Below are 232164 nucleotides of genomic sequence, written 5' to 3'. Positions count from 1 at the left end.
TTAGCCAGCCACGGGCCAGAGCTCTGCTACCAAGGAGCATGGCTTTGGAGGAGAAGGGAATAGCCCCTGGGAGTGACCCTCACGACTCTCATCTTCACCACAAGCTAACAAAATCAGGAAACAGTGCAATTAAAATCTCTGTCCTGTTAACAAAGAAAGGGTGTGTTCTCCAAGGCTTTTGAGAGAACATAGCACTGTCTCATGTGCAGATGCTAACCACATGAGCCAAGCTGCCTTGAACAGTAGTATGGAATAACAGTGGCAGAGTGTGTGCTGGCATGAAGGGCAAAGCTGGCACCTGTCAGAGTGTGGGCTTCCAGGCCCCACTGGAGGAAGACAGGTGACATGCCTTCTTTGAATGTGTCCATAGGGTGCAAGTCCCAGACAGGTAGAAACAAGGTTTTCTTAAACGAGAAAACCAGCCTGTCCAATCTGCCCACCTTCTCATGGCTAGGCCAAGCTAACAATCTGTTGTCAGTACAAGTCGCATCCACATCTCTCTCTCTCTTTTTTAATAGTGGTAAAATATACACAAAATGTACCATTTTTAAGTGTACTGTTCAGTCGTAAGTACATTTATGCCGTTGTAAAACCAATCTCCAGAACTCTTTTCACCTTGTAAAACTGAACTAACTGAACTCTGTACCCATTAAACAATTCCCCATTTCTCCTACCCCCAACCCCTGGCAACCACCATTCTACTTTCTGTCTCTATGGAATTGACTACTTTAGGTAACTTATATAAGTGGGATCGTACAGTATTTGTGTTTCTGTGACTGGCTTATTTCAGTTAGCACAATGTCCTCCAGGTTCACCCAAGCTGTAAATGTGTCAGAATTCCCTTCCTTTCCAGGCTGAATAATATTCCTTTGTATGTATATTCCACCTTTTGTTTATCCATTCATCCATCGATGGACATTTGGGTTGCTCCCACCTTTTGGCCATTGTGAATAATACTGCTATAACCATGGATATACAAGTATCTCTTTGCGACCCTGCTTTCAGTTCTTTTGAGTATATAGCTAGAAAAGAAATTGTTGCATATCTCTTTTTTATTCACCTCCATGCCAACTGTGTTCAGAGGTCGTGTTGGGGGAAGGGCGTAGGATTTGATGTTACAGTGCTAGGTTTTAAGTCTTTGTGTCACCCTTCTAGAGACTATGTAATCTTGGGCAAGTTTCTCAACATCTCTGAAACCTGTGCTTTTCTTCTATAAAGAAAATATAATACACACAGTATTAGTTTCCTAGTGATGCTGTAACAAGTACTGCCAATGAGATGACTTAAAACAATAGAAATGTATTATCTCATAATTCTGGAAACTAAAAGTACAAAATTAAGGTGTCAGCAGAATTGGTTCCTTCTCGGCAGCTCAGAATCTGTTCCATGTCTCTCTCCTAGCTTCTGGTGATTGCTGGCAATCCTTGACCCCCTTGGTTTGCAGCTGCCTAAGTGTCATGCCTGCCTCCATTGTCACATGGCTGTGTTCCCTTGTGTATCTGCATCTTCACATGGCATTCTCCTTTCCCTATGCATCTAAATGTTCCTCATTTTATAAGGACACTAGGCTTTAGGTTAGGGCCCATCCTAATCCAGTATGACCTCAACTTAACTCGATTCTTTCTGCAAAGACCGTATTTCCAAATAAAGTCACATTCACAGGTGCTGGGGTAAGGACTTCAACATTAGTTTCACGGAAACGTAATTCAACCCACACCTACCCTGCACGATCTCTGTGAACGTGAAATGCATGTTGTAAATGCTGAAGCATCAATACTAGGTGGGAGTACTGTTCACAGCTAAGCTGACATTTAGATTGTGTTTCTTCTGACTATAAGAACTTCCTTCTCCCGGTGTCATTTGGTTGAGACTGTTAAGTCCGTTCTTATTTACTGAGTGTACCTCTGTTTCCAACTGGGATTGCGTTCACTGTGTGTTTTTAAATGTTCAATGTCATTTTCATCCCTGGGAGAAGGAAAAATATTAAGTAGGGACTTCAGCAGATGAAGTCAGCTGCTTATACTTTCTATTTTTTGTTGCCTTTGGTCTCTGAAGACCATGTCCTCTGCTGCTTTGCATTACCCCCTTTTCCCAGAGGAGAGACAGAAACAGTGGCATGCCGGGGATGTTCTCGGGGAAGTGAAACCATCAAGGCTGTGAGGTCACAGCGTCCTTCCCTGGTCCATTCAATAGTTGCCACCTCCATAAATACCGCACCCCAGAGAGGCAAGGGCTGCCTTGCTGATATATTGTCTTCAGATGTTCGTCCGTGTCCTCCATAATGTTCTTCAAGCTGGGACACACAAAACAGATTTACTGGCAGTAGGAATAGAAATGATTAACTCTCAACACTTTAACTATATTGTTGCTAAATGGCGTATAAACCCAAGGGCCCTGTTCTCTAGAGAAGTAACCGTTTTCCAACATATGAAAAATCAGCATTTCTGGAAGAGACAAAGTTAAGGGAGGATTATTTGTGTTTAAAAAGGATTTTCTATGTGATTTCTTAAAGAAGAAGACTATAATAACAATAACAATAAGATTTCATTTAAAATTCTTCTGAGCTCATCTTCTTAAAAAGGTGCTACTGGTGATCTATTACACAGCCTCTATCCGGGATATGCAGCTCTGGGCCTTGACATGGACTTTTAAAGGTGTTCAGCTGATCTCTCCAATTCAGCAGCTCATCAACCCTGCAACCAGGCCACTCGGATTGGTGCCAACCCTGCATTTGACTGTTGAAACTGCAGATAGCCGGAAGGAGAAGTGACAGACCAGGTGACACAAACTTCTCAGAGGCTTGGACAGGGCCACCTGGTGATTTATGTACAGAAGCAGCTTTGCTTTAAAATCAACAGCAGGGCAATTTGACCCTAAGGCAAAGTCAGAGTTTAAGTGTTGTTGTGCCATGCTCTCTGTGTCTAGTTTGTTTTCATGAGCTGTAGCTTCCTAGTGAAAAACATTAAAGAGCAGTTCCTCATAGGAACAAACCCAGGAACTCAAGACACAAATGGCCACATTCTCCTCTGGCCCTGCCTGCTATTCACAGCCCTATGAGGTGACTAGCCCTGGATGTCACAATCCAGACACACAGAAATCGGGGGAGCGTATCTCCAGTTGTAAAAACCTGCTCAATGCTACTAATAGCAGAAGTAATTTTGCTGGAAAGCCTGGGGAAGAGTCTTCCATTTATTACCTCATGAATCAATTCTAGCTTTAATAGAAAACACATAGGCTGTAGGCTGCAATGCACAATGAAGTACGGCATATAAATCCCAGCAGGGTTTTGATGCCAGGTCTCTGAAAGGGAAAGAGAGAGACCCTCCGTCACCTCCCTTTCACCCATTTTCCTGCTTGGAGTGTGGGAAAGGAGATGCAATTTCTGGAGTGAGCAGCCTCCGTTCTTCTGCTTGTGCCCTTAAGACCTAAGAATGCTGCGGCAGTGAAATAAGGTGGGGGAACCAGGTTGCAGGCTTTGTGCTGCCAGCATCTGAAAGGCACGGATGAGATGACGCTGATTACAAGGCCTGAAAGGAAGCGAGAGCAGGGTTCTGAAAATGGCTGAGGAAGGAAGAAAGAAGGGCCCTGTGAGTCTAGGAAAGCGGATATTGCATATTAGGTGCCTCTTGTTGCACTTGCCCTTCAAAGATGAGGCCCATCCCCACCTGAAGTTAGTTTAGCTGCTTCTCCCAAGGGCCTTCTCACAAGCCGAGGAAAATGGAGAATCATTTTCACTGAAGAAGCAAATCTGACCAGAAGACCCATTACTGTGGCATATAACAAACAATAAAGATAGATGACCAGAAAGTTTATTCTCCCACCCCCTTTCTCAGCACACCTTGATACTGTCAACTCCTGTCCCAGAGGCAACTCTCAAGGACAGATTGCACCATTTCTCAGATAACTGTCTGGTCTTCTTGAACATTCTAGTACCTCTCCTCCCTCTCAAGCCCATTCTCACCTATACATTTTAAACCAGTTCCCTCTGCTGGTCTTTAAGCCCTCTCTCTTACAGGGACTTGCAGGCCAGCTTGGCAATCCCAGAAAAGTCCAGCTGAAGAGAGCTGAGTAGCCAGCATGACACTATAGCAACGCAGACTTCACAAGCATCTCACACAATTACGCCTCTGAAGGGAGCGAGTTTTCACCTGCTGTTATTGAGTTAGCAGGTTCTTACCTGGAATCAGAAAATCCTGGTCATTTGCCTGAAGGGAAAAAAGCGGACTCGAACACAACCCTTTCTCTCCGTTTCAGAGCTGCTCCTCTAGAGCGGGCCCAGGAGAGATTTATAAAACTGCAGCTTGGTCCCTGACGATGAAATGCCAATTAATTTAGTTTTAAATGGGTCACTAAAAATCCCCAGTGGTGGTTTTTCTCATACTTTAATAGCAGCATGGTAAGAAAATGTAGTACTTTGAGGACGTGCTTAGAATCTTTACCCCCAAAAGGATACAAGTTCCATATCTTCTCTTATTCCCCTGAATCTTCTCCTGCCTCTGTGCTGTAAAATATATCAGGGTATCGATATTCTTTAAGTGTCTTTCTCCACCCCCACTAGTTACCCTGTAGGTAGGAAATCTTGCTGGGCAGAGTGCTCACAGTTAGAGATTTCCAGATACTAGCTGCAATATTCTGAGAACAGTGAGTCAGCTGTGACAATCAGATATAAGCCTCTGAGCGCCTCGCAGCAGCACAGGAAGCAGCCTGTGGTTTTGACAAGGCCCTCTCTCATAAAGAGGGAGCTCTCTGGGGATTCTCTTAAAACCTCCCAGACACAGGAAAAAGAGACTGATTCAACTTTGGTTGTCCCTGTGTGTCAATCACTTTACTGCTCAGTGACACCCTGGGAGCAAAATCGAAAGGAGAGAAGAGAAAACTTCATTCCATTTCATGAGTGGACCTACTAAAGCTGCACTGGAGAGTGTGGTCGGCAGAATAATGTCCCACGCCATAGAGGTCCATGTCCTAACCCCCAGAACCTGTGAATGTGTCACGCAGCTAAAGAGACTTTGCAGGTGTGATTAAGTGGAGGGTCTTCCGATGAGGAGAGTTGCCTAGATTCTCCAGGTGGGACCAATGTAGTCACAAGATTCCTTGTAAGTGAAAGACAGGGGAAAGAGAGTAAGACTCAGAATGACATGATATTCTTTAAGTGTCTTTCCTCACCCCCACTGAAGCCATTGCTAGCTTTAAAGCTGGAAGGGCCATGAGCCAAGAATGCAAGTGGCGCTAGAAAAAGCAAAGAAACAGATTCTCCCCTCCGAATCTTCGAGAGGAATGTAGCCCTGCAGACACCATGTTTTAGCCCAGTGAGGCCCATTTTGGACTTCTGACCTTCAAAACTGAAGGAAATACATTTGTGGTGTTTTAAGCCACTCAGTTTATGGTTATTTGTTACAGCAGCCATAGGAAATTAATACAGGGAGGAAGTTGAAAACAGTGTTGTCTAGAAATCAGTGAACTAGAGATCCCAAAGTAATCATTGACCTTTGGATAGCTTAAATATCTCAGTTGATCCTACAACAATGCCACTAGAATGTAAACTGTTTTACTAGAAAGTAAGTTTTGTGGGGCAGGATCTGTGTTTCGTTCACTGCTGTCTCCTCAGCTCCTAGGAAAGTGTCTAGTTCAATATATGCTGCTGAATGCAGTGCTCAGTAAATAACACTCTGGACCCATCAGGTAGATATAATACAATCTGCAGGTAGCATAATCTTGGTTAGAAATGACTGACGTGTTTATTTATCTTTGCTCTCCTCCTCTTATTCCAAACCACTGTCCTCCTGGGGCCAGTCACTGATCTTGCCATCGTCACGTCTACTCCTCCGCCATACTCCTCCATATTCTAGTCGGAGTGATCTTTTGAAAACACGTTAGAGCATGTCTTCCCCTACTCCCACCAAAGGCCCCGGGACAGGGAACAAAATGTTTAACAGGGCTGACATGCTCTTGCACCTGCCTTCCTGCCCAGCCTCACCTTAAATCACTTTTCCCGTGCCTCTCTTTGATCCAGCCGGAAGTTCAAAGTGCCAAGTCCGTCCTGCCGCAGGGCCTGTGCACGTGCTGTTCCCTGTCTTCAATGGGTTTCCTCCCCGACTCTGCCCCCACCATTACTCCTAGGTAAGTCCCGCTTGTCATTTCTCTTACCAAAAGTCATTTCATCCAGAAAACCTTCTGTGACCTACACCAGCAGATTAGTTGATAGCTCCCACCCTCCCCACAGAGCTTCCTACATTGTTGATTCATAGCATGTGTCACTGACTTCTCAACACCTAGCCCTAGACTTGTAAGTAAGAAAGCCAGGCATATTTGTGGCATAAATGAACTTACTGAAGTTCTGTGATTTCCCTAAAGTTACACAGCTTATAGTGCTGGAACTAGAAATAGAACACAGGTGTTCTGGCTTCCACATCTTTCCACGATGCCACATGGCCTCTCTAAGTAATTCCTATTGGGGTGTCTGAAAAACAAAAGAGGAAACACTACCAGGGCTAGAGCAGTGATGGCTATAGAGCTAAAGTGCAGAAAAGAAATAGACGAGAACAAGACAGCCTGGCTCTCAGACAAGCCAGCCTGACACACGAACATTGGAGACGAGGCCTCTGGCTTCAAACACAGTGTTTCTCAGTCCAGGAGGAGGAGAGGCAGGGCTCGCCACAGAGCCTGACAAACCTCTGACAGAGTAGCTAGGAAATGGCACACATGCACTATAATTTGGAATCAAATCTGTGTATGAGGACAAGAAGACTGTCAAAAGTGAGTTAGCAAATTATGACTCTCATAGTAGGTACTCATCATGGACTAAACTGTGTCCCCACAAAATTCATATATTGAATCCCTAATCCTCAATGGGACTGTATTCGGGCTTTTAATACATTATTAAAGTTAAATGCGGTAATAAGGGGGGGTCCTAATCTGATAGCAGTGGTGGCCTTATAAGAAGAGGAAGAAAAAGAGAGAGGAAAGGCCCTGTGAAAACACAGGGAGAAGGTAGCCATCTGAAAGCAGGAAGAGAGCCCTCATCGGAACCCGACCACGCTAGCACCCTGACCTTGGACGTCTAGCCTTCAGAACTATGAGAAAATAAATTTCTATTGTTTAAGCCAACCAATCTGTGGAATTTTGTTATGGTAGCCCAAGCTGATTAAGACAGTGCCCAAATGTTTGTAACATTAATTTAAATTGTGCAATGATTCTGCATAAGAAGATTACAGCAAAATTAATTTCTGCTAAAAGGGTTACTGTCATGGGTATGTGCTATTCTGCCAGCCCAGCATCAATACCCCCATTCTTTTACTAACAGTACTTGATTTTCCTTTGAAAAATACTGGACTTCTTTCCATCACCACTCCACACCTATCATTGCAGCACTCTGGGTACGATTGTCACTTATATCATATATTCATCTTGCCAAGAAGTGGTCACATGCCCCAAACCAGGCCATCTCTAGCAGGAATTTCGAAGCTGAGCACAATGACACAACTGAAAAATATTGAAACTAATTTACTTTGAGGATAGTACCTAGGAAAAAATACTGCCCAATAAGTTCTACTATCTAGATTCTTAGAGCTACTCTAAGTCCTGCCCTTTCCAAAGTCTGGTTAGTCCGTTGTTTTTACACTTCAGTGAGACACTCCAGTAAATTCTTTTATAGTTTTAATCATTCAGATTTAACTTTGGTTGCTTACAACCAAAGAACCCTGACTAATTTGTCTGTCATTTGACATATGTCTGTCTAATCTGTGCTACTGATCTTGTTAATGCCAATGAATTATTTTGATATAATTATGCAACTAAAACACATATACATTATTGAAAGCTATCTATGATTTGGAAAGAATTTTATTTTAAAAGGGTTCAATGATTAGTACACACATTAGAAAACAATGTACTCTGTTTCTGGAAACATTCTTTCAGCTGATGTTTTCATCAACAAGAGAACCCTAATTGGGCCATCTGGGTAACTCACCTGAAACAATGAAAAGAATAAAGAGAGATATGTATATATAGAGGGTGCCAAAAGTATGTATATATATATACATTTTAAGAAAGGAAAACTGTATTAAAATTATAATACTCAATATACCGGTAACAAAAGATGAATACAAAAGTCACATTTGACTTCTGCAATTATAAGAGGTGCTCAAAGTGGTGACCATCAGCGTCCAGACACTTCTGATTACAGTGAACCACTTCAGCAATGCTGACCAAAGTGTCCACTTGTATACATTTTTTTTTTGGCACCCCAGTATATAAAAATATTAAAATGGCTTGGATGCCACAGACCTAAAAAAATAGAATTCACCTAACAAACCGATTTTACTCAAATTCTAATCTTTCTTTTGCACAAAGTTTGGATTTTGGCTTATTATTCTCAGTCTATTTTAGCAGTTGTACTGAAAATCTACATCAAAGATCTGAAGCCAGACGTTGAATCAGAGGGAGCTGTAAGGGCAAATTACCATGACTTTTGTGGCAACATTTCTGAATTGAGGAAACTTGGCTGTCTTTTCCAGGTTTAGTACATTTACGCCTTTCTATTTTGATGAAAAGAATGGAGGATGGGATGACACTTGATGTGTAATGATGAATATTTTAGAACTACTTGTTTGCTCACTGAAATAGCCCTGACATTTAAAATTGTCTTTTTTTAAGAATAATTTGCAATTTTTTTTATTGTAAAGCCTATCCTTTTCACAAAAGGACTGTAAAAAATGTATCTGTAGATTTGAAAGAATTGTAATAAACTTCCAGGGCATTTGAGAAACAGAGAACTACCAGTGCCTTCAAGCCTCTTGTGTGCTCCTCTCCAATTACTTCCCGATCTCTTGCCCACAGAAGTAGCTACCATCCTGTATTTTGCGTTGATCATCCTCTTGCTTTTCTTTATAGTTTTAGCTCCTATGTGTGGACTGTAAATAATATATTGTGCATATTCCTTTGTGACATGCATCTTTTGTTCAACATTGTTTCTTAGGTTACTTCAGATTGATGCATGTACTTTATTCATTTTGCATAGTATTCTACTTGATAAATATACCATAATTAGCTGATCCATTTATGAATTCTTTAGGATTTTTTTTCTCTTTAAGAGTTAAAGCTTCTGTGAACATGTTTTCTATTGCAAATGTGCAAAACTATCTTTAAACTACATACGAGGAATGGAATTGCTAGATCACGGATTGTGCACAAGTTCAACTCTCCTAGGAAATGCAAACATTTTTTTGTCATGGTTGTACCAGTTTATATTCCCACATGCTGGTGACAGTTTCCATTGCTCTGTACCCTTGGGTTGAGAAGAAGCAACATGGCTTAATGGCCTTGGTGTCTCTTTCTCTCCAGAAAAATGACAAGAGGATAGGGGACCCACACAACATGGTAATTCTTCTGCCTTGATTTTTTTCCCTCATGTGATCCTAGTGAGTGTAATTGTGTCCCTTTCATGACAGAGAGTGGTGGACTTCTAAATTTTTGTCACTTAGATGTGCAATAGTAGCTGTGGTAGCTCACGTCCAATGTGGCTTTCAATAAGTCTTGCCTCTTGGTATTCACCTCCTTGGATACTGCACTCCCGCAATAAATACAGTTGATCTGTGTCAACAATAAGATATTGCAGAAATGATGGCCTATAATTTCTGAGGTGAGGTCATAAAGGGTATCAACAGCTTGCCTGGCTTTCTTTTGGATCACTTGCTCTGAGAGAAGCCAGTTGCCATGTTGTAAGGACACTCAAGCAGTTTCTCCACATGGCAACAGCCAACAGCAACTTGCTAGCCATGTGAGTGAGCCATCTTGGAAGCAGATCTTCCAGTCCCATAGAAGCCTTTAGAAGACTAGAGCCTGGCTGACTTCTTGAGTGCAACTTCATGAGACATCCAGGCAAGAATCACCCAGTTAAACCACTCTCAAATTCCTGACCCACAGAAAATATGTGGGATAAATGTTTATTGTTACATTTAAGGGCAAAAGGTAACTGATCACTTATACAGTTCGTTTTAATTTTGGTTTTCATTTGCCTGATTACTAATGAGGTTGCCATCTTGTTCTATGGTTGTGACTTTTTGTGTTCCTCTTTTATAAATCTGCCTTATCTGTGTTCTCTATGTTTTTATTGATTTGTCTTTTATTTACTGATTCTTTGAAGTTTTTATATTCCAGATACTAATCTTTATCAATAATGTAGGTTGCAAATATTTTCTCTCAATTTTAGGTTTGTCTTTTTATTCTCATTACTGTGTCTTTTGATGACCTGAATTCTTAATTTTCATGTGGTTGAGTGTATTAGTCTTTCCCTGCAATAATCTGGGAAAGACACAAAAGTACAGATTACTTTTAAGAAGACACAAAAGTACAGATTATTGCCGGGAAAGATTCTTCCTTACTCAAGAATTTGAAGATATTCCCTATATGCTATTCTAAAATTGTATGATTGTGCCTTTCACATTACGTCTTTAACCACCTAATTGAATTTTATTTGTGATATAAACTTAGAATCCATTTTCAGGCTTTTTTAGTATATGGGAACCAAATTGTCCTTAGGCCATTTATGAAATAGTTTACTCTTTCCCAGTGATCTGTGCAAAAGAAGTTTCCATATATGCACAGATTTCTTGATTTCTTTCTGGACTCTATTCTATTCTGCTCCATTTGTCTATTTGTCTCATCCTACATCAACATCACATTCTTAATTATATAGTCTGATAACAAGTCATCATATCCAGTAATGCAGGTCTTCCTGCCTTTTTTCTTCCTCCTGGTCCTTTCTTCTTCCACATACATTTTCAAATTATCTTGTCAAATTTCACAAAAAACACAGTGCTTTTTTTGTTTTATTGAAATTTCAGTAAGTCTACAAATCAATTTGGGAGAATTGAAATATTTATAGAACAGAATTCTATCCATAAACATTATATATCTTTCCATTTGACACATTCTTTAATATCTTTTAGTAAAGTTTTATCATTTTTCCATAAAGGGATTACACATTTTTGTCAGATTTATTTTGATTTATTATATTTTAGGCCATTGTACCTAGTATTTTTAATGAAGTTTTCTAAATAATTATTGCTTGTGTATAGAAATGCAACTGGCACACGTACACATATACATACCTATGCATAGTCACTTTGCACTCAGCAACTCTGACAAGCTACTTTTTATTGTCATCATTTATTTATAGATTTATTTATTTATAGCTTATTTTCTTTATAGACAATCATATCACCTGCAAAGCACATTCGTTTTGTTTCCCTTTTAATCTTTAAACCTTTTATTTTTCATTTTTCATCACACAACGCTGATTAAGTGATAATAATGGCCTCCTTCTCTTGTATCTAATCTTAAAGAAAATGTTTTCAACACTTAACAATAAATATGATGTCTGCTTAGGCTTTTTGTACATGTTTGTCATGGACACTGTGATATGCCTTGAGGTCCCCCTCCTGAGCTGCAGTGATTCTCCCACCAGCTAGGAGCACTGGACGCACAGCTCTTGACTGTAGCTTTCTTCAGCTGAAGAAAATCACCTTGCCTCTGTCACACCCACTTCCTGAGGCAACTCACCTCAGGTGACTGGTTGGCATAGGGTATATTAGCCTAACCTACTCACTCCAAGTCAGAACAATTCCAAAAGGTCCACCTCCTGTCTCAGCTCTCTTTCTGGTTGCCTGAGGCTTTCCCTGAGGCTACACTGCAGCCCAACTTCTCCTCCCTCTGCCCAATCCTATTTCCTTCCTTTCTCTTCCAGGTGCTGACACCAAGAAGACACCCTAATAAACCTCCTGCCTGTTAATCTCTATCTCAAAGTCTTCTCTCTATTTTAAATTCTTCTTGTTGAGGAAGCCAAGCTGTGACAATAACTGTTATCAATTTACCAAGAATTTTTCTAATATGAATGAATATTGAGGTTTTCTAGTGTTTTTCCTGCATCTATTGGAATAATCACATGATTTTTCTTTTAATTTGTTCATGAGTTGATAAATTAAAAGTAAACCAACATTACATTTGTGGAATAAATACAATCTCATCATAACGTAGTACCTTTTTTATATATTTTTAGATTCAATTTGCTAATATAATTTTGCTTAGGATTTTTGTGTCTATGGTCATGATTAAGAGGTACCTGATTTAGTTAGTTAGCTAGTTAGTTAGTTAGTTAGTTAGTTAGTTAGTTAGTTAGTTTTTGGTTTTGCTCGTAGTGTCCTTGTCTAGATTTGGCATCAAGATGATATTGGCTTCATAAAATAAGTTGAGGAGTATTCCCTCAGTTTCTTTTCTCTGAAAGGATTTGTATAAGACTTGTCTTTAACTAGAGAGTTATTGTGATTATTTATATTTTTGGATTTACCTCTAGCACTGTATCATGTGTTTTGTATTTGTCTTACAGTTCATTTTTCTTGTCTTTGCTGTTTTCTTCCCCCCACCCCCTTTAGCTTTCTTCCCTTCTTTTAGATTGATTAAGACATTTTGTTTGGTTTTTCCCATTCCATTTTTTCTTCCTGTATTTATCTGGTGGTTATACTATCTCTAGTCTTTTATTAGCAATGCAAGCTATTTTAATATACATACTTAAAAACTACAGTTAATCTTGCCTTCCAGAATTCCTGCTTTTACTTCTGTTTGGTGGTCTTCAGTTTCCTTACTTTCAGTTTCCTTATTTTCCTTACCAGTGCAAGAAGGAAGGAGAGAAAGAAGGAAGGAAGGCTGTAAAAGACTATTTATCTAAGATTTTAATATTTCAAAGAGAAAAGTCATTCTGGATAGCTAATATACCACACTATCAGAAATGGAAATATAAACTATCTTTCTAACATTTTTAAATCAATTAAGATAGCAGAATAAATTAGTAAAATAATCCAGAATAGATTAAAACTCACATGAAAGAGCCAGTATAGGAACTGAGCTGTAGAATACAGTTGGTAATTACCAATTAGTAGTTTACTTATGTGCCAAACACTTTGCCAAGCTTTCCCCTCTAAACACAAGCTTCCTCCTGAGAATTTACTGATTCTCAAAACTCTGATAAAATTATCACTCATTGGACACAAAAAAAAATAGCCACAATTGAGTGTAATCAAGTACAGTCAAACAAGATTTACTATGCCCCAGTTCTTCAATTCAGTGAGAAATCTCAGACCAGTAATATTTATGAACAAAGCCTGTCTTTATTTCCAGGTTTAGCTCTTTATCCCCTGATATTTTCAACTCTAAGTGTTGATTAAAATGACGGGAGTATTATGTGATCATATGGGTTCCAGTACAACCCACCCTCTAAACTCCTTACTACCAAAGTTAATTAAAATCTAATGTTTCTGAAAGGTATAACTTAAAGCTAAAGCCGTAAATAGATTTAACCTCAAGTGCCAACTTCCAAGGATTGGTAGGAACTATTTGGATCACTACACTGCAGAGAACTAGAACACTGCATCCTCATTCCAAGGAAAAGAGAGCTATAATCCATTAGATATACAGCTCTCACTGGACAGGATAGACAGGTCACAATGGGGAGTGGTTAAGGTATGAAAAATAATCAGATATTGAGTAATAGGGAAGAAATTTGCAAATGAATGAGAAGTGACATTTACGACTGGAAAAGCTTTCTCTTCAAAAATGTAGGTCTGGAGTATAGGAGTTATTGAAACTGGGGCACATGCAGCTGTAGAAGCACAGCTGACAATTTTAATAATCTTGTGGGTTTGGAGCTGTATCAGAACCTCAAACAAAAGCTGTTGTCCTCTAGCCAAGGCAGCCTAGTAGGAGTTAGCAGGGTTTGCAGACAACTAACTTATTGAAAATTGTATTTCATTCACAACCAAAGAGAAAAATATTTATCAGATAGGGGCAAAGGACTAAAATTAATTCTGCACTTATTGGGGGCTGGCTAACTGTAAATTTATTCTTTATTAGATAAATATATTCCGATGCTCAGTGTCATTAACATCTATAGGGAACTTGGCATTTCTTATTTCAAAACAGAAAATAATATTGATGGAATGCTTTTATGGAAAAAAACTTTTTTAAATTTTATTCTCAAAATGGGACATGATTATGTAGGCAAGGATATACATTTCGGTCAATAAAAGATCACATACACAGTGGTGGTCCCATAAGATTATAGGGAGCTGAAAAATTTCTATAACCTAGTGATGTCACAGCCATTGTAAAATCATAGAGCAACATATTATTCACACCTTTGTGGGGATGCTGGCGTAAACAAACCTACTGCCTGCCAGGTGTATAAAAGTATAACACACACAATTAGATACAATATATAATACTTGATGATGATAATAAACGACTATGTTACTGGTTTATATATTTACTATACTTTTTATCGTTATTTTAGAGTGCACTTTTTCTACTTATAAAATAATTGTTTGCTGAAAAACAGTATGCCATGTTATGCGACCAGTAACCTCATGCATCTTGTGTTTACCTCGTCTCTTGATTGCATCATTTTCCCTGGTGCTTGATTTAGTCTCAAGTTGTTTTGTTTATCATGTCGCCTAAGCATACAAAATACAATGCTAATGTTGCCAGTAAGAGGTCACATTGAGTGATTGACCTGGACATGAAATTAAAAGTGATTAGGACTACAAAGGTGAAAAATCAGTGATGGTAATTGCTTGCCAGTAAGGCACATCCTATTCCACCATCACTATAGTCTTGAAGAACAAGAACAAAGTGACAGAAGCTGTTAAAAGAATTGCTTCGTTGAATGCAGCAAGGCTAACAAAATTTTGAGTCGGGCCTGTATCAAACATGAAGAAGCTTCTAATGACCTGGATTCTAATACAGAAGCAAATCCCTCTTAATACCATGACAATCACCGCCCAGATAAAAGTGTGTTTGTGATGTTGAAAGAAAAGTCTGGATCTGACTATGATATTGAGTTTACTACTAGCTCTAGGTGGTTTAAATGATTCAAGAGTCGTTCGTTATTCATTACATGACGTGAAAGTGAGTGTTGAGTCTGAGTGCTGATGTGAAGGCAGCTGAAGAATTTCGGGAAACTCTAGATAAGCTGATGGTGGAGGAAAATTATTTGCCGGAGCAGATATTCAATATAGATGAAATCTCCCTGTTCTGGAAATGGATGCCTGCAGGAACTTTCATCCAAAAGCAGGCTAAGTCAATGCCAGGTTTCAAGGCTTTTACGAGCAGGATAACTGCCTTACTTGGGGGCAATGTTGCAAGCTACAAATTGAAACCCTTTGTGATCTGGCACCGTGAGAACCCCAGGACCTTCAAGCATATGAATAAGCACACACTGCCAGTGTACCACAGGAGCAATAAGAAGTCACAGGTGACCCAGCTCCTCTTCCAAGATGCCCTCCTGAATTGCTCTGCCAGTGTAATAGAGAACTACTCTTTGGAGGAATAACATACCTTTCTAGATTTTGCTTATTGTTGATAATACTCCTGGACATCCTCCTTTATTGGTGATCTTCATCCCAATATCAAAGTGGTGTTTCTCCCCCCAAACACACCCTCTTTGATCCAATCAATGTATCAAGGAGTTGTAACAGCTTTTAAGGCCTCCTACCTATGGAGAACTTATGCCCAGACAACTACTGCAACTGAGAAAGACACTGCTGTAATTCTGGAAGGATTACATATTCATATTTCTGAAGAGTGACACCTCCTCAAGAAGAGCCTGAGGCAGGTCCTTCAGATAGCGTTCCAGAAGAAGGCAGTGTTATCCTAGGACATGACAGCTCCATGTATGTTACTGCCCCTGAAGACCTTCCAGTGGGTAAGACAGGGAGGTGGAAGCCCGGGAGGCTGATGACCTTGATCCTGTGTAGGCCTAGGCTACTGTGTGTGTTTATGTCTTAGTTTTTAACAAATAAGTTTAAACAGTGAAAATAATTAAAAATAGTAAAATGCTTATAGAATAAGGATATACAGAAAGAAAATAGTTCTGTACAGCTGTACAATGTTTTTGTGTTTTAAGCTAAGTGTTATTACAAAAGAGTCACAAAGTTTAATATTTGTTTAAGTTTTTAAAGTAAATTTACAGTGAGCTAAGGTGGATTTATTATAGAAGAAAAACATATTTTATACATTTAGAGGTGACTAAATGTTTTACAGTGTTTATAAAGTCTACAGTAGTGTACGGTAATGTCCTGGGCCTTCACATTCACTCACTGCTCGCTCACTGACACCCAGAACCACTTCCAGTCCTGCAAGTTCCATACACAAATATTTCCCATCATGTTACAATTGCCTACAGTATTCAGCACAGCAACATGCTGCACAGGTTTATAGCCTAGGAGAAATACACTATACCATAGAGCCTAGGTGTGGAGCAGGCTACCCGATCTAGGTTTGTGAAAGTACGTTCTATGTTTGTGTAAGTACAGCTGCAAAATTTCCTTTCTCAGAATGTATCTCCATCATTGAGCAACACATGACTGCATTGTCAAGTTAGCTAGAAGTGGAATTTTATTCATTTGCATGCTTTACTTGTTAGAATTAGTGTAAATTATTATATTGCTCTATCACATAACCTCCCTTCCAAATGCTACTTTGAGAATAAATTCTTAAAAAATAGATTTACCCCTATAACTTTTGCCACTTCATCTCCCAATACTCTACTGTTTTTATGAGTTGAAATATATGTATAACATAAAACATAATACAAGACAGTATTTTATGATTGAGTAGAGTAGGTTATAAGAGTGTATGAGGTCCTGCCGTATACACAGTAAACTAACCTTTGAAGAAAGAAAATGAAGAACTCTGAGACTGCCAGAGTTCTGCCAGAGATCTTTTGCCAGATTTCTCAGGCAAAAGCTTAAAGTGAGGAATCTTGTTTCCACACGTACTAAGGTCTGCTGGGCCTATTGGGCCTGGCAACTTTTTAAAATTATTGTTCAAAATTATTGATCCAGAACAATCTTTCAGGAGAACTGTTTCAAGTTTGATTGCGCTCAGAATCTTTATGTCTTTTGATGGAGGTATAATAAGTCAAGAGGCGTCCCTTTCACCTTTGGCTTAGAAACTACATTGACATCAGGATGTATGATCCTGACCATGAAATTGCAGCAAATACCTAGTTAGGGCGGACCTTGGTAGAGGTGTTGTGAGTTTGTATTTGATATTCTAGCTAGGTTTCAGATATCTGTTATAAAGACCAGCTCTCATTACAAGGATTCTGGCTATTTGACGTTGATTTAAACGAACAAATTTGTAAATTTCCACAGGGCCAACAGCGCCCATAGAGGTGGGCAGTCCACTGTTTCTTAAACTAGATTGCTAATTTTCTTCATATCATTTGGGTTTTCTAATACACTTTCCTATAAATCAATAAGATTACCTTCATTTTATTTTAAACTGCTTTTTATGGGGAAAGAATTTATTAAATCCCCTCCTGTGATGATCAGTCTGCCCTTTTCTCTTCCTATAACTTTTTTAAGCAGCTTGTGTCTTTGGACCAGTTTGCTGGCATATACTTGATACTCTGGAAACATCTGTGCCTGTGGCAATCAGGTCAGGGCATTTATTTCTATTCCCTGGATAAGATCCACAGAAAGCTGGTGGTCTTTCTTGAGATGCTTAGTTCCAAAACAATATACTGTTTCCTGATTTGGGGGGTTCTAAAATCTCATTTCTGGAGCTAGAAGTCTTACTCTAATAGTAGTTTTCAGTTTGTCCTCTGGCTTTAAGTAAACATGGATTCGTTTTAGCAGTTGAAATTGTTTAATTGGAAAAACACATGACTCATATTCTAAATATTGACAGCCTCTAAGTATTTACCCTCTGTATTTTTTTTTTTTAATGTTTGAATCTTTCTGAGCCTCTGTTCTTATACCCTGCTGTGTAGACTACATAACATTCAGTGTATTCCTACCCTTGCTCTTGGCTTTAAGTTCAGCAGATTTTTTTTTTTTTTTTTTTTTTTTTTACAAAGCAGGAGTTCCACCAACTCTTACAATAGAGATTCCCAGATTTCACCCCTAAAGCTTCTGATTTTGTGGATCTGGGGTAGGGCCTGGAAAACTACATATTTTTAAGACTCCCCTTCTGTTCCGTTTTGCTGTGAACTTAAAACTGCTCTAAAAAGTAAAACATATATTGTTAATGTAAATAAGTTAAAAAGAAAATAAAACACCCGTAGTGATTCTGACACTAAGCCCATTTTGAGAACCCCTGGAGATTTGTTTAATTCAACATTAAGAACCTTAGATAACTCTTGTTGGCTCCAATGTCTAAATCCCTCTGTTTCCCTCTAGTGGACTAAAATAAAACACACTTTCTCCATTCCATCTAAACAATTATGGAGTGAAATTAGATTAAAATGTATGTAAAGGCAAATTATCAGATGCATTCAGAGAAAGGCAATATGCATTCCCGTGAAATGTTCTTTTAGAGGCATGACCATCTCTGGCTACTACCTTTGCACAAGTCACTCTGCTTAAAACCCTTCAACGTCTTCCCATTTTTTCCTCAGGATAAAAATCTAAATGCATTAGTGTGATTTGTAAGGCTGGCTATGACATGTACAACTCAGCTCATAAGGGGCTGATTATAGTTCCTACAATGTGCCTTCGTTATTTAAGCTTTCACCCCTTCATAAATGCTTTTGCCTCGCCTAAACAGTCTCCCCACGTCATCCCATTTCTTCACTTACCCTCGTCTCCTAGCTAATGCTGCTCCTTAAGCATCACTTCCTCAAGGAGGATCCCTGCTCTCAGCCCCCTTAGCACTCTGTGATCCCCACTCAGTCACATCCATCCTCTTGTACTCACTTGCCTCTGTCTCCCTGGCTGGATGGTAAGCAGAGATCCTGTCTGTTTTATTCTCTCTGACTTCTCCAGTACCCCAGTACCGTGTTTGGTACAAAATAGGTGAACTTGAATTAACATTTGTGGAATGAATGGATGGATGAGTGAATGGCGTAAGGAACAATTCTGCACTGCATGCACCCATCTCTGTTCCTTGTCAACTTTTCTCTCCCATCCCCCAGCACTGTTACAACATCTTGGGAAAGAAGGGAAATTGCTTAATTTGAAAAATCTTCAGGGTAGCTGCTTCACTCCTGCTCTCCTGCCTGGTTGGGAATTCCTGATCTATTCCATCTCCTCAATTCCGGACGGGGAGAACTTAAATGATCTGACCAAGACCAAATGGCTGCATAGTGGCAGGGGCAGTTCTCCTAGTTCCTGGGTTCAGTCCCTTTCTGCAAGATTCAAGGACATTGCCAGATACTCAGAATATGCCCTCTCATAGACTGCATGTACTTAGATATTTTTTCTCAAGGGCGGAGAACAGTCCTAGCTACCTGTTTCCTTTATCAGACCTTGGGACCTGTCCTCTCACTGTTACCACTGTGGTAGATAGAATTCAAAGATACCCCACAACCACCAGTGTGTACACATCTCTCCCAGTAATTCAACCAAACCCTAACCTAGGTGCTTCTGTGACTGGATTTTGCGGTGTAATTTAATCCCAAATAAGTTGATTCTTAGATAGGGAGATATGCAATTTTATTTGTCAATTAGACAGGTCCTCACAAGAGTGGGATTCTCTCACACCTGGGGAAAGGAGATATAGGAGTGCACTGGTGCAGTACTTAATGGCTTCTTTACAAATGCCCAAAGACTATTAAAGCTCAAAAAGAAGCACTGTTCCCCCTGTGAGAGTGTAAATTACATGCAGTTTACTAATCTGTGAATCTATACAATAAAATGTAACTATCCAAAGCATTACTAGAGTGCGACTTACATTAAACACCGCTCCCTCTCCATAAAGACACTGCTGAAAACCAATGTAGGCAGTAGGAAAACAGTTCTAGAACCAGTTTGGGAATCACTGACCCACCGCCTCCTCTGTTGTGCAAATTATACATTATCCACTAATTGATGTTTTTTTTCCTGCACTGACCCATACCTTTTAACATTTGATTGGCACATCCTTGTTTTAAATTTTACATATTTAAATTTTGTCTCTACCCATAAAGTACACTGATTTTGGTCAACTGCACTTCTAATGCCCTATTTCTATTATTATTTGTTGTGTCACAAATCTGTCACATTTTGAATCTCCAGGAAATGGAACATTTTTACCGATATGAAATGTATGTTAATGACTGAAACTAGACATTCCTATAAATGCCTATGACCACCATCTTTAAAATACTATCCACACAAAAAGACAAATATTGTATGGGTTTCATCTGAGGTATCTAGAGTAGCCAGATCCATAGAGACGGAAAGTAGAAAAGTGATTACCAGGAGCCAGAGGAGAGGGCAATGAGAAGTTGTTTAATGTGTATAGAGTTTTAATTTTGCAAGATAAAGTGTTCTGGAGATTGGCTGTACAACAATGTGAATGTACTTAAACAACTGAACTGTACACTTAAAATGGTTCAGATGATGAATTTTATAATATGTATATTGCAGGGGTTCAGAGTATTTCACTCCAAAATATGCCACTTTAGCATATTAGTTATTTTGAATTGAAAGCACTTGAGAAACAGCTAATATACAAGGACTCTCTGACCCTCTTTTGGCCCCCTGAAAGCAGGAAATAAACCACCCAAGTAAAAGGTACCTTCCTTCTACCAGCCGAGCAGAAGGTATCCTTATGACCAGACACAGGGAACTTAGGGCGAGAAGACTGGAGAAATAAGGCTGGTTACTTCTTCACCAATTGACTATCTCTAGCCCAAAGTCCTTCGTCTTGTCAATTTTTCACAAATTATTGTTTCTTTGTCTAAAAGGTATAAAAATTTCCTGTTTTGGTCACTTCTTTGAGTATCATATTTTTATGGGGCTCCCATACATACAAAATTAAGTTTGTTTTTCTTCTGTTAATTTGTCTTAAATCAGTTTAACTATTAGACCAGCCAAAGAACCTAGAAGGAAAAAAAAGGAAATCTTTCTGCACCTACGGTGTTTTAATACAATTTTTTAAGTGCCATTCATGATTGAAAAAGGAGGAATTTCAAATATCTAACTTCTGGGTTGAGGGTTATCTTGGAAGAACCCTCCCTTTGCCCTGAGATCAACTCTCCACTTCTTATCTGTTATCACTTTCTGCTGTAGGAGGATGACATGTATAGATTCTTGCTGGGTTCTTGCCAAAAGGGAGCCCAGCAAAAGATCAGAGATGAGATGAAATATAGAGATACTTATTCCCCTGGCTCCCTCTAAGTGAGGTCACCCTGGGCTGGCTGTGTCCCTGAATGGAAGGTGGTGATCTGTTCTCTCTATCACTCTTTTCCCTCCAGCTACTGGTAGCTTCTTCCTTGTCTTGGCCCTCCAGACCTAGGGGTGGTGACAACCCCACTGTTAGTAGCCGCAGGTTTTTGCACTATTGTAATAATTTCCCTACTCCTATCCCCATTTTTGTAATTATCTCTTTGTAAGAGGACCTTCTCACATGACCCTAATTTGAATATGCCTTCTGTTTCTTGTTGGGAACCTGACTGATACACCCACGACTCAGAAACACTTCCTTCAAGGTAGCTTCTACTGTCTACTGTCAAACTTCACCTTGGCTGGTATGCGACCAGGAAAAATCTCTTGCTTGCTGACTTGCTTCTAACAACTTCCCTGAGGTGCACATTATGAGGAAAATTCTGAAAACGCTTCCTCACAAAATGTTGACCTATAGACCCACTGTAGAATTAGACCAACTCTTTGGAAATTCAAAAGTACTTTGCCAGATGCGGATGCAAAGTTGTAGATACATAATTTATACGGCAGAAAATGTAAAATCTCCAACACTGTTAGCAAATTGGTGTGTCTATCTAGGTTTATACTAGCTCTTCAATGTATGTAAGGAAATAAACTTGAAGAAAAAGGCAGTAATATTTCATCATTGGACTTACTTATAGATATGGCCACAAAGTAATTGTTAATCGTGAATTTGTTGATTGATTGCTTAATAAAGCTGGCTGAGACCAGATTTGCATATAAATTTTCTGAAAGCTTGCCTCCCAAAAAACTATTAATAGATGCTATGGCATAGAAACAAATTAAAACTTCTGAATATCAAGCCATAATAATATTTATAAAAAATGATTTATAAATAATGCCTTTCAAAGCATTTGTAAAATTAGCATAATTACAACGAATATTTTCTGTTTCAGACTAGCTACACAAGAGTTCTAGGGCTCTATTGATCCCAGGAATTTTTATGCAAAATTAGGTATGCAAATACACATTTTTCTGAGCCAAAGGGTTCATCATTTTAATCAGAAACATAACCCCAAGGAAGCTGGAAAAAACTGCTATACTGTAAAGGTTCTGAGGTTACATCCCTTTGGAATATGCAGATTAGTAATTTTTATAAAAGTATTTTAAAGATGTGAAATAAAATATACCACAAGGGGCATGGTTTATTTGATCTTCTAATTGAGCTATTAGTTTGTTCACGACTGAACATCTTTTCAAGTATTATTAGATTTGCCAGATGAAAAAAAAATACTGCTACTACCAGAGTGTAACATACTTTCTGTACCCATTATCATTTAGCTGAACCCCTTGTAAGCAATGATTTCAGCATGACTCACTTAATAGCATGTAAAACGATCATCTTTTCATAGAGTATAAAAAGGCTTTTACACCCCCAGGTAAAATTTTATAAATAAACGTAGATTTTTAAAATTATAATTACAATTACTGGCATAAACTTAAAGCCCATGGACTAATTATAATCATTATTACCTTGATTTAAAAATGTAAGAGATGTTATAAGTTTCAACAAAATTTAATTCTAAAAATTATGTAAAATAGTGCCAGTCAATGAAAGTTGTTGAACTTGTGAGATGAATTTTGATACTGTAAAGCTGTTTGCATAGTTAAGATATGTAAGAAGTCTTCAACACAGTGGCTAAGATCAGGAGTAATACCATGTTTCCCCGAAAATAAGACCTAACCGGAAAATAAGCCCTAGCATGATTTTTCAGAATGACAGCCCCTGAACATAAGCCCTAATGCGTCTTTTGGAGCAAACCTTAATATAAGACCCGGTCTTATTTTCAGGGAAACACGGTAGTAACCCTGCCAGAATTTAAGTTGTTTATAGGCCAGGTAATTAAACCAAATGAAAGGAAAAGATAAAAATCCTTTGAATTAAAAAATTTCTTTGGCTATCATCTTTAACTCCATAAATACCAATTAACTAACTATAAGCAGCCAAGAATATTTTCAATTTATAAAAGAAATAAAATGAAAAATTTCAAGGCCGATTTTACTTATAATCCGTAACATGGAGTCCATAAAGAGTATTTGATAGTGAATATGTTTTTGGGTGTGCTTTGTAAATGTTCTGTCTAAACTTGCATATTACAACTGTAACGGAATCCCACAAATCAGCAAATGGGTGATTTAGAATTAAAAATAGAGTAGGGAGGAAAGAAATGTTTCCAGATATATTTCTCTACAATTAAAAAAATAATAACTGCCTATATTTATTTCCTAAATACTTACCTGTCTCACCAAATATTCTGTGGCCAAAACATCTATTCATACTGCTTGTAGTATAAACTGCAATCAACTTGTCAACATAAACAGCAGAGGTTTAAAAAAAGAACTTGATCTCCTTAGACCAGCAATACATGAATTCCCCTATTACCTCTCTTCCTGCAAGGCACGCCCTTCAGAGGCCTTTTCCCACTTCTCTCCAGCAACTGAGGCTGGAAGTTGCCTTACAGGGAGGGCTGTCCATCTGATGCTTCTATAAAGATCCACAACCCTACACAGAAACAGTAGTCCTCCTAGGGAATGAGTCTATTAATTCACTCTCAGAGAAAAAAAGATGCACTAAAAAAGTGACAAATAGGTTATTTAGAAAGGATAATAAATAGAGCCAAATTCTATTAGGTGCTGCATCACCTCCTTGGGAAAGCCAGGGAACTGCACTGTTCTGTTTCATTGACAGTTCATATTTTATGCCTTTTTGAGAAATTGCTTTGACTTATTCTCACTCCAATTAGCCTTCTAATCTATGTAGCATGAAGCCCGGTTAAATGATACAGCTGATGGGTTAATTTATACTTAAGTATCAAATAATGACTCAGCTGAGAACAAATATCTTAGAGATCTGCACTAGAATATTGGTGCTGCTAAAATAGTCAAATCCAAAGAAACAGAAAGTAGATTAATGGCTGCCAGGGACTGAGGGAAGCAAGGGAATGGGGAGTGACAACTAATAGGTATAGGGTTTCTTTTTATGGTGATGAAACATTCTACAGTTAGTGATGATTGTTGTGCAACTGTTTGAAAATCCTAAAAATCAGTGAATTGTATGCTTTGAAAGGGTGAACTGTAGGGCATGAGAATTATATCTCAAATTATAAAGCTATTATTTTTTAAAAAATAGCAACAACTCCACCATAAAACTGTTAAAACTAATAATGAATTCAGTAAAGTTGCAGGATATAAAATCAATATGCAAAAATCAATTGTGTTTCTATACACTAACAACAAACTATCAGAAAGAGAAATTAAGAAAACAATCTCGTTTACAACAGAATCAAAAAGAATAAAATAATTTGGAAGAAATTTAACCAAGAAGGTAAAAATATGTACACTGAAAACTATAAGACATTGATGAAAGAAACGGAAGAAAATAGAAACAAATGGAAAAATAAACCCGTGTTCATGATTTGGAAGAATTAACATTGTTAAAATATCCATAATACTCAAAGTAATCTACAGATTAAATGTAATCCCTATCAACATTCCAATGCATTTTTTAAAGAAATAAGAAAAGCAATCCTAAATTCATATGGAATCACAAAAGAACTGAATAGCTAAAGCAATCCTGAGAAGGAAGAGCAAAGCTGGAGGCATCACAATTCCTAATTTCAAACTATATTACAGTGCTATAGTAATCAAAGTACCGTGTTTTCCCCGAAAATAAGACCTAGCCGGACAATCAGCTCTAATGCGTCTTTTGGAGCAAAAATTAATATAAGACCTGGTCTTATTTTACTATAATATAAGACCAGGTAGAATATAATATAATATAATATAATATAATATAATATAATATAATATAATATAATATAATAATATAATATAATACAATGCAATACAATACCGGGTCTTATATTAATTTTTGCTCCAAAAGCCACATTAGAGCTGATTGTCCAGCTAGGTCTTATTTTTGGGGAAACATGGTAATGTGGTATTGCCATAAAAACAGACACAGAGGCTAATGAAGCAGAGTCAAAACCCAGAAATAAACTCATACACACAAGGTCAATTAATATTTAACAAGGGAGCTAAGAATATTCAATAGAGAAAAGGTACTCTCTTCAATAAATGGTGCTGGAAAAACTGGATAGTCATATACAAAAGATTGAAACTACACCTCTATCTCACACCCTCCAAAAGTTAACTCAAAATAAGTTAAAGACTTAAATATAAGACCTAAAACCCTAAAAGTCCTAAAAGAAAACATAGGGGGAAAGCTCCTTGACATTGGTCTTGGCAATGGATATGGATATGACACCCAAAGCACAAGCAACAAAAGCAAAAAATAACAAGTGAGACTACATAAAGCTAAAATGCTTCTGCACAACCAAAGACACTATCAGCAAAATGAAAGGGCAACCTATGGAATGGGAGAAAATATTTGCAATCCACGTATCCGATAAGAGGTTAGTATGCAAAATATACAAGGAACTCATACAACTCAATAGTGAAAAAAGCAATCCAGTTAAAAAAATGGACAAAGGACCTGAATAGACATTTTTCCAAAGAAGATATTCGAATGGCCAACAGGTACATGAAAAGCTGGCATCACTAATTATCAGGAAAATACTGATGGTGAAGATTCTACTTCCTCTCTGCCTCAATGGATAGGTCCTAAAGGTCTCCTAGTAAACTGTATTTTATGAACTATATTAAATATGTAACTTCTATTTTTAAAAATTTCCCAGCTCTATATAAACAAGTGAAGCTCAGTTCTCTTGCCAACAGATCATTTCCTCAGCAGTTAAAGATGCCAACCACGCCCATGCGAGAGAGACTGTAGGGAAACACTGCTAGGTGCGGAGCTGGGGGGGTGGGGGTAGCCGGCACCATATATTTTCTTTTTAGTATTCCCAGCACCTAGCAGATCTTCTGGCACAGGGTGACACAGTAGCTTCATGAGCAGAAGAATTACAAGGTTCTTAGAAGCTGCCACTGACCACCAGAATCAGAACTCTGGAGAGGTCTGCAGGCACTTTCTCTAATCCCTTAGTTTGGAATTGCAGATGACTTGTTTCTTTTGTAGAAATTTCTTTCCCAGTGCTTCTCTTCAATATAATTAATGTTAAACTCAAGCACATGCATGATTTTATCGTGACTCGCCAGATAATTTCAAATAGGTCTCCCTGCTCATACACTTGCTTCCTACAATGATTCTTTTAAAATGTATCTTAGATCATGACACTCATCTGCTCCAACCACCCTGGTGGCTTTCCATTTCCTTGGAGAAAGAGCCAAAGTCCCTATACTGGCCTATTTAGCTTTAAACGACTTAGCCCCCAGTAACTCACCATCCTCACTCATTAGGCTCTACCTGTATTGGCCTCCCTGCTGGGTCTTGAAAACACAGGTACACGTCTACCTTCAAGCATTTGAACTTCCTAGATGCTCTCCCCACCAGACTTCTGCAAAGTAAACTGTCTCACCTCCTTTAACTCACTAATCGTCACCTTCTTCCAAACCTAATGACCAAATTTAGAATTACCACTCATCCCCCCAAAATTCCCAAGCCCCTCTTCCCTACTCTACTTTTTATTTGTATCATTGCACTTATCTGAACCTATTTTTTTTACATTTATTTATTCAATTTTTCAATTAGAGTTGATATTTAATATTGTATTCATTTCAGATGAAAAGCATAGTGGTTAGATATTTATATAACTTACAAAGTGATCCCTCTGATTATTCTAGTACCCACCTGGCACCATGCATAGCTATTACAATATTACTGACTAGATTCCCTATGCTGTACTTTACATTCCTGTAACTGTTCTCTCTCTACCAATTTGTACTTCTTAACTCCTTTACCTTTTTCACCCCACCCCCTCAATCACCCTCCCTTCTGGCAACCATCAGTTTGTTCTCTGTATCTATGAGCATCTTTCTGTTCTTTTTATTTGTTTTGTTCTTTAGATTCCACATATAAGTGAGATCATACGTACTTGTCATTCTCTGTTTGACTTGCTTCACTTAGCATAATACCCTCTAGGTCCATCCACATTGTTGCAAATGGTAAGATTTCATTTTTTATGGCTGAGTAATATTCAATTGTATATATGTACCACATCTTCTTTATCCAATTGTCTTTTGATGGACACTTAGGTTGCTTCTATATCTTGGCTATTGTAAATAATGCTGTATTGAACATGGGGAGGCATATGTCTTTTCGAATTAGTGTTTTGGATTTCTTCAGATAAATACCCAGAAGTGGAATTGCTGAGTCGTAAGGTAGTTAGTTCTAGTTTTAATTTTTTTGAGGAAACTCCACACAGAATGACTTTTCCATAGTGGCTGCACCAATTTGCAATCCTATCAACAATGGAAAAGGCCAGTGTTAGCCAAATTATCCACATGGATATTGAAATACTGAAATTGATGAGGGGAGTAAGAAAGGAGAAAGGATTTTTTAAAATTATGTATACATATGTATATGTATTAAACAGGGCATCCTGTATTTTTATTTGCTTAATCTGACAACCCTAGGTGGTGAGAAATATGGAGCTGGAAGCTGAAGTCTTCCATGGATAAGAAGAGATAATAACAGCACAGTATAGCTATGTGGCATAGGACCATGGTTGGGGGTGAGAAGTAGAAAGATGGTTTTAGAAGTGTGACTGGGAAGTGAGGAGGATTTGTATCCCATATCCTGGAACTGAGGCATAATGGGCACTTGGGAGGCTGCAGGACAATCAGAACCTCAGGACACAGCCAGGTCTCATTATAGAAAGGAAGAAGAAGGATGTTGAGAATCCAGAGAGATTTGGGGGCATTTATGGCAGATAAAACATGCCGAGAGTTTGTTGATCACAGATGTAGAATATAAAGAAGACAGTAAGAACATTTAAAGGGAAAGCATTGAGTGAAGTAAGCTAAACATGATTGATCTGGGACTTCTAAGACTGACTGAGGTAAGTAGGAAAGCAAGGCCTGATGACTAGGTCTGTTACCCTCCCTGGGGAAGGGCGGACTCAAGCATTAGTGTCCTGAATACTTAGCTGGGTAAATTGGTGTGTTTTTTGGTATGTAAACTGGGACTTCTGAGTAATTGATGGATGTGCAAGAGATTTTTTAGGGGACGTGTTTGTAAAGGATAATGGGAAGAAAGCAGGAGTAGAAAGGGAGAGCCTTCAGAGACCAACTCAGGCCCAATACCTGTGAAAGGAAACAGGGAAAGATTTAGAATTGCACGGGAGTCTCGGGTTCCAGCACAGTTCTAAGAAAGTTTCCCCCCAGGCTGGTGGGGGGCCCTCTAGCCAAAGTTGCTTGACAGCAGTGCCTCATCCCACAGGATTGGTACCTCTGCTATGCGAAGTCATGGTCTGGAGCAGCCCTGGGGACCAGTGAAGTGGCAGCAGGGCTGTCAGTCAACCATGCTCCCCTCCCACACCATAGACAAGTAATAAAACCTCGCCCCTCCTTTCTCAAACAGCTCCACTTAGCATTTCAAATAAGGAAGTATGTATTTTAAAAGGGCTTTTAGACAGTTAGTAATTTTGTTGCTGTTCTTTGCGGAAGTCATTCTGCCTCTGTCTTACACAGACAGATCTTCCATAGATGTCCTGGATTCTGCATTTGTCCTTTCTCATCTTTTCTGATATTTTAAATATATTTTTCAATTCACTTTCTATCTTTTCTGCACATTTTCTTTAAAAACAAATAGCGGGGCTATCTCAAGTAATGAAAAAGGATTGCAGTTGATTTCCTAATTTTATTTCTGAAAGAATAAAATTCAGTTTCTCTTTAGAGTGATGCCGGTCAGGTGCGCCACTCTTCAGAGTAACAGCTTCCGGCAATCTGAATCACAAGTGTTGGGGTGGAAACCCATTAATTAGACTGAAAAAGAAAAAGGAATAGGAGACTGCTTTATGTAAAACCCATTAAACTTTCAATGACCAGGAAATGAAAGGTATTATCTTAAATGATTTTTTAAATGATTAAACATAACCTGGATGGAAGTCATTACATCCAACATGTTCACTTTGAAATATGACCACTCAGAAATCCTATGCAAGAAAACATTTCATGGACATAGGAGGCCCCAACTTGCTTTCTCTCCAGAATAAATACAATCGTGGATTTTATAGTTTTTAATGTTTAAAATAATATATACATATCCATGTTTTTATTTTGCTATATCCTAAAACTACAAAGAACGATAGAAATGATGTTTTAAAATTTTTCTAGAGCTGTTACATAGTCCCAAAATTATTTCTTGTAATGGAAATATTCAGCTCCATATACCAAGAAATTGCTTTTTGAGAGAAATATGAATTGCCCATATTACCTTATTTGCCTCCTTCCCTGAAGTTGAATCTGCTACACTCTTTTGTGTAGTACACTAAATTGCTATTTCCCTGACACTGCCAAAACATATCACAGCAATTATATACATAATATTCATAGCAATTAGAACATGACAGTTTCTTCATCAATAGCAAGAGACCCACTTTTTCAGGAGTGGAAGAAACCCAAAAGATTTGGTGCTAGTTTGTTACTACATGGTAATATAAATTAGAGTGTGCCCCATTTTCTGCATTCCATAGGATCATCTTACTTGCTTCCCTGGAAATACATATTTTTAAAAATGTTTCAGTGTGGTAAAATAATATACATAACATAAAATCTACCATTTTAACCATTTTTAAGTGTATAGCTCTGTGCCCTTAAGTCTATGCTCATTGGTTGTGCAACCACCACCACCATCCATCTCTGGAACTTTTTGACCCTCCACCAACTGAAACTCTGTGCACATTAAACACTAATTCCCCATTCCCTCCTCCCCCCATCCCCTGTCAACCATCCTACTTTCTGTCTCCATGAAGTTGACTGCTCCAGGCACCTCATATAAATGGAATCCCGCACGCAGTATTTGTCCTTTTGTGACTGGCTTATTTCACTAAGCATAAATGCCTTCTAAGACATTCATCTATGCTGTAGCATGTGTCAAAATTTTCTTCCTTTTTCAAGCTGAATAATATTCTGCCGCATGTACGAGTATATACCACATTTTGTTCATTCAGTCATCTGTCAATGGACACTTGGGTTGCTTCTACTTTTTGGCTATTGTACATAATGCTGTTATGAACCTGGTGTGCAACTAGGAAATTCAATTTTGAATAAGCATGTGGCTGTAGCAGTGGCAAGGATACTCTTATCGCGATTTTCTTACTTTTCTCTTCTGGAGTCTACGCTCCAGTTAAGGGCGACGACCAGAGTGAATATCAAGTTTCAACAGTAGGGGGCAGCAAATATCCATTAACTAGACATAACGCTTGAAACAAAAGTACGGGTGTTTTTGTACTGTGTCAAATTTTGCCCCTTCGGAGTAGAATCAACGTTTTTCTCTAGGTCTCCTACATTCAATGAAAGGAACACTTGAAGCATTTATTTGGGTTTAACTAATAAGGGAGACTTTAATTGTGAAATAAAAGACTAATGAATCAGTGGAATCAGTATCTGAGAGCTGTAAATTTGCTCAGAGCTTTCAACATCCTTGCCTGAAATGTCTCAGCCAAGCTCATGTACATTATAATCTCCTTGCCACATCTGGAAACTTTGAAACTAGGTTTCAATTATTCATGAGTGACTTGCCTCTGGCTTTTCTGTGATCGACACTGCTAGTTATTTACCCAATATCCTTCTCATTTTCTTCCTTAATAATAAAAGCAAAAAAATTTTTTTATTAGGTCCATATGTACTCAACTAAAAAAAAAAAAAAAACACCTACATTTCCTTATCTCCATTGCAGCCAGAGATGACCGTGTGACAAAGCTGTGTCCTTGAGAAGTAAGCTCAAGTCTGCTGATGAGCAAAAGATTTTCTTTCCTGATATGGGCTTTTTCTCCTTCCTTATTGTTTTGTTGTTGTTGTTGTTTTCTTTTTGTTTGATTTGTTTGCTTCTTACCTAAGACGTGAATGGGGAACAAAATTTGGGGCATGAGACTACCAGGAAAATAAAAGCCCCATGTTCAATATTATAAAGTAGAGAAAGAAGCCTGGGGAAGATGACCCAGAGGAGGTTACTAACCATCCCTGGGCTACCCACCTCAATCTAGTTGGACTACTTACTTTCCAGTAGGACTTCCTACGTCCTGTTTTGTGAGAAAAATATTCCCCTAGATGGTTAAATTACCATAGTTGGGTTTATGTCAGGAGAAGCAGCACCCAACCCCTAAGTCAGATGGATGGACCTGCTCTCAGATGAGTGGATAAGTTAAAAGTGTGTTTTTTAATTGAGAAAAGGTACCTAAAATGCAGTGCAGAATTACATTTGAGTCAGATGTGAGTCCAAAAATAATTAAGGCAGATATTGTGTGATATTTAAAGTAATGAGTTAGTAGGCCTTTAAATAAATGAAGGAATGATGTTTAGGAGTAGAAAGCGCAGAAGAGGCTGACTTTTTAAATAATAAAAGTAGAGTTGAGTTTCTTAATATTTCTCATTAAAATCCTCATGAATGTGGGATTCCCTATTCATTAAAGAGCTCAATTTGTCAGATTTTACCACAGTGTTATAATTTATTTATGAAATTCTGCAAGGTCAAGATAATTCTGTTTTCATCCATAGAGAACATTTGGTGGTCTGTATACAGAGCTAATATATCCATTTCCTGAAACGAACACTTATCAACATCCAAGAAAGAGAAAGAGAAGGACTCATCAAAAAAATAAAATGAGAGAGTTTGGAAAAAATATTCCAGAATCAGAGCACCCAATGGAACAGAACTAAACAGGAGCAGGGTTGGGAAGGGGGGCAGAGGCTCAAGTGCTAAAACCAGTTCTAAGTCTGTGGCCTTAATACCTTCTCTATACTAAGAGCAAGTTTTGCCTTTGTAAAGTGAGAGATGTAAAAAGTTTCATGACACTTATGATTTAGTTGGAGAATAAAAAAGCTAAGACATATAAACACTAGAGCAAATTATATGGCACAGTAGGTAACTAATGGTTAAATTAGGTTCATAGGGTAAGTGCTATAGAAATTGAGAATATTTAAGACCAAGAATAGTTGTGGAAAGTTTTATGGAGGAGATGGAAATAGAAAGAATTTATGAAGGAAAAAGGTGAAAAACAACAACAACAACAAAAGAACTTTTCAAGCTGAAAGGAAGGAACCGCAAGGAGGTATGAACACAACTGACTTAATTGTGGGACGGAAAGGAAATCTTGTTCTGGAAAATAGCAGGGAATGCTTTTGGATTTGTAGTATTAGGTCAACTCATGGATGCCCTCAAAAGCTAAGAAGAAAAAGTTTTGAAGCTGCCTAAGAGAGGCCAAACCTATTTCCTGGAGAATAGAGATTATTGCTTCCATCCTTTGCAACGCCACTCACACCCTTGAAAACCCAGCGGCATACCAAGGTGCCCAAGTTTGCCCTGAGTCTCAGCTCACTGACCAGCAGCTCTCTTCACTCTCCACCAACCCTCCATCAAGGCCTAGAACTCCTTCCAAAGAAGTCAACCAACCTCCAGAGAGTACTGTCATTTCCAATCCATGAAGAGAGGCCAGGAAACCAGCTGGTTCCTGCGATTTGAAGAGAAGTACACAATTTGAAAAGGTAAAGAGTCTTTTAAAATGTCAAGAACATATTCTCAAGAGTAGCAACCCCAGATTGCTGGAACTTTGGCAGAGGCAAGAAGAGCCCACCAGGCTTGCCACTTTCTTCAGCCACTGACTTGGAGGGGGCAGACTGAAGTCCAGAGGAGAGTCATACAGCCAGGACAGGGTTAAATGCAGGAAACACTGCATTTAACAGTGTTTGGGAAGACAGAAGAGACCATAGTTCCCTGGGGATGGTTCCACTGGGCTCCAGGCAAGCTCTCCAGTTTCTCCCACATTTGCATTCAATAAAAAAGTAACTATTTGGTTAGGGTGCAAAGAGAAATTCAGCCATTGTATATCAAGGCATCAATGTCACAGCAATTATGCAAGAACTCTACCCAAAAACTCATCATCATCATCATCATGAGTGCTTCTTAAATTTTGAAGTACGTAAGAATTATGTGGAGAGCTAATTAAAACACGGGTTCAGGACCTTAGTCTCAGAAATCCTGATTCTGCTCTTGGGAGAATCTGGCCTGATTGACCTTTTATTCCAACTCAGTTGATATTTGCAAAAAGTGTTGCTAACTAATGAATATGTCTTAAATTTCCTCGGACTACTAAGTAGCAGGGGAAAAAATCGATGCCCTCTTTATTTAAGTCACAAATTCAAAAGAAGAAAGTTTGGAGATCCTCTATTCCGTCATCTTTCCTAATATAGAAATTCCATCTATGATATCCTTTTAAAAATATGCCCTTCAAATTTATCCTTGTAACCTTGCAGTGATGGAGGGCTTATCATTTCACATTTCAGTTCAAAACTTTTGGATTTGCTATCAAGCCCTCCATTGAGATATTAGTCTGACCTTCCTCTGGAGAGGTTTATTTACATTTCAAAGGGTAAGAATAAAAACTAGGATCCTTCTCAGGAGGGGAGGGGAGACAGCTGTCCCTTCCCATAAAAACACCCAGATTTGGTGTTCTTTGCCTTCATTACAAACTCTGATATGGGTCAGAAGACACCAGGTCTACTTCTCGTTGGGTTTTCATAGGGTTTAGAATGGGGCCAAAAGGCAACTGGTAAAGGTTTTTGCCATAAGCAAACAATAATCCTCTCTGCTTCAGAAAACCTGAGTTCACATTCAGGTAATATTAATAAAATTTTTAAAACTTTATAATCCCATGACACCTAAAAAAGCAGTATGAACATAAGTATCTATGAGAGAGGTTACTTGCTTTGAAAGTCTAAGGTTATGCAGAAATTATTTTCCATATGCAGTTTATACATTTAATGTTTACTATATGTGAAGTGGTATTTTCTATGAATTAACTTTTATTACAACTTTAGGATAATAGATTTAGTCCCAAATTTTAATATTCCCATGAGAACTGTGAAAGGAATATATAGCCTACAGAAATATTTCACAAGTGAGTAACCTGGATAAATTAGTATAATAAGTATATATGGTTTAGAAAAATGTACTTTCTTCTTATAGAACCCTTTTGCATTCACCGTAACTTCTCAGAGTATTTTTTAGTGAACTTTGTATTTAAAAAGAGCTTTTAGTACTCTGAAATATACCTTATCTGTCAAATACTTTTCATGCCTTATTACTTTACTTATTGTCTTGACAACTTTATGTCCTATGAGATAATTACTATTTGTCATTGTTAGAAATGAGGAAAGTGTGTGAGACACAGGAAAAGTTAAGTAATTTACCAATGTCCATCCAGTTAATTAGTTTCAAAACTTAAGTTTAGCCAAGCAATTAAGTAGGTATACTGAGTTTACTCTGAATAACTCATATGATCTCTAATTATAAAAGTTAAATTAGTAAAAGAACCTAGTGGCATAGTCAGTACTTGGTTTACTTTTTTTTCCCCAAAATCATAAGACTGTAAAAACAGATGAGAAGACAAAAGGTCCTACTCTGTGTAATAGCTGTACAAATTATTGTTTAATATGTTCTTTTTTTAGATAAATCAGTTTGATTTTGTTTTTAAAGATTTTATTGGGGAAGGGGAACAGGACTTTATTGGGGAACAGTGTGAACTTCCAGGACTTTTTTCCAAGTCAAGTTGCTGTCCTTTCAATCTTAGTTGTGAAGGGTGCGGTTCTGCTTCAAGTTGTTGTCCTTTCAGTCTTAGTTGTGGAGGGTGCAGCTCAGCTCCAGGTCCAGTTGCTGTTGCTAGTTGCAGGGGGCGCAGCCCACCATCCCTTGAGGGAGTTGAACAGGCAACCTTGTGGTTGAGAGCCCACTGGCCCATGTGGGAATCGAACTGGCAGCCTTCGGAGTTAGGAGCACGGAGCTCCAACCATCTGAGCCACCGGGCCGGCCCCAGTTTGATTTTTTAACAGCATTTCTCTTCCTCATAATATTCAATTCACAAATGACCGTTTATAAAAAGCATGCCAAAAATCCGAAAAAATCCTCTGACCTTGGATAATGATGTAATTTAAGTACAGAATGGGAAAATTACTGACACTTGGCGATTCATAACTGACATCGTTAGGTTAGTTACACATAGTTAATTAAAATCAATGTTTGCCAACTAACTTACTATGTATCTTGGCAATAAACATACTTGATATTTGCTGTCAAGAGTACAGAGTATAATGAATTTATGTCATGTGAATATGTTTTCACACATAGTTCTATTACTAAAGGGCAAAACAGCCTTGGAAATTATTTGAAAACAGGAAAGTGCAGAAAATTGACAAGTCTGTTTTAGCTATTTTTAAAATAAATTTTTTTTGAACAATTTTAGATTTACATGAAAATGTGAAGATAGTACAGAGAGTTCCATTATCCCACACCCAATTTCCCCTATTATTAACATTTTATATTAATATATGATACATTATTATTAACTGAAGTCCATACTTTATTCAGTTTTCCTTAGTTTTTACCTAATGTCTTTATTCTGTTCCAGGATCCCACCCAAAATACCACATTACATTTAACAGCCATGTTTCCTTAGGCTCTTCTTGGCTGTGACAGTTTCTCAGTTTCTTGTTGTTGATGACCTTAAGAATTTTGCGAGGTACTGGTCAGTATTTTATAAAACATCTCTCTACTGAGATTTGCCTTGTGTTTTTCTCATAATTAGACTGGGCTTAGGAGTTTGGGGGAAGAAGTCCACAGAGTTAAAGTGTCACTTCGTCACATCATATCAAGGGTACATAGTATCAAAATGGCTCATCACGGTTGGTGTTAACCACCTGGCTCTGGTAGTGCTTGTCAGTTTCTACACTCTAAAGTTACCCTTTTTCCTTTTCCAATAGTGTTCTTTGAAAAGAAGTGTACAGTCCACACTTAAGGAATAGAGAAATATGTACCTTTTACATGTAAATAAGATGGAATTTATAATTTTGAAAGTGCACACTATTTAAAAAATGAAATAATGAAAGTCCTAGTGAGTTTTGGCATCTTGAACTTTACACAGTTAATATCCTATTCTTAGAACTTGGTAGGGATACTCTCTGTGTAATACCATTTGGATACTCTGAAAACTTTCCCAGTTTTTCAGATTATTTATTTGACAAGGCTTTGTTTATCAAACACTATTCTGGACTCTGATATCAAATTTGAGACATCATCCTTGCCCTCAAGAGGTTTAAATTCCCATCCTAAATACTCTCCATTCTGAAAATCAAAACTTTCCTCATTTCTCTTGCTATGGTATCTGGAATATTTGCAAATTCAAATATTTTTTTTAAACTAACTACCCCCAAACACCCAACTACATCATATTCAAAGGTAAAAGGCTGAAAACTTCTCCTCTAAAACTAGGAACAAGATAAGGATACCCACTCTCAACACTCCTAGTCAGCATATTACTGGGAGTCCTGGCTAGAAGCAATCAGGCAAGAAAAAAAAATGAAGAAGTAAAATCGTCTCCATTTAGAGATGGCATGATCTTGTATATAGAAAATCCCGAAGACTCCACTAAAACACTGTTCGAACTAATAAATGAATTCAGTAAAGTGGCACAATAGAAAATCAATATACAAAAATCAGTTGTGTTTCTATACACAAAAAATTATCTGAACAAAAAATAAAGAAAACAATCCCATTTATAACAGCATCGAAAACAATAAAATACTTAAGAATAAATTTAGCCAAGGAAGTGAAAGATCTGTACACTGTAAACTATAAGACATTGATGAAAGAAATTGAAGAAGATAGAAACAAATAGAAAAATATCTCATGTTCGTGATTTGGTAGAATTAATATTGTTAAAATGTTCATACTACTCAAAGTAACCTATAGATTCAATACAATCCCTATCAACATTCCAATGGCATTTTTTAAAGAAATAGAAAAAACAATCCTAAATTCATATGGAATCACAAAAGAACTGAATAGCCAAAGCAATCCTGAGAAAGAAGAGCAAAACTGGAGGCACCACAATTCCTAATTTCAAGCAATATTACAAAGCTATAGTAATCAAAGCAATATAATATAGGCATAAAAACAGACACAGAGGCTAATGAAGCAGAGTCAAAACCCAGAAATAAGCTCATGCATATAAGATCAATTAATATTTGACAAAGTAGCCAAGAATACTCAATAAAGATACTCTCTTCAATAAATGGTGCTGGGAAAACTGGATATTCACATGCAAAAGAATGAAACCATATCTCTATCTCACACCACTCACAAAAGTTAACTGAAAATAAGTTAAAGACTTAAATATAACCCTAATCGTCCTAGAAGAAAACATAGGGGAAAAGCTCCTTGACGTTGGTCTTAGCAATGGATATGGAAATGGCACCCAAAGCACAAGCAACAAGCAACAAAAGCAAAAATTAACAAGTTAGACTACATCAAGCTAAAATGCTTTTACACAACCAAAGAAACTTTCAGCAAAATGAAAGGGCAACCTATGGAATGGGAGAAAATATTTGCAAACCACGTATCTGATAAGAGGTTAATATCCAAAATATACAAGGAACTCATACGACTCAATAGCAAAAAAAAAAAAAACAAGCAAAAACAAAACAAAAATAAAACCCACAAATAACCCAATTAAAAAATGGGCAAAGGACCTGACAGACATTTTTCCAAAGAAGATATTCAAAAAGCCAGCATGTACATGTAAACTTACCTTGACATCACTAATCAAAACCACAATGAGCTATCACCTCACACTGTTATTGGGACTGTAAATTGGTACAGTCACTATGGAAAACAGCATGGGGTTTTCTTAAAAAATTAAAAATAGAACTACCTTATACGCCAGCAATTCATTTCTGGCTATAAATCTAAAGGAAATGAAGTCACACTATCTTGAAGCGATATCTGCACCTACATGTAGCATTATTTCCAATAGCCAAGACATGGGAACAACCTAATTGTCCATCAATAGATGAATGGATAAAGATAATAGAATATTATGCATCCATAAAAATGAAGGAAACTCTGCCCCTTGTGACAACCTTGAGGGTATTATGCAAAGTGAAATATGTCACATTGAGAAAGACACATAATGAGTGGTCTTACTTACTTGTGGAATCTTTAAAAAAACACAACAATCTCATAGAAACAGAAAACAGATGGTGGTTGCCAGGGACAGGGGATGAGGGGTGTTGGAAATACAGGAAGGTGGACAAAGGGTATAAACTTCCAGTTATAAGATAAATAAATCTTGGGATGTAATGTACAGCATGGTGACTACAGTTAATATTGTATGTGTCAAAGTTGCTAAGAGAGTTGATTTAAAAAGTTCTCACCACAAAAAAAGAATTGTAACTGTGTGGTGATGGATGTGTTAACTAACTTTATTGTGGTAATCATTTTGCAACATGTACATATATAGAATTACTACATTGTACACCTTAAACTTACATTATGTTATATATCAATTGTATCTCAATAAATATGAGGGGGGAAACTATCCTCATTTTCAAATATATGGCACAATGTATTATATTATTACCGAGGAAAAGAATTAACATTCCTCCCTCTCTTTTTAAAAAATATTTTTTTCCTGCTTTAGGAAAACATGGATATGATTTCTTGGAAGTAGATTTTCCCTAAATCCTTTCTCAAAAATGAACTGGACGTGGACTATTTTGTGCTGCCTCCTAGTTTTGTCTGCTCCTTGTCTATACTTGAAAGAGCAAAGTGTGCATGCTGGGATGGGCGATGTACCATCATTGCTGTCACTTTTATGTCAGCTAAGGTGTCTTTGGTTGGAAGTTACAAAAACCCCTCAGCCAAAATGACTTAAATAATAGAAAGTCACTAATTCACATATCAGGAAGTCCTGAGCATTCAGCAAACAGGTTTCAGGGCATTGATGCGGCTACTCACCAATGTCATCATGGACCCTGCTTCTTTCCAGCTCTCCACATTACCACGATCAGGGGCCTGGCTTCCTTCTAGGCTGGTAATGAGATGGGTGTAGCAGTTCCAGGCATCACATATGAGTACAGACACAACAAGGTCCAGTGGCCGAAAGGGGACTGTGTCTTAGCACGGGGAGCCTTACCCAGCGGCTCTCACCCATCCTGGTCATGGGAAAGAACTAGGTCCCTAGACTACATGCTCATAAACCACTTCCTGGCAGGCGAATAAGAATATCATAATTGACTGAGACCAATCAGGATTGCCCCCTGAACTGGGGATTACACTGGAATCACATACAGGACAGATGAGTATCTAAACAAAACTGGGGTCCTGTGAAGAGAGAATAAGGAGGGAATGGATCTTCTGTAGGAAACCTAGGCCTGCTATACTCTTCCAGTATTTCCTGGCAGGTGAGTTGATTGAAACCTGCTTTTAAAGTTCATATTGTTTTTCTCTGACTTTCTTACCCTCTGCCTTCTCTTAAGGATTTTTGCCAAATCAAGTTTTTCTCCAAAGTAATAGCTCTTTGCTTTCCTGATACATATTGAAGTACATTTTTGCTATAATTCCTTTTACTTTGTAAGCCTGATTCCAAGTAGAGATTATTTTAGGTACAAGACTCCTTTCTCATGCCTTCTTGGTATTTGGCTTATACTAACTTTTTTGGATAATTTCCCCCTTTTATCTCAGCTCAGAAAAAGAACCTGCTTCTTACCCTAAGGAGCCAGATTTCTTTAACTTCTCACAGAGGCCCACCCCCTCGGTGTTCTGTCTTCCACAAAGTTCACTCCGTGACCAGAATTGATATATAAAGATGTATTGAACATTGCCAGTCTGGGGTAAGAGAGGTGTTTTGGACATTCAACAGTGAAACAAAATCCTTTGTGTTATATACTTTCAGAGATCACTCTATATGCCTTCTTAACTTTATATACTTTCTTAACTCTGCCTTAGGCATTCACTGTAGGCAAGCCACAGCCATCGTGGAAACACAGAAATGGCTCTATCGCCTATTGTCTACTACTTGTCCTCAGCAACTCTCACCCCAGCAATTCTTTCCCCCACTTCTCAGTATTATTTGGGGGAAAATGAGAGTTCCACTAATTGTTGGCCTAAAGCAAATCCTAAATGGCCAATATCTTATGTTTAAAATCAACTTCACTCTTTTCATGAAAATTATACTCCTAATCTTCTGATATGGGATTGAAAATGATCTGCAGCTTCCTTTTCGTGCACGGCCCTAACAACCAGTCCATGATGAAATATTGATGAGTTTCTTCCTCCTATTTCTTTATTTATAATGAACTTACATGCTTTATTCTTTACTTTGTATCTTTATGGTGGTTCCTTGTCTTCTATTATGTATCCTAGGTACACCAGCTAGGGATATGAATACCAGAGATTCAAATAAAAAACATTAACATGATTTACACTTAATATTTAAGCATTATTAGTATATTATATCCAAGGCCCATGCTCAAGAAATGTGTGCCATTATGGAGACAAAAGTGGGTGTGGCGAAAAAAGCACCAATGTTAGAATCAAAAGAGCCAAGTTTGAGCATCAGCCACTTACTTGCTCTGTGGCCTTATGGAAGGAATATTTAACTTATGGCCACAGTTCTTTTTGAGTACACTGAAGCTAATAATATTCATCTCAAAGAATGTTTTGAGATTCAGTGAAATCATTGATATGAAAGTGCATTGTGAGAAATATGAGACATTATAGGATATTACTATTATCACAGAGGCCACAAAAACAAAATAAGGATGTGGAAAAGTACTCTGTTTTAAGGAAACTAAAACAGTCGGTCAACACAGAGAGAGAAAAAAGCTAAATTAGCAGATGGCTTTACTCAGACAAAAATATGCAACTCTGGACATCAATGCCCTGCTCACATCTCCTCCGCCCACCCTGGAGGTCAGCTGTGCCTGGGTAGACAATTTGCTCACCTCCAGTGACTTCTTACCATTAAGCATCTCTTTGCCCTTGGGCTATCTGGGGCGTTAATGTCCCGAGTGCAAACTTCAACCAATAATGGGGGGATCTTGCAGAGTAAATACTCCCACTTCCTTGTCCCTCGTTAGGACTTTTTCAGATGTGTTTTGCTATCTCTTAAGGGTCCCCTGTAGTAGCAAACCCCAGTTATTCACAGCAGGAACCTGCACAGTAACAACCCACCATCTTTTTCCATGTCTCCCTCCATTTCCTGTCTCACATCCCTTCTCCCTCACCGAGCTTTCTGTGATCACTTTCCAAATAAACTACTTGCACCCAAGTCCCTGTTGCTGAATGTGGTTTGGGGTGAAACCCAAAGGAAGACACCTCATATTTTCATTTTCTTAATTCAGTTAAGTCGATATGTAAAACTTGTTTAACAGATGTATGTTTGTGGTGGTTCACATTCTGTTTCTGTCATTGCTTGTCATTGTTCTTTTTATAAAGGTAACGTGAGAAATTGGATAGTAGAACAGGAAGAAGAAAGAGGAAAGAGGTGGAGGACTGAAAGCTAAACTCCTTTACTTAAGTGAATAAACATTTCTGGAAAAGGAGGTAGCACTTTGAAGCTGTGAATAAAACCAGTCATGTGGCAGAGGTGAGAGAGAACAGTGTGAAGCACCCGACGGAAAGGATGGAAGATAATGTCATTGTTCTGACCCCAATATTCCTTTGGATATATTTTTTCTAAATCTGGACGCTTCTCATTGCCTTTTTTGGCCCCCACTTTTTGTACTCCCTGAATTCCTCCTTCTTAACTCCATTTTGCATCCCACAGAGTGACACAATCAAATCTTCAAATTAGAAAAAAGAAGGAGCTTCAAGCAGGATTGTGCCCAAATGCACTGCTTCGCTTCTAAGTTCTCAACTTGGATGGGCTGCCTGGAGACCAGCCCATTGTTTGCCAATGCTAAGGACAGACCGGGACCTGAGAGGAGCAAGTATGGGGAGAAGGAGATTTGCCCAGAGTGCTCTCTCTCCCACACTGAATTTCAACCAAGCCAAAGATTAATAATACTCTTAAGCATTATGCTTTTCTTTCTTTCTACACTTCCCATTGTCTGGAAGGATTGGAAAAAGGACCAGAAATTCACAAAAGAATAGAAAACCTATGTTATTTCTCATCTAGATATTTTAATATCATCTCTGGGAGAGGCCCTCCCAGAGAGTGCCATGAAAAGTAAGGCAACGTTTTATGTCCTGGGTGCCGGATGTGGGAGCCAGGAGCAAGGGATAAGACAACTGATAATGTGCTTATAGCTCTTCCCCCAATAATTTAACATAGGTAAAATATGTGCACACGCTAACACACACACACACACACACACACACACACACACACACACACCTGGTAGGAAACCACACAGTCACACAACTACTGCTAGCATCTTTCCTAACTTCAACATTAACTTTATAAAGTGCACGTGGATTGTTCCTTTCCTGGGTGCCCTTGAGGAGACAAGGGTAATTCTGGTAAGAATGGAGAGGGCTTCTGTGTTGGGTTGTCCACAAGGAAGAGACGGAACATTTCACTGAAGGACACGGGGGCCAGTGACTGGTGTAGAGGCCTGCCTGCCTTGGGTGATGAAGCACATGCTCCAGTGACCTGTACTGCGTCTACTGTGGTTGTGGAGGACCTTTCCACGTGTGCTGACAGAGTCCCATTTCAGGTGTTCTCTTCATCTCTCACTCTTTCCCGAGTCTTTCTCTAAAGCAGTGGGAGCTTGCACAGCTGAGTGCAGGGCAAGCCCAGAATGTAGGGAAGACATGCCTCCAGACATGCTCAGCTAATGACTGAGGCAGCGTGGAAGCCAGGGGACAAAGGCTTTAGCCTCCCGTTCTTTGGAGGGCCAGTTCTGAGGTGCATGCTATGAGGTTCTCAGAAGACTGGAGCCCCGTTGCCCTCGGTGGTAGTTAGCTAGCTCAATCGCATAGCTTTGCTGACTTTTCTATTTCTTCACATACTAACTTATTCATTATTTTTCTATTGAGGATTAATTCACATACAACATTCTATTAGTTTCAGGTGTACTAATGATTCAAAATTTGTATATATTGTGAAATGCTCACAATAAGTCTAGTTAGCATCTATCACTATACATAGCTATAAAATTATTTTTGTATGATGAGAACTTTTAAAATTTACTCTCTTAGCAGCTTTCAAACATGCAATACAGTATTGTTAACCATAGTTGCCATGCTGTACATTCCATCCCCAGGACTTGTTTATTTTGTCACTGAAAGTTTGTACCTTCTGACTCCGTTCACCCTTTCGCCTGCCTACCCCTCATCCCCTGCCTCTGGCAAACACCAACCTGTTCTCTGTATCTATGAGTGTGGTTTTTTGTTTTATTGTTTTTAGATTCCACATATAAGTGAGATCATACTGTATTTGTCTTTCTCTGTCTGACTTATTTCACTTAGCGTAATGCCCTCAATGTCCATTCATGTTGTCACAAATGGCAAGAATTCATTCTTTTTTAGAATAAGTGAATGAATTAATCAGAGACAGTTTTGGAGACATAGAGGAAAAACTGAGGGTCTGCTAGATGGGCGGGGGGGTGGTGATAAGAGGGAAGTTGAGGGGATTAGAAAACAGTCAGTAACCACAAGATGGCCACGGGGTTTTGAAAATTAATTTGGGGAACGTAATTAATAATGTTGTAAAGATTTTGTAGGGTATCCGATGGACACGTATCCCATTTGGGAGACCACCTCAGGGATGATGTAGATGCCTGATCACTGCACTGTACACCTAAAGCTGAACAATAATAAATGCCAACTATAATTTTATAAATATATATATGTATATATATATATATGTATGTATATACTTACAAGAAGCGGAATGTAATGGCTCTGTGCGATGTCAGAGGGATAGTGGATGGGGGGCGGGGGTTTCACACAGTGTGAGGGATATAAATGATAAATGTCTAAGTATTTCTTTGTCTTGTGCACCTGAAACTAATAAAAAACAAAAACAACAACAACAACAAAAAGATTTCATTCTTTTTAATGGATGAATAGAATTCTATTATGTGTGTTTGTGTGTATATATATAACGTATTTATATATAATACATGTTTTATATATTATAATGTAAATACATATATATCACATTTTCTTTATCCATTCATCTGTCAATGGACACTTAGATTGTTTCCATATCTTGGTTATTATAAATAATGCTGCAATAAACATAGGGGTACGTATGTTTTCAAATTAGTGTTTATGGTTTTGCTTTTTGTTTTGTTTCGGTTTTGGATAAATACCCAGAAGTGGAATTGCTGGATAATATGGTAGTTCTATTTTTAGTTTTTTGATGGACCTCTATACTGTTTTCCCTAGTGGCTGCACCAATTAATAATCCCAACAATACACAAGGGGTCCCTTTTCTCTACATCTTTGTCAGCATTTATTATCTCTTGTATTTTTGATAATAACTATTCTAACAAGTGTAAAGTTATATCTCATTGAGTTTTTGATTTGCATTTCCTTTATAATTACTAATATTGAGCATCTCTTTATGTACTTGTTGGCCATCTGTATGTATTCTTTGGAAAAATGTCTATTCAGATCCTCTGCCTGTGTTGTTTTTTTTCTCTTGAGTTTTATGAGTTCTTTGTATATTTTGGATATTAACTTCGTATCAGATATATGATTTACAAATATTTTCTCCTATTCACTCATTTTTCCTTCTCTCAGTAAGCGCACTCCCTTCCCTCCTACCTTCTGGAGTCATCTCGCAAATAAACTACTTAAACTTAAGTCCTACCTCAGGCTCTTCTTTTGAGGGGACCCAAATTAATGCAGTGATGCCAGGTATAACTCTGGAAAGCAGACCTTCAGGATAGTATTCTGAAAAAGAATTACTCACCAGTCAAATGAAAACAAAAACTGCATTGCTGATAGTAATTGTGGCATAAACACCAATGTCTCAACTGTGTTGGATAGGTTCTAGAAGGGGGAAGCATTGCTTATCTGGTATCTCTAATATGGGAATGAAAAGGGGCCGTGGGAATTTTACATGGAGTGTAATTGGCTGGCTTTGGTAAACTGCCGTAGAAGCTTTAAAGAATGCCTTAAAGAAAGAGAGAGATAAGTTCAGTTCATCCAAACCTTAGCGGTGACATGAACCCCCTAAGTTCATGTCACCACTCTCTGTTGCATCAGTGATTCTCTATCACTCCACACCTCTGGCCTCATGCAATGTTCCCTGTGACCACCTGAGGAGGAGAAAAAAAACAACCCGAAACCTGTTGTAAAGATGGTTTGGTTCAATATGCTGATATGAGCACACATGGTCAGCTATTACACTATAGCCCATTCATCGGTGGCCCTAAAGTACAGTGGTGAGAAACTCTCAGTTCTCACAGCGTTTGGAACGGGCATTTGATGTATGGAGAAAGAACTCGCCTGACAGAAGGATATATATGCTCTCCTGTGCAGTGGAGAATTATTTGGCTGATTAGTCAGGGCCTAAAATGAGCAAGATTATATATCTAGTATAAAGAGATTTGGGGAAGAGGCATATGGAAACACATATCGGAATAGAAACCAAGGTGTACATCTCTATTTCTCACACTAATGTATATCAGACAGCATCCATCACCAAGGAAGCTCTTAAAAACCAGGTAGGCAGAGTTCTCCTCGGGTCACTGTTAGCTAGCTTCTATTCTTGATACACCCCAAAGCTAGTGCAATGGACCCATGAACATAGTAGCCTTGTTGGCAGGTATGGAGGCTATGCATGGCCCCAACAGTATTGGATCTTTCTCACCAAACTGACATAGCTACTGATTCTGCAAAAGTTCTGGCTTCTCAGCAGTAGAGACCAGTACTCAGCATTGAGAAGGGTATCAATCCTCAAGGACCCAGCCAGGCAAGTTAGTGGCAAGTTGATTACATCAGATCCCTCACCTCCCCCATACCTGGGGGAGGCAGTGTCGGTGAGAAAGTGATTCATCCTTACAGGAAGCATCTCCTACTCTGGATATGTGCTTGGCTTCTTTGCCCATGGTATCTCTTTTAAGATTACTATCTGAGGACCCAGTTTGGGACAACATTCTGCAGGGTTGGGAGTAGTCCTACAGGATGTGGTTTATGTATCAAGCCAATGGCCAATTATGGTGCTGTGTACTCAGCAGCTAGAATATCTGTGTCTAGAAACCAAGGAGGGGAAGTAGGAATGACCCCTCTCACCAGTCATACCCAGTATCATACCCAGTAAACCGCTTGCAGAATTTGTGCTTCCTTTTCCCATATCCTTAGGCTCTGTTAGATTCCAGGTCTTGGTTACTAGTGGGGGTGGGAGGGAGAAAATCACTTCTAGTAAGGGACACAGTAAGAGTTTCACAGAACCTATAGCTATGACAACTACCTGCTCACCTTGGCTCTTTATGCTGAAGGACTCGCAGATAAAGACAGGCATCTTCTATACTGGAAGTGTAATTGATCTGATTATCATGAACATCTAGAATTGTTGCTAAATAATGGAGACAAGGAGGAGTATTTCTAGATCTCAAAATATTCACTGGGATTCACCTTATTCTTCCATGGCTGATGATAACACTGAATGAAAAATTGTAGCAACCTCAGCCTGACATGAGCAAGCCAACCAAGGGCTTACCCTCCTCAAGGATGAAGGCCTGAGTCTCCCCACCAAGCAAATAACAGACTAGCCGAAGTGCTTGGCATGGGTGAGCAAAATCTGGAATGGGTGATGGAGAAAGGACTTCATGAATATCAATTATGGCCTTTGGATCAGTGGCAGCAAGGAACATCTGCTTGCTACACTAACTCTCTTGCCTTTAAGTCCTTTTGAGAATTATCAGCTGGGCATGACCTTAAACAATTCGTGACAGAATGGATTTTATATAGGGCAAAATGGATCTGAAAGGTGTAAGCAATAGACTGTAAGAGATACTTTTGAAACCTCACACCACTTCCTTTGATTTCAGCTGCAGAGGTGTTGGACAGTTCCTACGCAGGCAGCTGGTCCCCCTCACTCCTGCATCTCTGTCTCCCCATCTCACAGCTCTCGCCAAAGCCACAGGAGCTCTCTAAGCCCATTCTGAATGACCGGACCTATTGGGTACTTACTTCCTCTGGGAGCCACCCTCAACCAAGGAGTGAAGGGAGTCAGTGGATAAATGTGCAGCCTTTTGTCCTTGGGAGGAAAACATTCTGAGATACGTACATTCTAAAGGGCTCCTCAGAGAGTCCCTGGCGGGATTAAGTCACAACTGATCAAAGTGGTAGCCAGCTCATAATGTTTCTTCTACTGGCTTTTCCTTCTTATTTCTGTCAGTTTCTCTGCTTCCGGAGATCACCTACCAACTAAACTACCTGATTTATTCTCTTCTTTCAGAGAAACCCAAATTATGTGGATAAAGCAGTAGCTATTTGTTGATCATAATGTTATAGAAAGGGTTGGCTTTGTTAATAAAGGAAAAGCAATACATAGTGTCACTGCAGAATCTGGTCCTATCCTGTTTCTAACAAGACCTGGAACCAAAGTTTAAACCTTGGCTATATCACTTACGAGTAACACTTTGAACACTTAACTGCTACCTCTTAGAACCCCATTCTGAATCTTGGATCAAGGACACAGGTTTGAGCCTTGCCTCCTGTCTTCTTGCCAGCAAATAAAGCTCCTTTCTTTTCCCAAAAGTCAGTCCCATAGTATTGGCTTCTATATGTGCCTGGCAGTGAACAGTTGTTCAGTAACAGTCGTTTTTGGTGGAGGAAGTGACGTCAAGTAAAGTTCGGAAACAAATACTTATTGAGCATATATTGTATATTGATCATTTTAGAAGGTATCCAATATCATTTTCAATTTATTGGCATGACAAAGAGGATTTTTCTATACTCATGTGAAAGGAACAAAAAAAAAAAAGGAAAAAAAGAGAAAGGAGCACGTAGCAAGACATCAACAAATCAACAAATGACAAATTCTTTTATAGTGCTGTCTAACCAGCTTGCAGCCATCTGCATTTACCATCCATCTGGACAGATCTACAACTTGATTGAGAATTATACTGCGTACCATACTTTGGGTGGGTTAGAGGGTGAAGCTGAGGGTTGGGACATGACTGATTTGTGGTATATCCAAATAAACACAACAAAATTGTGTTCTAAAATATGAACTAATTCATCATGTTATATGTGAGAAATACTTAGAAACCGTCAAGATTATTTAGTCTAATGTCCTTGCTTTCCAGAAGAAGAAAATGAGGTGGCTTTGTGGCACAAACAGGCCTGGAGTATCAGTATTCTGATGCTCTGTCCATTATACTTGGAGACTTGTACCAAGAGAATAGTAGTCATTTGGAAAATGTTTAACGCAAAGTATTTTCTGTATTTGAGTGTATGAGCACACATCCAAATCCTAATTGTAATGCTAAACTTTACATACCTGGGGCTCATCTAGGTTTTCTGGGAGACTTAATAGAAAAATACAATAAATGTTATTTTATAAGTTTTTATTAAATTTTATAACCCATGTTATCACTTGGTAGGACCCCTGCTGGGAGAGTCATTAGCTTCATCGTTAATCAGCCACCACTACCACTTTCTTCTTCTCTCCCCCTAAAATTTCTAACAATTCAGAATGTTTGTGTGTGGGGGGAGGAGGATTTGAGAGCCTGTGAGACATCATTGCAAATATAAATCATACTCGAAATAGCCGGGTCTGGAGGTATTAGTGTAAGAAATTTCTAATGAAAGAGTATCAGAACAGAACTTCTATACATAGTCCCTGTTTCAGGGAGACCCTTGATTACTTTCTCTTCCTCAGCCTCAAAGTCATGTCTTTTATCTTATGGATGTTTCAGATCCATCATTTCTATTCTTACTGTCATATTTTAGGTCAGTGGTCCATCCTCTGTCACCTGAATAAGTGCAATAGCCTCTTAACTAACTAGTCTCCTTGTCTATAAAGTTGCTCTTATAATCCATTTTCCATAATCACAAGAATTATGTTACTAAAATACAAATCCGATTATTTCATGCTCCTGCTTAAAGCCCTTCAGTAGCTCATCACTGCCTTCAGAATAAAGTTTCAACCTCTTATCAAGGTAAATAAGTACCCCCCCATTTCTCCCACCTCCAAATAATCTTGATATCTGCTCTGCTCTACCTCATATTTGAAATCAAACTTTTTGCTCCAGTATTACTGTACCCTTGCTCTTCCCTAAATCGGGTATGTTCTCTCTCTCTCATTTCCAGGGCTTTGTGCTTGCTATCCTCAGAGCTTGCTGTCTATATTCCTTATCCCTGTTTAGGGGTCCCTTCAAACATTACCTTTTTGTGTGTGTGAAGCCTTCTCTGACACCCAAGGCTAGGTTAAGTGACCCTCTTGCGAGTTCCTTTTACACTTACCACACTGTATTGCACCTTATTCTTTACTTGTCTTTTCCACTGGACTGCTAATTTCTTGAGGACAGAGAGTCATTCTTAGTCATCACTGCAGCCTCAGTACGTAAGGTAGCACCTGGTATACAACAGACATCATTTGATAAATATTTCTGCTGAAACAATCTCATGGAAGAAACAGGTACTAAACAAAGATTTCTTGCCTAACTAGCTTTTCCCGTTTTCTCTCCTACTACACACTTCCTTCAATGGATTTTTAAAAAGTAAGATTCTGGGTGATGGGATTACTCTTTATATTTATATGTATTATTTAAATTAAGTAAAATTCTACATCAGATAACCTGTTTTTATCCCATTGTGGTAGGGCAAGACAATAAAGTCATGGAATAACACTAGATGTCATTTGAGCATAGTATTTAGGAAAAGGCTCCTGTTGAGCGATGCTGTATACTGATGACAGGAATCCATGTGACGGGGTTCAGAGGGAACTACTAGTGGACCAGGGTTGCAACCTCTAACTCCCAAGTTACAGTGGGAAGGGACTGATAATACCATCTCTTTTCAGAGGAGGAACTTGAGGGGCAGCAAACAGGTTCAGTGACTCAGCTGAGTCTACACATTGGTCTCCTTGTTTATAGACCTATACTCTTTCCATTATATCATAGAAACAAAAACACCTTCTTTGCCCCAGCAAGGCTTAGCTAAAAAAAATGTAGGGAAGCATAGGGAGCCTTTTGAGTGTACACATCTGCTTAGCATGTAAAGGACGTGAGAATTCTAAATTGATTGTGACTCTTCCATGCCTAGAATTTGATGAAAGAACACTAGCTCCTAGTAATTCTTTAATTCCATTTAATCATTAGAGCTTAAGAAGGGAGCAAAATTTGCATGGTATTTGTTTCTGGCCATCTGCTCCATTCAGAACCTTGGAACTACATAACTTACTTTTCTGGAAGGTCTATTTGGGGTGGGGGTGGGGGGTGGGCTGAGTACCTACCAACTGGGAAAAGATGTAGCCAATTTCAGGCTTCCTTTCTGAAATTCCAACAGTTCGGGAAGTATTTCAAGATCCTATTCAATCTTCACCTTGTTGGTTTAGATGTTTGTCACAGACACTTTAAGTTAATTTGGCCCCCAAACAGATTTGTTAACAACCTAAGATTTATGTGATGGTTATTTAAATGCTAAATAAAAGTCACTATTACAATGTGAGGGGATTCAGTTCTGCAAAACTGCATGGAGAACTGATTTTTTTTAAGGTACAATTCTACATTTTCAAAGTTTTTGTTAAGATTGCCCCCAAACGACTTATTCAACACAAGCTACACGTTAAAAAAAAAAAAAATCACTTGACCTGCAGGAGTTGAGATGTTAGGAGAAATCAGTAAGAAATAAACACATTTAGAAAGGTGAAAATGCACAAATAGTGACACATTTTGGCCCTGCCCCAGATCCTTACGGAACTGACATCTTGTTCCATCTTTTGTTATTCCCCTTTATTTCCAGCCATCTAGATTTCATATATAATTGTCTTAGGCTCCATTCAACTGGGAAAAAGTGGGGATTTGATGCTATACCAATTGATGCTCTTTCAACACAGATACTTGATGTTGAATGAGGGACAGTGCCAGGGCCGTAATACGGTAGGTCGGCCTAAGACCCTATAACAACCATGTTTGTGTGAGTTTGGAAGGGTCGGTCAGGGCAGAGATGATCGGATTCCTGCGACTTCAGTGCTCACGTCTCCGTCGCTGAAGTCAGCGCTGGGAGGGAGCTGGATGTGAACGTGCAGCTCTGGGGGTAAGAGCCACTGGGGCCAGTTGCACGCGATAATGCACGTGGAAAGGCTCAGTAAATCGGCGCGCCTTCTGCAAAGCGAAGGTGACCACGACCCCATCATCTCTGGCCGAATATTTTACCTAGAGCTGCACGCAAGGCACTCGGGGTTTACCCACCCGCCGGGGCTCGGCAGTCCCCTCCGCAGGGGGCAACACCTGGCGGCGGCGTCCCAGCGCGCCCTTCGCGCGGCTCCAGCACAAATAGCGGGACTGCGGGGTTGGCGGCGGCGCGGGGCGGGGCTTGGCTGCGGGGAAATGACGTCGCCAACCCCGCGCGCCCTGCGGGCCGCGAACCGCGCGCCCCGGTAACGGTGGTTCCGCCGCTCCCGCGTCCCCCTCAGTGTCCCCGCCTCCCCCCGCAGCAGCCCGCCCCGTCTCCTCCTCCCTCCGCAGCTCCCCGGCGGCCGTCTCGCTGGGTCCCTGGTACCCGGTGGGAGTGGGACCTGTGGGGCCACGCTGCCAGCGACCCCTCCGCCGGGTGCGAGCCGAAAAGCGGGCGACAGCGGGCCGGGCCCCGGGCTGCTGCCGCCGGACCCGGGGCGTGTGTCCCGCGCCGGTGTCGGCCACGGCCTCGGGCCGGAGGGGCCGCCCGGTCCCAGGACGGGGCCGACCCGGGGATCGCGGGCGGGAGGGTGCCTGCCGCTGCGGCTGGAAGGCGCCGGGGGTCGAGTCTGGAAGCGGCCGCCCCGGCTCTTGCCTCCCAGACGCCGTTGATCCGCGGACCGCCCCCGAGCGCGGGCACAGGTGCCCTGGCCGGGGTCTGTTGGGAAGATGGCGACCCCAGGCATGAGCTGGCAGCAGCACTATTACGGCGGCGCGGCGGCCGGGGCCACCAAATGCACGCCCTCGCCGGCCGCCGCGCAGCAGGCGGGACACGGCATGGACTACAGCCAGGACCTGCACCTGAAAATGAGCAAGAAAATCGCCCAGCTCACCAAGGTACGGGCGGGCTGGCGGTGGGTGCGGCGGCGACTCGGCGCGGGCCCCGCGGGGCTCACCTGTCCGGCTGGGAGGCTGCGCGCCCTGCGCCGGGGGCCAGTCGGCCGGAGCTGTAATAGGGAAGCAACAGCTGGAGACTTGCCTCCAAAAACCGTTCAAACTTCGGGGGAATCTGGCAACGTTCATTTAAACTAGACAGCTCAACGGCACGGCGGGGTTTATGGGACCTGTACCCGGCTGCCCTTTAGGGGGTTAAGCCTGCACAGAACGACTTAGGATCTACTCCCTTTATTCCACAGTAATCAGTCTCGTTAGTTTTGCTTTCACGCGTCTGCCAAGGCTCCACGAGGCATTACACTACAGGACTGTATGAAGTACAGTACCGTGTTTACCCAATATGACCCGGAATCTTTGGAATTAATCAGCTTTTTTTTTTACAGGTTACGTAGTTAAAGGGAGAATAAATCTGAGCAATGTAGCAGGGTAAAACACCGAGTGAGACAGTTTTGGGGACTTAATGAGTCATTCCTTATCCTGACAAAATGTCAACCAAGGTTTATTAGATGAATCATGTGTCTGCATTCAGTTAAATGTTTCAATTTATCAGAAGTTAATTTTCAAAGAGCAAATAGCCTGCAAATTTGGCCAACTGTTGTTTAGGACCGTACTTGGATGGCAAGCGTTTACAAGTTTAGTAAACGTTGATAATGAGAAAGAGTTGATATCTGTGAAGCAAGAGGAATTTAGATTGATTATATTGTCCTGTTTAGATATCAGGAGCAATCTTTCAATATCCATTAAGTGAGAAGAGTGATTGGTGGTTTCTGAAAATTCATAGGGGTAATAGACCCTACAGCGTTTAAGCTCAATCAGCGAACCAGTTTTTAGGACCCTTGTTGGTATGCTGAAGAGAGGTGCGCGTTATGGGGGTTTATTACTAGATAACCTCTTAAGTCTGACTCTTTCACCACAAAATTCTCATTATATAATTCCATTACTAGTTAGCAGTTTTGAGAAAGTAAAGGAAAACAGAGTTCAAGAGAGGAAAAGAAGGAAATGGGAGTGAAAAGGATGAAAAGAGGGTAAAATATTTTGATGAAGAAATGTGATTGAGGGTAGGAAAAAAAAGGTAAAAGGATTAAAGAACGAGGAATCAAATGCAAGAGCATTGGGAGAGGGTGGGTATACGTACTCAACCATGCAAAGCAAGGCACCATTCTGTAAAGTTAGACTTTTTGTTTTATATCAGGGAGGTTGCTATGTGTCCAGTTTTTACTGTGTCCTCTTGTGACACAGGATCCCCAAATTCAGAGAAAGGAAGGCACAAGAAGGAACAACACTATACCATCAAAACATTTATACATTTGGGAGCTAAAAGCTAGGGTTCCTGAAATCGTGTTTGATCTTCCGAATACTGATGTCCAAAAGTAAGCACATGGATATTTATTTATTCTGATCTTCTCTTATGGTGTGTCCACAACATCCATTGTTTTTATTTTACATCATCCTGCAGAGCCCTGCTCTAACTAATAAAAACCTTCAATAAGTTGGTAGTGGAACTGTGTACAGTTCTATAAAAGAAGTTTCTCATCTCTCCAGTACACTACTTTTCTTTTTACTTATGCTTTTTCAATTTCCTGTTCTTTTATCAGAAAAAAAAATAATGTGGCGCAACTGTTTAAGTGGGAGTATTGATAGAAGTTGCTGTCACTTTCTCTCTTTCCACTACCTGCCTCAAATCTAATGAGGCAGGAGGCTGTCCCCAGGCCAGTGCTCTCGTCACAGCTTGAGTGCTGCACCTAATCTTTACTGAGTGTAACTGGGGACTCCTGATTTAGTGTTTATGGTTACAGTTTTTAAACACTTGCACCACTCGCTCTGCTAAGTGCCTCAGACATTTAATCCGTTTACTAGAGTTTCTCAACCTCGGCACTGTTGACATTCTGGACTGGATAATTCAGTGTTGGGAACGGGCGGGGCTGTCCTATGCAGCATCTCTGGTGCTACCCAGTAGGTTCCAATAGCAACCCCCGCCCACAAACACAGTCATGACAATAAGCATTGTTTAGACATTGCCAGATGTTCCTGGGGTGAGGGTGGGGGGATGATTCTAGGTTGGAAAAAACACTGACTTATACTGAAATAGCTAGAGTTATTACTCAGATAAGGTGTGAGAAAGAAGCAATCTGATAGGACTACCCCTTCAGTTTCTGAAATAGGCAGTAAGACCTGCCTCCTTCATGTACCATTTTAGAAACTGTCAAATTTTGCGGTCACATCCACATTGTAAATACTGTATCATAAGAATGATATCATGGGTAATATATGAATTGTTAGACTGGTATTTGCTATATAGAATTTTCACTTCTGAAGAGTTTATTAATAAATCCGTATCAGCATAGGTATGTTAACCAGAACTATAGTTTGGAACTTGACAATTGCTTATACTTCAAAGTTAGACATTATAAAGATAACATTAAATAGGATTTTATTTCTTTTGGAATGAGTCAGTATGCTCACCTCTTTAGCATTATCGTCAGCATGGCTTGGGAATCTGACACACTGTCTTGACTTAAAACTCCGGCTGTGCCACTTACTAGCAGTATGACCACTGGCAGTTCACTCAACTCGAAGCCTCTGTTTTCTAGTCTTTAAAAGAAGATTGATGCTATAACTCTCTAAGATAGTAAGCCAGCAAACAAAATATTAGTAAAATACTGAATATTTTAAAAATGCTCCTCTCTACATTTAATAGCATCATGTGACTGTTTTGAGAGTTTCCTGCTAAACTCTTTAAAAATGTGTATAGTAATTTTTTTTCTATTAGAAAGTTTAAATTTTTCACACTTATTCTGTATTGTTGTAGTAGTATTGAAAAATACAACATGCATTTTTCAGAGATTCGTCAGTCTATGAAAGGATAAGGGTGAAAGTAATCTGTAGTATAATTTTGCAGAGAGTGGGTCTCAACATATTTTTAACTAACTAAAAAGCAGTCTCAGCTGCAGATGTATTTGTTCAAATTCTGTTTCCTAAGAATCTAACATAGCTGCCATCTCTGGAACCACCTTTTATGTAAGAGGCACTTTGCTAAGTGTTAGAAATACAGCAGTAGCAAGACACAGTCTGCCTTTTAAAGCAAGTCATTTATATTTAAGTTGCTCATGTCAAATTTTAAGAATTACTAATAGATTCTTGAATCACGTTGTGGCTAATTTCTGGAATTGTTAATAACTGAACCATCTCAGCATAGGCAGAGAAGCTGGATAGGTTGACTTCTGTTTTATCGGATCCCCTTTGTGTACTTCTCTACTCTCCACTGTGTTGACTCTTCAGAGTGCATTAGATTGAAAAGCAGGACTCTTCAGAGTGCATTAGATTGAAGGGCCGGCTGGTGGCTCAGGTGGTTGGAGCTCCATGCTCCTAACTCTTAACTTCAAAGGCTGTTGGTTCGATTCCCACATGGGCCAGTGGGCTCTCAACCACAAGGTTGCCGGTTCAACTCCTCAAGTCCCGCAAGGGATGGTGGCAGTGCCCCCTGCAACTAAGATTGAACACGGCACCTTGAGCGGAGCTGCCGATGAGGTCCCAGATGGCTCAGTTGGTTGGTGGAGTGCGTCCTCTCAACCACAGGGTTGCCGGTTTGATTCTTCGAGTCCCACAAGGGATGGTGGGCTTCGCCCTCTGCAACTAGCAACGGCAACTGGACCTGGAGCTGAGCTGTGCCCTCCACAACTAAGACTGAAAGAACACAACTTGAAGCTGAACGGCACCCTCCACAACGAAGATTGAAAGGACAACAACTTGACTTGGAAAAAAGTCCTGGAAGTAGACACTGTTCCCAATAAAGTCCTGTTCCCCTTCCCCTATTTAAAAAAAAAAATAGAAATGACCTAAATGTCTATCAATAGGGCACTAGCTAAATAAGTTACTTAAAAATAAATGATAAATGTTTAAAAAAAAAAAAAGAAAAGCAGGACTTGTGGAATGTGATTATAAAACAGCTTTATTTTTGTCATTTACGGTTCCTTTCCATTTACTCTGTGAGGTTGGCTCATCCCCTGCCAGTGGATCAACTTGACTTTTCTAGTTACTTTTAGATAATGCAAATTGTCCTTTAGTAACTAAGTTGCAAAGATCTTGATTATTAGAATGTCCAGTAGCAACAAATAAAAACCCCACACCAAACTGAATTAAGGGTCAAGTTCCTCCGCCATGCCCACTCCCTGCCTCTGCCTAATGCAAGGGGAAAGTCAGTTATTGGGGAAGGGGGGCATCAGCGGCTGTTTTCTTCTGACCTGGCTTTTCTACTCCTGCTTTGTCTCACCAGTCTTGGTTTCTGACTCCTCCCAAGTTGGACGAGGGAGAAGGGAGGAGAGAAAAGAGCAGCAGCAGATGTGGCTCCTCTACCTCCTACCTCAGTTGCTAGAGATTCCTAACTCAGGTTGCTTGAGAGTGAGAAAGCATCTGTATTCTGGCTGGTTGCTTACTCCTCTAAGCCTCTTGGATCTGGCAGGACCTTCATGTTCATTTTGCAGAGGTCTGTTCAAGCTCCAGGGAACATTCCTGGATGGATTTAGGTGACCCCACACCAGCTTTTTCTCTCTCTCCCATAGGGCCCACCCACATGCTCCATAGGGAGCACTCATTCTTTGCCTGGGCAAACTCTGGAAGTGGTTCCAATTCAGCCAGCTCTCTTCTGCCTTCACATACCTCTTCATCCAGCTTTTCATCCTTTAGATTTTCCAGGTATGAATCAGGTGCTAGTTCAATTATGTTCTTCAGTGTGTAAGAGACATGATAATACCAGGCTCTTCAAGTGGTCCCATTAAAGCCTTTTCCCCCAGGCTTTAGGTGAGGGATAAGCATCCACCTCCACCCTCCCCCTTGAAGGCAAGGGCTCTTGTTCCCATCGCTCTCGCCAAGGAACCCTTCTCTCACCTTCCGCTCTGTAATCTTGAAGCTTCTCTCATTGGTGTTGGGGGTTGCAGATAACACTCCTCAACACTCCTCTCTTTAGACTGCCTCCTTTGGAAATTTTGGAAGATTCATTGTTTTTGGTTCTCAATGGAAACTTCCCTTTTAATATCCTGTTATGTTCACTGTTCAGCCAATGTCTCTTTAGTTGACTGCACTTTTGATATAGATCAGTCCGGTTATCACTGACAGAACTAGTATAAGGTGGAGTATAAGGCTCCAAAGAGCAGGCAGTATTATGTTTTCTGTGCTTAGCATCGAGTGTTCCGCCTCTTTTTCTGTCCCTCCTGAAAGCTGCTGTGACCGACCTGGGCCTTTTTGGGTTTGCCTTACTCTGAATTACTATAGTATTTATTGTCTGTACTTCTTTGATACTTAATAATACAAATTTGAAAAATACTGTTTGTTGTGTTTATAAATGTACCTTGTCCTTTTGATTTGATCTTTGCAAGTTCCTCAGCTGTAGAGACTGTATCTTATATTTCATGTAACCTTAATATGAATGCTTTGCACAGTATAAAAGCTTAGTAAATATTTATTGAAGATGATGGTGGCGGTGGTGGTGGTGGTGACGGTGGTGATGCTGATGCTGTACCAAGTAATTCTGTTACAAAGTAGGGAAAGTCAGTAGTAAACAATTCTGAGGAATTGTATCTGTTACTCTTCCGGTTAATGCTAGATCATTTCATCTGACTTCAATTTCTCTTAAATGTTTAAATGATTATTGGTTTCCCCTTAAACTGCTTCAAAAAGTTATGTCATCTCATTATATACTTATATTTTTGATGTAAAAATAAAAATATAAAGCACTTTGTCTAAAATATAAATATTGTCATTTCAAAATGTAGGTAACTGATATAGCAGATTCTTAGCAAATGATAACGTCTCAAATCAATCATTTAATACTAACTCTGCTTTTACTATCAATCCCAATCCAGAATGTGTTTATATAATACCAAAACCAGTGAAATTTTCAAACAATCTTGTTCTCTGTACGTTAAATACAATTGATTTTTCACTAGTTGGTTTGTTTGAATGACCTAGATACTGTTTCATAATAATATTCATTTTTGGTTATGACTTGGGTTGTTTCAGCTGAGTGCATGCTAAATGCCACATCTTTTTTCCCCTCCTTTATTACATTGTGGCTTTGCATTCTATTATGTAGTAGCTTAGATGTAATCTTTTAGTCAGAGTTGAGTGGTTTGAATTAATTTTTTATATTTTACTATTGGGCACAAAAGCATGATATACTATTTATCAATTGTCCCAAAAAAGGGGGGGGGTGCGGGGGTGCTGCCTTTAGAGTTAAAAAATCCTAACCCTTTCATTTTATAGGTGTGCAGGTTGAGGGTCCAAAGTCATTTGAAGATGACACTGCTTGTCGCTGGCAGAACCTGAACAGGAACCCAGGTCTCTGGATTGGTGCAGGAGAGGGGCAGCTGTCATAGCAGGTCTCTTCGCCCTGTGTCGGCCTTCTTTCTGACTAGTATTACTCGTTTAGTTCCTAAGAGGCCACAGAATTGTTGGTGGTTTTTTCTCATGTTGGAACCATGTTTTACTTACCATATGAACCACAGACTTTTGATGAGAGTGAAACCAGTGTGCCTCTGCCATCTACTGCAGAACCTCTGGACTTCTAATAGGTTGTGCAGTCTGTAACTGTGGTTTTGGTACATTCGTAATTTCCCATCACATTAATGGAGAGGAGAGAAGGCCACATTTATGCTAATCCTACGGCAAAGGCTGAACTTCTGTTTCTGAGGAATTTTGGTGACTTTTTTGTTTGCCATGTCTCTCTTATAAAATGAAGTGCAAAGTTTGAATATTTATATATTCTAGACATTGCGCTTTATGACTGAGAAGATTTTGTTGATTCTGCTGAATGTGTATCTGTAGGTTCACAGGTATTTGCATTTTTCATCTGATTTTCCTTAAGCACAGTCCTAACAGAGTCTCGTTTCTTTCAAAAAATATTTCATAACCAAAACACTAAATAGTATTCTATTCTTATTCTTAGAATAAGAATGCCTAGTGAAACACTACATATACAGAGTATGTGTAATTTTGAAAGGAAGGCGTGTGTGTGTGTTTTATGTAATGGTCTACTCAGAGTAACAAAAGAAGATGTACTGAAATATAACTAGAGTAGAGCACATGTGGTTGGTAGATCCAGATCCAGATCCACATGGTTGGTAAACTTGTGTTGACTGCCTAGTGCGTGAGATACTGTGCCAGGCCCTGTTAATCAGCACTGTTCATTTACTGTGCCATTTTTAGACTATATACTTTCTCATTGTTTTCTAATTGACTTTTGTGAAAATGTGACCAGAATAAAGTAGGTGAACATTTTAATCAATGGATTAATTTAGTATGACAAATTTTTAAATGTTGAATTATGGGCAACTTTTCCTGTTTGGTTTGTTTTGGGTAGAATTTATATATATATATATATCAGAATTTATATATCTGATTGTCTTAGATAAACTATGCTAGTGCCTTCCAACTTCTTTAATATGGTTTTTAAGAATAATTTAAAGAATAATGTTGACAACCTTCTCTGTAACATCTCTGCCCAGGGCCAGGTGGGGGTTAAGGTAAATTCCAGTCTTCTGAATCCTGGGGCTAATGGGTCTGTGTCAGGTTTCAGTCTCATGCACAAACAGAGAGACACACACCCAGAGCCGTCTGTCCCCGTGGGAGAGCAGAGTGCCCATTGCTCGGGCCAGAGGTGTGGCTCAGGGGGTCCCACAGACTCCGGTTTGAATTTCAGCTTCCCCAGTTACTAGCGTGTGACCTTTAGTAAGTGTTTTAACCTCTCAGAGCCTCAGTTTCCACATCTGTAAAATGAGAATAACAAAGCATATCTCAGAATTATTGTAAAGATTAAATGAGATAATTTGTGTAGGAGAGGAGGTCGATAAATTTTAATTTCTACCCATTCCCCAGACCCCTCTGCCTTGCTTCAGCCTCTGCTGACGTAGTCTAACAATTAAGTATGTCTTGATGTATGTTTTCCCTTCCGATGGAGATCTGTTCTACATTATTAAGGGCCACAGCTATCAAAAGTAAAGTTTGAGCAGCAAATATAAAATAACAGTTGATTCTCATTATTTGAAGCAGTTATGTACTGTCAAGTTAGGTTCTAGGGGAAGTACAGGGTTACGTTGCTGACACCCTCTGGTCACATTTTCATCAAGCAATCAATATGTAACCTTGTTTTAGGTGTACTTCTATTTAAAGACATTTTATTTAATATATCTTTTTTTATTAATTAACAGTGAACTTACGGCCAACCGCACTATAACTCAGGCCTGAGTGTTAGATTTTGAAGTTTACATATAAATTTTAGCAAGTAGGTAAATTTGGAAATGTGAATTCACAAATAATAAGGGTCCACTGTATCTAAAAATGGTTGCAAAACTTTGCATCTGCTGTTTACTTAGTTCCTGCTCTGGTTTGTCAGCTATTGTCATGGGCCTGTGTGAGCAGGACTCTTATTTCCACCCTAGCCACCCTCACATGATTGTGACTTTGACTCTTCCCATCTCCCTAAACGCTCTCATGGGAGAGGGGAGGAAGGGACAGTGGGGGCAGTAATACTCATCTTTTGTCAAAGTTGCCAGTTACCTACAATCATAAGCATGGGATAAAATTACAGTCAGATTCTCTCCGTGTTTGTAATCTTCATAATCTAAACTTGAATCGAACACATTGCTCCAGGTCAGAGAAAGGAATAAAATGTACAAATTATTCTATTGGGTGGAGTGAAACCTTTAAAATATAATGTTGATTTATTTTAATTTAGTTAAAATAAAGTCGTATCTCTCTCTCTCTCTCTCTCTCTCTCTCTCTCTCTCTCTCTGTGTGTGTGTGTGTATGTGTGTGTGTGTGTGTGTGTGTGTGTGTGTAGCTTAAAATATATTTTCAGTTACTTCCCTCCCAGCACAAACTGTCAGTGTGGGAGTTGGATTTGTTAAAAGCCTTTGTCTAGGTACCTAAAGATAGCTAGAAGTCTTATACTCTCTGAGGCTACAGCACATTTGGTTGGAAGTTTCTGGATTAACTTTATGCAACATAAAGAAACTTAGAAACTTAGAAAGAAACTATATTTGTTCAGATATCGACTGTCTTTGGCATATAGTTAGTCTTATATTTCTTATCCTGACTTCCTTTGCTGTGTAACAAATTGTCCCTAAATTTAGCAGCTTTAAAACAGCGAATATTTACTATCTCACACAGTTCCTGAGGTTCAGGAGTCCACTTGCAGGGTGGTTCTGGCTCTGGGCTTCTAATGAGGTTGCCATCGAGCTAAATAAAGATTTACCTGGGGCTGGAGGTTCCACTTCTGCGTTCACTCATGTGGATGTTAGTAGGAGACTAGTGTTCCCCCCATGGGCCTCTCCTTAGAACGTGATCCAAGGGGGTCGGGGGAGAGAGAGACCAAGATGGAAGTCAGAGCCTTTTCATGAGAACCTCAGAGTGACCTATCATCACCTTTGCTATATTCTGTTGGTTACACAGAGGACCCATAATGGAGGAGATGACTACACAAAGATTTGAGTATCAGGAGACAGAGCTCATTGGGGGCCATTTTAGAGGCTGGTTACCCCAAGAGAGAAGCAGAATTGGCGGGAGAGATACAGAGAGTTCAGAGAATTTGCAATGACCATGTATACTCTGGTAGAAATATTTAGCAAACATTTGGATATGTATCTTAAGCCAAAGGAGAGATCCATACTAGAAATAAAAATTTTAGCGTTATTGGCATATAGGTGGTGATTAAAATCTTGAGTGGTTGAGGACTTAAGCAGAGTAGAAAACATTTAAAATAATGTCTGGGGAAAGGAAGAGAAAATAGCTGACCATAGAGAGACAAGTAGAAGGATCAGCAAGGTGTCTGATGTCCCAAGAAAAAAATAAATGTGACATTTGGTATCAATTTGAATGCTTCCCAGTTTTCTGCAAAGTTCTATGCAGGCCTGTGGGGAGGGCCATTGTTTACCCAATGTAGGAGAGACGGCAGGTTAGTAAAGGATTAATCCAGAGTCTGAGTTTTGCTTAATTGGTATAACAGAAGAACTGGGGTTTAAGAGAGTTAAACTGCTTTGATGGAGAGTAGTTTGGTTAGTGTACCATCAGTTATGTGCTATAGGGAAGGAAGTGAGGCTAGGATGGAACTCATAGATGAAGGAAAATGTAGGAGTTGGGAGGACCATTGTGTAGAGAACGCCCAGAGGTGGCTGGGTGATGGCAAGGAGTTGAGCGTGAGAGGGGCTATGTTAAGGCCTTTGAGGTGGAATAAGTTATAACGATCCAGGCTGCAGTCTTGAGAATGTCTATAGGGGAGTGAAGGTTTTTAGAGTTAGGAGTCCCAAAGCACTGTCAGTCTGCTCTTGTGGATTCCTCAAGCATTTTGAAACGTCCGAAGATAATAAATAGCAGGGTTGGGACAGGAGGGAAGTTTGTGAGTCCCACCTAAATCTCCACTGGAGGGGGGCAGTGACTGGTTAATTACTGTGTGAGGCAGGGCGAGGGATAAGCTGATTAATAGGATGAGTCATAAAGCCAGAGGCATTTTTCATTATGGGGGAAGAACAATGATTGGGAATAATACCAGTAAATACCATTTTTAAGCAGTCATTATATGCTGTTTCTTACGATCTTTGATTCTTACTATAGCTCCCTAAGGTTGATACTCATGAGGAAGCTGAGTATTAGAGAGGTTAAGTCACTTGCTCAAGGACATGCTGCCAGAAGAGCAGGGATTTGAACCTCGGTTTGTCTGGCTGCCGTGTTGCCTTTTGTAGAGGGCAGCATGGGGCATCTATGTGAATGCCCACGTCAATTCCAGATCCCACGATGCGAGAGGCACAACATCAAGTATGGCTTCTGTTGGAAAAGAATTCATGTCTTTGGTTGTGAGGGGCAGAAATGGGGTTCTGAGGATGTAGGTAATTCTGGCTCCAGATGCAGGCGTCTGTGTCATCCAACTTATCCTCAGGCAGTTGTGGGCTGTTTTTACCTGGACACTTGCTTGGTTTTTATACTTGTTCTCTAGAACTCTTATGCCGTGCTGAACAAATGTCTCTTTATAAAATACTCTATCTCCTTACTTTACTTGAAAACCTGGCTCTCTTCCCAGCATACTGCTTTTTCTGCTGCCTTTGCAGGTGACCACTGACACGTTTCATCAACCAGAGAGATCCTGGAGATGACATCTTCTCTCTTCCAGCTCTCATTGCAACTAGTACACCATTACTCCTAGACTCTTATGTAAATACAATTCTTGAGGTTTAAGCCAAGTGGTTCTTCTGCCCGCACCACTCCTTGCTTCTCACCCTCAGTGGAGAGTTACTGTCCATGCATGGCCCATCCTAGTCTCACAGTTCATGACCCTTTCAAGCTACTTGTACACATTTTCCTCTCAATTTTAAACTCCCGAATAACTACATGGAAGGTATTCTGTAAATATTTGTTGATTAAACAAATGAACTTCTTAACCTTTCAGCTCTCTCTCCCTTTTTCAAATGTTTCCCATTCTCCAGTCCCTTTGGTTCTTTGTCTCTTCATTTTTCTCCCCATTCATCAGCCCCTCCTTTGTTCTTTATCTGTCTCCTAGACTGCTTGGGCTATTATATCAGCCACTGTGCCTTCAGTGCCTTCAGCTGCCTGGGCACATGTTTTCTCTCTACACCTTCCAGAACCAGCTAGAAAATATATTGACCAGATATGCAACTTGCCCACCCTCAATATGCATCAGTAAAAAAGCAGAATCTCCATGCAGCCACCCCTGCATTCCATTCAGGGCACAGCTAAGCAGGGGGAAAAGTGGAAGGGAGCTCCTTGGTTGGCAAAGATTTCTAGGAGGGAGCTTTAAATTGTAACTGAGATGATAATACCTGATTTTAACTGAATATCTTCTGAAAAGACTAAATGTTAATCTAGAAGTGACTGAATACTTAGAAACAACAGGATTAAGTTTTTCTCTGCTAAATCATTACACAGACTGATTAAGAACATGAAGTTCTGTCAGGAAAATGAACAGCTTGATTTTTTTATACTGTGATTTGTGAGTGATCAATTTGTATGTAGTAAATGTAGCAGCAAGTTATAAAATAGGCTATGTTTATAAAAATGCAAGGGTTTGAAGAGTTTACATTAAGATTACATATCAAACAAAAATAAGTCTTTGTTGGAAATATTAAAATGTGTTCGTCTGGCAAAATAATAGTTGTGGATGATAGTAGACATATGAAAATTCAGTATCGCCAACTCTCATTAACAAAGCATTTATAATGACAAACATCTGAAGTATTAGTGCAGAGCTTTGTTTATGTGAAGTGCTGAATAATTCTTATGCCTGACATAGTGTTTACTTATCACGGTCATAGTTGGGTGCACAGCATCTTGCTTCAAGTAATTATGTCTTTAGTCAGGACCTAATTGAAACACAGGTTGGAATGAAAGGATGAAAAAACAAATAATTCCAATAAGAAGAGAGGATATTACAAAGAAGCTTTTAAAACAAGTAAGCTGGATATGATGATTTCTAAAGTTGAACTGTCAAAATAAATAGGGAAATTAAGAATGGACATTTATTGCTGGCAATTTTTTTTTTTTTTTTAAATTTGGGAATGAATATTTCAGTAAAGGGAAAGAAAAATGTGGACTATGGTCATTAAAATGAAGGGAAGGCCATGTTAGCTAACATACATATTCCGGTTATCGATTACTCCTCTGGTTACCTGTTGCTGTCTTTCACACCATGCAAAAAACTTAATGTAGAACAACAACCATTTTGTTCTCACAAATTCTTGGGTTAGGAATTTAAAGAAAAGACAGTGCGGGAGGGTTTGTTCTGTTCCACAATGTCTGTGTTCTCAGATGGAAAGACTAGACTGGCAGCGTGGGACTTCATCAGCTGGGAGGTGAAGCAGCGGGGGTTCGAGAATGCCCTTCTGAGATGACTGTTTCACTCACCTGGTGCCTGAACTGAGCTGACTCACTTGAAGGCTGGGCTCAGTGGGGGCCGTTGACTAGAGAACCTGTGTGTCCTCCCTGCAGCGTGGGCTCTTCACACCACGGTGGCATCTGCAGACTGAGTCTTCCAGAGGCTGAGAAAGAAGCTACAAGGTTTCTGTGGATTTAGACTCAAGAGGCATTTATTATCACTTTGTCACATTCTGCTGGTTTTAAGTGAATCATTAAGTCCAGCCTGGATTTGAGAGGAGAATTGGATGCTACTTTTTGGTGGGGGAGTGTCAGGGTCACATTGCAGAAGAGCATGTGGCATGGGAAATACTGTGATCATTTTTGGAAAGTACAGTCTGCCAAAATGTACGCTTGCTGGGAACAGGGGAAAATTTAACCCACATTTACAGCTTTTTCAATGATTAGCCACAAACTTTTAAGGGATTAAAAAAATAAGAAGAGAAGTGCTAGCCTAATATGCGTTATTAGAAAAGAGCTCTTCCTGCCATTTGAAACACAAGTAGAGAATCTCTCCAGATTAGCAGAGACACTTTCCCTCTTCATTTCACACAAGCACTATTAGATATATGGTAATATATTGTACTAAGAAAGGCTTTTTTATTATAAGCTACCGTGTTTCCCCGAAAATGAGACCTAGCCGGACCATCAGCTCTAATGCGTCTTTTGGAGCAAAAATTAATATAAGACCCGGTATTATATTATATTAGACCAGGTCTTATATTAAAATAATATGCGATATCTATTATATTACATTATATTATATTATACCGGGTCGTAAAATAAGGTCTTATAAGACTGGGTCTTATATTATATTAAAATAAGACCAGGCCTTATATTAATCTTTGCTCCAAAAGACACATTAGAGCTGATGGTCCTGCTAGGTCTTACTTTTGGAGAAACACGGTAGCAGAAAGTTAGAACTTACACTATATAATACTGTGCACTTTGGATATTGTCACTGCTGAGCCACTTGCCAGTCTTTTACCTAATGGTACAATAAGCAAGAGGACCATCATTTTAAGGTCTTTGGAGATTACCTCCAAGATTTTAGATCTTTGCTTCAGTGGTAATGGTGTGTATACGTGTATTTGGGCAGCAGCCTTTATCAGTTTCAAGTTATGCTACATTGATTTTTAACCATATTGTGGAAGAAATTTTTCAATTTGATTAAGCTATTAGCCCCTTTGAGAGAGGCAGATGGTTATTTAAGTGGTGGTTGTGTCATGAAGGAAGAAACCCAAGTCTTGCACACACTGGTGAGCGCCCACCAGACCAGGCTTATGCAGGACATAGTCCCACTTAGGGGGACTAGCGGGGGCTAGCAGTCTTGTGGTTCGAACACTGAATATTTATGATAGTCAAGTTCTTCTGTTTTTGTCTCTTGGCTTTATTTTATCACAATGTAAACATTCAGGTTGGGTGAGTGCCCAAATTTATATCACTTTGGAAAGGAAGGAAGTTCTTGATAGATTATATGAATAGCTTTAGTTTGGGAGATATTTGAAGGTTTTAGTCATGAAGCTGATAAACTAACTGCCAAGTAGAAACATGGTTCAGTAGGTAGTTTCTTTGATTCCGACTGCCAAGTGATGCCCTTGAATAAGACAAGAGATATTTTGTGGTGAGCATAAGATGTTGCTGTGGGATGGCAGAACCCTAAATTAATTTTGGGAAGCTTCTGTCCATTTCATCTTTTAAGATTGTCATCTGTACCTGGATGTCTGCCATCACCTCAAATGCCACATGTCCAAAACGGAATTAATCATCTTCTCCATCAGATATCTCCCACAGGCCAAAGAATTAAGAAATAACCCCCCAAAACCTACTTTCCTTTCTCGACTCAAGTATTCCTGTCTGACCCTACCGTCCTTTTAGAGTGGAACTTTGGAATTAAATTTTCCTCTTCTTTTTCTTTTAAGTAGTTTTGTTTCTTTCTTTGAAATGTCTTTTAGGTTTTCATTTTTATTCTCTTAGGTAGGAATCAATGTAGACCTTGTTTTAGTAGTCTCCTGACTTTCATGCTCTCCCTATTTCTTTTTATCTTGCTTAGTGCTATGGTACTATTAATAAATGTAATTCCCTACGCACGTACTCATTTTCTCTATGTTCACTAGACCATATCTAAATTCCTTTGCATGTTTTTTGCTGGTTTGCCTATCTGTCTGTAGGGTGAGGGGCTTCCAGGGCTTAAGCAACTATAGTAGATTTCTCCACAGAAATAGAGGCAGTAGGAGAGATAGATGATAGATAGATAGATAGATAGATAGATAGATAGATAGATAGATAGATAGATATTTTTAAATTAATTAGACTGAGGCCGAGGTGGCTCTAATGCCCTATAAGGTGCCTTATATAAGCAAACCCAGATCTTAACCTATAAATGCCTCAAGGTTACAAAAATCTAAACCTAAGGACAACCAGTCACAAACAGCCAAAGTAGGCTTTAAGCTATAGCCAATCAAATAATTTCCTAGTGTTGCTTCCACCTCTCCTCTGTAATAGTCTATCCCCTAGCTCCTTGTAGTGGAGCTGCTCCTAACCACTTCCGGTTTGGTGCAGCCAGATTCTAATCAAGTTTCGCTCAAATAAACTCTTAAAATTTTAAATATGCCTCAGTTTTTTATTTTAGCAATATATCATAGTATATATATAAATTTGATTAATTATATGGTATTGGCTCACATGATGATGGAAACTAAAAAGTCCCAAGATCTGTAGTCGGCTGGCTGGGACCCAGGAGAGCCGATGGTGTACTTCCGCTCCCAGCGCAGTAGAAGACCAGTGTTCCAGCTCAGATGGACAGAGAAGTTTCCTCTTACTCGCCTTATTTGTTGTATTTACTGTGTTTCCCCAAAAATAAGACCTAACTAGAAAATAAGCCCCAGCAGGTTTTTCAGGGTGACATCCCCTGAACATACGCCCTAAGGCGTCTTTTGGAGCACAACTTACTAAAAGACCCTGTCCTATTTTCGGGGAAACACCGGTAGGTCTTCACTTGAGTGGATGAGGCCCACCCTCTTTAGGGAGGACAATCTGCTTTACTCAGTCCACCAATTCAAATGTTAATCTCATGTAGAAACACCCTCATAGACACACCTACGATAGTGTTTGACCAAAAGTCTGGATACCCCATAGCCCAGTCAGGTAAACACATAATATTAGTCATCACAGCACTTCAATTGGAAAAGGTTTTCTCCATCATTGCTTTCTCTCATCTTCAAATCAAATGGCAGGCAGACTTCAGACTAGAGCGAGAGACTAGGAAGCAGAGAAAGTGAGTGGGATAGCGTTTAATAGTGCTGAGGAGAAAGGGCAGGTGAAGGACTAGGCCTGTGGGGCTTGTAGCCTAAGGCGTATTAGGAGGGAGGGACGTGGAGAGCACTTGAGGGCATAGAGGAGACTGCAGTCAAAGGGAGAGGTGGTTTGGAATATGGAAAAATTAGAAGGGAGTGTGGAAATGTGGAATGTGAGACTGGGAAACAGAAGAGGGAACTGAGAAAGGGAAACAGCTGAAGTCTGTAGCGGTAGGGCTGACAGTCTCCTGGGATGCGGGCAGGGCTCTGTGAGGAAAAGCTGAACTCGTGTTGTCAGGATGGGAAGAGCAACATGATGAAGACCAGGCGCAGAGCAGTGGGGGCTGCAGGCTTTGTAGGAGGAAGAAGAAGTAGGCTTATTAGGCAAAGGGCATGGCTTTTGGGGAGGTAAACAAGACAGGAGATGAGAAGCGTGGAAAGAGCCCATAATAAACCACACCTGCTGTGGAGAGTAGCAGAGGATAAAAAAGCATGTTGTGATGCCCCAAGAAATGCACTATATGAGATTGGACACTAGAGAGATGGACACTAGAGATACGTATTATCTGTACCATGCAGACTTTCAGAGCATTAAGTGGGCATCACTAATCATTAGGGAAATGCAAATCAAAACCACCATGAGAGGCCACTCAACACCCACTAGGATGGCGATAATGATAATAATTTTAAAAAGGGCAATAAAGTGTTGGTGAAGATATGGAGAAATTGGAGCCCCATACATTGCTGGTGGGATTGTAAAATGATGTAGCCACCTTGGAAAATCATTTTTCAGTTTCTCAGTAGGTTAACATTCATAGATTTACCAAATGACCCATCAATTCTACTCTTAGGTATATACCCAAGAAAATTGAAAATCTGTCCGCATAAGCATTTGTACACGAACGTTCATAGCAAAATTACTTATAATAGCTAAAAAGTGGGAACAACCCAAATATCTATCAGCTGATAAATGGGTAAACAAAATGTAGTATAGTCATGAATGGAATATTGTTCAGTTATGAACATGAGTGGAGCACTGATACATGCTGAAACACGGAAGAACCTTGAAAACAAAAGAATCCTGATACAAAAGGCCACATATTGTGAGATTCCATTTCTCTGAAATGTCCAGAATAGTCAAATCCATAGAGACAGAAAGTAGATTAGATGTTGCCAGGAGCTAGGGGGAGAGAGGAGTGAGAGGTACCTACAAATAGTTGTGGGTTTCTTTTTTGGGATGATGAACATGTTCTGGAATTAGAGAGAGGTAGTGGTTGTACAACATGGTGAATAGACTCAAGCCACTGACTTGTACACTTGAAAAAGGTGAATTTTATGGTCTGTGCATTATGTCTCAAAGTTGTTATTACATTAAAAAAAAATTGTCACAAGGTTCACTTACTTCAGGCTCCAAACAAGAGCGTCTCTGAGTATAGGGCCTCTAAGATAGCCTGCGAATTCCTCCGCTTGCTTTCATCTTATCCTCAGCAATAACCTATGGCTTCACAGATGTGGTGACTTACTTGTGTTATTTCTAGTGACCATTAAAATAAACTTACTGATTACTTAAAGTCATCTCCTGTGCCACACTTTGGAAGAGTCTGTATTATTGTATGTAATTGCCAAGCCAGCATGTTCTATTTTATTATAACTTGCTCATTTACCTTAACTTCTCTTTCAGGGTTACATGCAATATTTTCTGTAAAATTTTGTATTTAAAAAAAAAGTGGAGATGGGATAGTAGAAAGAGGAAATATGTGCTTTTTGTTTATTTTTGGTCATTATATTAAATATGAGGGTTTTTTTCCTAAAGAATTTGAATAGTGACAGCTTTAAAGCTCTTTCCTAGAATTTCATTACCTTTCTTCGAATCCTTTCAGAATGGCACTGAGATTTTCTCAGTAGGGAGAGCATCATAATATTTATCTCATTAAACTATACGTAGTTCCAGCTGAGAAGTAGATTGAGACCTGAAAATGTTTATCACCATAGGAAACAACAGGAAAAAAAAATTTCAAAAACACAGTAGTTTCTCTTAGAATTCACTATGGGATACTACTGTTATATTTCAGAATTCTTATTCTTATAAAATGGGTTGGCAAAGTATTTCTTCTTTTTAATTACTGAATTAATTGTATAGGCACTTATCTTTGTATTTAAGTAAAACATAGGTGGTTCTCAACCCTTTTTCAATCAGTCACTTCCCTCACTGGCTGTGTGGATGGCCATCAGAACAGGGGTGGGAAATGATTGTGGAATTTTTTAAAAGGCCACTTGGTGATTCTTACACTACCTCCCACCCCTGCATCAAATTGAGAATGGCTGCCATAATGATTGAAAGTTATTAATGGGAGTGTAATATCCCCTTGTTTGTTGGGCAGAAAAATGGTTAAGCACAGTTAGCCTTAGAGAAGGCTTGAGAAATTTGGGGCGATGTGTTTTTAGAAGTGCCTGAGCTGCTGGAAAGATAGGAGCTAAGAACAGAACTGTAGACCCGGAGCAAAGGCTCCTGAGTTGGATCCATTCCACCCTCGGTGTGTCTGAAACAGCAGGTCGCTGTGGGGCTGGCATGTGAGAAATCTTACAGATGGTAGGTGCTATTCAAGTCCAATGTAACTCGTAAGGCATGAGTCCTGGTTGAAGATAGAATGAAATTTAGAGGTACATGACCTTGACAGACTGAACAGCTGGGAGAGGGCACCTCTTCTCCTGCCTTAAGCCCACCGCCAGATTCCCTTGCCATGTCTGACCTCTTAAATAGCTCTTTAATTAAGTGACATCTCTCCCCACCAAGGTTTGTGTTAGGAACCTCAAGGCTGTTTCCTGAGATGTTTTGGCTGCTCTTTCTAGCCTCACCCTACAATATATCCTCCACAGTGCAACCAGAATTGTAATATCTAAAATGCAGGTAGGATCAAGTGAATTCTTTGCTTAAAACCCTTCACTGATTCTCCATTACCTACAAAGGCATGTTTATTGAATTCTGTAAAAGGTGCTGCTACCTTGATTTCGGATTCATTACATTGAGATACTCCCTTTAATAAAACTCAATATATAGAAATTCAGCTTGCTCATGAGTTTTGCACACAGTCTGTGTAACACTGCTCTCTCAGCGAGTGCTGCTTCCTGTCCTGTCTGCGGTGGTATGTGTGTTGATTCATTTGGTGAAAGTGGCTTTAGGCTAAGGACAGGAGCGGGGGGCAGATCAGATACAATTTTGAAGGCCACAAAAAGGATTTTGGCTTTTTTTCCCCATATATGCACCTGATCAAAACGATTGTAGGGTTGTAAGCAAGTGTTATGTTATGATTTATATTTTGAGATGACCACTTTGGCTGCTGAGTGAGGAATGGATTGCAACACAGCACGAGTGGAAGCAGGGAGATCATTTTGATCTCCACTGTGGTGGTCCAGGCCCTATAGCCAGATGATGGTGGCTTTTATGAGGGTGTTTGCAGTAGAGACAGAGAGACGAGCAGAGATTCATGATGTACTTGGGAAGTATAACTGATAGGACCTAAAAATGACTTCATGTGGGGGGGCGGTGAAGGAAAGGGGGTGAGGCAAGAACTCTTAGGTGACACATTTGTATATTTTCATTCTTTAATAGCACATTTGGGTGTGAAAGGAGGAAATGAGAAAATTAGAAAATAGGTGTCTGTGTCCAAAATAGATAATTAAAATTATTTTAAGTTTTTGAATTATGCTTACGTTAGGCAGCTAACATTAGGGATTAGAAGGGAATTTGTGACTTGGAGAATATAAGGGCTAGTTAAGGGCTGATGTAGTAGAGGCTACAGTCATCCTACCTCAGGAGATACTCATTGAGTCCGCAGCCCAGCTCAGAACCCGAGTCTCATGCTTAGAAAGTGGTATCTGGGAACCTGGCCTTCTGACCACTGGCTCTGAAAGCTCTGTCTTTTCAAGGAAGGTATCTCACCAAACTCAACCAGATTCTACGGAGCTTAGTATCTGTTCATAGAATAATCTTAACCCAATACTACCTGACTTACCTTATTAAATTTTGCTGACATCTAAGCTCTTATTCAGAAGCTTATGAGATAACAAAGATAACACATTATAGCCCTCCCATTCGAGCTCCACCTCTCAGTCCAGTCGCAGGATATTCTTACCAATAAAGATTCTACAGTCTTGTGGATCCTGTGATGTACCAGATAATTGTTGTAGTGGCGTTTGCTCTTCTTAATATCTGTTTTGCTTTCTGGGCCATGCAGAGACACAGTATCAAGGTATGTGAGCAGGGTTGGTGTCTGATGTGGCCCCTGCCAAATACGAGAGAAATGCCAATCATAATGGCATCACGCACTTGGTATGTGGCACAGGCAATTCATGCTTTTGTTGTACTGCCTCTTGAAGTCAGAGGCAGGAAAGTAGCAAAGAATTGGTTCCTTGCCTGGGCCTCCTGAAAAGAAGGTACCAGTCAGTTGCTGGAACGTTACATTGGCTTCATCTTCCTTTTCCTGGATGAGGATACTTTACTCTCTATCTTGTTTCAACAACATAGGATCTTTGGAATATTGTCCTCCTCTTTTGTTTATCTGCTTTAGAATCTCCTAAGACGTGTAAAATGTTGGTTGACAATTCAGTAACATTGCCCAATACATATTCGCATATAAGATATCCAGTTATTGCAAATACACCAAAAATAGGATTTAAAAAATATAGGATGGAATATGTTATATCACGTTAAATAAGTACCATTGTAGAAATATGTCCAAAATTTTATAGGAACCCACATATTGTAGATCTTTGTAGGCTTCAAATGCTGGTTGGAACAGAGATGATGCGATAGTACATTTTAAAAATATATTTTTAAATGGTCTTACAGATACAGTTTTGACAATATTTATCAGAATAATTATATATTATGCACCTCTCTGAATTTCCTTTGAGAAGTAGAGTAGAAATGGAGAATAGCAATACTATTACCAGGAAATTGGATAGGTATGATAAAAATTATGGTGCATTTTTGGGCATAGCAATTACTACAGAATTGTCTGTTCATCTGAGGATCAACTTGGTGCAATTAACTTTCCAAAGTATATCTATTCCATCATGGACACAACTGTTTTTCTAACATTTCAGCTTATACATATTGGTGTGATTTTAAAAAATTCTTCTTTGTTCTCCATTATCCAATCTCTTACTAAATTTTATAAGGAGAGGGATGCAAGAAAAAAAAGTAACCGTTGTAGTAAGATAAAGGGTGACAAATATCTTTTTTTGTTTTTATCTATTTTCCAAAGTTTCTACAGTCAACAAAGATTACTTTAGTAATCATTAAATATACAGAATGTATAACTTTTTTAAAGATAGTTTTAAATAACTGGATATGACAAAAGAAGGACATTCCAGGGAGTACACTAATATTGTCAAAAGTGCGGAGAGAAAAAAAAATATAGTTAGTTATGAAATGTTTATCTGCTTCCCTAATCCATGTTTTTAAAAAAACAACTGGCTTTATTGTGTTTGAGAAGGTAGTTTGAGTTGAGCATGAGAATATAGGAATTCTTTCTTACTGCTGCTTGGAATATTTTCCATTCTCATTACTAAATTCATTGTGGTGCCTTAAGCATCTTCTATCCGTGAATCAGGATGGCAGGCAGTCTGGTCTCTCATGCCATTTTTGTCGCCTACTCCACCTGCTCTCTCCACTACTCTCCTGCTTCTTCCTACTCCGAGGGGCAGTCACCAAAACAGAAGTCTTCTGTTTTAAGTCTCTGTGCCACCATTGCTTTATGGGTGATTACTGTACTGGAGAAATAGGGCTTGGCAGGGAACGGAGTCATACCATAGGGCTTTTTAAGGTGTCTGCACGTGACCTGTGCCAGAGCCAGCCCCAGCAGCTGCTCATGTAAGCTGCTCAGCAGCTAGGAGGAGGAGGGACAGCTAGAATCCAGTGAGTTTTTGTTTTTGTTTTTTTTAAGAGTTTAGTCCCTATTAGGGTACCTTTCCTTGATATAATTAGAAGAATAGAACAACAAAAAAGGAAGGAGGTTTTGAGAATCTGATAGAAAACTATAGCATTTTGTTTTGGTGGGTGGAAGAGAAGCACAAGCCTTCCTTTTCGCTTAATCTGTTTTCATCAGGATGGTAGGGGGTTCCGAGCTTCTTTGTAATTAGCTAATTTTCATTTATAGGTCTTTGGTATCACCACAGAGTCATGGACTAGATGAGTAGATGAAGGAAGGGATGTCACTTCTGGTTTCGTTTCTCTTCCACCTGAGACTATCAGAAATCTTCGGAATGGAGGGAGGAGCAGGAATTGGTTGGGGAACCAATATGGTGCTTAGAGCAAGCAGAGGTCATTACAATATTCCAAATGAGAAGAGATCGCCAGCGTTATGGTCCTCGTCAGTCCCTTTTCTGTCTCAATGTGTGTGATGGATGTTGTTCACCTATGTAATAAACTTGAGTGTTCGTAGCCAGGTTCAGATCAAACCCAGAAAAGGTTGACCGAAAATAAAGCACTATAATTTCTAATCACCACACACATTAATGACATTAGCAGCTGTCATGCTCTAGAAATTGCAATATAGATGAGATAAACTAAGAGTTATACGTAGTTCCCAGGGTTTTGACCATCAGGCTTTCTTTTTCTTTACACTTGCAAATTGTACACTCTTAGCAGTTAATATTAAATTATTTGAGGCATGCAAGTCACATCTCTAGAACTTGTGTAAATGGAATTGTTTTCTTAATTTCCTTTTCAGATTGTTCATTGCTGGTTCCCAACTGATTTTGTGTGTTAATCTTGTATTCTGCAAATTTGCTGAATTCATTTATCAGCTCTAATGGTTTTATGCATGTTCTTTGTGATTTTCAACATATAGAAATAATGATAGTTCTACTTACTCCTTTCCAATTTAGATGCTTTATGTTTCTTTTTTTTCCTAATTGCTCTTTGGCTAGGACGTGTCTGTTTAATAGCAGTGGTGAAAATGGATTTCCCTGAGGTTTATTAATTTGTTGATCACTTCATAGAACCAATTTTTGGTTTCTTTGATTCTCTCTATTGTTTTTGGTTCCATGTTTCATTATTCTCCACTCTCATCTTTATTATTTCTTTCCTTTGGTTAACTTTGGGTTTAGTTTTCTCTTCTTTCTTTGGTTCTTTGAGATGTGAATTTAGGTTATTGACTTGAAATCTTTCTTGATGTAGCAACTACTTACCTCTACCATTATAGTGGGGAAGCAGTTATAGACAGTGCAGTGTGTAAATGAATGGTCATGGCTGCATTCCTTTATTTGCAAGAACAGGCTGCAGACCTAGTTTGCCAACCCATTTTAGCTGCATCACACAAGGCTTGATATGTTTTGCTTTCATTTTTATCCAGTGGCTTCTTTTTTACTCTTTCTCTCTTCTCCAGACCCCTCCTTGGTTTTCACCTCTGCCTTGGGGTGGGGTGGTTAGGGGGGTCTGTAGGTGGAGTGGGTTAGCAGGTTTGTTACCCTTATCCCGGCAGCTGATAGCTTTTATTCCTTAGGCCAGAAGGATCTGGGTAAGGTTTGTACTATTTCTGCCTCAGCTGGCTGTCTCCCCGGGAGTCTTTCTCTGGTCTCCTGTCTGTAGTCCATTTTTGTGATCACCCACTGAAGCCATGGGGAAGACTGTGAGAAGTCCACTCCCTCTATTTGCAGTGTCCCCAGGGTCCGTATTCTCACATTTGCCCATTGTTGTGACTGTTAAGTGACCATTTGTTAAGTAGAGCCCTGGAGTGTCTGATGGTGAGCCCCAATTCAACAGAAGACCACATGGGAAAGTGAAATTTAGACCTGACTGCTCACAGGTCCTGGAGGAGGTACATGGCACACCTGGAGGGGCCCCTCAGGGAGATGAAGGCAGGGTACAAGCAGGCACAGCAAGGCAGGACCTGGGGCACATGCCTTTATTAGGGTCCGTAGGCGGAGTGTGTTGGGGTACCTGGGCTAAGGCCAGATTGGTCAGTTCAAACCCCAAAGAGCCGGGGTTTGGTAAGCTCTGTGGGCATTTGCGAAGGGGGGTGCAGAGGGGAGAGCCTTGGGAGGTGGGGGAGAATGCTTATCACCAGGGTAGTGGGGTAGTCCAGACAGGAAGTTACATGCACTGTGGCTCTTTGGGCTGTTATCTAGGGCCCAAGCCCTCAAGGGGGGCTAGTGTCGGTTTAAGGCCCCTGTCAGCCTCTTGGCCACCCAAAATGGATGTCACAGTGCAATATTGCAGAGTGGTTTTGCTAAACTCTCAACAACCATGCGTTACCTTTAACAATTTGTTATAAATGTTAGCTGAATTCTTCTTACCCGCTTGTATGAGATCCTAATCTTCCCTCTGTGCTGTGCCATACGTGTGCCAGTGCTTGAGTACCATCTGTTCTTGGAGGCTTGTCCTAGATTTAAAACCAGGAGGTTGCTTAGTGATCTCAGCTCTCTCATAGGTTCAGGAAAACTCATGATTTTGTAGGTTGTTGGATATTTTTTGTTGTTAGTGTGCATCATTGTTCTGCATCCTAGGTGGAAGCTGGAAGTCCATCAGATTTTTAAAAAGTGGGTACACGCAAATGTCTGTAGGAATAGGTCTTTTCTTTGAGTGGTTCATTTTCTCCAGAGGATTCTTTAATCAGCCACCAGGGACCTATAAGCCTGACTCCTGGCATTTGGAATCTGGGCAGGTGTGGCGAACTGGGGAATCATTGTTTAGGATGCAGATTTTTTAAAAATAGATTTTATATTTTAGAGTAGTTTTAGGTTCACATAAGAATTGAGCAGATACTACTACAAACTTCCCATATACCCCCTCTCCCAACAGATACAGCTTCCTCCACTATCACCGTCCTGTACCAGAGAGGTAGGTACATTTGTTACATTGATAAACCCACACTGACACACCCTAATCACCCCAAGTCCATACTTTACATTAGGGTTCACTCTTGGTGTACATTCTGTGGGTTTTGACCAATGTATAGTGACATGGATCCCCCATTACAGTGCCACACCGAGTACTTCCACTGCCCTGCACCGCCTCCATGCTCCTGCTCATCCCTCCCTCCTGCCCTGCAACCACTCATCATTTTCCTGTGTCCACAGTTTTGCCTTTCCAGGATGTCCTGTGCCCATGACACTATGCCTCCGAGGTCTAACAATTCAGTTTGCGAATTTGTTGCAACGATGTTGCTAACCTTTTTTGATATCTGAAGGATTATTCATTATAAATTTGTACCAACTGGACAGACAGTTAACTAAGTTACTATTTGGAAGTGCGGAAAAGGCTGCGTGAAAAAGATGACTTGAACTTTTTGCCAACAATTCATGGCTCTTGCATCACGACAATGCACCAGCTCACATGGCACTGTCTGTGAGGGAGTTTTTAGCCAGTAAACAAATAACTGTATTGGAACACTCTCCCTACTCACCTGATCTGGCCCCCAATGACTTCTTTCTTTACCTGAAGATAAAGGAAATTTCGAAAGACAGCCATTTTGATGACATTCAGGACATCAAGGGTAATACAACAACAGCTCTTATGCCATTCTAGAAAAAGAGTTCCAAAATTGCTTTGAAGGGTGGACTAGGCACTGACGTCAGTGCATAGCTTCCCAAGGGGAGTACTTTGAAGGTGACCATAGTGATAGTCAGCAATGAGGTATGTAGCACTTTTTCTAGGATGAGTTTGCAAACTTAATTGTCTGACTTTGTATGTATCCTTTTTAGATTAGCTTCTTTTACTGAGTAATATGCATTTAAGCTTCTTCCAGGTCTTTTTATGGTTTGATAGCTCATTTTCTTTTAGTACTGAATATTATTCTATTGTCTGGATATTCCGTAGTGTATTGATTCATTCACCTACTGATGTACATCTTAGGTGCTTTGAAATTTTGGCAATTATGAATAAAGCTGCTATAAACATCCATTTGCAAGTTTTTGTGTGGACAAAAGTTTTCAATGCATTTGGGTAAAAACCAAAGAGCATTATGCTGGATCATATGGTAAGAGTGTGTTTAGTTTTTTAAGAAACTCCTAACCTGTCTTATAAAGTGGCCGAACCACTTTGCCTTCCCGCCAGCAATGAAGATGAAGAAGAGTTCCTCTTGCTCCACATCTTGTCAGCATTTGATGTTGTCAACGTTTTGGATTCTGGTCATTCTAATAGGTGTGTAGTGGTATCTCATTGTTTAATTCGCAATTGCCCAATGATGTATGATGTTAAACATCTTTTCATTCCTATTTACCATCTGCATATCTTTCTTTGTTGAGGTGTCTATTCAGCTCTTTTGCCCATTTTTAAATCAAGTTATTCATTTTCTTGTTGTTGAGCTTTAAGAGTTCTTTGTATATTTTGAATAACAGTTGTTTATCAGATGTATCTCTTGCAGATATTTTCTCCCAGTCAGTGGCTTAAATTTTTCACCAACTCCTCTGCTTAGTCCCTTGGTTCATCCCTGCCCTCCTCCGTGCCCACTGTCCCCATGCCTCCAGCTCCTCCAGCTCGCTTTCCTCAATTCACTTCCCTTGTCCTTTTTACCAACCAAGAGAGGAGTTAGCAGTCTGCTTGAGCCAAGTGATGACCTGGGGAGCTTAACTGCTCTTGAAAGATTTGGAAACGGCCTCATCAGGGCCTGATTTTATCCCATGCTTTCTCTCGTTCTGCTGGACGAATCAACGTGCTTATCAATGGCATTTCTCCCTCTCAACACTTACTTCTACTCTCAATAAATCATTTAGTATTTCTACATCCTCTCGTCTCTCTGCCTTCATTTTGTAAGGACTCAATTTAGATGTGTTCCTGCTCCTTCCTGCTTTAGACCATGTGGTCTTTTCTGTTCCTTGTGAGCAAGAGGTTCAAGAAATTTTTTGTGGTGTTGGTAATTGATTATGTTCTACATTGAACGTAAAACACTGTAGTCATCCGTTCTTAATGGCTTGACAGCACTCCTGATTCATAATGATAGTTGATTTTCAAGATGCATCTTTATTTCATATACTACTAAGGGGAAAACTACAATACACAATTGATTGTAAGATGCGTCCCGATTTAAGAGATAGTGAAAAAAATGAGTCTTAGAATCATTGTCCAGTACCATTATGATCATACAGACACAAAAATATGTATAATTTCTAACTCACCTAAAATCCTAGAGAGACCCATTTCCCAATTAAATTGCAGGGACAAAATTTATCATCAGGAACTTTTTAACTTTAACTGGCTTTCCCGGGCACTCACCCTTCTCTCTGTTCAGGATTTTCTAACCATACCAGCCACTACAATCATTACTGTCTCGTGCCTAAACTCAGGCTGCTTTCCTCACAGTTCCCCAGAACGCTCTTTGTGCTTGCAAGCCTTTCTGTTCATTGTAGTCTTCAGCTAGTCTTCTCTACTGAGAACCTCTCATGCTCTATACAATATTCTGTACTCTACAGCTTGACACTTAACATGTATTATCTAAAACTATCTGCCATTATTTTGTGTGTGTTTTATTTTAAGCAGTTCTATTTAAGTAAGATTAAGTAAGATTATTTATACTTTTCTTTGCCAGAATGCATATTAAAAAGTACTGAGCACATAGTAAGGCATTCACTGAAAGCTTGTTGAGTTTCATTTCTGTTGTTGTTGTTGAAGTTTGGTGTCACAGATCTCATTGCATGGACCCTAAAGTTTTATAAGAAAACTTCTGTTTGCTGTAGTATTTCAGAAGTCAAGTTAAATCTTCTGGGGAAACAGGTGTATTCTGTATTACCATAGAGGAAAATACCTCTAATGTTATTAGACTTTACAAATATTTTTTGAAAGACTTTTCCAACAATAAGTACAGAAACTCAGAGAGAATAAACACATCTTTAAAGGTAATTTCCAAAGCAATTGGATTTTAAAGCTCTTTTTAAATTATAGTGCCCTTGGCTTAAATAAATCCAATTGAGCTTTTTTATTGTTGTTAACTGCCTTGGAAATGCTTCATTTGGATATAAGTCTATTGCTGAAATTAATTTGATTATATAATATATGAAGAACAGCCTTTATTTTTCTATTTTTCTTTCTAACTTAAACCAAAAGACACTGGACTAAGAAAGGGAAAAAAAGGAAGTAATTCATTGCCAGGACTAAAGCACCCTCTGTATGGGTAGCCTGTGTTCCCCTCCTACTCACCTTGAACTCTCGATCTTCAGTGCATCTCCCTAGCAGATCAATTTTATAGTCATTAATGGCAAATGGATATATGGCTGAGTATTTTGTGAGAATATGGGGTACGAGGGTTGACATTTCACATCATATTAGAAAAGATGGTTAAAGTCCTCTTTAGATATTCATCCTGCCAGTTGCTTTGTTTCTTCACCACTCTCACAGGCTCTTAAAAAAATCCCCTCCATCCTTATGAGCAGTTCAAGCCTGGGCTTTGGCTTACAAACTCCACTCAAGAAAAGAAAGGACAATTTCATCACATCTAAGAGAAAAACAGTTTTAAACACATTTTATTAAAATGCCCTTATACAGATGCTACTACTATACATGCTCCAAAAAAAGGTGAACCATTTCAGAGAAACATTAGATTCCCTAAGTAAGCTATGTAGAGTTCATCAGTAGTATTTGATAATTTGTGAACGTTCTATTTGTAAGGCTGGTCTGGGAGTGCTATTGACTATAAATTGAGGTATAGAGCTATGGTCTATGTTACTGCCCTAGAACAGATCGAACAGACCCTACCTGGCAGAGGTCACTAACCCACCGGAAGTCTGAGAGACTCTTTTTAATATTCTTTAACTTTGGTGCTTTAAGGCCCAAGTAATCTTTTTGGTGACTAGCTCAACTAGGAGAACTGAGGGTTTAATATTAAAAACAGAATCATGAAAATATTCTTCCTTTGTTTCAAATGTACCAGATCTTTTTTAAAAAAAGAAAATTATTGCATCTGAGATTATTCCTTTATTACTTAGTAAGTTCCCTTGAGTCTCAATGTAGTGTGTATATACTCTAAGGGTGTGTGTCTCCTCCCTCCCTTTTTTTCCCTCTTCCCCTCTCCCTTTTTTCCCCTCTCGCCGTGACACTGATCAGAAAGGGAAAGTGAATAAGTATCCAGAATTTTTAAATACGTAAAAACTAAAGATTGAGACTGGCAGGAAAAGCCTCACCTGGAGGAGCAGTGATGAGAAGGGTCTGCTCGTGGTTGCCGTGTGGTTGAGTCTGGAGTCAGAGGCAGACATACTGGGAAGGCTGCGGCTGGCCTCAGCTGGGTTAGTAGCTCCATTTATGAGCAATGGAGAGAAGGTGCTGATGGCTCCTGCGGTCTAAGACGACGATCTCATTCCCTATTATGGTGGAGTATGAAGCAATCAGACAGGAGTTTGTCCACTTCCTCTCTCCACCTCAAATCTCAATCTTTATCTTCTCTCAGGAGAAATTTTTCACCACTCGCAGCGAACACCACTCTTTCCACCTGTGTCAGGCAGTCCTGGCCTCAGACTTTCTCCATGACTTTGGTACAATAATGAACCCTTCCCTGAGTTGCATTTTCAGTCCCTCTTTTTTGCAAAACTCTCTCTGGGCTCTGCTGCCTCTCCAGCCATCATTCTAGTTGTCCCTAGTTCTTTCCTTCCTTTTACAAACCATTTATTGGAGTTTTTTGTTTCTACCAACTAGCTGCCTCCATTCACTCACCTTCCACTCATCTACTTTTGCCCCTTGTCCTCTAGCTTCTGCCCTCACCACTACTGAACGTGCTCTGTCAAAGATTACTACTGAGAGTTAGATTCTGAGTGCAGGGGCTTCCAGTGTTCATGTTTCTTGATTGTGGCACAGTTTTGACACGATCTGCTGCCCACCTGTCACATCCTGCACCTCATCGTCCTCCCTCCAGCGGAGTGTCTCTGCAGTGTGGATTGTGTCCACCTTTCTAGTTCCGGAGCCCGTCTTCCCTTCCAAGTCCTGTGGTTCCCATCTTTGTGCCTTTTGCTCTGACTGGCCCTTCAGCCTGTAATTCTCTCTATATGTATACCTTTCCTCTTAACATGTTGACTAAATTAAGATATTCTGGTTAAGATAAAGTAAACAATTTACTCAAAATAAGGGAAAATTCATACATTACCACCCTCACTCCCAACGCCCCCTGCAAAGACTCATTTTGTATTTCTCCTTGTAAGACTTACCAGATTTTACTTTGAGTAAATATTTAAGATCAGTCTCTCCTCTAAGCTGTATGAGAATAGACACCACATACGTGCATCCAGTTCACTGCTGTATCTTCTGTGCCAATTATAGGCCTTGACACGTAGCAGATGTACAGTAAATTTTTGTTGAAGGTAAGAACGAATGAAGTAGGAATTGACTATTAAAGATTTGGTAACAAGCTATCAAATTTTATCTAGGTAAATGAATTTTTTACATTTTCCTCAAAAATGTTCTTTTCCATAAGTATAATGATTAATATTCAATATTCTTGAAAAAGTTCTTAAGTATAACTTTTTCAAATAAATTTTATTTCAGTGGGTGATTTTTAGAGAAACTTGCAGGGTATCCATTGGTAATTAACAAACATTCCTTTAATATTTTGTTTCTATTTTCATTGTTTTTCTAAAGCTAAGGCATTTTGGTATTGATTTATTCCTTTAGCACTTTAATGTTAATCTTTTAAAAGGATTTAATGTTTTCTGATTATAACAGTAACACACATTTATTATAGAAGGTTTAGAAATACTGAATATCCCCAGTTAAAATTTGATATATTTCTTTATACACCTTTAAATATGTATCTGCACATACATGCACACTCGCTTTTTTCCCTCTATAAGATAGGATTTTATTGTATGCGACATTGTGTATTTGCTTTCTATTGCAAGCTTCTTCTTATATTATGAGATACTCTTCTAAATGAGATGTACTCTTTAATGATTTCATGACATTACCTTAGCAGTGTTAAATCTGTTGGTATAATATGTAATAATTGAGGTCCACTTAAAATGTTTTAAGCTAATTTAACACGTACTTTTCAATGAATGTACTTTATTACTAATGAGTTAGATCTTAGTGGAGACACACACACACACACACACACACACACGCACACCCTGTCTATCTAGTGTCTTAGTTAACTTGGTCTCCCATGACAAAATACTGTAGATATTCTGGCTATGCCCTCACACAGCAGAGAGACAGACTGGGGGAAGAGATGGGATTAAATGAACTAATCCCATCACAAGGGCCCCACCCTTGTGACCTTGCCTAAACTTAATTACCTCCCAAAGGCCCAATCTCCAAATGCCATCATGTTGGGGATTAGGGCTTCAACATATGAATTTTCTTGGGGGGTATTGGGGGAAGGGAAACAATTCAGTCCATAGCAGCCAACAATGAGAACTATTTCAGAAACTATTTGTTTTTACCTAAGTGGCATTTTTAAAACTTGGGTCTAGAATTGTTCTCATCTTACCTGTGGGTAAGATTATCTGAAAATTTTCATAGAAAAAGTAAAAATTACTCCCTGTTGTGTATTCATCTTGGAATAGATAACTAAATTATGCATTATTGGAATAAAGTGGAACTGTGAAATTGCTGAAATGACTGTACTATCCCATTCCATGAATGTTCATAGTTCCAGAAAAACTGCAAATGGCTCTTAGTGTCTTTTAAAACAGTTTTTGAAAAGAGACATTAGAGAGTTTTCTTTTCCTATTTGGAAAATAATAGCCAATTTTTATGAATGATTATGATCATTTACTGAATTTTTTTTAAAGCAATTTTCTTTGTCTTTCTTTCTTTTTTTTTTAAACTTTTATTTATTTTAAATGTTTTTTTCCAGGACCCATCAGCTCCAAGTCAAGTAGTTGTTTCAATCTAGTTGTGGAGGGTGCAGCTCACCGTGGCCCATGTGGGGATCGAACCGGCAACCCTGGTGTTAAGAGCACAGCTCTCTAATCAACTGAGCCAACCAGCTGCCCCCCTGAACTTTCTTTTAAAAAACTCATTCTCTCCATAAATAAATGATACTACAGATAAGGAATACTTACAATCTTAAAGTTCTTTATATTTTTCAAAAAAAATCTTTATATGATGTTATTCTAAAAATGTCAAAGATAGATTGATCTTATAACAACGATGTCACTAGGGTAGAATAAATATGATCTTGATTTAACATTGAGAAACTTGAAGCTTGGAGAAATTATTTTACCAGTTTGATAGCCAGTTTGGGTCAGCTCTATGCCACTTCAAGTCATATCTTCTATGTGTTCAAAGAACATAGAACATTTATATTACTTTGGACTGAGAAATAGGGTTCAGTACTCTGCAGTTTTAAGCATTTGCTGGGGGGTGTTGAATGTGTTTCCTGCAGGTAAGGGGGAACTACTATACATAAATGAGTGGGCATAGCTGTGCTCCAGTACAACTTTATTTCAAAGACAAGCAGCAGTTGTATTTTGCCTGCAGGCTGTAGTTTGCTGACCCCTAGATTAGAACTATAAAGTGAAATAGAGCTCTTCACTATAATATTTCCCTATTATTTGATGTTTTGTTTACTTTTCTTAAAGTCTGTTCTTTCTAACTTGATGCTGTAATTCCTCCCTCTGTACCTTTCAATTTCACACTTTCTTGCTGCTGTGCTTTTGTATCATCAGCTGCTTTTCCAGGCTCTTTAACATCCTCACACTCCTTTCCAACCTGTTGTCAAGATGTCCCAAATTGAATCATTCTAACATTTGCTGAGTTTCAGGAATGAGTGCTGGTAAGGAAATGGAAGTGCTGGATGTAAAGAAAAGGTAGACTCTTGTGGATTTGTGTGGCCTTGCAAGACTCATTCAAGGATGCAGGACTTGGGCTGACTCTTCAAAGTCTGGAGGGAAATGAAATAGATAAAAGAGAAAGGTATTTCAATAAGTTGTTGACAAGGGGAAGCTCACATATTGCTTCCCACCCCCACTTCATCCCCAATTATATGGAATCCCACCAGGGACTGGTCCTTTTTAACATCATTACCTGGAGCAAAGTGCTAAAGATGTGACTTGTTTTTTGCTGAGGATTCCGTGTCTTTGGGTTATCTCGTGTGTGTAGTAAGATACTTGTATGTAGGGGATGCATGCAGACCTGCCCTGGGAAGATCTGAGGCCTGTGGCCTAGACCAGCTGTGCTCTAGGCATTCTGGCAAATGGACTTCTTTCTGGATGGTTGGCGTGTTCTTCTTCCTTAGTTCCCCTTCCAGTCTTTTTTGGCCATCAATGTGGTAGGCAGATAGGACCCTGGGGGAAACTAATGGGAAGCCACACAGCTTCCCTGGATTTATAGGGTACCTTTAAGCCTAAATGTGTAAATGAAAGGAGTCCTCCGTGGGGACCCGGTGTTAGTTCACTGGGGACATAACTTGGGATTTGGAATTAGGGTTATTAAAAAAGAAAAAGACTGTAAATAAGCATTTATTTCCCTTCTGTGCATAACATTTTCCTGTGGACTTTGCAGGAAAGGGGGTAGCTGCGTCAAGACAGATGGGATCCTGTCATCTCAATTTTTTTTTTTTTACCTTCGGTGCAGTTATATCTCACAAAATAGGTACAGCAGACCAAGCGAAGATATGGGGACCGGGTCTGTAAGACAAAGCCCTGTGTGGAGAAAGCAAAGTCCCTGTAATGGGCTAGTATATTCCTTTTACGAATGAAGCTGCAGGCCTAGCAGGTGACAGCCTAGATTTAGCAACAGGATCTGGAGCTACTGGAATATGTGAAAAGCCAGGTAGTCTGTCTTAATTGCCTCAGGTTACATAAGCAAGTTCTCTCCAGAAAACGGTTGTACCTTTGCATCTTAATTGCAGTTTCTGGTGTTTGGTGCTGGAACTCATTTCTAAAGCCAGAGTAAAATCACATTAGTGAGAAAAACTCCAGGATTTTTGTAGCTTCTGGATTATTGGATTTTATAGTGTTCATTTCTTTTTACTTCAGAAGAAAGTGGGCATATCTCTAAGCCTTAAGTAATTGTCATGAATATTGCACTTTATTTCAAAGTTTAGCCACAATGCTGTGATGGAGGGTGTCAAGCAACAAAGTGTTATAAAGGGAATATGTTGTCATTTGGAATTAAAGTTGGGGAAATCTCAATGGTATCATTAAAACCCAAGGACTAAAATGAAAATAAGACCTGTATCCAGAGCTTTCTGGCTCTAGGTATTTGCCTTGCTTGGAGGCAGAAAGAAAATGAGGCAATGAGTAAAACTACGGCATTTGATATATGAGCAGGAAAGTTCTGCTTGGATTTTGTAAGGAGACCACTTGGGAGAGATAAGGATCAGCTTTAAAAACAGACCGTTGGGGAATTAGAAAAGGAAATTTCTAAATTTAAAATATGTTGGCTATTAAACAGGTGAAAGAGGCCTTTGGGAAGACTTAGGGCCTAGAGCTTCCACTCATGCAAAGCCTCTCATCTCTAGGACACCAGGTGTAGGGCAGAGACTTTCTATGAGGCTTTTCTCCTGATCCTCATCACAACTCCCAGCCCCCAGGAAGCTAGACGATGCCATAAGGGAAAAAAACAACTCCTTTGTCTCTTTCCTCTCACTGTTTTTTTTGTAGTACAACATTCTTAATTTTGAATGCTTTACAACTCTAATTAAAAAGTCTTCAAATGCAAATTTTAAGGTTGTGCTAAAGTAAAAATTTGCTGAGTAAGTCAACCTATGAGTACAAAAACAATGCATGAAGTTTCGGTATTTAATATTTACCATAGTCAATATTGGGTACATAGAAAAACATCAACCCAAATGAAAGAATTAACTTCAAGTTAGAAAAGAATATGGTTCACTGAATTCTTCTCCCTTCTTTCTTAAAACCATACAGGTAATATATGCTTTGAACACTAAGAATGATGAGCATGAATCTGCAATTCAAGCCCTCAGAGATGCTCATGAAGAAGAAATCCAACAAATTCTTGCCGAAACAAGAGAAAAGATACTGCAATATAAAAGCAAAGTAACAGAGGAGTTAGACCTTAAGAGGAAGATTCAAGTTTTGGAGGCATCATTAGAAGATCACATAAAAATGAAGCAGCAGGCATTGACAGAATTTGAAGCGTACAAGCACCGCGTTGAGGACATGCAGCTTTGTGCAGAAGCGCAACATGTCCAACGTGTAGTAACCATGTCTAGAGAGGTTGAAGAGATTAGAAGGAAATTTGAGGAAAGATTACGGAGTTTTGGACAACTCCAAGTACAGTTTGAAAAAGACAAACGGTTAGCATTGGAAGACTTGAGAACTGCTCACCGACGGGAGATCCAAGAGCTGTTGAAGTCACAGCAGGATCACAGTGTCTCGGTGAATAAGGGTCAGGAGAAAGCAGAGGAGCTGCACAGAAGGGAGGTGGAGACCTTAAACAAAACCCTGGAGGAGCTAAGGCTTGAACAGAAAAAGCTAATTGAGGATTATGAAGGCAAGTTGAATAAAGCTCAGTCCTTTTATGAACATGAGCTTGATACTTTGAAAAGCTCACAGCTTTTCACAGCGGAAAGCCTACAGGTTAGCAAAGAAAAGGAAGCTGATCTTAGAAAAGAATTTCAGGGACAAGAAGCAATTTTACGAAAAACCATAGGGAAATTAAAGACAGAGTTGCAGATGGTCCAGGATGAAGCTGGAAGTCTTCGTGACAAATGCCAAAATCTTCAGGTAGCACTTGTTACAGCAGAGAACAATGTTCAGGTAAGTAAAGAATATTCTGTCCAACATACGGATTTTTTTCCCCCAATTTTCTCTCTTTCGTTTCAATAAGACCACTTTAACTTTTTCTTTCCTGTTTTGGGTTTTTTCTACTTTTCCTTTGTGAGAAAAATCAATGAAGCATTAATTTTTGCTACTGTATAGTTATTACTATTTCCACTAGAATTTCAGGGCCAGAAAGGCCTGAAAAGATAATAAAGTCCCAAAAAGATGACTTAAAATCTTGCTGATTGTTTTCTATGAAAAGATTTTATTTAAATAACGTTAATGTTTTACATAAGTGGTTTGGGCTTTGGATTTGCTATTTCCTTTGTCTTCATTAATAATGGTTATAAGTGTCACCAAAGCAGATTTAAAAATAGGCACTGTTAACTGTGACTTTTGAATAAGAGAAAGTTGATGTTCGTAATTTAAATAAGTTATTTAACTTAGGTAGCATCATTCTTGCATATTAGTATTGGCTATTTGATCTTTCTTAGGTTCTTCAAAAACAGCTTGATGATACCAAGGAGGGGGAGATGGCCTTACTGAGCAAGCACAAGGAAGTGGAAAGTGAGCTGGCAGCTGCCAGAGAGCGTTTACAACAGCAAGCTTCAGATCTCGTCCTCAAAGCTAGTACGTCTGACCATCGGTCTTGATGTATTCCTCAGTGAAAACCAACACTTCAGTGTTAATTCAAGACCAAATTTGTCTTCTCTTCTAATGTTTTAAGATTATTCAGACTAAAGGACTCTAATATCTTATTAGTTAATCATAAATAAGCAAATGATAACTTATTTCTATTTTTATGGAAAAATTAAGAGTTAGCAGTTATTAAAGTACCAGTAAGTCAGTCACTAAAAGAAAACTGCACTCTTAAGAGGCTTTGTCCTTTAAAAACATGCATTTTATGGTATTTAAATTAATGGAACTCTGTGTAAATTACAGCACCCTCATTTCATTTGGCTTATTAGTGAGGATCATTTCGCATACTACACCTGAGTTGCCCATCCTGACGTGGCTCTCGTGCTTGTTTCCTAGTCCTTCCTAGAGTATGTGGTGACCTGTGACAGTTCTGAAGTTACATTTTGCCCGAATGTTTAGTGTGCCAGGTGAACCATTTGAACTAGTTCTGTGAGTTGATTGGCTCATCAGTGAATCCCAGATTACCCTTTGCCTAAAGTAATAGTTTTTCAATTTAGCATGTATGAGAATCACCATAGGCTTATGCAACCAAGATGCTGGGCCCCAGAGTCTCTGATTCAGGAGATCTGGGGTGAGCTTCATTTTGAACTGGAGTTCCAGGGGCGCTGCTGGTCCAGGGCACTTTGGAAACTGCCCTGACATGTGCTTTATGAGACCTTTTTGTCACACTCCCTTTTCACACTTCTCTCTCTCTCTCTCTCTCTCTCTCTCTCTCTCTCTCTCTCTCTCTCTCTCTCTCTCTCTCCCCCTCTCTCCCTCACTCTCGCTCTCTCTCTTCATCTCTCCCCCCTTTTTTCTGTTGTCATTTATTTTATTTTTCATAACCTTGCTGTCCTTATCTGTCTCTTACTCTGCCTTAGTTCTTTATCAAGTCTCTTGGTACAAATTCAGTTTCAACCAAACTGCTGCCTGTCGTCTTTGCCCTGTATACAGATTTCTTTCTCTTTATGTTAGAATTTGAAAGAAGAGATTAGAAAAAACAAATCACTCATTTTGGCGCCCCAGTCATAGTCAGTGCATCCCCTCTTGCTTTGTTTTGTTCCTAAGACTTTTATACGTACCCCTGAGGAGTTACTTCTACTACATAAAACTTGTATAGCTTACGATCTTTAAAAAAAAAAAAAAAAAGTGGCTTGGTCCTGGGTGCAGAGGGCAATATCAGTGACATGAAAATGTACTTTTTTCTCATTTAAATTATTGTACTTGGGTAACAAGTATTCCCATAGTAAATATTTCCATTTTATACAGTGAATAAATCAAAGAAATACTTGTACATCCAGACCATTTATTTTACTTAGGTATTAAGTACAATTGTTAAATATATACAGTTTTCTACTGCAGTGGAACAGATTTTCTACTGAAGAGATTTTGTTTTTGGGGAGTAGGTCATATTGGAATGCTTCAAGCAACTCAGATGACCCAGGAGGTTACAATTAAAGATCTAGAATCTGAAAAATCAAGGGCTAATGAAAGATTATCTCAGCTTGAAGAAGAAAGAGCTTTTTTACAAAGCAAAACCCAAAGTCTGGATGAAGAGCAGAAACAACAGATTCTGGAACTGGAGAAGGTAAAAAGTAAAGGAGGATACCTCCACCCCACCCCAACCCCACTCCCAAAGAAAGGAAAGGAAGGAAGAGTTCAGTTTTCCTACTTTTCAGATTTGATTTAGAGTGTTTACTCCTACTTCACAGTAACAGTCTACTACTTAGCTCTAGTAATAATGTTTTGTTTTTATTTTGAAGAAAAAAGGTATAAATCTGGGCTGTCCTGTATTATGTGTATGTTCACAAAACAATTTATAATGTAAAAACTTAAGACACTGCAGCCTGTTTCAGCCAGAAACTGAATAAAACTCTTATTTCAGTGGAATATATATTTATGGTTAATCATATTTGTTTTTCTATGGATGAAACATATTATCATGTATATACCGAAGAAATATCTATAAAACTGAAAAGAAAGGCAAGCCATCAGGCTCTGAAAATTCATATACCAACATATTGAATTTCTATATTAAACAAGTAAGACATATCATTTGTAGAGTAATTTCTGAATATTTATTCCAATTTTTCAGATATCTACAATACCAAGTGGGAGTTCTGGACACTCTTTTTCCTTCCCTCCACAACCAAGCTTATTGAAAACTGTGTGTTCTCCTTGCCCCTTGCTCACCTCTCATTCGCTCCTTACCCGGGTGCAGTCTGGTTTCTCTTACCACCACTCCGCTGACTCTGCGTTCGCCTCCGGCTCCAGTGACATCCTGGTTGCTGGGCTTGGTGGATCTTGTCTTACTGTGGTACTTACTGCTCTCTGATTTACATCGTCTCTCTTTTGGTATTGCATGTTCTCTCTCGTTTTCCTCCTGTCTCCCTGGCCTTGCAGTTTTGTCTGTGAGCGTCCCTTCTCCATTCGTTCCCTTACCGTTGATGTCCCCCAGCATTTTCATCTCATTCCACACGCTCATCCGTTCCAGTGACATCAAACTGTTACTTGTTTCATGGTCGCTCCCAAATCTGTTGGTCTGGGCCAGATCTTTTCCCTGAACTTGAGTCCTATGTGTCTAACTCCCACTAGATATGTCTGTTTTTCAGACATGCCAAAACAGCATGCCCCAAGCTTTGTCCCCTCAAAAGTACTATATTTCCTTTACTCCTCCTTTTCAGCCAATAGCACTGTCGTCCACCTGGCTTGGTGAATCGGAGCCGTTTTTTATGGCTGTTTCCTTAACCCCTTATCTGTCACCAAGTCCCATCGCTTCTGCTCCCTCAGTGTGCGTTTGTTGCATCCTCTCCTCTTTATACCCATTCTCAGATCCTCGATTTAGGCACCTGACAGTTCCTGCCGGGATTCTAGTTACAACCTCCTAACCACTCTCCCTGCCTTCAGTTTACCTACTGCCAAGATGAACGTTTTAAATGAATGTCATTAGATTAAATTTCAGTGAGTTCTCATTCCCATCAGAATGAAATCCAGCTCCTAACATAAAAGACCCTTCTCATTATTTGACTCCTGTCTACTTCTAAGCTTTAGGCCTCACCACTCACAGCCGTGTATCTTATGTTCTATCCACACCACTCAGTTGCAGGGACTTCCTGGTTAACTTTGCCATCTGGTTAACTACTGCTCATCCTTGAAAAATGCTGTAAATGGTTATGAATGCAAGCTTTTGACACCAGGTCTAGGTTTGAAATTTTCTCATCTCTACTTTCCTGATGTGCTTGTGAGAATTTAAATGAGAGAACACGTCATCATCATCAGCTCAGATATTTTCTCTTCTGAAAAGCCTTCCCTGATCTCTCTCTCTCCCTACACACACACACACACACACACACACACACACACACACACACACACACACACACACACACACACACACACACACCCCCCCCCCCCCTACATCCTTCCCCACCCCATCCAGGTTAGGCTCCGTTCCTGTAGACTACCACAACACACAATCCACACTCCTTACATAGAACTTATAAAATTATATTGCGATGGTCTTTTCATTTTCTTCATCAAACTGTGAATGCTTAAAAGGCATGTAATTGGCACTCGGTAAAATTGTATTGAATATCGTTTGAGTGGATAAATTGGTAAGCCGTGAGGTGTACAGCTTTGACATATAGGAAGCCTTTCTCCCTTAAGCTTGCAGATGTGCTACCTCTTGTTTGGTTCTAATCTAATAGTCTATTTTATCACTTGCTTTAAAATTGTTTTAAAGCAATTTTAAACAATTGCTGTCATTTTTTTTTTTGAGAACACCGATGATGTGTTATGCTCATGTTCCATATACTAAATCCCATAGTACTCGGTTCATTGAAGTTTATGTATGTACTGAGTATTCAAAATACTAATAGCAGTAATGAAAAAAGCAGATGCCAATCATTGACCTTTATTTGTTTTAATTTTAGAAAGTAAATGAAGCAAAGAAAACTCAGCGAGAATATTATGAGATGGAGCTAAAAAACCTGCAAAATAGATTGGAAGGGGAGGTGGCTCAATTAAATGAGGCCCATTCTAAGACTTTGGAAGAATTGGCCTGGAAGCACCATATGGCAATTGAGGCTGTCCACAGTAATGCAATTAGGGACAAGAAAAAGCTACAAATGGTAAGGAAAAATTCATTTTAGGATTGCATTACAAATTGGTGGAGTTCCTGTAATGATCCAGTGTACCCTATATTGTGGAGTAATGAGTTGCTTCATTTTGATGACTACTGTCTTGCAATCACTCTGTAAATCTTGGTTCAAAGAGTAACACGCATAAAAGCTCTTGATACGGGGTGTTGTTTATTAAGTTGATATGAGGCATTTCTACTTTGTATCAGCCATGATGGAAAAACCCCCTTGATCTTGAGCTGTCGCTTCATGAGACAACAACAAAGCTATGCTCCTTAGGAAGCCTCAACTCGATGAAGTACTTATCTTCCTCTAGACAGTTTAATTTCCTGGAAAATGATTTGTTTTATTTTGCCTCAGTTATGTAAGCAGCTTGCTAATAGTAATACGTTAACAGACAGTATTGCATAGTACAGAAAGCAAGGTTTCTTGACAGCTGTGGGCCTTACGCTGAGCCCTTTGCTTCCTATTGCCTAATCTTGGGACCCAAAAGTCATGCCTCAGGCTCTGCATCTGACAGGAAGATAAGACCCATCTTATGATGTTCCTGTGAGCGTTAAGTGAAGTGTAAGAACCCAGACATGTCCTAGCGTATAGTGATAAATAAATGTAAGTTATTAGTATTTCTTACTGTGTGCTGGACACGGCAATGATGTTTTATGTTTAATCCTTTTTTTCATGTAATTCTTATAACACTGCTATACCCATTTTACTGAAGAGGACATGGAGGCACAGACAGGTTCAACACTTGCTCAAGCACGTGTAACTAATAAGAATCAGGCCTTGAACTCAGGTCTCAAATATCAAACTCTAAAGCATTTAACCAGCACCTTATATACACATGTATTAATGACGGTTGTTATATGTTTTATATAGTAGCACTTTACAGTTTACTAAGAGCTTTCTTATATACTCCTTATTTATTATATAGATGGTGAAATAGATTTAATAAACCAAATTATTTACTTAGAGCCACAAAACTAGTAAATGAAAGAGGTAGGATGTGAACTGAGATCTTCTGCCATTATGTCTCTTCCTTTTGTGACACAACTAGTTGAAAAAAATACTCAAAACCTAAACTTAATTAAAAATTCAAATAAAAATTCCTGTTAGAATGTTATTTCTATCTAAATGTACAATTATATGTTTATGTAGCTAGAGACAAAACTTAATGATAAATTATTTCTCAAAATTGTGGTTGTCGTTTTCTCTGTTGCTCACTATTCCAAGGCCAGTTTGTACAGCTTTAATTATGGCACGTGTGCACGCTTACTGACTATGTATGTATGTAGTATTGTTTAAGATTTAATGGTAAAGTATTTAGTGGTAACTGCTGCTTCAGTAATCTCTTCCATAGCTTTTTTTTTGTTATTATTTTTCATTTCTGCATCTCTTTATCACCTTCGCCTTTCTCCTCTCTTATTAGAATATTTAAATTGCAGGTGTCCTGCCTGTTGCCTCTCTTTATTCCTCTATATTAAGTAGTTGTGGTAGAATCAAGGCATCAGTATCATTTTTGCCTGTGTTCTTCACTTCTGATCCCTTCATCCATTACGTTTAAGTTTCAGAGCCACCTGAAAATCTGCTTTAAGTCACTTATGTGTCTTACAATCTGTATTTAAAACATGATTTCCATAGGACAGATGACATGAGTTTCCTGTATTTGAACATAGTCAAAACCTTTTACAATAGCCTTATCTGTAGCCTTCTTTTTTTCCTCAAAATAACTTATTTATCACTTGCTGCTTCATTCCTCTCTTACCTAGGTAGCTCATGTCTGAGCTTAAACTAAAACCAGTCTCCTTCCAGAATGGTCCTTCTCCAATGTCAAATTATCTTTTAAAGAACAGTTAGCTAAAGGCGACTTCTCCATTCCTTATTACTTAGTTATCTAAAAGGACTACAGTTTTCTCCCCTTATTTGCAGGGCATATGTTCCAAGACCCCCTGTGGATGCCTGAAACCGCAGATAGTACCGTGTATACTCGTATACTGTTTTTCTATACATACATGCCTATGATAAAGTATAATTTCTAAATTAAGCACAGTAAGAGATGAATATAATAATATAACAATTATAACAATATACTGTAATAGTTATGGGAATGGCTTTAGGGCCATTATTAAGTAACACAAGGGTGACGTGCACACCAGCACTGTGATGCTGGATCGTCGATCTGATAACCGAGATGCTCCTACGTGACTGACAGGCGGGGAGTATGTGCAGCATGGAGATGCTGGACAGGGGTGGTTCACGTTAGGGGCGGGACTGAGCCGGACAGCATGAGATTTCATTATGCTGCTCAGAACAGGCTCCATTTAAAACTTAAGAATTGTTTATTTGTGGAATTTTCTAATTAATATTTTCAGACTACTGTTGAATGCAGGTAACTGAAACCACAGAAAGTGAAACTGCAGATAACAGAAGACTACTGTGTATTTTCCTTTATAACTCTAATTCACTCACCCCATTTGAAAGCAAATATGCAGAGAATCCATACAGAAAACATTTAACACAGCAGGCCTGCCAGTGCCATCCTTAGAAAGACATGGGGCAAGATTGGCCCCTGGCTGGTGTGTGGGAACTTGAAATCCTGAAGAGTGCCCACCATTCCCTGATAAGAATGGCTCACTGTGCCTAAACTCTTCATGCAAACAGTACGGTTGATGCTGAACACCTGCTTTCCTTCTCAGAGGCTGGAATTTTGGCACATGCTAGTCAGGGGGTGCCTACGTGACCAGCCCCCAGTAAAACACCTAAGCACTGAGTCTCCTGTCAACTTTCCTAATGTGGTGTCACAACCTGCTGGAGAGTCCTGTGTGAGAGGAACTTGGAAGCTTGTGCCTGGTTTCCCACATTTTGCCCAGTGAGCCTTTTCCCTTTGATGATTGTGTTTTGATTGTTTTGCTCGAATAACTCATAGCTGTGAGTTACATAGCATGACTACATGCTGAATCCTGTGAGTCATCTCAGCAAATCATCGAACCTGGAGTTTGTCTTGGGGACTCCCAACACAGAACCCTATTTTCTACTCCTCTGACCTTACGTCTATAAAGTATTAAACTACTTGTAACATACCATGCTCTTTTGCACCTTCCTGGTTTTTTGCATATGCTTTCTTCTTCCTAGAATGTTATTTTTCCCCCTTCTTCACCATCTTTTCTTACTGGTGTTCTCCTTCAGTACATACTTAGGAATGGCTTTCTTTGTGAAGGATTCCCCACCAAACTAGAACTTATCCCATCCATATACTCCTGCACTCCCCATATATGTCAAATTTTAATAACATATTTTTCAATTGCTTGATGCCATGAGATCATTAAGGGCAAGCACCATATCTTATTGCAATTGTAATTAAATACATGCCTGGCAAATAGTAGGTGTTCTTCAGTAAGTATCCATTTTACTGGTATTGCTCTTCAGATGTCTTGATTTTTGTACTTGTTAATTCTTGGCTATGTTCCAGTCTGGCACTGAGTTCCAGAAGTTTTACCGAATTTTTAAAATATATAAATATAAAAGAATTCTTAATTCAAGAGATAGAATTTTTTCTTTACCTCACCAAACTGTTATTTATAGCACACATTTCTGGGTTTTTGGACTACAACTTGATCAAATATTCTTAGCATTTAAAAAATTATTTAATTGCTACATCATAAGTCATTGAGAATCATAGAATTTAAACCCCTAGGATTAATTAGATTTACTATTAATTCTGGCATTATTAATTACAAGTAAGGCTAATTTGAAAGGTAAAGTATCAAAATATAAACAGAATAGTCTTTTTTGTGGAGTCTTTGAAGTATACAATATTTGAAATTTTGTTAATTTTTAAAAAAATTCTTTTTCCTAAGGAATTGGAGGAACAATATAAAAAGGAGAAACTAAACCTGGAAGAGGATAAAAATGAGCTTCAACAAGAGCTAGAAAACCTGAAGAAAGAATTGGAAGACAAGCTGAATATAGCCAATCAAGAGGCAAGAATTCTTTAGACCAATCACCTGTGTTAGTCTTAATGATAAGATCTAATTTGGTAACATTGTATAAGTAGGTGAGCCTCAGTGAAGAAGGTAAGATCTAGAGTAAAAATAATCCAAAAAAGATGCTGAGTTATTCACAGTACATTAGTTATGTCTCACCAGGTAAAATTTTACTACCGAAAACATTAGACGGAGGTGCTTTTGGAGGGAAAAGCAGAAGAAAGGAGAACATTGCTGTATAGGAAAGAAAACAAAGGAGGTTTTTCTCTACACTTTTGGAAACATTGTCTTTATATTCACCACTCTGTATCTCCATTTGGAAAGGACTTTACAAGTTCTAGATCATGACATCTAAAATAATTTTAAATTTCTATACAAAAATAGTATGTTTAGCCCAGGAAAGTCTAAGAATAAAATATAAGAAAAATGTTATAAACCAAAATGTGAATAAAATAAGTGTAAAGACAATTTAAAATGACAATACTCTGTGTCCCATACCTGTCTCTCTTTTGCCCTGCTTCAGCTATGCCCCTGAACCACCGTGCTCTTTTCCTTTCATTCCGGTTCATCCTTCCTGTAGATTGTAGAGTGATCTTCCTAAAAGAAGTTCTTGTCTTGACACTTCTTGTCTTGTCAGCTTTTCCTACCCCACTAGCGTCATCTCCCCAACAATCTGTAAGGCCTGCTTTCTCATCACTCTGCCTCTGCTCACAGAAACCACACCGAAACACATGAATCCCCTGTGCAAGCTAATCATTTGGATTCAGTATTCTTTAATTATATTCAAACATTTATCCAGAGAAGGTATCATTTGGGAATGATAGAGAGTTCGGATTGTTATTGATATTATTAGCTCAGCCTCTCTTCTGCTGTCCAAGTTAATCTACCACTGGCTCCATATTTGCATACCTCTCTCGGCAGAACACAATCTTTGTAGTTGTGATGTCCCACTCTCATTAGAAGGCAGTTTAGTGACTGACCATCAGTGTTTCTCATACAGTCCTCTGGAATTCTACTCTCAATTCCAAATGGCTTAAGTATTCATCAAGCCTACATACAATAATCTCACTGAGCAGAGTTCTAATAAATATGTAATTGATTTTCCTTTTTGATACATTCACAAGTTAGCACCGTGGCAAAGTTTTGGTGCCTGCAGGTTAGAATAGCTCCCCAAGAATCTTCTTGGTTCATCTCTCCATGTGCACTTACCTGCCCTTCCTTCAGCCCAGGACATCTTTGTCTTGTTCTGCTTCAGAGATAATAAGCTTCTTGATTTGTTTCCTGCTCTTAAAGTGAAGGATATCAGTATTTCACGGTTAATTATGATGTTTCTCTAAAGTTTTGTTTTATAAATGATCTTTATTAGTTTTAGGAAATTTTCTCCTACTTCTAGTTTCCTAATTTAAAAAATATCACAAATTGATGTTGATTTTTCTGCCTCTATTGAGATTATACTTTTTTAAATTTGTTAATGTGGTACCTTATATTTAATCGATTTTCTAAGTTACATCAAAGTTGGATTTCTAGCATAAGTCCTAATTAGTCATGAAGTATTAGATATATCTTTTTATATAATACTAGATTCAGTTTCTTAATATTCATTTTTGGATTTTTGAGCCTAGGTTTAGGTAAGATTGTAATTTTCCTTTTTTACACCATCCTTTTCTGATTTTGGAATTAGGTTTTACTAGTCTCATAAAATGAAGTAGGACTCATTCCCTTTTCTGTTCTCTGGAAGAGTTGTGTGAGATTGAAATGCTTTTTAACCTTAATTGCTCTGGGTAGAAATCGTGGTTTTTATGAAAGACATTTTTGAAACTTCTTAAGGCTAGTATTGTACCTTGCACATGAAAGAAATTTAATGATCTGGGTGCATCCAGTTGTTTAATGTAATGTAGTCTGTGTGCCTGTTTATTAAACTGAGATTTAAGCCATTTTCTTCAAGAATTCTGTATTCTTTTTGACTTTTATGTTCTTGGTCAGTTATGAAAAACTTGTAATGGTGGATTTGTTTGTTCTTAGTCTGTCAATTTTTGCTTTGTATGTTTAGAGGCTTTGTTGTGTACGTACAAATATAAAATTGTTGTAGCTACTTAATGAATCATACTTTTTTGGCTTAGTTTGTTTTGTCTGATATTGTATAACCAGCTTTCCTTTAGTTTGATATGACTGGTGTATCTTTTTCCATATATTGACTTTCTGTTTTTCTGCATTCTTATGTTTATGTGTGCCTCTTGCCAACCACATATAGCTACATTTAAAAAAAAAAAACTAGTCTGACGTTTTTGCCTTTTAAATAGAAGAGTTTATTCCATTTTCATTTATTGGCTGAGAAGTAGAAATACCGATGGAAAGACAGAAGGAAAGAATTAGGGATACTTCATAAGCAGAGCAGTTGTTTTAGGAAAAAAAAAATTAAAGAATGTACTATCTTCATAAGTTGATGGACCTTGATATCAACCCTTACACGTGATACAGCTTTAATATATAAATATGTCAAGTATGGATTTAGATGATAAATTGATGATTGCCAGAATCATAATAGGATATTAAGGGAAGCTAGTGAGTCTAAAATCTTAGGTGGAGGATAACCCTGTTTTCCTATGAAATGTTATTTGAGATCACCTTCAAAGACAAAATACTAGACTGAATGGCCAATAAATCTGACTATTATGGTCTTTTTAAATGTTCTTACAACATTTAAGTTGTAGATTTTCTTCTGGACATAAACTTTTTAAATACGTATATACCCTGTTTCCCCAAAAATATGACCTAGTTGGATAATCAGCTCTAATGCCACTTTTGGAGCAAAAATTATGCCAGTTCTCATATTAATTTTTGTTCCAAAAGGCTCATTAGAGCTGATTGTCCGGCTAGGTCTTATATTCGGGGAAAAACGGTATATATTTCAGTACTTTGTTAAAATGTTTAGATTTATTATCAAATGTTATATTACAGTTGATATTCTCTCTGACACATGGTAGCAGATCAGTAAATATTTGTGAATGAAATATATGTTGAGTGCGTGAAACTAAATCAACTTCCTATAAATAGAGTATTAGTTTTCTATTGCTATGTGACAAATTATCACAAAACTTAGTGGCTTAAAATAACACGTTTATTATCTCACAATTTTGTGGGTCAGAAGTCCAAGTATGGGTTAGCTGGATCCTCTGCTCAGGATTTCACAAGGCTAAAATCAAGATGACAGCCAAGGCTGCAGTCCCATGTGAGTTGCAGGGTTTTCTTTCCAGCTTATTGGTTTTGGTCAGAATTCATTTCCTTGTGGCTATATGACTGAGGTCCCTCCCCATTTTCTTACTAGGTGTTAGCCAGAAACTGCTCTCAGCTCCTAGAAGCCCTCCTCAAGCCCTTGCTACATGGCTGCCTCCTTTCATAACATAGCAGTTTACTCTTTCAATGCTAGCAGGAAAACCTCTGTGGCTGCAAATTTCTCTCACTTCTGTTAGGCGCTTACCTGATTAGGTCAGGCTCAACCAGAATAGTCTCCCTTTTAATTAAAGTCAACTACTCAAGCAGTGATTGAGTCTTTAACTCTATTCTGGGATCTGTAATTACATCATTCAGAGTTACTGGTAGGTACTAAAATTTCTGAGTGTTGCTGTTTATGAAGTTAATAAAAAAAAAAAAAACAAGTAAGAATATGAGGAATGTTTTTAAAATTCCTGATTTTCTCATGGCATTTAAAATATGTATGTGCATTTTAATCCAGTTATAATCTACTCAGAAGTGTTATGGTACTTGATTTACAAAACTTTATTCCATGTAATATTTTCATTTATTAACTTTGTCTACATGTTATGGTAGTCATTTAAAATACTCATAGTGTGTCATCATATGTCTTTACCATAGCTGTTGAGCATTTAATGTTTTAAAATTTTTTGTTATAAATAGTTATAATTTCAAGGAGTTTCCCCTCTTACTTAAGGGCAGGGGACTATCATGCAAAGACCTTGGTCAGAGTAGCAAGGTGGGGTTTTCCAAAAGCCTGTTTTGTGTCCTGATCACTGACCAAAGCTCATTTCAGCCGTGGGCCCGAGACCCTAAGGAGCCAGGGGTATTAGAAAGGCCTTCTCTCAACCCTGCTTATCAGGGTTTTGTTTTTACTGGTAAGTGGGTAAATTATCAGGTCTATACATACTTTTATTCCTTTAAAAAATTGTCTTTTTGTCTATCTCTTACCCTAAATTAAATTAATGGGCCATAGAGTAGAAATAATTTTATAGCTCATTATTTATTACTTGATTGGTCTCCAGAAAAATTGGAACTATAGAATCCAGTAACATCAGTAACAATTTGCATATTTTTATGACTTAGTAAACATTTATTGACTGCATGGTATCTCTTAGGTAGTAGGGGTAGTTTGACAAAATGTCAAGGAACTCATAATTTTAAGTGGCTGTTATGATACAGTGATAAATATATTTTTAGAGTCCAGAAGAAGATCTCTGATTATAAGGGTTCATAAAAGCTCTGGAGAACATGATATTGGAGAATTAAAAAATGTGATATAAATGATGGTCTTTGAAAGGCAGGTGTAATATATAATAGTAATAATGAAAGATAATATAGGTATGAGAGATAATGTAAGTCCAGTCATATTGTTCACTGAGTTGTAGTGTCTCAGTGAACCATAGAAAGTTCAATATCAGTGTCCCAGGGTCTCAATCTCAGCACTATTGACAATTTTGAGCCAGGTAATCCTTTAGGATGTTTAGTAATATCCCTGGCCTCTACACACTACATGCCAATAGTGTACACCATCCCTTCCTCTCTAGTTGTAACAACCAAAAATGTCTCCAGACACTGTCTCTGGAGGCAAAATTGATCCTGGTTGAGAACTCTTGCACTTGACCATAGGATACATATGGGCCTTACCAAAAGACGTGGAAGAAAGGAAAGTTGAAGCTAAATGGTAACGTACTCTTCTGACAAAGACTTACTTTGGAATTTATCCTGATGTGATAGCAACAGAGTAGCAATTACCACATTATCAGATGATAGTAGAAAAAAACTTACTCTGGTGGCAGTAGGAGGATGAGTTGTGTGGGGAGGGGATTGGTAATTAGAGTTGGATAGATGACTTAAGATACTATTACATTAGTATAGGCAAGGGATGATTAGCCTCCTGAGTAAGAAAGTAAAACTGGGAGTAGAGAGGATTATTCAAAGACAAAATTTATAGGACTTGATATAATGAGTGGTAGAAAGTGACTCAAGTATTTGGACAGATAATGATGCCACTATTAGAATCCAAGATAGGAAGACAGGAGGAAAAATACATCGGGATGGCAAGACATTGAGTTGTGTGGATATGCTGACTTTGAGGTGATTGCAAGACATCTAGGCTGGAACTAAGAGAGTTCAAGATTGGAGCTAAAGATTAAGCAGCCCTCGAAGCCATTGAAATAGAAGATCTCACCCAAGGGTAGCTGATGAGAATGGATCACTGATAAAGAGGGCCACCAATATTGATTTTATAGAGCCAGGGAAAGAGATTGAGGAGAAATCAGAAGCATCAGAACAAGGATTAAGGATATCAGGAGACCAGGACAGCAGATACTACTTATAAGAGGGCGAATGGCCTTACAGTGTTATACAGTGCTTAGAAGTCAGAGAAGGAAGCCTGAAAATGTTGTGCAATCAACAGTTTTCTGAGGCCTTTCCTACAGTTGCAACAGAAAAGGAGGATACAGCTAGAGTTAGTAGGTCTAATCTGAATCACAATGGATGCTCTTTTAAGACTATGTAACTAGAAGAGGAGAGGAAAGTGAGGTTAGATTCCTTCTTTAAACTTGTACCAAAAAAGTTCCACATGGACGAAGGATTAAAATGTAATATCGAATCATGACTATTAATATAAATAAAATATGAAAATACAGATGACAAACCTTAGGACGAAGAAGGCCTTTGGAAGCATGATGGCAAAGTCATGAATTAAAAACACAATATTTGACCCTTTTCACGAACATGGCGCCGAAAGCAAAGAAGAAAGCCCCTGACACCCCCAAAGCCGAGCAAAGCCTTTGAAGACAAAGCAGTGCTGAAAGGCGTCCACAACCCCAAAAAAAGAAGATCCACACATCACTCACCTTCCGAAGGCCCAGATATTCCTGGGAAGAGCGCCCCCAGGAGAAACAAGCTTGACCATTATGCCATCAGCAAGTTCCCCTAAGTACTGAGTCAGCCATGAAGAAGATAGAAGACAATATACTTGTGTTTATTGTGGATGAATGTCAAGGCCGACAAGCACCAGATCCAACAGGCTGTGAAGAAGCTCTATGACATTGACGTGGCCAAGGTCAGCACCCTGATCAGGCCTGATGGAGAAAAGAAGACGTATGTTGGACTGGCTCCTGCCTATGGTGTGTTGTATATTGCCAACAAAATTGGGATCATCTAAACTGAGTCCAGCTGACTATTTCTAAATATAAATTATTTTCACTAAAAAAAAACAAAACCCACAGAATATTTGTATTGTTAAAGCTAAAATTTCTGTATATTGAAACATACCATAAATAAAATTATGAGAGGAACAATTGGGAGGGGAGGAGTAAGTGATTAGCAGATTATGAATAACAAAAATTAATGTCTTTAATACCTTAAGAGTGTATAAAACAAGAAAAATAAGACACCCTAATTATTTTTAATAGGCTAAAGAAGAACATGAAAAAATTTTAACATCACTGTAATATAGAAACTGGAAATAAAATCAATGAGATTCTATTTCTAGTACCATAAAACTAACAATGATAAAATTAAGCGAGGCCATGAAGTGTTGATAATGGTAAAGAAATAAGCACTCAAAGGAATATAAAATTGTACAAATTTCCTGGAAAGGAATTTAGCAGCATGTATAAAAGCCTTAAGATGGGCATGTCCTTTGATTCAGCAGTTTCATTTCTGTGTACTTAACCTAAGCAAATAATTATAGATTGCTGATGAAATTTCAGCACTGTTTATAGTAGAAGCAATTTAGAAATGCATTTCCACAGAACTCTGTCTGCCTAGAGGAAGAGAAATCTTTTTCTAATTCACACATAAGCTTCTTTGCTCCTCTTTCCATGTTCTGGGGCTGCTACCAGAGCTGAAGGGATTACCTTTTTCTGCTTAGAGGTGTCATGTGGCCTAGCAGCCACCCCGGTACAATACAAGGTTAAGAAATTGAGGGTCATTTTAGGACTTAAATACCTAAATATTGAGATGAAAAGAGATTTTATTTCTTCTTTATTACTGGTAAGACTATATATGAACTTTTTCTGGTATTGACTCATTCATTTATTCAATAAATATTGAATAGCTATGAGGTACCAAAGCATTGTGTTAGGCATTATGGTTATAGTGGTGAATAAGTAAGATACGGTCCCTATTATTCTGGAGAGACACATAGGGAAACCAGTAATTACAAGTCTGACGCATATTACAAAACGGTGATAGGTAATTAATGGGTTTGTCAGAAGAACAAACTGCGGAAAGCTTATGCAAAGGCCCTGAGGCCTGAAAAGTTTCTGGGAATTGGAGGGATGCCAGTGTAGGCGGAGAGCTATGGCGACTATAATATTTATTTAGTTCTTACTATGTCCCAGGCATTGTTTTATATAGTCTTTCCTAAGTCCTCAAAATTTATGTAACTTGCCAAAGTCACATAATAAGGGGCTAGAGCCAGAATTCCAATCCAGGTGGTATGATTTCAGAACTCATTTCCTAACCACCCTTCCTCCCAATGAGTGTAAAGCCCAGGATGGTGAAGAGTTCTCAAGTTAAGTCTGGAGAGAGACAGGAGCTGTGCTGTAGAGGCCTTGGAAGTCCCACAAACGTTTTTGGATGTTATCCTAAAATGGGAAATATTTGGAAGATGCTCAGGAAAATAAGTGGATGCTTGCTTGGGGGCAGGACTTATGTTCATGTCCATATTTGTACTTTATTAAAAAACGACTGTGTTGCAAGGGAATGGATAAGAGAAGAACAAGCATGGATAGATGTTCCTGGAGAAAGTTTCTACTTCTGCATTCCCTCAGTATGTACGTTCTCAAGGGTAATCTGAGTACTGATCTCTGTTGAAAATCATGATAGAAATCCCAACTCAAACTGTCCTATAGAAATTTATTGAATCAAATAACTCAATGGTAATGTTAACATCAGACAACCTTATTGGTTTACATTTGGATAAATCATTTCAGTCTTGGAGATTGGTTTGAAGCCCTACTGAGATCAATAGGGAAGCAGGGTGGATTCCCCAGATTACAAAAAGAGATTTTGATATTGGGAGACAACAGATGTGTTCTACACATACTCATTTTTATTACATTTTAGAAAACAAACTTTAATCTGTTATTTTTATCACTTGTTATTTACTTATTTAATTGGGCAGAATTTTAAAGTTTTTGCCTAAACAAACATATTTGTTGTCTCTAGATTCTTAGTTTCTTGAATAGACCCTCTCTTTAATTATTTATATAGTAACCAATCCTGTTCTTTGTAAGTTTTTTCATGTATTGCATTTGTACATGTAACTCTCATTTATCAGAAAATTTTCTGGTTTGTGGAAGAAAATTCTTCTCGCTGTTGATAAATTTGGGTGTCCTTTCCTTGTTGATCGGTACCTAATATTTATATGTTGCTTTCTAGTTGAACAATCTGTTCCCATATATCCTTGAACTTAGTTATTATAATAACTCTGTGAGGTAGGTCTTATTACTCCTCTTTTACAGAGACAGACCTAGAACTTGAAACTAGATTTTCTGCTGAGTTCAATACTCTTTCAAGTCTGTTATAGCCGCTTTCCTTACATGCATCCGTTCACTACCATAATACACATTTATGGCAAGTAAGAGCAACGCAAAAAGTAGAGAAGATACAAGCAAGCAATATAGAATAGAAAAAGGGGACATAAACACAGTGACAGAGAACATTTTAAAACATGTAAATGAAATGAATACTACATACAGATATGCCAGTAAATTTTTAAAATTAGGAAAAAGATATCTTTGTATGAAAATTTAAATGTCTAAACGGACTCAAAGTAGTTAAACAACCTTACCACACCAGTTATAACCATGAAAGAAATGAACTAGTCCAACATATATCCACAGAGGTAACTATGCCCGGAGGAATTTAATGGATGAACGTTACTACATTTTCAAGAAACAGGTAAATCTTTACTATGAAAATATTTCGCAACGCAAAGAAGATGGGAAGCTCCCCAGCTCCCCAGCTCACGTTTTGAGGTTGCCATCCTTTTAAAGATATTAACAAGATCAAATGCTACCATCACCAGAATTGTTCAGCATGTACATATATAGTATCAGCATATATTTGCATGGAAAGGAGACAGGAAGGCCACATGTGTAGGGAGGTGGGACATGGGGAGAGGAGGGAATCATGGGTTTGAGGGGGCTGAAGAAGAATGGTCATAGTTTTCTTTGTGATGCCTGTATTTACAGTGAGAAACATTCAGGTATTTGTAAATTACCAGTTTTAATTTTTGTAGTTTCAATAGGCTTGGCAGTTATATAAAAATGTAATTTTTACTTTATAGTATTTTTCTAGGTGACTTAAAGTACTTCATTTACTGATTTTAGTTCTCGTAATTTGAGGGTATGGATCTGCTTCTTTAACAAATTACCTGTTAGCTCCTAATTTCAAGAGTGTATAAATTCAACTCAACTATTTCACGTGGCAACATTTTTATGGAAACGTGGAAATCGCAGCTTACTCTATGATACATTTCCGAGTTTATCAATATTGACCTAAATCTGTCAACTTTATAAATAGCAGAACTGGGCTCAAATGAAATATGAGTGATTCAATTTTAAAGAGTAGTTTAAAAGTATTTTTATAAAAAAAAATTTTTTTCCTCAATCTTTATGTAATCTTGCATCAATTCCTTTTTATAGGTATTTGATTATATGATAGAACCAGGAATTCTTTTTGTTAAACCAGAAGCTTGAGGTATATCCCTTTATTTACATGGTTGTCATGAAAAAGGAAAATCATAAAGTCTTTTCAAAAAAACAACCGAAGAAGGCCATCATGATTATTTGAGTACTTCTTACAAATTCATCAAGAAAGATCCATTCAGTAAAATTACAACTAAAGACTTTCAGAAAACAAATGTGACTTGTTACTGACTACAGTGAGGTTAGGTGTATTAAAAGTACTTTGTTTACTTGCAGATTGGCTGTCTCCAAAATCTGGTAAAGAAAAGCGAGCAAGGTCTGGGCTCTGCGGAAGGACTCATTGCTAGTCTTCAGGACTCCCAAGAAAGACTTCAGAATGAGCTTGACTTGACTAAAAGCAGGCTTAAGGAGACAAAGGATGCTCTGTTAAATGTTGAGGTAATTTCATAATCTTGCTATAATCCAGACATCAACAAAGTAAAACTATAATTTAGTCACTTTGTTTAAATGTTATTGTAAACATTACATTGCATCTCGTAATTAGTATATGAGTTTCCTACGACTGCCTTAACAAAGTACCTCAAACTGGATGGCTTAAGACAGCAGGAATTTATTCTCTCACAGTTCTAGAAGCTGAAAGTCCAAAACCAAGGTGTTGTCAAGGCCATTCTCCCTCTTAAACCTCTAAGGGAGGCTCCTTCCTTGCCTTTTCCAGCCCATGATAGTCCCAGGCATTCCTTGTATTGTGGCAGCGTAATTTCAGTCTCTTTCTCTGTCTTTACATTCTTCCCGTGTCCTCACATCTTATAAGGACACCAGTCCTATTGGATTACGGGCTGACCCTACTCCAGTAGGACCTCATCTTAACTAATTATATCTGCCCTGACCCTATTTCCAAATAAGGTCATATTCTGAGGTGCTAAGGGATTAAGACTGCCACATATGTTTTGGGGACACAATTCAACACGTAATAATTAGTATGCACAGTTCTTTTACTGGTAAGAGTTGGAACTCTCATGTATAGCAACTAAGTGATTCTCTGTGACTACAAATTTCAGAAAGGCTTTGTCTTCCCCCTTCCATTCTCAAGGAGCAGAACAAATATTTAGACTGCCTTAGACAGTAGAGAAAAGAATCCACAAATCTAGGGAAATAGTAGCCAGGGACCTTTCTTTTTTTTCGGAGAGGTGATTTAGAGTGTGGGCTTTGACGTCACATTGGTTGGGTGTGAATTCGGGACCCACCACTCATTGTGTAGCTTCTGGCATATTACTTATTCTAAGCCTCAATTTCCTCATTTGAACAGTGCAGGAGGGGTGGGGGATAATAATATACTTCACACCACTCTTGTAATAATTAAATGAGGTAAAACATTTACAGCACAGTGCTTAGTAAAATAGTGAGCACTCAGTAAATGTGGCCTTTTGGTTAATATTTCAAATTTTCTTTTTTTAGCTTAGGATTGATGATATTTCAAAAGTATGTAAACAAGAAACTTTAGTACTTTTAGCTTGTGTATGGTGCATATATATAATTCTACTTATATTTTTATCTAAGGTATAATTATATATATATATATAAAACTTTGAATATTAATTACATTCTACTTTTAAATTCTGTGGCAAAATAAACATATTCTTTGCTTTTCTTTGAATCTTCTTTTCCTTCTGTTTACCTTTCCCTAGTGGCTATGTGACATGAGTGTTAATATGTAACAAGGAATAGGTTAGAATTAGAGTTAGTATATAGTATAACACACAACTTGGTATATATAATTTTGGTGATAGCAAGCATATTGATTATAACCTCAATGTTAGCATTTTATGGCATAAAGCTAAATAAACTGTATTAAGAGATGTTTTTTCCATTGTCAAAAATAATAGGAAAATTATATCTTAAGGTAGTAAATATGGTGACAGAAATTATTGGGCATCATGGTGATCGTTTTGTAAGGTATATAAATGTTGAATCACTATGTTGTACTCCTGAAACTAATATAACTATACTTCAATAAAAATATAAGGTTGTATAAATGTATTTAAAAATCAACAGTTGAGATATTTCTAACGAATGTTGATAGAATATAAATTGCTTTGAAATGGTACCATGTTTTGATATGGTGCTATGTCCCTTGCTTGGCTACACACCTATTTCCTGCCTTCAGGGCATTTTATCCTGGTTGCCTTTCCCCCGCCACTTCCCGATCCTGGCACTGAAAATTAAACTTATAGATTCATTTTGAGTTCTTTAAAGTCCTTGCTCATAGTTACATTGTTCTTTCATCAAATAGTAGAACATAATAAAAATTTTCAGCAAAACTCTATCAACTGTTCATTTTCTGTTGCTGCTGGACAGTTTTAATTGAGAAAATATATGTGCTGCATCAGTTTACCACAACTTTGGGTAAGTTCCTTAAGAGCAAGTGTTTTGTTTTTTGTTTTTTTAAATCTCTTTTCCCACCCCAATAATGTCTAATAAAGTGCATGGTATTCAGTAAAAGAAACACACTTACGTAATTCTGTTCCATTTAATGCTAGCTTTGGTGGAAAAAGTAGTTCTTAGAGGCAGAGTACTTAGTGAAAAAAACAGTTGGCTAAGATGGCCGAATTCAGTTTTCAGTACTTACTGCTTAATAGCGAGGTCAGCAATGTAGAATGGCAATTTCTACATTGACTTGCTTCTTTCCCATTAATCTGGGATATGCCCCTCAACAACTGCTACAACACATGACGTTAGCAAGTGGGTGATCCAGACAGAGTCATTGTGATAACAGAAGGAAGGACCGTCATCTGTTCTTCTCTTGTACCCTAAGAATAGCTACACTGCTGTCAGGGACTGATGGTTGCCAGTGTTGTCCAGAAAAGGTCACCTCCAGCCCCAAGCTCCAGAGCGCCACTTGATTTATGCTAATCTGGCAGGATTTCATATATATCATATCATGTTACCATAACACTAAATACATGGACCAACACTAAACACATGGACCACTGGCTTCAAGTTGTATAATAAAAACATTCAGTAGCCTAAACTTCTCATAAGTATTTTAATCACAGTAGCTATAATGCTTAAGCTTTGAATAAACAGCATACTTTTGAATATGAATATGAATGAATTTGAATAACATGTCTATGCAATGTGTGTACATGTGAAGATAATTGAATAATGGATACCCGTGACATGGAACGTTTGGTTACGATTATTAATTATGTTGATTTTAAACTATTTAAAATAATTTTTTAAATTATAATCCTTAATAATAGACAATTTACAGAAGGGCGTTTAAGATATAAAATGTGTACCATGTATTTTATTGTTAGAAAAATCTCAAGTAACTGTCATAGATAGCACTATTAATTATTGTGCTGTAAGAATTTAAAAGTTATAGTACAAGCATTCTGCTTATTTGAAATTACCAGCAGTGATTTTATTTTTGAAGACTAGTGTCCGTTGAAAAGCTTTTGTTCTTCAGGGTGAACTAGAACAAGAAAGGCAACAGCATGAAGAAACACTTGTCTCCATGAAAGAAGAAGAGAAGCTCAGAGTGGACAGAATGGCTCATGACTTAGAAATAAAATGGACCGAAAATCTTAGGTACATTCCTTTTTTTAACTTTGTAATGTAATCTTATCAATACAGATATACAGAAAATGTTTTACTATTCTATGACTTACATTGTCTTACTGTTAAAGACGTAGTAGCAGTATTTTTAATGAACTTTTCCCATGATTAGAAGCAGAGAACTTGGAGTTTTTTTCCTGCTTGAATACAGATTACTTTTTTCTGATTTCATTTCCTTGAATATAAAACAGGCCCAGTACTAACCGGAAGTCAGAAGACTTGTTTGTTCTAGTACCTCTTCCGCCATTGATAAATTGATAAACCTGTGATCTTGGGTTAATTATCAATTTACTTTACAGTCCCTAACTATAAAATCAACTTATTCTGAGTTGACTTTTGAGGAGGATTAATTAAATGCTTAGGAAACATGTAAACAATTATACTACAGTTATTAAGAAAAACAATTATCTTTACAAATTAAATGCATTTGTTTTATTTTAGACAGGAGTGTTCTAAACTTCGTGAAGAGTTAAGGCTTCAACATGAAGAGGACAAGAAGTCAGCAATGTCTCAACTTTTGCAGTTAAAGGAACGAGAGAAAAATGCAGCCAGGGATTCATGGCAGAAGAAAGTAGAAGATCTCTTAAGCCAGGTAATTAATTAATAGTCTACTTTATGAAGTTTCATTTTCCTTGACTTTCTTTAGCTAGGGAAGTATTATAAACCTGTGTGTTAATTCACTGTATTTTGTTATTTTTTCATAGGACAAACTTGAAAAAATTTTTTTGAAGATCTAATTGGCTTTAAGTGATTCATGAATTGGGCAGCATCCCATCTATCAACTAGAAGGGTGCTCCCTAAAATTTTTAAAATGTATAAAATCAAGGAGACATTTATAAACTTCTGAATTGTGCTAACTAATTATGTTATACATATAGTCCTAAATATTAAGAAAAATACACAGTTTTTTGGTTTAATATTTGAACTGAACACATTAAAGATTTTAAATTTAAAAATTACTTGCTTTTTGAAAGTATAAAATCTGTTTTTCAAGCCATTAGATATCATTTGGGCAACAGATGGTAAAATTGATTAATTATATCCTAATTGCCTAAAACCACTACCAGAAGTGAGCAATTTACTTCCTTCTCACCAATAGGATATTGCCTGTTATGCTTCAAAATGACATAAACAAAAGGTGGTGGTATTCCTAATTTTGTCTTCTTATGTCATGCCTGCTTATTTCCAGAGCATTTATCACTATAATTAAAAGAATTTGCACATTTTCACTCATTTACACAACTTCTACATTTATGAATTCTTAGCATTCTTCTGCAAAGCCAGTAATTAAATAAGACTGACTGCATGAGTCACCAGATGATAAGCCAGTGCAGAACTTGGACAAGAAGGAGCTCAGTAATTTAGTGCTAGAAATCCACCATTATCTTTCTACTTGTGATCATGATGTACTTCCGAATAAACAGGATTGACGTTTTCTTAGATAACTTGTTACATAGGTACATACATGTAGTGTCTTTCAAGAGTAGTAGGTACCTGCCAGTCAGGGTCTGGTATTTCATAATAATTTATAATGTTACTGAAAAAGGAATATACATACGTGTGTGTGTGTGTGTGTATGCTTTTGTGAATAAATTTGAAACTCAGACAAAAGTAAGAATAAGGAAACAACAACTGTCACTAGAGGTTGGGCACCACTTAGGCACCTAGAAGGGTAGGTTTTACTGGATAGAGTGGTGCTGCTTCCGATTTTCAGTACCTAGGAAGATTTAACTAGTTCAATTGTATGACAATGAAAAATGTCCCTAAAGGTTTGCCTTGTTTTTCAATCAGAAAGAATTGAACTTAGATATTTTTTTACTGGATTTGGCACCGTCAAGAGGGCCCACCACTTCTCCTACCCATTTTCTATTAAATTATTTTATTCATTATTCTTTGATCTGTCTTGTATTCAATTGTCAGATTTCATCCATGCTTCTCTCTTCTTTCAATTTTTCTTCCTTCTTTCCTCCCTTCCTTCTTTCCTTCCTTCCTTCCTTCTTTCTTTTTCTCTTTCTTTCTTTTCTTTCTTTCTTTCTTTTTTTTTCTTTCTTTTTTTTTCTTTCTTTCTTTCTTTCTTTCTTTTTTTTGTCTCTTCTTCATCGTTCATTGCTGAGAGGACATAATGCTTTGCATCTTATTCTAGTTTTATGTATTATAAAATAATTTATTATATATTGGCTCCAATTTTTGCCAGCTTTACAGAAAGAATTTTTAAATCAGTTTTCATGCAGATTAACCATAACTATCAAGATAGCCAAGAGTTAATTGCCCACAAAGGCAAAACTATTCTGTGCTGCTCTGGCATCAGGCCATTTCCAAAAATTTCATCTTCCCCTCTCCCCACTTCTCAAACGTATAGGGCACACACATCACTGTAGATAAACTGGATGGAGCATTTGCACTTCATCATTGTCTGCACCTGAAGAAAGTTCAGAAAATAACTGAGTGACGGATTCACATTAAAGTAAATGTCGGTATTCTGTTAGAAAGATTTCACTCTTTCCAGATGTATGAGGTGACAAAAAATTGTAGCAGCACGAGCAGTCTTTTTAATGGAACTTCGTAATGGACAAAGGACTCCTCCTTCTAGACCCTTTGGATCTTGTTCTCATGACTCTCTTCAATGGATTCCTAGAGCCTGTGCTCTGACATCTGCGCTACTACTTTCCACTAGCTTGACTTGTGCTAAACCCCATTCTTCACACCCTCCACCCCCAGCCCTCACCCCTACAACCATTTCACTCTACTCACTGCTGTGGCCTCACTCATCCCTCTTAGCCCCAGCACTGCCAGCACTGCTCTGCACTTAGGGAAAGCAGACCTGGCTTGGGGGCTCCTTTTTAAAGGAGTAAAAGCAGGAAATATAATTTGAACCGCCAGGGCTTAGGCAGAAACATATATTATAAAAGATATCAGAGGATCTGCATTTTCACGTATTTGGACTACTTCTCAGTGAAGTGAACACGAATCTGTTGTTTTGCCTTAGCTTACCTGTATTTTATCCTACTTAGAGCAAAGAAGAAATAATACATGACACAACTTTTACCCTCCATGAATTTTACTTAATAGGAGGAAGATATGTATACAGATGCCTACAAGAAATGTCACAGTGCAGTAAATGACTACATAAACGACCTGGTCATTGTGTACTGTGGGAGGTGTGGTGTGCTGGAGCAGGCTCCTACCAGACCTCAGCTGCCGGCTGAGCAATCTTTCCAAGTCTGTATTCAGGGACATCATGCTGGTGGTTTGCAGTCATCTGTGGTGGGGGTATTTACTGCACAGATATCAGCAAATGCTACAGATCAGGGCTTTGCTTTTCAGAGAGCTATTAAACATTCATCAACAACATCCCACTGGGCAGACTAGAGTAGAGAAAGTAATATAGCCAGTGGATTGGGAAAGATTTCATTGTGGAGATTAGTGTTAGTGTGACTCTTGAATAAGGTGAAGGATGAACACAAATATTTTTATTCATTCAATAAACATTTTGTTCAATAAACTCTTATTCCCTAGACATATGAGGAATACAGAAAAACAAGAGGTGAGGGCAGATGGGGAGACAGGTCTTTGTGAAACATTTTGACTTCCAGGCTTAGGGTCCAAACTTTACTCAATAAGCTCTAAAATTCTGCTAAAGGTTTATGGATAAGGTAATAACATGCTGAGAATTTTATTTTAGGAAGCTTAATGTGACTGTGATTCTGAAGTGAGGATGACATGGAGACACTCAAAATAAATATCCAAACTATAGTGTCTGAAACGGAGCTCTTGAGTACACACCACGCCCCATCCATCACCACTCAACCTGAGCCAGACGGCTCCTAGAGGCTGCTGTCCATTTACTGCTCGGCCATCTCTGATGCTCTTTCACACTGTACTGTTAACTCAACAGCACGTCCTGCTACTCCACCTTCAAAGTGCATCCAGGATCTGTCCATTTCTTCCTCCACTGCCATCCTTGTCCAAGCCACTTGCAGTTCTCTCCTGCACTGCTATTGGAATCGACATGTGGTCTCTCTGCTTCTACCCTCACCCACCTACAAATTATTTCCAGCCAGCCAAAGTGAGGCTCTTGAAATACTAAGTTAGATCATGTTCCTCTCCTGCTTCACACCTTCCGGGGGCTTCCTATCACCTTTAGAATGCAATCCACCTCTTCTATGGCTCGCAGTAGCCTCAGGATTTGGCCTCTGGCTACATTGCCTGCATCATCTCTGCCCTTCTCTCCCTTCTTTCGTCCAGTCGTGCTGGACTACTTGGAACACACCAAGCAAGCTCTGTGCATCTCAGGCCTTTGCACCTGAATCCGACTTTCCCAGATCTACAGGGCTTGTGCCTTCACTTTGTTCAGTACTCAGGTCAAATCTTAACTCTCCAAAGAGATCTTCCTTGATCACTTTCTCTAAAATAACACCCTCCATCATTCTCTGTCCCACATTCTGCTTTGTGTTTCTTCAAAACATTTATTATTACATGGCATCTTACTGATTCTCTTCCCTACTAGAATGTAGTTCCCTGAGAGCTGGATCTTTATCTGTATTGTTCATCGCTGCATCCCCAGCAGCTTAAACTGTGCCTGGCACATAGTCAGCACTCAATAGTTGTTGAATAGAGTGAACAAAACCAGGGCACAGCGACCAAAGAGGAAATTGAAGGGTCTGAATCCCTTCCCTGGAAGTTAAGAGAGCAGGAAATTAGGTAGAACAAACATCAGAGATCCAGCCTGAACCCTCGAAAGAGAGATGACTGGGGTAAGGAAAAGGGAAGTCAAAAGAAAAGTGAAAAGAAAGAGCATATGGAGAAAAGAGAAAAGCTACCTAAGAAAGAGAGTAAGAACAAGACGTATGACCTCAGTTTTGCTTGCTCAGAAAATGTGGAATAGAATAAAAGTCTACCAAAAACCAGCCAACATCCATCATTATTCCTCATTCTTCCTACTTCAGTTCCTGGATTCAAAGTTAATTTGCAGTATTTTCCTGAGTAAATATGGAAATTTGTTTTTAATTTCTCTTTAGTCAAAAAAATTAATGACATAGTTACTTCAACTATATTGTATTCTCTTTTATCAGACCTATGTTGTTGGGATGCTTCCTCTTGAGGTTTTATTTTCTTTTAAGATAAACAGTACTAAACTGTTTTCTGAATTAACTTGCAATTCTAAAAATATATAATTTTCTTTTCCCTACCAAAATCTGCCTTTTTAGAATTTAAGTCTATCTGGTTCTTAAATTGACATGTTCAGGAGAGGAGAGTGAAGAGATAGAATAATGAAATCTATAGCGAGCTTTAAAAGAGATGTTTTAAATATTGGATAGTTATTAATGTGTACTGAGCATGTGTCTGTTTTGCAAAATACTATGGTAAGATCTGTGATGAAATGCAGAAGAACACTTTGTGCCTTCAGAGGTGCTGGGGCCCAGAATACACCTGAAAATACTTAGGAACATCTAGATAGCATTGTAGTAACAAATCAACTTAATTATTTCTATTTCACATGATAACATACTAAAAATTAAAATATTTTGTATCTTAAAAAGGATTCAATGGACATATGATTACCAAGTTATTTAAGACTCTCTGAGGAAAGTGTTATGAGTTACCTGCTGCATTAGCCTGTCTCCACCTTAAGTTCATTTATATGCCTGCTATTACTGCTTTATGTATGGAATAATTGTTTGTGACTTCTTCTCTTTTTTGCTTCAAGAGAATTGTTAAAGCTCTGACTCCCACTTCTAAATCTTACGTTTGTGGGTTGCTTTTCTCTAGTTATTAGCATACTTGAAATTAATGGTAGAAATAGACTTTACATAATTTACCTTAAGAAATTATAGTACTGTAGATTAAATATTGCATTTTGAAATATTTTATTAAATTTTAACCTATTTTACTTGAATTGCGATGTAAGATTAGTATATACATTGTTTCAAGGAAGTTATAATTTAGTAAATGACATCCCTTTTGTTAGTAACAAGGATTTTATTTTATCTTTTGATATTTGATGACATTTTGACATCTGTCAGAAATTTAGTGCTTCTGATATGTCAGGCACTGTCCCCCACCAGTAATGCGATCATAATGATCTTGGCCTTCCCAGTGCTGACAAGGCATAAAGGAAGGCAAATAGAAGTAACATTGTGACACATTAATTCATTACAACCTTTGCACCCAAGGATGTGTACCATGGGGACCTACCATAGTCTGAGAACTTGGGGCAGGCTTTTCTGAGTGTGGAATCTTTTACCTGAGACCTGAAAGAGAAGCAGGAGTCAGGCTGGGAGAAGGAGAGAGGGAATATATGCAAAGGCCCTCAGGAAGTCAGTCCCCAAACACCTTTCTTAGTCCTGGAAGGTAGTGGGCCAGGAAGCGGGGGAGGCAGTCAGGGTCAGATCACACGGGACCTTGTTTGGCTTGTTGGGACTTTATCCAAAGAACAATGAGGAGCTATTGATGAAAGGTTTTAATTGGGAGCAAAGAATATTCAAATATTGTAATTTCAAATGTCTGGCTGGAGTATGGAGAAGAGATAAGAGTGAGACAGTACAGGTGCCATTCAATGAATATTGCTTCCTTCTTGGCTTCTTTCTTCCTTTTCCAGATTAATATTTTCTGGACAAATTTTAGTATATTTAATATACTCATTAATTCATTTCTTTGAGAGGATACATTTTTAAGTCTTAGAATCTGTTGGCTTTTCTCTAGGATTTCTGCACGATATGTATTTTTTCTATATAACTTATTTATTTTTAGTTATCTAGAATTTTCTCTTTTCTTCTGTAATTATGGGGGGAGGAGAGAAGTAAGGTAGAGAATAGCAAAAACTAACTCAATAATAAAAATCCATATCATTCATTAACAAACATTTATATAATAAACATTTATTGACCATTTTCTCTGTGCTAGGTACCAAATTATGAATTACATGCAAAATATGAATAAGACAGGGCCCTCATCCTCTAAAAGCTTGTAATTCAGTGGATTTCAAATGTTATATACCAATACATTGGCAGATTGCAAATGTGTAAAACATCATCCTGGTTTCTAAGTGAGTAAACTGAGGTTTAGAACAATGAGATTACTCCTAAGAACGTAGGTTTCTTATGTACAAAGCTTTAAATTTCTAATTAATTCCAGCAGATTTTTTAGTTATTTTTCATTTTCTTCCTCACTTATCTGAAAGTCTGATTATGTTCATCCTTCAAGAACAGAAATCCTGAAACACATTCAGTAAGCTTTCTACGCTTCTATGTTGAAGTATCTGAGTATTATCAGCTGTGAAGATCTCTTGAGCTCCTTTTCACTCATCTCAAAAACTAACAAGAAGGTTAAGATGCTTTAAAATAAAAAAGATTATTATACAGGACATCGGTTTTTCTTAACCTGGATCTTCATCATGTAGAATGCTTGCCAAACAATATTTTTGCAGATAGGTTTTTAATTTATCTGTCTGTCTTTAAAGCAGACGCTGACTAGGCGGAGGAGGAATCTCACGCAGTCTTGTGGCTCAGCTACCATTTATATGTCAGTGGTATCCAAAGTTAAATCTCCAACCTCGTCTTCTTCCCCGGACCTCACAATCACTCAGTTGGCTAATAGGCATCTCAAACTTAGCATGTCGGACCCAGAAGTATTGATTCACACTCTGCATCCCCCATCCCAACATCTTCACTTCTTGGCACTGCTTGTTGCTTTAAACAAAAAATAGTCATCCTTGATTTATCTTTCCTTTACCTCTCCTGTAATCTGTCAAGCCTGTTTATTCTACCACCAAAAACATACCCCTGCTCCATCTGCTTCCATTTTCCTTGATAACACTAGTGGAAGCCACTATTATAATGGCCTCTTATCTAACCTCCCCAATTTCACTTTTACTCAAAATGATCTTTTATGATGTAAATCATCAGATCATGCCTTTCCCCTGCTGAAAATTCTCAGGGCACCCCATTGCATTAAGGCTCTTATTCTGACTCCTTCATTGTCTGTGCGACCTTACGCCATCTCGCCCCTGCAGTTGTCTCCCATCTCATTTCAGCCTCGCAAACATCCTCCTGACACACATATGTCCAGGCACTGCCAGTTCACTTCCACCTCAGGGTCATTGTGCTGATCCATTTGCGCAGAAGCTCTTTCCCCAAGGTCATCTCATTTTGTGGCTGGCTTCTGTATTGATTCCCAGTTTATATGTCACTTTTTCAAAAGATCTTTCCTCACCATCAACCCAGCGTCACCTCCAGTCATTTCCTATCACAGCAACCTTTTTTTTAAATCATTATATTTATCACAGACTTTTGCTTATTTGTTTTTTGTATGTTTGTTTTACTATCTTATTCAACTCTATCTCACTGTACACTCACAATATTTCTTGGAATATAGTAGTAGTACTCTAATTAAATATTTTTAAATGAAAAAAAATCTTCATTTATGTATTAACCAACAGTGGTGTTGCCACCCAACATCACTAGTTGTACTTTTCCTAATTGCCATAGCTAGGTCTGTGACGCAAGTCACCCCAGGTCATTGCTTAGAGACCATGCCTTTTGGTTTAGATACTTCCCTGGCCTGCTGTGGTATGTTGACAGAGTTCGTGACCATGAGTTTAGATTCCAAATGTTCAAATATATTTCTATTGTATAAAGTCTAAAATCCCTATGGGGTAGACCTGGCATGCCACTCTCTGCTCTATCATATCGATTAGCTTTTAATTAGTTCTGGAATCTTCAATAGCGTATATATTTTTGTATGATGTTACCTTATAGAGTAAAAAATAAAATCTACTTCATAAGTAAATGCCATACATTTTAGATTAACTTGTAGTATAATACTAGGATATCGGTTCTGAAAACTGCAAAGAAGCAAAAAAATACTACTAAAAATCCCTCAGATTTTCTTAAGTTTTGTGAAGTCTGGAGAAGTTGTGTCTCATTAGTATATAAAGACTATTAATAGTTTGAGAAAGGATAAGGAAAAAAGTAAAAATAAAATTAATGTAGCTAATATGTATAAAAGTGTGAGAAAGTTTAAATTGAGAAGTTATGGAGTAATTAAATAGAATCTTTTTTTCTCAACCTATTTTTCCAACTCTAGTAAACTCAATCCTAGAGTATGTTAGTCTAAATTATTAGTAAAAAATTGCTTACCAAATAAAAACTGGCTTTAGTTTATGACACAGCAAGGAATAATCATATTATGGAAAAAAGGTAACTGTGTTCTGTCTAAAAATTTGATTATTGTCCAAAGCAAAAACTATTTTACAGGAACTTTTCTGTTTATATTAGTAATATAAGTTAAATATTATTTTGCATTTTTGGAGGACAAAAAGATGAAGTAATTGAAAAGGAAATCACATTTTCCCCCCATTTTGGGGGGAGGCAGAGTGCCTAGTGGTTTTTCTAGTAGTTTATCACTCAAAATTTCAATGAACTTCTGAAAAAAAAAAATCTTAGATCAAAATAAGTTTCCCAAACATGTCCTAGAAAATAAGATTGAAAAGATATGAAAGCCTCTCTTCTTTCCTTCCCCCAGTACTAAACTAGGTTATTATTAAATCTTCACATTTTCAGTGATTAGCTCTTATTTATTTTTGGTCCCAAAATTACGTAGTTAATCAAGTTAGTGATTCAGTTCTCATTTGCCCATTTCTCTTAAGAGAAATCCTTCATGAACCTACACCAATACTGAGTGTAATGCTTTGAAGCACTATGTTGTAGATTTCTGGAAAGAATTTAGAACAGTAATATTCCTTCTCAGTCCTTCAATAACCATCATCTGATTTATATGTACTAGCCTTTGGTGTTTTTGCATAGGTAAGTCGCCAGCCCATAATCGTCACACACTGTTTTAAGGGAGTACAGATAATTTAGACTGTATGTCTTAAATTTCTTTTTGTCTAATTTCTTTCTCAGAACTGTTTTCAACTTATTTTTTCTTGCTCATATTATAATTAATGTTCTGTGTTTTACTCTCCCTTCTTATCCCTCTTTCTTTCACTTAGTTGATTTCTGAATGTTTCCCTTTATTCCTGTGATCTTTTCTTCATAGCGGCACTCTCTGGGTGAAGCTTTGCATAAATCTATCAACAATGTAAGTGAGCGGCACTTACAATTTGTACACAAGGGCATGTTGCACTTTTGATTTTGCATAAACATCATCACTGCTTTAAAGCTTTAACTTACGATATAAAACAATACACTTTGGCAGTCAGTAAAATATGTTTTGTATATGGATAATAAAAGCTTTTTTCAGCCATTCATTTGTGTATGTGCATACATCTACCACATTATATTAATAAGCATATATTTATTATAAAGCCAAGCAAGATTTTACATCTCAAACATAAAATTTGTTATTTTAATTTAATGTTTATTTTGAAAGATACAGTAATATTTTTGAAAAACTATTAACTATTTGACACTCATAGAATTGAAAATAAATGTAAATGTGTTTCTTCTTTAGTTAAACTAGTTTAGTTTTTAGGAAAATGGTATCAATAGACCTCTTTATTTAAAAGGATTAGAGATGGGGTGGCCAGTTAGCTCACTTGATTAGAGCATGGTGCTGGTAACACCAAGGTTGCCGTTATAGATAAATAGATTAGATAGATTAGATAGATAGATAGATAGATAGATAGATAGATAGATAGATAGATGATAGATAGACAGATAGATAGATAGATGGATTAGACAGTTGTGAAGGTTCATGAGATTCAGAATATGTTTTACATTATAATTATTGAAAGATTTAAAGTGAAGTGGAGTAAAACCCTTTCCTAAGAATGAGCAAAGCTATTGTTTCTTGTGTAAACTCAAATATGCAGAAATTAAGCTTCAAAGTGATGTCCCATTTAAATAATGATTAAAAATTATTTTGGTGTTTAGAGAAAAAATGAGATTTATTTTCATATCCAACCCATACCCAATTTGTTGTTTAAAATAAGATAACAGATAGCTGAACATCTTTGAATATTTTTCTTGATAGCTGAGGGCAGAGATGAGCAAACTTTTTCTGTAAAAAGGACCAGAGAGTAAATACTTCTGGCCTTGCGGGCCATGCACTTTCTGTGGTAGCTGCCAGCTTCTGCTGCTGCCCTGTAAAAGCAGGCACAGACAATATGTAAACGAATCCATGGGGCTGTGTCCCAGTAAAACTTAATTTACAAAAACAGGCTGTAGTCTGCCAATTCCTATACTAGAAGAGTCAAAGCTTTGATACTAGAGATTTCCTGAGAAATTTTCATACTTCCGGAGTGAAACTATCTCCTCATACCTCCCTAATTTCTTTCCACTAAGCAAGAAAAGAAAGATTTTGTCTACCTTTCATATTCAACTTTGCTTTCTACATAAAAAATAATTAGAAACACACAAATGCATTTAATACCGTTATCTTTCATATATTTAAAAATAAGCAACAAAGATAATTATCTTAATGTTGATGAAATAAGGCTATATTTGGAAATTCATTTTAACAGTCACACAGAACATTGTTAAGAATTTGGCCTTTATTACTGCATTATTGATCCAGACTTTTTTTTTTTTTAAGATTTTTTTATTGGGGAAGAGGAACAGGACTTTATTGGGGAACGGTGTGTACTTCCAGGACTTTTTCCAAGTCAAGTTGTTGTCCTTTCAATTTTAGTTGTGGAGTGCGCAGCTCAGCTCCAGGTCTAGTTGCCATCGTTAGTTGCGGGGGCGCAGCCTACCATCCCTTGTGGGAGTTGAACCGGCAACCTTGTGGTTGAGAGGATGCGCTCCAACCAACTGAGCCATCAGGGAGCTCAGCGGCAGCTCAGCTCAAGGTGCCAGGTGCTGTGTTCAATCTTAGTTGCAGGGGGCAGAGCCCACCATCCCTTGCGGGAGTTGAGGAGTCGAATTGGCAACCTTGTGGTTGAGAGCCTGCGCTTCAACCAGCTGAGCCATCTGGCACTGGCCCATGTGGGAATCGAACCGGCAGCCTCGGTGTTAGGAGCACGGAGCTCCAACCGCCTGAGCCACTGGGCCGGCCCTGATCCAGGCATTTTGACGTATGTGCTAATTGGGATAGTAAAGAACCCAAGTTAGATATGATTATTGTCAAAATTAATGGAATTGTACTTCAGAATATTTGTGACAACATAGTCACTTTTTTCTTAATAGTTACAAATGAAAAGGTGTTCATTAAAATAAAAACATCCTTATTGAAGTTAAATATGTTAGTAACTAGAATGAGAATGCTTTGATTCATCTCTTACAGAAAAAGTAAAAGGGGCTGGGAACACAGTGAGATCCCCATTAATTAATTCTCTTTTGTAACATCGTAGCCACTGAGGATGAACTCTTCACTGTGTCATCATCCAAACAAAATATGACCTGTCAGAGTGTTGCTCAGCAGTGTGGTCACCTACCCACCCCCTCCTCACATTTTTACCCAGCCTTCTATGCAAGAAGCTTCCACCATGAACTGTCTTGTTCTAAAAAACACGTGATTATTGATACCTCTGTTCTTTATAAAAGCTTTCTAATTTTTTTCACCTGAGAATGAGAGAATAATTGGGAACATATTCCAGAAATATCTTAAGAACATTAAGCAGGTATTATTGTGGTTCTTAATTCAGTTTATAGGTATTCTTAGAAAATACCAAAAACTTACGAACAATTCAGAATTGCTCTTACTCAATATTTGTAATAGTAAAACTAGGTGAGACAATCTAAATTTCCATCTGGAAGGGGTAAAGTAATTTATAGTGTATTGTATTTTGGCATTATGTCTGTTAAGATGCTTTTGGCTATAAGCAGAACATCCAGTTAACAATGGCTTAAGCTGTCAGCATATTTAGCTAAGAACTCAGGTTTTTTCTGAACTTCTGCTTTGTCATGCTCAATGTCTTAACTTTTGACCTTTAGTCTGTCATGTCATAGTTGCAACATGGCTGCTTCAGCTCTAGCTATCATGTTCTTGAACAACTGTGCTAATGCAAGAGGCTTTCCTTAAGTGTTTTTTACTTTTCTCAGGAAATAAAATCTTTCCCCCCAAATCCCCCTCATAACTTCATACTCTCTTTTAGCTCATTAATGAAGGCAGATGACATGTTCTTAGAATTAGATTTCTGTGACTTACTTATCTCAGGCGTAATCTATCCCTCAGTGCAAAGAGAGGGGCCTATCTTCTTTAAGATGGAGATTTCCATTCAGTCCCTGGACACACTCAAGTGTTCAGCTAACTGGGAAGAAAGGAAAGGAGGAGACTGTCCAGGAGGCAGGGAACAGTATCTGCACTAGGAAGTCTACGTAGTCATTGAAAAGAATGGGGTATACCTAGTTGTCATGGATATGTGTACCCCATAAATAACACTATGAAGGAAGGAACAAACCTATAAAAACACAAACTCCTTTGCCTTCTTAATGGACAAAGTCATTAACCATCACTGAATAAATCCACGAGTATACTCATCCTGGAGGAAGCTGCATAGAATTGGATGTGTGAAAAGCCACTCCATCACGTATCAACACCTGCAGGTCACACCACCTCATGGTTTGACATTTGAAGTGGTGTTTAACTCTGCAATACATATGGAGTGTCTGTCCCAGTCAGCAGCCCGGTGGGTCTGTTTCAGTTACTTTGGATGTTAAGCACTGGTCTCTTGAGGTATGCCCTGGGGCCCACAAGTAATTTGTGTGTGTAAGACATAGTCAATATTTTTTTTGTCACATCATGACTGATGTACTCTCTACATTTGGTGAAAATCGTCCCCCCCACTTACACATGATGTAGTTTAAAAAGCAAAAGAAAACAAACTGGCATTTATATCAAGAGTGATAAGTCATAGGAGTCTGGGGAGATACCAAAGTGTTAACGTTGATTAACCTTAGGGACTGGGATTTGGCGAGGAAAGGGAATGAAAGAGAGTTTCCCTTTTATTTTATAAGTCCTATATTTTAAAATAGTTTTCACAATGAACACTTATTTCATTGGTAATTTGGAATAAAAATAGGTGGCCTGGGTCCAATTCCTGGCCTGTGAAGTCAGAATATCAAGGGATCAGGTCTGGGCAAGTATATTTATTAAAATCTACAGAGATGATTCTGATACACAGCCAAATTTGAGAACCACAGATTACATTTTCTATCTCAAGAAATACTTTGTTTTGAGGATAAATTGTTTGTATACTTTTTGTAACAAAACTGACATTTTGGGGCGGAAAAAAAACAACAGTTCATCAAAATCCAAAAGTGGTAGGTAGGATGTACATAATTAATGGCACGTCCCATGTTGACATCTTGTCATATCCAGTACCTCAGATTTGATGTTTCAGTTGCTATTTTGAGGGAGTTCTTCAAGCATCATTGCTGAGGTACAGAATCCTGTGAAACTGCTCTGTAGGAAATAGATAAAGCTTTCCTTTATTCAGAAAAATGTATCCATAGTTTTTTTAAGTTTTGTCTTTTTGAAAGTTTTACAACACTTTATTTTCAAAAAAACAAGAGTATTTTAAGTGATAGAAATCAGAAGGTAGCACTTACTATCAGTGCAGTCTGCCCTTTAAATTATTTGTGAATTATCTGGTACCTGTTGATCAGTACAACATTTATATAATTCACGTTTAAACTGCTGTGTTAAGAATTTTTAAAATACGGATTACAGTTTTTTTTTCTGAAATAAGGATTCTTTTTGGTTTATTTAAAAATCAACAAAATAAGAATTTAAATTATAACATGAAGAAACTAATACCATATACTACAAAATTTGAATATATAAATTGAAACAACTTCTATTTCTCATTCATTTATTCAACACATAAATGTCTTTCTATAATTCTGTTCTAAACATATTGATCAGAATTGCCCAAGTTAATGTAAAACTTTGTTTTCTTTTATTTTGAATTAGTGAAGTTTTATATTAACATGTTTCCATAAAATATGCTATACTCAACTGTTAAACATTAGTTCATTTTACATTGCTTTGCTCATTATTTGTCTTTTAAAGTGCCATGTAATTTCCATGCTGAATAAAGGCTGTCAATTTAATGCAATTGTACTAATTTATTTATAAAAAGAACAAAATGTTTTGATGCCGCATTGCATGATAAAGGCTTTCTGCATATAATTCATGTTACTGTCTTGAGCATGAATCCAAAGATTTTAGATAGCCTTAATGTTATTTTGGTGTGCTTTCAAAGTTAATATAAAATGTCTACGTATATTTAAGTACTAAATTGCATGATAATGTCTTTTTGCACATACTTTACATTTTCTTGAGTATAGAGACAAAGATTAATCATATACCTAAAATGAAAAATATTACATTGGAGTTCTTTCAAGGTAAAGTATATTATGATGTAAAATATTTATATTTTATTTAAGCTGGAGAGGTTTGAAAGTGTGCTAGACTAAATGTATAACTATTACAATACTGTGGTACTTCATGCATTTTAAATGTTATATTTCTTCATAAGTTTCATCCTTAAATAGTTCAAGTGTGAGTCAAATTGTAGTCAAATTAACATAGGAGTTCTCTTTCTGATGCAGTGAACTTTTGAAGTAGGCATTGCAGAAAATAAGATACACTGCTATGAACTGATTAGCTTCATACTAACCTACTGTACACTGAATTGGCGGACAGGATCCAGGGCCATTGCTGGCCCATATGATGCCTGTGTGCAAATCAGAAGTGTGCCCACTTCCTTTGGGTGGACACAGTGCATACCAGGGCAGGCGGCTTGGTGAGCAGTTTGTTGGCTGGGTGGATTTTAATCCTCATTTGGCCAGGGGCCAAGTAATAGCTTTGACTATCATCATTTTTTGACATGTAGTATAGCATATATATAGGAGTGTTAGGAAAAGACTAACAAGTTGTCACCTGAGACAAGGCAGCTAGTCACATGGGTCCCCATGCTGGGTCTGGGACTAGAGTTGAACTGGGGAAGAGAGTGGATAGATTCTTTTTCTGTTTAAGAACCAGCTGGCTGGGAAGAAAATGACTACCGGTTACATACCAGTGTTCACAAACACACATTTTTGTTGCCTTTTATAATTTATTTTTTCTTTCTGCGTCGTCCTTAGTATTCATTTCCTCTTGATTTTCTTTGCATAAAATGGTGAGAAGTTACATAGTATAATTTGCCTTGGTCTTCCTAATTTATAAGGATGGCTTTAGCTGTTGCTGTGACATTCTCCTGCCATTTTCACACTTGCAGGGTTTATTCGTTGATAAAGTATGAGTGCCACTGCCATTTAGAAGTATAGGCATTGCCTGGTTCCTCCTTGGCTCTCATCATAGGAAATAACTTCTGAAACCTTAGGTCTGTGTAGAAATCAGTAAGTAGAAGTGACACTAGGTAGAGTCACTTCTTTGGAAATACATTAAGACATATTGAACATATGTGTCCAGTTGTATCATTTCTCACGAGCGCTTGACTATCTCCTTAAAGGCATGTGTAACCTTTACAACTCATCCTGATTTAGAGCTTTGTCCAAAACTCTTCCAGACAGCTAGTCATCCACCCTTAGCGCACTAGCCTGTGACTGTTTTCCTGCCACTTGCCTCTGACCTTTTCCTGTCTTCCATTCCTCCTTTCTTATTTCTCTTTCCTATTTTGCATCTCTGGTGACCCTTCACCCTTTCTCTTTCTTTCCCAATACCTTCCTTTGTGAGACATGTGAGGGAGTCTATATCTGCCTTCCATCACTCCAATGAAAGTCTTTTCCCATTTACAAAATGCCCTTTAAAGTTTCCTCTTTCCATTGGCTTTGTTGGCCGTAGAAACTGTTTTACTTGTATATGAACACATGCAGTCTTAAGTTACTTTGTGGAACACATGTGTCAACTTTCTATCTCTGTCCTCTAAGTTCCCCTTAGATTCAGGTTCCTATTAAGAATATGGTTATCTAGTTTCAAGTTACAGTTTCCTGTATATGAGAAGAGAAATAGATTAAGCTGAATGATCTCATCAAACATATATATGAACATATGTATATATACTCGTATATACATTTACATGTGTTTTGTGTTTTTATTCTTTAAAAGAACTTAATTTTAAGTATTTTAAGACAGAAGCAATGCAGACACATTAAGGGTGATGTTGTGTGTTTTCAAAAGGAGTGACAAATCAGTTTTCCATAGTGAGAGAAAAGCACCTGTCATTATTTTAAGGCTATAACTAGAGGATTGTGATTTTTAAAAGGCTTGAAGGTTTGCAAGTCTTTGTTTGCAAGTCTTGTAATTAAATCAAAATTTTTTAAAAAAATCTTTTTTTAACAAAAGGAATCTAAATTATGAACTGTAAATCTTTTATAAAGAGTAGATTTTTAATCCTCAAATAATCTTAGCTAACATTTATCAAGTGCTGACTACATGCCAGGGGCTGTTCTACGTGAATTCTGTGTAACACACTTCATTCTCACACAGCCAGGTGAGGTGTTGATACTAACAGATGACAGAGCTAGGATTTTAACTCGGAGGCCACAGTCTTATCTACTCAACTGTACTGCCTCACTGTTGTCATGCAGCTGCCAGCCCGTCTGTCCCCTCATGTCTACCCCTAAAAAGAAAGAAGAGTCTGTGAGACTATTCCTTTCAGGGACATTGTTTCACCTTTATGCCATCTTCTTGTTTGGCCCCAAAGGATGGCTGGCTAGCCAATGACGGGTAAGATTCCTCAAGAAAGGAACGACCTAAGACAGGCACAGTAGTGTGGGGACCACCAGGAGAACTCACGGGGTTGATAGAGGTGGACATAGACCTCCACCTTTCCCTGTTTAAGGAGAACCTCTGCCTCTGTGGCTGTATTCCTTCCCCCAACCTGCTTGGGAAGTGGTTCTAGATGGGATAACATCAGTACTCCATCTCAGTAAGTTTTCCAACATAAAGGTTTTGGCCCCTGGGGAGGTACAAACAACAATTATTTATACATCTTGGGACTTTCGAAAGGCAAGGTGATTGGTTTGAACCAATTTTCTGGTATGGTGTATGGGACTCACAGACTGTTAGTAAAAACAATGCTATTTCCTTGTATGTGAATCAATAAAAGCCACAAGGTGGCCCGATTCGGGGCTCTCAGTCCTTTGAGGCTGTGAGACCTTTGGCCCCTGTTTCAAAACTTTCTTGATTTCTGTTTCTTTCTTAACCCTTCGCCGCCCCTTCTCATTCTCTCACTGCCCGTGTTGCGCTGGATGCGACACCTCATAAATAAGCAGTTTAACTTTTCATGCTATCTCCTTGAAGTGACTATAATCTACTAAATATGTTAGTTGTCTTCTGCTTTTATTTCATATTTTGAATGGTTATTGCAATACAGCATAGTTTTTCATTGTATTTCTAAATGTGGGCTGCAGTGTTCTTTAGAGTCTGCAAACAACAGCACTTAAAGAGTCTATTTTTAGGCTAACTACTGAAAATACAATTAAAAATGATACCTAAAGATTAGATATCTATGATAAATTGTAAACATTTTAAGTGGACACTTTCTTAAGACAGTTGTTTTGCTTGTAGTTAATGTCTTTGAAATGCTTTCTTTTTTAGACTGGCAATTTGTGACATGTACCTTGTATTTATGCTTCATTGTATACCATTCTGTGGCACAGATTTCCTTGCTGAAGCAGAACCTGGAGATGCAGCTTTCCCAGTCTCAGACTTCTTTGCAGCAACTGCAAGCCCAGTTTACACAAGAACGACAAAGACTTACTCAAGAGCTTGAAGAATTAGAGGAACAACATCAACAAAGACATAAATCTTTAAAAGAAGCACATGTCCTTGCATTTCAAACTATGGAAGAAGAAAAGGAAAAGGAACAAAGAGTAAGTTTAATGTGACGTTTATTCAAATATAATCCAGCAGTCTAATAATAATTAATCTTCAAATTCTTAAGAATTTATTTTTTGACTCCAAAATATTATGTACAGCTTTATTTTAATGTGTTTTCTAGGATATTATTTCCTGGTCACAGTGTTTAAACATATACATGTAGTTTATATATATACACGTATAGCTTACACATAAACATATAGTACACACTATAGCAGACAAGTTAGACTAGGGCCAACATTTTAAATCTTTCCCATCATAATGCCAAGTTCATGATGAGACTAATATGTCATCTGGTTTACATGTAGTTGTCAGTAATTAAATAAATTTAGCATGGTCTTACTGAGCTGTAACCACTAGAGTCACTTAATATTATCTTGAACTTATAATACTGTCTTTCATCATATTTTAAATTATTTCCTCAGGCCGGACCTATAAAAGACACATGGATCCAAAGAATTTGTATAATTTTTAACCCAGATTTTTTTTCTCTCACTTTTTTTCATCTGTACAAAATTTATAATGAAATGAAATTGGAGGCATTTTTAAATAGTGCAGTCCCCCATGTATAGCACCAAAAGCTATATGAAAAGTAGTGATATAAACATATCACACAGAAGAGATCAAATAAATATAGAGGGTGCCAAAAAAATGTATGCACATTTTAAGAAAGGAAAAAACTATTAAAATTGTAATACGACTAACGCTAGCATTCATTTGATTAATGACATCTTTTGAGCTAATGTCATACTACATATTGCTACCGTAATTCAATTCAACTTCAAAAAGTAATACATAGATAACCTCTTAAAATGTGTACATTTTTTGGCAACCCCGAAATATTGGATTAATCATATTATATGCCAGAATCTCCCCAGATTCTGGGGAGATTACTCAGTTCTGTTCTAAAATGTTAGTTTGCCATAGTCTTAGTGTGATGAATTTTGGTATAGTTTATTTCTTTACACTGTATTTTTCACTTTCTCCTTAGGTAATTAATTAAGATAACGATTGATAGAAAAATACAGTTTTACTAACAATTTTCAACATATGTAAGTCATTACAGATGTAGGTTGTTTCTTAATTCTTTATTTGGGTGCAGGCACTGTTTTAAGAAGTGGTTTTTTTATAAAGAAATTAAAACAACAAGAAAGTCCTATCCTTTTAAAAACAGTTAACTTGCTATACAGTAAGTTGAAGTCTGTGGATCTGGTCAAGGAAGTCCCTTTGGTTAAAAGTTAGGCCTGATTGCATTGCTAAATAATGTATTCATTGGCTACCATCTGTGAATTGTAAGAACATATAAGCTCTCATATCAGTACTTTCCTTGTCCACATTCAGTCTTTTCAAAACTTTAATCATTTTTCAAAAGAAATCAGAGTCTGCAATTTTATTGTCTGTCATTAGGTAGCCAGGCGACCTAAGTAATGTTGTCTAAACTAGAAATCCTTTATTTTATCTATATTCAAAGAAACCTATGTTTCTTTTCCCCAGAAATAAAACACTTTTAAAACAGTGAACATAAGTAACCAAATACTAATTTTTAAAAACGGCATTTTAGAGTAATGATTACAAGAAATGCATCCCTAGTTACAATATGGTACCTTTCTCAGAAACCTGTCATGTTATAGATCACAGTAAGAAAGCCCTTTCTGGCACAGTTCAGTCTCCAAACTTGAAGTACCCAGAGCTCTATTTTTTCCCTCCTGTGGCCCTATATCTTCTTAGTCTTAGCCACATGCAGTCTTGTTCTCTCTGGCTAGGTTTTCCAAACTAATCACACGAAAGGCTTTAGCTTACTTTTGCAGCTACCACCTCTCAGAGCTCTTGCTTCTGTTCATAAGACAGGAACTAAGCATGACTGTAGAAAGTAGCTACAAAAGATAAGGGTGGAGCTGTGAAAGCCCTCACCTTTTTTTTCCTAATCAGGAGGAGACCTTTCCACATTAGCGCCCTCTTCCTCTCCTAAGTCTGAGACTGTGCACACAGAGGAATTATTCATTAATTTTAGGTGGTTTACACCCCTTGGCAGCTTTAGAAAATGACTATTTGAAAATTGCCTTCGGTCAAGGGTCCATACCCCAATTCAAACACCATACATTGAGTCAAACTGGTTTCACTAATTTATTTTCTAATGGTGATTATCTTATATCTAATTTTCTTGTAAATGAATTAAAAAATGCCCTGTTTTCTTAAATAATAACTGAGTTTTAGTAATTTTATTGTGTTTGCATTTTCCTTCTTGTATGCTAACATAATAATGTAAATGTTTTTCTTTTTCTAGGCTCTTGAAAACCATTTACAACAAAAGCATTCTGCAGAGCTTCAGTCATTAAAAGATGCACACAGACAGTCAATGGAGGGCTTCCGGATAGAAATGGAACAGGAACTTCAGACTCTTCGCTTTGAATTAGAGGATGAAGGAAAGGCTATGCTTGGTATTTTGCATGGATTATAATCTTGTCATATTTATTCATATATTCTTCTACTTTAAAATTCAACATCAAATCACTACATTTTATTTTTAATTTTTAAAACAATATCTAAGTGTCCTACATATTTTATTTGAAGTTACCATATGAAGAGGAGAGTATGGTGGAATAGATTGGACAGAATGCAAACAGTAAAAAAGTGAGATTCCCGTCAACTTTCTCTGTACTCTGGCTATGTGAGCAACACTCACTGGTGCTTCCTTCTGTCATTAGTGGACTAAACAGAGTGAGGACATTGAGGCTTCCCATTATCTAGTGACGGAAAGGGAGAGAGAGGCATGAAGCCAGAAGTCCATAGACTAAGTAGTTATATTGGCTGAATTTTCCACTTAATAAGTTTCTTTAATGAAAAAAGTCATGTTTAAGCCTGACCTTTTTTTAGGTACTTTTCAGATATTTTTTAATGGGATTTTTATCTTTGAGGTGTTCAAATAACTACCCTTTTTTATAAGAAGATGAGTTTTGAAGAAAAACTGGATATACATTTAAAGGGTCTTTTTGTTTGTTTTTTAGTGTCTTTCAGTAACTTTTCATTTTTACTGTCTCGTTTTCCTTCTGTTTGATTTTTTTGTTTTTTTTGTTTTTTCAAATTCTCCTAATATGTTTAATGACTCCTGGCAGCCATTAATCTGTTCTCCGTTTTTACGATTTTGTCATTTTAAGAATGTTATACATGGAATCATTCAATATGTAACCTTTGGGATTGGCTTTCTTTCACACACAGTAATTCTCTGGAGGTTGATCCAGGTTTATGTATCAATAGTTTGTCCCTTTTTATTGCTGAGTGATATTCCATGGTATTGACCTACCACATTTGTTGTCCCTCACCCATTGAAGAATTATCTGGGGTTTTCAGTTTTGTGTAAACTAGTTCTCATTTGCCTGGGACAAATGCCCAGGAGCGCAGTTGCTGGGTCATAGAATAATTGTATATTTAGTTTTTTAAGTAACTGCCAAACTGTTTTCCAGAGTGGCTGTACCATTTTACGTCCCCACTAGCAATGTATGAGTGACCCAGTTTTTTCACATCTTCCCCTGCATTTGATGTCATTATTTTGTATTTTAGCTATTCTGATAGGAATGTAGTGATATCTCATGGTGAATTTTATTTTGCATTTCCCTAATGGCTGATGATATTGACCATTTTTTTCATGTACTCATTTGCCATCTGTATATATTCTAATTGGACTGTTTGTATTTTTATTGTTGAATTTTAAGAGTTCTTTAGATATTCTAGATACTAGTCCTTTGTCAGGATATTTTCAGGCATACATTTTACCCCAATTATTCCATTGAAATTACTTTTCCTGAGGTCACCATTGAACTTTGAAACTCCAAATCCAAAAGTATTGTCACTAGCTCTCATCTGATTCGCCCTGTTTGTGTCATTAGACCCCTTTGACCTTCTTGAATCTTTTTTCCCCTTGGTCTCCATGGTAGTATACAGTCCTCTGTACTTCCCTTTCTGACCTCTGTTCTTTAATCTTCTGTTTCCCTGTGCATCCATTAAATATTGCTATTTCCCAGGATTCAGTCCCTAGCCTTCTGGTCTGTTTTTCAGTCTTCAGGCTTTTCCTGTTTATTGGATTTATATCCATGTCTTCAACTACCATCTATTGTGCTAGTGACTCCAAATATGTATTTCAAGGTCATACTGCTTTTCTTGTGAATTAGATTTAAATTTCTTATTGCATTTTAGACATTCTGACTGATACTCTGCATTTGAAATATGAGCTCACTGTTTCCCTCATGGACCAAAATGTATTTCTGTTCCTGTACCCACTTTAAATTAATGGTATCACTGTTTACCCAGTTGCCCAAACCAGGAATCTGAAAGATGCATTTAATTTTTCTCTTTCACTTCTACATTCTATTAGTTCCTCCTCTTAAATATTCCCTATATCTATTTGATTTTCTTTAGTCTTTCTGCCATACTTAGTTTGTGGTCATATTATTTGTCACATGGATTATTACCATAACTTTCTCACTGATCTCCCTTCCTATAGCCTATTCTCCAAACTCCAGTGAGGTTAATCTTTGTAAGAGTCAACTCTCACCATGTAACTTCCCGACTTTAAATCCTTCAGTGATTCCCCGTGTCCTTCATCACTACCTGTCAAGTTTTCCCACTGAAGTCCTTAATACCAGTGAGACTGAACTTATCCCCTACATGGAGGTATCAGAAGGAGCCTAAATTGACTAGCTACAAGCACATTTCTTTGAAATCGCATGTTTTAGCTTTAAATTTTATATTTTACTCACTTATATATCTCCTGCATTAATATAAAAATAATGGCTTTCCCAAAAATCAATTAAAATTCGTATTTCAGAAGACGATCATGTTTCACAAGTTCCTGCAGGCATACTACCACACATAGCCAAGTTTGAGAACCATGAACCCAAACATAAAGTAAAACGCATTTTGTACTAAAACTTTCTCAGACTGGGCTCCATTTTCTTTCTAGTACATGCTCTGTGGGCTTTTGTCACGCTAAACTTCTTATAGTCTGCCAGATCAGGTTCTTTCTGCTTTTGCATATGTTATCTCTTCTTCTTGAATGCTTTTCTCTTCTCCACTTGGAGAACCCTACTAGTCTTTTAGACTAGTTAGTGTGATAATTCCTTTGTGGTAGCAACCTCAGTTTCCCTCTCTTAGGAAATTTGGGTGCATCCATTATTGTGCTTTCATTATAACCAATACTCATGTCTGATACCTCTCTTAATTCCCTGGCAAGATGCTTTCACCTCTATCCCGTGCAGTTAAAGGGCAGGGTCATATTTTATTCTCCCTTAGTATTGTACCTGACATTCAATGAATGTGGATTGTGTGAAATAACTAACCTCAAATTCAAATGAATTAACCTCAAATTCAAATGAATTCCAAAACGCTAAAAGCATTCACCAGCCAGTGGTGGTTAACATCTTTTAGGGATATTGTGGAAGAATTCTTACCTGGATGAGAAGTTGCCTCCAAAATATGTGTTATGGTACCATTCAACTCTGAAATGTTATTATTCTCGTAGTGAACGAGAAGAGTTAAAAACCTTGCATCTCCATTAGCACCTTGATAGCAAACCGAAAACATATATAGAAATATATTGATCTATTGGAAAAGCTGAAAATTTTCTTATTCTCATGAAAGCTAGATGACCTCAAAATTTATAATATTCTATGATAGTCTGCTGATAATATTTTAAGTGGTATACACAATTCTGTGAGATTTTAATGGGTGTATACAAGTGTCCTAATGTAGCAAATGGTATTTGTGACTTTTATGATATTTATCTAAATATTGATAATATTTTTAAAATATGATAAACTCTTTTTTTTCCCCTTGGATTCCAGCTTCATTACGCTCAGAACTAAACCATCAACATGCAGCTGCAATTGACTTGTTACGGCATAATCATCATCAAGAATTGGCAGCTGCCAGTTTGGAATTAGAGAGAAGCATAGACATCAGCAGAAGACAGGTAGAAAAGAAGCACATTCTGTTCTGTGAGGTTCTGTGAGAAGCACATGGTGTTCTGTCCTTAAACGTGAAGAGATTTGAATGTTCACAATTTTCTGAAAAATATTTGTAATAACTAGTATTTTCACTAGTTATTATTTACTATCTGTGTTAACGAGTTTTATTTCTAAAGAGAAATAGGTAATTTAACTTTTATATATTGGTCATAAAATTTTCCTTTATGAACATTTTTAATTGAATATTTTGAAATATACTTACATCTTGAAAAAGTCAATAATTAAATATAAATAATACAAAGAATGAAGACAGAGTACTTACTATAAATAACATGATCAACTAGAACTTTCCATGATGTTCTATATTTGTGCTGTCTACTACGGTAGTCACTAGCCATGTGGGCCAAATATGTCTGCTGTGACTGAGGACCTGAATTTTGAATTTTACTTAATTTATTTAAACTTGAATTTAAAACAGCCATATTAGATAACATGACTATAGAATTAGCAGATTCTCAAGAAGGAAAAAGATAGCTTATATTTCCATATCACTCTAGCACAACTGCTATTTATGCTTTTTAAATTTTGTTCTTTGGCCGAGTGTACTTCATTTGATTAGATAATTTGTGATTTTGAATGTATGTATGTCTGGATGTGTGGATTTTTAGACATTTAGTGCAATAAAAACTATTATTAGTTTACTTATAACTTTTACTTTGTTAGTATTCAACTAGGTTAAATGATCAGCCCAAATTTTCTTTTCATTACCAGGAAGTTTTAAATGCGCTACCTTATAACCACAGAGGGAAGTTGTATCTTCTTCAAGTAGGCTGACGTTGAAATTGACAATGTCTAGGCCTATAGAACTTGTAGAAAACAGTGACTTCTAAGAAAACGGAAGGGAGCTTAACTTTCAGACAAGATAACTGCTAGACCAGCACTAAGCTGACAAAGTCTGCCGTCTAAGCCATGGTGTGTGTGTGTGTATGTGTGTGTGTGTGTTTGTTTGTGTGTGTTAGGATGACTTCCATAGTTGTGGGTCTTTTTAGATTGAAGGACAAGGGTGCCAGCCTTTTGCCACAAGACCATATTACTTCTTGAGTATGTGAGAGCCCCTCAGCTCTGTCATTGATTGTAAATTATCCTTGGACACATCATCTTTTGGGTATTGGTTTCCTCATCTGTAAAATGAGGGAGATGTGCTTTTATAGCCTTTTGGGTCTTGTAGCTCTGACATTATTTAAGTTGTATCCATATAAACACTTCTTATGCATATGGAAAGAGAAGAGGCTTTGAGATTTTCTCATTTCAGCAGTTTGCTTTAGAACAATGTCAGATTTGTTATATTCAACATTCGAATATGTTTTCTTTCCCTCAGAGAAACACAGAAAGCAAATATGTAGAAACTTTTTAAGAATTATTTATATTTTGCAGAGTAAGGAGCACATGAACAGAATAACAGATCTCCAAGAGGAATTAAGGCACAGAGAGCAACACATTTCTGACTTAGATAAGGAGGTACAGCACCTTCATGAAAATATAAGTGCCCTAACCAAAGAACTGGAATTTAAGGGGAAAGAAATTCTCAGAATACGAAGTGAATCTAACCAACAAATGAGGTATGCCATTAATTACAACAGAAGGAATTTGCTGTGTTATCTGAGACTGTTATGATGGTACTTAGCAATACATGCCTATTTTGATGACTAGACTGCCTTCTAGTACGATATTGAAGACCACTTTTGACTTTATTTGTTGACTATGTTATAATCTAGAACATAGATGAAATGTTGTATTTTGAATGATGTATATGCATTCATTCACTTTGGAAATTGTATAAAATTAACTAAAATCTTTTTAAAATGTTATTTTAAAAAGCATTAAAGGAAACAACTTTAACAAGCTGGATGATTAGAGCAAAGTAACTTACTTACTTTAAGCTGTTTCCATTAATTTTCTATATATTATATATACCTAAAACCATTTCTAATCTGGTAGAATATAGAAAGTTTTGAAAGCTTGACTTCAGAATAACATTTTCTTAACTAAAAATAAATTAAACAGGTTACATGAACAAGATTTAAACAAGAGACTTGAAAAAGAGTTGGATATCATGACAGCAGACCACCTCAGAGAGAAAAATATCATGCGGGCAGATTTTAATAAGACTAATGAGCTACTCAAGGAAATAAATGCAGCTTTACAAATGTCGTAAGTCACATTATATTAAAGAAAATTCATATGCGGATAATACACTCAGGAGCACTGTGTCTAACCTCAGATTAGCTACTCTTTTGAACTAATTAAATGATACTTTAAAAAGAAAACCTAAGTGCATATTACAGATGGTAACTGTAATCTGATATATTCTTTAATTAGGATAAGTCAGTTGATTGATTGTTTTATCGGCTATTACTGCTACAGTTCTACCAGGACAGATACTTCTCTAACGACTCTCCCTCAGGATTGTGAACTGTCATGACGTGGTGAACACTCAGAAGATGTCCATTATATAATGTGAAGTAAAAAGAGCATATTGTGACCAGCAGGTCACACTAATAATACATATTTTCCAAAATACAAAGATCTTAAAAAACAAATTTTAATGATAGTGGTTCTCTCTAGGGAGTGGATTAGGGAGGTATTGGGCATAGTGAAAAGCAGAGACTTCCTTTTTATTTTATATACTCTACCTAGATATTGTTTGAATTTCCGTTACGAGCATTTGTTTTATGATTTTAAAAAATAATAAAGGTGAAATATCACCAATAAATTTACTTCTCATACATATTAACTCTAATATTGTTAAAACCGCAATTTCTGATGGTTGCTTAATGTTTTTAAGAAGCACCTCTCTTTCTTACACACTTAATTATAAACTGCTGGAATGAATGTAACTGGCATTCACTTCATTTCTGTGGCCCAGACCCTGGTCCAACTTAAGTTATTTCAGAATTAAACTACTCTAAGCTGCCACAGGTGGTTTTATTCAGTCTCTCCTCTTCCAATCAATTACAAAAGCTCCATAAAAGATATATAATTGTCTCCACATACTTCAGTCAAGTCAAAATAGTGACTAATCCCAGTACCCTCAGTCTTAAACGCTTAGCTCCAGTGTGCCTTATCCGGCCCCGTCCATCGCCACCCTTCTTCCCTGTCTGCTGCATTTGTGTCCGCCACGCTAACCTTGGTTTCCTTCTAAGATTCTCCTGTATTGTCACCTACAATCTAGAACAGGGGTGTCCAAACTTTTTTCAATGCTTTTCACCAAGGGCCATATGCGGTAAAATACACAAACAGCCGGGCCACTCACTCGAGGTGAAGGACGTATTGCCTCACCTGGTTTATTTAAGTCAACTAAATATATTTTTGGAATTTGCTGCAGGCCAATTAACAACGGATCGCAGGCCGCAGTTGGCCCGCGGGCTGCAGTCTGGACACCCCTGATCTAGAATAACCTCCTATGTCATTACTTCCTAATTAGCTTCCCTCGATCTAAAAATCATCTCTTCACATTTCACCCATTTAACCAAGTAGGCCTCACAGTAAATAACGTTGCATGTGTAACATATATACCCACATTCACTTAAGCTGAAACCAAAAAATAGAGCCCCAGTCCTTAGCATTTACTTCAGTGGCCTCTGAGGTGAGGTGCTCTAATGGACGTACACAGAATTTTCACATTAGTAAGCACTCAATGAATGTTTGTGTCATGAATGAATTTTTTGAGGATTCTCTATATTTACCACTTCATGAAATTACCTTGGAAATAGTGAGGAGATTCATGAGATCATTTCCCCAGTCACAGTGATTTTTGTTGTTTGCTATTATTGGAGGTAATTTTAAAATCCTTCTGAGCCACAGTAAGAGCTCAGATACCTGCCTGGTAGAAGAGCTCATAACCTCAGGCATCTTGCAAAAGTGAGTTATCCTAAACCCCAGTGTCTTGGCTTTCCTTTCTCCTGGCCTCAGTGTTATTCATCAGGCAGAGGCTGAAATTTTGGCACCCGCCTGCCCCCTATTTCATGGACTAGAAAAACATGCTCACAAGAAGAACCTCTGTCTGTTCTGTGTCCTGTCTCCTTAGGAATGTTAATTTACAAAGAGTAAAGGTTATGTCTCTGTTTTCACTTTATTCTGTTTTGGTATATTGTTTTGTACGTTATGGATTTTCAGTAGATAGTAAATAAAATGTTGTTTTTCTATATTATGACCATTTTTAGTAAGTAAAGAATTATTTAATTCTTTAGTCAAATATTTTATCACTTTTCTAGATCTACCATTTGTTTTATGATTCAACTAGATTCATGCTAACCAATCATATTTCTTTTTTCACCAGAAACCTGCTGCCTTCATATAATTAGCCTCTAGCTTTAGGTATTTACTCTTTTGGTCAAAAACACACAAATATACTTTAGACCAGCACTGCCCAGTGGGTTTCTCTGTGGTAATGAAGTTGTCCTGTGTCTGTTCTGTCTAGTGCAGTAGCTACTGGGCCACAATGAATGCTGAGCACTTGAACAATTCCAGAGATCAAGGAATTGAATTTTTTACTTCATTTGATTTTAATTAATTTGAATGTAAATACCCATCTGTGGGCGAGTCACTACCATGTTGGGAAACACTGTTGTAGACTATTGGGGATTTCTGACCCACGTTCTTAGATGCAGCCAGCTTCGATCTGCTGAATGGTTTAAATCTAGGCAGAAGTGGTGGATGAGCAGGCAGAATCCATTGCAGTTTTAGTAGCTGCGGGAGCAGCATTTGAACTATTCTTAGCCTTTTCAAACGACTAAGGGTGCACTGTTGAAGTTCCTAATCAACTTCATGCTGGCTTTAAAGTTTAAAAATCAGAAAACTCCTGTGGATTCTTGAAAGTAGGTGGTAGAGGAGGGACCAGCCTGCCAGGCTGAAGCGTGCAGCCAAGGGACTTCCGCAGCAGCTGGAAGCTTCTTGCTTCTGTTCCTGCCCCTAACCCTTTTGGCCTCCAGGGAAGAGGGGACAACAGATTTAAAGGATGGAAAAGCACCCTCTCAACATTGTAGAAATTGTGGTTAAGAATTCTGTATCTCTTGTGGAATGATTACTAGAAATCCTCTTCTCTAGTGCTGGGTATTACAGTCTTAGATTTTCAGACAGTGTATAGAAGTATTTTTATTTTCTTGAGTGATATAGTCTCTTAGTAAAATACCTGTACTAATAAAAATGTCATGGTTTTTGTTTGTTTTAGAAACAAATGAGAGAATGGGCTGTTTTAAAGAACTTTGTTTTAGCTAAATGTAAACATACACTAGAACTTGGGCAGATCTTTACTATGCCAAAAAGGTGATTCAGAGACGATTGATTGTTTAGGTCTCACTGTACGGAAGCAGAAAGATAATTGCTTCTTGGGGAAATACGGAGTTTCTGTACATGGTTTTTAAGTAGGTCAGTGATCCCTAATTGCAAAGAAGCACCACCCCACCAGAATTATTCTTTAAAAGCTATTTGAGTTCTTTTATTTGAAATACTCTAATAGTTCTTTGCTGTTGTCATTTGATTTTTAAATTACCATTCAGGTTATTTTCATAAACTTTGTGAGAAAAGGATGTAGTAGTCCTATTATCACAAGTCATCTGTGTCTAAAAGTTATGGGAAAAGAAAAGTTTGGCATTAAACTGGTCCAATAACTAAATTTCTTTTCTTTCAGGATGTAGGGAAAGGTGGTATAATAGAGTTCTTTCATCTTTATACAATTGAAATTCTAAAACGTGTGCCTAATAATACTGTTGTTTGGCTAGAAACTCCCAGTGTACTGATTTTTTTGTCAATTATTTATTTTAAAAAACAGCATGGGAGGACTATCAATTTGGAAACATTTTAAAATACAGTTTTCTACAGCTTTTTAGACATTTATATTTTAGGTTTGTGTTGTCCATGAACCATAGACATTGACCTGTATATTCTCAGAGTCAAAAAAATAAGGGCATGTCTGCCTGGGAAGAATCAAACAGTGCTGTAATTGGTAATTTTCTACGTTCTACTTCTGTCTGGTCTCTCTCTTTTCATTACTTTTAATAGGAATCAATATTTTGAGTAAAAGGCATATGTATTTGTGTGGTTCCCTCAAGGCAGTGTGTTTCCTAGGCTTTAATCATTCCTATACAACCTTTGGGAATTTGGTCATTTCTGGCTATCTATGATATTATTTTCTTAATGTCTTTAATTAACTCATTTTAACTTAAAAATTAACAGGAAAACTCAGTTATCTCTACAGTAAAACCATTGTCACTACTGCAAATTGTCTCCATTATTCTAAATAGAGGCTAACTATAATTATATAAATGTAAGTTCTGTGAAAATAAAACAATGTTGTTAGATTCTAGTTGGCCTTGATGTTCACTGCCTGCCTGAGTGTTGTGAAATAGAGTAAGATGCATATGTTATGAAGGCTATTTAAGATATAAAGAACTAAACGGACTTTCTTATTTTTATGATAAGAAAGATTAAGAGAGATCAAACTAAAAATCATGTCTCTCCAGTCATTCACACCTGGTCTTTGGGAAGTAGTGCTGCCTTACAATGCTGCACTGAGGCAACTGAAGAAAGGTAAAATGTTGAGTAGTGTTGGGTTGAAATGGATATGGGGATAGTACCAAGTGTTCTTCCTATTAGAATTTCAAAAGACTAATAATTCTGGAAATATATTTGCAAGTTAAATCTATATCGTATTATCTACTTGTTCTCCCCTTTAATGCTTTCCCATTTGTGTTTATATGGATTCTGTTTCTCTGATTTATTCAATTATTTTTCCCTTTAATATCCAGGTATCTTTCATTAAATTTTCTTGGTGATGTAAAGATGTTTTGTGGAGAAGATTGATACTAATTTTGTAGGTAAAGAATGTTTAAGCTAAATGAAGACATATTAGAAGTTAGGTTCAGAGCCAGCCTTTATTATGCAGAAAGGTGGTTTAAGGATTGTAACTGATTGTTTTAGACTCACTTTACCATAACTTCTTATTTTACTAAAACAAAAAGTAGACATAGTAGTGTTAAATAAGGTTTGAAATCTAGTTTTTTAGCAACCATTCATTACCAAGTATTCTTGTTCAGCAGGAAGCAGTTCAAAAATCTTGTACCTAGCTTTTAATGATAAAGTACTCCAGTGACATCTTGTGGCTACTCCGATGTTAAACCCCAAATGCCTTTCTTTCTCTTTGACTAGATCAATTCTCAAGCTTCTTAAAACCTTTGCCCATAAAATGCCATATTGTGACAAAGGGCAAGATCACTTTATGTGAGCTCAGTGATAACATTTTTCAATCATTCTGCATTGCCACAAAAGAACCAAAGTGAAGATAGTGAAACTGACCTCACACTGAACTATGTCCCAACTGATCTTGAGACAGTCACTTCCTAATCCCACATAGCTTATCACCCTTATACCTCCCCCCCCAGATTAGAACTTCGGTCATGGGTCAAGGTAAGGAGCCAAACATGTTATCTCCAAATCTTTTGCTTGGGCTGAGTTAGTGGAATTGTATACTAAAATTACTAAAACACACAGAGATTCTGGTACCGCTCTGGGATTATGGGTCAGGCATGGGTCACTGATTCCTAGAACATAGACCATCCACAAGTGACTCAATATTTGTTGAGTGAATAAATTTTTCTGTAAATCTTCATTAACCATAATTTTATTGAACTTACGTTCTATCCTTTTTATTCAGAAAATAGTATGATTTTTTTAATTGTCCTAATTAAATTTTCTAAAATTGAAAGTGCTTTTTTTTCAAGCTAAGCCAGCAGTTTCCGTTTATATTCTTTTAACTCTACCTTGTTTAGATTCTTTAGGGTCCATATCCCCTCTGCTCATAAAACATGCCCTCTATTCTAGAGTCTTCAGTGGCATTCAGTCCTATTACCATCTCATTTTATTCAAGACAGAATAGGCCTAGAAGGAAATATAAGTCTTCTCTTACCTGATGAACCTTTTTTATAGTTTATATGCTTTAGCTGATAATATAGAATTTTTAAACTGAATTTCTCATCAACTAGGAAAGAATGATGTCATACATGTGTCCTTTTTCTTCCTTTCCTCTGTATTTTTTCTTGTCCTTTTTATATATGTTACCAAGCCTTATGTCATAACACAATATTTTATTTGTGATGAGTTTTCCTTAAAGTAAGCCGTTTCCAGCAGCAAACCTGCGTTTGCTAGGTTCGTATCATTCAGCATATCATTTCTTCTACATAGCTTACCTCTCACCTCATCCACATATACCCTTGAAATGGCATAAAATGAGTGAATTATTCAAAAAGTAACTTGCAAAGCCTTTAATTATGTCACCTACCCCTGCAGAGCCCTTAATAACACTATAGCTGCTGAGACAATCATGTCCTTATGCTGAAAAGTTTTAAGGAAAAGGTGTTGTTTTAAGTTTGTGTGTGCATGTATTCAAGTGAACTAATATAAAAAATGTAGCTATTACAAAAGGATGTGTCTGAGTCATATTAATAAGCTAAAGATTTTCTTGTTTTTAGACTAGAAGAAATGGAAGAAAAATATCTAATGAGAGAATCAAAACCAGAAGATATACAGATGATTACAGAATTAAAAGCCATGCTTACAGAAAGAGACCAGGTCATAAAGAAACTAATTGTAAGATATTTTGTTTTCGGTGTGACCGTGTAGTAATCAGTAGACTATTGATTGGGAAAACATGGGAAAATATTTTTAAGTAATGCTAAGTAAGCAAAAATTGAATGTATAAAATACGTGCATTGTGATTGAAAGGTTATTAAACTGTTATGCATGAGGGTAAAAAATACAAAGTAATTTTAATATTTAAATTGGTATCTATAAGGGGATTGTGCCTTCTTTCAGTATTTTAGTACATATCCAATGTGTAGTCATACAGCATCGCCAGTGCACAGTGAACATTCTGTTGGGGTGTGCGCTGTACGTGTAGGATTAGAGTCGGATAGGAAAGGACAGCCCACACAGCCTGTGTTAGATCGCATCGTCCACTTCCAGGTTAGTCATGTTAATTCCTAAATTGTGCTCCACCGAACCCCGATCCCAGGAGACACCCATGGGCAAAAGTTTCCCTTACATAGCCTAGGAAAAGCCACAGGCTCTCTTAGAGAGTCTCCGTCCATGTGATGTTAGGGGTTCTGAGAAATCCATCAGGAAAGAAAATACAGATTCAACAACACATTGCTTTTGTTAAAGCCATTATTCTTGAAAAATTAAAAATACACAAATGTTTTAAAATTCATAAAACATTTCAGAGTCTCCTAAAATTATATGTGCTGGTCAGTAATGAAAATACTGCTTTTTACTGCCACTAACAAATGAGAAATATTTCAGAGTAAAATTAGAAAAGAACACTAATCACTATGTGCTCATTGATCCCTTCAACTAAAAACTTTGGACATCAGCATGCAAAGAGAGCCAAAGAACATTTATTTCTGAAGTCCTTTTTTTAAAATATATCTCTTTTAGCATTTAGGAAAGCCAAACTGTTGTCTGGGGCTAGTTCCTGCCAAAATTAACAGGCAGTACACTGGGCTTCTTAGATAAACCCAGAAGCATGCATTGAAAAGATAGAGCATCTGCTGCTTCCACCCACTAACCACCCAGTTCTCCAAGCATTGTCAGCATGAGCACAGGACTCATCGATTGTTCTGATAGCCGTGGATTCATGGAAAATCCCCTTACATTCCACATATAAAATTAGCATATGAATTAAGTGTATTTCATTTATGGTCCATAGGAATAGCTAGTTCTTACTGATTTTCTAGTTCTTACTGAGCAGGTGTTACAGATATAATTGTATTTGTTCCTCATTACAGGATAGGTGTTAGAGTTCAAAGAGTAAAGTAACTTCCCAATGCAACACAGCTAATCGGTGGCAGGGCCCGGAATCTAGCCAGGCGTTGTCCCACACTTCCCACGACACCCCGACTCGGGACTGTGAGACACGAGGCTGAGGTTAATGATGCAGGTGATGGTCAGTGGTAACTGAGAGGGGAATGGAGAATCTAGTTCTCCTAGAGCACAACCCTGCATTTCACACACTGTTCCATTTACTTACGTTTACTTCCTATAGCCTCGTTCTCAGTTAGCACATGTTGTTGGAGAAGGGCCAAAGGGTTTTCTCTATGTGGGCCATTCACTTGTTCTCTGTTCTCTGATTACCACTGCTGTCTCAGAGAGGAGATCAGACAGGATCAAATATAGTTCCAGTACTCGAGAATAATGCTATATCCTAGTGTCATCTTCATGAATGGAAACAACTCAGCCATGCACACAGCTCCATCAATGCAGGGTAAGCCTGCTCAAACTGCAGTCAGCTCTTGGGAGCAGAGAGAAAACCAAATAAAACATTTAGTTCCATTCTTGGAGGAAGAAGGCTTAAAGGGTAGAGAAGAGTCCCGTAACATAGGGTTTGAAAGGTATTGAAAACTTATCTACCGTTAGTCTTTAAGACACTGGCAAGCAGGTCTAGAAATCTTTGAGCAAGATATACATCTTCATTCAGGTTTTATATTAAATTTTGAATGAAATGACATTTATACAATGAAGTTTTAAAATATTCAATAAAAAATGTTTAAGAGATGTTTATAATTCTTTTGCATAGGAGGATAATAAATTTTATCAGCTGGAATTAGTCAATCGAGAAACTAACTTCAACAAAGTGTTTAATTCAAGTCCTACTGTTGGTGTTATTAATCCATTGACTAAGGTATGTGATGTAAACAATGTAACTAGGAATATAGTTTAAAACTTGATTAACATTTTTATAAAATATTTAGAGAAGCATAGGCTAAAGCTTCCAAAAAATGTTTTCGTAAATTTAATAATCTAGGACTAAAATATGAAGTTTTCATATATTCATTTTCAGAATGAGATGCCAATAATATTTATTTGTTGATAATTCATACTCCTTAAAATGATATTTATATTATAAAACCTTGGTGCTACCATTTTGTTTTTCATATTTGTAAAGAAAACTAACTTGTAAATCTCTTCAACATAATTTCCTGTCATTTCCTTAGATCGTTTCACTATCCTCTGTGGGGTCTTAAAAGACACTCCAGCCCTGTCTACCCAGCAGCTCTCCCTAACTTAAGGCTACCTTGGGTTGGGCAGGTATTATTACTTACCAGTTGTCAGAGAAGGGCTTTACTTCTCTTAGTCTGAGGACCTTTTCTTAACAATTAAAATTGACCATGATCTATTCTCATACTTTCTCTTAGAGATGGAAGAGCCTTGTAGACAAATGAAATGGACATGCTAAGTCTTATACATCTTTGTACCCCAGCTTTCTATGGCTCCCATCATAGGGCATAGTAGGTATTCAATAAATATTTGTTCAGTTGCAAAGTTTCATCCCATTTTGTATAAGCCACCAAAATTATTCTAGTGAATAAAGCAAGTAATAAAGAATAAATAATTATGGGGTTACATATATTTGGGCAGAAATAGTAGTAGAAATAAAAGTGCTAGTGCTAAAGCTATTTTTTAAATTCGTATTTTATTTGCATATCATGCCTAATTTCTATTAGGCCCTTAGCCAAAAATTTTTGCTTTCAAAGGTATAAAACTTTTCTGTTAAGAACACAGATTCTGTCCTTCCTTCACAAGTTAAAGTGCTCCAAACTTTAAACTTCAATGTTTTGTAAAATAGAATGACTAAAGTAGGGAGCTCTATAGCTCTGTCTCCAAAGCCTAACATACTGCTGGGCACACAGAGGCTCTCAATAAATAATTGGTGAATGAATAAATATAGTTAGTTTTAGTTTTTATGTTTATAATTTAGGGTGAAATAAGCTTTGAAAGAGTTGTTAAAACAAGATATACTAGAAATATTTTCCTTTCCTTTATTATTTTATTGGAATTACATTTTTAGTTACAAAACCGTTACTGTAGAACTTTACCATTGATAACTTTTTATTTCTTAAAATAGAAACTAAGTACATTTAATTATGCCCTCTGTGACTAGAACAAGAAAATCCATAATACACATCTGTGTAAGAACTTTCAAATACTTTTGACTACTACTAGTGATTTCAATTTTCACAAATAGTTTTGAAGAACACATTATTCTTCCTTTCTTTTTCAGTTATGCTAAAATAGGCTCCTTGTCAGAGACTCCATGATTAAGAGAATATGACATAGAGGGCAATGTCTAGATAATGAGATCATTATTTTATAAGTAAAGGAAAAAAGGGCTGTCTTGTCTATTAATGGTACTTTTTTCCCAACCTCTGGAATCATTTTGAAAAAAAAAAAAACCATATATTTAGTTAGCATACATTTAATTAGTAAAATATTGGAATATTCAAAATATTTTACAACATGTTTGTATTCTGCATAACAAGATGATGCTCATTGATTTTAGAGGTGTGAATAAAATAGAGACTAAAGTTAGATTTATAAGCTGATAAATTTTGAAAATCTGCAATTGTATTCCCTTTTTCATCTGTTAATTTGAAAGAACAATTGAAAAATAACTGATTTTGTTTTATAACCCTTAAATTTTTATAAAAAGATTGTGAGCCAATTAATGATGCTAGTTAATTAGGAAATGGGATTTAATTATGCAGATTTAATTTTCTTTCTTCAGATAGATGGTGCGGTGAATTTAAAACCAAATTATTTCTCTAAGTCTGCTGTGAGTCTTAAGTAGATTTATGAGATTTGTTTTAAACTACATTGCCAAGTATTTTCTAATTCCTTTTTTTTCCAGGCAAGGACTGCCTCCCTTTGACAGATGGCTAAAGTTCATGGACCTCTCTTTTAAAATTATGTCTAACTTTACACCTTGTCCTAATTTTAGCCTGAATGCATTTAACTTTGTGGTATCGCCAACACCTACTCTTCCCTACCGCCCTCCCCTTTTCTCCTTTTCCTCCCAGTATTCTTTACTCCTTGGCATTCTTTCCACCTCCTCCTCCCCGCCCCACGAATCATTCCTAAATGTTTCTTCCTCATTCTTTCTGACCTAGCAGCATGTCTGTCTGTGAGGATTCCATGTAGATAAAGAACACCTCCGAGGATCCCCAGAACGCACTTTGGGTAACACTGGTTCATTTTAACATCCCAGTCTAACATAAAACTTCGAAAATTTTCCCATACCAAATTTATATCTTCTGCTATTCCTATTTTTTTCGTTTGTCCTTGTGCAGGGACTATCCTCACATGTATTATTTTTAATGCAGCAAAAGAAGAAGAATGATAAATCACCAACAAACAGGTTTGTAAGTGTTCCCAATCTAAGTGCTCTGGAATCTGGTGGAGTGGGCAATGGACATCCTAACCGCCTGGATCCCATTCCTAACTCTCCAGTCCACGATATTGAGTTCAACAGCAGCAAACCACTTCCACAGCCAGTGCCACCCAAAGATCCCAAGACATTTTTGAGGTGAGCCCCGTCTCACCAGTGATTTTTTCTTTTTTAACTCGAGAAAGTTACCTTCTTACATTGCAGAAATCTATCTTAAGAACAGCCTAGGAAAAGAAATAGTACTATGAAATATTTTCAAAATATATTTCTCATCTCTCTAGAGAACTCCTTTTTGACTCTTAAAAAGATTTTTCTAACTTGTTAGTCAATTTTCTAAATGTTTAATATAATTCATATGCTTAGAATTTTAATATTTATGGATTGTTGCTTCATTTTTAGTATTGTCACTGTTTTTTCATTAATCCATTCTTAGTACAGAACTTGAAAATATTTTTTTTTATTAAGTAGCTTTTGTTTCTGTTTCTTGTGTTATATGTTTACTTTTTCCCCCTTTCTTGTTTACCAGGCTTATTTGTAAAAATATGTTTATTGTCAAAATAAGAAATATGTAAGTTCTGGGAACTTAATGATATACACAGGCAACAAATAAAGTTAGAAAAAATAATTTTTATAATTGACATTCCAATTTTAAGTTCTCTCAGATTTTTTAAATATTAAATAAAATCTGAATGAAATCCAGTTGTTTACCCCTCAAATAAAGTCAGAAAATACTATCATTTTATGCTTACTATTTCCTCATTTTACTAAATCTCAGCAGTGTCAGTACTAATAGTCTTATACATAGACTATCTTTTTCTAGGTTAAGTGATGAATGACGTAGTTAATGACTAATGATTTTAAATAGAAAAAAATAACAAGAATGAAAAATAGTCAAGTACACCATTGAATGTGTGTCCTGCTAAACATTTTGTGTTGCTTATTTCTCCTGTGCATGCGTATGTTCAGGTATCAGTAAGATGCATGTGCATGAGCCCAAGGAACATGACTACTGGAGTTTCCATTACACATTGTTGCGTGCCTTGTAATTTCCCCCAGAGACGGTAGGGATTCTTTTATTTTCTCAACTAGCCCAAAGAATCTTTAGTTAGACTTAAGTATAAACTCTACAGTTAGACTAAGATAAGTATAAAATATGTAAGTTTGAAGATGGAAGGCAAACTGGCTTTTTAATGCACTCATTTTCCCCTAGAGTATTTGCTTATGAAATTATGAAAGTTTAATAAAATATATAGTAAAAGTACTATACCATGGGTTAGTTACTTAGTTACATGTAAGCACACAGCTGTAAGAATCAGGTGCTCGTGTCAGATTCTGAAATTTTAATTAACTAAAAGAGAAAAGGTGCTGAGGGGAATGTTATCTTATTCTCTTACCTCTCACCATTCCTCCTGAATTCTTTTATTTAAGGAAGGTGGCATCATTTTCCTCAACTTTTTGAGTTTTGTTTTTTTGGTAATTGTCGTAATGGACTCCTCCTTAAGTGATGTCACACCTGAGCTGCGATGCACTCATGTGGAGTGGGGGCCCCAATCTGGTGTAGCGGAAGTAGCAAACTGGAGCACACGTCTGACACGGGGAACCATTGTGGTCATCTGCACTGATGTTTTATATGCTTTCCCCTTCATCTGGCTAAACAACTTAATGCTGGGTTACATGTCTCTCTTTTTATGAATCCAGTCCCCCTCAGAGTGAAGCCTCCCCGGTGGCCTCTCCAGATCGCCAGCGCCAGGACTGGTTCGCCCGGTACTTCACGTTCTGAAAGAAGGTGTTGGCAGAGCTCTCTGTGGACTGTCACTGAGCATGACCTCACAGATCATTAGTGCGCAGGCTTCCTGTGCCCAGCACTGTGAATGGGAAAGGACTTGTCTCTCCAATTGGAAAATGCACTGTATTTCCTTTGATACTTATTGGAATCACTATAAGGTACTACTACTGGGGGTGCCAAAAAAATGTATACACGTTTTAAGAGATGTTATCTGTGCTCAAGCAGTAGTTCACGGTAATCAGAAGTGTCTGGACGCTGATGGTAACCACTTTGAGCACCTCTTGTAATTGCAAAAGTCAAACGTGACTTGTATGCATCTTTTGTTATCAGTATACGTATATTGAGTATTACAATTAAAAGTTTTTCCTTTCTTAAAATGTGTATACATTTTTTGGCACCCTCTGCATATTATGTGTGTAATTATAACAGTTATTTTTATTTGAGATGGAAGAGTCTTTAACCTTTGTAATTACTGCATAATAAAATTTGTTAGAACAAAGAATAATGCTTTTCATTTTTTTCTGGTAAGTTTAATTTTTAAGTACTTTTTAATTGCAGGTAATACTTGCCAGAAAGTTTTACTGCATAATAATCATAAACTATCAAATTATTTAACTTCAATAATCATAACAAAATCAAGATAAGGAAAAATGTCTTAATTTGTTCCCTTACTGTGTACAGGTATAATTAAACTGTGTTCTCTAAACTTACAAGGCTAGAATGGAAACACTTGTGGACTTTCAGGTATCTAAAATACTGCTGACTTATTTATAGTGTTTTAATTATTCTGATAGTTGAGAATCTAGAACTTTTAGTACAATTAGAATCTAAATTAATATTATGATTTATGGCAAAAATTTATTAAGAGACAGTCAATTCTATCTTAATTTGTCTTAAAAGCGTTTGTTAGTTTTAAAAGTCATCAATATGGTGTTGTCATATGAACATGGGCTCAACTAACCACTGTCACATTAAGGAGACCTTTTATTCCTTTAAACGTCCAGCCCACTTTGGCAGGATACTATTTTGTATCCTACAGCATCTTGCAAGAGTGCATCCATTTCTAGGCGTGCCAAATTTAGTTGATTTGGTAATATAGATTTTAGAAAAATATAGGTGAACAAGATAAATACAAAGACATGCTCTATGAATGATTATAATTACGTTAAAGACCAACTTTCTAAGTGGTTATTATGTGTCAGGCACTGCTAAGCGGGCAGTAGAAACATTCTCATTTAATCCTCACAAAATCTTTAAGGACTAAACCATTGCATGTGAGTTATGCATGGTGGTAACATGCTCTTTAAGTTATCCTGAAAAAAAAGTTTCTACAAAATACTTCGTCTGAATTTTTTTTCATAAACTAGGAGATTGTATTTTCCAAGAAAAATGGTTAATGCTTATTTCAGAAAATATAAGCACATTTTCTTGCCCCTATTTTGCACCTGGTTTATACATATCTCATAATTTGGATGTTCAGTTACCAAGGTTTTGATGACTAGTACTCATGCAGGTGACTGGGCTAGATATGGAGATACAAAGATGATGGACATCTGTCCTCAAGGAGTCAACAATGTACTTGTTAAAATAGTCTAGAACCAACCATTTAACAGCAATATCAGAAGGGCCACAAATAAGATTTATGGAGTGTACAATGGGAGCAGAAGCAGAGAGGAGGCAGTGATTAACTCTACCTAAATGGTGGCTATTTACCCTAACCTGTCGTTACATAAGCTCGACATGGAAGTGATACCCAAGCATACTACTGAAAGATGAGTAGGAATTAACCAGAGAGACCAAAGATGGGGCTGTTCTGGGACAAGCTGAAACAAGAGTCAGGAAAAAGCAGACCAGCTGCATTCTGAGCATCAGTATAATCCTGTGGGACCAACGTGGTATGATAAGAGAGCAGACACTTCTTAGCACCTTCCTTATATGAGACACTACACTTTTAACATTTTTAACCCTTCGACAACTCTGTTGAAGAACGTGAACATGCCTTCCTTTGCTCCTCCCCCCAACACACATGCACGCACATGCACACACACACACACAATTATACAACTGGTAAGGGTTGAAATCTATGTTCTTTCCATTATGCTACAAATGGCCTGGAATGTATAGTAAGGAATTCAACTAGATCCTCTAGAATTTTGAGCAGGTAATAAACAGCATGATTATATTTTTAAAAAGAATTTTTTTAATCACCATATTGGCTGCAATTTGTTCAGAATAGATGGGCGAGACCAATTTGAAGCTTACTGAATTGATTCAAATGAAAACTGAACCAAAAAATTGTTTGTTAGTGGGAATGGAGATGAGGGGAATAAAGAGTAAAAATGTAGACTTGGTGGGAGTTGGTGAAAATTGACGTGTGGAATATGAAAGAAAATGAAGTATGGGCAAAAGATAGTGTGATTTCAGATAAACTGAAATTAAAGTTTCTCTGGAATAATTAATAGGCACTTAAACACACGGATTTGGAGCATGGCATATATGAGACTGATAAAGCCAAAGGTTTGAATAGAACTCTGGGGGACACCAACATTGAAGGGGCAGGCAAGGCTTGAATGAGAAGTAGAGTTATAGAGTTATAGCCCCAAAAGCATGATGTTGTGGGAGAACAATGTTCCAAACAGAGCAGCCAACCAGGTACTGTAGAGATCAGGAAAGGGAAATGATGAAAAGGGTCCGCTGGCTTTAACAACTAGAACACGGTCTTAGCAAAAGCAGATTCAGGGGAATTGGTAGATTCCAGAGAAGTGCATGGAAGGAAGTTGACTGTGAGTGAAAAGCCTTATTTGCAGAAACCTGGCGATACAGGGATGGGGAAAGAAAGAGACGGGGTTGCAAGGTCGAGATGGGTTTTATTTGTGTTTTATCTTACTTTTGTGCTGGGAAGAGATGAAGGAATTAAAAGCACAGGAGAAAGAAGAGACAGGCAAATATTTTACAACTTTCAACTGTTTACTGGGTCATAAGTAACATGAGACGGTCGAAAGAAGTCATATACAAATGGTTAACATTATGATTGAAGAAAAAGTTTCAGCAAGACATTTGGGAGTTGGAAGAAGCCTTACAGGCCATGTCTTCTGATCTCCAACAGAATGCGTGAATCTCTGTAACATCCCTAACTGAACTGTAATACTCCAGTGCTGTAATACCTGAGGCTTCCAAGTGTTGGCTCTGCCATTAACAAGTGTCTTCACCGCTGTGACTCAGTCTCCTGGGATGTGCTCTTTGGCATCTTCAGCTACTTGGATGCAGGTTTATAGGAATGGGTAGTTATATTTAACCAGGATTAGGATTTTGTTAGGTAAGTACCACAGAAGGAGGGAGTTCAGAACAGCAAGTGTGTTTGCAGAGAAGTGATGGTAATGATAAAAAAAAAAATGCTATTTATCATTTTTAACAACCTTACTACGTTTATGCTAGGATTTTAGAAGTAAAACCACAGTGGCAGATACTATCAACTGCCTTATTGTTGTCTGATCAACAATTTCCAATGTGTTTTGGGAAGGAGGGGTGCTTCCCCACACATCCAAGCAGTTTTAACACACCAGCTGGGTGTCCTACAATTTAAATTAATCCTGACACTATCTACCTGGTGATAGTGGCAGGCCCCAAACGTTAAGGGCTCAGTCTCACAAGGCCACTCTCCACTTCAGATACCAATCACAAACTCAGGTTGTCACCTGCGCTCCTGATGCCTGGCTATAAATCAGAGGTCCCCATGAACCCCTCCTTAGGTTCAATTAATTTGCTAGAGCAGCTCACAGAACTCAGGAAATCTGTTTACTCATTAGATTACAGGTTTATCACAAAGGATATTAAACAGCTACATGAAAACAGGGTGAGGTCCCAAACAAAGTAGCATCTGTCCTAGATGGTATTGGGGCCCAGCACAGTGACATGTGAAAGCATCTGGTTCCTCAACCTGGAAGTTCTCCAAATCCAGTCCTTTTGGGTTTCTATGCAGGCTTCAGCACACAGGCATGGTTGATTAAATTAACTGGCCAGTGGTGACTGAGCCCAATCTCCAGCCCTTCTCTATTCCCAGAGACCAAGGGGGTCCAACCCTCTAATCACATGATTCGTTTCCCTGGCAACCAGTCCCCATCCTAAAGCATCTGAAGAGATAATTATCATATGATCCAGCAATTCCACTTCTAGGTATATACCCCAAAGCAGAATTGAAAGCAAGAATGCGAACAGATACTTGTACACCAATGGCCATGGCAGCATTATTCACAATAGCCAAAAGGTAGAAACGATCCAAATGTTCAACAGATGAATAGATAGCTAAAATAAAAAACTCAGTCTTTCCCTCCTGTTGTAGGGGAAACCCTCAATTCAATCTCCTATGTGTCTCCTTTACTCCTCATACAAAACACTTCATTTCTGACACTTCTGGTCACTAAATATGTGGGATTTTTTTTCCTACAACAAGCAAGTCTCTGATACCAGATGAGTACCTTACAATTTAACTCAATTCTGACACTATCTACCCAAAGATAGCATCAGATCCCACAGATTAATAGCTCAGTTCTACGAGACAACCCCTCCCCTCCTCAGCCCACCCCACCCAAACTGCAGATGCCGATAGCAAGCCCAGGTTAACACCTGTGCTTCTCACCAACTGGCTATAGAGCAGAAGTTCTATTAATAACAACCTCCCCCCCTCCCATCCCGATGACTCTGCTCCAGCACCTCACAGAACTCAGGGAAACACACCTACCAGTTTATTAAAGGTATAAAGGATACAGATGAACCACCAGATGAAGAGGTACGTAAGGTCAGGTCTGGACAGACCAATTACTGAAAATAAATTTGAATCAGCAATCTAAAAACTTTGAACAGACACAAGTCCAGGAATGAACAGCTTCACAGGTGAATTCTACCCAGCATTTAAAAAAGAATTAATACCTATCCTTTTCAAGCTATTCCAAAAAATTCAAGAGGAAACAATGCTTCCAGATTCATTCTATGAAGCCAGCATTACCTTGATACCAAAACCAGACAAAGACACTACAGAAGAAGGTGTGTGTGTGCGGGAGGGGTGGGGGGAAGAGGGGTGTGAAGAGAAGGAGAAGGAGAAGAAGAAGGTGATTGCAGGCCAATATCCTAGATGAACATAGATACAAAAATTCTCAACAAAATATTAAACCAAAATCAACAATGCATTAAAAGAATCATATGACATGACCAAGTGGGACCTATGCCAGGGATGGAAGGATTGATCAATATCCACAAATCAACCATATAAACAAAACCAAGGCCTCTTCCAACAAGATTGCCAGATACAAAGTTAATATGCAAAGTCACTTGTTTTCTTACATACCAGCAATGAACAAGTGGAATTTGAAATTAAAAGCACATTACCATTTACATTAGCACCCAAAAAAGGAGTACTTAGATAGAAATCTAAAATGGAGAGGTAGATATTCCATGTTCATGAATAGAAAGACTTCATACTGTCAAAATGTCAGTTCTTCACAACTTGATCTATAGATTCATCCCATCTCAAATGAAATCTCAGCAAGTTACTTCATGGATGTTGATAAACTGATTCTAAAGTTTACATAGAGGCAAAAGACCCAGAATAGCCAACTCAGTAATGAAGGAGAAGAATAGTGTTGGAGGACTGACACTACCTGACTTTAAGATTCACTATAAAGCTACAGTAATCAAGACAGCATAGTATTAGTGAAAAAAATAGACACATAGATCAATGGAACAGACTGGAGGGCGCACAGATAGACCCATGTAAATACAGTCCATGGATTTTTGACAAAAGAGCAAAGACAATACAGGTCTTTGACAAATGGAGCAAAGACAGTCTTTTCAACAAATGGTAGTACAACCAGATATCCACACGCACAAACACAATATCTAGACACAGATCTCACACCCTTCACTAAAATTAACTCAAAGTGAATCATAGACTTAAGTGTAAAACACAAAGTTATAAAAGTCCTAGAATGTAGGAGAAACCTAGATGCCCTTTGGTATGGTGATGACTTTTTAAATACAACAAAAACACAATCCATGAAAGAAAAAACTGATAAACTGGACTTGATTAAAATTAAAAATCTGCTTTGTGAAAGACAATGCCAAGAGAATAAGAAGATAAGCCACAGATTGGGAGGTAATATTTGCAAGACACATCTGATAAAGTACTCTTAAAACTCAACAATAAGGAAACTAGCAACCTCGTTTAAAAATGGGCAAAAGACCTGAAAAGATACCTTACCAAAGAAGATATACAAATTAAAAGTAAGCATATGAAGAGATATCCAACATCATATGAGTATGTCATCAGAGAAATGCAAAATGAAAACAAGATACCACCACACACCTATTAGAATGGACAAAATCCAAAACACCGACAACACCAAATGCTGGAGAGGGTGTAGAGCAACAAACTCTCATTCATTGCTGGTGGGAATACAAAATAACACAGCCACTTTGGAAAACAATTTGGTGGTTTCTTACAAGGCTAAACATACTCTTTACCATATGAACCAGCAATTACACTCCTTGGTATTTACCCAAGGGAAGTGAAAACTTCTGTCACACCAAAACCTGCACATGACTCTACATAGCAGCTTTATCCATTATTGGCAACACTTGGAATCAGCCAAGATGTCCTTCAGTAGGTGAAGTGTGGTATATCCAGATAATGGAGTATTATTCATCACCAAAAGAAATGAGTTATCAAACCATAAAAACACATGAAAGAACCTCAGACATATATTACACAGTGAAAGAAGCCAATCTGAAAACGGTACCTACTGTATGATTTCAACTATATGACATCCTGGAAAAGACAAAATGATGGATACAGTAAAAAGATCGGTTGCTGCCAGGGTTTAGGTGGGAGGGCGGGATGAACAGAGCACAGATATTTAGGGCAGTGAAACTTGGTATACTGCAATAGTGGGTACATGTTATATTATCGGTCAAAACCCATAGAATGTACACCACCAATAGTGTGCCTATTGTAAAGCATGAGTTTTGGGTGATACTGAAGTGTCAGTGTAGGTTCATCAATTGTAACAAATGCACCACTTTGATAAGAGGATGTTGCTAGTGGGGTAGGTGTGCCTGTATGGGGACACCCTTGTGAGGGCATATAAGAATTCTCTGTACTTTCTGCTCAATTTTGCTGTGAATCTAAAACTGCTCTAAAAATTGTTTTTGTTTTAATTTAAAAAATAATTAAAAAAAATAAACCTTATTTTTCTACATACTAGAAAGGAACAATCAGACATTGAAATTGAAAATGTTATTTACATAGCATCAAAAAGTATGATTTCTGGGCCAGCCCGGTGGCTCAGGTGGTTGGAGCTCTGTGCTCCTAACTCCAAAGGCTGCCGGTTTGATTCCCACATGGGCCAGTGGGCTCTCAACCACAAGGTTGCTGGTTCAACTCATTGAGTCCCGCAAGGGATGGTGGGCAGCGCCCCCTGCAACTAGCAACTGGCAACTGGACCTGGGTTGAGCTGCGCCCTCCACAACTAAGACTGAAGGGACAGCAACTTGACTTGGAAAAAAGTCCTGGAAGTACACACTGTTCCCCAATAAAGTCCTGTTTCCTTTCCCCAGTAAATAAATAAATAAATAAATAAAATCTTTAAAAAAAAGTATGATTTCCCCCTCCCACATGATTTTATGGACAAATCTGAGAGATTTAACAAAATCATCAAACACTGTTTAGAGATACTAAGTACTTAACACCTAAATAAACGGTGAGGTTTACTTTGTTCAAAGGTCGTATCACTCAATATTAACATGCAAATTCTTCCCATATTGACCTACAGATGCTATGCAATCCCAACAAAAACCCAGCTTTTTAACAGAAAAATGACAAACTGGTTTTCAAATACATATGGAAACACAAGAACCCAAACAACTTTCAAAAAGAACAACAATGGATGCTAAACAGTGATTTCAAGACTCATTATAAAGCCATAGTAACCAAAGACAATGTGGTATTTTTGTAAACAGACAAATAGATCTGGCAACAGAATTGTAAAGTCTTAGACCCACATATATAAAGGACAACTGATTTTCGCATAAGTGTAAAGACTTTGGTGGAAAAAGGATAGCTCTTTAAAACAAACGGCTAGATCTCTATAAGCAAAAAAAAAAAGTTATCTAAGATACACACTTCGCACCATATTCAAAAATTGGTTCAAAAGAAGGCCATAGGCCTAAACATAAAAAAACCACTCTAAAATTTCTAGATGAAAACACAAGAGAAAAATGTCCCTGGCCTTGGGTTTGGCGGAGCTCTTACACCAAAGGCGCAATCTAAACAATCCCTCAGAGCACAGCACCTCCGCCCGCCGCCTCCCCTTTCCACCTGGGGCGGCTTTTCATTCTAGCCCCGCCTCGGGCTCCGCGCCCCGCCCAGACTCTCTGCTCCTCCCGGGACCGTCCTGCACCCTCCCAATCCGCTCCGCCCCGCCTCTCGCGTCCCGAGGCGCCAGGTCCGGCGCGGTCCCGCCCGCTTCCCCACCCGGAAGAGCCACTTGAGCCGTGAAGTTGAGGCGGTGCGCGGGCCGGGCCTCCCTGGTGGCGCCTATTTCGCCCTGGCGGGAGGCGGGCCCGCCGGAGCCTGCGCGCCCCCGCGGCCGACGGTGCCTCGATAGGCCCCGCGCACGCGCTCCAGCCCCAGTTAGCGCCTTTGGGGTGCGGTGCGACGCGGCGGGGAGGCCTGACCTCTCCGCGCCCCTTCGCCTCGGGAGCGGCGCGCTCCTTGTGACTTCTGACACTGCTTATCCGCCAGTAAGTGACAGCAGCTGTCTCGTTTCACCGTTAATTATATTTTCTTCCGCAATTAGGCCAGAGTATCGCCCACATGTGGTTAGTTCAAAAACTGTTCAACTCCGGGACCGGTCCGGCGACAGAGCTGCCCGGTAGTGAACGCGGGAAATGTCAGAGACCTGCCCAGATGTTTTAGGGCAGGAGCCGCGTCCAGAGACGTAAGTGTGGAAAGCAGCCCTCGGACAACGACTCCCCTTTTGCCGAGCGCCCGCTGGCACCCGACAGAGCGGGGAGGAGGCGCGGAGAGAACGCGCGGGAACGGGAAGGGGGCGGGGCAGTGGGGCGGGTCCCGAGACGCGGCGCTCCCGGGCGAGGGGCGTGGCTCCGGCAGGTGCGGCGCGGCGCCTGGGCCACCCGTGATTCCCGGACTCCCAGCTCCGGTCACCGCTTGTTCACCCTCCTGGTTTTATTTGTTGGTGCTTCAGTTTGGTCCAGAGGATAAAGTAATGCAACATGGTTGTATTTTAACCTTAAATACTCAATAAGAAATGGAAAGGGAACTTGAAATTTGTAAAAAGGAGTAAGTGCCTCCAGTCCGTCGGGGTGGGTATGTTTATAGGGTTAGCGACCATCATAGAAACAGTTGATCAGTTTTGCACAGATACTGAAAGTGAATGCTATTTTTTTAAAACATGTTATTTTTAAACAGACTAGACGGAATTTAATCTGACCTTAATCTGAACCATGAATTCCCTTGCTGCCCTCTTCCTGCCCTATGTGGAGTTGTCTTAAATTGCTAAACTTGTGGGTCCAAATTTAATATGCATTTGTAGAATCTTAGAGATTCTCTTGTAGCCACTTTTAGGAGTCCAGTTTCTTTTGTGCTTTTTTGTTTTTGTTTGTTCATTTGTTTGTTTTAAGGAAAGGCCACATCATGGAAATACTGTATGATTAGTTCCTTCCCAAGTGCTCTTTCTTTTTTACACTTGACTGAGTTTATATTACCTAACCAGCACAAATTACTTATCAATGTAGGGACCAAATTTACTTTTACTTATTCTCTTAGATATACATACAATCATCTGTTAATCTCACACTGGCATTTTGTAATGGATTCTTGGCCGAACTGCTGTATACCCCCTTTCCTCCTTTCACACCTTCCAGAACAGATTCCCAGAGAAGGTAAAATATTGCTAATAAGCAGCATGTATAACGTATTTACGATGCTGAACTGTGAGCTTTATAACAATCTTTAATCATCTTTCTGTTTCTAGAGCCTAGTTTAGTAAATGTTGGTTAAATGAAGTAAGTCAAAGTACATTTGTCCTTAAGTGCTCTCTCTGTTTTTAAACAAAATAAGAGTTTCTTCGATGATCCAATTTGGACAGTTTATTTGTAACTGTCCATGTCCACCTCTGGAATTGTCAGCTCATTTAAATTTAATCCTTCTCTCCTTTGTGCTCCTATTCATATTGCATTTTTCCCACTGTTAGAGTGCTGGTATATTTGATCTCTCCTTTGGTTCTCTGAGGGCATAGAGAACCTTTCATTTCAAAGCATAGTGACTTGTACATGGTAGATGTCTGCATGTATACATGAAAATAAAATGGAGGTAGACCCTTCTAATCTATTGATACAAATTTTAAAAAATGTTGCCAAGGGAATGAGCTAGGCAAGTATTGAAATATACCATACTTATTTTCATTTAAAGACTAATTGTCCTTTTCTCAGTTTAATTACCTGGTTTCTTTACACTCTTGACATCTGTTTTTGCTGAAGCCAATAGTTTTCCTGGGTTAGGAAGAAAAAATAGGATATAAACTTCACCTACAAATGTAAATTTCTAAAGCCAATCTGATAACTATTCAAGTCAGAACTGACTATCAATTTGATTAGTAGTGGGTGTTCCATTTGTGTAGCAGAATACACATGCATATGTGTGTGTGACTAGAGAGGGAGATGTTCTTTATATGAATAAAGCCTAGAACCAGGACGCTTTCAAAGAACTCTACCAGGAGTAACTTGAGCCAAAAGACTGGCATTTAAGATTTTATACTTGAGAGTAAGTGTGTGTATGGAATGTGGTTAAAGAAAAAGCAAGGACCTTTTGGGGAAGAAGTTTTGGGACAGGATATGGGAAAGGCATTGGACCATGTTGGATTTTGATAATCAGTACCAAATTAGTTCTTTATCCACTTAAAAAATAATACATTTACTAAGTAATAGATAATTCAGGTCTAATTAAAATTTAAATTCAGGTAGTATTTTGAGATTATAGTGTGACCTAAATTCAGGATGATTTACAACCAAACAATTATTTTGTTAACTCGTGTGTAAGTCTGGAATAGCAAAGATATCATACAGCCCTTTCTTTTTCTTTAGTTACCTAGATTCAAGATGAATAGCGATCAAGTTATGCTGGTGGGCCAAGTGTTTGAGTCGTATGTTTCAGAATACCATAAGAACGATATTCTTGTAATCCTGAAGGAAAGAGATGAAGATGCTCATTACTCAGTTGTGGTTAATGCCATGACCCTTTTTGAGACCAACATGGAAATTGGGGAATATTTCAACTCATTCCCCAATGAAGTCCTAACTATTTTTGATGATGCACTACGAAGATCAGCTTTGACAATTCTCGAGTCCCTTTCTCAGCCCGAGGGTGTCTCCATGAAGCAGAACCTTCACGCCAGGATATCAGGTGACCATTTAAGGATTTTGTTATCATGTTATTCTCTAGGAACATTTTGAGAACCCCAACACATACTGAATTGAGATTACTGAGAAATAACTGTGATTTATGCTTAAAAATATATCCACTGTGTAGGTGAAGTAGCACTTGTCGGCCCCAGAGGGTTCTATGAAGCATTCCCCAGGAATTTGGAAATAAGTTTGTTTTCTGAGAGTTAAATCATAAACTCAACACAGAATAGAACATAGATGTATAAAAATTATCCTAAGCAAAAGTATGGCTCCCTTACGGGCAAAATGTGATGCAATCTGAGTTAATATAAATGAATATTTTCATTAGAAAGTGGGCAAGTCTGCCTTGGAAGCATAGAAAAAGAAGTCTTGTTGGCAGTGCCCACCTTGACTGTGCAGTATACAGTATATGGAGAGAGAATCTCAGGCAGCAACAGAGAAAATTTAAGTATCGATGGACTTGTAATCTGTAACACCAGGTTAATGTAGCCAGTTCCTTAAGCATTCATTTCATCTAATTTACTTTTTTCTTTTTTAATTCCATGCTTCCTGAACTATCTTCTGATTACTGTTATTATTTGGCTTTCAGAATAGATCTATCAACAGGAAAAAAATGTGTTGACCTTAGAAACTTAAAGTATAATCATACCTATCATGGTTATTTCTCGTGAGCTTGGCAAATCTGACAGATCCATCTTCTGTGTGCATACTTACCAGGTTTCCAAACTACTGAATTCTGAGGACCAGACAATGGACCATGGGACATGAACCAGTTTAAGAAATGCTATCTTGATAAACCTGTTAGGAGGCAGCCTTTGACCATCACAGTCAGCATCTCTCTACTCCCATGATACATTGTAGCTCAAATGAGAAAGGGCATCATTTGCACATAAAATTTTTCTTTGGCATTTCTTCCTATTAAGTTGACTCTTTATTAATGTTGAAATACACAATGTTTTTAAAGCATAAAGTGATGCTGTGGGTAAACCTCTAGGTAATTCAAGGATTGGAGACACTGTCAGACTTACATATTAATAAATCCTGAAACTAACTGAAAAAAGCAGTAGCCTTCTATCATCGTGGTACTCTTTTGTCATTATACTACCATCTCTTTATCACTCAACTTTGTGGTTTACTCAGAGTCGTCAGTTGATTATATGGGTGGCCCATGGCAGTATATTTTTCGTTGAATGTGGTTATGATTACATACTGTACTTAGATCCTACTGAGATTGCCCTCTTATGAGATGCAGTCCTTTTTTTAAAATTCTGGTTATTATGTCATCTAGATACGTACTTTTAAAGAGAATCCTTTGATAATTTTTATTTGAAATCTTTTCTGTCTTCTTAATTGATTTGATCTGATTTTTTTCTTAAGTAAAACACAAGGGTTTTTTTTTGTTGTTTGTTTTGGTTTTTTTCCTGAAGTTATCCTTTCTCCCCCAGGAAATATGAGGAAAGTCTGTTCTGTGTAGCCAAATGTCACGATTGATGTAGTTTTTTGTTGTTGTTGTTGTTTTTCTCCGTCAGGTTTGCCAATTTGTCCTGAGCTGGTGAGGGAGCACATCCCTAAAACCAAGGACGTGGGACACTTTTTATCTGTCACTGGGACAGTGATTCGAACCAGTCTGGTGAAAATCCTGGAGTTTGAACGGGATTACATGTGTACCAAATGCAAGTGTGTTTTTGTGGTCAAGGCTGACTTTGAGCAGTATTACACGTTCAGCCGGCCATCCTCATGTCCCAGCTTGGAGAGCTGTGATTCTTCAAAATTCACCTGCCTCTCAGACTTGGCTTCCTCTCCAACCAAGTGTAGAGATTATCAGGAAATCAAAATTCAGGAACAGGTAAATGATCAAATCAATGGGAAAAATGACTAATTTAAAGAAGTGTCTTTCAACTATGTGCAAATTTCTAGGACTGGGGAACACATAACAGATTACAAATGAAACTTGTGTCATCACTTTGTGGAAGATCAAGTGTGAAACTGCTGTACATATATCAATATAGTCTTTAAAAACCATGAAATAAACATCTTTTTATATAGAGCATTGGCAAGAGGATAGGGGAATGATTTAATAATTATGTTAAAATTAAGTGAATATTGAGGAAGTTCAAACTAGAGGTTCTTAACTAAGGGATAGGAGAAAATTAAATGCATTTAATTGGTTGTTAAACATTGCAGTGGGCTGGATTTGGGGTTTAGGTCCAATTTTTATTTGCTGTGCCAAATGAGGTGTACATAACCATTTTTTTTTTTAAAAGATTTTATTAGGGAAGGGGAACAGGACTTTATTGGGGAACAGTGTGTACTTCCAGGACTTTTTTCCAAGTCAAGTTGTTGTCCTTTCAGTCTTAGTTGTGGAGGGTGCCATTCAGCTTCAAGTTGTTGTCCTTTCAATCTTAGTTGTGGAGGGTGCCATTCAGCTTCAAGTTGTTGTCCTTTCAGTCTTAGTTGTGGAGGGCGCAGCTCAGCTCCAGGTCCAGTTCCCGTTGCTAGTTGCAGGGGCACAGCCCACCATCCCTTGCGGGAGTCCAACCGGCAACCTTGTGGTTGAGAGGACTCCTCCAACCAACTGAGCCATCCGGGAGCTCAGCGGCAGCTCAGCTCAAGGTGCCGTGCTCAATCTGAGTTGCAGGGGGCGCTGCCCACCATCCCTTGCTGGACTCGAGGAATTGAACTGGCAACCTTGTGGTTGAGAGCCCACTGGCCGATGGGGAATCGAACCGGCAGCCTTCGGAGTTAGGAGCATGGAGCTCTAACCACCTGAGCCACCGGGCTGGCCCCTATATGACCCCTTTTTAATACATGAGTACATGAGAGTGAGCCTGTTTTTTTTATTTGTATTTTGTGTGTTTGTCACTTAAACACAAAGGCTTATTCAGTGTCAAGAACTCAGACTCCTTTGGTCTTTCTACACCATTCTTGACTCGTGGCTTCTATTCTTCCGGTTGTCTATAGTCCAAGATGGTGGCTACAGCTTCTTCACATCTGTATCCTAGTCAGAGAACAAGAACAAGGAAGGATAGGCAAAAGTAGCTGCCATCTAATCCAAGTCTCCCCGTTTGAGTAGTCTCTCACAACATAGCTACTTACATTTCATTGGTCAGAACTTAGAATGGTCACACCTACATAAAAGCTAGCCTGGGATATACAGTCTTTTTACTGGTTGCATGTCCACATGGAATAAAACCAGAGTTCTGTTATTAAGGAATGATCAAAGGAACTTAGTGATTTGTCCCAGGTCTTAGTTAGGACCAGAGATCAGGAAAGAACTGCCTCTCTATTCTGGGTAACTTTGTTAATATGTTTAGTAGTTGGAGCATGTGTTTATTTTGACCATCCACAAGGTAGGTTGTCTTGGAGATGTTTTCCATATTGGTGTTTTATTTTACTCTAGTTTTAGTGAATTCTTAAACTGATATTAGGCACAATTTGCAAGAAAATTCCATAAATCCCCATCATAATTACATTGTATGATAATATCAGAAATAAAAATGGTAATTTCAAGAACTGCTAGGATTCTTAATATTTAGCGTGTAGTTAAGTGTACTCATTATCTGTTTTCTTTTCCTTGCTAGGTTCAAAGGCTATCTGTTGGAAGTATTCCACGATCTATGAAGGTTATCCTAGAAGATGACTTAGTAGACAGTTGCAAATCTGGTAAGAATTAACTTTTGTTAGCTTGTATAGGGGGTCCTAACGTATTGATTAGGAAAAGCCACTTTTTATTTTCCCAAGAGTGAGAGTAATTGTTCACTGTAAGAGCAGAGCCTGGCATGTAGGTAGGCCCTGATAGCAGGAAAGAAACGGGGCTAGAGTTTAGCAGTCTAGTCCAGCGGCTTGTTTTATACATGAAGAACCTAACTTGCCCAAGATCACTTGGAGAGTTCAGTGACAGAACTAGAACCTGAACCCAGCTCCACTGACTTCTAGTCCAGTACTCTCTACAGTGCACCATAGCTAAACAGGAGCAACATTTTTAAATGTTGGATTTAGCAGGCAGTTACATAAGAAACATCAGAGGATGTGACCATCAGATACTCCTGCAGCTGTATGGGGTTCTAAAAGAAAGGAGGTGATTGTTTCTCTCTGTGTTGTTAACACCACTATAGGAGTCAGATTGATTTTTGGTCTTCTCTCCTCTGAGGGTCCTCAGAGCTTCCACTGGCCAATTGCCTGAATTGAGAGGGAACTTGAAACCATATTGAAAAAAGAACTGTGGGTGTTTAACATGGATGAGCCTCAGGAAGGACATGACAACCAACTTCCATTAGTTGGAAGATTGTCATATAGAAATGGAATTGGAATTATAGATGCTATTGGTTTCAGTGGCTGAGGCTACATGAAGGTAGATTTTGACTCAGTATCTAATAATCAAAGGTGCCCAACACGGACCTCGGATGGTGGTGAGTTTAAGCAGAGGGTGTACGCCATCTTGTTTGCTATTTGGGCCTCGTGATGGCAGTTATCTGTATGACCTACAGTGTTCAGGCAAAACAGAGACCCTCTGAGCCTTGGAGCTGTTCAGGAAATCCCAGGCTCCAGAGCCTGGTTGTTGAGAAGTCATTCTAAATTATGCTTTGATCTTCAGGCCACCAACCAGGCAACTCCTAAGCTCTCTTTTGTTCCTGTCACTCAGCTGTCTCCTTACTGCCTCATTGGGAAGCTTGGGAAGAATCAAATGTACAAGTGTTTGTGGAAGGGTGAGGATTAGTATCGGCCAATGTCTATGGAATGGAGGTGTCTATGTTGAATTTTAAATTACAGTTTTTATAAAGAAAATGGTAGGGAAAAGTTTTGTTTGGAAAATTAAGATATTAGACGATTTCATAAATCAGCAGTGTCACTCAAGTGGGTAAATACTATTCTCTTCTGCAGTAATCACATTTAAATATCATAGGAGATATTTTTAATAACATTTGGTATGTTTTTTTAAATGAATATGTTGGTGATAATTTGCATTTATAATGCAAAAAGAGAGAATGAGAAAGGGTGCTTTCTTCAGTTGTTGTAGAGGGTAGGTCTGTAAAATTTACATGGAACTGCTCAGTTCCAAAAGGTGAAAATCATAGACTGCTTTCAAAGTGATCATCTTAAAAGTTTTAATCAAAAACTTCTTCTAACCAAAGTACTTGATGTCTATATATCAACACAGCTGTCCTCATCATTTCTTCTCCCTCACTGTCTTCTGACCATACTGACGGAATTCCGACTGGTAGAGAGCTTGAAAGCCTTTTGGACTTACAGACGTTCAGTCCCAAAGTTGTCCTCAGAGCTGCAAATCTTTCATCAGCTTCTCTAAGGCTGTATTTCCAGCCCAAGAAAAGGAGAATGGAAACTTGTTCCCCTAACACCAGCATCTTCTGCTCCCTACACGCATTTCCAGGCCTTGTCCAGACCTGTGTCTGTAAGGAGGATATGAGAGCTTATCCTTTCTCTTTCCTCCACGTATTCCAAGTAACTTAAAAACTGACTAACGATTTCCACTTCCTTTTAATTAACATTTAAGTTAAATTGCAGGCAGGTGGGTCAGAAAATGGAAATGATTGCTAAACGTTAGCTGAATGTCAGCAATTGCCTTTTAATTCACTTCAACATTCCCTCCTTTAAATATTTTTCATTCTCACTAAAACACCCTTCATGTCTATAGCACAAGTGTGTCCCCTTGGCAGTAAGAGGTATGTCTGATCTCTTACTCCACGTCCCAGTTCTCCCCTACTTAACAGATCAGTAATGTTTCATGTTGTTAAATTCCATCATTTCCCTTTGCTTAACCTAGACTTCTCCAAATGCCTCATTTATAAAATATTTACTGAACTGACATTTCATTAAAATGATGAGGCAAGTACTCTATGGAAATTTAAAAGAATTCAGTATCTAGAGTCAAGAATAATTCTTTATCAAAAGACCCCCCCAATCCACCCAAGAATTACTTTTGAAATTTATATCAAATACATTAACAGTTTATACTTACATAAACAGTACACTAGGGAAATAACTGGCTTGATGATGGATTTCCTGCTAAATGGACAAGACTCTGTCAAAGTATGTTGTTCATACAGGACTCTAGATTTTAACCAAAATCAGTAATATCTGCATCAGCAAAGCAGTGCTTGTATGAGCTTAGCCTGGACATGAAAATATCCGTTGATGGAGGATAAGCTGTTTTCGTGCAATTCATCTAAACTGAAAAAAATCTTAAGCTATTTTTCTTTCACGTCACTAATAATAATAAAGAATGGATGGAAGCAGTCTTATCAATAGATATCTTTTCATTTATCCATAGCTACAAATCTCTGTGGGAATCAGAAGATGTAAATGGCATAATCCTTGCCCTCCAGGAATTTACAGTCTAGCTAAGAACCCCAGTCTGACACTGGAGGGTAATGCAGTTGGAGGTTGTATGCTGCTGGCTGTCAGTACAGCAGATCAGAGATGGCGACGGCTGTGATGGCTGCTGTGGTAAATATGCTAAAGAAGACAGAGCAGCACAAAGAGATTAGGTTATGAGAGAGAGAATTGTAGCTTCTGGAAAATGACGTTGTTTGTAATAACTTTTACTGTGGAAAACTTTAAAATGAGTATCTCTTGCCTTGGACTGTCATATATCCACAATTGTTCTGATGCTCATATGAATCTGCTGCTTGGTACATATTTGAGTAAATGAAAACATGTATATAGTAAAGGCTTTTTGAAGGTATTAGTTGTTCTACAAATGTAAGGTAGGTTTAGAATAATAATAATAGCTAATATTTGTTGAACACTTATATTCTAGATACTGTATTTTTAAACATCATCTGATTTAATTCTCACTATAGTCCTATGATGTAAATATAATTATTCCCATTTGTAGGTCAAGATATAGGCTCAGCAAAGTTCAGTAGCTTGCTGAGTTTCATAGCCAGTGAGTAGGGAAGCTGGGATTTAAATCCAGATCTGACAAGTCAGTGCTATTGGCCATTCTTCAGTAGTGTCCACATTTTCCATAGTATCACTGCTGATTGAAGTCAGATTATTTCTACTGAGTGCTATATCTAAAAGTTAAGTTCCTCATTGGACTCATTTAGAAACAACCTAAATGTAACCCATTAAAATGACCATAGTAGAGGACTGTTCTCAGTGCTCGTATAAAGTTGCCCCAGTCATTTTCATCTAAAAAGTTTGGTGCAGAAAGTATAATAAATGATCATTATTTTTCACTGGCTTTAAAAACCCTCCAAGCAGTGGGTTAGGCAGGATCTTGAAAACGTGGTCAAAGTACCTATTTAATTTGTTACTATGAAGTTGCCTTTGGTGAGAATTTTGGTTTGTATTCTGTGAATTGCTACCAAGTTCCATGCATTTGTCATTTACAGAACACTTTTTCAGAAAATCAAAAACTCGGTGGTTTATACATCACATATTGAAATTTAGAGACTGGAAGGCATTTTGTACCAGCAAACATATATTTGACACTGCCTGTTAGTTCAGAGACATTATTTATTGTGCAAAATATAAACATCAGGCTAAGCTTTGGGTATGTCCAACAAGATTGAAATCTTTGGGGACTAGGATTATATGTCTTTTTAGTTTTGGCCCGTTTTTCTCCAGTAGCCAAATATTGAATGACAAGGATTCATAAAAACATGTTACTGATGCATTGAATTGCATGAGCAGAGATGTCAGTGTTTGGAGAATGTGCCTATAAACTACCCAAGGCCACTTAGGAAAATCTTTGAAAATTTACTGTTCCGTCCACCAGGAATGGGAAAGTTTCCTCAGGTGGGAAGGAAGCAACTAAGAAGGAACAAGCAGGGTTGTATCTTGTGCTTTCTTAGTTTGTGGAAAGGAGCTTTGACGTAGAATAGGTACTCATTCATTTCTTGGTGCATTCATTCTTTTGTTCATTTAAAAAAAAAAAGACTGAATAAAATGCTAACAAATGTGGTAAGTAAAAATTAACATACTCGAAACTAGCTAGTATCAGTAATCAAAGATTTTCTCCTTTTCTGACACCAAATTGATTATAGTTTAACCTTCTGGCTGCAGTTTTCACCTCTTTAAATGACAACTATGCCTAGAGACTCTGAAAGGATGAGTATTTCACTCAGTGTGATAATAACAAATAAACCATCCAGTAAATTATTTTCCCAGTGAAGGGTAGTAATTTGGTGTGATTATAATGTGACAGATTAAGAAAAATAAAAATACTGACTTTAGATTTTAGTTGTGCAGATACAAATACCTGTTTAAAAAAAAAAAATCAGGAACCTGTGGTGGTTTTTGCACCCACATTATTTTCTGGATGAGTGCTGGATGAGTGTACTGCACTTTAAACCCTGGTCAGGGAGTGGTTTATTTCTTAGTTCTGGTCCTTTGTCATGCAAGTCTGTGCCCAGGATGCAGGTTCTACTGCTGGACTCACTAGGTGTTTTTTCCCAGGTGATGACCTCACGATTTATGGGGTCGTAATGCAGAGGTGGAAGCCCTTTCAGCAGGATGTGCGCTGTGAAGTGGAGATAGTCCTGAAAGCCAATTATGTCCAAGTAAATAATGAGCAGTCTGCGGGCATCATCATGGATGAGGAGGTCCGAAAGGAATTTGAAGATTTTTGGGAACACTATAAGAGCAATCCTTTTGCAGGTGTGTGATTAAGGGTATGAAGCTGACAGCTATTCAGGGCATTTCACTCAATGGTTAAATATGTTGTCTGTGATTAGGGAGCAGCCTTACAAGCTGTACAACTCAGTGACTGAGTTCTAAGAGTAGCAGCATCGGGATGTACCTCTAGCCAATGTCTCCCTGGGAAGCCCTTTTCTGGCCGTCTTTTCTAATTAGCGATCTTCCTGGAAAATTAAGGTCGGATTCCAAGAGATTTTACATTTCTTACTATTATTGTAACATCTTTACTGCCAAAATAATTTCAGAGTTTTCTTCCTTCTTTACCAGTTAAACATACATTTCTTCCTTATTTAAATAGGCAGAGACTCAACCTATTATGACACATCATCCTATTAAAGCCATTATTTCTTTTCTGATATATTTTAGATTATACGGACAGCTTCACACTGTTTTAGTTGAAGATTTAAAAACAGGAAATAAGCAGGAACGAGATGATGAGTGAATGGAAAGATGCAAAAAAATAAGCTTTGTCATCACAGCAAAAATTTTGATTATGACACTAAGATATAATTACATAGATTAAAATATCACAGGCTTTGGGTTTGCAGAATATTTTTATTTAAAATTTCCCAGTGTATTAAACTCCAGTAAAACCGTCAAATGCCTGTTTTCATTCTTCCTTGGCTGTATCTTCTGAGAAAAATAAACCAAAGGCAGTAATAGGCTATTTCTGATAAACTTCATCTCCAATCTAATACATAGTAATTACTTTATTCTTAAATCAGATGCTGAACTGGACAGATATCATTTCACAAAATAAGGCTCTTACTTGCCTAACTTAGAGGTCGTTTGCTCTTATTTAGTGGTATGAATTTTTTTTTTTTTTTTGCTTCTGTGTAATACATATGTCATGGTTCCTAATCATTCTCTTATCTGATCTATACAGAAAGAAACAAAAATCTCTAATTATTATAAAATTATTTCTTCGGATCATATCCTTACAAAAATCTGTAGCTCTTCCTTGGAACACAGTCATATCTTATTAATTGCAGTCCCATATCTCAGCTCTACCTAGTGCCAGTGAAAGAAGGGCATCAGACAGGCTCTGTCCAGACCATCAGAAGCACTTTGTGCTGGCAATGAAAAAGAGTCTATCTTGTTTTAATTAGAAGGATATAGATGTACAATTCATTTACTGAATAAAAGGAAGAAATACGAAGTCGGACAACTAAGTTCAAGAACTCATCCAGAAAAGTACTATACACCTCATTGCTGAATATCACTATGGTCACCTTCAAAGTACTCCCCTGGGGAAGCTATGCACCGACGCCAGTACCTAGTCCACCCTTCAAAGCATTTCTGGAACTCTTTTCCTGGAATGGCCATCAGAGCTGTCGTCGTATTACCTTTGACGTCCTAAATGTCATCAAAATGTCTTCCTTTCAATATTTCCTTTATCTTTGGGTAAAGAAAGAAGTCATTAGGGACCAGATCAGGTGAGTGGGAAGGGTGGTCCAATACAGTTATTTGTTTACTGGCTAAAAATTCCCTCACAGACAGTGCCATGTGAGCTGGTGCATTGCCGTGATGCAAGAGCCATGAATTGTTGGTGAAAAGTTCAGGTCATTTAACTTTTTCACACAGCCTTTTCAGCATTTCCAAATAGTAAACGTGGTTAACTGTCCAGTTGGTACAAAGTCATCGTGAATAATCCCTCTGATACCAAAAAAGGTTAGCAACATCATTGCAACAAGTTCACGAACTTAATTGTCAGACCCCATAAATATTATAACCTTGTGAGAAATGCTAAGTAGGAAGACAGAGAAAACGAAGCAACATTTTTCTTTTTTAGTGAGAACAGATTCCTTTGTCATGCTTTGTTAGTTTCCCACGTACCCAGTAACAGCACAATAATTTCACCACTTCAAAGCATATGTGTGTTTGTTGGGGTGGGATGGGGTAGGTGAGGGTGAGGAGCTGTATTCAGAGGGTCTCTTCATTTTGCTAGTGTGAAGCCAAATACTACTTGACTGCTCAGCTCTTGTGTGAAGCAGGAGGTGACCTGTTTCATGAAGACCTGAGACTGTGGGTACTGACTAGGAGAAGCCAAAGGCTTTATTCTCCTCTACAGTGACATCAGGGACACCATGCCCTGGTGCTTAGATGCTGGGTAGAAACCCAAATGTAGGCTTTGGGGTCGGTTGGGCCATCAGCCTACCCTGGGGTGACTCAGTTATCTTAGATCTAAGAAGTTCTCTTCATCGGGGTAACTGAAGGCTGTGCCACAATAGTGGATTACAAGGCCAAAGCCACACTATGAACATGGTCTAGAACCAGAAGTTTGGGAGGGAGGTAGAGAGGGGGGAAGTATCCACTCTAACACATTTTCTTCCATGATGTAGCCATGGGAGCTTCTATTGCCACAATCCAAGGAATCGAGTTTTTCAACTAGACAACAAATCAGGGGAATGGCTCTTCCCCTTTGCCTTTCTCTGGTCCTCATAGTATATATATTGCGTTGACTACAGTGTAAGGACATCTTAAGATCAGAAATAAGCACAAGTAATATGGGTAATGTAATAGTTAACCATTAAGTAGGTCCTACTCTGTGCTAGGTATCATTTTTCCTTTTTGCTATACACTTATTAACTCCTTTGATCCTCAGCATTTCTGTGTGATACCATTATTACCTCCATTTTACAGATGAGGAAATGGAAGCAGAGAGGTTAAGAATCTTGCCCATGGTCAGTTAGTAATAACACTGAGATTGGAATCCAGGCCTCTGACAGCAAAGCCTGTGCTCTTTACCACTGGGATGTGCTTCCTGTTGGCACATTAATCTCTGGTCTCTGAAGCCATCTTTCCTCAACAGAGCTGGCTCTTTGGTTTAGTTTGTGGCTTACATGTTGCCCAGGTTACTTTGCCTACACTTAAGCCTGCTTGTTGGGGCTATTTTGTCTTTCTTTCTTTGTGTAATCTCTAGTTTCTGCTCAGAATTTACCTACCTCTGTCAGGTCTTCTTATCTGCTTAGATTCCAGGACTTTCTTCCTGTTTTTGCTTCTGGGCTGGTCTACCTCAATAAAGGCAGGGATTCCCACCAGCAGTTAATGAACTTCCTTCCAGGATTTGCTAATTCTTTTTGGTCCTCTTTTTACTAAAATATTTTCTTTCTTCACCATTTTTGCCATCCCATAGCTTAGTTGCTACTGAGTTAATTTTGATTCATTACAAAAAGTAGCCTTTGTGTATTGGACCATAAATTGTGGAGAAAGGCCTTTTCCTTTCCCTTGATGGTTTGGCAGGAAAGTGTCTGGAACTGGAATCATCCGCTAAAGGAGTACTTGTATGATTATTTTCCTCCTCAGAACAGCTGTCACTGAAACAAGAGTACAAACTCAGAGTTAAGTATAAAAGTCCTGAAACATACAAATTAGTTACCAGCTTGTGGACATTAACTTCTGGTCCCATGATTGTGGACACAGTACCATCACAGAGGGGAATTCCATGGAAGATAAAACAGGCTCAGGAAAGGCTTGTTAGAATCTCATAGGTTCCTCTATTGGTTGATTAGGCCAGTGACCGAATGAAATACCTACTTTATTCATGCATGGGGCAGACAGATTCTCAGATTTGGTGCTTTGGCATTTTTGAAAACAGAACCTAAAACACTGGTATTCTCATAATTAATGCACATGATCAGAAGAATCCAAGACCTCCAGCTTGGATTGCTAGAGTTGAAGTTTATAATGATCTTCGTAATACCCTCGTAACTTAATTCTAACTAAAACAATTTACCAAATTGCTCAAAGCAAATGCTGAATTAACTTAGAAGGATGGATTGCTTTTCTCTTACACCTCTGGAGAAGCTCCATGAGCTCCAAGTACCTGTTGTATTTATTTAAAGGTTACTGGCTCCTACAGTCTGATTCATTGTTTCTGAGATCGAGCACCTTCCTTTTATTTAGGCAGTGGAGTAATTTTATTGAAATTACTGCACAGACAGTACAGCTGTTGGTATGTTTAAGAGAGAATGTTTGAGGAGGCCGAAAAGGAAATTCTTTTCTGTCCTTCTGAAGTATACTATAAATTTATAGAAATGTAAGCACGAAGCACCCAGGAATAAAACACAGACTTTTCATCTCATAGCATTAGTAAGAAAAGGACTTTTAGGACCAGAACTCAATTATTCACTTCTTTTAGTCATTTGGAAACGGTCCTCTTGATCATTTTCAATGGTAGAGTGTGTTTATAGGAAAATAGGACTAAAAGACAAAATTCAGTTAGGATTTCTTGAAAATTGTTGGTAACTTCAGATCTTTCTGCCTTTGCTAGGAAGAAATGAAATATTGGCCAGCTTATGCCCTCAAGTTTTCGGGATGTATCTAGTAAAGCTTGCTGTGGCCATGGTGCTGGCTGGTGGGATTCAAAGGATCGATGCTACAGGAACACGAGTTAGAGGTTAGTATCTATTTAAAATTTTGAGAAGTAGTAATACATACAAGGAGAGATGCTAGAACTTTTCTCTCCTGAATAAAAATTGCTTGTTGAGCTTTATTTTCCAAATGTAATCTTTTAAAGCTGACAGTTGTCTGACTATCTAATACTTAACCCAACATCTGCATATCAGGAGCTACTTTCTAGAATTCCAAAGACTAAAAGAAATCCTAAATTTTTTAATGAGTTTTAATGAGTTTTGCTTCCACCTCTAAGGGTGCCACAGAATAAAATCTTTACATGTCTATTACTGTTTTTCATTGCGTCCCCAGTCTCTCTTCAAGAGGAAGATAGCAGAAATAGTGCTTTTTAATGTCTCCACGTCAGTATCTCTCCATCTGTGACTGTCAGTGTGTTTCTCTGACTGCTGCTGTCAATCATCTTCCTGCCGATTCCCCTTCTGGTGGGTAGTAAATGTGCCGTCTGCCCTGTACTGCTGTAGGTCATGCATTCAAGCAAAGATTACTCTAAGTATGTAGTTACGTCCAAATGGCAGAAAGCTCTTTTGCGGCTAACACACTTAACTGACCTGAATCTGGCATAAAGTAGACTAAACCATAAGAGTACAAGGACATTACTGTCAATTAGGCTGTTTGTAGGTACTCTAAAACCATACAATACAGTATGGAATAGGAAGTATAATAAGGTTTATGTGTATTCTATGTTTTCATTATCTAGTTTGCAAGGCACTCTGCCAAATGTAAAAGAGTTTCCTAATAATACATTTTGAAAATTCTCACATATTACTAAAGAAACTTGTTTGATCAGTAAAATAATACATAGCACAGTATATTCATATTGTTCATTTGTGTTACATTTGAAAAATAAGAGTACTCTAAGATATTTCATTACACTAAAATTTTCATAAAATTAAAAGGTTTTCACTTAACTGTTGGAATCATAAGTGATGTGATATTTATAAAGCACTTACAAAGTCCCAAACACTTTTTTTAAAAGTGCTTAAATAAAAATAGAACAAAATACTTATATGGCTTGTATGAAGACTTAATCACAGTAGTTTGGGATTTAAAAATGGATTTAAAAAAGTCAAAAACTTTATAAGCCAAATTTTCTATAAAAACATTAAACATAGGCCTAACATCTGGAAATAGCACAGAGTCTATTAAAATAATTTAGATGTTGTGTCCCACTCAGAAATTAAAGTTGTTATTTATGATGACAGTTAACTTTTAAATCTTTCTTCAAATGACCTTAAGTAAAAGTCATATATAAAATATAAATTGTATTGGCATTCCAAGTGGACCATTTTCTTTTTGATCAATTATACTTGTTCATGGGCCTTTTCATAGAGATTTAAAACTTTCCATTATTTACTTTTTTCTAGGTGAATCTCATCTTTTATTGGTTGGGGATCCTGGCACAGGGAAATCTCAATTCCTCAAATATGCAGCAAAGATTACACAGAGATCTGTGCTCACCACAGGAATTGGATCTACTAGTGCAGGTATTTTACATGACAATTTTAATTTATTTAATGTTACTGCAGAAGCTAACACAATGGTTTTTTTCCTTATGAAAAGCACTTATAATTGGAAGAATTTTAAGCTAACTTTCAAGTTACTGTCAAAAATTGAAGGATATATGTAGCATTTCTTTTGTAGCTCTAAGAAAATATTTTAGAAGCTCCACCATCACTTAGTTATTTTCCAAAAACTTACCCCATGTATCTTTTTGCATCTTAGCTTTGAATGATCCTATTTGATTTTCTCATTCTCTAAGTGATTACCCATGCTTGTGCAGGAAAAAGTTATGTGTCACCTGGCATTTTATGAAGACCCAGCAAACAGAACACTGAAATGAATTAAATAGGAGAAAAAAAAAAATCTCACTTTACAAAAGTAGGTAGATGGCGTTGAGCTTAAAGTATTTTCATGCTCACACATGTCACCAGGAACAGTAGCTCCTATGGGAAATTTTTGGGTAGAATATGTTTTAGTATATGGAAACGTTTTCATCACTACAATGTGGAGCTTTATTTTCATACATTGTGATGATTCTTCCACAAGTACATTTAAAAGCCTTTGCAGATATAATGTCAAAATTCGATTATAAATTGACTTTAGGAAAAAAATTTTAAAAAAGGTTTTGATGCAATTTTATTGTATTTTTACACCATTTTGATTGGGGAAATATTTCTCCTTCTGTTCTTTAATAGGCCATTGGTTTCACACATTTTACAAATGTTATTTGCTACTTGTTAGGGGAGCCTAATGCCTAGGCCCTGTGCTCAGATTTCTTATGAGCTTATATTTTATACTTACAAAGCAGCAAATGCTCCATTAATGGTGCTACATAATGAGAGCCCCATTCTAAGGAGCCCTCAGGTTTTGGGATATAATTGAATAGTACATTAAGAATTGACAAGAAAGGATTTGTGAATTGAGAGGGGTGAATGAGCTTCAGTATACTGGAAGGGAAGTAGGCAAGAACATTCAAGAACACTTCATATGCATTTTTAAATTCTTATGCCCCAGTGTTCTAGAGCTCTGTATAAAGTGATACCAGCAACAAACAATAAAGGTGTTTCCCAAGTAATTATGTGGAATGTTTCCTAAATTAATTATATGGAGTGCCAGGAAATGAGTCTCACCTATCTGTGAGCCAGTAATTTCGGAGCAGCTGGACAGTTTTACAGTGCATGGCTGTCGAGTCACTGTATTAGCACTTTTCCCGTTTTTTAATGCCAAGATCGTAATCCAAACAGGAGGGGAAAAGAAAGCTAGAGGGAATATAAATGTTAGGTCTGTAGAAAAGTTGTTGCTACTTATCTACCAAAAGGGCCAGACTAGCCTTTCTTCAAACCATGTATCATAACCCATTAGAGTCCTAAGTCAATTCTGTGAGTCAAAACCAGCACTTTCAAAATGAAATCCAGTAAGACACCAGAATACACTGCACACTGTAAAGGTAACTGTAAGGGTGCATGTTCTTGAAAGTTGTTAATATAAATGCATACTTGTTATGGGGTCATACTTTTTTTTTTCCAACCATTGATTCAAGTTTTGAAAACTGCTGCCATAGACTGTCTTGATAAAGCTAGAAACCCCAAATCTTAAAGCCAGAGGGTAAGACACGTGGATGCCTAAGGTTATTCAGGTAATAAATGAGCAAATGCATGCTCATTCCTCAGACTTCTGAATGTTTCCTCGGCTCAAATGGTATCCTGCTTCCCTCCAACCTACTCACCTGTCTCTTCTGTGGTATAATTTGCACGTTTATCTTCTCAGGACACAGCTATCTACTATGATCAAAAAGGGGAAAAACAGTTCTATACCTTCTAGCTATAATTCAGATAGTCTTAAATGAGGCTAAACAGGGGAGCGGAAGGGGGTCTATAGTTTCTCAGTTCCTAATGTTTGAATTCTAAATCTATTTTTATTTTTAAAGATTTGTCTTATAGAACCATAACAATTTTTAATAAGCTTTTAAGTATCAAACGCCTGTGAAAATTGGCTGTCAGTTTACAAATTGATGTAAAAACCTAACCCTTAGATGTCAATACAAACCAATATTATAATTAGAATAAAAACTCAGCAGTGAATTGCATTATTGGTAATTTGAATTATATATGCTTTATTTATAACAAGCACATACTAGTTCTTGTTATATTAATCACTGAGCTCTTTGTTGGAAAGTATTACTTTTATTTTCATTTTAATATTTTAACATTTTCTTTTAATTGCAATTAGACAATGAAATTTTCTTCATATAATTTTAACAGTAGGATGTGTTTTACTTTTAAAGTCTATGAACTAGTTAGTGGACAGTATTTTAATAATCTGGTATATTAAATTTCAAAGTTTAACATTTAGCAAAATTTTGTATCACAAATTCACTTTTTTAGAATGACAGGAAATATGTACAACTTATATTCCATATTCAGACAAATGCCCTTTTCCCTTCCTCAAAATAAAAGCTTTAAAAAGTGCAGTATAAAAGTTTTAGATATGAAGGCACTGCATAACTCTGCATCATATGGCTGATGTCTTGCTTAGCAGCAAGAGTAATGAGAATATTCTACACTTAATTTAATGGAGCATAAGAAACTTTCTGAGGAAGGACTTAGCTCTCATCAAAGAACCTTTTGGCCCATTAAATGAATTCCTTTCAAAGATTACTTTAAAAAGAATTATCTGGAAAAGCTTAGAATATGTTCATCACAAATATGCCTAATTGTATTCTGCATGAGTGTCAGGGAATATGGAGAAGAGTACTACATGTGTGAAAATGTTTCCAAAATAGTGACTTATCTATTATGATAAAGCTATGTATACCTCCCCAAATCTACTGTTTTTATATAAATGCTGCTAACAAATGATCTATGAAAACAGTTTTAAAGAGTTAAGTTTATAGTATTTTTATAAATCTAATTTACTATAGTCTATTCTTAAACTCAGGGAGTCTGTATATGCTCTTGACGTGTTGCGTTCACTGGGTAATAATGATGCATGACTCAAGGAGTGTTCTGATGTCCTAAACTGTTACAAAAAAACAAAAACCATAGCCAGAAAACTTCATAAACAATTAACCACATTTGTCATTATCTTAGAAACCAAACTGAATACTATTTAACATTATGTGAACTCTAGTAGTAGCCATAGGAAGCTTCAAGATGGCCTGGAAAATCAGATCCTAAAGTTCTTGGTAGCATCTAGTTGACTTCAAATCCCTTATTTAAGGACATGCCAAGAGACTGTAAATTCACCCCTTAAACTGAACCAAACTATGTTATTACAGGAAGAAATATTTTAGTTGATGTGAACTTTGTTCTTTTGAAGGCCAGTAAAACAGTGGTCTAAACATTACTGTCCAAGAGGCTAAGACATCTTTACAACCTTGTCTAATGATTCATATTTCTTTTTAAGTGCTTTAATTACGTATCAGAGGAGAAGAAAATAATATATATGTTTTAATCAGATTAGTTTCAGAACAAATAAAATAACACATTAGAGAAAAAAGTTACTTAAAAATAGTTGTATTTATATTCCACAATTTGCTCAAATACTGGTTTTCTTATAAACTTTCTACAGGATGTTTTTAAAACAAATTCTTCACATTGTGTCTTGACTATGACTTAATGGAATTTCAGGGAAATAGTTCTGTGTGTTTTTATAGCTTAATTTGTACTAGAGGGATGGCAGGTGGTCACATGCAGTCCATGTGGGATTCTAACATGACATTTAGTGAGTTTTCTGACGTAGACCATCCCTTTGATGCTGAAGGTAATGCATCTGTTGAAAGAAGTGATTGTAGATTTGGATTACTGCTCTCTGCATCTTCCAGTTTTTCTGTGTTATCTTCCCAATTAATGTGAAATCTTGTGACTCTGGGATTAGATGCCAGAATGTTCCTTTGAAGCTAGAGGAAGAAAGACATATATAAATGGTAAATACGAAGGAAGATCACCATCTACAAATAGGAGCTTACTTAATAGAATGGTTCTTTACGTTAGTCCTCCTAAAGGGCTAAGCTCATATACATACAAAGGTAGTAGTAATAAGTCAAATAAAGCACCTTAAACATAAGTAATAAACAAGGAGTAGGGCCATAGCAAAGAAATTACTGTAGCCTAATGGAAACAAGATATGGAGAATATGAGGGAATTCGTCCAGATTTTTTACTATCCAACAAAATACCTACCTCTTCAATACTTCTGTTTCATAAAAGGGAGAGAATCTCTTTTTTGATGGTAAATACTTCTATGTAAGGATGCTTTATTTAACAAACTAATATGCTCTTTAGGTTGATGTGCTCTCTCTTCAGTAATATTTAAGGAAAATTTCCCACATATAATTTCTCATTATTAGTGGTTTTCTAGCTTTTAATTTTTATGGCTCATTCTTAAAAACAGTGTTCTAGTTTCTTTTTGCTATTCAAGATGCCATACAGGTAACTAATTAACTGGATCAATAGAAGGTCCTACACCAGGATAAAAAGACATTCTAGCCTTATTTTAGGAATACATTCCATTTTACTCCCATGTAATTTTTCTTATATGATCTGGCAGGTAATGTGTTCAATCTCAAAAATCACCAGTTACTAAACTTATAGTTTCCAATGGGAAATCATAAAGTACTAAGTATTTTTGAGTCTACTGAATCACAGATTTTAGCTTCTCACTCAGAAGCTAAAATGTTTTCCATCACCAGAAATATTTAAGATGTTCAGTTTAACCTCTAAGAATAACAGATAAAATACACATGTAAGTGTTCTGAGAAAACAATGTTCGTGTGAAAAACAAACAAAATTTACCCCCTCAATTTTGGGGAGACTTACAGACAAAAATATTGAATAATCAGTACAACAAACATGAATCTAAATGTCCTAAAGGTTGAAATGAACAGAATCATGATGTATGGGAAATGCCATACAGAAAGCCATAAACAAAGGTCTGTTTCTTCCAGGAGGCACTTTCAATGTCCTAACCCATTAGAGACTCTCAAGGTGGCTGACCAATGTTAATTACCAATGATTCATCTGGACAGAGGGTTTGAAGTCATCTAGGCTGATGGAACAATGATTAGTTTGCCCAGTTGATACAGGGACCATTTCAAATTTACTTTGTCTCAAAGCTGTTTTCATGGTTTACTATGAAATGGCAAGTGTTTTGAAACTGTATAGTAAAAGTAATGAAAAAGGAATAGTCCGAACATTACCTTAGAAAAGTCTGGTTTTACTGGCGGATTTTCCCTTAATTCTGTCTCGGTGTATTCATTATTTACATAATAGCCAACTCTAATAAATTCTTGACCGCGATAGGTGCATGTAATTAGCACAACTGTGACACCTACTGCATCTGCGTCTGGAATGAGTCCTGGGTTAGGGGCATCAGCCTAGAATAATTTAAAAAGAAAAGAAACACACATCACAAAAGGCTGTCAACTGCAAGGAAAATTGGAGTTTTGGTTACCCTGTGCACCATCAATTGAGGGAACAGCAACAACAAAGATTTGAAAATCATACTGGGGAAAGCTAATGCTCCTTTTTGACACTTACAGCCAGAAAATATAGTTCTCATGTTTCTCCACAGTATACTTAAGGACCCTGGGTACTTTAAGTACCACAACTTATAGAGTAAAATAAATCTGGCTACAGCATGTTGTCATTTATGAGGGATTATGCGATATTCAATTATAAAACCTTTCATAAAACATAGTAAAAAACTAAATCAATCCTCTTATTGATTCTAACCTTTTCCAGTCATAATTTTCAGACTAAATTAGCCTATTATTTGCACTGCTGCCAGCATTAGCTATCTAAGCACAGATCTAGTCCTATTCCTTCACCAGGTTTTAAAATTTCTGATCACCACTCCCATTTCTAAGAGATAAAAATCTCAGTTCTTTAAATTTGTTTATAAGGCCCTTCACAATTTGTCTCCAACCAATACCTCCATTCATATTCCCTTTAACTCTACACTCTTGTTCTAGAATAACACACACAGGTTCTTTAAAATGGAGTGATAATCTTTCATGCCACTGTTCCCTTGGCCTGAAAGGTCTTTCCTAACATAGTGAAAAATTCATCCTTTGAAGTTTGCATCAAATGTATCCTTAGTGAAGCCCTTTCTAATTCAAAAGGTAGCATTAGTAGCAATCTTCTTTATGAGGCAGATCCTCTACTAATGGATGTCTTAACAATCTATCCTTCAATCTTGCCTGTGATTATGAGCTTAATCTTGGGCAGGAGTCCCATCCAGTTCCTCTTTATAATCTCATGTCTGGCACAGCTCTGGGCACACAATATATATAGATGTAGTATTTTGAAATTCATTCATAACTCAGTTCCTTCCCTGGAGATATTTATGATCTTTTTGAAGAGATACCAGAATGGCGCCAGTGTGTGTCCTGAGAATATGTTGTTTGTCTTAGAGAGCCTGTACACCCATTCCCAGAGGGGTTAGGTTACTTCCAGGGATTCTAGTGTAGCTGGAAGTGGGTAGAGATGGGAAATAGAGGCAGTTCAGTACTGCTAGTGAACTGACTGACCCCCATGTTGATTCCCATCCCCTCAGCACACTGGTTCTAGGCATGTTTCTGTTTGCAGGTTTGTTTGGCAAAGGATTCAGCTTAAGCAAGTTCAAGTAGAAAAACCTGTAGCCTCTCTGACCATTGAGATTGGAGAAGTGATAGACAGAGATCTTTAATTCCAACCAGTAGCACCAGATAGATGTCTGGACATCTGCTGCTAGTTTTTGACACCCTCATGAGAAAGGCATGTTCTGAGAGGCAAAATCATGGCAGACCAGGAGAATACTGTGGCAGTTAAAAGCACAAAACAAAAACTATTTAACCCCTTCCTGCTGATAATGGTACATTTTGTGAAACACATAGACTGAACATATGTAAATAGCATGTGCTTCCTCTCTGCTTTTTGGCAACATATGCCCTGATACCAAGTTAAAACCACTGGAAAATCACTAGAAGCAAATCTTTTTGAATAATTTTTTTTTCTACAACATTGTTAAGCTTTTGATTTACAGTGTTTTTAACAACATAAACACACAGGAAAGATTTTTAAGGGTTTTGTTTCAAAAACAAGGGATTTATCTGCAAGATTTTATAGTAGCATAAAAAGGTGTATCACTGCATGTTAAACTAAGTTTCTTAGTGTGCCATGAATTATCATCAGTGAAGTAAGCATTCTCCCGGCTTGTTGGTCAAAGGAAACTCTGCTTCTTTATATAACAATTTCAAGAAGCTAAGAGAATAATAAAAGTTTAATTCTAATTATAGAAATATTTGTCAGTCATTGTACTTGCTTATTCCTCATTTAATACTCAGAACGTTCTTATGAGGTGGGACATTATCCACATTTTATAGATGATTGAAGTGACTAAGGAGGTTAGGGAGCCTATCTAAAGTCAAACGTGCCTAAGGAGCAGTGAAGCAGGATGTGAACCAGGTCTAACTGCACTACTTCCCCACACACACTTTCTCTGGTCCCCATGTCTTTCACCAAGGTTTCGCACTCACCCAACTCAGGGAAACAGAACCTTTAATTAACATATTTGAGCCTTTTAGTTAATATTTTAATATATTTGAGCTTTTTAAACCATTTCTTTAGATACAGTAAATTATCTGTCACTTTTTAATAAAAAGCACTATGGCCAGGAGACCAAGAGTCTGAATTCTCCATTGAGGAGAGGGGAGGGAAATGTAGCAGCTCTAAAGATACCATAAGGTTAAGTAATTCTTGGCCCATGTTTGACAGTAATGGGATTATCTGACCAACAGTATTCATTTAAATTGGTCCCATCTATGAAGTGAGAAAATAGGCAGTCAGGGATAGGAAGAGTTAATTTTCTCTCTGGATGAGGTGTCTTCAGTGGGACCTACTTAACTATACAAGAGGGGACTCTTGTATAGAAGTACTTGTAACAAAATTAGTAATAGTTTTTAAAAACCTGTAGTTAGTTACTCTTTGGACTATTATAAATATCTCCCTCTAATAAGCATGGATAATTGGAAATTGACTGAATAGTTTTATATAACAATTTAACATTGATTTAAAAAAGTAACACTTGAATACAGAAGACAATGTCTGAAGTCTTGGCATAGATCCAAATGCTGTCAGTGGTGTCTGAGATCATAATTTGTATTAGTAGAATTTCCCCACAAGTAACAAAGTAGTAGACTTGTAACAGTAATCCTCTATAAAATGTGTATATTAGATGTTTTAGTAAACTTGGACTTCAGTTCCTGTGACCCAAGATCACACAGTAAATCTCGACCTACTAGTATCCCTGTTAACCTCGCTTCATTACGCTGAAATAAAGTTGTTCGTTATACCATCATCACTCCTGGTGACTGAAACCATAAAGTGAAGATGCATATTACTAACTATACCAGTCGGTATGTATTTTGAATCCCTGTTTGAACAGCCACCGCCTGAAAGTCTGATACTAAGGGACTATTCACGGGAAGAGCCTAAATTTAACCACCATGTGTGCCACGACACAGTGTAAGGTTTACTGTGTGCTGTGCAAACCCTGAAGTAGACATAACATTAACATCTTTCTGCACACAAAATCGAGAAGTGGGCTTCCTTTATGGCACAGAGACTTCCTAAAATGTGATGGAAGCAAATCAAAAGTGAATGCAACAGAAGCAGAGTGATTTAACCCAAAAGGAAAGGGATAAGGACCACAGGATAGTCTGTTTATAAACATATTTGGCATACATATTTACCAAGAATAATCTTACCTGAAATACAAACATATGCCTTCCTGCAGGAACAGGGCCCACTAAAACAGAGTCTAAAACTTGATCGTATTCTTCACTTTCTGCAGATCCCACATAGATAATTTTCCATTCCAAGTCTAGGGTTAAAAACCAAAACATTATTTCATATTCAGTAATTACACTACGAGATGATATCAAAGACCCTTTTAATGTCCACTTAGCCATTTACTGCTGCTAAAATTGGTTCTCGTAGCAGAAAATCCAGAAAGGCACTGAAATGCACCTTATGAAATTCTTAACATTTTTGTACCAGTTTCTCAAAGCGCTCTTTTGTGAAACACGCTACACACACACCATCCCCCACCCAAATCTTGGGAAATGCTTCAACCTTGTCATAAGGATTCATAAAGCACACTGGCAAAGTGTTCTGATAAAGACCAATAACGTTAATCCAGCGTTTTCCAAATTTGTTTGGCTATGGAATCCCTCCCCCACTTCTTTATATGTCATATTTTAATGTACTAAACACACTTTGGAAGGACTGCCCCATACTGTGTTGCACAGATCCAAATCATCAAAGAGCTCCAGAGTGAAAAAATCATTAGCCAACTTCCCTGTGGCTCAGAAGTAAGGGGCTCATCAAGTAAGGGTCATTAAAGGATCACAGTCCCTTCATGTCATACATTCTTTAAATTGGGGAGGGGAAATCAAGGATCCTTTTACAACTTGATAGAAGAGTATATACAATAGGAACTGGCACGAAGAGGAGTAAGACACACTAAAGTGCAACCCAAGACAATCTGTGTAATTCAATCATTATATGTAGTTCAGATTTTATTGAGCAACTTTTATAAGGTGCTTTTTGAGAAGCACCCAGAGATGAGAACCCAGAGATGAGTAAAACGACTGCTCTTTTGATGGAGCCTCCTTTTTAGTAGGGGGAGGAAGAAACTCTACAAATTCAAATCATCTGAGACCTCCTGGGCCTCTCAAGGTGCTTAGCACTATGTGTCCTGCCTCTTGGATTCTCTGCACTGAGACCACACCAGCACTCCCACAGGGGTGTTTCTGGGTGAGTTGTGGAGAATCTAGTTAGTGCCACCATGTGTTGCCATTTTTGTGTAATTGTGTAGGTATTTTTGTTCCCCAAATAGATACCAAAATACTATAGGTACTACTTATTCATAAGGTATTCAAAACCTGTCGTTTATTGAACTAAAAGCTCCTTTAGGTTTATACTTAATTTATTAAGTCAGTAGTTATTTTTTGAGAACCTATTATGTCATGGGTCTGTCCTAGACTAGATCATTTTATTTCCAGCTTCCAGCACGTTTCCAGATGCAGGGTCCAGCATCTGACATCTCATTAGATCATCTCTTTCTTTGTTGATGAAGATTAGAGAGGAAATAAGCAAAATGAATGTCTAGTCAGAAAGAACAGCAAATACAAAAGGCCCAGAGGTGGGTGTGCTTGGCAAGAAAAAGCAAGTCCGCAAGGGCAGGAGCAGAACAAGCAAGGGGAAAAGAACCCACCATGAGATTGGGGGTGAGTGGCATGGTCAGATTATGCAAGGTTGTGATGGCCATCATAAAGACTTTCGGCTTTTACACTGAGTGGCATGGGAAGCCATTGGAGGGTTTTGAGTGGAGGAGTGACCAAGATCCAACTTGCATTTTAAAAGGATAGTTTAGGCTGCTGTGTTCAGTACAGACTGTAAGAGGGCAAGGGGAAAAGCAGGATATTTCAACCATTAAGGCAAGAAATTATGTAGCCATGGGAGTGAGAAGCAGTCACATTCTGGGTAAATCTTGAAGATAGAGGCAGCAAGAGTCACTTTTGTTTTGTAGGGGGTAAGGGAAGGAAACCATCAGGAGTTAGGTTTGGACATGCTCAGTTTGAGATGTCTACTAGATATCTAAGTGGAGATAATGAGTAGATCTGGAAATTGTCAACATGTGAAGCCTTGAAAATAGGTAGGATTCCGAGGGAGTAAGCCTTGGGGCTGTCCAAATAGGAGGTCAGAGAAATGAGGAACAATCGAAAGTAGGTTATAAAACTAGTGGCCCACAAGTTAGGTAGGTAACCCAAAATCCAAGTGGCAGAACTGTTTTTAGAAGGGTGTTAAAGCTATTAAAGCAGCCAAGTAAGGATAAGACTAGGAATTGCCATGTGGAGGTAATATTTTGTTCATTTCATATGCAGCAGCAGTACCACTAGTACATACAGTGCTCTGGCCTCCTAATTGGTATATGTTGGCGTTTGTGATCTGACATAGGCGTGGTCATGCTTTATAAACCTTTTATAAAATACCTACTCTGTGCTGGGCATTGTCTTGCCACCTCACACCTGTTGTTTAAACTTCAACAGCTTTACCATATGGATTTAAATGTACCTATAATGCAAGTAAGAAAGTGAAAGCTCTGAGAGGCTAAGTAGCCAAATTCACACAGCTAGTAAATCAAAGAATCAGAATTCAAGCTATGTCTCTTCAACTCCAAAGCCTGGGCTCTTTGCAAAAATTTAAGAAGATAAATCCTTCCCTTTCTAGCTCTCATATGAATAGTGGAATAAAGGAAGTTAATTTTGGGGGGTGGAGGGTGAGGCATGAGTGAGCACAGAGGCCATGAGGAGATAATCTAGGCTGTAACTCAAGGAACACCTGTACCTTAACTTTTATGCTTATGGGATGCTTGTTGTAACTACTGAGTTTAAAATACTCAGTACGTATTTATAAATTTGCATCAGTTGTTTTATTCTTAATTTATTTAAACCTAACTTTTATTCCCCTGCCCCTGTATTGGAAGAAGGATAGGGTCAGATGCTTTACACAGGTTATCAGTTGAAGGAGTTTATTTATTTAAAAAGTTAACTAATTGTTTCATGTGATCATGGTAATCCCAGCCTGCAAGTATCTCCATTTGTAGTGGGAGTAGGGGCAGTCACCAAGGGAATTTTAAACTAATTAACACTACTTGGGAAGACCTGTGGTCTAGCGTTAAGTATACAGTCTTTGGGAATTAGAAGAAGCCTTAAGCTTGAAAGTATGAAGCACTATGCTCAATTCTGGTACGCTGATAAGTATTCAACTGAGGGTAGCCTAATTATTGACATTGATCAACTTTTTTTTTTAATGGCTCCATTCAATAAAGAAGCAGAGAACCAGAAATCCCTAACAAAGATAGCGGGAAAGTCAATCAAAAGTTGTACAGGCGGCTTGGTGACCGACCATCAGATCAAATACACCCAAGGTCTTCTGTTGCTCTTGACTGACAGAAACGACTCTGTTCAATCTGCAGATTGCTGTCCTACCCACTGTGACATAGGTTTATATTAGAAACAACCAAATTACCTTAAGAGCAAATACTCCAAAAGGCTATTTCTGAAGCAAAGCCAACAGGGTATCTTTTAAAGCAAAGTGAACACATTTGGGGGCTACTGAAAATGCTAAAGTACGAAAAATGGTGGCCAACCTCTGGCTTGGGACTTGAGACAAAATTATGAAGTGAAAATTTCTCGTCAGTACAATGGTACCTCGGTTTTCTAACGTAATCCACAAGTTCTGAAACGTTCGAGAAGAGCCATCAGCTAGGCCTCAGGATCTTGCACTAAGTGGAAGCCATGTGACATGTTCGACTTCTGAGTCGTGTTCAAAAACCGAAGCATTTACTTCCGGGTTTACGGCATTCGTAAACCAAAATGTTCATCAATGGAGGTGTTCGAAAACCAAGGTACCACTGTATATTCTATAGTTTCATTCATTTCAAGAACAGATCTTTAAAAGAACTGCAATAGTGTAAAAGTATGGAACCTCTAAGAAGCCTTTGCTAACTCAATTTCCTTAATTCACACAGCCTCTAGGTGGAGTACACAAACATGGCACCTTTTTGAAAGATTCCTTTGCAGCTTTGGTATGACTCAGCTTAAACTCTAAAAAAATACTAAATAATTGCCCAGTCTAGGTGCCCTGGGAAGTGAAGTATACAATTGGAAGTAAGTGTTTTCTTGACATTCGTTATTGTAAAAATTCTGAGGTGATTCAGCTGGGTTATGAATTGATTCCAGTTAAAAATGGAACATAGTGCTGCTTCTATGAATGGCAGGTTTCAACCATCCAATGTCAAAGCCCTGTAACATCCTTCAGAATTGGCTCCTATCATGGAAAGCATCACTTGAGAAATACCTGAAATTTGAAGACCTTCTAATGCCTAAAACACTGTAGTGTTGGAATGGATTGATCAATAATTTTTCTTGTATTTACCCATTTTTATATCCAATTGACAATAAAATGGAAAAATTACAGACTTGGGTATAAAAAAATGGTCCTGGTAGCTGAAATGTTTATAGTAATACTAGTAGAAAGGAACCAAATGGTTTCAGAGTAACAAGAAAAATCCCCTTTAATTTTTATTATCAATGGCCTATTTAGAAATTATTTTAACAAGTGAATCATCTTCCAAAATGTGCACTACAAGGTATATATACAGAGGGTGCCAAAAAAAATGTATCCACATTTTAAGAAAGGAAAAAAACTATTAAAATTGTAATAATGTATACCCATAACAAAAGGTGAACACAAGTCACGTTGGACTTCAGCAATTACGAGGTGCTCAACGTGGTTACCATCAGCATCCAGACACTTCTGATTACCGGAACTACTGCTTGAGCAATATTGACCAGAGTCATTGTATACATTTTTTTGGCACCCCAGTATATGTGCTATGTGCTTCATATGCGCATTTAAACTTTATAGAGGAGCACAGATTAAAGTGTTAATTATGGTTACTTATACAGGAGTGAGATGGGGAAGGCACTGAGTACAGAGGACTGTTACTTTATATATGTGTGTACAACTTTTTAAAAGTTTATTTCAATGAGCGCGTATTTTTATAATTTAAAAAATTAACACCCTACGTAAGATACTTCTTACAGATTAAAAACTAATTTTCATAGTGAAATGCCTTACATGACTTAATTAGCACAATAATTTAAAATGAACTTTGCTAAATAGATTTCTAAGTTCAAAGAAGTTATGTCCTCTATTTAGTTGTAAAATTACCACTGAAGTTAAACGTTTTCCCCCTCAAATTTCCAAAATGAAGCACTGGATTATTTTTAATAAAATCGCAAAGATTAGACCTTGGCAAATTTTACTTTTCTAAATATTTATTACTGCACATATTAAAACTATCTTCTTTAAGACCTTAAAACATACTTAGAAAAAATAGTAAAATTTTTTGCATTGCCATTAGGACTTTACCTTTTATCTCCTAGCCCACTTTTGTGTTTTATGTTCAGGATGTTTGGATGTGGAGTTATTTTAATTAGATTTCAATACGTTCGTGAAGAAAGTGTTCTTTCAGATTTAGAAGCCAGTAATTAAGTCCTGGTAATTAAGTATTTTCCTTATTTCTACTCTTGGGTTAAATGTAACTTTCTAGCTTAACAGTATTTTTGTTCCTGAGAGAGAGAGAAGATTTCAGTCATTAAAGGAAAGGAGTCCACGTTGTTCGAGGCGAGCCTGCGCGCGAGCATCCCGGGCGCTCCGGGCATCCCGGGCGCCGGCCAGGGAGCACCCACGGCCCCCGGGGAGCGCCGGCGCCCGGCCCGCGGCGCCGAGCCTGCGCCCGCCTCCCCTACTGGTTGGTCGAGGGAGCCAGAAATCAGCGCGAAGACAGCCTCGCTCTCCTCCCCAAAGCGGCCGGGAATGGCCACCCAAGAGAGTGCGGGGACTCCAGCGTAAGCCCTAAAGATGGATTTGCCTTTCCACTCGGGGGCCGGAAGGTGGGCAGGCGGGGCGCCGTGTTCGTCACCCGCGGAGAGGAGGCGTCGTGACGCCGGGGTCGGTGGCCCACTTCTTTACTCTGGGTAAGATGGCTCCGCTGCTAACTCGCCGGCGCGACCACACACATGCTTACCCCTTCCCAGCCTTCCCGCGGGGACCGTGGAGGCCGTTCGCGGCGCGGGGCCAGCCCGCCGCGACCCCCGGTCGGCTCCGCCGGCGGGAGTGCGGGTCTCGCGAGCCGCCGGTCCACCAGACAAAGCTGACAACATGGCTACCTCTGCTGGAACAAGTTCCTAGCAAGTTGAGCCGCGGCAGGCGCCCGGGCTGCGGCTGAACGCCTCGCGCGCCTCGGTGCCGTCGTCCATCAACTTCAAGTTTCCCTCCGCAGAGCCAAGCCCGGAGCCCGCAGCCCGCCCGGCGCCGAGCACCGGCCGCCCGCGCGAGGCCGGGCCCGGGAAACTTTCAACGTCTGCAGCCCGCAACTGACAGCCCGGCGACGGGCGGGCGCCCGACTCACCTTCAGACAGGTCCTCGATGCACTCGAAGGTGATCTCGAACTGGAATGGGTTGTAGAAAGGAGAAGGGTTATCCAGCACCACTACATTGTTCACCTGAACCTTTGCCATATTTTGAAAAAAACAAACAATGGGAACGGGGGCTTGTTGCGGCACAATCAAGTCCAGCGCGCGGCCGCCCGGGAGAGCGCAGACCCCCGCCGCGGCGCCGGCCCGACGTAGTGCAGCGGCGACTTGAGAAACTTTTTTTTCCTCTTTTTATTTACACGGGAACACTCCACAGTGTTTTGCAGCTTTCCTATTTCACTAAACTACAGCCCATTCTGCTCTGATAACTAGCAGCGTTGCTCGCGATTGGCTGCACCCGAGCTCTGACCCTCCTCCTCCACCGAGGGCCTTGGCGGCGAGCAAGATGGGCTCCCGCTCCCTGAATGGACTCGGAAACTTTAACTGCGGCTCCACCTGCTGGTGTGGATTAGGACAAAGGCAGAGAACAAAGTGAGTGGAATATGGGTTGGGAGGCCCGCGCGGAGGCCGCCGCCGGCGGGGGGGGTGAGGGGGGTTGGGGGGAGGGTGCAGGCCCCGCCCCCGGCCCGGCGGCTCCCGCGCCTCACGTCGGGCGTGGCCGCGGCGGGGCGGGGGTTGGCGATGGGCGTGGGCACGGCCGTGGCGGCGAGGGGCGTGGCCATGGAGGGGAGGCGTGCTCGCGGCTGCAACGGCGGCGGGGGGACGGGATCTTGTGTGACGCCCGCCCCTCGGGGTTTTTTTTGTGTGTTTTTCACTCTTTTTACAATAGTCCAACGGCTATACCGGCTCTCTACTGAATTTAGCAGATGTGATTCGGTTGTCTACACTAGGTTCAGCTGTCTGTGTGTTGGGTAATATTTCGGGTAGAGAGAAGGGTTGGTTGCAGTGGAAATAAATTGCGTTTTGTAGACCAATGCCATCTCGAAAGGAGCAAAGCCATTTTGGAAAGCTAGCTCTTAACCCGGTATCTGCGTTTGGGCACAACAGCGGTATTAGTTAAATGGAAACAAAATGAAAGGCGAAGAGACGCTTTTGCGCACACACTTTGCTTGGAAAATCGGAATAAATAGTATTTGGGCTGCAACTGGGTCTTCCTTTCCTATCTGGAAAGTCCTAGAATAAGAAAAAGATTATACTAGAGATGTGATCAGTTACACCCCTGGTTGCTGCCGTTTGGTGTGAGTAACAGGAACATAAAAGGAGAAAATGGAAGTATCGGGCGACCAAAGAGCAACAAATACAATCTGAGAAGGGAAAAGGAGAGTAGAGAACACAAAGGCATACCAAAGACATGTAATTTTCAAAAAATGTATGACCTAAACTGTTAGTAAATAAGAATTTGTAGCACTTCACACAACTTCTGGGAGCCTTTGCTTTATTCAATGTCGATTCATTTATGCTGCTTGACTACCATTGTGGAGAAAGGGAGAGCTTTTAACACATTTGTGAGATTGAACTGTTTGAATCTCTAAGTAAGAGTGGCATAAAGGTTTGTGTTATTACCTGCTTTTCATAAACCATCGTTTTTTCCTTAAGTGTTGTGACTGAAACCACTTAAGTTGGCTAATTTCAGAGAGAAAATTCTTAAGTATCACCTATGCTGGAAGAGTTTTCTCTTAGTATAGTGCCCAGAATTTTGAGTTGTCATTGTTTGGGCATTGTTCATACTTAAGTAGGTTGCTTTTGATGAGACTTCTTCATCTGATAGTCTCTTGAAAGTTAATATGGGACAGCTAATACCAGGCCTTCCCACCTTTAGGAGAACTATTTAGAGTGTGGGTCCCATTTTATCGTCAATGCAGTCAAATAGGACCTACTAGAAATGGTTTCCTCAAGCCCAGTTGTTTGTGTGCATTAGCATATGAGTCATACTGTGGTGAGAGGCACAGATTACAATGACTAATAAACTATTCTGTGTTCACTCTTATTAGTTCGGGTCCTAACGCTCGCTATGATAAATTGTAAATTGCTGTATGCTATACAGCGCACTAAATATATAAGATAAATGACTGAAAATTAAAACATGACTCCCTTAAGAATGGTGTGTGTAGTTTTCTGATTATTTTATATAAAATAAAATGCATTTTGCAGTCTGACCATAGTTGTGTGATAATAAGGTACATCTACCATAAAACTTGCTTTTGGTGAACATGCAACATCAAGAACTGAGAATATCTAACAGGATATGGGTTGTTTTCTTTGAAATCTTTTAACGTGTCATATACAGCACTATTGAAAGTGGAAGGAAAAACCTCCCTAATAGTTGACTGGAAGCCACAGGAATTGGCCCCAGTCCTCTCATATTGCCTCTCCTGTCTTAGCTGTTTTATTACTGCTCTTCAAAAATGTTGAACTGGGGGCCGGCCCGGTGGCTCAGGCGGTTAGAGCTCCATGCTCCTAACTCCGAAGGCTGCCAGTTCGATTCCCACATGGGCCAGTGGGCTCTCAACCACAAGGTTGCCAGTTCAATTCCTCGACTCCTGCGAGGGATGGTGGTCAGCGCCCCCTGCAACTAAGATTGAACATGGCCCCTTGAGCTGAGCTCACTCCTGGATGGCTCAATTGGTTGGAGCGCGTCCTCTCAACCACAAGATTGCCGGTTCGACTCCCGCAAGGGATGGTGGGCTGTGCCCCCTGAAACTAGAAATGGCAACTGGACCTGGAGCTGAGCTGCGCCCTCCACAACTAAGACTGAAAGGACAACAACTTGAAGCTGAACGGCACCCTCCACAATTAAGATTGAAAGGACAACTTGACTTGGAAAAAAGTCCTGGAAGTACACAGTTCCCCAATAAAGTCTTGTTCCCCTTCCCCAATAAAATCTTTAAAAAAACAAATGTCAAAGAATTTTTGAGCTCTCTGTCCAATAGTTTTCTCACCATTGGCAATACAGGAAAGACCAAAGAGACTCCCAGATGTGCCCTGGCATATTTCTAAATTACCTGGCATGTTGTAGGGGGGGAATTGTAAAAGCATCATTCTGCTTTCAGAGGCAATCTATAAAATCTTTCTGAACAATTTTTTGGTGACTCTCAAACAGCTAACCATATTTGCAACAGGTAAGTCACTATGAATGTTGTCATGTATTAAGTACCCAAGGGGGCCCACATGATGTGTGGAGAGCTACATTGAATGTAACACCCAAATTGCTTCTTTCTGTGCAGATTACTTGAGGGAAGGATGGCTGGAAGAGGTTGTTTTGTCTCTTAAGATGAACAAAGCCTAAATTAGTGCCTAGGACACAAATAAATGAACTTTGTTAGCTCTTGTTACAGGCCAAATTGTATCCCCCTCCCAAATTCATATTTTGAAGTATTAACACCCAGTACCTCAGAATGTGACTATATTTTGCGATAGGGCCTTTAAAGAGGTAAAGTTAACATTTAGTCCCATAGAGGCCCTAATCCAGTCTGTAAATGGTACCCTTCTACATCGAGGAAATTTGAACATATAAAGGGTACACATGCGCAGAGGAAAGACCATGTGAGGACACAGCAGGAAGGCGGCCATTTGCAAGCCAAGGAGCTAGGCCTGAAAAGAAACCAACCCTGCTGATACCTTGATCGTGTTTCCCTGAAAATAAGCCCCAGTTAAGATTGTCAGGCAGTCGGCCGCATTTAGTATGTTAAGACGATGTTCCAGGAGAAGATGACATGACTGTATTTGAATAAATGTAGATTGTTGTACATGAAAAAATAAGACATCCCCTGAAAATACGCCGTAATGCGTCTTTTGGAGCAAAAATTAATATAAGACCCAGTCTTATTTTCGGGGAAATACAGTTGTACTTCTAGCCTCTAGAACTTTGAGAAAATGCATTTCTGTTGTTTAAGCCGCCAGTGTGATATTTTGTTACGGTAGCCCTAGCAAACTAATACAGCTATAATTTTTTTTCCCCTTCAGAATTAGGCTTACTTATAACCTAAATTTATTTCATCCAATTATTGGTCAGTTATCAAGTACTTTCTGTGGTGTGAAATGAGGTGGTCATTTAGCCATGCCAGTAGGGTGTGGAGTGGTGTGCTGTAGCTGGTCTTCCATGAATGAGGTAGGCCCCGCTACTGCTGGGCATGCAGCTTAAATTCTGAAGAGACAAGACGCGGCTTGCTTCTGTGATCCCAAGCTCCTCTACAGAGGGCTTCTGAGAGTCTTAAACTAGAAGTTAAATTGAAATCACACACAAAGCAAGATGGCAGAATGAATTAAAATGTACTAGATTTAAATTGGATTAAGTTAAAATACACTGAGTTAAAATGTAGTAGAGCTAAGAAATCAAGTCTCAGTCCCTGCCTGCTGCAGAAGTTACAGGAATGAAAGTGCTAACTTCTTGCCTTGGTTCAAATCCTAGAGTCCACCTGTGTTAATTACATCATCACTGTTGAATTCTCTTTAAAGAAACACTTGCATTGTTACAAGCCAAATCTTTTTTACAAAAATTTTATTTAAGGATTGTTGTAATATCTTTAATTAAACTTAAAGGGCTTCCTATTATTATTAGTTACAGGATGTCAAAATTTAATGATAGTTTTAACTGAAATTTTATATTTAAAAGTACAGTGTCGAGATTTGCTAGAGTTTATAACCATTTCTAGAAGGAATAAATGCTACAGTAATGATCTTAATAATAACTCATTGTATATAGAGAGAGCATTTGTTGTGTGAAAGTACTGTCCTAGGCTCTGTGGAATAGTCAAAGACAAAACATACATGGGCATTATCTACAAGGACCTGTGGTTCAATAGGAAAGATAACTAAGTAAGTATGATACAGAATAGAAGGTGATACAGTGTCATAATAAAGGCTGTGTGTGTATTTGTAGTATGTATGTATATATACATTTTGAGCCTTGCGACATCCTGGTATGGTAGGAGGGTAAGGTATTATCCCCATACAACAAATGAGGACAGTAGAGCTCAGAAATCAGTGCCTTTAATTGCTGCCCTAGTGCTTCCCTACTTTCTCTTTACGGTGTCAGATAGTACTTAAAGTGGACTTTATATGTAGAAAAAGCAATTGGTCTCATTTCCTGGAAGAACCCACAGGCTCACAGATACTGTCGTAATGACTTGACTAATGAACTCTTGAGAAACGAAGCCCCATGAATGAGGTTGGCCCAGGTATATACTGGCAGTGACAGGAGGCCCAGCCCAGGCCAAGCTGTGGGTGTCTCTCCAAGGAGGTACTGCAAATGTAAAGCCTCCTGTTGCAGAGGGGATGACTGGGAGGTAGTGGGGTTGAACCCTGCAATGCACCCTGATACTTTTTATTAGGCTTCTGTATTTGTTACATGGAGTGTATCCCCCTCCCCTATTCTCTGCTCCCCCTCTTTAATAACAGTTCCACTGTTTTGTGTTCATTGTTACCCACCATTAGGTTAGAATTTTGTTGATATAAGCTGTGTCTGAGCCCTTATCCATAGCTGGACAATACTGATAAACACCCTTTGGATAGCTGTCAATGATGTCAGTCAGCTTTCTGAGGCACCATAATTATGTTTGTTGTTGACACTTTGTTGATGTGAATATCATTCTGACAAGAATACGAATGGAAATGTTTAATATTTTCTGTTCCTTGTATCTAGTTGTTTACCATGTGTTCTTAGTCCTCTTTTAAATGAAGCTCCTTCTAAACTTGTTTTCCTTTTGAACTCAGTCTCCACATGTAATCCATCTTCCTTCATTTCCTTCATGTTGTACATTCCATCCTTTTCTTTCTAACCCTCCACCTCTCACATTCATCAGAGGCTCTCTCCACTTCCCAGGAGAAATGTGATAAGTAGAGGACTTAAATCTTTAAAACATCTCTTGGCTAGACCACTGCTTGCACAAAGCCACCGTAAGCACAGCAGCTTTTTGAGTTGGTTACTATAGAGACAAACAACATTAAATGGAGCGAGACATGCTTGACAGAAGCTAGGCAAGTGAGATTGGATGCCTTATATACAGGATTATTTGGAAAAGATTAAAAACTAGAAAGGATAGGAAAGGGAAAGATTTCACAAATGAGCTAATAGGTAATTAATCAATAGATTTTAAGTCGGTAAAAATTGTGCCTGCTAAGGCCTTGAATCCAGCATACAGAGAATCCAGTTCCAAGTTCCCCAGTATGATTACACAGTGATTTTTTTTCTTTTTTAATAACAGCTACGCTGTTATGAACATTGGTGTATAAATTTTTGTGAGGGATAAATGTTTTCATTTCTCTGGGTCTGTGCTTAACAGTGCAATTGCTGGGTCATACGGTAAGTCCTTATGAGGAACTAGCAGAGTTTCCCAAAGTGGATGCACCATTTTACATTCCCACCAGTAGTGTATGAGCATTCCAAAGTCTCCATGTCCCTCTTGACACTTGTTATGTCTTTTTGACAGTGGTGCGTGAAGTAATGTCTCGTTGTGGTTCTGATTTACATTTCTCATGGCTAAAAATATTGAACATTTTTCATTTGCTTATTGACCATTTGTGTATCGTCTGTGGAGAAATGTCTATTTGGATCCTTTGGCAATTAAAAAATAATTGGGTTATTTGTCTTTTTATTACTGAGCTATAAGAGTTCTTTAAATACAAGTCTTTTATCAGAGACTTGTATTTATCAGGTTTGGAAATTTTTTTTTCCCATTCTGTGGGATATCTTTTCATTTTCTTGGGGATGTCCTTTGCAGCACAAAAGCTTTTAATTCTGATGAAGTCTAATTTATATTGTCTTCTTAATGCTTTTGCTTTTGGTATCATTTCTCAAAAACATTGCCTGATCCGGGGCCGTGAAGATTTACGCCTGTGTTTTCTTCTAAGGGTTGTATATTTTTGGCATCTTACATTTAAACCTTTGATCCAGTTTGAATTCTTTTTTATGAATAGTGTGAAGTCGGGGTGCAACTTGCTATTTTTGCATGTGGATATCCAGTTTCCCATCAGCATCTTTTGAAAAAACTGTTCTTAATGAATTCTCTTGGAACCCTTACCAAAAATGAATTCATCACAAATGTATGGTCTTTTTCCTGTACAGTCAATTCTGTTCTCTTGGTATATATCCTTATGCCATTGCCACATTGCCTTGATTGTTGTAGCTTTGTAGTAAGTTTTGAAATCAAGAAGTGTGGTTATGCCATTTTTTCCCACCAAGATTGCGTTGGCTATTTGAGATTTCTTGAATTTCCATATGAATTTTAGGATCACTTTGTCAATTTCTACAAAGAAGCTAACTGAGATGTAGATAGGGATTGCATTGAATCTGTAGATCTCTTTGGGGAATATTGCCATCTTAAAAGTCTTCCAGTCAGTGAATGTGGAATGTGTTTTTATTTATTTAAATCATCTTTAATTTCTTTCAACAATGTTTTGTAGTTTTCAGAGTATAAGTTTTGTACTTCCTTTGCTAAATTTATTCCTAGGTATTTTATTCTTTTTGATGCTATTGTAAATGGAATATTAGTATTTTCTTAGTCTATCTTTGTATTCTGCATTGCAAGTGTATAGACCTAGTATTGATTTTTATTTATTTATTTTTGAATTTTTATAAGAGTTTGTTTGAGCCAAACTGATGACATGTGCTGGGCAGCAAATTCTCAAATGCTCCCGACATACAATTTTAAAAATTGATTTTGTATCCTTCAACCTGGCTAACTTGTTTATTAGTTGTAATAATTTTTAGTGGATTCCTTTGGGTTTTCTATATGCAAGATCATGTCATCTGTAAACAGGGACAGTTTTACTTCTCATTTTCCCTTCTGGATGCCTGTTATTTCATTTTTTTTGACTAATTGCCCTTCCTAGGACTTCCAGTCTAATATTGAATAATATTGAATAGAGTGAACTTCTATGTCTTCTTTCTGATCTTAGAAGGAAAACGTTTAGACTTACACCATTCAGAATGATGTTAGCTCTGGATTTTTTTGTAGGTGCCTTTTATCAGGTTGAAAAAATTCTCTTCTGTTCCTAGTTTGTTGAATTTTGTCAAATGCTTTTCCTGCCTCTGTTAAGATGATCGTGTGCCTTTTGTCCCTTACTCTATTAATATGGGGATATTACATTGATTTCCAAATGTTGCACCAATCTTGCTTTACTTAGATACAGCACTTTGTCATGATATATAATCCTTTTTATATACTGCTGAGTTTGGTTTGCTAGTATTTTGTTGAGGATTTTTGTATTTGTAATCATAAGAGATATTGGTCTTTAGTATTCTTGTGATGTCTTTGTTTGATTTTTGGTATGTGGTTAATACTGTTCTTATAGAATGAGTTAGGAAGTGTTTCCTCCTCTTCTACTTCTAAAGAAGAGTTTGTGAAGAATTGGTATTTGATTCTTTAAATGTTTGGTAGAATTCACCAATGAAGCTTTTGTGTATGGGTAGTTTTTAAATTATAAATTCAGTCTCTTTACTTATTATCGATCTATTCAGATTTTCTTTTTCTTGAGTCAGTTTTGGTAGTGACTTTTTAGAAATTTGTCAATGTCATCTAAGTTACCTAATTAGTTGACATACATTTAATCATTGTGCTCCTTTGTAATCCTTTTTATTTCTGTAAAATCAGTAATAATGTCCCCTCTTTGATTCTATGTTTTAGTAATTTGATTATTATCTCTTTTTGGCTTGGTCAGTCTAGCTAAAAGTTTGTCAATTTTGGTTTCATTGGTTTCCTCTGTTTCCATTCTTCTGTTGTTTTTATAGTCTCTATTTTGATAATATCTGCTGTAATATTTATTATTTCCTTCATTCGGCTTCCTTTGGGTTCACTTTGTTCTTTTCCAGTGTCTCAAGGTGAAAGCATAGATTATTTATTTGAGATGTTTCCTCTTTTAATGTAGGCATTTATAGTTATGTTACTCTCTAAGCACAGTTTTAGCTGTATCCCATAAGTTGTGGTGTGTTGTTTTTTTTTTGTCCAGCTACCTATTCATTGCATGAATACCTTTTACACTGTCTCTGACAAGTGAACGTTCCACTTTTTGCTTAAATAGTTACTTTGAGGAAAAGTTAACTACTTTGTAAGATAGCCCACTCCTTTTTAAACACCTCAAGGTTTCCAGCATTTCCCTGTAAAAATCTACTTGTTTTTCTAGGTTATTTGTTTTGAAGTTGCCCCAAGTTAAATTCTTCTTCCACAGGATAGTTCTCTAAATATGTAAAAATTATTTTCATGTCTCTAAACCTTTCTTTCAAGCTAATCATACACACCATGCTATAAACTAGTCTTTAAATCTAAGGCGTTGTTAACATGTCCTTCATGATCTGTTTTCCTTTTTTTTTCTTTTTTTTAAATTAGTATTTCTTTTAAAATTAGAGGTCTCAAAGTAGACATTACTACTCCAGATAAGGAGTCAGCAACCTTTTTCTATAAAGGGCCAGATACAAATATTTTAGATTTTGAGGGCCATTCAGTGTTTGTCATAACTACTTGAACTCACCATTGTAGTGTGAAACAGCCATAGACTATGTGTAAATAATGAGCATGACTCTGTTCCAAAAAAACCATTTTTACCAAAACAGGTGGCCAGGCCAAATTTTGCCCACAGGTCATAGTTTGCTGACTCCTGCCCTGGATGTTATCTAACCAGTGCAGAACCTAGTTGATTATATCTTCACTTGTGAATGCTATTCTTGCATTAATGTATTTTTAAGATTATATTCAAATATTGTGAGAAGTTAGATATAATTCTCATCTTTGCTCCTGTATAAATAAATGTTTTTTTTCTCCCCTTTGTCTTCTTTCAAGATTTTCTCTTCATTGATTTTTCTGAAGTTTAAATATACACCTAGGTGTGGTTTTGTTTAACATTTTTCCTGCTTTGTGTTCCCTGAGTTTTCTGGATTTGTGATTTGGTGTCTGCCATTAATTTGAGGAATTTCTCAGTTATTATTGCTGCAAATATTGCTTCTGTTCCATCTCTTCCTTCTTCTGGTATTTCCATTACATACGTTACATGTATGTTATACCTTTTGTAGTTGTTTCCATAGTTCTTAGATACTCTGTTCTATTTCCATCTTTTTTTCTCTTTGCTTTTCAGTTTTAAAAGTTTCTATTGACTGTCAGATTTATTTTCCCCTCAGCTATGTCTGGTCTACTAATGAGTCCACCAAAGGCATTCGTCATTTCTTTCACAGTGTTTTTGATCTTTGATCTCTAGAATTTCTTTTTGATTATTTCTTAGACTTTCTATCTTTCTATCTGCTTACAATATCAGAGAAAAATCACCTATATTCAATGTAAGAACCTGGTAGAGCTCCTGGAACTAAAACTCAAAAAAGTCTGGGGACCACTGCCCCCCTCCGACCCCCATGACTTGGTTCCTCTGGCGTTTTTAATTCTCAGAGTTGTCTACACTGACTTTCCAGCAATTTCTCAATTGCAGTTCAGGTTTTCCTATCCCAGTATTTGTTCCCATGGAGGTTTCTGCTCTGTTAAATTGCGATTCTCTGTCTTTCTGTCTTAACAATTTGGGGGGCAGTGGTTTGCCCTGTGACTTCATTTTCTGATGGATGAATTGTTGCTTTCTCAGTTTGTTCAGGTTTTTACTTGGTGTTAACATGGAGTAGCAATTTCTAAGCTCCTTAAATGTTGGACCAGAAACTGGAAGAATTCATATAGCTTTCTCTGATATTTTGTTGTATGAGTTTTCTTCTAGAAGTTTTACATTTTTCATTTAGGTCTTTAATTCATTATGACTTAATTTTTGTATGAGCTGTGAGATACGGAGCAAGATTGATTTTTTTTCTTTTTGCATAAGGATATCCAATTATTTGTGGACTATTTTTCTCCATTAAATTGCTTTTGCTTTTTTATCAAAAATTACTTGACCATACATGTGTGGGCATAGTTTTGAACTCTGTTCCATTCTTCTGTCTATATCCCTCCTCCAATACCACACTGAACTGATTACTGTAGCTTTGAAGTAAATCTGGAAATGGGTCAAGTGAGACCTACTTTGTTTTTGGTTTGACTTTTCTATTTTCTTTGCTTCTCTGTATAAATTATAGAATGATCTTGTCAATTTCCATACAAACAAAAATCTAGCTAGGGTTTTGTTTGGAACTCTTTTAAATCTATGGAGCAATTTGGGGAAACATCTTTAAAATACTGAGGTTTTCAATTCATTCAATGAACATAAAATATCTCTCAATTTGATTAGGTCATCTTTTATTTCCTTTATCAGTGTTTTATAGTTTTTGCATAGAGATGTTACACATTTTTTTTTAAAGATTTATACCCAAGTAGTTCGTATTTTGGGGTGTTATTATAAATGTATTATTTTTAAATTGCAATTTCTAATTTTTTTATAGTATATAGAAATAAGATTAATTTTTATATATTGACTTTTAACCGTGCTATACTCACTTATTAGTTCTAGGAATGTCTTTGTAGATTATTTGGAATTTTCTACATAATCATAGTCTGTAAATATAAAAAATTTAGTTCTTCCTTTTCAATCTGTCTTTTATTTATTTCTTTTCCTTTATTTCACTGGCTAGAACATCCAGTTTGATTTTGAATAAGAGTGATGAGAGTAGATCTCCTTGCCTTGTTCTGATAGTAGGGGTGAGGGTGGGAGTGGGGGTAAGCATTCAATCTTTTATCATTAAGTATGTTAGCTGAAGGAATTTTGTAAACACCCATTATTAGATTGAAGAGGTTCCCTCTACTCCTAGATTTCTGAAAGTGTTTTTTGTTTGTTTGTTTTTGTCTTTTATCATGAATGATTGTTGAGTTTTGTTAAGTGTTATTTCTGTATCTATTGAGGTGGTAGTTTGCTTTTTCTTCCTTAGGTTGTTGATATGGTGAATTGCATTGAATAATTTTTAAATGTTGAATTAGCCTTGCATTTGCAAAATAAACCCCATTTAGTTATGATTTGTTATCATTATTTGTGTTTATGGTCTGTTATTTTATGTATTGTTCGATTTGCCTTTTTGTTTTTAGGAGGATTTTTGAATCTATGTTATGAGGAATATTGATCTGTGGTTTTCTTTTACTATATCTTTATCTGTTTTTGGTACCATGATAATGCAAGCTTCATTAAATAAGTTGAGAAGTGTTTCTTGGTTTTCTATATTTTTGAAAATTTTGTGTAGAATTGATATTTCTTTCATAAAGATTTGGTAGAATTCACCATCAAGTCATCTCAGCCTGTAGACTTCTGTGACGCAAGGTTTTAACGACATAGTCAATTTTCAAAGTAGGTATAAGACTGTGCGTGTTATCTTTTTAAAGATAAACTTTGGCAGTTTATATATTTCAAAGAATTTGACCCTTTCATCTAAGCTATCAAACTTAGGACTTAGAGTTGTTCATTGTATTTCCGTATTAATAATTCAGTGTCTGTAGGGCCTCTAGTGATGCCCTCTTTTTCATTCCTGATACTTGTAACTTTTGTCTTTTTTTTCTTGATCAGTCTAGCCAGAGGTTTATCAGTTTTTATCAACAAAAGTTATGATAAGTACTCATTATGTATCATACACCTTATAAAGAATCATATTTATATTCTATTTGAATATCCAAGAATCTATAAAATAGATAACAATTTTCTCTTGTTATCCCCTTTCATAGAGGAATAAACTGAGGCCTGGATATATTAGGAAACTTGCCTATAATATAATAGCCAGAATGACAGACCCAGGATTCAAATGCAAGTATAGGTGACTCCAAAGCCTTAGCTTTTGACCACTCTGCTTTATTGACTGGTGTAAAGAGTGAATTAAAATCAGATAAGACATATGAAGGGAATCCTGTGTGACTAGGAGCAAACTTTTCATTCATCATTGGATTATAATACCTGCTGTTCTCTCTGTCTTTGGACCTTTCTCTGTAAACAGTATACAATACAAAACCTCTTGTCATAAGATCTCTGGAGATCTGCTTACTCCTAAAAGTTTGGACTGCTCAGTGAGTGTACCTATCAAGAAGAGACAGAGAATTTGGAGACTTCTGGTTGTCACAAAATACTCAATAACATCTATTAGATTTTAGAACATAGGACCTTCTAAGATCTCCCAGTGACTGGATACCTGAAGTAGTTGTCCTGATGCCATCCATTCTTGGTATACTAGAAATAAAAGCCTTGACTCTATGCCCTTCCATTTAAAATGTAGATATTTATTTCTCTTCATAGGTAAGATATGCTGCTATTGAAAACAAAAGCTGACACAGCTTGTTCCCTTAGGTCTAACGGTAACGGCTGTAAAGGACTCAGGAGAATGGAATTTGGAGGCTGGGGCGTTAGTGCTTGCAGATGCGGGCCTTTGCTGTATCGATGAGTTTAACAGCCTTAAAGAGCATGACAGAACCAGTATCCACGAGGCAATGGAGCAGCAGACCATAAGTGTCGCTAAGGCTGGGTAAGAGTTTCTTTCTTTAAAATCTATTGGAATGGTGAGATCAGTTAATATATGATTATGGAAAAATGTGAACCTTATTGAACTGCAACATATATCTGGTCCTCTCAGTGATTGTCAGTTAACAGCTTTCAAGACACATACTAGTTTTCCCATGGAGATGAGCGAGGGAAATAAAAATGAGTTGTTGGGAAAAACAATATCTAAAAAATGTCTGCTTTCAATGGCATCCTCCTTATATAGCTTAATGGAAGCTTGATCACAGCATATGGAAAACGGAATAATAATAATATATATTAAAATAAGATGAAGTATCTGTTGTGATTCAAGGAGGCTTGGGTTGAGGTATGTCAGTCCCTGGATGAAGGGGAAAAGTAAGCAGGTTCGGATAGAAATCCATTCATCCAGGCCCTAGGTGGTTATGGGAAACTTATTTGGCTACAAAAGCTGACCACCAAGCAGGCTGCCAGGTCGTCCAAGCAAAGGACAGAGCCTGAACTCTCTCAGTCCTAATGTTACTGTTAGAGGTCTGAGGCCAGCTGATCAGGCAGATAGGGCTGCCAGCAGAGTCTTCAAACAGTAGTGGTTACTTGGGAGCCAGGCAGACGCTGTGTTACAGATTCTGTGAGATCTATTCATATACATTAGCAAAAAAGGAAAGGGATGAGAGAGGTGAGAGCAGGATATAGCCCAAAGGAAAAAGATACAAGAAAAACTAGACAAAACCATTATCAGATCTGTTCGTTTCACTCAGTAGATACTCAATCAAATGAGTCTTTATTAAGAGCCTGCTGTATGCCAGGCACTGTGCTCGGCACTGAGAAGTTCAGAGATGACTACAACATTGTCCTTGAGGTGGTCTCTGCTTTGTTGGGAAAGCTAGACATGAGCAGCAAAGTGGTAAGTCCATGATAAAAGTGTTATGAGAGAACATATTTAAAAATAATTACTGCTTCAAAACTGTTTATCAGGGGAATCACAGATAATAGCTTACTAAGTGTCTTCAAGGCTACTTTCTTTTCTCTTTATGTCTCCATTCAATTAGCACATTTGCTGGTTTGTAGAATCTATGGTTTATTTTGCTGTACCTTTTCCGGGGAAATTTGAGGCATTTTGAAAGATTCCTAGATAGTTAACCCTGACATCATGGAAAATAGGAACAAATGCTATGAATGTATTTTCGAAAGGGAGAACATTGGCAGTGCTATATAATGTAGGCTGCAGAATGAATCTTTGTAAGTGAAAATATTTTATTAACCACTCCTACTGCCTTTACCCTCTGCTAAGTGTGAATTAGTATGAACCTTTCGTGCTACCCATAAGTATGTCGTAAGTTCCAAAAGAAAAGTTCCGGTAGATAAACAGTTTGCCGTGGCACCCACTGCTTGGGCAATCTTGTCATAACTATAACCACTTTATGCACTGGAACAGTGCTTTTCAGACTATTTATCGAGAAGGACTAGTTTTAATGTTTTTTTCAGTCTATCAGAGAGCAATATTTTTTATAAAATACAATAAAATTATTTTTAAAATTAAATTAAAAAAAAGCAAAGACATATGAATTGCAAGCCTAAGTTCTTCCACTTAGAATGTAGAAAGCAGTAAGAGCATGTCCCTCCCATTCTAACAAGAAAAATCCAGATAGTCCACAAAAGTCATAACATTCCCTGAACTTACCAGGGAGCTGAATTTACAAGGAAAAACAAGGGAACTTAATTCCGAAGTGTAACAGGCCCCTCCAAAGAGAGATGAGGCACACAGCCTGTCACTTTGGACAGCATGAGAGGAAGAAATGGCTGCCATAGAAGCAAATAAGGAGAAATAGCTAAAATTAATTTTAAATTCCCTGAACGCCAAGTGTGGGATAGCATATCAGTTTAGAATAACTGGGAACTCCAAACACGAGGGGAGTTCTCACTTGCAAGCGCTTCTCCATGGGCCTCGGCCAGATGCTCACACGAAAAAATGGGCAGGACAGAAGACCAGAGTGCCCCTCCCCTGCCCTCACTAGTCGTGCAAGCCTGAGACGTGATTGCTGCTGGGGACTAGGCACAAAACCCTGCTGCTTCCCCAGACACATCTCTCATATGAAGCAAAACCTGATCACTGTAAGCAGGGCCTCTGGGAGAAGGGTAGAAGCGAAAAACCTTCTGCCTCAGGAGGTTAGAGAAGCTTCCTTCCCTCCCACAGGAACCAGGGGAAAAGGTGCTGCCTCTGGGAGAAGGGTAGAAGCAAAAGCTGTTTTCCCCTGAGGGAAGGGCAGGAAAGTCTGGTGCCCTAAACAAGTATACAGCTGAGTGTACAGTGGGGCAAGGGATGGAAAAACCTCTCCTGCCCAGGAACCACCAGACACATGGCAGGATTCAGCCGCCACAGACGGGACAGACAGAAAGGCCGATCGATCTCCTTAGAACTCCCCTCACCTCAAAATACGCCTCACCCTGAGTAACAAGCAGTAGTCGTTTGCCTCTGGGGAGTGTGTGGGTGCACCTTTGTGGTGCAGGTGTGCAGTGCCTGCTGGAAGCTGAGGCTAGAGGAGAAGCACTGAGGGTAGTCTCCCAGTGCTGACTGCAGTCCTCACACGAGGACGACGTGATGGCAGCTCAACACTGGGAGAATTTGACGTCCGGCGCACTGAGGGTAGGACAGCAGTGACAGTGCCAATACCAGTCAGCTGTGATGACCTCACACTATACGTGAAGTGCTATAAGATTCTCTGAAGGTGGACTGTAATAAGTTACAGGTGGAAACTCTAGGACAACCACTAGAAAACGAAAGAGGCATAACCAGTAAGCCAGTTGCAGAGGTAAAATAATCATAAAAAATAGTCCAAAAGGAGACAAGAAGGGAAGACAAGGGGAACAAAGAATAGATGGGACAAATAGAACACAGCAAGATGATTCAAATTCAACCATATCAATAATTAATAATAAATCATTTAAACAATTAAAAGGCAGAGATTGTCAGATTGGATAAAAAAGCAAGACCCACCTAAATACTTCCCTCAAGAAACTGACTAAATTCAAACACATAGGTAAGTTAAAAAGTAAAAGGATAGAGAAAAATTCCGTGGAAACACCAAAACCTGACCAAGAAATTACAGGAAAATAAAACTACAGACCAATATCACCCATGAACATACCACGAAAATTCTTACCAATCCTTTCATAAATAAATCCAGCCGTATATAAAAAGGATTATATATTATAACGAAGTGGGGCTTATCTCAGGAATGCAAAGTTGCTATAGCATTTGGAATCGTACAGACCCATGGAAGAGAATACAGGTCCAAAAATAGACTCACAGGTATAAAGTCAGTTGATTTTCAATAATGATGCCAGGATAAGTCAATGGAAAAAAGTCATTTCAAAAAACATGATGCTGGTAAAGTAAACTTGGATATCCATTTACAAAAATGACCTGTACATGAATACTTACAGCAGCTTTATTCAGAATCACCCCAAATTGAAAACAACCCAGAAATCCATCATGTGGTGAATGGTAAAACACATTTTATACATCCATGCAATGAGATATAAATATAAATAAGTAATATAAAGGAACAAACTATTGATACATACAACAACATGAATGAATCTTAAAAGGATTATGTGAAGTGAAAGATGACAGGCACAAAAGACTGTGTAGTTTATGATTCCATTTATATGAAATTCTAAAAGGCAAAAGCTATAAAGAGAGAAATCAGATTAGTGGCTGCCAGGGATTGGGGGTCAGGGGAGGGGATTGACTGCAGAGGGGCACCTTAAAAATTTGAATTTTACTGTAAATTATAATTTTAAAAGTATGTAAATGTAAATATTTTATTTTTAGATTCAACAGACATGAAATCGCTATCAAATTGCTAATCGAGTTTCTAAACGTTTAACTCTTTCTGTACTCATCTCTTCCCTAACAGGTAACAGCATGTGAATAGGTACAAGTTCACAGCCCAAGCTGTGAGCCCTGATGGTAACTTGCACAGTAAGACACCATGTAAGGATATAAGGGAAGGGAATGGAAAGGAATAACAATGCCAGGGAGACTGATACATGTATCATCAGTAAAACCCTTTTTTACAAAACTGAAGTGACGTCTTCCAAGGGATTATATCTTCCAAGGGAAATAATTTATTTAAAGAATAATTCTCAAATTGGATTTCTTTTGTCTGTTGGGAAAGGAGAGGACTCACACAGCTGGGAGATGAGATTGGAACTCTATTTTGCTACTACTGTTTACAGTCAATTTTTCTCCTTTACACCCTGTGTCATATGTACACTATATTGAAAGGAGTTTTGCCTGAGAAGCACTGTGAGCGCTTTGATGTAATGAACTTTTCTCTGGGGTTTCCTTTTTAGACCATTGCACCATGGTAGGCATTGACATTATCGTTATTATTATGGCAAACATTTGTATGATTATCTTTTCAAGATAAAATTCTTTGAATGTTTCTCTTTTGTCGTGGCTGCTCTCCAGAGTTTCATACCTCTTTGAACTGTGCCATGGATCATGACCAGTATTTTAGCCTTCCAGCTCTCCATGACCCTCCCCAAGACTGCCACCTCTGGTTTCAGAAACTTTCAAGTTCCTTTCTGTTCCCCAGTAGTTACTGCTTTGATTCACAAGGTCTCAGACCTGTTCTCTATATTTCCTCCCTCCTTGTGGGCCTCTCTCTGTCTAGGGGTGATCTTATCTGTGTGCCACTATCCTGAGGACCCTTTTGCTCACTCCTCCTTTTCGCTTAGTCTCCACTGATCTTTCTATTTCAGTATGGGCTCTAGATTAGCTTTGCTGGTTTCTAATGTCTATTTGCCTATTTACATGTAAATTGAAATGTTTTTTTTTTTAATTAAAATTTATTGGGGTGACAATGGTTAGTAAAATTACATAGGTTTCAAGTGTACAATTCTGTAATACATCATCTATAAATCACATTGTGTGTTCATCACCCAGAGTCAGTTCTTCTTCTGTCACCGTATATTTGATCCCTTTACCCTCATTCACTATCCCCCTGGTTAGTACTTGGATGGGAAATCGAAGTTTGTAGTATATTTTCTCTCTCTCTCTCTCTCTCTCTCTCTCTCTCTCTCTCTCTCTCTCTCTCACACACACACACACACACACATACACACACACACACACACACACACACAGAGACACACACTTTTTAGTTTTATTTTACGGGTTTATTTGCTCTCCTTGTTTATCCGTATGTATCTGGAAGATATGTTGAGAGATATGGATATAAGCAGCTGCCATTATCCTATGAACACCTAGAACTACACATTTTTTAAAGTTATTCTTTCTTGTTTAACTCATAATACCAGCTTTGCTGTGTGGTTTAAAAACATTAACCATGTTTTCCTTCAGCCATTTGTAGAAAAAATTGGAGAGACAGTTATCTACAATTATTTCAAAGGACTCACATATAGAAATGGAATTAGACTTGTTCTGTATCCTTTAGAATCAATGGCTAGAAGGTTCAATGCAGCATATTTAGAGTTAGTACAAGGAAGACATTTTAGCGGTTAGGGCTGTCTAGAGATCAAGTACGCTGTTGTAGGGCTGCAGAGGTCTTCAAGTTTAGAATAGAAAAATTTTATATAAGGAATTCAGGCATCTAATGAGGAAATGGCTAACTTTTAAGGTGCCACCTGTGAGATGCTGCAAATTGTGGGCTGGCCCACAAGCTCAGCCGTGACGAACACATTCAGCTGCTGGCCGGTTTATTGCAGAACATGTCCATACATAAAATATGGTTTCACATTATGTCATGATATATTGAACATGGTGTGTGCTAGACATGGAAACTGCATCTCTCTCTTTAAAATGACCACAAGAATACATTGGGTGTGTTATTGTAATAATTAAGCACAAGAACCTCCAGATCTAGTCTGGTTGGGTTGAGGTTCCCACTCTCCTACCTGCAGTGGGGTGTGTACGTTACTGGGCTCCTCTGTGCCTTGACCTCCTCATTGGTAAGAAGGTGAGAATTACTCTGTTTTGTAGGGCTGTCGTGGAAACTCAATGAGTTCACCCATGTAAAGTTCTTAGGATACAACCTGGAGTGTAATGAATGCTATTTAACTGTTACAGGTCTGCAATTCCTTTCAGAAACCCTGGGGGCCAGATGCATGTTGGAATTCAGATTTTTTGTTTCAATTTTAGGAAGGTAATACAGTGCATATGCCATATATTATGACCTGTAATACAAAGGCTTCTTTTCCCTAAAATAGGAATCTCATTGAGCCATCATCATCCACATATTCTGGGCCTTTTCTCTAGGACCACTCCAGGTTTTTCTTTTGAGATGTTTGATACCTTGCATTATCAGTTTCAGGATCCCCTGAAAATCTCTGCTTTTGTTTTCTCTCTCTCTCTTTCTCATGTCTCAAGTGACTAAAGTCTGATTGATTTGTGAAGGATTTTTTATTTGAAGTCTAGTCTCCCTAAGGATGTTAGTGCGAACCCCAGGCTCTGAATATCTGGCTGGCCTCCAAGCCTGCAGGGAGTTGCTCAGAGATTTTTTTCAGTTTTTGTCACTTTATATACACTGCACAAAGTTAGAGAGTTCGTTTTAAAAATAAGAACCACACACTCAATTGTTCCATACAAATTCTTTTTTGACTATAGGTTAAACTTTATCCATATCATGAGCCACACACCCACCATTCAGATCAGATGTGCAGATGGCAGGGAGGGAACCAGTTAATATGATCTCGGCAGTGTAAAAGCTTGTTGTGGGTAGTCAGAATACAAAAAAAAAATTGCTAAAACATTCAGGATACTTAGAGTCTACTAAAATGTAACTTAACAGTATAATTTACCAAAATATAGGTCCTATTGAATTAGTACATGTTTGAGAAAACCAATAATTTTGTTGTTCTTTGCTTATGTTACTGAAATCTGAAAACATTTTTAAAGTTTGAGATTTTAATACCTTACATTTGTCCTGACTGCATAATGAGATTGAAAAGGAAACCAAGAAGCAAATGCTGCAATATGAGCTTAAAAAGGGTTATCAGTATTTACCTGTATTTGAATTGAGCTGTCTTTTTAAACTGTGCAGATCAGTTGCTGTGCCTGGTGAATGTGAAATCATTTGAGAGAGTTTTATGCGATGGTGATCTTTAAGGCCGTGGAATGCTGAACTAAATAATGATTTGGGAAAGATAATGATTTGGGGAAGATAACATTTCATTATTTGGAAGGTTCTTTTCAAATTTAACTAGGATAGTATCTCATCAAGGGCAGGGTATCAGTAGATTCCTAAATAATAGAGGATACCTCACTATTTGCTGAGGACACATCTTAGTAGAAAATTTGACATTGAAATTATATATATTTGGCACTACCAAATTATACTCACATGCCTAGGTAGGAAGTACAGTCTAAAATTTAAAAACAACAATATGGCAATTTATTGTTTTGCTCAGGAAACTTGCCTGAGCACTAAGCAGTGTCATGCTCTTTGTTAGTTACTGACACCACAGAAGAAAAGATAAGGCCTTTGTTCTCAAGATGCTCACAGCCTTATAGCAAGATGCACAAGTAAACATTTATTGTGCACTGTAATTCTAAGAGCCGTAGAAGAGCCGCAGCACCAGTCCCCATTCGGCTGATTTTCAGTTTTCTAGTACACACCAGGCCTACTCATCAGAATGGCTGAGACAGGACCCTGGAATCTGTATTGTTGAAACCTACCTCGGTTCTTGCTGATGAGGCTGGTTTAGGGACCAGAACTCCCAGGTAAGATTGCACCACACCCAGACACCCTGTTTGCCTCTTCCCCTCCAGATTGGGTGAAGCTGCATGTCTGGTGACATCCTTTATAAACCAGCCTCAGGCTAAGGTGGGGAGATGGGAGAGGAGGGAGCCAGCCTTTCTGCCAAGCCGAGAGGTCTCTGACCCCAGTGGGCTGAAGGGGCTGTGGAACATGCTGAGAAGCCTTCCACAGAGGCATCTAAGCATGCGAAATTGTAAGTTCAGATCAAGTATTTGAGAGTTTTCAGTTCTTTCTCGATGATATATAGGAGCAGTACTTCCACCCCTTTCCTCTTTCCTATTCCCATGGCTTGAGAATCTCATGTTACCACTCACTGAGTCAATCTAGATGTGAAAGGTAATTTGTCAACTTTATCAACCTTGTTAAAAAGGGGGAGCGTGTGTGTGCCTAGCATTTAAGGTTAGCAAAAATAGGTGTAATGAATGGATTATGAGAATATCATTAACAAGTTTTCATTTTGTATAGTTTTGTGTGGGGGTGGGGGTGGGGTCATTACCCCATTTTTCAGATGCTCACTTTTAGGGAAACAAAGATTGTTGTTTTTACAAATGTACCATTTATTGTGATCATTTCCTCTGACTTTTTATTATGACAGCTTGGAGATGTAATTCACATACCACATTTTTAAAGCATACAGATTCACATACTCACCCTTCACATACTCACATGTAATTCACATACTCACCCTTTTAAAGCATACAGATTCACGGATTTTAATATATTCATAGAGTTTGCAACTATCATCACTGTCTAATTCCTGAATATTTTCATCACCCCAAAGAGAAACCCCATACCTTTTGGCTGTCACTTCATTCCCTCCAGTCCCCATTTCCCTGATACCCCAAGTCCCTGGCAATGTTAATCTACTTTCTGTCTGTACAGATTTGCCTATTCTGGACATGTCATATAAATGGCATCACACAAGATGAAACTTTTTGTGTGTGACTAGCACTTGGCATAATGTTTTCAAGGTTCATCCATGTTGTTGCATGTATCAATGGTTTGTTCCCTTCTTATGGCCACTTCCTGGCTTGGCGATAGCTGCCTTCTCACTGTGTGCTCACGTGGCCTTTCTTCAGTGCATGAGGGTGGAGAGAGTGAGCTCTAGTCTCTCTTCTTCTTTTTATAAGGACATTAATCCCATTCTGGGGGCTCCCACCTCATGACCTCATCTAAACCTAATTACCTATTTAAGGCCCCAGTTCATAATACCATTACACTGGTGGTTAGGGCTTCAACATAATGAATTTTGGGGGGACACCAACATTCGGTCCATAACAACCTCCATTATTTATTTTTATTGAGCTGAAAAGACACATAAAATTTACCCTCTTACGTATTTCTAGTTGTATAGCTCAGTAGTGTTAGGATAGTCACATTGTTGTGCAACCAACGTCCAGAGTTTTTGCATCTTGCAAAACTGAAATTCTGTACTCATTAAACAAGTCTCCATTTTTTTCCTTTCCCACTCCATGGCAATCACCATTTTACTTTCTGTTTATATAAATTTAGCTACTCTAGATACTTCATATAAGTGGGATCATACAGTATTTGTCCTCGTTACTGGCTTTTTTCACTTCTCATCGTGTCCTCATGGTTCACTCATGCTATAGTATGTGACATGATTTCCTTTCTTTTTAAGGCTGAATAATACGTTGTTATACATATAGACCACATTTTGTTTATCCGTTTTTCCATCCATGAACACTTGGGTTGCTTCCACCTCTTGGCTGCCATGAATAGTGCTGCCACGAACATGGGTGTGGCCTCCATTGCTCTTATTCAACTTAATCATGGCTATCGTAAGGGTGTCTTAGGCAGAAGACGTAACCCTTAATCTGGGTCACTGGACACAGAGAAAATTTACTGGGCCTTTGTTGTTTCAAAGCCTTTTTCAGTCTTGCTTCATATTTTCTGGAGTCTAGAAGCAATTGTTTCTTCCTAACCCTTCAAAGCCTCAAACTTCTGAGCTGTCTTTTTTCTTTTCTATTTACCCTTGAAAACTGGTCAGTTCTTTCCTTTACTCAGCTCTTTCCTGTAATATTTTGCCAAGGGATGTGTTTCTTGCTCATGTCACAGTCTGATGAGTTGAGGGTGGGGTGTTCTGCTCCACGTCATCATTCAGGGCCCAGGCTCGTTCCCTCAGGTGGATTTCTGACTCCAGAGCCTGATCCTCATCTAGACTCTGCTGGCAAAAAGAGAGAAAACAGGGACAGTTGCACAAGAAGGCTTTTAGATGCCTGACCTGGAAGTAGCATAGATTTTTCCACTTCCTTTCCATTGGCTAGACTTGGTCCCACAGCCCTACTTAACTGTAAAGGGAGAATAGGAAATATAATCTTGCTCTGCACCCAGAGAGAAAGAAAATAAGGTTTGGTGAACATATAGCAGCTACTACCACAATCTAGAGTTAAATTTGGAAGCGATGGAATTTAGATGATAAAGCCCTGAGTGAAGATGCGGATCTTCATAAAGGATGTCAGGAGAGACTGTCAGGAAAGCAAGGCCACTTTCTGCAGGGCCTGTCATGGTGAAAATAATTTATGTAACCCAACTTTACAACAGTTAGGAAACTTACTGCTATGTTTGTAGGAAAGTTTACATATATAGATTAAAAATGGAAAGTAGCTCTTTCAGAAACTGGAATGTTTTCACTCCAAGTTAAGCAGGAAAAAAATATTAGCGTGATTATTTTGTAACTATTGAAACTTATGAATATAAAATGACTCTGAATTTTAGAAATATTGAACTAAGTAAAGGTTTATTTATTTTTATTTAGTGCATGTTTATTGTTCATTTAAAATGTGACAGGCAGTGTGAGGATTATAACGATGAGTGACACTCCCTCAAGGAAGATCAAATTTATTAGGAAAAAAATAAGGCAAGTAACTAAATACCTAAAATATCAAGCAAAATCTTTAAGACTATAGGAGCTGTGTATCAGAAAGGTTACACCACCGAGATGACCGTCTGGGGGTGAAAGAGCATTGGTTTTGGAGCTAAGCAGATCTGGGTTTGAATCTCAGCTCTGCTGCTCTCTCTGTAACCTTGGGGAAATTACTAATATCTCTGGACTTCTAGTTTTCTTAATTTCTAAATCAGTGATGGAAATAGCTGCCTTTCAGGTTATTGTGAAGATTAGGAATATTATGTATATATAAACCTAACACGGTGCTTGGTATCACAGATATGGAAGATACCTTTTACTATTATTGAATAAGGTGGAGTTCATATTGAATTAGAAAAATCAATATTATCTTACACTAATTTGTGAGTTCATTCACTCAGTAGTTACATAGTGAGCTATTACTGTAGACGAAGTACTTAGGATTCGACTATGTATGTGTATCTGTGGTTTTGAACGTCCTGTTCAGTTTTGAATGCAGTAATGTTTGTAGTGCAGGTCTGCAACTACAGGCTTATATACTGCCTTCTCCTTTTTCATGACCAGAGACTTCTCTCTCTCTCTCCTGGCACTGTCCCCATCCTCCTCTTTTTCTACAGGCAGCTGCCTGACTTATTATCTCACACAATCTCTGCTTTCCCTGCCCACTCCTCTATTTTTCATTGGTGGCATTTCTACTAACTGCCCCTCAGGCAACCTGTTTTCCTTCACATATAATTCTTCTCTAGCCCTCTTCCTTAAGCTTACTCTTTTCAATTTTTTTCCAGTCACCTCAGGAACAATTAACCACCTTCTTTCTGTCTTTGCTAGTTCATTTTACTTCTCACACCTTATTGATACCCAGAGGTTCCCACAGGGGTTTCTGTTCGCTGATGGAGACACCATCATCCATTGCGCATGCACTGTCTGACAGGCAGTGTGTTGAGTTGCCCTGTAAACTAATTGTAGGCAAGGACCAGCTGTATCCTTTCTAAATTCTTAGCACAAGTCTTTGCACATAGGAAATGGCTTATAAATATTTGTTGATCAGTGAGAGTAAGAACAATTAATTTTACCGCACATTAAAACTAATTTAAAAAAATATTGCACATGCTGTTGTATTTTGTTCTTGCCAGTATTGCAGCAATATTCCTTTTTTATGATAAATGTGAACAGCCTCACTTCAACATGGATTAAATGTGCTTTTATGGGATTAGTTAGGAACCATTTATTACACTTTTTATGGGAAACTGGATTCCAAGTGCTAAACAACTGCCTTTACAAAAGCATTTTGGCACATAAGTTATAAAATATGGACTGTCTGAATTTTCATCTTTCAGTAAATTTTTTTTAAAAAGGAATTTATAGTTTTTGGTGGAAGTACCTCGTTTCTCTTTTTCTTCTTTAATGAGTATCTTCTTGTGCCATTTACCACAAAGATTCTCAAACTTTGTCGATCTTAGGGCATGAGGTAATTGCTAGAACCAACTGGAAATAGATCAGGGATTAACAAATGTAGCATGTTTGCTGATGTCGCAGGGCTCTGACTCCTGAAAGGCAGGTACACCACTATAAAAGTAGTCATTGACTGGAGAGCATACAGCTGTACAGGGAAAATGTTACATTTCTTATTGTCAGTGACTATACCATATTATTTTGAGTATTTGCCCATCATTAATAATTTTAAAAGCAGTATATATGTTATGGCATATCCATACCTATCCTGCCACTGCTCCACTTAGGACTTGGTGCTTCTTCCTGGACCATTGCCCTCATCGCCTCGATGTGTCCCTTCCATGGTCCTTCCCCATCGAACCCACCACCACTGCCAGTTCCCTTCAATCTTCCTTGCACTGTTTCTCTTCAAAAACTTGACGCTGGGGTGGCCGGTTAGCTCTGTTGGTTAGAGCGCAGTGCTAATAACACCAAGGTTGCCGGTTCGATATTCGCATGGGCCACTGCCCATAAAAAAAAAAGAAATGATGCAAATGAACCTTTATTTTTCATAATTTCCCTTGCTTCCTTCCCTCCCTTTCTTCCTCCCTCCTCCCATCTACCTCTATTTTTTTCTTTCACTTTTAGAAAAATCAAAACAAAGTGAACACACAGAAAGTTTTTATTTCAACCAGTCACCATTCTTCAAAGTCACCCTCACCTTCCACCTTCACCCTCTCCACAACTAGATTGAATGACAACGGCTTGGAGCTGATGGTCCCTGGAGAAACACACTGTTCCACAATATTCCCCAATAAAATTAAAAAATCCACAGTTCAAAACCGATTTTGTGATGTTTTTCTGATCGTCTCTTCCATCCACATAGATGAATACACTTCATCTTTACTTCTCCTGACACCTTTATACTTCTGGAACTTACGGTATTCTGCCTTGTCTCACCATTATAGCTAGTGGATTGCAAGCTCCTTAAGAGCAGTGTCCGTGATCGGTTAATTTCGTATGCCTCTTTGCACCCAGCAGAGGGATCTGCTCATAGTAAGGTCATAAGTATTTATTGAATACTTATTTTTCTTCAAGACAGGCTAGTGTAAATATACTTTGTGCTGAACTTGGTGTTTGTGATACCTCCTTGTATCATTCCACATTCTCCTGCACATGAGTTTCTCTAGATTTTCAAGGTGCAACAGCAGCCCCTTTTTATGAATAAGTGTCATTTTGCTTTTTATTTGAATTTCAGCATTCAGTGAATTGTACCTTCTCTTTCGGTAGCCTCGTGTGCAAGTTGAACACAAGGACCACCATCCTGGCAGCAACTAACCCCAAAGGCCAGTACGACCCGCACGAGTCTGTGTCTGTAAACATCGCCCTTGGCAGCCCCCTCTTAAGTCGATTTGACCTGATCCTGGTTTTGCTTGATACAAAGAATGAAGACTGGGATCGTATAATTTCGTCCTTTATCTTAGAAAACAAAGGTATGCAGAGACCTTTCAATCATTCAAATTGACAAAAAATAAATGTAACCAAATGAAACTCTTTGAAGAAAATTAAATAAATACCCAAGGTACCCTACCTAACGGGCATTAGAGAGATGCTAAGAGCAAAAGCAGTGAGAGAAGCCAATTACTGAATCCAGAATACTGACCAGAAGTAAAACGTCTATCTCTACCTGCCACTGGTGAGATTATAGTAGTAAATGTGTTTATTGTGATGAAAAGGGGCAATCTTAGGATATATGATTACTCCTCTTGCATACAAAGAAAACCAGACTTAATTATGACACAGAAATTACTGACCCAACACCTGATGTATACAGGTTACCCAAGCAAATCAGAGAAGCTCTGGAGCATGGAAAAGATGAAAACCTACTTCTGCCTCATTCGGAATCTACAGCCCACGCTGTCTGATGTGGGTAATCAGGTTCTTCTCCGGTACTACCAGATGCAAAGGCAGAGCGATTCCCGGAACGCTGCCCGGACAACCATCCGCCTGTTGGAAAGCTTGATACGCTTAGCAGAAGGTTTGTTTCATTCAAGAAATGAATTTTCTTTTGGGGTCCCCAGTGTGTACAAGGCATGGGACTTAGCACCATAAATTCAAAGATTATTCAAAGAATAATCCCTACTCTGAGATGCTCAGAGTTGCTTACAAAGTAAAGGCTCTGGGCTAGGAAACCTCCCCTCTTCTGGGACAGATAGGGGTCTTGAGTGAAATGTAGCACTAAGGAAGAAGAATCTTTGTAATCTCAGGACCTCCTATGAATTAAGACATCGTTATTTAGAAAGTCTTTATTACTGGTGTTTTGTTTCTCAATGGCAGTTTGTTAGCATTTGGGGTGGGATACGGCCTTATTTGGATTTATTTCCTATTAGCAATCCGCCACTAACATAATGGCACCAAATTAATAATGCCATGCTCTAGCCCATCCCTAAGGCATGAGACTTACATGCAAAAACACAGCTAACAGAATCTCAAGACTTTCTTTTTCTAACATTGGCTTTTACATTTAGCCCTTTAAATAATTCAAAAAGAAATTTCACATGAACTGACTACCGTAGGATGACATAATGTATGCTTAATAAAAAGTTCTATAAAACAAATACACTTCACTTTTTCAAAGATTTATAGTTAATATTAAGGCAAGAAAAACCCAAAATTCAGGCTCATGAGTTTGGTAGTTTGGAAAAGCTCACAGATAAACAGAAATGCCAGAGATGAGAAATGAGTTTAATTTTGTGTGTTTCTATAATAGACCAGAAAGTGAGGATTAAAGATTGTTGAATATTAAAAATATGCTTGTATATAGCCCCTTAAATTTTTGGAGCCCTGACTACTTTTTATATAAACACACAGAATTGCCATGGGCTGTGCAGAAGAATTAGAGAAACAGTCTTCAAACTAGTTGAACTTAGTTTTTGTGCTTGTCGAGTAAAATTAATTTATTAGCTCATTCATAAAATACAATTTTGAGGGGGATCAGGTGTAATATTACATTTATCACCTCAAATATTTATAAACTATTTCTATCATAATTTCAAATGCATCTTCTTTTCTTAGCTCACGCTCGCCTGATGTTTCGTGACATTGTGACTCTGGAGGATGCTATTACAGTGGTGTCAGTAATGGAGTCCTCAATGCAGGTAAGGATGTTTTGTACCTAATACTAGCATTGTAATTACAAGCATTAGAAAAACAATTTATAGTATATCAAGAGTTACAAAAATGACCACATTCTAGAGCTAATGATTCCTGGAAATATACCCAAAGGAAACCATTTAAAAGAAGGAAAAACATTGTCATGGAAACATTCTCTGCATCAGTAGCATTGCTTTTGCCCATCAGTGCAAAGTAGTGGGTCTCAGTCCTTTTCCTCCTTCACATACCTGAGCGATGCTCAGGGTCCCATTAGTGAGAGTGTGGCTCCCTAGAGCTATGCTTGCCACCAAGAGTGGGGGAGAGCTCGATTGAAATTTGGAAAAGGCTCCCAGGTGATTCTGATTCCAAGATGGGGGTGTAAAGGGCTGTTCTGAGCCATCTGAGATCAGTGTTCCTTAGTGTGTACTTCCTCTATGTAGGCTAGCCTGCTGACTCTCCTTGGTGTTTTCTATTTCTCACCCCCTCAGGGAGGTGCATTGCTGGGAGGTGTGAATGCTCTCCACACTTCCTTTCCTGAAAACCCCCTAGAGCAGTACCAGAGGCAGTGTGAACTTATTCTGCAAAAGCTGGAGCTGCATGACCTCTTGAGTGAAGAGCTAACAAGACTTGAAAGGTGAGAAAAGAAGACCAAGAAAGGCATATAGTGGAAAATCCTTGTTTGGCAAATTTAGTGAAATGAAGGAACTATAAATTAAGTGAAAAATCTGTTTGTAAATCTGATTGTTTCAGTTACCTATTGCTTTATAAGCAACTACCGAAAACTCAGTGGCTTAAAAAAAGAAATACCACCACCATTTTAGTGCTCAGTTTTCTGGGAGTCAGAGAAATTCAGGAGTGCTCAGTGGGGATGGCTTATCTGGGCTTCACAGAGTGTCAGCTGGGGTTACTCATGCACCTGCATTTAACTGGGAGCTCACCTGGGATTGGCATATCCAAGGTGGCTTCCATCACATACGTAGTGCATTTGCTTGGGTGTCTTAAATGGCTGGGGCCTGGCTGGGCTCTCACTACTGCAGGGTAGTCAGAATTCTGACATAATAGCTTAGGACTCCAACAGAGCAAAAGTGGAAGCTGCCAGGCCTCTTGTGGGCGGGGCTGGGACTGGTGCAGCATCACTTTCTATAGGTCAGAGCAAGTCACAAGGTCAGATAAAGGCCACATGCAAGATAAAGGGAAATAGACACCACATCTTGATGGGAGGAGTGGCACAGACGTACAGCAATGGGGGACCTGATGGCTACCATCTTTGGAGACCACCTTCTATAGTTGTGCTTCCTTGACTTGCTGGTTTGGTGAATCTCATGGAGAGCACAGACTGGTTCTTTCCTATATATAGCAAAATTTATCACCTTGGATGACAGTTACATGAGAAGCACTAAAGTAGGTTACCTATAATTCACACCCAAGAGTCACAGTTGCTGTGGAATCGAGACGCCTTGGTGAATGGGCTTTATCATGTTTGCTACCACCATTTCTTCCTCTTCTCTTTCTTTGGCTCAATATAAGAAGTAGAGCAATGCCATTCAGAGAGGCAGCTGAGCCTGCTGTTAAGAAAGAGGAAGGTGGACTCCAGGAGAGCAGTCTACCCCAGGCCAGACCCAGACACAAAATATTTTAATAACTTGGCCATATCATTTTTCCTTGCCAGGGGAGGACATCTACAAGGGAGTTTACATAGGGAATCTTAGTGTTCATTAATATTTTATTCTTATTGTTTTGGTCTTTTTTTAATTCTTTTTTTTAAACTTTTATTTATTTAAGGGTGTTTTTCCAGGACCCATCAGCTCCAAGTCAAGTAGTTGTTTCAATCTAGTTGTGGAGGGTGCAGCTCACAGTGGCCCATGTGGGGATGGAACCGGCAACCTTGTTAAGAGCACGGCGCTCTAATCAACTGAGCTAATGGCTGCCCCTATTCTTGTTGTTTTTTAAAGCTTTCTTCCCAGCATAACGAATATTCGATCATTAGTCTTTATGTAATCCTGGTGAGAGAAAATCAGAAGTAGAAGAAGACTGAGGCCCAGACTGGTTTCAGGCCAGCCTGAGCTACTAGTATGCTGGGAAGGTTACAGAAGTGGAGATAAGTAGTACCAGTTTGCTCCTGGAAATTGCCCTTTGGGTTCTTAGCAGCATCTCTGACCCTCCCTTCAGCATCATGGTTTTCCTTTCCTACATGCCCAAATCCATGACTTTAAAAAATTTACGTATTTAGCAGTCAGACTGAAAAAAATCAGTGAGAACGATGTATTTTATGTCAAAGAGGCAGATCAGTTTTTCATCCTACAGGGTAACAACTCAAAAGCTAAGTTTCACAAATCACCTTTCTAACGACTTTTTAAAATGTGGATACATGGGAAGGACTCTGGCACATGTATTACCTCAAGAATTTTGGCCTGAACTTTAACGTTTGCATGTTCCCTAAATACATGAGCTTCTAAAAAGCTAGACTTTGAGTCCGTACCTATGAAACAGGAGTGAGGCATGGCAAGTGCGTCTATTTGGGTATCTTCATGATCAGTTGAGTGGCTTCTTAACTGACCTGAAGCTGGTTATTGGTGTTGATCTCAAAGCTGGGGCTGGTGACTGGAGTTCTTGTGGGGGTGGAGCAGCTGCAGGACAGTGTGGGGCCACACTACGAGTATTGACTGCATTAAGTGAAACCTTAGAATGCTTTCCCCGGCTTTTCTCTCCTGTTCACTCTCTTCCTTCACCCAGCAGCATTCTCTTTCTAATTTGTAAAACATCAGCACAGCCTTCCTCGGGAAGTGTGGGGCTGGCTTTGTCCAGCTAACACCCAGATGCCAGCCTGCAGTGAACTTGCACTTGGTATAAAATCACCCCCCTTTTCTTTTGGTTTCCTGATTTTTTAATGATCCAGAGCATAGTGTTAAAAGCAAACCTATCCTTGTGGTTCTTTTATGGTTTGACGGAGCGGGCCCCTCGGCCTGCCCTGGGCTTGGCTTTGCTTATGGAGAGGCTGCTCGTTTTGACTGACCACAAACTACTCTTTTTGATACTAAAAACATGCTGGATTTAGGCAGGGAAGAAATGTAAGGCTCAAAATCAGTGTTATGTGAGAGAAAACTAGCAATTGAACTTACCAAATTCAAAATGACTCCTGGAGGGAAAAAGGGGAAAAAAGAGTAGGTGATGATCTAAAAAATAAGATTCTGCCTAAAATGTTCTTTTTTTCTGACATTTCTTTATACTGCAGGGCCCTGGTCAGTGTTGATCCTCAAAGCAACAAAACCAGGTACCCCAAATACTGTCTTAAGCTCATCTTATCAAGTGAGAAAACATGGGTTTCTCCCCTTGGGAAGGAGATCACATATCAATAATAAAACTATTCATATTTTTATCACACTTTTCTTCAGAAAAATGCATTTTGTGACAGCCTGCCTCAAATGGTGTCCATTCTACCCACCTCAAACCAGAGTGCAAACATGCTATCTTTTAGGAGGCTGTAGTCAAACTGTAGGCAGAATTTGATTCCCAGAGTCAGAATTAGACAAAAATAATAGGGCTAAATTACTCTGCCCCTGAACATTCCCTATTTTTTAGGACATTGTTATGGAGCTCTGACAATTATGACTATTCTTGACCTCAATTCGATGCTAAAACCATACTAGATAGTAGTAATTGTAAAAGCTATTTTTGTTTGTTGGGTTGTGACTACAATGAACATGGATTTGCTATATTGATGTTTCCAAATCTGCCATGTGTGAATATAGCCCAATATTTTACAATAAAATTTTTGTGATTTTTTTTTTTCCTGATTGTAAGAGTTAATACCGGTATATGTTCTTTACAAGAGTATTTTGAAAAGTAACAGTAATGAATTAATAAGATAAAAAATCACATGTAATCTTATTAATATTTTAATGTATTTAGTATATTTAAATTTAAAATTTGTTTAAAGTTAATGTATTCTATTCCTTTTTCCATGACTGCACATAGTTTTAGAATAATTTATTCATCTGCTTTTTGGTGTAATTCCTCTTCAAATTTAGTACATGGAAACAGGGTCATGTTGCCCCTTATGCTGAAAAGGCGTTTCTAGGTTGTGAGGAAGGAGTTTCTAAAGGACCTCCTTTTCAGAAACTACAATCTCTGTTAGAAGTTGGTACTGGAGCATTATTTCAGTTTCTTAACGTACCCAAGATTTAAAATGGATGTCACTGATCAGATCCCTCATTCGAGGAGGGTCTGTATCAACTTGACTCTGTATCAACTTGATGGAGAGTAGCTGCCCAGAACACATGTTGAAACACGGCTGGTTTTGCAGGAAAGACGTCCACAATTGCCTGGGGGAAGTCTACCAGGAACGTGAATGCCAGATGGGGCAGTAGGAACCAGGGTACGGAGAAATCACAGTCTTGATTCTCGAGGAAGGTGACTTTTTAGATGCCCTAAAATCCAATACTTCAATTAGGTAAAGATGTGAGAGCTCATAATTTCTAGCCTTTCCCTTGGGTTCTGATCTGCAAACTGGCTACTAAGCAAGTAGAGCCACTTTCTTGATCAGCTATAAGCTGCTCTGCAAATAGCTACAAGTTTGTCTGGTGGCACATTTAACACGAAAGATAAGACTGTGCATTTTACACTGACCTCAGACAACCTTAAATGAATTAAATGTACTTTCAGGGAGAACTAACACTACAGACAAATCGACTACTTCATTTTCTTTGTTTTACTACAGCTTTAGGTTAAATTAGAATGATTATTGGAGCACTTAAATTCTATTATGATGAAAAAGGATCATTTCCTCCCACTGCTCTGACAGGCCGTATTTGGTGTTAACTTGAAATTATGTGGGACTTAACCCTTTAGATGGCGTCTCAGACCCTAAAGAAATGAAAAGGTTAAAGCAAATTCTCTTCCCTTTAATGCATTTATTTCTTTCTTTATTTCTGCTACAGGTTACAGAATCAGAGTGTGAACCAATCCCAACCAGGGACAGTGGAGGCAGAGACTACTGCAGCATTCTTGAGGAATGATCCAGGGGAAGGATCTCAGTTCACAACATCAACACAGCAGGAAATGAATTGTGGCATGCAAACCCCCGCTGTTGGAGGCAGTCCCAAGGGAAGCCCACTTACCAATGCCCCACTCCATCTGGGGCCTAATAGGTCAACAAGTAGAAAACATTCAGCTGAGCACGAGAGAAAAGATGACAGTTTGGATTGGTTTGACTCCATGGCAATCCATCAGATTGAACCTAAAAACACTGTTCCTGTGTCGCCTGGTCCCACAACAACTGGGACAAAAATGGCTTTGAAAATCTCCAACAACAAATCTCAGGGTAAGGAAAAGAGTGAGCCAGGCCAAAAGAGCAAATTGGAAACTGGGCAGCTTCCAGCACCAGGAGAGACAGAAGCTCCACTGAGGCCAGACAGTGTTGAGAGTAAAAAGGATAAAAAGGCAGCAGTAGTTTCTGAAGCAGCCGTCACTGCTGCTGAACCAGACTCAGTACTGACTCATCATGTCCCCAGGAGACTGCACAGGTTGCGCACGGAGAGGGCCCAGGAGCAGTGCCTAAACCCCACCAGGTCACCTGCACAGCCCACAGGCCCTTCCCATTCTCCGTGCATCCCTGTGCATAGCCCAGAAAGAGCATTGGAGACTCCCAAGAGAAAGAGACAAAAATCCCTCACTCAGGCGGAAGAGTCTGAACTTGAAAGTGTTGAGAGTCTGGATCCTCCTGTGGCCAGACTAGCAAAATTTACTTTCAAACGGAAGTCAAAATTGATCCACTCACCTGAAGACCACATCCATGTGTCTCCTGGCACAACTGAAATAGCAGTTCAGAGTCACAAAATTTCCCAGACTAGAACAAGAAGAGAAGCAGCTCTGCTTGTGAAGGGTCCAGAAAAGTTGACCTCTCCCTCAGGAAATGGAAGCTCCAGTCAGGTGCAGAGGAAGGCAAAGGAGGTGTCACAGCAGCCACCAGAGGAAGACGGATCAAGAGAGAGGAGGAAACATGACCCTGACAGGAGACTTGGGCAGCCCGCATTTGAGTTTCGGACTGAGACTGGGCATTTGCGTCTTACTTGTGGAAGAGGCAAAGAGGAAGCGCTTTCATGCAATAATCAGAGTAGCAGGGTTCATGCTTACACACTAGCCAAGTTGGCCAACTTCTCCTTTACTTCCTCCTCTGAGTCCAAATCGGAATCTCCTCTTTCGGAAAGGAAGAACTGGGGCGAGACAGGTGCAAGCCCTCCTCCCACGACCACAGCTACAATGTTTGGCAAGAAAAGGAAAACTTTTCAGTTGGAGGGATCCGCTGAGCGATTCATTCTTTCTGAAAAATCTCTCTTTACTTTACCAGAACTAGAAGATGAAGCATTAGATTTTGATTGGGATGAAGAAATGAGAAAAAAGCCGTAATTATGAAAAGCTTTCTGGTTGAATTTCACCCTCCCCAACTCAACACAGCCGCTTCAGTGTATCAGCGTGGTGTTTACGTATGGACAGAACTGTGGCCATACTGAGTGCCATTCTGAATGCAGCTCCCCCATCAGGTTTTATCATGTCAGGTTTATCTGCATGACTCAAAAAAGTTGTGTAATCAGTGTAGATCAGTGTGATAACAGCACTTGAATTAACTGACATTGTGCATAATTTTGCAGACAGCGTACTTGTATTCCCAAAGATGTTTCTGTTTGTTTTGTTTTATTTTTAAGAGGTGGGTCTTCCCAGGACCCACCTTTCACTCTCCAGAACAAATGCCAGGAAGGTAATGCTCATAAAGCTACCAAATTAGATGAACTCTTCTATTCTTCTCCCCCTCCCTCCCCCACATGATATGCTGAGTATGGTGAATATATATTATGATTTGACAAAATCATGATTTTTCTAATATTAGTTTTGTGTTTATTATGTGTCAGATTAATTGCGACTAATGTTTTTCTTTCTCTGAGAAGCATCTTCACAATTCCACGGGATTCCTAAAGCTCTGGCAACTGGTCAAATAGTAGCTTTCTGAAGTATTGACATTTTGAGTTGTCCTTTCTTTCTTGGGCCAACATTTTGTGCTTCAGATTCTTTTTATCTTTTGGGGACCTCTCTTCATCACAACTTAAGTCTTGTGGTTAGAAGGAAAAAGAATGTGCAGGAGTCTCAACTGTATTTCATGGCATCTACCCAAGTGGTTAATATGGAAACGTAATTTCTGCTAAGTTATGACTCATTTGTCTTTAAAACCATGCAAATGACTGTATTTGGTAAGAATAGACAACTCAAGCCTTGTCTATCTTAAGTCCTCTTAAAATCACTCTTCCTTTGGATTCTAGCAGGGTCTGTTAAGAATCCATAATTACAGGCTTTCTCTCCTGAAGTATGAATTTGTAAGGAAAAAAAATAGATTCTTTCATTGTCTGAGGGACTTTTAGACAGGAAGAATACGCAAAATTATATGTATTTTGCATAATGATCACTTTGTTAAATTTATATGGAAAAAAATTTAGGAATCCCAATTTTGAGCATTTAAAAGTTAATTCTAAAACTAAATTTTCTGAAAAATTTTAAACTATGAATACATAATTAGTTTGGATGAGCCTTTTGAAATCTTGAAGCAGCTGACAAAAGACATAGAATCTTGATTCTAGAGCTTTCATTTCTTAGTTATGAGGGATTTCGTTAGTGCAATTAACTTGTCTCTTCAGGACATTGAGTAATTCATATTTTAAAATACAGTGTTGAATTGTGTCTTTTTATTAGTTATGTTTATGGCCACCATGTCACCTTCTACCTATTATTTTTTGTGCTCACCATACATCCTATTATTTGTGCTAATAAAGCCACCCTATTTTTTATTGTAACTTCTGCCAGGATCATTTGGCCAAATTACAGTTCCATGTGTTTATTCTTGAATACTTACCCGGTTAGCAATAACTATATGTGTAAATATTATCAACAGACAAAATTATTAGAAATACAATATTCAGTGTGTACGCTCCCCTACTTACTAAAAAATTAAACTTGTATCACAGCCCACTTCTGTATGACTACCTTGCTGTGCTTGTATTAGATGCTCAGAGTCTCACAGCTTGACCAGTAGGAAGTCCCTTTATATTGATGTCAATGTTCTTTTATGACTCTGACATTTCTAAAAGCATCAGTGCTCTCTGAAAACAACACCATGTTCCTAACCCATTTTGATTTGTTTTCCTGCCTCAAATGATGAAATAAGCTACCCCCAAGGCACTCTTTCCTTTAGAAGCCAGTGACATTAGAGGTCACACTTGGGGGTCTCAGGGATGCAGAGGAGTTAGCAGTGGGCAAAAGTACTGCCACTGCTGTTGGGTCCTTTGTAGTTTCAGAGCTGAAAATGTGTAATGTCCTGAAGTCACATTATGTTATCCTGCTGCGTCCTACTTTTCTTACAGAATGTGATTTCACAACAATTAAGACTTAACATGTGTATCAGGAAGCACATAGGTCTCAAAAATCATGTACCTGGTCTACAAAAGAAAGTGTAAAAATAACCTTTAATTCTGAGTCCACATGTCAGAATATTTTTATTTCAGACCTTGAAAACATTTTAACGTAAAATTATTTAAACACAATAAAAGCTATGTCTAATTTTCTTGGTGAGTGGACCAAACCACATATTTAATTCTATTGTAACTATATAAAAAGAATTGAGTTTTCTGACACTGTAAGAGATAGACTCTTCAGTGTATATGTGGTAATCTAAAATTTATAATAGGGATTTTATTATTGTAATTTTTAGTGTCTTCTTGGAAACACAGACAAAACAAGCATATTATTCTGGTATCTTTAACTCTTTGGCTGAATTAACCAAACTTTAAACTTTTTCTGAAGGTATGCCAAAATTTGAGTGATAGAGCTCTTTTCTTGGTTGACAAATTTTAGTTCTAACAAACCTACATAATCTTTATGTGTATATCGTACTTCATTTCTGTGCCTTCCCCAAGTACTAACCCTGCCTGCCTACCTGGAATACCAGTTCCATCGAAAATCTTAGGTCAACCACAAGGAGGACCCCTAAATATCTCTTAGCCAATCCACATTTGGGAGTTCAGACCAACCTGCCCTGTAAGGCAAGGTCGCTAGGCACTACCCGGAAGCAGGTTAACCTTTCAGATGCAGCTTATCAAATTCCAAATTTAACAAACAGTGTGGAAAGCTAGGCCAGTCCACATTCCTCAGTGTTCAGAATACCATCTTCCATGTTTGTATTCCATATTTTTAACATTCAAGAAAGATAAAAGAAGGCCCCAGGATCACATTAATACTCATCCCAATAGGGGTTTTGCTGTCTGCGTCCCATCTTGCGGGTGACATAGCCCCCTACGTATGTGTACGGGGAGCCATTTCCCACATTCACTCAGGACACAGGAAGCTGTGGTAACTGCCCCTTAGAACACACTCTTCAGTTATTCTTACAGCAGTTCCACTGTCTCCCCTCTGAAAGGTTTAAAAATGCTTTTGAAGGTAATATTTGTAAATGTGAACTTAACGGAAATATTCAATTAGGCTTCACCAAATTGTTGCTGTGTCTATGTAAACACTCCAATGCAGGATGTAGTCCAACAAGGGAAGTAGGATATACACGTTGGGCCAGATCTCACCAAGAAGTAGGGTGCAAGTTATTTATCTTGTGACTACAGATGGATTTTAGGCCACTCTAATTTATGTTTGGTCGGTACTTTAAACCTTGGCCGAGATGAACCACCAGAAAGCAAGCATTTTTATGTGGGCACAAACTTGGTTTAATTTAGGACTTTAGTAATAAACCAAGTCAATGTTGAAATAGGTTGCTTAGTATTTCCCATCAAACTTTTTCAGTCCCTACTGATTCATAAAGGAGATTGGGTAGCATAGCAGAATTGGGAATCAGGAGAATTGGGTTCTAGAACTGAATCATCACTGCCGCAGGGTGACCTTGCTGTCTTCAGGGATCTGGTCCATAAAAGCACAGGAGAATGTGTTTCTGATTCAGGTGTTTTTCTGATTCAGGTGTTCCTGAGTTACAAAAAAGGAAAACCTCGGAGGCTAGCTGAAATAGAAGTGGGTTTACTATAAGGATATAGCAGGGTGTCTCATTAAGGGCAGGAAACAAAGTCAAACCAGGCTACATGGCCCTCGAAATGGAAAGCTCTCAGCCTCTCCAAGGTCCTCAAGGTCGCTGGTCGCTGCTTCTCTGGGTGAGTTTGCTCCCATTTACTGCTCCTCTTCTGTACACACTCAAGGCTTCTCCTCTCTAAGTATCTCGTGGCTTTTGATCTGTTTTGGGGCCTATTTGAGCCAGATGATGCATCCACCATCATCTTATGACTCATGCTCTGTGTTCACTTCGGTTCAAGAGGGAGTGGGGAGTAATGGAGCCAGTGTCTACTTGCTACAAACAGCAGCCAGAGCCTCCCAGGAGTGTGGGGTGGGAGGCAGTGCTGGGCCAGCCTATCACACACTGTCTTCACATGGTTTTTGGTCATAGGTTCTATAGTTCTCAACCTTTATTGCTTCTATTGGTTATTGGGTTGAGAGTACATACCTCTAAAGGTAGTTGAATCATCTTTCCCAAGGCTCTATGTAAGTTCTTCACCTGACAGCAAGCAGCTGTTTTTCAGCGATTGCAGCCACTTTTGGCAGTGTTGACAGTGCGGCTTGTGTTATAGGCCACGGAGGAAGCTGTGTTGTGTCCCCTGGTTTTCAAGCTTCCATTTTCTCATGAGTAAAGGGCTCATCGTAACTACATCGTAGCTTTTAGAAATACTTAGATGAAAGTCAAAATAGATGGGAGTGTGTGAAGACTATTACTGTGAAATATACTTTAGGAATAATCTCCATAGTTAAGATATATTTTAACATTTTTCAGATCTTCAACTTTATAACTGCCAACAAAGTAGAGACTGGATCCACTATGAGGAGAGGGAAATACCTAAGTATTATAGGCCTGTTTTAATCCTTTTTAGAATTACAGTAACCCAGAATAATTTTAAATCAATAATTAATGTAATATTGATCTTTAATGATCTTATTTGATCATTGTTAGAAGATTACACTGTTTTTTAAAAAGGGGAACCCAAAGCTGCTTTGAGGGATCTAGCTTATCAGAGACCTTTGATTTGCTGTCCTGGTGGGGACTCTGTGTCAGGGGGATGACACTGTTGCCTGGGATACAGAAATCCCTGGAGAGACTCCCTGGTCTGTAGGACTTGCCCCTAAGAACTAGTAAAGGTAGAAAAAATAAAGTGTCTGTACAACACGATCTATCCTTGAATGGGAAGGTAGTTGCCAGACACTGTCCGGTTGTTTTTCTTCCCAGTATCGTTATGTGTTCATGAAGGTCACAAAAGCAATAGAATTTTAATTTCATTGTAATTAGACATGTAGATATAATATTTTTCTCTAAATATGCTAAAATAAACAATCTCAAAGTTTCTTAGAAACTTTTTTTAGTACTTAGTTTTCAAAAACATAATATATGGCAACATTTGATTTTCACAACCAGTGATCTTTGTAATTCAGGTAATAGCTTATTTTACAAATGAGGAAAAAGTTCAAACATTTAAGTGATTTTTTTTTTAAATGTCTTTAACATACCTTATTTGAAAGAAGATTAGGTTCTGGAACATATACTTCCCAACTCCTTCCGTCACTTTTTATTGCTCCATTAAAAATAATATCTATTGATAAAGGGTAACGGTTACTTATTTACATTGCTTAGTATGTACTAGTTATTCTTTCAGGATTTTCCAATACTTAGATTAATGTGTTAACTCATTTAATCCTGCCAACAATCTATAATATAGGAAATATTATCCTCATTTTACAAATTAGATAACTGTGGTTTAGAAATACAAAATAACTTGACCATTACTAGTTTCAGCCTAAATTAAAGAAGTAAACTGAGGCAAGCTCAAGTTACGAGAAATAGAGTTTATTCAGGAATGGCAGAGGAATTGTAATTCATGAAATTCATGAAAGATACAGCCGAGTCCATTGATGGTTTGGGGCGGGCTGTGTTTCTGGGCAACGAGCTCAAAGTGGGGGAAGTCCAGCCAGAGTCTAAGCCGGAAGTTCATCGGCTGAAGGATGGGGAGGGATTCTTGGCGGATGTTCATTGGAGATTAAGTCCCAGTCTTCTGTAAATCAGGCATTTATGGGAAATCAGTCTTTCAGTTCTTAA

At 38.2% G+C, this 232164-nt stretch overlaps 3 protein-coding genes across 24 annotated transcripts; 2 read left to right on the top strand and 1 right to left on the bottom strand.

Moving 5' to 3' along the window:
- Positions 1-51621: 51621 nt before the first annotated feature.
- Positions 51622-150552, top strand: FAM184A (family with sequence similarity 184 member A). Of its 15 annotated transcripts, none has more exons than XM_033103356.1 (20): positions 51952-52256; positions 87320-88174; positions 88672-88807; positions 90262-90443; positions 90951-91172; positions 92788-92985; positions 96849-96971; positions 107171-107332; positions 110364-110485; positions 110954-111104; positions 120551-120592; positions 129064-129276; positions 131568-131721; positions 135121-135248; positions 136678-136862; positions 137308-137454; positions 143769-143886; positions 145871-145975; positions 148455-148489; positions 150218-150552. In XM_033103356.1, exons 1-20 carry the CDS (start codon positions 52089-52091, stop codon positions 150297-150299), a joined length of 3528 nt encoding a protein of 1175 aa, XP_032959247.1. In that variant the 5' UTR covers positions 51952-52088; the 3' UTR covers positions 150300-150552. The 15 variants fall into 15 exon arrangements, with proteins under 15 accessions (XP_032959251.1, XP_032959249.1, XP_032959247.1 ...); XM_033103350.1 differs by having other exon boundaries at positions 148455-148657; XM_033103355.1 differs by having other exon boundaries at positions 148422-148489.
- Positions 150553-158781: 8229 nt separating this feature from the next.
- MCM9 (minichromosome maintenance 9 homologous recombination repair factor) lies at positions 158782-229290 on the top strand. 8 transcript variants are annotated; one of them, XM_033096701.1, is made up of 13 exons: positions 158800-159098; positions 161460-161778; positions 163310-163626; positions 165362-165443; positions 170205-170405; positions 174718-174843; positions 176225-176344; positions 204564-204738; positions 218127-218329; positions 218671-218874; positions 219912-219994; positions 220478-220623; positions 224927-229290. In XM_033096701.1, exons 2-13 carry the CDS (start codon positions 161475-161477, stop codon positions 226392-226394), a joined length of 3429 nt encoding a protein of 1142 aa, XP_032952592.1. In that variant the 5' UTR covers positions 158800-159098; positions 161460-161474; the 3' UTR covers positions 226395-229290. The 8 variants fall into 8 exon arrangements, 6 of the variants coding, with proteins under 6 accessions (XP_032952633.1, XP_032952625.1, XP_032952592.1 ...); XM_033096710.1 differs by lacking the exon at positions 158800-159098 and adding an exon at positions 159124-159295; XM_033096727.1 differs by lacking the exon at positions 170205-170405.
- ASF1A (anti-silencing function 1A histone chaperone) lies at positions 178528-191877 on the bottom strand. Its single transcript, XM_033096760.1, has 4 exons — positions 191384-191877; positions 185106-185221; positions 181557-181733; positions 178528-180258 (listed from the first exon to the last, which is right to left on the bottom strand). Exons 1-4 carry the CDS (start codon positions 191490-191492, stop codon positions 180046-180048), a joined length of 615 nt encoding a protein of 204 aa, XP_032952651.1. The 5' UTR covers positions 191493-191877; the 3' UTR covers positions 178528-180045.
- Positions 229291-232164: the final 2874 nt, after the last annotated feature.

Source organism: Rhinolophus ferrumequinum, chromosome 3 (genome assembly GCF_004115265.2).
Source record: "Rhinolophus ferrumequinum isolate MPI-CBG mRhiFer1 chromosome 3, mRhiFer1_v1.p, whole genome shotgun sequence".
Taxonomy (NCBI): Eukaryota; Metazoa; Chordata; class Mammalia; order Chiroptera; family Rhinolophidae; genus Rhinolophus; species Rhinolophus ferrumequinum.
Note: the sequence above shows the minus strand (reverse complement) of the source record. Positions and strands in the feature narration are given on the sequence as shown.

Coding starts and splice junctions, on each gene's coding strand:
- FAM184A (XM_033103349.1), top strand. CDS start 52,089: ATGGCGACCCCAGGCATGAGCTGGCAGCAGCACTATTACGGCGGCGCG. Junction 88,808..90,261: donor AGATCTCGTCCTCAAAGCTA/GTACGTCTGACC, acceptor TTTGGGGAGTAG/GTCATATTGGAATGCTTCAA. Junction 120,593..129,063: donor TGCATAAATCTATCAACAAT/GTAAGTGAGCGG, acceptor TCTGTGGCACAG/ATTTCCTTGCTGAAGCAGAA.
- MCM9 (XM_033096701.1), top strand. CDS start 161,475: ATGAATAGCGATCAAGTTATGCTGGTGGGCCAAGTGTTTGAGTCGTAT. Junction 163,627..165,361: donor AAATCAAAATTCAGGAACAG/GTAAATGATCAA, acceptor TTTCCTTGCTAG/GTTCAAAGGCTATCTGTTGG. Junction 219,995..220,477: donor TAATGGAGTCCTCAATGCAG/GTAAGGATGTTT, acceptor TCACCCCCTCAG/GGAGGTGCATTGCTGGGAGG.
- ASF1A (XM_033096760.1), bottom strand. CDS start 191,492: ATGGCAAAGGTTCAGGTGAACAATGTAGTGGTGCTGGATAACCCTTCT. Junction 181,734..185,105: donor GGCATATGTTTGTATTTCAG/GTAAGATTATTC, acceptor AAATTATTCTAG/GCTGATGCCCCTAACCCAGG. Junction 180,259..181,556: donor TAAAACCAGACTTTTCTAAG/GTAATGTTCGGA, acceptor TTCTTCCTCTAG/CTTCAAAGGAACATTCTGGC.